Below are 232974 nucleotides of genomic sequence, written 5' to 3'. Positions count from 1 at the left end.
CAAGGGACAATATTATTCCAAAAAATAATATTCATTATGCATGAGTTATTATAAATCAAATTTGAAGATTTCTTTTTTTTTTAATTTTATTATCTATATATGTAGTTCTCGAAAATGTATGATACTATTGCGTGATAATAATTACTATGATTAATGGCACTATTTAATTAATTAATCTATGATTTAATTTTGAAAAATAATTTTCACATTGATTTTTAAAGAAATTCAATATTTTTTCATTTTTCTCCAATTTTTGATGTCGGAAAGGAGCGGTTAAATGCTCATTAAAATCAATGAAACATTTTATGGGCTCGAACTGGCTCATTATATAACATTTTCGGTGCATTCCAGCAAAATATTTGAAATTTAGTTTTTTTTTTTAAAATTTCGACAAATTCATTTTTCTCTTTTTTTTCGGTTTTTCAGTGTCAAATAGCTCCGGCTAGATATTTTTTAATATCCAAGAAATTTTTTGTGAGTGCTAACTAGCTCACTACGCAACTTTTGCGCGCTATCCAAAAATTGATTTCGAAAAAAAAAAATTTTCGGCTTATTTCGGCCCACCCTAATACACATCCCCCCCACACACAAACACTCATACACACAACTACCCATACACTCATACCCGCACGCAGACACAAACACACATGCCTACACACATACACATACCCCCTACACACAAACACAAATACCCCCCCCCCCCACACACACATAAATACATACACACTCGTGATTGCGAAAAACATAATTTGAATTCAAAATGTCGAAAATCCAAGTTTATTTTTACTTTTTTTTTTTGACTTATTTTGGATTCAAAACTTGACTTATTTTGGATTCAAAAAGATGAAATTAACTATTACAAAACGACTCAGCTCATTCTAATACAAGCCATAGCCGTCGTATTAAAAAGCGTATATTTTATATGAAAAATCTGCGCAAAGAATTGAAAAGAGACGCCTTGAATTTTTCACGAGAAATACGAGCAATATGTGACAGAAAGCAAATGAAGGAATCGCCATCTCGGATGTTGAAATCTTTCACCTATTTTTCCCAACCACTCCGAAAGTGCTTTTTCTCGCCATTTTGTCAGTTGTGAGTTGGATATGTATGCAAAGCATGAAACTTTATGTACATACGCAAGTTTTAAGCAGTGAAGAAATCGAGTGGAAAGAAGCGATCGAGAATCGCGTTAGATGCATTTGATAAAAATACATATATACTTGTAGGAATTGTGCAAAAAAAAAAAAATCACTCCCTTTAAATTGCGTTTTTATTCCTTACCATGCATTAAAAGCTGGATGAGAGCATGAAAATATCCTCGAGTTACATTTTATCTATTTTCTAAGAATTTGTTTGTGTAGTGCTTCGTTTCATTTTTCATTTCTGTTGAAAATATTTTAAAGGCGAAACTATTTTTCTCCTTCAAATGGCGATTAATTTTTGAATAAAATGACATTTTTTCAGGTTTTGTTTGCTCAAGTTGTTCAGTTTTGTTTCACCATTTTTTTTTTTTTTTTTGAAAAGATTTCATGTTGACTAAGTTTTATTGATGATTATATATAATCTACAAATGTTTAAAATTCCGCGAGAAAATGTTTGTTTTAATAATCACACAGCAGTCTTTGTGGTTGAAGATCTTCAATATTTTTGGCAGCATCATAATTTTAGCCAGCCATTCTATCTTAACTCTACTAACAGTGAATATGCTGCTGCTGCATTTATTGATAGCATAAGCGTAAAAAGAAAATGTAAAGGAGAAAACTAAATTAGTACGTTGAATACAATCTTGCAGAATAAAGCAGTTATGTTTGATAAAATTTTGTTGTATGGTTAAGTGAAACGGCAATCAAGAGGATCTTTGTTTCTAAAACCCAAAATAAAATATACTGTTATTATTATACTTTTTCATTTCTGTTGAAAATATTTAAAAGGCAAAACTATTTTTCTCCTTCAAATGGCGATTAATTTTTGAATAAAATGACATTTTTTCAGGTTTTGTTTGCTCAAGTTGTTCAGTTTTGTTTCACCATTTTTTTTTTGGAAAAGATTTCATGTTGACTAAGTTTTATTGATGATTACATATAATCTACAAATGTTTAAAATTCCGCGAGAAAATGTTTGTTTTAATAATCACACAGCAGTCTTTGTGGTTGAAGATCTTCAATATTTTTGGCAGCATCATAATTTTAGCCAGCCATTCTATCTTAACTCTACTAACAGTGAATATGCTGCTGCTGCATTTATTGATAGCATAAGCGTAAAAAGAAAGTGTAAAGGAGAAAACTAAATTAGTACGTTGAATACAATCTTGCAGAATAAAGCAGTTATGTTTGATAAAATTTTGTTGTATGGTTAAGTGAAACGGCAATCAAGAGGATCTTTGTTTCCAAAACCCAAAATAAAATATACTGTTATTATTATACTTTTTCATTTCTGTTAAAAATATTTTAAAGGCAAAACTATTTTTCTCCTTCAAATGGCGATTAATTTTTGAATAAAATGACATTTTTTCAGGTTTTGTTTGCTCAAGTTGTTCAGTTTTGTTTCACCATTTGTTTTTTTTGGAAAAGATTTCATGTTGACTAAGTTTTATTAATGATCATATATCATCTACAAATATTTAAAATTCCGCGAGAAAATGTTTGTTTTAATAATCACACAGCAGTCTTTGTGGTTGAAGATCTTCAATATTTTTGGCAGCATCATAATTTTAGCCAGCCATTCTATCTTAACTCTACTAACAGTGAATATGCTGCTGCTGCATTTATTGATAGCATAAGCGTAAAAAGAAAATGTAAAGGAGAAAACTAAATTAGTACGTTGAATACAATCTTGCAGAATAAAGCAGTTATGTTTGATAAAATTTTGTTGTATGGTTAAGTGAAACGGCAATCAAGAGGATCTTTGTTTCTAAAACCCAAAATAAAATATACTGTTATTATTATACTTTTTCATTTCTGTTGAAAATATTTTAAAGGCAAAACTATTTTTCTCCTTCAAATGGCGATTAATTTTTGAATAAAATGACATTTTTACAGGTTTTGTTTGCTCAAGTTGTTCAGTTTTGTTTCACCATTTTTTTTTTTTTTGGAAAAGATTTCATGTTGACTAAGTTTTATTAATGATCATATATCATCTACAAATATTTAAAATTCCGCGAGAAAATGTTTGTTTTAATAATCACACAGCAGTCTTTGTGGTTGAAGATCTTCAATATTTTTGGCAGCATCATAATTTTAGCCAGCCATTCTATCTTAACTCTACTAACAGTGAATATGCTGCTGCTGGATTTATTGATAGCATAAACGTAAAAAGAAAATGTAAAGGAGAAAACTAAATTAGTACGTTGAATACAATCTTGCAGAATAAAGCAGTTATGTTTGATAAAATTTTGTTGTATGGTTAAGTGAAACGGCAATCAGGAGGATCTTTATTTCTAAAACCCAAAATAAAATATACTGTTATTATTATACTTTTAATGGTATAGTGCAAATGATTAGCACGTAGAAACATTTCTTTTTTGTAAGAAGTCATACATAAACTTTAAAAAAAATTAGCATTATCGAATAATTTTACAGCATAATTTGATAAAATCGTTTTATGTATTATTATTTTTTAACTCTTAAAATAGTTTTAAAATGTATAGTTGAGTGAAAGGAAAAAGAAAAGCAAAACAAACAATTGCATTTACATGGGAAATGTATTCCTTTTCAAAAATAAATTCTTTTAAATAATTTTGAAAAAATGTAAATTTTAATCGGCATTTTAATCTTCATTAATATATTTTTAAGGGCAGCGTAAACATAAAAAGCCTTGTTTTAAATGCTTTTTAAAAATCATACATTTTTTTTTTGTTTTGTTTTGTAAAGTTAAACAGAAGACCGTTTGAGAATCGTCTCACAATTCCTCCTTCAACACATTTAGTGATTTTTTTTTCATATTCATCAACATAAAAAATGTTCAATCAGATATAATAAATAAGCACTTAAAATGAATGTTTGCGGTCAGTTTTTGTCAATAATTGAAGAGCATCCCATTTTCACAGTCACTCCAAGTGCGATCGTTGATCAATAACCGATGCATCACAGAGCTTTGCTGTATATTGGCGTGAAATGAAAAAGCTTGCAAATCTATAGAATGGGTTCTTACTGAAGTGAGAACTTATGATTGAATGGTGGGGAAATTATTTTTTACCCATGCCCTTTCCCTAGGGGTGGGGGAAGTAGGAAATTTACGTCAAGCAGGATTTCTCTGGTTGCTGAAATCACGGTACTTGCTGCAGCCCCTTCAATTCAAAGTTGTTAAGGGCATGACGTCATACTTGATTGAACAGCTTGTTCAATGAAGGCATTTCCATGTTTGTGTTCGGTAGGGTGGATTCGGGGAGAGAGAAAAAATCCTGCTGCACTCCCGCGGTGTTAAATATTTTTAAAGAGTAAAAAAATGAGCGTGCTGATATTTTCCGTGGCTTCCGCATCACTCATTATCCGATAGGAAGCGAAAAATTGGAAAGGGGCTAGAAATGCTATATCAAATAATTCGGGTTTTTCGTTTGAAAATAATGAATACATTTAACTTCTCTCCAAATGAAATCTCCCAGTAAGCTTTTAATTCGATTTTCAATTTAAATCATATTTGCTCGACCTAAGTAGCGTCCTTACAGTTGTATTTTTCACGGAAGTAAATTGAAAATACTTAATCCCAATTAAAAATGCAATCGCACAATTTGCAACAACAACAACAACAAAAATGACTTACTATTTTATCTTCTGTAAATTAAGTATCACTTCTTGATACTTAAAGTAGCTTATGTTTTCGAAGTCAGTGCATCGGAATTGTCAACTGCTTTCAATTAGTGCTTTGAAATTTTTCTTAAATATCATAAATAGTGTATTTTCTAGTTCAATTATCTTTTGTTTTTAATCAAATGAGAATGTTATTTAATTTATTTTGTAATTTTACTAATAAATACAAAGTTTAATTCCATTATCATTGGGCTTAATGATCTTGTTTTGAGCATTCTTCATTACACTTACTTGGTTTATAATTCTTAATTTTAATTATTTTTCTTATTTAGGGCAGATTATGTTTACTTGGAAATATTTTTATAGTTACTTGTTTCTTTTATTTTCATGTGTAGTATCAATTACTTTTGCTTTTTATCTGATTCATTATGAATAACACATAATGCTGTCAAACACGTTCAGGTTCACGTACCTCTTGTAGTTTGAATTCATTGTTCAATTTTTAAAATCTTATTCTAAGTTTCTATAAAATCTCCACAAATATTGATCAGGACGCGCTGTCAAAATTCCTTTTTCCAGACATAACCAAATATCCTTATTTATAACGAGAAAACGTTCGTTTTATCCTTCTTTGAAGATATGTACTTCATCTTCAACTGTTATTTTCCCCCCAAAAAATTACATAAAAAGAAAGTTTGAATGAATCAGATTTTCAAAACGAAATTTGTTTTATAAGTGCAGTTGTTATAATGTGCCTCATCGATTTCCCCTGCTTATCTCTGCCACTTTTCCAAAAGACCTATGCATTCCAAATGATGAAATATTGCGAAATGTTGTTTTCAAATAAATCTATCTTTATTAATTCCGCAAGAAAGCCTATTTCTCCCATTCCAAAAATATTTTTGTGAGAAAATGTCTGCTTTTAATTTATTGCCTTACATTTTATTTTAAAGAGCATTAATTTTGATTTTCCATTTTTTTCTCTTATATTTTTATTATTATTCTATATATTTCATTCCCCTTTTCATCATCAGTGAAATAGTATTTCGGATGAAGTACATTTAACACGTAACGGATGGCTCGAATCTGCTCTGCCTTCATCAGGCAGAGCAGAGGGCTTTTTTCTTTTCGGGCTTTTTTCTTTTGGCAGAAATAAAAACATGTGTATAAGATTATTTAGCAACATGTCCAGTGTTTATTAACATGTTTAATTTTTAAAAGATAGCACAGAACAAAGGCTAAAAATTCTGAACCATCGACTTCGAAATATCCGACTTTCGTAACAGTATTATCTTATTATATTGCCTTTTAAATTTATAACAGATAAAACAAAACTATCGTGACACGTATGTGTGGGTGTGTGAGTCGTGGATATTTTGGGGGTTTCGATAAAGTTATAGATTTCGTTATAGATTCTGCCGATTTTTATAATTTTTCCATTGAAAAATACAGAATGTTAACTTTTTATTGCATCGATGAAATAACACTGAAACAAACCTTTTCATGCCAACATTTGGTTTTTCGGGCCAAAGAAAAAATATGAAAAATATTTGCTATAATTATGCGTTCTGTTCCTTTATTTTATTGCAATACTCTAATGGTTCATATTTACTTTTATTTTATGTTTTCAATATTATAAATGATTATTATGCTGCTCTGTTAATATTAATTGAATATTTGTTCCTCCATTTTATGTCAAAAAAAAAAAAAAAACTTCATGGTTTATTCGTATTTTGTATAATACTACGAAATACAGCAACGAAAGAAGAATGTTTTTGTTCCCTTTTTTGAGAAAATCCTAGCATCGGAATTAATCCTGTATTGCGGCATCTCGTTTAAAACAGTGCCGAAAACCGGAATTGTATTTTTTGGTTCGGTATTGCCATCAATAATCGGCGCAGATTTATAGTTTATCTGGAAGTAACGGACGTGTGTGTGTTACTTTAGATGAGAAAAAGCATTAGTACGCAGATTAATACACGCACAAGAATGTCGTCTTCTGCACTGAACAAAAGTTTCCTAGATTTAGTTTTTCGAGGAATGTCAATTAGCGAAATTTTTTAAGTATTTGGTTTTTAGCTATTGATTTCAAACATTCGAATAATAAAGATATATTGAGCAAATTCGTAACAATATGGTTGCTTAAACACAATTTAAAGGGGAGGAGGGGGTATTAAATTTAATATTTTTGAAACGATGTTTCGTTCCTTTGTTCATTCATGTTTTTATTTCTAATTAACTTGTCATTTCAGTCCTAGATATTTTGCTCGTTTGGAACGGTAAGATTTCAATATTAAGAAGTTGAGCACTTCATCGTGTAGACAGCCCTAAATTTTGATATTTTGAGTTTTAATTTTGATGATATGAACCAAAAAAAGGGAGGAGGACGGGAGAGGGAGGGGGGAGAACTTTAATGAGTGAATGCAGAAAACGACTTGATGCAGAAGTTTCTTTGTGACTTTGAAATACCCGTGTTCAATTTTGTTTTGTTCTTGTCATATTTCCTTCTGAAATGGATGTCCATCTGCCTAAAACGAATTTATTTTGGCTCAAGCGTCTTTTCATTTTGAACGAAAAATTCTATTTCACATAAATGTCTTCCTCTGTGCGCTTTGTGTGAGTGTATTTTATTTTTAGTCGAAGTCAAATGAGTTTTTTTTTTCTTTTTAAATGTCAAGGGAATGTATTCACTTGGTATTACTGATTATATTACTTCAAGTAAATCCTGTCTAAAAGGAAATACGTAATTCCAAGCACGAACAAAACAAATAAATAACACCTGTTTTCCTTGTTTTCAAAGTTAGTAAAACTGAGACGAATAAATGAACTTAGGACAGGGGACATGTAGAGTTGAAGGTATTACTTTTGTTCTAAAACATTCTATATCCCCCGCTCCCCGAAATGACATTTTATCTCAATCTTAAATAATTTTCTCTACCCAATGATTCCATCTCGAAAAGCATTTGCATTAGGAATTTACGAAACTTTACACGAGTTATCGAAGCAGGCGAATTAATTTCCATTTTCGTGCAGTAATGATTAATGTGGTATTATATAAAACTGAAACTAAAAAAAAAATCTATATATCCTATGTTTACCTGCATGTCTTTTTTTTTTCTTTCTAGTTTAATGCTCTGCCTGTTTACATCCTATTCGTTGGTTCCGAATAAAAATAGAAGACATCGCACTATTGGGCGACATAAAACTTCTCTTTTGCCTGGAATTCATCTGAAAATTGCGTTTTTATTGCTCTCCTTTATTGAGACGAAAGCGTCAATTGCCTGGGGCAATATATATTTCGCGAATTCTGAATTTATGCCCGAACATTTTTGGCAGAAAGAACATTTCGGTAAACAAACTTATTCTATTCCTCCATAACCAACGGTTTAAACACCCTGACGCGGCCTCCAGGTTGGCATTGTAAAAGATGAAATATGCCGCCAACTCTAAGTGCTGTTTTGAAATAAATCTTGCTTTATTAATTCCACAAGAAAGCTTATTTCTCTCTTCTTAAAAGATTTTCGCATAAAGGTTTTTGTTTTTAAGTTTTTAAACTTCTTTTTCCTTCCCTTTTTTTGAAATTTGATTTGGGTAGTGAAAATTTTAATATGTTTCTTCTTCGCTAAGTTTTTTGATCGTTAATTTTGGTTCCTGTTTTATATATTTCTATGCTTCCAGTCGCGAGGATATTATTATGTTGTGCACGATAGGGAATCAAAAAGATCATCAAAATGTCGTAGAATGATTATTAATCATTCTAAGTCATTAAGGTGAGTTCAAGGGGGAAAAATGAATGGAAAAAATAAGTATGTGATAAGATAAATAAATACCTTTGTGCTAAATAGTAAAGTAAGAAATAACAACGTCAAAAAAGCACAAATTGCAGATTATTGCAGACACGTGTTTCGGCGTTACAGGGAACGCCCTTTTCAAAGCAAAAAGTAATGAGCTCATAGATGAAAAGACATCCGACAAAAGCCAAGAACAGGTAAGGTAACAGCTTAAAAGATAAAAATAGCGGATTAGCCAATCACCTGTGAGAAAATTATAAACCAATAAAGAACGAATAGGGATGTAAACAAAGGGCAGGAGCTCTCTCAGAGGCACGGTAAAGCCGAAAGAAAGAGTTCAATTGAACAAAGATTAAGCCAAAGTTTAAACAAACAGAAAGAAAATGTCAATAACCGTGAACCGCAAGAAAGAAAAAGCTAAAATTGGGAAAAAAGAAAAAAAAAAAAAGAAATATCAGAAATGAAATAAACAAAAACAAAAAAAAAAAAATTTTTTTTCGGAAAGGGAAAAAAAAGATAAATAGAAGAAAAGGGGGGGGGGGGGTTAATGTCAACTCATGACAAATAAGTTCAAAATAAAAAAAGCAAAATAGATAAAAATGAATGGAAAAATAAAAAAGTATGCAAAATAGAAAAAAATGGATGCGGAAAGGATAGTGTTAAAAATATGGGAGCAAGACATTGGAAAAATACGGAACTACTTTAAGATCATTAAAGTTAGAACTGTTCCTCAAAATATGTAAAGATTCTCAAAAGTCAAGATCTGATAAATTGGAGCATTTTTGGATAACCTGATAAGACTTAAAATCAAAAGAGTGATTCGAATCCCAACAATGTTGAGCAATACTAGACTTATTTAATTGTTGTTTTTTCACATAATTTTGATGCTCTTACAAGCGAAATTTTAAAACACGCCTAGTCTGTCCAATATAGACAAGTTTACAACTACAATTAATTTTATAAATCCCACAGCAATTAAGAGGCTGAATTGGATTTGAATGAAAGTTTATTAATAGGAGAGAACATCACCTGGATTTTGAAACCTTTTAGAATCTTAGCAACCTGATAGCTTACAGATGAAAAGAATAGCAAAAAAACCAAATTCTTTCTGATGAAGGTTCGGTTAAGAACATTAGTTTGGGATTTATTTGAAAGTTTTTTATAAATGGAATCAATCAAAGTTGGTGGATATTCTCAATCAATTGCCAAAGCTTTAAGATGATTAAGTTTCACTTTAAAAAGTTCCGATGAAGACTAAATGTTAATAGCGCGATAAAAAAAAGAGAATTAAAAGCAGAATATTTTTAATTTGGAGGATGAGACGATAGTCTATGAGGAGGTAAAAAAAACAGCAAAAGTTTTGCGATAAACAATAGTTTCAAAACCAATTTCAGTACGAGAAATACATCAAGAAATGAAATGCAATTATCCCGTTCTTTCTCACAAGGAAATTGACTATGAGGATCAATGTAATTTAAAATCGATCAAACCTCATCACTCTCAAACTGATTCTGGTTCATTAGAACAAAACATTCAACAACATACCGAACATAAAATTGAAACTGTAGTTTTTGGAACAGTTTAACCTCAAAATAATGCATGTAAATATCACTAAGAATGTGACTTAGTTGGTTTCCCATAGCCAGACCTTAAAACATAATACAGTAAAATTTCTCCTTAAAAACAAAAGAACACTGCTTAAGACAGGTACGAGTAATTAAAATTAAATCCTCAATTTCCGTATTGGTGAAATGAAATTCAGGAAGTCTTCTACGGAGGCATAACAATGAACCCTCGACGGGAACGTTCGTAAATAAAGAGTTAACATGAAAAGAAGCCACAAAAGAAGTATTTGGAACGAAACTATGATTTTTTTAAACAAAATCAACAGAATTTTTAATAGTAAATAAATTGTGACTCCTAAGACTAAGGAAACACATAGACTAAATATTTTACAAGTTTATACGAAGCTGTACCAATATTAGAAACAATCAGCCTGAAAGTAATACCAGCTTTATGCACCTTGGATAAAGCATAAAATTTAGTACAATTAGCAATAGATGGAACAACCGAGCGTTTAACATTTGAAGGAATAGACTGAACAGACTTGACAGCAGATGAAACGGGGAACAAAATTACTTATTTGTTGACAAATGAAATGAACACATTTTATTGCTGTGTTATGAACGTATTTTTTTTCTTTTTTGTGAAAATTAATTAACTAGGGCATATCAAAAAGACAACTATCCCGAAGGTAATAAAAATGGTTAAACAGAATTGAAAAAAAAAAATGTATTATTTTAAAAATTTAAGAATAGCATAGAATCAGCTTAAAAATGGATTTCGTACACTAAAATATTTTACGACATATAATGATTTTTGTTCAAAAAATATGTTTTGAGTAACAAACTGTTCATTTATTTTTTAAAAATTAATTAAATTCCTTTTTTACATGTATGCGTTAATAAAATGTTTTTTTTTTTTTTTTTTGCTAAAAAATGCGTATTTGAAACAGATGGATAATATTATTTCCAAATACTGTGTGAAATCATGCTAGCTTTTACTAATAATTATGGATTAAATGTTGAGAAGGAATACTCACTAGCATAATTAATAATAATTTATCATCTATCATCATAATTTTTCTTTAAACTTTTTGTACGTTCAAAATTTCCACAATTTTCAATTACACCCTAATCTTTTTAGTTAAAAGCAATATACTAACCATTCTGCTATTTCTGTTGTTTTTTTACGTATTTTAAGAAGACACGAACAGTATAACTCGAAAGGTGTATCTAATGAATGACTTATGAAAACCTGTGTTGTACAACTAAATTATTTTGCCGGTCTAATAAAATTAAGTAAAGCACACGTTGCTAGGTTTTTCATCTGCTTAAAATTGTATTCTTTTTATCCTCATTACCTTTCGCGCTGTTTGATGAATCGATACATTTCGGCTTTTCGGAGCATGCTGTGTTTAATAAGATGAAAGCGTCGGCTCCATGCCGCGTTTTGTATTTCTCGGAATTTTTCAATCTGTGTTGGGGGAAAAAGTATTTTCCTTTGCAAAGCATTTTTCTGTGAACAAGAAATGTGAATTTTAAAGGACTTAGAGGTTTTTTTCTTATTTCTTTTCTTATTTTGTTTCTTCTTTGTTTCCTCTCTGACTGTAGCCTCGAGCTTTTGTGTTCTGAGATTTGAAATATGCCCCTACGTTGGTGGGTTGCTTTGAAATAAATCTTGCTTTATTAATTCCGTAAGAGATTTTATTTCGGTATTTTAAAAGGAATTTCGACAAAACTTTTTGTTTTTGCTTACTGTTCTATCATTGTTTGTTTTTTAATTATTTTCTTGATGTGTTCAGAAATTTTTTTTGGATGTTTTTGAAAGCTTTTATTAGTTTTGACAGCGTATTTTGCTTTTGTCGTAAAACCATTATTTTCATTTAGTTAGCCTGTGTTTCAAACATTAAAAATTGAAATCGTATTAGTTTTTTGAATATACATTAAAAATTTGCAGTTTCAGTGAAAATCCAGTAGTCTTGTTTAGAAGTACACTAGCTCTTGTTATGATTAAAGATGAACTAACTCCTTGCAAAAAAGAAACGAATTGATGATGGTAGGTGATCATGGTTCGATAAATGTTACGATTTGCCTAATACAGTGGGAAATAGAAATACAGTAGAACATCGTTTTTTAGGTTCTACCGTATTCTTGTTTAGAATACGGTAAAACGCTGTAGTACAGTAGTATGCCGAAAAAACTAGTTTCTACTGTATTTGGCGAATCGTAATATTTATTGCACCATGATCACCTGCCATAATCAATTAATCTCTAATTTACAAGGAGTTAGTTTATCTTTTAAACACAAGAAAAGCTGTACTTCTAAAAAAGACTACTTTTGAACTAATTAGAGATTAGTTGATGATGGTGCAATAAATGGTGCAATCATGGTGCAATAAATATTACGATTTGCCAACTACAGTGGGAAATAAGAATACTTAGAACTTCGTGTTTTCGGCCTCCGTTTCTCCGGATCTCCGGTTTATCTGGATCAAATTTGTAGAGTAATATAATCTATATTCACTTAAATGATAATTCTAAATTATGACAGCTAGAACGAAACTATTAATGGGCCAAATAAATATTCGCTGTTTATTTTGGTTAAATGTATTTAATAAACAACGTGGCATATTTGGTGTGTCAGTTCGACTCCACGGCAGCTGAACTATAGATGATAAAATGTTTGAACGACGATGTATCTATAACAGTGGCCGCCGCTTATATGAATCACGTTTTTTCTAAACAATTTTGATTCCATAAAGTGGCCGTTTCAATAAAGCGGCTAATTCAATAAAACTTTATTTTATCCTGTTTCCGACAATTTGATTCATTAAAGCGGTTGATTCAGTTAACCACTGATTCAATTAAGCGGCGCCCACTGTATCTTGTCTTGTAACTCGTGTTGCATTGTCAGTTCTTTCTCATAATTCGACTGTTTTTTTTTTTATTATTAATTTTTATTAGTAGCGAGTATTAATCGAACAAAAAGTAGTTTAGGAATAGCATGATCATATTTCGTAGCACTAACCGCTTCGTGTTGTGTACTAATCTAATATCGATAGATTGCACGGTGCTTCGAATATTTGTTTCCGGCACAGCTGTGCAACGTGTATTACTTTATTTTCCGTCACTTTTTCTTTTGTTATGTTTTGGTGTCTTTCTCTTTGCATCAGATGCGAAACTAACGGAAAAGCTCCGTCTTACCCGAGTGGTTGTTTCTTTCTCGTCAGCCACCTGCGCCAGCTTTGATGTGCTTCCTTGCAGCTTTTGGTTTGCTAAGATTGGAAATCTAATGCTCTTTGTTTTCTGGCACGAAAGAATAAACACGCTCACAGGTTGAAAGTGACAACTAATATCTATGTGTACTTGATTATCTGCATCCCATACCTCATAAATTTGTGTTATCCATAATTTGCTAAACTTATCATCTTCTCTTACATCTTTGTCACCTTTCTTCTCCTTTTCAAAATGTGAAGCGATTGGCACAAGTACTGAGAAAGTTGAAAGAATCTTCCTCTCTCCTAACAAAAAATTAATTTTAAAAAATGAGGAGGCGGGGGGGGGGGGGGGGATTTTGTGAAGCAGAGAAAATCGCAACCTGTTTTATTTGAAAAAAATAGTCCGCAAAACAATAAATCAATAAACCTTCAGGAGAAAAATAAAAGTGTACGGAGAAACAGGAGCACTAAAAGCGGGACAAACTAAACACAATCTTTATTTAGTTTGTTCCCATGCGTTCCCATCAATTTTTTTATTTTACTGCATGAATGTGTTTATATATATATATATATATATATATATATATTATATCATATACTATCACACCATAACACTATCATATACTGGATTTGTAACCTGGACAATTGGACCATTCAACCAAAATGAACTTCCAAAAGAAAAAAGTGAATTTTTTGGGGGATTTTTTCAATTTTTCATTCTTTAAAAAAAATTTCCTTCTTTCTTGTTTAATCTTTATATTGCTATTATAAATATATATATATATATACACACACACACATACACATAATTTGTGTGTTTGTATGTAATAATAATAATAACAAAACAACGTTGAAAGCATTGATTATTTTTACCACAACAAATTTTAGTTTAACACTAAAAAATGCATTGAAAACTTTATTCTATCTTTTCATTATGAAGTCCCAATAAAGCTGGTAAATTAAACAAGTTATCTTTCTGAATCGTTAATTCGAAAAGGAAAAGAAAAAAAAATCATTAAAACAAATAAATATAGTTGTATATATGTTATTGCTTTGAAACCTTCTGTTTTGTTGTTTTTTGTTTGTGTGTGTTTGTTTCATAAAAAAACAACTTTTTTCCCTCCTTACGTTTAAAACAATGAACATATTCAAAACAAGTTTCCTTTTATATCTGTCTTTGTTGGTGATTGATTGAATGATTTATTGATCTTACACCTTTTAATTCACCTATTGTAACTAGGGGAACTTAATTGTCCATACATGATTATTTGTGTTATATTGCTGAATTAAATGTATTTTTACTTTTCTAGTTTAATTCTTTTGAATAAGAAAGGCTGAAATTTCATTTCCAATCTCATGACAGTTTTAACAGAGAGGAAACAAACTTTTAGTAACCAATAAATGATTAATTTTATGAAAATGTTATTATTATTATTTTATGCATTTAATTACCGATTCTGAATATTTTTTTTTTGCTGAAACATTATCTTTTTTTTTTTCTCTCTCTCCTTCTTTATCATGTTTGTTTTGCATTCCTTTTTCTTTTTTAATACGCTTGTTCAGTTCACTCATGCTTTGAAACAGCCAGAAAATTCTTTTAGTTCTTGAATATGAAGTTTTCAGTTGTGTTTTAATTAAAATATGTCGCTCTTACGTGTATTTTTTTTTTCTTAAAGTCTGAATTCTTTAGTGTCGAGTAAAATTTGCTTACATAGGTTACGTTAATTAGACTATATTAATTAAAATATTTAATATTAGTCCGAGTAAAAAAGATTAAACGTAGCAAAACTTTCTCTTCGCTTTGATACATTTTTTTTTTTTTTGAAGTTATTGTTACTTTTTCTGACTAGTCACTTCTTTTTCTACGCTTTTTCGTGCGTTATTACGTAATAAAACAGAAAGATATTGTTTCGGCTTTTTTCTTTCTAGTGTTGTTATTTTAGGTTCCATTTCATGTTTTGAATTTTTTATTTTATTGTTCATGAGAAGAGCAATACGTAGAATAAAAGAGTTGATTTTGTTTATTTTTTTTTTACATTTATGTATTTTTTTTTTTATGACGGGAGGAAGCAAAACAAAAAAAAGTTATCTTTTTCCTAATATTAAAAATTCTATAGTTTCAAGGTCTTAAACTAGTTTCGATAAAATTGTAGTAAAATTTAGCTGTGGATTTTGCTCGTTCTTGAAATCACTCCAGTATTAGGAAGAACTTGTAGACTATAAACACGTTCATGAAATCGATATTGTCAATTTGTTCTTTCCATTGTTTTGCCCTCATATATCTACTTTAGAATAATTTGGTTCCGCTTGTCTGTCTATATGGCTTTTTTTTTTTTTTTTCATTTTCGTTTTTATTTATTGAGAAATCAAGATACTTATTGATCTTACTTTGCCCCTAAGCCCGACGTTTTCCTCAAAAATCTATTGTCTTTCTAATTAGTTAGTTGTTTGCGAGCACATGATCCATTCCGTCATGGCCAATAAAAGTTACTCTGTTAAATGTTAGATTATCGTCTGCTTTTTCCGTATTTAAAAAAATACAGCATTTATATTTATTGATTTTTTTTTTTCGTTTTGTTTACTATTATTTTCATTTATCTATTTATTTGCATACGATAAATCGCATCGTATTGATTTCTTTTTTTATTCATTCCTGTTACTTTGTTTTGATTTTGATTTAGGAAAGAATTATTTCTATTCATTTGTGATTAATTATATATTTTTTTCTTCTGCAGATGGCATTAACGAAGTCCATGCTGAATGCCAGCTCAAGGTTCGTCTGGTGTCTGAGGCCATGCTTTTCAATAGCGTTACTGTCAGACTTGATGATCTGTCTCAAACTGCCTTCCTCTCACCTTTATTCGATTACTTTCTTGAAGGATTAGCTGCTATAGTACCATGCCCCAAAGAAAATATTTTCATCTTCAACGTTCAGGTAAGTTATTTTAGTGTATTATTTATTGGCCTCCAAACTTCTGTCTGTATTCTGATTAAAAACAGTTCATTATTATTCTATATAAATAGCTTTGGTTATAAAATGTACTGCTGCGAATTTTTGTAATGTGGTAAGAGTACAGTTATTTAGGTTAACTTTGAACCACATGGGTAAACCTTGAACCAACCTCATATTTTTTTAGGGTATTTAATTTCAAACGAAATTGCAGAAGACCAAATATTGGGTTCTGATGGTTTGGTTATAATATCTTTTTCCTCTTTTTGTTTTACAAATGAAATTGGCAATTCATTTTATATTCACTCATTCTATAATCCAATTATTCTGAAGTAATGCTGCTTGGAAACTGATGTCAACTGCTAATTTGAAGACGTTAATTTCGTTCTCAACATCACAATATTTTACGCAATATAATTAAAAATAGAAATATGATACTATGAAATAAAAATAGGGAGTTTTTAAGCATTTAGACACTATAGTTTTCTGGTTCGTAGTGACACTACTTTTATTAAAATAGTTTATTTTACGCCCCATTTTTCACATGATTCAAATCACCGAATAGTTTTGAACCAGGTTAATACTTCATTTTAAACACTTAAAAAAATTAATCAGAACTTGAGTAGTTTTTCTTCCGTTTTACTTTATAGCTGTAATAACACAATTAAAATATGAATTGCGCAGTTAAAAACGGAAATTGTGGATCGTTTTTACTCTGAATGACTGTACCATAATTGTGTCTTAAAATTTAAGAAAAATCAAGAACTGTTAAGCAGAAGTGTCTTAATCACTTGAATATGCGAACTGTTTGCCCGTTAGAGACGTTGAATTATATCCCTGCATCCAATTTCGTGCATGGAATGAAATTGCGGTTGGATTCGATGTTAGGTAATCCAAGACTATCACTATGCTGTATTGTCAAACCCTGACTTTAGCGTAATTTATACCCTAATTGTACGAGCTTCATCTCTGTTTGTGGTAGCTCTCGCTGTCTAACATCAGTTACCTCACATAGACTTTGCATTGCTTACATATAGTCTGGGTAGCTGAGCTTGAGTCAACCTATCTTCGGACCAACCAGTGGCCACATAAAGCTGATTGGATTGTTTGCCTCTGTCTTGAGCAATTCGCTTTTCACCTGGCATTTCATTAGTTATGTGCATCTTTCAGTGCAAGTGTAAAGTGTGTTTTAATTCCGCGAAAATAAAAATAATGATATTAGACCATGGGACAAGAAGGGCACATCTCCACTTTTTACTCTATATTGAAATTAAAAAGTAAATAATAAACAAATAAAAATAAAAATCTTTCATTCTGTTCAAGAAGATGACATCTTCAACCAATATTCCATTTGAGGAAACCAGCTGTACTTTCGTTCTCGAAAGCAAAGACAAGCACTCGGGATAGATTCCATCTTAAGAAGTAGCCACAGGTTGAGTTTGGGCACTTTTTGCTCGTACTTGCTGTCGCTATCTTTTTCTACGCAACTTTGGAAGAACTGCTGAACGCGTCATTTTGTACCTTTTACTTCCGGGTTTCTCTCCCTATTTTGATAAAATCAAAACAGAGCTGACGCATACGCAAATTGACGAAAGGTCTCAGCTAAGGAAAACAGACAGTAACAGACTACGTTTCTGGATAAAGTGAGATAAAATATTGCCCATTTTATTGTATTATTATGAAACTTTTTTTTTTAATCCCTCGGCTTGGATTGTTTTCTTATTGGAACCAAATTATTTTTGGATTGCTAAAATTCCAAAAGTTTTTTGGATTATTATGTAGGAAGTAACTGGTAACGCCCACGTTCATTTTCGTGCAACCTTGCCCCTTGTTAGAAACGTTTCAGTTCTGCTTCTTCGAGCTGCGACGAGCGGACATGTTTTGCGGAAGTTTTGAGGGTGCAGTAAAGAATAAATGTTGTGTATGTGTCATCTAGGATAAATGATTCATTTTCAGCTATCATTTCTACAATGACACGGAACAACGTGCACGTTCTTGGATGTTGTTAATTATAAAGACAGCATCTTTGAAATGAATTTTAAAAACTTTTTTGTGATTCTTGAAACTTTTTGCCTCGAGATTTTAAATCACTTGTTATGGACTGTTTTGTAGTGTAGCTTAAAATAAATAAGTTGTTCTTTGCATAACTTATTACTATTATTGTACTTAGAAAATGCATTCAAATTTCACAAAACTACTTAAGAAACAAGAAAAATTAACTTTTAACTGTTCACTAAGTTACTAATCATTAGGATTCATTAATAATCAATACCTGATGGAAAAATACTGGTACGAATCCAAAACTCTATCCATCTCTGAAAGGCTCTTGGATAGAGGTCGGTTTAAGTCAATTTTATGATACAAAATCTTTATACGCATAAATCTTAATAAAATATAACATTTGAATATAATAGCTAATTTCGGAACAATTTGAGATTCTTTTTAAATTCAATCAGACGATCAGATAATTCGCGAAATTTGCTCCCTCGCAGTTTAATTTGGGCCCTAGAGAGATCTTAATTAACTCATTTTTTATTCGGACTTACGCTTAATTTAAGCTCCTTTAACTTCTTTTTGTGTTAATGGTATTTCTTATTTGTCTGGGATTATAAATTATCTTTTCCACCGAATGTTTATGAATGGGTGTTACGATTTTCTGATCTAGCTTATTAACTTTTTGTTTCATTGTTTTTTTGGGAGATAATAGACTTGGATGATATGATTTCATTTTTTAGAGGCTAAAAAGAATAGTTGATTTACTGAGCTCATTTAGAATTTTTGTTTAATTTTAGAAGCATCAATTATCTGAGATATAATAGAAAGATGCAGTCCATTATTCTTTCTCTCACGCAAAAGAAATGAATTAGTAGAGCTAGATTGAAATTTCTCTTTTTATCTTTTTTTTGAAGTGTCTTATTTAAGTGAATTTGATTTTATGAAAAATATACACGGAATCATATCTGTGTTCTTATGATTTATAAAAAACAATGCTTTCGAAATGATCTTTTTCAACCCCCTTCCCTCCCTTGATATTGCTAAACTTATTTTCTTAATTGCTAAAAACTAATTTTCTGCAAAGACGATCGATAAAAGCACTAAATTTAAATGAGTATTTTTAATGACATCACCAGTGTCTAATATGCGTTAGCACTTGAACTAGAAATTCCACCAAGAGAGTAAATCGTTTCAATCTGTAAGATTAATACAATAATTTGAATTTGCTGTAAATATAGTAAAATTCGCTAGTTGTGAAAATCATAAGAAATAGATGGAAGAATGCTTTGTGATGGCCGCAAAATAGTTTAGAAAAACCTAACCTGACAGCGTTGCCGTTGTGGTGCTGTGATTAGAATATGCGTAGCAAGTTACTTTTGCCCCAACTATTGTTTTTATTTAGCAGTAAAAAATTATCAACGTAAGTTATGCCAATTAACGTGAAAATCTGTATATCGTCGCCTCATAGCCATATTAAGAAAACTTAAAGCCCTGTATACCTATAGACTAATAATAAGACTCTTATTATTAGTCAATGTGTATACCACGCTTCGCATACAGGGCTTCACGAAAACTAAGCCTGAGAACAACAGTAAAATATATTATCGTTCCTCTGAGGCGACGATTTGTAAAGAGTTTAATGAATGTCAAAAATAAAAGAGGATAGTTTCTCTTGAGCCAAATGGCAACCGTTTGTTTGCTTTCAACCAAAACCGCCTTTTTTACCTGATCGTTGCTGTTAGGTGAGTCTGTCAATGATTGTTATTTGTACTGTTTTCACGAAAAAGATAGATAAACAAGCAGATTTCCAGAAGGTTTGAAACTATGCCACCTTTGAAGATTTTTTCTGGAATACAAAAAAAAAAAAAAAAAAGTTAAATACTTGTATTCGCATTCGTCGTCTGCTTGGCACCAATTTGTTCTTGTCCCAGCCGAGCACGTGACTGAAGTCACCAAATGGCGCTTTTCTTTATTTACATCTAGTGTATTTTACTAGTGAATGCCGTATAGATATAAATTGTTTTCCCCAATGCACGGAAGAAAAAACAACATGAAAATGAAATTTGGGATGGAATTAATCAAGGAATATCAGTTAGAAGTGAAACAGAAGTTTTGGAAGCCAAAATGCTTTTATGATGAGTTATTTTTAAATTAAATTAAACTAACGCCTTCAAAAACACACACAGGGACTAAAAAGCAAAACAAATAAGTGGTCATACTTACATACGATTTCCTACCCAAACCCATTAACCAAATTTATTTTATAATTTCAGTACAAAAATCAACTAAATTTAACACCTAATTATAAACTAAACACTGATTTTAATTACTATCGCTATATACTGCGCCTCATCATTAGGTATAAGCCAAATGCCTTGGGAGTATGCTATTAAAATACATTCCAGAGCTATAAAATGCGAATGAAGACCCATGTTTCTGCTGATGGAAAGAGCGTGCACATCTGAGAATTATACCACAAAACGATATGCCTGTTAAACACGAAGCGAATTGTTCTGCAAACACTAATTATTTTAACAAAATATTTTGAGCTAGGAATCACTGTAATAAACATGTCTTATCGCGATAGAATTTTTTTTTTTTCTGTTACACTATAATCTATGAAAGTAGTGAAAAATGGTGGAACGAGGTTTATTTAGGTAATTATTTATCAGTTATAGGTATATTTTAAAAATATTTATACATTTCGAAATTATAAGCAAATAATAAAACAAATTGCAGTACCTGAGAAATAGTTTTCTACAAAATAATTGAGCTTGAATAAATGAAAAATAAACTTTTAATGAATAAACTATTTGTTTAAAGCAGAAATAAAGATCTTGCTTAATTATTGGCAAAGGTGGCATTATTTTTATCCGGAATATGGCAGACACAAATTAAACAAGCAAAACGCAGTTTTTTCAGATATTATCTCTTTCGGCTTTGTCTCAATTTTACTGATCGCAATTATTTCATAATAAAATAAATCATGGTAAATAACTGAATGACAAAATTTAACTGTGAAAAATGTCATCAATCGTGAATGAAGGAAACCGTAAGCTTTGTCTCTGTAAATGTTGTTTTACCTTGGTGATGCTTTTATTGCTGTGAAGCGTGTTTCCAATGCTTCGATATAGGCGAGTTGGTGTTGTTCGGCTAATTGTTTTCGATGATGTCTCACAAAGCTTGTTTTTTCTTTTCTTTGTTTTAAACGAGTTTGTTTATTTTTTGCATTCTTTTTTAAATAAGTGAATCGTTTTTAACTTCAATTTATTACGTGGGAAAAATGTTTCTTTTTTTTTTTTTTTTGCTATCGTTATTGTATTACAAATAACATCGAAGGTGTTATTGAGTTCATAACTCCTCAGCCCCACACGCTTTGAAAATTACCTTACTATTATCAATTAATTTATCATTGTTGTTATTATCAACATTAGTACTTTTTTAAAAACTTAGTTATTTGTTTAGTATTTTTTTTTACTTATTTAATTATTTCGTGTTTTTAAACGTATTGATTTGTTTTTATTATTTATTTGTTTATTAATAAATTATTATTATTTCTAATTATTATTTTTATTTTTGAACTTATTATTATTATTATTATTATTATTATTATGCTTTTAATAAATATGTATTTTCGGAATCCAAAACGTATTTAAATATATTATTTCGTTAACTTCCCATCAGGAACTGAAACTCTCTCTCTCTATCTTTTGCCTTGCCTCGTGATGCATATATCATATGAACTATGTATATGGTCTAATGCGGTGATATTTAATTATAATACATAATAAAATATATTTTGATAGCTCTTTAGTTTCTATTGATGTTATAATATTCTATTTTCTTACTGTGTTACTTGAATTCTTGGTGTGGGTATTTAATATTTTGCTACATTAGTTGCTATATGCTGGTTAATTTTAGTAAAAGAAAAGAAGTAGCCTTTTTTTTAATAGTCTGTCTATGTACTGCTTATTAACATCCGTAGAAAAACAAAGTAAATACAAGGATTTTTACTCCCGCGTAGTTCTTATACAATCGACCTTGTGCTATAATAAACTAAATATATGTGGAAGACGGAAAAAAAGGTTCGCTATATTTTTTCATAAAATTTTCCATGGTGAACTGTCAGTTTTGTTGGAAATATTTTGCATGATATGATAAATGTTCTATTTCACTGATATCAACTTCATTGAAATGAGATGTATCGTTATAGTAGAGGATCGTTATAACGCGAGTGAACGGTCTAAAAACAATCTGATTACTTGATGTTGCAACAATAAATAGTTTTTATTTCTCACATGTGACAGTTAGGCAAATACTTTCTGAATGATTTAAAATTTTAAATTATTATTCAATCACTTTAGCTATTATCTATTAATTAAATATCGTTTAGGTTATTTATTTTGTTATTTAAATAATTTGATAGTGAATATTCAAATGGAAATATTTGTATAATTTAAAGATATCTTAAATGACCTTTTTGCGTGCCAGTTGTTGAAGTAATTTTCTTAAAAACACTTAAAATTAATTTTGAAGAACAACTTTTTTTTTCTTTTCAGATACGTTTTCAAAAATACTCGCAGCAAAAATTAACTAGTTTTTTCTTAAAAAATAACTTAAATTATCCCGTAGTTTATAGAAAATATACTTAAATCTTATATTTAACAAAATTATTCTTTAACAAATCAATCTCGACTTCTTCTTCTTTTATATTTCTTTATGCAGAAAGTCTTAATCGAAGCATTTATGCCGAAAGTTAATGCATTGGCCATTGGAATGATAAATGCACAATCGAGCATTCAGCGTTTTTTTTTAATAAAATTCTGTCTTAAAACGTCCCTAAAGGTTTCGTAGTTTATTGTTAACTTGACGTATTTTTAGGTAACGGAGATTTATTCCTTCTTCGAAAACTTTTATCATTAGAGCTTTTTTTTCTACTTCTTATGTGCAGTTATAAATGATCACGACACTCTAGTGATTTTAAATACAGCATTTTTCACAATTCACACGATTTTTTCAGTAAGTTTTTTGCTTCACTTTTGTAAGATACAACCCATTTTTTATTCTAAGATAAGAGTCATTTACTACAATGTTTGACTTTATCCGTATTACGTTTGACATTTTTTAAACGTTTATTTCTAATCTTTTAGCCTTTGAAATTCTCGAAGCCTAAGCAATATTCATTTAAAAATCCCTGCTCTATTGAATTTGATTTTTTGTTTTGATTTTCATTTTTGAATCTTTGTTTGCATTGGTTGTTCACATAAATATCTGCCTTTTATTTTTTGTTATGGATAACTAAAAGTATATCGTCCTTGGTCCTTGTTCTGGCAAAAGTCATTGTGGTACCCACAATTTGTCATTTTGATTTCTGGGGAAAATCTGATAAGGATTTATTAACCAACCCCCCGATTTTTAAGCGCTTACATGTTAGTAACAAAATAAAGTACCTTTGTGCTGAAAAGTAAAAGATAATAGTACTACAACGTTAATCTGTAGAAATTTCCTGGAAACTGCAGACGTGTGTTTCAGGGTCACATTAATTCCCTTCTTTCTATTTTCCTTTTTTGATTATTTGTGCATTGTTCTTTTCCCTAAGTTTTTTTCCTTTCAATCTGCTTTTTTTCTTTTTTTTTTTTTTTTCACTGCAGTTTACATTTAATGAATCTTATTCTTTTTCGTACTTTAGTTTTATCAGCTTTATCTTTCCGCCAATCTAAATCTTTCTTACGTATATTTTGAACCTGTGCCAAAGTTTTCGAACATATAATGCGTTCCTATTGGCCCTTTAATGGTTTATAATTTTCACGTTGATTGTTCGGTTAATCTGTTATGTTTACGTTTTGCACTAAAAATTGCTCCGTCTTGTTGCTTCTGCTGAATTTCTTTTTAGCTTTAAGCTCGTTTCTTTTGCATTAAAAATGGGTTCCTGTTAACCAGAAACAAGTGGGTGCAGTTCCCTCCAAATTTGTGCACATTAACATTGTATTAATATCTTTTGCTTGTATGTTGTTGGAAAGCTTGTTTAAATACAATTAAATTATAGTTTAGGATTCCGTTTGTTTAAACGTGCATATTCAGAATGAAATAAAGCATTAATAACCACAGAAGGTCAAGCAGAATGAGCCCCCCCCCCCCCCTCGACAAAAAAAGCTTCATTTTTACAATAATCGTTCTTAAAACAATAATGATTGAAACTTATAATGATAATTATAAAATAATAATAATAATAATAAGTCGTGCGTTAAATGTTTGCGTAGCTGATTTGTCCAATATTGAAAATATATAACAAAAATTGCTCCTACATAATTAAAAATAACACGATTGCATTCCTGAAGATTGCTAAAAGAATTCCATCAAAGTTGTTTAAAGATCTTCCTTAAAGATGATGTTAATATCTTTTAAGAGACAATGCAAATACCCACTAAGAAAAAACATCGGATAAATAAAAACGCTGTTAGTCTTGTTTTGAAAAAAAAAAAAAAAAAAAACCCTTGAAAGTACCTATTTAGTAATTACTCAACGTAATTGACTTTTTAAATGTTATTGGCCTAGTACTTTATTATCGTCTACCATATCAGTAGGTTAAAAGAACATTAAATGGAGCTGATTGTATTTTAAATACTAAGCAGAAAAATTGAATTTTAATGACAGTGTAATCCAAATGTCATTAATTCTAAGAGCATTATACATAACCTATAATTAATGTCAGAAATGGTAAATGAAAAGGTATTCAGACCGTGTTAACCACAACGTTTTTTTTTTTTTTTTTTTGCTATAGATAGGGGAAGACCGCCTATTTTGGACCACTGATTAAATTGAACCGGGGGCTTAAAATCTAGCGTAGAGTTCTGTGTTGCACTTTACCGGTAGAAAGACAAAGATTTGCGTCTGAAACCTTTGAGGATGAAGTATCGTTACATTTCGATCTGTATAGCTTGAGTTACGATGAGATTTCTGTTCAAAACGTGTTCGACCTTATTTTGAGAACTTGTATCTAGTAGAATATAATACTAAAATTTGTGAAGTGAGAAAAGTGCTTTTATAGTATTATAAACAGTATTTAATGGGGATTACAGCAATATATTTGCATGCACGATTGGGAAACTTGTTCACAAGGTATAAATAAAAGACTGAAAAATGGCGTGTTTTCCTTTATTGGACCGAAAAAAATTGCTTTTATTGGACCGGTGGTCCAATTTAAGAATATGTAACTGAGCAAGCATTTTCACTTATCATGTTATGAAATAAGTGATTAGTGTAACTTAATAACGTAGTTAGGATTATTTTGAGCACATTTTAACACTAATTCAGGAAATACATTTTGACTTTTTTTTCCCAACCACACTTTCTAGAAGCTGCCACCCATAAAACTAGGTGTTTACCCAATATGCTTCAATTCCAGTTTTGTTAAATCTAGTTTTTCAATTTGATTGAAATTTGTGTTTGTTCACGTTATTTGATGATTGGTTATTTTATTAATTACAAGGACTGGTAGTCCAGTTTAAGAACATGAAATTCAAGCAAACTTTTTAATTTTTTATAGAAAATAATTTTGTGGTCACATTGAAATGCGCATTTAGGATTACTTAAAATATAAATTAAGGCTTATTAAAACATTTACACTGGCTTTTAAATAAGTTGCTTAGAAGCTTCAACCTCATGAAATAGATTTTTTTTCTTCTTTTCTTTTTAGCCAGAAACTCCAATTTCAGTTTTTTAATAAAATTCTTTTTCTTTGTTTTTAATTTGACTGAAATTTGTTCTCGTCAACCTTTTTTTTTTAAAGCTGATTTCTTTAATTATTACAAGCTACGCTAATGTCTATAATTCTTGGTTTTAGAAGATGTTTAAAAGGGGAGATGTGGTTCTTAGGTGGGAAAAATAATGGAAAAAGCCTTAACTGTTTGTAGGAATGATGATATGGGGCTATGCTATGAATTTGGCTAACGGTAACGGTGCAATAATGCTTCCTCTTCCAGCACACACTAAGCATCATTTACAGCCCTTAGACGTGGCCTTTTTCAAGCCTCTGTTCAGCTATTTCAATCTAACCTGTTTTACGTGGATGCGAGAACATCCAACGAAGTCCATTCCCTAATTTAAAATAAGATAACTGTTAGGTGACTCTTATGGACAAACTGCAAGCTTGGCCAATATTCTGTGAATGGGTTCTCTAGAACAGGAGTTTGACCTATTAGTACAATTGTGTTTAATAATAGCGACTTTGCAGCACCCAAGTCAGAAGTTTGTATTCCAAATGAGACTATCAAAGTAAACATGCTACCTGTTCGGTGTCAGCTGTTCAAGATGCACAAGAACAATGTACGGATAAAATGAATGCAAGTTCCGTGGAATCAGTGGTTAGTTCTCATCAAGTTATGATCGTCGGTTCTATTGGTGATTTTGTTAAGGTGGCAGACATATTACCTTTGCATAAAAAATGGAATCCAGAAGAAGGAAACATACTTCTGCAAACGTTCTAACGTCATCGCCGCAGAAAAAGGACACCGAACAGAAAAAGCCTCAAAAGAAGGAGCAAATAACCGCACAAAACAACTGGTATTGCAATATTTGCCATAGAGAAGTGCTAAGCATGATTTAGTGTATGAAATGCCATCAGTGGGTTCATCAACACTGCGCCAAGTTCTCCCAAAGCAAAGGAAATTCTATTGCAAATCCTGTAAAAACACTGCACAGTTCAAATGCAAGTTATTGCATCATTTACTGTTACGGTCCAATTTAGGAAGCGCATGGTTCAATATAGGCGCATATATTCCTAAATTGGACTTTTGCAACTTTGTCAAAAATTATTTTTTTAAAAACTTATCGTCATACTTATAGAAAATTTAAGTACTTACGGCGGTTCCTAATTAAATTTGGCTTTAGATGCCCTATTTTTTGTTTTTGTTTTGCTTCACATTTAGCAAAAGAAAAAAAAAATAATTTTAGAATTTCTCTCTGAGACAATTGCGAATAATATAAATGAAAAAAAAAATTGTTTTTGACTTTTCAGCTCATTTTGGCTTTAAACGATTTCTTAATTGGATAATGAGCAACCACTACAAAATATATTTGATCTTTTGATTGATTGATTTATGTTTTTTTTTTCTTTTTGGAAATCGTAATGAATTATTGGCACCCTATTTTTAATGTTGATCATTTCAAAATTTTTGAAGTACTAAAGTTTAAAATAAATACTTATTGCTGACTAAAAATATTTTCATTCACGTTCTTTTTCACAGCTTAAAAAAAGGTTTTTTAACTAGCACAAAAGAGCAATGGTACGTTTTGATAGTTTTTTTTTAAACGTTTTGTTTAATCATCTGCCTCTTTTTTTTACTTTCTTCTATAGAATATTTAGATACTAATGTAGTATACCCATCTCATTTCCAACAGTAATTCTAAATATTACTCGCTTCTGTTCGAACGTATGCTGTTATCAATTAGGGGAGACCGGGGCAAGATGACTATGTTAACAATTTTCGTTGTGTATTAATTTATTTTTAAGGATAGTAAAATTAATTTTACATGAGCTGTTAGAGTAGTCTTTTGTAGCATTAAATATATTACCATTTAGTTTTTAAAATAAAAATAATGAAAGATATTTTTATTTTTTCATAACCTTAACAAATTCTCATCTTGCCCCAGTACTGGGGCAAGATGACTTTGACGTTGGGGCACGATGACAACATTGAAAAATGATAAACATAGTTTATAATTTGAATATGTTATCTAGTTTAACAAATGATAACTGTGTTTTTACATCTTACAAAGTATCAAATTAAGCGTAATACATTGCAGCGTAGTGTTGAAGTATTAAGTTGTGCAGCTAATAATGGACACAAATAAAAATGCCATTTTCATAATTGGAACATTCCTCATGCCACCACTCTTGGCTTTTACAACACTGGATCTATTCATCTGTTGGAGGGTCACAATATTCCTCTGGACAAGCAGAGCATATTATAACGCCATCCTTTGAAGTTGATGCAATTGGATTGCTTGGCACACATTTTATAGACTTGTACCTACAGGAACTTAGTTCGAGTTGTTTTTACTCCCTTTTCAGCTTTACGGAATTATTTTCCCCGTGTTTTTTTTTTTTATTTTTTTTTAGGTAATCTATTTTTTTCGTCCGCTTTGCACCTTGTTCTGACATTTTTTTGACGAATGTGCTACTAAGAATGTTTGAGCTCAGTTTTCTGCTTTTCCTTTTTGGTTTCTCACATTGTGTTGCTTTAGGCAATGCATTGAAATCAGAAACACTAACAGGCTTCTTTGGTGCATCGGAATCGGCTATTGCCGTAAGTTTTGCTTCGTCTAGAGTGTTTATATACTTGTTTTCTACTACCAATGTCTGAAGATTAGCACTAGTATTCTCAGTTTCATCACCAACGAGCTCGTCATCTTGCCCCGCGTTTCCGCCCGTCATCGTGCCCCGGACTGCCTGTTTGAACGGATTCGTCTCTATTGCCATAAAGGATGGCGATTAATTGACATTTATTAATGGCAATAGGTAGTATTTAAACTAAGTTACTCATGAATACTAAAGAAACACGAGAAATCTTATCTGTATCTATAGCAGAGCTTATTTACAAATGCATAAAAGTTATATCGTGGCAACGGTAAACAAACAGAGCATCAGAATTGACACAAATAATGGCGATTTCAGCGTCTCTATACTATTTCTGAGCGAACAGCGGATAGGAGAGCCAGTGGTATCCAGTTGATGCTGTTACTATTCGGAAAACAAAAAAATTAAGGTATTCGTCATCTTGCCCGGCTCGTCATCTTGCCCCGGTCTCCCCTACCCATCAATTTGTATGCCACAAGTTGAAGTCGATTAATAAAAAATCGTGGTTTTTTAGATAATTTGACTTTAATGAAACTATTGTACACTTGAACAATGACTAATTGCTTCGTCTTTTGCCAACAGGATGACACAGACGTGGAAGCGAAAATCCTAAACGTGAGTTTCTCGGTACGTCGACCCGATTCACGTGATCCAGATGATTATTATCCACCACATTACCTCCAAGAGAGGGTATACTTGAACCGAGCCATCTTAGCTAGGCTGGCCAATGTCCAGGTAAGGATACAGAAGAATTAATTGATGTTATCTTTCGTGTTCACTCCCAAAGTTTTATTTTCATTGGCCCTTAATTTTTAAAACACTGGGTGGCACAAATCATGGATCCGATTTTTTAAAAAGCATCATATTTCCGAAACTACTGCACTTATTACAATAAGTGATGAGTGTTAAGTTAGGATAAATGTACGAAGTTTTTGTCAGTGACCAGTTCGTTCCACACGCGGTGTGATTTCTTTTTATGGATGTTACGTCAAAGACCCTGTTTATAAAATACTGATGCCGAAAACACTACAAAATTACAAGAAGGCATTTGTGAAGCATTACAATTCATTGGCAGTATGATGCTCAAAAATGTGTGGAACGAACTGTATTACAGGTTAGATGTTGTAGTGTGATAAAAGATTAATTTTCAGGACTCGCCTAAGGTGATTTCAAATTACCAGCCAACAAATTAACGAAATTTTAAAAGTCTTAGCTAAAAGCAAAACGTTTTGGCCAAGACTTAACATCTACAATTAAAATTTATTATTATTTTTTTCTTTCTTAGAAAATTGCAGTCAGAAAACAACGGAATAATTGTATCAAATGTGCATTGAATTGCAAGTGCTGCATATTTTAAATCTGCAGCGCTGATTCAACACTTAAAAACAGTGCATAAGATATTGAGTTCCCGATTTGTTGCTTTTTTTTTTGCAGAATTTCTATTAATAATTTTGAGGATCGAAAGAGAAAACTTTTTCCTATTTTCTGTGGAATTCTTTGAAAATTTTCCTTTCGCGAATACTTTTTCCAAATCAATGTTTCTTTCGCAGAATTATAGATTTTATCGCATTTAGTACGACGGCGAATACTTAGCGCTGGCCATGAATCGAGCATTTGAAATTGTAGATTTTGCACAGTGTACTCGCACATTCAACATCTGTGTGATTGAACTTTATTGGGACAACTTTTTTCCTTTTAAACTCATGTACAGTTTGATGTTATATGTGCAGTAGTTTCGAAAATATGATTTTGTTGAAGTCGGGTTCATCATCTGTGTTCACTCTGTACTTTAGACTTAATTCCGACCTTTTTTTTTTTTTAATCGTAGGTGCTCCCGTTTGATGACAACCTGTGCGTGCGCGAACCCTGCGTCAACTACGAGGAGTGTTTGTCGGTTCTGAAATTCGGCAATGCGTCTGGCTTTATCTCCTCGAGCACCTTGCTGCTTAGGCCTATATATCCTGTCAACACATTTGCCTGCCGATGCCCCAATGGATTCACTGGTGAGTAATGCTCTAATTTATTTCTAGCGCTTGTGGGCTGGGTGGCGTGGTGGTAAGGCGTTGTGTTTCTGCGCCGTGGTTGCGGGTTCTGATCCGCGGTAGCCAGTCGGGGGATTTTTGTTGCAGAAAATTGTCTGCTCCCATGTCGTATGATTATGCGACATGTAAAAGATCCGTTGGGTATTCGTTTGGCTTTGAATTTCCTCGACAAAAGCTAAATTTTTAGTGCAGTTTTGCATCGAAGAGAGGCAAGGTGCCTCCATCTGTTGGGAAACTGGGCGTCAAAGTTATTTGTGAAATTGATATCCGCGTCTTAATGGTGGCACATTAACGACTGGGTGCCGTATCGGGGGATCGCAGTCGGTCTGCAAAAGGCTAAACACTCCAACGCAGATCCATTAGAAAAAAAAGCCTTTTTCTAACTATAGTTCTTTCATTAAAATTCATCCGCTTTTAGTGCTTTAAAGTACTTTTGTGAGTATCAATCCAAGTCTTAGGGTATGACAACGCTAAAAAGGAAACTTCTTCCTTTTTCTAAAACAACTTAACCCTTATTTCTTAGTGAAATTTAATAAATGCTTGAGAAATATGCTTAATCCGCAATGTTATAGTACAGAATAAAAACTGAAAAAATAGATTAGTGAATGGAAATGGTGACTTTTAAATTTCAAAATGTGCAATTTTTTATGGAATACATGAAAAATAAAGGGTCAAATCATCTTTTTCAATTTCTTGAAAATTTGTTTATAAATTCTTCCTTTAATTCAAGGGTTCCCAATTTGTGGCGAAGCACTTCTTCGGGGGTCGCGACATTATCCCTACATTAAAAAATATATCATTGCATACTTAAAAAATCTAAATACATCTGGGAAAAATAGCATCACTTTAGAGTAGCATGAATACTTGAGCGCTATGGCGAATTCAGGAGGACTATGGGGTTACAGTAAAATGCCAGAGTACCTGATCTCCGAATGTCCTCTAAAATTATATTACACTTTGGTTAAGGAACTTCAATCTCTACAAATATCCGCGAAAGAGTCCCGAAATCATTCCCTCTAAAATCATCTAAAATCATCTAAAATTTCGTTTTTGGAACTTTAATTTCGAATTCTTTCTGTGAGAGATTCTCTAAACTACAACCCTTATCCTGAAAGGTGTCCTGTAGTTCCGTTTTTAAGACGTAATTTTGGAAATTCTCCTTGGAGAAGTCCCGAATCCCTTCCCGTTCCCTAACTGAATCAAACATAATCAGGAAATGGGTTTTTAGGATTTTTATTTCGAGAAAAATTCTAGGGGAGTGCCTGCTGTCTCCCTTCACATAGATAAAGATCATATAAAATCTTGTTTTTAGGGCTTGAAGTTCAAAATAAATAACTAAATAAATAAATAAAATAAAAATCCGGTCGAGGATCTCCGAAAAATTTTCCTTGTCATCAAAGATAACCTACTATTATGTTCTTTGATTTTTATTTCGAAAAATTTCCTTGAGAGTACCGGGAATCCTCTCTCTTCCTACACCGTTAATACGCGACTAAAATTTCGTTTTTGGAACTTCTGTTCCGAAAAAATTTCGGGAGAGCGGATCCGAAGCCAAACTTTTTTCCCTTGCGTTTGCAAAGATGGCCTATAATTGCGCTTTTAGAACTTCAAATTCAAAAATTTTCCGAGGAAAGGTCGCTTGAAACCCTTCTCTTTGCTTAACTTTAACAAAGATGATCTATAACTGAGCTTATTTAGGACACATCATTTTCATAAAAAAACAGAGAGCATCCCCAATCCTTCTCCCCCTTTCACTATGGTTAAAACTCGTCTAAAACTTCAATTTTAGGACTTCAATTTCAAGTAATTTCAAAGGTAGAGTCTCCGAGCTTGAAACGTTTACAAAGGTCCCCGCACCGCTCCTCCTCCTAACGTTACCAGTGATCGTCTAAATTGCAGTTTCAGAACTACAATTTTGAACAATTTCTGGCCAAGGACCATCATGAATGTAACGCTTATAACTATGGATTCATATTGTTAATTCTTTCTCCACTCATGTAATGCAATTCTCTTAATATTGCTCATAAGCTAGTAATGACAGCCCACTCCCCCCTCCCCAAGCAAAAATCTGGACTCTCTATCTCTATCCTGCTACATATACATTTGATAAATAGTGAGTTTCTTCCAAACGCCCTCTCCCAATTGTGTTGACCTCGCGATGGCCTTGTTACAAGAAATACCTTCATTCACTTCATTGAAAGTTGGAGAAAACCAAATCAAGCATTCATCACTGCGGAGACGCAAGAATTTTGAAAGTGCCGAAATGTATGTTTAACTTTATCAAGGCAATCTTTTTTTTTGCAGTTATTGTTGAAATAAAAAAAATACTCATTAGGTTTGAATAAAATAACGCAAGCACCTTGGGTTATACACACAATCACATACATTATTTATACATATATATATATATATATATATATATATATATATATATATATATATATATATATATATATATATATATATATATATATATATATATATATATATATATATGGAGACACTTAGAGGGTCGCGGGTTTTTTAGTTGGGGAAAAAGGGGTTGCGACGTGCAAAAGGTTGGGAATCATTAATTGCTAAGCAAAGATATTTTCAGTACATTCTCTCTCTTGTTTGTGCTGTGCAACATTTTAAGAAAATATTTTGTTCTACTCGAATCCTGATGCTTATATGATAAGTCTGAAGCTCTGAAGTGTGTAATTCTTGTCAGTTACAAAAACCTTATGTGAATCTTCAGAAAATCAACCTATGTGGGGAAAAACATCCCTCGCCAGTATATTCAGTTATGTTTATTCGATTTTCATGATGATATTTAAATTTTTGATGATTATTAGTATTTACAGTACAGAGAAAAACAAAACGCGTAACATTTTTTTCGATTCCATTAAGCGTGCTCAACTGCAAATTGTAAATGCACTGCTCGACATTGAAAATGCAACACCAAGAAGGAGTGGTCAGAAAGTGATGAAATTTGGAAAAAAGACAGAGACAGCAAGGATTAATAAATGATCTTAATTTCAAAATGATAGGCAGAACACAGAGCGAGAACGCGTCGGCTAAGTAGGATGTAGGACCACCGCACGAAGAAACACGTCTAGGCATAGAGTCAATAAGGGTGCGGATGGTGTCCAAAGGGATGGCTCTCCATTCCTTTTCAACCATTTGCCACAGTTCGTCTTCTGAACGAGGCAGGTACAGAGTCTGCAATCGGCGTCCAATCACATCCCACACATGTTCGATTGGTGACAGGTCAGGAGAGTATGGTGACCAGGGAAGCATCTGTGTACCTTGGAGAGCATGTTGGCAGATGTGAGCACTGTGTGGTCGGACGTTATCCTGCTGAAAAATTGCATTAGGTAACCCTTGAAGTTAAGGGATTGCCACCGGCCGCAGCACATTATCCAAGTATTGTTGAGCCGTCATAGTGCCTTGAATACGAACTGGAGGTGATATGGAATTGTACGCAATTGGCCCCAAACCAGCGGTGGGACGTTCCACAGTTACTGCCGGATTAGATCTGTCTCCACGTCGACGCCACACACGCATGCGGCGACTATCACTGGATAAACAGAAGCGGGATTCATCTGAGAACACGACATTTCGCCATTCTGTCATCCACGTCGCTCTAGTCCGGCACCATACTAAACGTTGCTGTCTATGTTGTGGGGTCAATGGCAGTCTTCTTAGCGGACGCCGTGATTGCAGACCACGTGCGATCAAACGACGGGAAAGAGTTCTGGTTGACACGGGAACATTCAGGGTACCTTGCACCTGCTGCAGAATCGAGGAACAAGTGACTTGTAGGTCTGCTACAGCTTGTCGGTGGATGCTTTGATCCACGCGTTCCGACGTCACTCTGGCTGCCCCTGCACCCCTCAATCTTACCACATTTCGTTGTTCCAACCATCTTCGGCACAGCCGATGCACCGTGCTCGCATCCATGTCGGTATCAGCTGCGATTTGACTTACGGACCAACCTCCCTTTCTCAGTCCGATCACCTTACCCCTCGTAAAATCGTCTATCTGCTGGAAGTTCCTTCGTTGATGGCGGCCTGGCATTTAATCGTGTTACGCGTATCCTCCAAGACAAAAACAAAATTTCTTCGATAATTCTCCAGTCAGAAAAAGCGACACGAATATTGCCCATTCTGCAAGTCCTTCCCTTATATCTTACTTCAAGTGCGTCGGAGAGCTGCGCATTTCGCATCATTTACATAATTCAGTGATGTATGTCTACTCTAAAATTTGATAAATTTCTGAACACTCCTTCTTGGTGTTGCATTTTCAATGTCGAGCAGTGTAGATGAGCTTTAAGTTTACATTAACCTAACATTTAACCATAACATTAAAATGATTAAGTTGCAAAATTTTGCTTTGATAGCCCGGAATTCTTTTATGGACACCTTATATAATTTATGAATAAATAAATAGCGAAGTTGTAGGTATTTGAAAGCTTCCACTAATTTTAAATCGAGACAGGAGAAGTTGTAAATGTCCTATTAAACCTCCCACCCTCCCCACATCAACTTTATTTATGACTAGGTTTTTTTTCATGTTTTCCTATGTTTTTAAAATTCATGAAAAGTACTTATTGACTCATTTATTCTGTTTACGTGTTTCTCTGAAAAATGAGCCCTTCAATTAAGTCAACCTGCAGTGACGATCGATTAATTGGCGGCGCATTAAAATAATAAGTATACACTTCTCTACATATACTGGGCGCCTTGCAATTTACTAAATCTAACGCGTGATTGTAATTGCTAGTTAGTTCCTAATAAACCCACCCACCGTTAATTAACGTATCCTCTTGCGGCACCGCGAAGTCCCGAGATGCTGAATAATAAATTTACTGCTCTGGCTCTTCGGTCGATTGACACTTTCCCGGAGCATTATCGACATTTGAGCTCAATTTCGACGCCACCAGCTGATAGATGGCAACAGGATTCCTCTCCTCTGATGACATCGAATTCTGAGAAAGAATTCGCCGTCTCCCATTTCCTTGGGGGGACTTAAGCTGGGGGGGGGAGGGAGGGAGCTCGTTTCAGAGCTACACTATATATTTAATGCGTTTGGATTGCAGTTTGATTAAGTTTCAATTTTCAAGTTTCGTCTCCGAGTTGACTTTTTTTGTATGAGTTGAATGAATATATGAAGGTATAAAGCCTTTTTTTGTAGTTATTTTTTTAACATTAGAAGGCATAGGAAGGCAGAATGCTTTTTTTTTTTTTTGTTAGATGGACACTCAAAATATTTTTCAATGGAGAATGACAGGGAAGTAAACTATTCTTACAAAAAGATAGGTAAAATTTGTTACTTCTTTCATTTTCAATGGCTTCAGGGGAGAAACCAGCTCAGACGGGTCAAAAAATCCACTTTTTTAAAAATGTCATAAAATGTTATTAAAACTATTCAAGAATATGTTGCCAAAAATTCAGTGAAAATTTCCGATTAATTCTGATACTATGAGCCCTTAAAGTGACTGCAGATTCGAAAACGTCCACAGCATTTTTTTTTTTTTTCAAACGCGTTTTTTTTCGAAACAACCTTTTTTTCAACGGGTGGGCATTCCAGCTCAAAGAGTTATTGACCAATCGTTCCGAAAATTTTTGTGAATATTCTTTATTCAATTATATATACTCAAAATGAACTTGACTCTTTGATGATATTATTAATAAAAATATTTTTTAATGCAAGAAATGTAAAAAAAAAGGTAAAAAAGCATAACATTGTCATCACACACTTCAAAAACGTACAATTTTTAACTTTTTTGATCACAATTAGGTTTATATCCTTATGAAATATGTTATTTATGAGAAAGAAAAGTTGTAATGATTACAGACAAAAGATGTGGCTTCGGTAACACTCACCAGTAACAAGTTCTGACGGAGATCTTGCACTCGGCAACTTCCTAAAATGACTACTGCAACTAATATCTCTTCAAACCGCTACAAAATATACAATATGAACCAAATATTTTCTGTTAAGTTTTACAATTTTTCGCTAAGAAGCTTTATAACCGAACCTTGGTAAACTGACAGGAGGAAAGTTGAAGAATTACAACATAGTGTAGGAAAATTCCAAACTCATCCATTTTTCTCACTGGCTAGCAGAAGAATGGAGACTTAAAAACATGACTTTTACATGGGGGAACCACATCCATACTTGCCAACTTTTACGTATTATGCGTAAAAAAAATACGCGTTTCAACATCTGATTGCATCCGCCTCTGTAAAATTCTCCCGTTTTGGTTTGCTGTGTGATTCTGCAGTATGGGTATCACTGATTTTGTGCTTAGCATTATTTTAACTTCTTTTTCTTTATATTTCACAGTAGAGGATTTCATAATCGCCATTTTGCTACGCCATTCCGGTAATTTCAATCCAGTTGCATCGAGTTTGAATTAATCTAAATTATTCATTTTTTCCCTAAAAATTGATTTAAGACGTTTCAGATGACAATGGAATATCAAAATTGCGGAATTTAGATAGTAACATTTTCCAAAAATTGGGAAATGTTGCTCATTGCTTAAAGTCTGGCTTTTCTTGTTTATTTTAAAACTTTCTAAAAATTTTGATGATCATATTAGTTAATTTAAATGTTTAATATAGTAGCTTATTAACCTTTTATACTCATATTTTTATATTATTCTTAATTTTGTGCTTTCTAAATTAAATTTGAGCCAATTTTTAATCGTATGAGATAGAGGGTTGCACAAAAAAGTTGTGCTGATACCCATTTCCAGAAATTGCATAGCAATGGGGCGCGGGATGTAAAAGTAAAATCAAAACTTTTTTCCGCAAATACATTTCTAAACTCGACAAAACTGCTAATTGTTCTGCGGCATGATCTGGGTAGGGGGTCCTGGTACAAATGTGCGGGCCATGCTTAAGAAATCACGCCAAAATTCCACCTAACCCAAGGTTTCCTATAACAATTAGCCTATGTTTGGCGACTTTTAAAATCGGGCGAAAAACACCTATCATTGAAACTTTTCGCGAATAGCAAAAATATTTTCTGAATTGTTTTCAACTTATACCTATACTAAATGTCACAAAAACGTGAATTTGATTTTCACATAAATATTAGCCTCTTTTTACGAAATTCTGTAAGTCTTTGATCTTTTTACATAATTGTTCGCTATTCGGGGTGATACTTCGATCGTTACTATCAAAATTTTGAATCTTATATATTAATCTTTGATCTCTCTAGAATTTTAAAAACAAACTATGTTAATATGATACTTGTGATTGTCGATAATTTGGAACCTCTTTAAAATAATTAGCTACTTCGAGGTAATCATTGTCGCTTCTTCATCTTTTCCTCACCTGTCTTCTATTGTCTGAAATTCTGTCGCGAGACATTGTAATCATAATTTAATCATTTGTAAGCCCACTCTTCGTTAATTGGCAAATTCCGTTCCAGAACCTCGATTTCCCCTGACATTGGAGACAATATCCTTGATTAACGAATTTTAGTAGCTCGTATCTGAGGGGGGGGGGGGTAATAACACTCTCATAAAATATCTGCACTATAGCACGTCTTTGTTGGGCAAATGGCTAGGAAAGCAATTTTTGTGCTGATTAACTCTAACCTTTGATGGTGATGTAATTAGATTTTGGTAGGTGATTCTTATGTATTAGAAGCTCTGAATCTGGAAATGACTTTCGTTTGTGCTGTTACGCCAGAGTTTTTTTTTTTTTCAAATTTCTATTTGTAACATGTTGTAAAGTTAAGCTGACATCCCTGAAAAACTAATAGATGCGTCCATTTCCGCCTGTAAACCGCATGTTTGCCTTTCCATTCAATCAGTGGTCAGACTGTACGTTCTTTGGTTTGAAGATACATGAAAGCTAGAAATCTAATGAGACACTGACCATTTTTTAAACTTTTCTTTTTTATTTTTTGTTTACTTTTCGCATATGTCAAGTTCTCCATCACTAGAAGATTTTTTTTTAATAGTTTAAAATGAACGTACCATGGATATTCAGATGACGTTGTTGCTTAGCGTAAAAGAAATCGTGTATTTTTTAGGAAAAAGTAATCCCGCTAGTGTTTTTCTTTTTTTTCTATGCAAAATATTTTTTTCACTTTTTTTTTTCATTTGATTTAAACGTCATCATGGATATTCTTTATTTGATGCAAATGTTCTTGCTTAGCATAAAAGAAATCGTTTAATTCTATAGAGAAAATTAATTCTTTCTCTCTCTCTTTTCAGTTTTGTTACGTAGAATATTTTTCTGCCTTTTATTATTTTTTTCCCATTTCATGTAAATGTTGCGAAGAATATTCTTTATTTAATGTAAATTGTGTTACTTGCCGTAAAAGAAATCAAGAAAAACCATACAATCGTTTTTCTTCTTCAAGCCATTCAGTCGCCATCTAATGTTACGAAGCTTCTGTTTTGTACAGATTTTCCCAATCAAACGGTCCCCTCGGAGTGTCTGATTGAACCCCTACATCTATCCAAGCCTATAAAGGTCCGTCTAACGACCAGATCAATTGTTGTTGTATGTGACCTTTGCTACCAGTATCCAGAACGACCCGGGTGATAGCGTTAATGGTCAATGCCAGCGAACTATAGCCATTCTTTCCATCTTAATTTAGACTCGTGTACTTCCAGGGGATTGGTTCTTTTACTTTACTAGAATAAACAGAAAGAGGGGTATAATGCGATTTGCGATGTCCCGGTGAAATTGTTTTTCCTAAAAATGGCCTCTTCGTCTTTAAATGAAATTAAATGTACTGTTGCTTGAGCCACTGTTCGATAGTTGTTAACTGATTCGTTACATCTACCCGGGAAAGCTTTTAGTGTTTTAATGCTTTCAGAAAGAAATCTTTTTATTCTTTGATTCATAATAAGTTGGGAACCGATCTTGTTTTGTTGATTTGTACTAAGGTGATATCACGTAGAATTTTGATGCGTCAATTCACGCCCCTTTAGTTTGATTTTTGCTCTTTTTGGCGAAATTCAGGTAAAACAACAGTAGTGGCCACTTTAAGTTTACTTATATACTTCGAAGAAAGAAATGATATACTTCGAAGAAAGAAATGAACAATAATAATGCGATTTTTTGTTGGCATTAGTTTGTAACTATGATATTGAATCAATTTTATTCATCAGTTATTTTAATTTAAAGTAATGTAAATTCTTCGAATGGGAGAATTCTAGATGGCCACTTCTGAAATTTTCAGATTTTGGAGTGGTCCCTATTGTATCAAACTTGAGGTTTTGGGGGAAAAATGGATAAAAAATTGAACAAACTGAAATTCTGGCATTTTTAGAAAATAGGACGATTAAGAAAGAATTAGGCTAAAATACGCTGATTGAGTTTCAAGAGAGGTAAATAGTATTGTAGACCCATAGTTTAAAAATATACCTCTCTGTGGCCACTATTAGTGCGTTTTAAACCTCGAAGTGGCCAATACTGGAGCACTGGCCACTACTGGTGTTTCACCTTAATGCTTATTTGTTGTAGATTTTAAATTAAACTTCACATGTAGAGCAGTCCGACCAGTGAATAAACGCGACCCGGTAAATGAACAATTTGTTTTTTTTTTTTAAATAATTTTTCAAAAGATTATTTAATTTTTTTAATAGTTGACTACTTTCTGTACAAACTCGCTCCGCCATTGAAGCCATCACTCCATTATGTTGTACTCTTCAGATTTTGTAAAATAATTTTTTTAATTCAAAATCATTGCATCACAAAATTGTGAAAGATCTTTACGCAAATCTTACACATTAGTAAAAATCCAACATTCCCCCCTAAAACCTTATTCATCTGGCATAGCACTATTTATTTCATTGGAAAATAATTCCTTTTATTTGGAAACAAAAGTACAAATCTTTTTTACCCCCCCCCCCCCAAATCTCTTCCAAATATTGTTGAACTTGTGGCATTGATTTCAAACTTTTTTTTTTGGTATTTAACGTATTTAATTTCATCTATTTTCCTTCGTGTTATTATTCATTATCAGTAATTTTATAACCATTCCGAAATCAAATTCTGCACTTATATTTTCTCCTAAATGTATCATTTCATCCTTAAATGCATTTACTTCTCGCATGTTCCATTTCTCATGCAATTATTTTTCAGTGAAAGCTTCTGGAGTAATGGATGAAAACGAAATCAAATAATTTCGTAAAAACGCCTCTGGGGATGAATACAAACAGCAAAAAGTCTTCAAATACTCTTCCTATTCTTTGTATCGCATCATTGCTTCGAGCGATTAAATTTTCATCGATTAAACCCTCCCCTCCATTGTAGTCGATAGAAGAGCACTCTCCATGCTTTTTCGATGGCGCGTTCCTTCGATTTATTTGTCAGAAGACAAGTGGTTACGCATGATCTCAACGGAGGGGGATGAAGTCAATGAAAACATTAAATAAAGTTTTACTGTGCGTATTGACCCTTTAAATTGGTTCACCACTTGTGGGCATGCAGTTGGATTATTGTACTAGGAAAACTGGTGCGAAGTTTGTTTTATTTTGATGATTTTACGCTATTGATTTAGCGAAAAGGAACACTTTTAAAGCTGAATCAAAACCTCATTTTTTCGGTGTTTGCTCACTTTAATTCAAATTATGTGAAGTATTTGAACGCCTTTAGATTTTATGTTTAGAATGATGGCGTTAGTTCAGGGAATTTAAATAAGTTCGTTATATATTTGCTCTTTATTTATCTGAAGTCAAAGTTGAAAATAAAGTAACAGTCTTTTTTGTCCCTTTCCATGTGATTTTTTTTTTCTCGAATTGAGCAAATACGAAGTTCAACTGATGTGTGTGTGTGTGTGAGGGGGGGGGGGGTTCTAAATCAAGTTAGAGGCGAATAATTCTCCTTGTTTAAGATTTTACTTTTCATTTACTACTGATATTTACTTAGCGTGACTGAAATTACGTTCACATATTTGATGATTAACCATGTGCTGTAGGGCAAAAAAAGAGGAAAGAATACAGTACTTTGTATTAGGGCCGTATATATATATATATATATAACTAGAAAATAATTTCGGGGAGGGTTTTAAAACTTTAATGCCGAGCTAAAAGCTATTTGTGCTAATGTTCAAGTCGTCGGGTTATCTATTATGAAAGCGTTTTATGCAATTAATATACATAATTTTACGCGTTCAATGCAACTTCAAACTTTCTTTAAATGACGACACAGTTCTTGAGAAAGCACAGGAGATTTATTTACAACTATGTACAAGAAATATTGCTAGCAACTGCTAAATTAACCATAGCAATTAAGCAAATATCAATTAACACCGTAAACTCAACGATGGCACACGTATTTACATCCAAATACGCAAAAACACAGCGAAAAGACTAATACACACAGAACTAAATACATGCTCTCAGCGCAACGGCTCAGTCGAGACTGACTTTTTATCACGCGCGGAGGATTTATAAATCCTAGAGAAGTTTCGACAAAATTTGAAATGCTGCTCGGTGTTTTCTTTCTATTCCAATCACAAATCTTATCTTTCAGAAATGGAGGGACCATATACTTCATTCGAATGTTTGGAGGTTGTATATTCATGACAAGAAACTATTTACAGGTTACGTTACTAAGAAAATTTCAGATGAAAAATAATGGAATAAACGCCAAATTTAGCCAGATTACTACAAATTAATCACAAAAATAATTACTATTTACAGAATTTGTAACAATATGAAAGATATCTGAGTTTTGGAACAAAATGTTTGGACATTTTTAAATATAAACAAACACTTAAATGTCTTAACCGAACTTTTCGGGGGAAGAGGGTGAACCCTAAGCTCCCCCCCCCCTTGTATACGGCCTTACCTTGTACTTCATTCTAGTTTGCCGATATTTGCTATTGTTCTTCATCGAAGTTTCGTATATATTTTTTAACTAGTTTGATTTTAAAAAATGTGCTGTAAAACTCATAGAGTTAATGAAGAACATAAAAATATATACAATTCGATTGCTTTAGAAGAATCACAGCGCAATTTAGAATAATTACGCAATACATAGTAGTTGCAACCTTGCTTCCGCCTTCCGACAGATGAAGTGAGTCCTTATAAAAGTACAGCAATTTTATGTAAGAATAACTTCTTCGTAATTTCTAAAATTAACCACTTATTTGACACTTCTCATAAAACACTAATCACAAAGGCTAACACGTATTTTACTTCCAAATACGATAAAAATACTAAAGCAAAATCAAAGTCCAGCTCTCAGCATACTGGATTCAGACAACAGAGGGCTGGACAATAACTCTAACCAAAAACTAACCTTCGTATGAAAACACCTGGAAAATTCTATTAAATTCTCGATGTATCTTTTGTTAGATTCTAAAGTCGACAAATCTAGCGAAGCTTGCACTTTAGAGATTTCTCCGCCAAATTCGGCGCTAAACGTTAGTCGCTAGCATTGAAAAGAGATGAAATGGTGGGAGTCACGTGATAGATTGTAAAGCAAAGCATTGGAAGAAATCAGGTTTCTTTCGCTAGTTTTACACGAAACGTGTCTCCCATTCGTCAACGTTGAACCATGTGACTTGACATCTTTGCCTCAACATCTCCCATGCCAATGATTGGACTTGCTCCCTCCAGTTACTAATTCCTGCTCTAAGGTCGCTAGGGATCATGCCAACTTTGAATAAATCCCCATGTTAGCTTGTAGCTGAGCAGGGAAAACATCTTACAATTAAAGCTTCAAAAAAGTAGTTTTGAATGAAAATTAATGAAATAACCGTGAAATTTTCCAGGATTACATCAGATTAGGCTCATGAAACACAAAAATAACGTCCATTGAGAAAATTTGTTACAATAGCAAAAAGGAAAAATACATACATTAAGTTACAATGCATAATTTCAAAAGGGAAGACGTACAATCGAGTATGTGATAGTTACTTAATGCCAAACCAGTTACCTAAGAACGTTTTAAACCTTCGTTTAAGTTTGTTGTGCCACTTTTTAATTTTTTTTTTTTTTTTTTTAAAGTTATAATAGTTGTTTTCTTTCCGCAAAAATGTAACCGTTCGATGTAGATTTTGTTTCGTAGTTTTTGTCCGAGTTGATGTAACTGAATGTTTTGGATGAGTCCATTTCCCTACTATAATGGCTTGAACGTTTCATGTACTATAATATGTATATATATATTTTTTTACTTTAGGAATGAAGCACAAGTATGAATGCGACACTGAAGTGAATCTGTGTTACTCCAGCCCTTGTGGTGCCAATGGGACTTGCATTCGTAAAGAGGGAGGGTACACTTGCATTTGCAGAGATGGTTTCACAGGTACGTGTTTTAATTTTACATTCAGCGTATTTTCAAATTGGTATGACTTTAAATTTCGGGCCATTAAAGCTGGAACAGGAATTTTCATGTCAGTAGTGCATTTAGTCTAATTTCTGGGAAGTTTTGATGTAACAGCTGGTGCACATAAAAAAAGCCAGGAAAATCATCTTTCTACTTTACGACGCAATTTTTGATTCAGGCGAAATTTGCAGTGTGTAGTGCTCGAACAGTTAGTAGCTGAACAACATGTCATGGTTTACTCTGAAAATATTCAAAAAAAAAAAAAAAAAATGTTTTGAAACTCGAGGATCTGATTCACTGATTCAAAAAAGTGGATTATAAGTTGTCTTTGGCATTTAAACTTTCGCCAAATTGACGCGATGTCACGAATCTTCTCTCTGGTAACCCTAAAATTTCAGCGAAAAATCTGATACAAAATGCCTGATGCGTGGACTCATTTATATCGTGCCTCGGGTTGCCTGAAGAATGTTGCATCATTTTTATGTCAATCCTCTTATGTTGATACCTAAGCATATTAGTTCAATCCTCTTATGAAATTCCATTATGAAATCTATTTAAACATATTAAATATAGTATTACTTGCTTTTGTATCAAAATCGATCTGCATTTCGTTTAACTTTATTACTACCACCTTTAGTGGAGCCGTTGAGTTTATCATATTTGTTTCGGTCAAATTTTTTGGCGATTACTAAGAGTTTTTAATTTTTAGTCATACAACTGAAATTGCACCTTTTTCGATAAATGCTCCCTCTCAAATAAAGTTATTTACTCCTTGCATTGTTAAGTTTTTAAAATTCGAACTTTCTTTATGGTATTTTGCATAAGTGCTTTAATAATTGGTTCAAACTGTTTATCAATTTTATTTTCCATCATATTCATTGAAAAGGTTTCCGACAAATCTTATTTAAGAATGATGTGTTTGAATAAATACGTTTCGCCTTTTAACAGAAATGTGATTGTGTGATTTTATTTGTCAATGTTAAAATAATCAACGATGATCAAGAAGTGGGTGACATATTCAGAAAGAATCGGTGTGATGGCGAAAAGGAAAAATATAATTATGTAAATTGAAGTGTCAGATGTTTATTAAATTTCATCGCACAAGAATATTTTCCCGTTCAAATAACTTCATAAATTGATGTAAATTTGCAAAATTATGACAGATATTTTCAGTTATTTCGACTTCTGGATTCTCAATTGTTGTTTGATGAATTTTAGAATATTTAATTTCCTTAATCAGGATGAATAAATGCTTTATTGACTTATAGATTTTGGCAGAATTTTCTTTAAAACAGGTTATTATAAGGAGTGGGATAGATGCAGGGTGAACGATGTTACAGACACAAATTTATTTCGAATATTCTTTTTGTTATGATTTTTTTTTTTAACCTGACATACGTTACTTGATGTTGAGTTAATAAAAGGCCATCAAATATTGATTTGGAAGGTTTGAACCAATTGATAGTTTCTCGTTTTCTATTGTGCTGTAATAGTAAGAAAATAACCACAAACTTGTAGTGTTGTTCGGTGTGATAATAATGGGGTCGTTTCCAAAATTTTAAAAGTATTTTTTTCTGAAAGAGCATGTTTAAAAACATGGGATCTGACCATTTTTTAAATAATTTAGTTTAATATTTTTAAAAAATTACTTAAATCGGTGTGCTTTCATTGTTTACACTTCTGTCGTGTGACATCACAAATGATGAAATGCCATTCAATGTTGCCACTCACAGAACAAAGTATTTAATTCGCATCTTTACTCATGTGTATTGGCAACGATATGGCTGATAGCAAGCGTAGAGCACAATTTTAATTCGCTGCTTGATTATCTTAACGTGGAAACGTAGAAGAAAGATGCGCCAAATTGCATCATTTGTGACGTCATAAATACCACGCCTTGTTTGAAAAATCGGACATTTAAAAAAAATAATTTAAAAAAAAACTGTTGGGAAAATGAAAGTATTTTCTGGGTCCATGTTATTATTTTTTTGCTCATTCTATCCATTTTGATGACTAAAAGTAGTACTTTTGACTGAAGGAAACCACCCCATTATAGAAATGCTGCTTGTTGAACTGTTCTTCTTTTGTGCATACATTTGTAAAATCATTTCCAAAAGTTGATGATTTCTTGGGCATGAAATTTAGTTGAAAGTAAAAATACTATAACTTTATATGAGGCAAATATATGGCCTCAATGTATATGTTTAAGTAGTGAAAGAAAATAGTTAATTACAGTACAATCAAACGAAATCCTAACTTAAATTATAAATGCAAAAAGTAGGTTTGTTCATTTGTGTGGTACAATTTCATGCCTTAACTACTCAACCGCAATTTTGAATACACGTTGTCAGAGGACAGAAAAGAACACACGGTACCTTTCCCCTCAAAACCGTACCGATCTGACATGAATCGGGATTTTCAACGGAAATGTCGATTTTAATTAAGAACTGTCGGCCTTACCAGAATGCGAATTTTTAGGGATTTCTCGTGAAAGCTTCTTTTCAACCTCTATATTTATTCCTTCCTGATTTTTGTTATGTAGCTTTTTTCTTGTGTTACTGTTTACATTAACGATACTTGTATCGTCTGACAACCTGAATTTACAGACGAAACTCACACTAACGTGAGCGAAGCCGCGGATATAATCTAGTGATTAAATAAAATGAATTTTGATTCATTTCAATCGTGAAAATGGAATTATGTCAGTGCAATTATTAGTGTTACTCTTTTTCTCATTAATTAAACAATTACATTATTTTTAGAATTAATAACATTTTTACTGTGCTCTAAAAATTAACGAATAGCCTCAAGCAATGTTTTATGACTAATCAATGTATCGTTATAAATAAACAATTCTTTATCTCTTTGTTGCGTAACGCTTATATTCTTCCTTTAATCTCCGATACAAAATTAAAAACCAAAATATTTCTTTTTCTTGCTATAGCTTTCGAAATTGAACCAATTAAGGCTTCTAATTTTGATTAAAATCTCTTGCACATTTTTAAATTGCCTATTTAAAAGGTTTTTTTTTTTTCATATTTTTTCCCATTAATTTTCTTATTTTCTAACCGAACGTAATTTAAATCATTCTTGAAAATTCATACCATAATTATTTTTATGTTCAAAAACGCCCTCACAAGAAAGCAATAATTTTATCTTTATCGTCATTGTATTTTTTAAAGCTAAGCATAAAATTTAATTACTGTTTTTAGGTTCCGTTTAATGCGTTTAATTTTCTGTCTATCCCCTATTTATTTTTCGTTCGACATTCATCCCATTGTGATAAATTTATTAATTCCTCTTCTCAAAGAATATTTTTCAATTATTCCTTCAACTCGAGGGCATTGCGGATTTTGGGCCGCGCATTCGCAATTAAAGGGAAAGTCCAGCAGAGATCTGAAGTTAATGTTGGTTCAGGTAATTAAAAATATTGAATTGCTTTAAAAAGCGATCGTGATTTAGTTTGATTTTTATAAATTCTTCGTTATTCTTTTGACTTAAATCTTTTGATAGCTAAATTATAGCAGATCAAAAAATTGCTTAAAACTGAAAAGACTTTAAGTGTTAATTTTCTTCCTGTGGTTACTTATATAAAGGTGTTTCTGAGCTTTTGGGCAAAACTTTAAGGGGGTGATAGAACATATCAGACAAGCAATATGAAGTAAAAAACAAGGGTCCCAAACGTCTTCCGAAGGAGATAAGCGCCATTAAAATTTCGGGTGTAAAATTTCAAATGATCATAAAAAAACGGAAAAATTGGTCCATTCGTTTGCGGTTTTCTCTAAAATTGTTCTTTTTGTCAATATTTTCTTAAAAATAAATTTTGAACATGTAGTACAAAAAATGCCGATGGAGGGCACTTAAGACTTTGGAGTAACGAATAAATATTTTTTACCGTTATTTTTGAATCTAATGAAATGTTTTCAAATGCATAGACTTAAACTTAAATTTTGAGCTCAAAATCTGAATTCCTTCTGTGAACATACTTCCTTCTGTGAATTTTCAAAATGAAAACGACTAGAAAATGCTGTGTTAGCACACTGGTTCGGATGTTCAATCACAGGAATGGAGCTTTTTTTTTTTGACCAAAGTTGATGTTGCTCTGATTTTTCAGTTTGTTTTGGCGACGAGAATAAGCTAATTCGTTATTATTAGTTAAGAGAACAACTTTTCGTCGTTCATTTAAGGCTTAACTTTATCAGATTTTACTTTTAAAAGGGGGGAGGGGGTAAAATTCCTTTTTTTTTCAGTAAAAAAATCAATATAACTGAACTTTAAAAAAAAAGCAAAACTTCATCTAAGTACAAAATTTACAGATTACTAATTCCGATCCTTTGCGATTGGTAAGAAATAAAAATTCATATCGTAATACGCTTTAAATGATCGCTATGGTAAGTGTGCGCAGAAAAATAACATCACTTAAAATAATAGTAAAAAATGTGGCGAAAGTCTAATTAAAAATTAAATATTCCATAAATATAATAAGGACTTGATAAATTACTCACCGACCGTCTTACCGATTAATTCCAATTGTAGAAAATTAGAGGTTGACGAAGACGTCGCAGTCTCAGAGTCTGATCAGGGCCGGATTTAGGGAGGACAGGCGGGGCTACTGCCCCGGGGCCTCCACAACAAAGGTACAACAAACTATTTACAGCACGTTACAAAATAAACTCAGCACGACTAAAAACGAAACTATCTTCAAATTACAACAGAAAAAAATTATAATCTACACAGATTTTACATTTAAAAGATAAATGCAGGACAGGAAATGCGAAATATTTTCTCACATGGAAGCACAAATAATCACTTTAACAAACATAATTGGAGAAAATTCTGTTGCATTACAAAATTCACTCTCATGATAAATTGAATTTACAAGCTGTATACAATGCGAAATGAGAACTTCAATTCACATTTATTGATGCAAAAATTAATTTAAAGAGAGAATTAAATTATGTAAATAGGCTTTGAATTGCTGTCGTCAGAGAATTCGTTTTAAGTAAATAAACAGAATATGATGAATTTTCCGCTTAAAATAATTAAGCTTTTCTAACTTGTTGGTACTATTATTTTGAGCATAATAGTAGAATTTAGATTGATTTAATTTTGTTTTGTACGTTACTTTTCTAGAATATTTTTTTGCGAATCTCAAGCCAACTCTGTTAAATATAAAATTTTTCAAACGAATTAAATTAGAAAGCCCAATTTGTAATGCATAACCTTAGTTCATGTGAGCTTTGCACTAACAACTTCAACTGTCAAGTACATGTTTTCAGAATTTGGTGATGGAAAACACAAGTTTTCCGAAGAATTTACGTACCTTTGTTTAGGAGTTACGAAGGTGTGCAGTTCATTACGTAATTTAATTTCCAGATGTTGAAAAATGGATCCCGTGTAACTACGAACGATGTAAATAAAGTTTTGAAATCATTTCATATTTAGATTTTGGCCGTGATGCTTCCTACTGTGAATATGTTTGTAGAGGAACTTGAATTTTAAAAGAAAAAATGATGAATCCAAAATGAAGATATTAATTCACTCTTTTTCCAACAAGACATTCAATTATTCAGCAAGAAAACCTATGAATATGTTTTATACTATTTAAAAAATGTAATTTTTAAATATGTCTGAAATTTTAAGTATACTCTTCGCTCTGTCTATGGGACTTTTTTATGCTCGGAAGAAAGCCAGAAAAAAAAAGTCATTTTGAAATTCTGTTTAAAAATATTTCTTATGTTCAACACGAAAACTTTTGTATAATGATCGATTTTTTCTTAAAAATTAAAAATGTGATAGTTTGAATAGGCAAAAGCGTATAATGACGTAAAGTAGTCCCCCCATAGGTGTAACTTTATTAGAGGGGGGAGGGCAGGAGAGGAATGAACTTGTTGAGTAATTCTATTGTTGTTACTGATCCTCCAACATTTGACTAAGTCAAATAAGATCCAAAAGATTGCTGGCTGTGAGAAAGTCCAGCACAAGGAAAGGATCCAATTAAAGATCTAACCTAGAGACTCGTATAGCATCAAGAATATTGTCTTCAAAACCTGGATTACTGTGGCACCTGGTACAGATGGCCTAGACTACTTCTTTCCTTCCCTAAACTTGAGGCTCTTGATATATCTACTTGCGAGACAAGAAAGTACCATTTGAAAACCTCTGTCACATACAAGAGATGATGCGGAATCCGGATTACTTTGGCATTTATTGCAAATTAGGTTCACTTTACCTTCACTAAACTTGAGGCACTTGATATATCCACTTGCGAGGCAAGAAAGTACCATTTGAAAGCCTCTGTCACAAACAAGAGATGATGCGGAATCCGGAGTACTTTGGCATTTGGTGCAAATGGCCTAGGCTAGTTCTTGACTTCACTAAATGCTAGGCACTTGCTATGTCTACTTGCGAGACAAGAAAGAACAGTTGGAAGTATCTGTCACATACAAGAGATAATGCGGAACTCAGTTTACTTCCTGTGTACCAGTGATGAGTAAGAAGTATCTACCACGTTATTTTATGGTAAATGCTAAAAACTAAAATAGAGTTCTTGTATCTGGGTTAAAATAAAATATTATTTGAACATTCTTCAATTTTGAATGATCCAAGTAGAGTTTTAAGTACTATTTAATACTTAAATGACCACAAAAACCAAGATTAAATATTATTTGATACTAATATCTGTTCTTTTCGTATGGAGTAGCTCCTCGGAATTTAAGAGTTAATGCAATCTTTTACCGAAGTAGTAGCTTATAAACTTATAGGAACTCAAAAGTTTTGTAATCATATTTCCTTCTCGATTAAATTTAATCTAGGCAGGGGCATTTTATCTGATCCTGTTTTCTTGCTTTTTTCAAAAGCCGTTCTGAAGGATTTTTCAGAAATCTTAAAATCCCGCCTCTGGGGATTATCTTTAGTCCCCAGGCTATCAGGAAAATATCTCCGTCGTTCCAAAATGTATGATTTCTGCTGAGGTGGTCTGTGCTGATACGATCCCTTCAACTTTTGTTCTAAATCCGGAAAGCATTTTACGAAAATCGATTACATCTCAAGGACCTCGGGGGTAGGTAAAACTGCATCAAAAGTGCCATGAGTCAGCTGATTTTTTTTATGGCCCTGCTTTTCCGCAAAAAAATATTTTTCCACGAAAAACATTTGAAAAGAAGGTTAATAAAAAATGAAATTCAATATTTCATGATCGGTGCTAAACATCATAAATCGTCTTTATGGACTCAGTAGGTAGTTGACGGTTTTTTTCTAAACTAACCGTTTTGTTTGCAAATGTAACAGACGTGGTTCGTATCAAAAGAAAAACTTTTTGGCATTCAACTTCCGTTTTTACATTTTAAAAAAGAAAAAAGCTCAGCTTGAAATTTTTTCATGATGGCATAAAAACTCATTTTTATTTCAATGTGAGTTTCTTTATTAAAGCGAATTTCTGAATTCATTATATGATATTTCACATTTGAAATACAACATTTTAAATTTTTTTATAATTTAAAACAAATATACATTTTTTACGATTACTACTAAATGCATTAAAGCTTAATTCATCAGTTTTCTAAACGTGCTTCGTGCTACCATAAAAATTTTTTAAAAGTAAATTAATCAATATTTCAAATAATATAATGTCTATACAACTGTCTGTGTGATCATTTGATGTAAAAATGTTTCCTCAATGAAAAAAAATCAGTGTATTTATTTGGTATTGCTAAGTTGTTCACTTTTTGTCTAGAATTTTATAGTTACTGAAAAAGTGGACGAAATGTGCAAAATAGGAAAAAACCGAACTACCCTGACTCTATGCCCGTCACTATCTTTTTTCAGTAAAATCTTTGTTACATATATTTGTAGAAAATAACTGGTTCCCTGCTCTCTCAAATAACGTAATCAAGCCTACTATCGCGTTGGAAGCTAAACCTGAACTCATCAGTGAAGAGAACGTGACGGACGGCCGATGTATGAACAGCCCCTTACACGGTGAACTTTTTTACGTCTTTTCCCCTGACGTGAGGTGAGTGGCAGGCAAATGGTTGGTCGCCTTGCTTTCAAGAAAACTTTCGTGAAGCTTTCTTTGAATAATGGTCGTATTAACTATTTTAAACGTTAGTCAGGCACTCGGACCGCCAAAAACCTTCTTTAATCAATCAGAAAGCTGCAATAAGCGGCTCGGATATATGAAGGAGATTCGAACTGGCTACTGAGTGAAGCCATAAGCAACTTATAATTTGAGTAATAATTAACTCTGTGGTTACCTCTATCCAAGTTTGATCTGCTTTTATAGTCCCCCAATGGCTTTTCTTCGACGTTATTCGGCCAAATTATGCCTCTAGGTCATTGCGACAAATTGAGTGTCTCAAATTAAAGCTTTTTTTTTTCTTGAAAACTCACTACATCCATCTGCTGCCTTATATGCTAATAATTTTGTGCTCCTCAAAAGGCGACGCATTCTGATTGCAAAGTTTACGTATTTCATAATATTTATTTTAGATTTAAATTCAAACAAATAAAAATAAATAAAAAAAAAATAATAATGTCCTACGAAAAACCTATTGGATTAACCCTCTGGGGAAGAAACTGAAACTCTTAGTTTTTAAAAAGCCACTTCTAATTAATGTACTTAAACACTAAGCAATTTAATCTTCGTGACTTACGCATTACGGCACTGCCAAAAAGAACTGTGAAAAGTAAATCTTAATGAATGGCTCTCTCTACAATCATTATTAAAATGTCATTAACTAATTCTGACTTATTCTTTAAACGTTTCGCGATCGTGGTAATTATTAATTTCTTTAGGTGTGAAAAATGTTTTCGGAATCCATATGAAGCACTTTCCGTGGTGCAAAAAGTGCAAGGAGAAACTCATTTCCCCTATGTTATCATTTCTTCCGATATCTTCTGTAATGTAATTAATTTTATCGGAAAATTTAACCTTTTTCGGATCCATAAACTATTTTTCCGAAGAAATCGATTCGGAGAAAACAGTTTTGGTATGCGCGATAGCATTTTTTCCCCTGGATTGAACTGTGAATTTTTGATTGCATTGATTCTATGATGGAATTTTATTGACTTGAGACTTCAGCTAATCAACTAGCAAATTGAAAATAAGAATGGAGGCAGGGGTAGGGTGGACTGTGTGAGATGATCTGCTTGCTTAAGATACTCACATAACATTAAAAAAATAAATAAATAAATAAATAAAATACAAAGAAAGTTTTTTACTTCCTTTTACAAAAAAGGAAGTATTGTATTCGCGAAAAAATGTTCACTCAAAAATCAGCCTTGATTTCCGTTTTTCTCAACCCCGAATGAATTTTGAGCTTTTTTTCTCGACACGACCACACGCAGATATATGCCTAGGAACGTACAGACACCCGAAATATTCATTTTGACAACCCCCGAGTTTAATTAAAACGAATTTTCTCGTGACGTCAGTATTACGTATGTATGTGTGTATGTATCTCGTATAACTCCAAAAAGGCACGTCCTAAAAAGTTGAAATTTGGTACGTATACTCCTAGTGGGGTCTAGTTTTGCACCTTCCTTTTTGGTTCCATTCGGATGTTCCTAAGGGGGTCTTTTGCCCCTTTTTGGGGGGAAATCATTGTAAATTTCGATGTAAACTCAAGTGGTGTTATAATTTGTCGGACACTTGGCAATACATCGCTAGTCTTTTGGTCGCCAAGTTTTGTTGCCAACTTGGCGACAAAGTTGGCGATTTTTTTTTTTAAAATTTGGTTTCAATTTGGCCCCTGTTGGTGATATTTAGAAAGTAAACAATTGAATCACATTAAAATTGCCAATAATGGGGAAATTATCATTGAATTGGCGTAAAAGGAAGTCATGTGATGCGCACATCAGCTCGTTCTATCTTGTTTTTAAATCGCTAATTCCAATTTGAAATTATGTAATGAAGAGCTGATCAATAAACTTTGGAAAATTTCATGAAACTGGTGTAAGGGGGGAAAATATATTTATAAATTATTAAAAATAATGCGAATATGGAGCATTGAGAAGCAAAGAATATAAATGAACTTTTAATTAAAGGTTTGAGTAAAACACGTGCTAAATTTGAACAATAGGTAAGTTGTCATTGAAAAGTGTTTCTAAGTCGTGCTGTATATCGTAACACCTACCAGAGCAACTTGTACCATTTCTTTCCCCAAAACAGATGAGAATTTTTCCTACCGTTTGTACTAGTTATCTCTAAATTTTTAATTTTGGCACTACCTGCTTTATGTGTAGTTAACCCAGGAGTTCCCCAAACTTTCCCAATTTTAATTCTTTTGAAGAATTAGAATTTTCTCACGACACCCAGTCTATACCTATTATTTATATACATATTGGTTATGATCACTTTGTGGCACCCTTCACCTCTCCCATGGACACACCAGGGTACCGCAGCACCCAGTTGGGAACCAGGGTGCCCTTAATCTTTACTAACAATAAAGCTGAAAGCCTCTCTGTCTGGATCTCTTATCTGTCAGGATCTCTCTCTCTCTGTCCGGATCTCTGTCTGTCAGGATCTCTCTCTCTCTGTCCGGATCTCTGTCTGTCAGGATCTCTGTGACGCGCATAGCACCTAGACCGTTCGGCCGATTTTCATAAATTTGGCACAGAATTAATTTGTAGCATGGGGGTGTGCACCTCAAAGCGATTTTTCGAAAATTCGATGTGGTTCTTTTTCTATTCCAATTTTAAGGACAAAATTATCATAAAATGGACGAGAAAATTACGAAATTGTCATAATGTGGAACCGTAACATTGGCACAAGCCAATTGGCGAGAAAATTCACCATTCATTAGTTTGTAAATATACAGGCGAACCGAAAGACCTTTTAATTTTCTATTACGGGCAAAGCCGTGCGGGTACCATTAGTTAACCAATAAAATGGTTGCCTGCTCTAGTTCGCAGTAACACAGCTGAAGTCATTTAGACTCTTTCAAGAGCCTTGAGTTTGTCTTTATTGAAGTAACCTTATTGAGGATAATAATAAAAGTAACGTTGTCAGAAATTCAAACAGGCGTTATAAAAAAAATTAAGAAAAAAACGTAAGAATTTAAAGCATGTGTGTGTGTATGTCTCAAAAGCACTGTTTCTGAGACTGTCTGTCCTGGCCTGTCATCATCATTTCGTTACTATTAAATATTTTTCAACTTCATTTACAATCTTCTGGAATCGGAGTCTTTAGCCGCTCGAGTTTTTTTTATCTTTTGCGCTGTCTGGAAAGTAGCGTTGTCCTTTTTTGTGAAATGGGGTTGTTTCCTTCGGTCAAAAGTAGTACTTTTAGTCACTGAAATTTGTAGAACAAGCAAAAAAAAAAAAAAAAAACATGGACTCAAAAAATACTTTCATTTTCCCAACAGTTATTTTTTAATTATTTTTTTTAAATGTCCTATTTTTCAAACAAGGCGTGGTTTAGATGACGTCACAAATGATGCTTTTTGGCGCATCTTTGTACCACGTTATGATAATCAAGAAGCGAATTAAAATTGCGCTTTACGCTTGTTATCAACCATATCGTTGCCAATACACGTGAGTAATGATGCGAGTTAAATATTTTGCTCTGTGAATGGCAGCACAGAATGGCATTTCATCATTTGTGATGTCATCGGCTAGAAATATAAACAATGAAAGATCACCGATTTAAGTAATTTTTTAAAAATATTAAAATTAAACAAATTATTTAAAAAATGGTTAGATCCTATGTTTTTAAGCAGGTTCTTTCATTAAAAAATACTTTTAAAATATTGGAAACGACCCCATTCCGGCCGGCCGTGTTACCCTACAAAGCAATAAGTGTAATTTTAGTTTAATGCATACCCATTTACTAATTTTCTATTTCTTATATTTTTTCCCGTCAATGATGCATAATATGGATAAAATGTCATTAATAAGCATTAAAAGATCATATAGTAGAATGAAATGATTTACATTTTAACTAAATCGGATTTAAATTTTAACGAAAGTTAATTTAAATGTAAATCCGATTAGAACTTAATTAAACCATTTTGTATTTACGTACATATCGTCAGCAAACATATTTCATTCCTATATCTCACAATTTCCCTTCAGCGCTTTCAAAATTAATTAATCCATATGAGCTTAATGACGACGGACTTTTTACCAAAAAACTGCTTAATGACTTTTTCAGTACATTTTTTAACCTCTTGTTCTTGTAATTAATCCGTTAAAGTGCCATTTTCAGTTGAGAATATGCAGTTTTTCTCCCCCGGAAATTCATTATTGCCATTAATTTCAAACGCTATGCAGATTAGTGACTAATTATGCCCATTTATAATTAGCTGGGTCATAAATTTTTCTCTTATCCACATAGAAAATGATACTACCCCATTTTTTTTAATTGTAATTTTTAATCTTTGCGAAAAAGAGTTAGCAAAGTTACTTTTTAATATCAAGTCAAACAACTATGCTTTACGGTTTTGAAATAGTGCAGTTATGAAAGCAGACGAAGTGGTTAAAGTTAATTACGAAACTATTTGGAGACACAGAGCTGAAATGTCCCCCCCCTCCCCTCCCCCACCACCATCAATTTTTTTTTTTTTTTGTTCAACAAAAGCATAAAAAAAAAATCAGGATTGGTAATAGATGTAATAGTGGTACTTATATCATGTGGAGTTCTTTCTGTCTTTGTTAAGTGTCAATTAAACGTGTGTCGTTTTGCGGCTATTCTGTCGCATAAAAATGAAAGTCGTACTGTAAGGATGAACAGTATATGTTCATTATGCACTGCAATGCTCGCGAATGTTTATTTCATAAAATAAATTAATCACATATAAATGTTGATACAATATTATGAGAAAGGTAAAATACTGTTTCTTCAAATTAACTGTGCACTCGTTTACACTTTAAGTGTTCCCGCAGACTGAAATGAAACTTAAAATATAGCGTGATCCAAAAGTTCGCAGACTTTTAAAAACCTAATAATTGTTGAACACTTTGCAATAAAACGATAAGGTTTTCACATAAATGCTCTGAAATATGAGGGATTTTGTTTAAAACGACAAAAAAAAAAAAAAAAAGAAGGAAAACGGAAAAATGGAAATATTAGCTTCATTTTTGTCCAAAAGGTGCCACTGGAGTTGAACTCGTGGAAGACCATTGTAATGCAGCTCATTTTTAATGAACAAGTGATTCAATACAACAGTTGTTCATTGTGTTTCCCATTATTGAGAATCAGAGCCGTCTGTCGATGGAAAACACTCTGCACAATGAAAAAGGCATTCAGAGGGTATACCTAACACATGACGGCGTATTGATTTTTTAAACTGGGCCAAAGAAGTTGGTCGATCTCTATATTCACGTGGAATTTAACCTCTCAAGCCGAAGTCATAAAGTGTGAGATCCGGAGATCATAGGGGGGCCATTTATGCAGAAAACATCGACAGCGTTGTCTCCAAATGTCGACTACAGGTTCGTAACAGGAGTACCTATGTACTAGGGCCAACTGAGACGCTCCATCGTGCATAAAATTTATTGGATTAAGTGCCTACCTCTCTTGCAAATAAGGAATGACTTTGTTTTTTACTATCGCTTCATATCGTTCATCTGTGACAAAAACGGTTTGAAATGTATCATTCACGATGCAGTTTCTCGGAGAAAAGAGAGCCATTAATTCAACTCCAATGCCATTTTTTAGTCAAAAATGTTATTTATGTATTTTTTTTTCTTCAATAAACACAAATCGCCCAGGCTTCTGAGCATTTATGTGCACACCGCATCGTTTTGTTGAAAAAATATATATATATTTATAAGGTTTTGAAAAGCCTACTGACTTTTGGATCATCCAGTATTCAAAATAAGCAAATAATAAATCGATTTTCTTTCATTGGAACATGATCAGTTGAATATTTGTGCTACTTAAACAACACCAACGATTTGATTCAAACCTTGACTTCACTGTAACTTAATATACAAACACTTAAAATCTTTTTATAATATTCCATATTGTGATGGAGTTAATTTAAATTTCATTATAAATGCTATCGAAGAGAAAGAGAGTAATTTTGGCTCAATAAAAATATATTTACCTTATCTGTCTTACATCTCACTAAAATTAACTTGACTTTTTAGAACCTATTCTGAAGAATTTTTCTTTACTTTATGCAATTTGTTAGAAACCAAGATTAACAATCAGTATACTTTTCATTTTTTAATTTAGTCGATGTTTTTTTTTTTTTTTAATCTGAGAGGTGTTTTTAATGATCCTCTGAAAATCTAAACAGTTTATGCAAGAGAGAGATAAGCACTTTAGCGATGTAAAAAATGCAAAATAATACAATCCTGGGTTCGTTTCTTTAAAAAGCAACACTCAAATTAAATAAAAGTTTCGTTTCTTAGAATACTCAGACAATGTTTTTGAATAGCAAAAAGAAATTTCTTCCTGCGAGCATTTAATTGCATGCCACTTTACAGTATCTTCAAAAGGATCCGTAACAAAACAAACCAAAAATTCCTTTTCTTTCTTTTCAAAGACCTTCTGGAAACTAGAGTTTTATTGTAGTGCTTCTTTCTCGTTATAGTCTTGAATTTCTGAAAAAAGAACAAAGGCATGAGAGTAATTACAAAAACAAGAAAGAATAAGAGTGGAATAGAGAAAAGAAATTTTCGAAAAATTTACTGTTTTTTTAGAAACTGTCCGAAAATTAGCTGAGAGGTAAAATGAACCACATACAATAGGAGAGATGTATAAACACTGGGAGAGCCTTAAATTAAAACGAGCCTTTCTTTTTTGATTTAAATAAAACATGGCATGCTAGGGAAAAGAGCATAAGAAAACATGAGGCTTGTGGAAGAGAGATTAAAAATAAAACTTCTCATGATTAAAAGGCTTAATGTGTGTGTTATGTTGCCGTCTTTTTGAAAATTGTCTAGGGAATAATAAAGAATTTTTTTTACCGTGTTATTATTCAAGCATGCAACATGTAGAAGTATATTAGCAGCAATAAAGCATTCTTTCCTAGTGAAAACCATTTATCTTTCACGATAAATTGAAAAAAAAAAAATAGTTTTTGCTATCAAGGATTGCATACAAGTGAGTAGATAGTGATTCTAAACTTTGTACTTTTGCACAATTTTTAGTCCATCTCTTCAGTTTTTCAGTCAAAATGTCCTACAGAACAAAACAAAATAAATAAATTATAATTTAATAATATGAAATTAAAATGAATTACAACATGATTTAATGGTATAAAAAAATTAATTAAATTTTAACTTGATAATATGAAAGTTAATTTAATTGTAATTTAATAATGTAATTGAAAATTAAATTATAACTTAATAACATAAAAATAAATCAAATTATAATAAAATAGTACAAAAATAAAATAATTATTTTATTTTTGTACTATTTTATTACGTTTAACATGATTAATAAAATAAGATTTATTGTGTGCAAAAATAATATCTAAAAAAATCAACAAACCGAAGAGAAGAAGAATCGGTAAAGGTAAACATTACGCTTCGAAAAAAGCAGACGATAATGTTTATTCACAGAGTGTTGAGAATTTCATTGGTTACGACGCAATTAATCAAGTTAGTCGCTGTTTACCAACTACGAAGCTAATATACTTCCGGCATCTAGGCTAGGCCAAGTGGAAATAGTAAGCATTAATCTTAATTGCTCAACAAAAAAATAAGCGGCACCCGCCAACTTTGTAAAAACAGTTGATATTTGCTTTTTACTCCTTTATGGCAAAATGACAGTGTAAATGATTGTTGATCCGTTGATGGTTGACCCGTTATTGATTGAAGTAAACTAAAACGCACGCATTTTACGTGTTACAAGATTTTGATACCCTCTTGTGTAAAAAGGGAGAGATTATGGTCTATCAATAATGCTTAAAGGTAACCGTCTCCTTAAAAGATTTCAGTTCAATGTCGTTACTTTGGGAAGATTCTTAAACTTGTTATTGACTATGATGCATTTTTAAAAACTTGTCCACCTGGTTTAACATTATTGATTCTTTTTACTGCTATATGGATTTCTAAAACTGCAAACATTTTGAAAGTGCTGTCAGTTGAAATGCTTGCACTACCACAGGACTGTCCAACTGGCAGGCCGCATGCAGCCCGCCAACACATTGTATCGCCCGCCATTTTATTATTCAGCATATTTCTTTTTTCGACATTTTATGGTATCAAGAAGCATCCGAGACTACCATTCTTGGTCAAGCCGGGGTCCCCGAAATTTCTTTTTGATCGCTATTTTACTCCTTACATTGTATTGGGAGAAAAAGTACAGGACATCTATTGCCTCGCGTTGGCGGGAGGAGACAGGGAAGGAAAAGAGAAACATTTCAGATAAGCAAAACCTGCCTGCAAATGGTTAAATATAAAGACCCCCCTCACTGACTCTAGGCCTTTGTTGATTTCGAAAAAGAAATTGAGCGCTTGCTCTCGTCAACTCTCCGCTCTTTTCCGTTGATTATATTGATCTGACTGATCAGTTTTCCCATTAAAATGTAAGCAAATTGTTTTATAATCCTTCTGTTTCATTGTTTTATAAATAATAATTCAATTATTAATTGTTATTGTATAAGAAATTTTTGTTCAACTTCTTCAAACTGCGGCCCGCCAGATGATCAGTGACCGGAATTCTGGCCCGTGGGCTCTTAGCAGTTGGACAGCCCTGCAGTACCATGTCTACAGAAGTGACTAAAATACCCAGTAGCAACACAGAGTGATTACCACTCACATAATGAAAACTGCATTGCTTTTGAGCGCGAAAGCTCATCAAAGCAAAGTGATTTCGCTATAAGAAAAATTTTTTCATCAATTTATTTTACATTGATTAAATGAAACCACTCCTCTCTCTTTTCCCAAATATTTCTTAATATTCTTTTGAAAATTGCATTTATTGACTGTTTAATCTATTAGAAATTTAAATTTGAAATTTTCCTGTTTGCTGAAGAATATTCCAATCCAAACTCTAGAAATATTGCTCAAAATTCAAATCTTTCCCAAGTGAACTTTTCTCGACAGCTTTTATTAGCTAACATCACAGAATAAATTTCTTTACTTTCCCTCTTTAACTGTACTATTGCTGCAAAAACAATTTTACAGTGAAGCACGACTGCACGACTACGCGTAGATTTAGTTTCGGTGTTTCAGGACATTTCCCCCAAGTTTTATTCATTATTTTATCTGCTGCGACGACGTTATTCAATTCATCTTCAGTTAAATGTTATTCTAAAGGAAGCAAAAGTATTCAAATGTTTCTAATCGTAAAGAAAAATTTCATAATAACTGCTTATTTGGTTCATCAATGTAATTCGGTTTATTTGATTAGTTATGACATTTCAATTATGTTCGTTACAACAAACTCCGAAACAACAAAATAAATTTTCTGTCTCAATTTAGTTTCCATTACGTTGCTTGGAATCCGTTACAACGAAGTTCCCGTTACAACGAACCAAGTTTGCAGTCCCTTGAAGTTCGTTGTAACTGGATTTCACTGTATAACGAAAAGTATCCTGGTTGTGACCAAATACAGTGAAATCCCGTTACAACGAACACCAATGCAGCAAAAAGTCCTTTTAAACGAAAAAAAAAATCAGTCTCGATTTAATTTGTATTACGTTGTTTGAATTCCGTTACATTGAAATTCTAGTTACAACGAACAAATTTTGCAGTATCTTGATGTTCGTTGTGACAGAATATTACTGTATAATTAAATCATTTTAAGAGGCAAAAGCAATGCGAACTTGGATAGGCAAATTAAAATTACTTTCATCCCGAGGTACATGTATCATATGAGGCAGTGAGAAGCAAAGGGATGTAAGTGAACATTTTCAAGTTTTGAGTAAAACGCGTTTAAAGATAACATCCTAGGTAGGTTTTCATTGATTTTTTTTTTTATAAATCATGCTGTATAGCAGCAACTACCAAGACTACTAGTACCATCTCTTGCCCCAAGACAGAGGACAGGTTCACTTACTAAGTGTACTGGTTACTCCAAATTTATGATTTTGTCACCTACATCCCTTTGCTTACCACTGCCTCCTATAGTTACGTCATTTGTCATTCTAAAGACCGAGAAAAAAAAATCTGAGTTGAAATTTGAATAGTTTTTGTTATGCATTCAACAAAATATGAAACTTTGTTAAATAGTTTAAACTTAAATACCTTGCTGTTCTCTCTGATATGTATCAGATTCACTATATATATATATATATATATATATATATATATATATATATATATATATATATATATATATATATATATATATATATATATATATATATATATATATATATATATATATATATATATATATATATATTAGGGTGCATCATTTGCCCAACTATTCTAAAATTGTTTTGTCCCTAATTTAAAAATGTTCTCATACCACTAGATAGTATTCCTGTGAATTTTTATTAAAATCAAAATTAATTTAGGTATCCCACCTCAAGCAAGAAGTTTCTTTTTTAAGGTAAATGAACAATTATAACAATAAAAAGTGACTCAAAGTGCAATACTGGTAAATAATTTTTAAATTATTTAATTTACATTGTACCTGTGTTAACTTTAACTGTTACCATTTTTTCAGTAACTTTCCATAACATATTTTGTAACTGTAACAGTTCAGGCTCACTATTTGTTTTCAACTTTCTACCGTTTTCTTCTACCATACAACTACTAATGCTAGTTCTTTAAGTTTTCTTCTTGTTATTCTATGCATATGTGTTGTAAATTACTTAAATAAGTTAATATATTCTATTTTAATTCATAAGGTGCATGAATTTTTGAAAGTAACATATTTTGAAAACTTTTAATAAACATGAGTGAATCAGCTGCTGTTGAATTAGTGACATTTTCTCCACAAACAAAGCCTTGTTCATCTGTACAAAAGGTAAAAGTCAAAACCAGACAATCTTTAACGGTATTTGGACTTGGAAGTGGAATAACTCAAGAGGACTCAGAATTTAAGGGTTCATGTTTACCCACTAGCTTGCAAGTGCTTCGTTGCTTGATGTATTATATTGAGAAAGGTGTCGATCGGAATCTTACCGAATGGGAGTCTTCAAAACTTGTCTTGTCAAAAATATCTGATTTCTATGCAAAAGCAAACATTCCAATGATTACTGAACGTAAATCCTGTGAGAAAATACTAAAACTTCATGAAGACATTACAAAATTAAAAGCAATTCCTCTTCAAAGAAGAAATACAACGAATTCTATTAATAAAGTAAAGAAAATGGAAGAAGAATTATCTAAAACATTTTCATCATGACTTAAAAGTGAAGAATGCCTTATAAAAAATTCAGAAGATTTAGCTTTTCTTCAATCTATGAAAAGTGATCGTCTAGCAACCTTTGGTTCACATGATAAAATATTACAGCAAAAAATTGAGCGTCGGGAAATGCGTGAAATATCAAAAGCAGCATTTTATGAAAAAATAGTCAAGGAAACAAGCAACATTAATACAAGTTTTAATTCAGCTATTATTGATGAAATTGAAAGAGATGAAAATAGTGATGTAAGTGAGGCAAGTGATGAGACAGATCCGAGAGATTAGATTTAAAATGCTCATACCAGAAATCATCCTCGTACAGTACGAACTGGTACATATGCTTTTATTCCACATGATATTATAAAATGACCTGATGTTATATCATTAGCAACACGTTTAAAAATGACACTAGCACAGCAAGCTTCATACACTAAAGTTTTAATAGCAGAAGCTGATGGTGATTCGTCCAAAATTTCAGCATCATATGCAACAACAGACAGAGCAAAACGATCAAGTGTCAGAGACATTGCCAAAGCTTGTAAAGATCAAAGGAATGCTTATGATTTGGCAACTTTGCACTGGCTTTCTAAACTCTTACCAACTTTAACAAATCAAAATATTGCAGAAGAAAAGCTTGCAGTTATAGTGGGTAATTCATATGAAGTTAAGCTTCTTGTTGTACCAGCATATCCACCAGGAACAGACCAAAAAAAAAAAAAAAAAACGGCGATATCATTGCTAATTTAACAACTAATTTACTAAATTCATGGAACTGTTCTGACTCAATAGTTAATGTGTCATTTGGCACAACTGCTTCTAATACAGGACATATAACTGCAGCATGTGTAGCTATTTAAAAGCGTTTGGGTAAAGCGCTCCTGTGATCAGCTTGCGTACCACATTGGAGAAATTATATTGTCACATGTGTTTGACAATTTAAAAATTGAAGCATCGAAGTCACCAGACATATTTGTGTTTAAAAGATTTGACAAACATTGTACATTACTTCAGTTTGTGGAAGAAAGATATACCGCTAATATACCTATAAATTTATCCAAATTTGATGACAGTTCATTCAGTGAGTCCGCAAAGAGATTAATTGACGAGTGCAAAAACAATGTTATCAAATTAGCTAAATCAAATGTTGTTTTGCAGAGGTGATTACTTAGAATTTGTTCAACTTTGTCTTTTATTCTCAGTAAACGATCCAAATGAGATAACTGCAGCCAACTTTAAACGCCCAGTAGCGTTACACAAAGCATGATGGATGGAAAAATTAATTTATTCAATCAAAATTTGCTTATTTCAACATCAAATCCAAGAACTACCAACTGCAATAGTAACTACACATCAAAAAGTTTTAAAATTTAGAAACTTTGTTAATTTCGTCACTTTGGTACATAGTTCATGGTGGATGACATGCACTTCTGTCTTTTATGCACAATGGAATGACTTGCAATTCTTTCATTTACTTATAAAATACAGTATTATTAATTCAGAAATTTCTGGAAGTCCAATTAATGCTTTTAAAAATCACCTTTGGTATCTGACAGAAGAAACTACCTCTAGCACTATGGAGTGATAAATTGCCTGAAGCAGACCGACGTGATCTTGCTGACAGTATGTTAGTATTAGACTAGCTAATCTTTCTAATCCAAAACACAGATTTGGTATGGGTTTTGGAAAACCAGTTTCCAACACAAATTCATTTATCATCGACACTGTCTGATTTTGTTGACATTGATTCCTGGTTTTTATTTTTAATTTTGAAGTTAGATTCAGAATTCATAGTGGAAGATGTTAAACAGTGGTCGAATTGTATTTCCTATCAGACTTCAAAGACTAATTTGAAAGGAATCTGTGTAGTAAACGATTGTGCTGAGCGAGGAATAAAGCTGACCAATGACTTTTTAATATCAGCCAAAGCAGAAGATCATTACCAGAATGTATTACAAGCAGTTGAGTATGATCGAAAACAACTCTCAAATCTTCGCAAAAAGAGGAAAATTGATTAAAAACTAACTTTTAAACCGAACTTTAATATTTATCAAAGTAATACTGTAAATTTGCTTCAGTAAATCAAATAATTCTCTCAATAATTAAATAAATATAAAAAATTGCTTAATTTGTTATTTTTCTGAGTTTTCGTAACTTTCAATTGTCAGGTGGCACACATAAATATTGTTCAAAGTGGGAAAAATTTCACACAAATTATTAATTTTGTATGTAGAATAAAAATAGCTTAGGGACAAAGCATTTGTAAACGAAAAAAAAAATTGACGGGGCGTATGATGCACCCTAATATATATATATATATGTTGAAACATTTGCCAATCAGCAGTAAAAACATTGTGAAGAATATATCTATTTTAAAAAATTATCTGCTCTAGGAGTGTGCCCTGATTTGTTGCGTGTATTCCCACAGGTTTATAGAGAATTCTACTTTTGTTTCAAACTGGCGCTTTATACCAAAAGAACTCCTTACACAAGATAAATACAATAGAAGAAAACTGATTTCGTCATAATCCCTCAACCCTTATGGGTTTTTTGTTTCTTCCGAAGCGAACTAGTTACCTCCCCGAGAAAGAAAACAGCTAAGAACATCGTTGGGAAAAAAGTTTGAGACCTTTCTTAATCTCCTTTCTTCAGAAGAGGGTTTTCTCCACGAATACTGATGAAGCTTCATGAATACAGTGAATTCAGGAAAGGAAAGTTTTTTCGCTAATGTCTTTACAGCTTGCGAGATCGTAGGAACTTTCTTGAAGCATGAGCTTACTGTCTAGTTAACTAGTTTAGATATCTAGTTAGATAGATATCTTCTATTAATGATTTTTAATGATTCTATTAAGATAAGTTGTTTTAATGTTTAACTACCTGTTTCATTTAAAGTTGAAAACAGTTTTGCAGAATACAACTGGAAAAAAATGTTTATATGTTTCTTAATTTTCTTTTTCTTGAGGCAATGGTTATTAATAATATACTTTTTTAACAAAGTACTGGTGTAGTTTTTCCCTAGCATTTGATAACATTGCTCGAAATGAGATATAGTAGTCACACTTACTGAGTTTTATATAGTGGTGCAATACTGAGTTTTAAAGTGTTGTGCAAAGTTTGCAGAACTTAGGGTAAAATTGCACAAATCTAACAATTAAATAAATATTTATAGAATGTGGTATTACCAGATGTTAACTTACAGAAGTGTAAAACAAAAACTCTTACAAATAAAATTTCTTTTTTTGAAATCGCTAGTAATCTGTTTTAGGTGACTTAAGAGACATTTTGGTTGATAAGTCCAAATAGTGGTGCAAAGTTCCCCCATTTTATTGTTATAGTTAACTTCTCTCGTGCCCAACGATAGTAATAGGACGAAAAAAAAAAATGAATAATCGAATACTCAATCCGAAAATCAGTTTTGATCAGCACCGAAAACTAGAGAATTCAAGATATTTTTTCCTAAAACACTCCAAAAAAAAAGTCCTTTTATGTCCTTTTAGAAATTAATGTTAATTAGTCATAAATTGTCTGTAGTAGAAAGACCCTGGAAAGGAATTAGCTGCGTAAACCTGCGAACTTTGAACCCTGAGCCCAAACAAATCGTAAAAACTCCCTAATTACATACCTGTATAAACAAACAAACGAGAGAGGTTTAAAAACATTTTTAAACCCTTTTTGCCGTTTTCGCCCCACTGTGCGGCGTTCCGGCACCAAATCACGCCTGATATATGCATGCATGTCGTACACATACACATTTTTTAATACTATCCTTTCTTAAAACAAAAATTTCTTAGGTAATACATGAATGAGCATTTTTACAAATATTTGTATGACAGCACAACAGCACATTAAAAGAATTATGCAAAACTCTTTTACTTTCCACTCAAGTTTCATTTACATTATTCTTTCAATTTAAAATTCCTCTTGTGAACTCGACTGTTACTTAAAAATTTCCAAGTCAAATGTATAAATAAAATTGAAAAAGTATCATACCTGAACGTTTAAAAAAGTGTGTTGAAGAAAACAAAATATTTGCAGTAATTTCTCTGAAAGTTATACGGGTCAGTGAAAGTATTCAAATCATCCATCATTTCACTTCAGTTCACTTTTACTGCCCTTAAATAACTCTTAAAACGTGGAAAAAATCTTTTTCTGTGAATTCCAACGAAGCGTTCATATTATTTAGAAGCCATGGCCCGTTAAACCACACAAATAAACTTTTCTACTTCAGTTTTCTTTTTCTCAGAAACTCTGAACTGTTTGTGTTCCTATACTTTTTCTTTTTCCTGAGTCTACTCAAAAAAAAAAAAAAAAAAAAAAAAAAAAAAAAAAAAAAACCCTTTTCATAAAAATGCGTTTGCACCATTAAAGAAGTTTGGAATCGATGTACTAAAGAAGAAATTTATATCGCTTTATTTTTAAAATAATTCGTGTGCAGAACTTCACCATGAAAAACTTAGTTTAGTGAAGTGAAATAAACATTTGTTTTTTCTTAAATTGCCCGAAACAAGAATGAAATAATGATTATTTGAACTTTCGAGAATATTTTGTAATGTGTCTAGTTTAATGTATTTATACAAGCTACTTTTAACGACTTTAATCTGACACAAAGGATATAGTTTTTATGATCGTAGTTGAGATTGAATTTTTTCTCGTAGAGAAGCTCGCTTTTGAAGCTGAACAGTCTAGATAAATTGTTAAAATGTAATAGAAAATTTATTAGGTGTTTAAAAATATTTTTGCGATAATAAACGAGATTCATAAAAGGTTTTCCATCACCTCTGTGTGCGATAAAAATGTGTTTCGAGTATATAAAACGAAACTTTTTCCTTTATGTATACGCTTTAAGGGGCTTATAACAAAAGGAAACTGTTTTTCGAAGAATCTCAGTTTGTTTATGTCGCAGGGTAAAGTTTTTTTTTTTTTTTTTTTGAAATAAAGTTGTGGAATATTGCGAACAATTAAAAGAAAAAAAAGAAAAAGGAATCCTCAAAGTAAATGTTTTATGCGAACGTGAAACATAACTAAAACTGTTTGTTTATGTCTCAAAGTTTAACTTTTTTTTGGAATAAAGTTTGTGAAACACTGTCAACAATTTAAAAAAAAAATAATAATAAGGAATTCTTTAAAACTAAATTTTATATACGAAAACATAACTGAACTCCAGCCTGATTGGAAATTTTGTCGTATTTTTATTTTTTCTTAAAATACAAAGTGAATATATTCTTTGGTAAAACATTGACAAAATAACACGTTCTCTGGTAAAATTAATAGATGAACTTGTTTGATTGTTCCAAATAAAATATTTTTCCCATGACAAATGTTTCACAATTGTAATATTACGTCTAAACTTTCCTTCGATGTAGTTGTGTGTTGCTTAAAATGTATATATATATATATATATATATATATATATATATATATATATATATATATATATATATATATATATATATATATATATATATATATATATATATATAGGGTGGTCCTTATTTTTGAAGTTGTAGATATTTTACGCGACGCCCCCTTTATTTGTTCCATTATACAAATAAATGATCCTTGCAAAATTTTAAGTCAATCCATGAATATTAACCCGTGCCCCTAGGGCCCCCTTTTTTTGAGTTTCGAAGAAAAACTTGCGGATTTTCTCATTTTTATGTGAAAGTTTTCTTTAGTTTCATATTTAAAGTAATTTTGAACTTGAATAGATGTTGCTACTTCCAGACTGACCAATCTCTCACTTTCATTGTGTAAAATTTTACATGTTACAGAGGCTTCATGTACACCAGTGGCCTTGTGTCAGCCATACCGCTATTTTGCGCTCGGTTCAAACCAAGAGGCAGGGAAATATTTCTTTCAACCAATATAGACACAAGGGATTCTAAAGGCCATTAATGAATGGCCTAGGCCATTAATAAATGATCTTTGACGATAACAAATTGCCTCCTCCAGGTTTTGGTGGAGTTGCTTTAAAAAATTTCCTGTGTATGTTATAGGTGTGGCAAATAGGGTCACTAGATTTTAGTGCTATAAATATAATATTGGTAATTATATTTTAATTCGCTGTTCTTTAGTTATAAATATACTTAAATGTTTATGCAATTTTTAATTCTTTAAGTATAAATTTTGAAAAATACTCGATTACTCTAACATAAAAATATACTGTATTTTCCATACCTAAAATATAAATTTAAAAAATGTCCAGATCGGAATAATGTAAAAATTTATACTTTAAACTAATTTTCTTCTATTTCAGTACATATACCTTTATTATCATCAAATTGTTCTAGCAATTCACAAGATTTAGAAACCAAAATGGGTATCTATCCTAACTTGTTGAAACTTTTTTCTGTATCTGTTCTACTACAACGAAAAAAAGATTAACAACTATTGATATCGGCTCGCCTTTCATCACTGTTAGACAAATGCCGTATTAGGGATAAAGATGCTTTTTATTTTTTAACAGCCTATGTAGCTGCAGTAAATTTAAATCCAAATGACCTTGTGATCAATTGGACATCCTTTAAGAGAGCAAGAGAAAATCTTCGAGAAGTAAAATCAAATTTCATGAATTTAAATTTAGATATTTTAGTTATTCACTGGGATACAAAGCTACATCAAGATGTAACTGGGGGAAAAAACCGCCAATAAACTGGAAACAATTTAAATTGACCTTACATGAAGAGAAAGCCCATAAATGCTGTTTAACAGTTAAATGCTGTATGAAGATATGATTTTTCAAAGCAACTCAATTTAGGCTCCTTTAAGTAATAAAATGTGTCTAAAAAAAAAACTAGCAGCGTACAAATTGATGACAAACATGCAGCAGAAGCAGTGATTGGAAAATTCATAAATCACTTATGGTATTTAGGGGATGACTTAGTTGCTTTGTCCGTATTGGATGAAGGAATTAACTTTGAAGATAGGAAAAGACAACTCCAAGAAATGCTTGCTGATAAGAAAGACGTGTCTGATGACTGTATAAAAATTTTCAGATAACAGTAGATGATTTGGAATACTTCCCTAGTAAAGATCTCCCTCTTTATAGAATCAATTACAAGTCAATAAAACTGTTTGGTAAGTTACAAACACCAAAAGATGTTTTCCTATTTGATCCTGATTCGTGGCAAAATGAAGGAAGCTATTTAAAGGGAAGAGGTATCGTTAAAATACTGAAAGTTGTGAATGATACAATTGAAAGAGGAGCACAATTGATCGAAGAATTTCACAATCAATGTACGAAATTTGAGTCACAAAAGCAATTTAGTTTACAGACAGTCCAAGACTCGGAAGAAAATGCACACGATTGAAATACATTGAGAAAAGTGTATGATTAAGGTAAAGTTTCTAAAGCACTATTTCATTCTTATTCAATGTAAAATCTTTAGATGATATGAAGTAATTTAAAAGATTAATTTTAGTGCTACCTCGCTGTAAAAATATTTTGCAATCCTAGGAGAAACGATGTACGGAGTCTAGAGTAAAAACTCGATTTGTGGGAAAATTATTAAAAGTGTTAAAGTTCAACGCACTAGGGGAACGTGTTATTATTAACCGATCGAGCTCAAATTTTGCACAGATTACTTTTTATTATAGTGTCACAAAACTAGGGGGCGTCACCTGTTGAATTCCAAATAAAATATTTTCCCATATAAATAAGGACCACCCTAATATATATATATATATATATATATATATATATATATATATATATATATATATATATATATATATATATATATATATATATATATATATATATATATATATATATATATATATATATATACACAGTTAAACCTGTGTAAGTTGACCACTTGCGGTGCACTACTTTAGTGGTCAACTTAGACAGGTGATCAACTTACGAGGGTGGTCAACTTCACAGGTTTTACTGTATATATTTATATTATATATATATATATATATATATATATATATATATATATATATATATATATATATATATATATATATATATATATATATATATATATATATATATATATTATATATGAAATAAAACTGAATACTATTTTAAGTGCAGACAAAAGCCTTCTAGGAAAGTGCTTTTATTATTAGAAAACTTGTTCATAACAGCATTTCGTCCGCGAGCGTTCAAATACGTCAGGTATACTTTAGCCTGAGAAATCATTTTTAAACAAAATGTATTTGCTTGAATATCCCTGTATGCTGGGCCCGAATAAAATGTCGGGAGGTCCTAGGCCAAACCCTTTTTTGGAGCCCCCTGTTGGTAAATCTTAAAATTTTATACATTGGATGAAGCAATTTTACACATTTGGTGGGCCCCCTAAAAGGCAGGGGCCCTAAGCCACTGCCTAGTTGGCTTATTCAGTAATCAGAACCTGCCTGTATGCGAGTGTATAGTAGTTTAATGTGATTACTGCTATGTAATTACTGTTATTTCAGAAGTAATAATGCATTTATTATGGAGAAATTAGTTATTTTTCTCACTCTTCATCAGTTGTAAAAAAAAAGAAAAAAAAACCTTTTGAGAACAATTTAATTTAACGAATAAGTTCGTATGCGTTCACAGCGGGCCTAGCGGTATCAAATGTTATTGATCTACATTTACATTATATTTATTCAGAACCCAAATTCCTGTGATCATTTATTTGTTTAATTTTAACAGTTACATAGTTTCTGTGTACTTTCTTCAAAGTCGGCATATAAAAGTTAGTTAAGATAAAAATCGTAAAACTTTTCTCTTTTTTCTTCCAGTGTTATTGCGAAAATTGGCTGATGGTATTTTTATCATTCTCTGCTTTCTTAAAGCATTTGTTGTTTACTCTAGAAGTTATTTTAATATTTATGGGGCGGGGGGTGGTATTCCATTCGGCGGACAACTTTGCTCCGATTTCCGATCCTATTATTATTTAATATGCTTTCATTTCTTGAGCTATTTTCCGGAAAGCAATCTAATTAACTGCTTAAGCGCACCTTTATGGTGCATGAATCTCACACAAACAATGAGATCTTGCGTAAGAGAGAGAGAATCTAGTTCTCCCTCCGTTAATGTCCCGCAGTGGAAACTTGGGGAGCTCTTATCGCATTCAAAACAAAGGTCTTCCTTTTCTGCTCATGTATACATAACCAGCGGGCTTTCTGTCGGATCAAGTAATGAAAGAGACTGCTCAGGTGCCATTACGGACCACAAAGGCGGGACTAATCAATTTCAACTTTGCAACAACGAGCAAATTTGATTCGTTTCTAAAGGGAAAGGTTTTGCTTGGAGGATTGTTTGGAATCTGGATGAATATTTCCGTAAAATTGAGAACAAAAGTTTACACAGAGCGAGAGTTTTAATTAAAAATAAAAGGTCGTGTCCGTGAAGTTCATAATTAAATGAACTTTTGAAATTTTGTCCCCAATTACTTTGTTTATCTGTAAACTAGGCATTTTCATTGCTCTCTTGATGCAAAACATTAGAAATATCTTCGTGAGAAAAATGCGAAAATGTCTTATTACACTTTTTCCTAGTACATTTGCATGTTTTTGACCAGTTGTTATCACATTCAAATTTTCTGCTCTTTAATAAGTGATGTCAGTATTTTAAATTACATTAAAAATGAAATTAAAACACTGAAGTTGATTAATAGCACACTCGGCATGAACATATTCCTCATATTTAATTTTTAGCCTACTTTCCCGTGAATAAAGGGGAAAAAAAGCATGAAAGAAGGCTGAATGCGTGTTTAATATATCCACTAAAAACAGAAAAAAAAGAAAGAGAATAAAGAAAAGACAAATAAAATAGTTGAACAACTATGGAAAAATTAAAAATTGTAAAGTAGGATTTTAAGGTGGGGAAAATGTGTCTGTCTGTAAATCTGTATGCCCCCCCCCCTCCCAGTAATATTGAGTGAAAGGTATGATTCAAACAAACTTTTTTTTCTTCGAAAGATTTCAGCGAGGCTACCTCATTCCGATATTTCACCTTTTGATTTGAAAAACTTTTTGTTTGATTTTGAATAGTTCTAAGAAACTTGGCATAAACGTCTGCTCATGGCGAATATAAATCCCAAACTTGATGAAGAAGTTGTATAGAAAAGACTTTGGGAAAATAAAACCCTTTATTTTTGCCCTAAAGAAATAGCTGCAAAAAAAGGCACATTTTTTTGATAAAGTGTATTTATTTTGATCCGCTCTTTATTCTTATTTATTATTAGAATTTTTTTCCTTTTGAAAATGATTAATTGATTTTTTTGCTTAAAAACTGATACAATATGTGTTTTTGCTTTGTTTAAAGGTGATATATATATATATATATATATATATATATATATATGTAAAGAAATCAGCTTTAAATGTTAAAAAGATGCGTACATTTTCAATATTAGCTGATTAAGATAGTATTTATTAGATGCTAGAAAGCCGATGTTGGTACACAGAATTCTGAACGGCTAGAACCATACGATTTAAGTCATTATTATTTAAGTCATTGCGACCCCAAAATATAAATTTGGAAAACAGGATTTTGTATTGTAAAAAAGAAATGGTTTTGTTAAAAAATTCACGAGCTGTACGTTGAGTTTAGAGATAAAAATATAACTTTACGCTTTTTTCTTGCTAAATATCTGCTCATAATTTATTAACATATTAAGTATTGAATTCATTTTCAAACTTAAAACATGGTCCTTCGAGTGTTGTCCGCTGTAGAAATTATTTTGACGTGTTTTGTCAACTGTAATCTGACATTTGATTGCTCAGAAGGAAGTGAATATGACATCGTTTCCGTAGAGTACTTATCACCCTCGCAAAACGTACCGGTACCAGTAATTGTAACAATAAAAACATATATTTTCCTTTCAAGAAAGTTGGACTCACCACTGAAGAGTCACGGGCTCCATGCCTATTGGTCGAAGATTCTCCGTGCACGCTTATGATGACGGTACACATTAGCTATATCGTGGTCAGAGCCGTCCTAGTTCCCATTCCAAATCAATATCTCTGGAGGGTGCTGGATCAATGGATGCCCCGCTCCTGGTCTGGATTAAAAAAAAAAAAAAAGCTGTCTTTATGGCTCCAATCAACCTGCTAAACCTTTTGTAGTGATAGATCCGAGGGTTCCCTGGAGTTGTGTTGTGCCACGAAATGGCTCTACATGATTTAACAAACCCATCAATTGCGCCTCTCTGCTATTTACACTGGTGTGCAAAAATTAAGGACGAGACGGTTTTTTCAATATAACTTTGTACAAAAGCTTTCCAAATCAACACATTTAATACCGTAAGATCCCCAATACGTAAGGACATGTGTAATGTAAGCAACACTTTCTAAAAGAGAAATCAGAGGGATAAAAAGAAGCTTTATTGAAAAAGTAGCATGGAGCGCAATGCGACTGAAGACCGAAACATTCCTGTGATGGGTGTCTAACAAGAAACATCCGGTATTTAGTAGGGGATATGATCTCCCCCGACTGCTAGGCAGGTTTCACAGCGTCTGCCCATGCTGAGAATGAGGGTGTCAATGAGTTGTTGAGGCATTGCTGCCCATTGGTTTTGCAGCGCCAATCGAAGCTCCCGAATCGTTACTGGTGTTAAGGACGAGCTGCCAAGCGTCTGCCTAGAAAATCCCATACATGCTCGATGGGATTGAGATCCGGAGATCGTGCCGGCCAATCCATACGTTCAATATCCTCATTCTCTAAGCTGTTCGGCAGCTACTGTGCGATGACATGGTGCATTGTCGTCCATGAAAAGGAACTGCGGACCCATAGCGCCTCTAAAAAGACACGCATATGGAAGAAGAACCTCGTTACAATAACGGGTCCCGTTGACTGAACCTGCGTCAAAGATGTGAAGGTCTGTACGACTACCAAGCATGATGCCTCCCCAAATGAGAACACCGCGACCTCCATACCTGTCCCTTTCAATGATGTTCGAGGGATGATTACGGCTTCCCCGCTCTCTCCAGATGAGTATGCGATGAGAATCGCTACTCAGACTGAATCTGCTTTCATCTGTAAAGAGTACTCGTCCCCATTCATTGTCACTCCAATTCCGGTGTTCCCGGCACCACAGAGAACGCCTTCTCCGATGGGCAGGCGTTAGAGGTACACACCGTATAGGGCGTCGTGCAAACAGACCACCACCGTGCAGTCTTCTGGCCACGGTAAAACGCGATATCGGTCGTCCAGTCGCCTGTGTCGTGTGTCTAGCGATTTCTCCCGCTGTCTGCCGCCTGTTTCTTCTGGCCTATAAGACAATATACCGGTCACCTGCGGGTGTGGTTCCTCGTGGACGACCACTACTGAACCCCCGGATAGCTGTTCCTGTAGTTTGAAATTGTCTCCAAAGTCGTGAAACGATGCTGTGAGCAATTCCGAACTCTGCAGCCACACTTGTCACACTGCGACCTTCCTCCAACTTCCCAATGATTCGACCTCGGGTAAAAGCATCCAGATGTCGTCTAACAGATTGATTATTCGCCATTTCTCGCTGAGGGAGCAACTCGGTGTGATTTTAACTGCTATCGGCGTGCAATCTCTTTGCGAGAAATACTGATCTTACACCGACAACATGCTTTATACTACTCAGACACTCCCCCATTACGTCTGCCTGCATATCTGCGCATGTGCTACCGTACATCACCTTACTTAATCTCCTGATTGGTCTTTCTGTACGCTCTGCCTCTTCGTTCAGCTGATATGCTAATTTTTCGACTTCGTCCTTAATTTTTGCACACCAGTGTATATTGGATATGCAAGCAGGGCTGCCCTGATGGGAGGTCACTGGGACCTTCCAAACAAATTTCCCATTTGCCAAATTTTGTTTGACGATTCAGGAAAATTATCGTCATTCGGCATAATTTAGTGCACTATTTTGGAGTTGTATTCAAAACAATCATCATTCGGCGGAAAGCGGAATTTGGGGCTCTATTCGCCAAAATTTGGAGTTCCATTCGGGAAAGTCATCATCATTCGGCGAAATTTGAAATTCCATTCGGCAAATTGAGAACTTCCACACTCCCACGGAGAGCTCCTGTAAGCATTTTTGTAACAACAAGCATTTTCGTAAAACTACAAATTTTTGTAGTAACATTGCAAGTAATTTTTATTCCTCTAAATGATTCGTCAATTTCAGTCCCAACTCGACAGGGGGCCGAAATGGCGCTTACTTGTTTCCCAGAAGCTATTTATCTGTCTTCGCATCCCTTTCGAAGTTAATTGATGCTGGTCATTAAGTGTCATAGTGCAGCGCCCCTCCCACACCTCGAAATGGAACGCAAAATCCATCAAGCGCTGAGGCTGTAATGGGATTATTCAAATGCGTCTCCGAATTTATCTACCGAAAATAATTCGCCGCCTTCTTGAGAGGATACTCACAAAGAGACAGAGGGTACTGCAATTTTAATTAAGATACGAAAGTCTACGTAAAAATGAGATTTATTTACCCATTTTCGAGTCGATGTGTGCATGTAAATCTTTTGCTTAGTAGTCGAAACAGTGATGCATTTTAGCAATAATGAGGTGAAAGCAAGAGTTTTGAATGCATGTTTGTTTAACATACTAGTATAACATTTGAGTGTATTAAAGATACATTGTTGTTTTGTAAAAAAAGTTATTTATTGTTAGTAGTTAAATAGTTATTTAGTGTTTTTTTTAAATACCAGAAATGAAAACTATACTTAGAAGACCAGTAAGATCATTTTTTCTGAATTTGCAGTAGTCTAGTCAGAGTTCCAAAATGTATTTGGCAGCGATTCAATTTAGATGTCTAAAATACAAGTTACTGTCTGATCACACAGTTGCTACGGAATTGAAAAACGTCTAATTAAAACGAGTCTATCTGAATAAGGGAGAAAAGTAAAAATATGATGCCCGTGTTTCGCTTATTTCAATGTGAATCTGCTTAATATGGAGGCTAACACACATCTGCAAAAGCTGGTTTCTCTTACAATTAATAGGTGCTTCCATTTCCGCTTAACCACATGTTAGCCTTTCCATCCAGTACTTCAAAAGGCATGACGCGATTTCAAATACGTTTTTCAGGAAAAATGTTAAATACTGATACTTCAGATTAATTTTATAGTGTTAGATTCATTCTGTTGATAAGAGTCAAGTTTGGTCTGAACACCAACCAAATTTCAATATTATTACCCAATAATTACGATTAAGCTGATTATATTCTTAGAACTCATACTTTTTTAGATATGATTAAGGCAAAATCATTGCTTTTTATTTTTCACTTTTTATTTTCTGCTCCTCCTTCTAATGATCTTCTTTAAAACTTAAACTACCCACTTATTGGTTAGCTTTGCTTAATACTGATAACTAAGTGTCATCACAAGAAATAATATTAATTCGTTTTCAGGAGAGCTCTCTGCATACTGCTTTTCGTTATGCCTGTTATTTTCCAGTCCAACTCTACTGATCGTTATGCTCAACTTGATATTTAAAAATTTTAGAACTTCCCCATTCTGTCTTGCCATTGAAACATAGAATTCCATCATCGTTTTCCTGTTCTCATAACAAAAAGAAGGAAATGATATATTTTCTTCCTCTCGTAATTGCCCAGAAACCGCTGGTCAGGAGAGTTTGGAGAAAAAAAAGAAAACAAAATGGAAAAGTAGGAGAGAATGGCATAAGAGAAAACGACTCAGCATAGCCATTTATGTCTTTTTTATTTCTTATACTTCGGTTATCCGTAAATGAGCCGCTGGTGTAAACACATTTCCGCCCAAGATTGATAGACTAGCGGCCAATAGGCGTCATTTATTTACACTCACGTCATAACGTCACGTGGTAGTTGGAGTCGTTTGTGGTTGGCTGCTCGGGAAAACACTTCCATCACGCAGACGATATTTTTGCCGCTATCTTTTTCGTTCTGGAATTCGAGTTTTCTTTCAGCGTTCAAATAGGACGCTTATAATACATCTATATTAAAAAGATTTTTTTCTTTGTCACTTCGTTTTTATAGGTTTTTTTTGCGAGTAAATTACATGTTCATATATTAATTTCCTAATCGATAGATAAGAGAAGATCATAAAAGTTTTCTTCCATTGTTATCGAATAAAATATAGTATATATTTTTAAAATAGGATCAATTTTTTATACTAGTTATTCCCCCCCCCCCCCGAAAGTTTAATGGAAACCTTTCACAAATAAATAAATAAATAAATAAAATAATGATAATAATACCAATTTATTATTATTTTTTTTAAACTTAGAATCGAGAAAAATATAAATCTACGATTTTTTAACTGTATATCTTGCAATAACATTTAAATTTTTAAGTTCTTCGAATGAATAAAATTTAAATAAAATGGAAAAAGGTGCAGCAACCCGATAAATAAACACATCTTATCTGTGGGCCAAATAATAATAATAATAATAATTGTTTCTTTTTTGAAATTGTATAGAAAGAAGGTTTTGTTGCCGATTCATCGAGAAAAAACTTTTTAAAAAAATAAAGAAATATCAACTGCTCGTTCACTGGCCGTACTATCCTATATTGGTTTTTGTTGGGTTATTCAATTTTGGGCACATTCTTCTCATCACCTTTCAAAAACATATATTTTGATCTAACCTTTTCTCGAGTACCTAGCTTTATTACATTTCAAAAAGTCTCAGCTCCTATATATTTCGTGGATCTACCTAGTCTCTTCTTTATCACTCTCAGTGAAGAATGAAGTTGGAAATAGCCTTTCGCGCGATCGTGACTTCCCGAAACTTAACATAAAAAACAAGTCTTGCACAAAATATCTCAGCCCAGGAATCATCCCCCATTGTCCTTGTCTTGCCGGATACTTGCTGACTATGAACAGCATCTTATCTTGAGGAAAGGTGGGAAGAACACTCGGGGGAGTTTCGTTTTCCTTTTTTAGGGTCCCAAGCATTATCGTCTGTTATCTCTTTCCTTCCGAAATGTTCTTTCTTAAACTGCAGCTTAAGCATTTTCTTCTTTTTCTTTCTTGATATGTTTCTTTTTTGCACTTTTCCCTGATTTCCTTGGAACTTCTATTTCCTTAGAGGTTTATTTCGTTCCAGACTTTGGTTTCGAGGTGGATTCTCAGTGTTATTGCATTGGCGTTCGTAAGGTACTCTTTTATACAATTGGCGCGTTTTTAATCTTGGCGATTATTTTTCATCTTATTTATTGGCACTTCGTTGGGTCAAAGTTACATAAAGCTGCTTGTTTGTTGACACCGCAATTTTTTTTTTTTTTTTTTTTTTTTTTTGTGCTTTTAATGAACTTTTAATCGAAACAAGCCATTAAACAATAAATGTTCCATCAAAAAGTAAAAATCTGCCAAATAATTAAACTGCACAAATTTCCTTGGACCTTCTATTTCCATAGAGGGTTTTTTTCTTTCTAGACTTTAGTTCTGAGGTGGATTCTCACTGTTATTGCATTGATGTAGGTTCCGTAAGATACTCTTCTTTACACTTGGCGCATTTTTAATCTTGGCGATTGTTTTCATCTTTATTGCCACGATGTGGAGCCAAAGCTACATAGAAGCTGCTTGTTTGTCGACAATTTTTTACTCGTCTTTCTAATGAACTTTAATCGAAACAGGCCATTAAACATGGCTAAAAGTTGTATTATAAGGGAAAGTAATTTGTCAAATAATTAAATTAAAAAGTGACATGTTCTTTCTTAAACTGCACATTGATTTCCTTGGAACTTAAATTTCCTACGAGGTTTATTTCGTTCTAGCTCCGTGGTGGATTCTCAATGTTATTTCGTAAAGGTATTTTTCTGTTATAAGGATTATAGCTGTAGTATTTTAAATGTTGACGATTATTTTTAATTTTATTTATTGTTGCCATGTTTGATTGTATAGAAACTACTTGTTCTAACGTTAGTTTGTCTTTATTATTGACTTTCAAACAAGACAGATCACTAAACAAGACGAAGTCCATTATATTAAGGGATAATTTACCAATTAAGTTTGAAATTTTCACGATTGTTTACTACCAGCCAAGAAAGCATAATCTATAAAGGCCTATCAGAACGTAAAAATTGGAATTAGTAAAAATAAACAGCTGTGCATTAGGGTGGTTCAAAAAAAAAACCTTTTATTCAGCTAGAGTCCAGGACACCCCCTAATTTTTTTAAGACTTACTAATGGCATTATGCTGTAAAAGTTTTAGCTTCTTCTCAAACTTTAAGACGGCGCTCAATGACCCCTCAATTTAACATTAGCCATACCATAGAAAATGTCAAATTTAGAAACATTTAATTTCCCCAGCTGTGTTTTTGTAAATAATTATTTTATTGCAATGTATATACATAATACTCGAGTATATTATAATATGTAGCGTTGTTTTTTCATTTCAATGTATTTTTTTAACCCCCTCCCCTTACTGACGAAGTTTGTAGGAGGGGGTTGAGCTCCTTCTTTCAGTCGAAATAGGAAGTTAAAATTCTTCCAGTACATTACTATCCGCAAGTATAAAAATATTGAAGGGTGTTCTGTTATCTAGGAGAAACTTTTCTTTTTTACATGTATTTTTGAACCACCCTAAGCTACATTAAAAAATATCAAAAGCTTTTTTTTTTAATTGCATTTTTGTTTTGCAAATATTTCTTTTTTCACGTTGGTTGTAATTTTACTTGTTTCGTTCATCAAATTTGTTTATAATAATACTATGCGCGAAAAGGTATTTTAATGAGAATTTTTCGACGAAGGTTTCTTAGTTGAAATCTTTCAATTTTTCAGTTTGCTAGCACTCAATACGGTTCTGACTGTTGTAACTTTATTCCTTTACCAAATGAAGTCGGAATTAACGACTTCCTGTATATAATTCTTCCAGTATATTGCTATCCATAAGTCTAAAAATATTGAATGGTGTCCTGGTATCTAGGAGAAACTTTTTTTTTTACATATATTTTTTAACCACCCTAAGTTACATTAAAAAAGATCAAAAGCTTTTTTCTTTAATTGCACTTTTGTGTTGCAAATATTTCATTTTTCACGTCGGTTGTAATTTTACTTGTTTTGTTCATCTAACTTGTTTATAATAATACTATGAGTGAAAAGGTAATTTTAATGAGAATTTTTCGACGTAGGTTTCTTAGTTGAAATCTTTCAATTTTTCAGTTTGCTAGCACTCAATACTGTTCTGACTGTTGGAACTTTATTCTTTTACCAAATAAAGTCGGAATTTATTCTTTTCTCGTTACTTCTGAAAGCTTCTACTTCAGCTTCAATCTAGATTTTACAAAATACTTTCCTTCAACTCCCAGATCAGTCTTCATCCTAAGTCTTTCCTGTTGTTGAGTACAAGTAGGAAAAACTTTGTGAAACCTCGTTTTGTTTTAAACTTCTTACTCTGATCAATTTTTACCTTCTCTCTCTCTTTCGGTCTGTAGTTCTTCTGCACATTTTCTGCCACTCTGCTTTTCCTTTTTGTTTCTATTGTTTTTTCTCCCTCCAATTTTAAGTTCTTTTGTTTAATATTTTAAAGTTGATTTGTGCATGCCTTTTTAATGTGCTGCAAGATAAGTTTTTTAACCATCTATTTATTGACCGCATTATGTAAAAAATAAAACAAAATTTCCTCCGTCCTAAAGTGGTTGCTACGTTTGAATATTTTTGTACCGATTATTGAAACTGATGATTTTATGATTTTGTTTGAACTTGAAAATTTCAAGGTGCTATGCACTTATTAGCTACAGTCTAACCACAGAAGACGTGGAATGTGGCAAGCTTCCAAGTTAGGACGATTCCATCTGATTGAATCGAGCAGTAGGGGAGAAGGGAAAATAGAAAATGAGATTTTTTGATGCATGCGTTTTTTAATGTCACGAGGGTCTTATTAATTTATTGCATTCTCTAAGCTGAAAATTAGGGGAAACAAAAACTTTTTATGGAAAAAAAAAAAATGTTTTCATTTTGTCCCGAAATGTAAATGAAAAATGGCATACTCACAGTTATTTCTGTATATACTGTCCTTTACCCTCCCAAGGCAGGTATGAGATTTTTAGTTTATTACATTTCAATTTTAGGACGTTTGACTATTTGTCGACTTAAAAAGTGGTACAAGTCCATTTGAAGACATGAGAAGTACAAATTTCTTTGATCGGTGATTTCTTTCTCGTAACTTTGAATCACTTCTTTTAAAGTTTGTTTTATGCTTATTTAACTACTTCCATATGAGGTTTTACACCATTTTAATTGAATCATTACATATATCGACTAAATTAGTTCAACCATGTTAACATTGTAATTTAAAATATTGCTATTAAATTTAATCATTTTCCCCCAACTTAAGAAAAAAATGAATCGAGTTAATTTCCGGTGTGGTCAAAAATTTCAGCTTTTCTGAAATAAATATCACTCTTCGTAAAATCTAGAAAATATAATCATTAATTTTTTAACATAATTATGAAAACTAGCGAAATTTTACCTCAAATAAAAGTTTTCAAACATTTTGTCTTTAAATAACTGAGTTGTTGAAAAATACTTTTCAGCGTTGCATAAAAGTTTAAACTATACATTAAAAAAAAAATGTGCTGAAGCTTCGCATCATTAATTAAAGTATTTTTATAAAAGAGTTTATCTCACATTAAATGCGGGTACAAGAACAATAACAGCATTCTTGCCTTTGGGTAAAACTTTAAAAAAGATATTTTTCGCTGACCTTAAACCTGGTTTTATCTTTTACAAGGTTTCTCAATTTCTACCTTTAGCTAATCTAGAAATTTTCGTTTCTTTGTTTCTTTCCCGTTCGTTAATAAACACGTTAACATAGCTTTTAATTTTGTCTCTTTTTCTTATTGTTTACTTGATAGCAACCATTTTTAATTCTCTATATTCTTTGAATGCTTTAATCGTACACTGTGATTAGGGTTAGGTGTGTGATAGTGCTTTTTCTTGTGTTTTGTTCGTTGTGAAAGCCGTGAGAAGTTTGTTAACTTTGTGAAATTAGGGATTATGTTGTGGTTCTGGTTTCAAACTTAAATGCTTTGTTCCTTTTCCATTTTAGTCGAACATAATGCCATTTTTCTACCAGAGACAAATATGTTTGACTGTCTTCTTTTTCACTTCTTTGAAATTTTAAATGAAATTTTTCTTTTATTTGAAAAATAAAATCAAAATGTTTAGTTTTTATTTAAAAATGGGGAGGGAGGCGCGAGAAGAATAACATTCACATTCGGTTTTATAGTTCGAACAAACCTTACCTGGATGCTTTGATTATGATATGCGTAGCCTTCGTAATACTGCTAGGTTAGCTTTGCCCTTGATATTACTCTTTTACCATTTTAGTGTTTCCATTTCAAAAAAAAAAAAAAAAAAACCAATAAGGTGCACAGACGATATTTAAATTAATTATTGACAAAGAAATGCAAATCATTGCTGACGATACTTAAATTAATTAATGACAAATAAATCTAAATCATTGCAGACGATAATAAATTAATAAAAAAGAAACGAAAAATAAGCACATCAGACTACAAAGTTACAAATAGCATAGCAACTTGTGTCTATGGTACATTCAGTACAATATTAATGATCAATTTGAATGGTATTTATTTTCTACTTTTTTTCTTAAAAAGGACTTGCGGGATGAGCCTTTTTTCAAACTGTTCGTTGAAAGTTGTATGTCTGCAAGTCAATTTAAAAGTTAACGGAAGGGAAATCTATATTAAATTAAACAATTCCAAACTCCATCTTTAACTACCTAGTTTTATTGAACAGAAAAGCTTCTTTTGGGACATACAGTGGCTCCCAAAAGTGTTCGTACACCTTGAAATTTTGTAGTAAAACCAAAATAACGCAAAACTAAATTCGAATATGAAGTCCAATTTTTTTTCACATCATTCCTATGCAATTCTGAATAAAACCCAGCAGTTTTTTCAAAATATTGCCAGATTTTATTTTTGAAATTTGTCAAAAAACGAAGAGACAGAGAAAAAATACGCCACAAAAGTCACAGTGCACTGAAATATTTTCGAATAAATTCATGATTAAAATTATCATAGGTGGTTTTTTATTACTTTTGCATTATAATGACACTGTAAAGTCATTTGCCTTTAATTTTTTGTTTATTTATACCCTAATATTCTGCTTATTATTTTAAAATGGCAGGTACGCGTAGAAAACAACAAACATGATTCGAAATTTGATTTTTTCCCCTCACAGTAGGCATTAATTGGTTTGAAATGTCGCTAAATTAGTTAGTTTATACCATTCCATAGTGAAGTGCTTGATAAAATACTTTAAAGACAAGAATCGGATCGAAAACAAGGTAAGAAAAGGTCAACTGGCAAAGTTAACAAAGCGTGATCGGAGATTTAGTTTAAAAAATATTATGAAAAATACACATTTGAGTGCTGAAAAAGTTACTGCAGAATTGAATGAAACATTTTACGTTTAGTTTTCACGTAAAATTGTTCGCCAAGTTCTCTGATTAGCTGAATTAAAGGGGACCTTTTCCTGCAGAAATTTTCTTCTTTCTGCGAAAAACAGTAAGCTTACGCTTTCCGTCGTAAAATCAGTGATAAATAAGCTCAAAACGTTTTGAAACAACGTCTTACTTATAGATGAAAATAAATTTAACACTCTGCGTTAAATTGTTGCATAATTGTAAATAGAAGAAAAAATGAGGAATTTAATCTTAGGAACTTAGTTGGATCAGTTAATCAGGACGGTGAAGGTGTTCTAGTGTGAGGGTGCATTACAGCATCAGGACTTGGAAATTAGGAATTTTTTGATGAAATAATGAATCATTCTGTTTATTTAAATATTTTAAAAAACAATTTTAAACTATTAGCCCAAAATTTAGTAATCGGGAACAAGTTTTTTTAATCAAGATAACGACAAGAAGCACGCGTTTGCGTTTGGTGCCTCAAAAATTGTCCTTAAGCTTAGAAATATCTCCTCAATCGCCAGATTTAAACTTAATGGAACATATTTGGAGATATCTGGTGGCTAGATTACGAAAATACACCATTGAAACGAAAAGCGAACTAGAAACAGTAAGATTCGAAGTGCGGCTGAACACTTAATCAGAAATTGTACAAAAAAAGAAAGAAAAAACAATGAAATCTATTCCCATACGTTTAAAAGCTGTTGTTGATACTGCATGATATTCTACTAAATAATAACTTTAAAAAGTTAGATTATTTACTAATTTTTTGACATTTTTTTCAAAGTGTACGAAGACTTTTGTGAGATAAAATTTCCGGCAATTTTTGGTTTTTGATTTTTTAAAAATTATGTTTTAATGTTTTATTAAAAATTTTCATGTAGTTTTGTTAAGAATAGATCATAGATCTTATAAAAAAAATACCTATTCCCAAATATTAATTCTAACGAATAGATAATGGCCTATTTTATTGAAAGTCGTAGGTGTACGAACACTTTTGGGAGCCACTGTATGCTTTATTCGGCTGTTGGGTATGCGAAATGTTAAATCGTATAATTTCTGAGTTAAGATTTTTTTGTCTGAAATATTACGTGTCTAGGCTCTGATTATTTTACTTTATGATACAAGAAGCGTTGGTAATACGTTAATGTCATTGGAAGGTTTTCTAACCGCTGTATGATTTTCAGAATCTTCCCCTCCTCTTCGGAGAGCGAACAAATGAAAACCATTAATAAATAAGTAAATAGTGCAACTAATAAGTCATTTAGATAACTAATTTTTCGTTAGTAAATGTTCTTTTTCTGAGGTTGTAATAAAATTCAAATTATTTACAGAAAATTAGTTTTTATGTTTTGAAAATTTTGTTTCTATTGTACGTTTCACAATATCTTAAAGTTATTTATTTGATTCTTGTTCCTTTATCTTTCAAAAGAAAAAAAGAAAGCACCCCAAGTTAAATTAAACCTTCTAAAAGTTTTCCCTTGTATGTGATCTTTCTACTCACATCAGCAGTTTTAAATTTTCTCTCTTGTTTTTCTTTTATGAAGCTTTAATCGTTCCGCTCTTTTATCCCCATAATGAGTTTTCCGTGTCTTCAATATATATTTTTCTTTTTCGAAGAATTTTAAACTCTTTGATGTAAGTGTTAGGCTCCACAACAAGTGGTATTTTGTTGCACGTGTCAGCTCTCGTGCAATAATTTTCAATTTATTTTTTATCTAAAATGTGGAGCTGTTTCATTTCCCAACATTTGATCCCACTTTTCAGACAATGTTTGTCTAGATTTTTGCAGCCACTTCCCCCATTTTACTTTGAAATAACTTGACTAGACAAACCAAGGCCGTCATTTTGTTTCAGCAGTTGCTTAGTTACGTTTTGTCGAAAACTTGCCGTAAGTTTGGAGGAAAAGTTAGTTCTGCAATTTAGGCAAGTTTAAAAACACTCTAAACAGCTTTCAACAATAATGTCGTCTTGAAACTTGTTCAAAATGTGTTCGTTTTGTCAAGTAAAACTTTTGTTAGCTTAAAGCAGCTGAAATTGTGAACTCTTTATTCATTTAAGTCATATAATTCTTTTTTATTTTTATCATATATATATATATATATATATATATATATATATATATATATATATATATATATATATATATATATATATATATATATGTGTGTGTGTGTGTGTGTATATATATATATATATAAAGAAACACTATCATATACTATTTGTAACCTGGACAATTCAAATAGAACATCACAACTCAGTTCAGTAATTTTTGTGTGTGTATATATATATATATATATATATATATATATATATATATATATATATATATATATATATATATATATATATATATTAAAAGTTTGGTGTAGTTTTGTAAGTAAAAAAAAAATGTGTGTTGCGCATATATTGCTGAATTGTGTACTAAAGCTAATAAGTGATGTTACAAGGTTGTAAAAGAGAATCATTGAAATTCTAAGTTAAATGTACCTTAATAAAATACCTTTGTGTATAAAAAGTAAACTAAGAAATAACAACTTCAAAAAGCACAAATTGCAGATTACTGCAGACACGTGTTTCGGCGTTGTAAGAAACGGCTTTTTCAATGCAAAGGAAATGTGCTTATGGATGAAAAGGCATCCGACTTTTTTTGCATTGAAGTTTTGTTCACTTAGCATTTTTCATCTTTCGATATTCATTATTTCTTCTAATTTACACGATTTCATTAGTGCAAAAATCTTTTAAATATTTCGGAGATTTTTCAGATTCTATTAATTTAAAAGAACAGAGCAACTGTTATTGAAAGAGACTAAAATAATGCAACTTACTATGAATTTATTTAATTTTATTCTTCAACTTGAAAATGCCAGAGAAACACAAAAATACAGTATTTGTCTATATCTTACATGCGCTTTGGAATGTTAATCACAGCATCCCTACAAAATCTGATATTCAGTTAAAATTTTGGTATGCGATATTGAAAGAAAGAAAACGAAGAAAAGCAATTTTACCAAGCCACAGGACGAATTTGTAACAACCCTTTCTTTGCCAAAGTCACGTACCAGTAACTTTTCTATGCAGCTAATGTAATTTCTCCCGCTGTATTGAATTTCATAAGCATTCTCAGCTCGAGAAATAACATTTCTTCCCTGATCAAAATTTCGCTTGCATTGTGAAAAGTTGAAAGTTTCAAAAGATTGTTTTTGTATACAAATATTGTATAACATTTTATATTACGTTGCGTTGAAATTATTTGTCTTGCGATTTATTTAAAAATGTTTGAACTGCACATTCGTCTCTGAAGAGTTGCACATAGAGATTTACTTCGCTTTCAAAAACAGTTCTTATCAAGTTTTACGCATAGCTGGGAGGACTTAATGGATGAGTAGTAAACAACTTAATTTTGTTTAGAAACAAGCACTCGACGATTAGATACAATTGCTATGACACAAGGTCCGGCTATTAATTCCCATGACTGAAGTAACTGTAAGAGAACGAAAAGTCGGAAGATTGCATATTGAAGCGCTTTTTCTTGCGCATGTGCAGTGCAATCGACGCAATTCTGAAGTAAGTGGTTCTCTGGAACAATTCCTGTTGTCACCATAGTACGAACTTTTTCAATTGCTTCCAGCGTACTTGCGGACTGCGGCCTACCTGTCTGTGGACGCATTATCGACGCTTTTGTGCCCATCCCGAAAGTGTTTAAACCATTCAAGAGTTCAAGTGAACTAGTTTCAACATTTTGTATGATTCTGCAGCTGTCTTGCCCAATTTAAAGAAAAATTTAATGCTTTGCTCCATTTCACTTCAATGACAGGAATTTGAGAGCTATGTTTAATGCGCCTTTCCACGAAAGCCACTTAATTTGGAATGACGCCGATTGCACTGCACATGCGCAAGAAAACGCTCTTCAATATGCAATCATTACGCTTTCTTCCGGCTTTTCATTCTCCTACAGTTACGTCAGTCCTGGAAATTAATAGCCGGACCTTGTATATCGGTATGTGTAAAACAAGAACAGAAAATATTGTTACAAATTCTGTAAATATTAGTTATTTTTATGATTAATTTGTTATAATCTTGCTAAATTTGGTGTTTATTCCATTATTCTTCATCTAAAATTATTGTAGTAATTTAACCTGTAAATAGTTTCTTGTAATGAATAAACAACCCCCTTACATTCGAATGAAGTATATGGTCCCTCCATTTCTGAAACAAGATTTGTGAATGGAACAAAAAGAAAACATCGAGAAGCATTTCGAATTTTATCGAACTTTCCAAAGCAGTACAAAAGCCGTGTGGCATTATTTGAAAGGGAGAGTTAGTTTTGTTTTTTAAATTGTCTGAGATTCGTCTGAGCCGTTGCTCTGTTTATTGTGAGGCATTTGCGCTATGTTTTTGCGTATTTGGATGTAAATACGTGTGCCATCGTTGAGTTTACGGTGTTAATTGATGTTTGCTTAATTGCTGATGATTGATTTAGCAGTTGTAACTACATTTCCTGTACATAGCTGTAAATAAATCTCCTGTGCTTTTTTCAGGAACTGTGTCGTCATTTAAAGAAAGTTTGAAGTCGGCACCGAACGTGTAACAATATGCTGCTAAGGCAACAGTTCCACAAAAACCTTTCATCATTCAACCTTCCTCCTCAATGTTGACAAACATACTCGTACATGCTTCATATTTTTTGAAATCTGTAGAAATGTACATTTATTGAAGTGAAACTTTTTATGCTTGGACTTTGAAATTCCGATCAGCAACCGTTTCGTGTAACAGAAGTTATGTAGTTGTTTATTAATCGTTGCCAAAAACAATAAAAAAAAATTACAAAGTTGAAACGCTTCCGCTTTTAAATTTTTGTCAAAAACAATGAAAAATAATAGTAATTATGTAGTTAGTTTTGTTAATAAATTTAACAAATTAATTTGAAGACAGAATTTTAGAAACGACATTTTGGACATTTTAAAACTTTTCAAACAATGCAGGTTTTCCAAGATTTCCTTGATTCAAGTCAAGCTGTCAGTTTAAAAGCACACTCGACATTGCTCAAATTCAACCTTGAAAATAGTTTGTTAACTTTTATTAACAAAATTAATTTTATATTTATATTTGTTTATGTTTTCATTGTTTTTGGCAACAATCAAAAAGCGGACTTCGGGTAATGTTTTGGTTTCTCGTTGCTTATAATCTATTTTTTTTTAATAAAATATACAATTTTGTAGTGAATATGAAAAGTTAAGCGCAGAAAGAACAAGAGCGTGGTGTAAGAGAAAGCGTGCTGGTGCATAATGAAAAAAAAAAAAAAAAAATACTATTTGTCTTTACGACACGCAATTATTTATTTGGCTTTATTTTTTTTTGGGGGGGGGGGGTGGAAGTTCACCAAACATATTTCTTGATAAATCTATCTGATCAATTGTTTTTTATTTCATTGGGATATTCTATTGATTTTTGTTACAATAGGTTATGTAAATGAGAATGGTGCTGCCTCAAGTGCATTCTTAAGTAAATGTAAGAGATAAGGTATTTCCCCCCCTCCCCCAATGGTTTTGCTAAGCTTTATATCTTAATGATTTTTCTGTTATTCTACAGCAGAGTTCGTTTTAAACATGTTTTCCGAGAAAAGTCTACTTGGTTTTAAAAATAAGAATACCGTCTCTGGACTTGATGTCACATTTTAACAAAGTTATTTTAATTAAAATTTTCCAAAAATGCGGTTTGATTGCTTGCGTAAAAACTTACTTCCCTGCTTCAGTAAACACTACTACTCCAATTCAATAAACCACTTCACTTCTTTCGGTTGATTAATAGTTGCGCACAGCCCTAATTAGATTACCCAACTTCACCATGATAGAATGTGACATGCTTCTTACCAAATTTAATGAGCACTTTGTCATGAAGCTAAGGAGCGTTTCGTGTTTCTGGTAAGATGTTCTTGGTTAGTCTGGAACTTAACATCTTTGAGTAACTTGTTTATTTATTTTCTTTACTTATTTTTTTATTATTTGCTTTGATGTGCTCAACCAGCTTTCGGTTTTTAACGAATTTTGTTTTTTGATATGCCTGCAATAAGTTTTAAAAGAACTTGACTTTTATTTCAGTTGTGAACCTCTATTTAAGTTTTTAAATCAGTAATTTATTGTAGAGGTTATAAGCTTTCAAAAATAACTTTTATGTAATTACCCCCCCCCCCTTTCCCGGCAAAAAAAAAAAAAAAAGAGTTTTTCAAAAATGATTATCTTCTATTTTAAGAAAGACTAACCCATTTTGTAGAGTTTTTCAATTCAAGAAACAATTTTCTTTCTTTTAATAACTCTTAATTCAAAATTAAAATTAGTTATGACCGCAATAGTTTCGTTTTGACAGAATTGAGGAAAGAGTTCCTATATTGACCGCAGTAATAATGGGGTCGTTTCCAAAATTTTAAAGGTATTTTTTTCGGAAAGAGCATGTTTAAAAACATAGAATCTGACCATTTTTTAAATAATTTCTCCAAGTTTAATATTTTTGAAAAAATACTTAAACCGTTGCTCGCAACGCTTCTGCCGATGATTTTTTTTTGCTCATTCTATCCATTTCAATGACTAAAAGTAGTATTTTTGACTGAAGGAAACCACCCCATTCAATCATCAGTTTAAAAAAATCTTTTTTTTTTTGCAAATATTAAGTTATTTCAAAAAAAAAAAAAAAAAAAATGTGCTTTTGAAGCACATTTTTGTTTATTCTTAACAAAATGTGCTTCAAAAGTTATGGAATTCAAACATACACGCAATGACATTATTATTAACTAAAAGTAGTTTATAGTAAAAAATTTCCTGTGTTGTTGTGTGGTTTCAGTACTTGAAATGTTTTAATGGCTATTCGTTATTGCTCAGCAACTATAAACGTTTCCTACTTACTCTAATAGCTTGTCCTAATAATAATTATTGAATAAAAAAAACTTTCTTGAGGATAATTATGCACAAATGGACACTAACTATGATGTCTAAACTTAATGGCTTCTCGAAAATTAATGATGATTGCTCTATGGTATTCGTAATTCAAAATACTCAAACTGTTTGACATTTTGTAAACTCTTTAATTAATTTCTGAAACGGCTCTCTGGGGGAACCTGTCGGCATTTACTGTTTAGTATTTCAGCTTTGTGACAAATGTGGATACGTGTTTCATCAATCACGTTTTCATCCATTGTTTAACTATTTCTCGTTGCGTTTAGTAGTTTCCATTAATGTTGTTTCATAGTGTTTTGGAAAATATTGCAAGGTATTATTTGCAAAAAAAGATGAATTAAAGCGTTATCTTTTTAATGAAAATAATGCTTTAAAATCTGTATGAGAATGTGTTAATCTGGGTTGTGGAGTCGTAGGAAAAATGACCGAATCCGACTCCTGGAATTTTGGAGCCTTCGACTCCGATTCCTTTACCGCAAAATCAGTCCGACTCCAACTCCGCATGCACTGGCAGAGTTGCCGTTTTTGAGGAAAAATGACCGACTCCGACTCCTAGAATTTTAGAGCCTTCGATTTCAACTCCTTTACCGCAAAATCAGTCCGACTCCGACTCCGCATGCACTGGCAGAGTTGCTGACTCTGAGGAAAAATGGCCGACTCCGACTCCTTTTGTCGTAAAATCAGTCCGAATCCGACTGCGCAAGCACTGGCAGAGTTACTGACCTTGAGGAAAAAATACCGACTCCAATTCTTAGACCTTCAACCTCCGAATCCGACGTCTCAAAATCAGTCCGACTCCGCTGCCCTGACCTTTTACCACAGACTGTTTTGTAATTCAGTAGAGTAGCGATTATCCGAACCTAATGGGACCGTCTCTAGTTCGGATAAACAAAACTTCGGACTAAATCCACAAGCATCTTTCTGTTTTTATTTTAAAAAGGTTTAAATACATATTTTTAATGCAGCATAGATATATTTAAAAATAATGTGGGCCTGTCCATCACTCTTTATGTAAGTTCAGGACATATAGCTGCCTTTACCTTGATTTTCTTCCATTTTCCAATTTTTTGTTTTCTTCTACATTAGACCTAATCTTTGTCATAACTTCTCATTATATCGACTGAAGTCGTGTTCGTCGGACGAAAATAAATAAATCAATTATATATCAAAATGAACAAATAAATAAATAACAATAAATAAATAGAAAAATAAATAATAATTATAATTTTTGATCGGGGATAATTCTTCATAGAAACATGCTATTGTATAAACAAAAAATTAAAAACTTCCTTGCTCCGAATTTTTACTAACTTTACTATAGTATGAATATCTTCCATTGCGAGCTTATAGCAGCATGAAAAAGCAAACTTTAGTTATCAAGAGGAACTTATGCATAAATCTGATCCAAATATTCTGAGATTTTAAACATTAATCCTGCCTTGTGAAACAAGAGCGAGGAAACTTAACTCACACAAGTGTAAAATTATTTATCTCGCATTGGGGAATCAAACACTTTTACGAAATCTCTGTTGTAAAATTTCGCATTTCCAAAATCCACTTTGATATAAGTTACATCAGTTGAAGCATTAATAGTAAATCATGTTGAAGCAGGCTGCATCTAATCCATCTAAGCGTAAAGGAACTGAGGTTGAACAATTCCGAGTTTACTGCTAGAAGTAATTTAAAATTTTAATCATCTTTTAAAAGTGACTAATCTTACTTTGAGCCAGAACAATTGAAATTGCAATTCATTGTTAGAAATTCTCTTTGTTCGATAAGTTTTAAACAAATCTGATGGCGGTAATTATGTGATGTATTGTTAGAAGAGTCGTTTTATTTCAATATTGTCTTTTTATATTGTTTCCGAAAATTTTTATGGATTGTGAAAAGCAACTTTATCGCATTGAGATCTTTTGTTCCAACGGGGAAAAAATGCATAATAGTGCATTTTAAAAATTAGTTTGTTAATTAAATGTTTGTAAAAGAGAGGATTGAGTTTTTCTCAACAAAACAATGTCATTAAATTAAATCAAATACTTGTAATTAAAAATAGGCTATACAAATAAAGTCTGAATAAACGATGTTAATAATTTTTAGTTTCGTAGGGAATTTTATCATTGTTTCTTAAAGAAAGAAAATCTACTCAAAATTAATAACAATCTTTTGTCTTTTCAGAAAATATGCTTAAAAAGGTCATGTTCACAAAATAAATAAATAAATAAATAAAATATAAAAATAAATAAATAAATAAAAAGTAAATAAATAAAAAAGAAATTAATTTGAATTCTGAAATTTTGAATTCAAATTATGCTTTTCGCACTCACCAGTTGCGAGACGACCCTACTCATTGGAACAGAGGTTATTAGAAACGGCTCCTGTCCCCCCAAACCTGCCCTTCCTCTTGGGGCGGTTACGTGTGTATAGTGGTGTGTGTAGGCGCGCTTGCGTGCATGAGTATGCCTCTGTGTGTGCGTATACCTATGTGCATGCACGTAGGCGTGTGTGTGAGTGTGCATGTGTATGAGCGTGCGTGTGTGTAGGACATGGACGCCACCGACCAGGAGCAGCGGGTTCCGGGGGACAGTGCTCAGGACCAGCGGCTGGTGGTGCTGCAGAGGCCCCTGGTCCAAACTGAAAAAACGCCAAGGACGGTCAAGTGAGAACAATAAGCAATCGTGATTGCTCCAAAAAAAAAAAAAAAAAAAAGATATTCAGGATAAGAAATACATTTTTTTTCCCAAGAAGTTTGAATCGTTTCACTCGACAAATTAACAGTCGTGTCTAAAACATATTTTTTAGGTTCAAAATAATTTGTTCTCCATTTTCCCCTGGACTTTATTAATAATAAGAATAAAAAAAGATAGGTAATGAAAAAGTGTAATGAAGTATCTGTTTGTATTCATTGGTTACTTAATTTATTAATAATAAGAATAAAAAAAGATAGGTAATGAAAAAGTGTAATGAAGTATCTGTTTGTATTCATTGGTTACTTAAAGCCAAGATAATTTGTCTATGCTATATGTACCGTGCTATATAATACCGTATTTGTTCGGTGGGGAGTTCAATTTTCTGTTGATGACAAAATCGTTTATCCTGCTCATGTGGCTAAAGATGCGATCATTTGTTTAATGTTCCAGTTATGTTAATCATAAAAGTTTTTTGTTTGATGAACTAGCTGAGTGTTAGCTAATCTTGTTCACCTCTGAGAAGTTGAGCTGTGACCTTGAGCAAGTCCATTTCTTTCAAGGAAGAGCCAGCAGTAAGAAGCCAAGCTTGTTAGGCGCAGAGTTGGGCCTTTTGAACTTCAGCCGTTTTTCCTCACCCGTATTTCAACAAATGGAATCGTTTAACCGGCTGATCAACGGAGCTCAACTTGCCAGAGGCGGACAGTAACCTTCAATGAGTTATAAATAAAATTTTATAACTCCCAGGACAAGAAAAAATAGGAAAGATTTTAGATTCCTGAAATTGTAAGTTTCATGAGAAGGCGCTTAGCGCGAGTAATCTCTCTCTTTTATATTGATTGAATTCGTTGTTGGTATTGCTACTGCGTAGAGTAGAAAACATACACCCCGCGTAGTTAGTTGATTTAAAGATTACTGGAATGGAACCCACACAAAATCAGAATTCAAGGAAAGATTCTTCACATATTTTTATAATAGAATTCATTTTTTTTAAACCTGTTTAATTTGTTTGCATTCTTGTGGTTTCCTTATATTTAAAATTTTTTATAATGTATGAGTATGTTTTAAAATATTGTCACATTATTGTGAGAGCAGTAAGAAAGCGAGGAGGAGGTTCGGGGGTACTAAACAGGTACATTTTGAAACTTACATTCGCTCCCCCGTTTTTGTTTATAGGGTTGTAAACATGTCTAATCTGGTGCTATATACATTACCTGTTCAGAGTCTCTGGGCTTTGACTGTATTTTGACAAGTGAGAGCTTGATTAAATTGAAAAACCAACGTAAATAAAGCACAACTTAACACGAAAATACAGCATATAGCTATTTTAAGGCTGCAATAGAGCCTCTTCATCAGTGCAAAAAACTCAGCACACTAGTAGAAAGTCGTGGGAGAACTTAACGTCAGCCACGTAGACACTGCGATACCAAATTGGTCAACCAATAAGAATTCACGACAAGGGACGACAAACACCCAATCAGCGAACAACAAGTGCACCCCCGAGGCACGCAGTAAGGGGATGAGACAATTAATCAGAAGCCTGGAAACAAAAAAGAGTGGTAGAAAACGAACAATTTTCCTATTTGGTATCTACGGTGTCCATGTGGTTGATGTTCAGTTCTCCCACGACTTTTTGTTTGTGTACTGAGTTTTTTGCGCTGATGAAGAGGTTCCATTGTAACCTTGAAAAAGCTATATGCTGTATTTTCGTGTTAATTTGTGCCTTATTTACGTTGGTTTTTTAATTTAATTATATTGTAGCACAAAGCTTATTTGATCTTTTTTTCATTTAAGTGAGAACTTGCTTGTACGCCAAGGCGTACGCCAAGTATTTCAACGAAATAATTTATTCTGAACCATGCTCCTTTTTTTTTCTTATGTAGCTTTGATCTTTTTAGTCATTCCTCTCTGTCATTAATTCCATGCTACATTTGATTTTACTTTTACTTCATTTAGCTCTTGACTTGATGCATACTAAATCCTCTCCTTTTTATATCCAAGACCTTCCCGAAAAGAGATCCTTCCTTTAGCTGATCCGGCACTCTTCCCGGACTTTCTTTGTCTTTCTCATCCGGACGTTAGGGCTAGGACACACGTTCCCTTTATCGCAGGATCAGACTCCGAAATGGCTTGTCCATTAAGATCCGTATACTTTTATTTTCTTTCCTGATCTAAAACTACAAAGCTTAAGAGTTTTCGTTCGCTTGGTTTACAATCGCTGCGAACTAAAGAGAGGACTTCTCTTTCTTAGCTTCAATCTTTTATGAAGCATCTTGAAAATCTTTAGATAGTTTCCTTTTAAAGCTAAGAGCCATGAATTTAAATTTCATGCTTGATTTTTTTTTTTTGCTGTTTGTCATTTTATCTTGTTTGATCTCTATTAAAGATTGCATTTTGAAATTGGAAGTGAACTTTCTACTGCTTTAGCGGTTTTCTCGATTTTATCAAAAAGTTTTCAAAGTACTTTGCATTAAATAAAGCAAAATTTTGCTCGATTTTGTTCAGAATTGTTTATTTTTTATTACTATAGCCTTTTATTTAATGCTTGGAATAATTAGTAAATTTTGTGATATTTTCTTCTTTATTGCCTATAAATGTATGCATTTGTTTGTCCGTGCAAAAATATTGTTAGGGTTTCTTTTGAAGTGTGAAAATACTTCTAGACACTGTTTGAAACAGTGAAGACCATAACAGAGATTAATTCCATAAATAACTTCTAAATAATACTGAGTAAATTTGTCAAATCGTTTTAAAAATGTGCCCAGTCGATTGTGATTTTTTTCTAGTTTTTTAATGTTTTAGCTAGTGCTAACAAAATTTTCTATACCTTGTTTTCTTTTTGAAAAGAACTTACCATTTCTTTTCTATAAATGTATGCGGTTTAAAATTTCTCTCCTCTTTTAACATTTTTTCATCAAAAGTTTTAGTTTTTTTTCATGACTTTCATGTTTAGTTTCTCCTTTTTCTTTTATAAATGACCTATCTGTAAAATGTTAATTAAAAAGCTGCAATTTCTGATTAGAATAATTTGTGTCTAATATTTATCGAAATGTGTTTTTGTTACGCTATTAAAATTCATAAGAGGCAAAATGATGAGTTTTTAGTTTTGTGTTAGAAGTGTGTTTTCGCAAAGAGGATTTTCTTATTAGATTATGCAAAGATTTTAACTTTAATCAGCGCAATTTGTGCAACGTTTTGAGGTATATCTTATTCCTTTTGGTGGCATTATCTTTAATTACGTTTTCTTAATTGTGTTAAGTTCCAAGAAAATTGAATTTCCTCTACATACATTTTTCTTTAATTTCGAACAAAATTTAGTATATGATGTTAGAATTTTTCAAATTATTTTACGTATAAATTAAAAAGAACATTTGTTTCAAATTTTAGCAGCGTTTTGTAATTTTCGTTTTTTAAAATACAATGAACTTTAATTTAAACTTTTCATGCGATTCACTTATGTGTACTGAACCTGAAATATGAGCACCGAAAAAATTGGGCATAATTTTTTGCGTCATTTGGAAAAAACAGAACGTTACAAAAAAAAAAAAGTTTGGTTTTTTAATTGTTACTCCAAATTTGAAAAAAAAAAAAAAAAACGTAATGACAGTAAAGAAAACGTGTACTAACACATCTATAATCTATTTGACAGTTATTATTATTCTTTCTTAACTTTTAAACTTTTATTCATTTATCCACACATGCACAGACACACACAGATAAATAAAACACATTTAATTGGAAATACGATCGTATGTCTTATAGGTAACTGTATAGTTATTTTAACGGTGTACGTTTTCTTAAATTTTCGAATTTCATTAGCATGTGTTGGAAACTATTTAAATTTTTCGTTTTAATATTATTTTTAAAAGTTTAGGTTCTTCAACTCTGGAGTTTGGAACAACTGCACCCACAACTCCCGTCCGGGCAGGTCCCTGATTGTTTGCTTGAAAAAAGTTAGTTAAACACTAGATAGGGCAAAGTTAGTTATTTTGTTCTTTGGTTTCAGCAAGTATGCTAAAATGAAACGATGCAAAGTGTTTACTCCAAAATTAACATTATTTCCTACCTCCCTTAATTAGCTGCCATCCATCTGTGTCAGCATAATATCCACATAATGCTAAATAGGAATTCGTCTCTCATTAGTTCCGCATTAATCAACCAAAATTATGCTTTTAATCAGTCGAGTTCGCTAATAAATGTCGTCTGTTTTTGAATGCGTGCTGTTCTCGTGTGTCTTCAAATAAGCATTTGGTTTGATAGGCGTTTGATCAATCTTTTGCGAGGATGATACTTGAAGGGAGACGCTAGTGTACTTTTCTGGATTGGTGAAGATTTAAAATCACATTCAAACTTGCACCGTCTTTTGTTGCATTCCTGTCATTGCTTTTTTTTCTCTTTTCTTTTCTTATTTATAGAAAAGGGCCCGTCAAGGTATGACGGGTGAAAACTGCTTTTACATTTGAACGAAGCAATTGCCTGTTTGATGATACTTTGATAATTGAAATTTTAACCCTAACGCCAGTGGATTCAACCTTAACTCCAGTGGATAGCGTTATTTGTTGACCACTTTTTCGTTTCTTCACCCTCCTTAAAACTACTGTCTTTCCAGTAACATAGTTCAGTTACCGGATCCAGTCCAGTCTTGTTAAAATGAAGCATGTCAAACATTGCCGAAAGATATTATCATGTTATGGCGCGAGTTTCATTACTGGTGACATCAGGAGCGTTACTCGATCTAATTGGCTATTGTATTTCTGAAGATATTATTTTTGTTTTCATAACTATATTTTATAAAACTTCTTATTCTAAAAACAAGAAATAACAATGTAAAATTGCATAAAAATTGGAAATTACTGCAGACACGTGTTTCGGGGTTGCAAGAACCCCCCCCCCCCCCTTTCAATGCGAAATAAGTGAGCTCACGGATGAAAGGACATCCGGCAAAATTTGCATGTCTTTCATAATGGATGTCTTTTGATACTTAAGTTTACTTATTTTGCATTGAAAAAGGCATTCCTTGTAACTCCGAAACACGTGTCTGCAGCAATCTGCAATTTTATCTTATTATTTTTACTTTTCAAGTACAAAAGTATTTGTTCAACTTCCTACCTGTGTTTTCAAAATATTCAAAGAAGTATGTCAACTGTTATAGGTGGAAATTTTGAGTCATATACATTTTATTTTTCAATGTATAAATGTAGATCTTGAGCCTTTCCGAGACACATGATTTATGTATCCCGCGCGTAATAGCTGAATCTGATTAAAAAAATAATAATTTAATTAGGTAGAGAACAACCTTTCTCATTTAAGAAATCAAATAGGAAACAGGGGCGTGCACAGAAATTTTGGGGCCCGTCACAAATGACTTTTCCGGGCCCCCTTCATAATGTTTATCCCTATATTTCACGCCTAGTTTTAAAAATATTGCTCCCCCTTCAGGCGCGGACCCAGGACAACAAGAGTCCCCCCCGTGCACGCCCCTTACAGTATAAAATTGTTCCCCTCCCCACACAGGGAATGATTTCTCTTTGTGGTTTCTAATCCTGTACACTCATGAAAATACAGTTCAATGTCACATCAGGGAACAGGTTAAATCTAGCAAAATTAGCTGCAACCATTTTAATGGTAAGTTTCACTCACGTAATGGTACTTTTGTAAACACCAGTCTATAAAAGCACTATTACAGTGGCGGATCTTATCAACAATAAGATGGGTACAAAATTTCTTGGTGAAAATCTGCACTTAATTTTTAACAGTGTAAAGCGTTGCATGATTTTTTGAAGTTTATTTCTGAGCCTAAAAGAGTTTATTTATCAAATTTATTAAAATGCTTTATTAAACATATCTCAGTCCATCATTTTTTTTCTAGTTAATGCTTCTCTTAGTCAGAGCTTCTGTGAAAGAAATCATTCTCATTCGAAAATAGATTTTTTCTCCCTCGATCCACCTATCTGGCGCCTCTTTTATTGATAGTCCGGTCGGGAGTCAGCAAAACTGATCTTTGATTTGCTAACCGTATCAGCATCCTCTTCATCCAATTCCCGAGGCAGAGAATTACCATACAAATGTTTGATCTGAAATTGCCGACGCAGCGCAAGGGAGTCGAGAGACAAAGAAAATGTCTCTGCAATGGTAACGAAGTGGGAATGAGTCGGATGCTCTTTTTTTTCCCCTCACATCACGGTTTTTTCTTTCGAATTTTACGATTACATGATTTGCGTGTGAAGAAAAAATTATGTTAGGCTTTTACATATCGAATGTCTGAAGTGCCTGATGGGGAGGATTTGTGTTGTAATCCCGAAGTTAGGTTTGATATTTGTGAATTGTGTGTGTGGTTTGAAAACAGGAAACATTTCTGTACCTCAAAGCCAGACTAACGAAAGTCACATTCTCACTACTTTTTAGGAGAGCGTTAGAACGTTTGTTTGGTGTTTACAAAAGTTGAGACTCGCGCTCTTATTCCACTGGTAAATAATTATGAAGGAATTTATTTTATAGAATCACGTTATTTTGGCTCAATGTAGAATAAGATTCTAAACAGAGTGCCGTCGCCATTTTTGGACTTAGTCAGACCCTGAGGGTTAACTTTTCACCACTTGTTTTGCAATTCAAATAAACTATAGAAGATGCTGCAGTCTGTGGCCAATGGCGGAAGAGGCAAACTCGAAGCCGACCCACTGACGTAGAGTACGACCTGTCCGTTGATCCATCTGTCTTGTCTGCGCAAAATGAAATGTTTTATGTTTTCGGCTAATTTCTTAAATTTCCGTGAGGTGGCGTATTCAAGCTTTAGAACTGCGATTAAATTTTAGTACACATTCATTAGTATTATACATTCATAGAATAGAATCATTTCAAAAAAAAAAAAAGGAGCGCTTAGAAGGTCCAATACTGCACGAGCAAGTATTCTACCTTTTATTTTGAAAAATAAAATTGTTGCTCTCTACATAGCAACAAGTGTAATCCAATTATTCTGAAGTTACAAGTTACTGTTTGAAAGCTACTCTTGAATGCTGTCTTGAAGCTATTGATATCTTAAGTCCTATTATGCAATATAATTGATGATAGAAATTGCGTTATGCTATGAAATAAAAATTTGATGTTCCCAAATTCTCCATTTTTATTTTTAGGAATTTTATTTTACTGGCTTAAATTTGTATTATAATAATAAATTTTCCATCTCATTTTTTCACATGGTTTTAATTTACCCTGTGTCAGGGCAACTTTGAATCTGGTGAATAATTCGTTTTGAATAGTTTTTATACACAGTCCAGTCACATTAATGTGACCATCTGTCAAAAGCCAGAATAACCACCTTTCGCAGAGCGGACTGCTGCGAGACGTGCAGGAAGAGTCACTTAGGTCCCTGAAGGTGATCTCTGGGATGTTGAGCCATGCCGACTCTAATGCCGTGGCCAGCTGCGCTAGATTACGCGGTTGAGGATCCATGGCGCGAACAACTCGATTGAAATGGTCCCACAGATGCTCGATTGGGTTTAAGTCAGGTGAGTTTGCTGGCCAGGGGAGGACGGTAAACTCATCCTGGTGCTCTTCGAACCACGCACGTACACTGGCAGCTGTATGGCACCTCGCATTGTCCCTGCTGGAAGATGCCCTTATCCTGAGGAAAAACAATGCGCATGTAGGGATGGACATGGTCCGCAAGGACAGATGCGTACTTGTATTGATCCATCGTGCCTTCCACAATGATCAGTGAACCCAGAGAATGCCAGGAAAACATTCCCCAGACCATAATGCTCCCGCCTCCAGCTTGGACCGTTCCGGCAATGGTTGCAGGGTGGTTCCTTTCAGAGGTTTCACGCCTTATACGCCAACGTCCATCTGTCCGATGGAGCATAAAACGCGATTCATCTCAAAACGCTACCTGTCGCCACTCAGTGGACGTCCAGCTGCTGTACTGGCGTGCAAATTCTAGCCTTCGTCGTTGATGAACAGCAGTCAGCATAGGTGCACGAACCAGGCGTCTGCTTCGGAGGCCCAGACGCAGCAATGTGTTCGCTGAATAGTAGTTTGGGAGACACTTTTGGTAGCCCCTTGGTTCATTTTGGTGTTCAGTTGCTCAACGGTAGCCCGTCTATCTGCCCGAACGCATCTCCGCAACCGTCGTTCGCCTCTGTCATCCATGGCCCGTGGTGCACCACATTTGCCACGGCGCCGCTGATTTTGGACAGTCCCATTTTGCCATGCACGGTACACTTTTACCACGGCGGCACGCGAACAGTTCACAAACTCAGCCGTTTCAGAAATGCTTCCACCCTTGGCCTGAAAGCCAATGATCATGCCCTTTTGGACGTCGGATAAATCGCTTCGTTTCTGCATTACGCCAACGATTGAAATGTTTTCCGAAGCCCTCACACACCCTTTAAATACGCTCAACTGCACTGTGCTGCCACCTGCCTTCGGTGATTGCGTTATTTAACTCTGACGTGGAAAGTACGTGGTGGTCACATTAATGTGACTGGACTGTGTAGTTGTTTCTTAACTTTATACACTACTGTCTATATACACTACTGTCGGAGTTTTCTTCTGTTTTAGACCAAAAGATGCCGTAACATTATCAAAACATGAATTTTGGTTTCGGATGTACCAATACCAGTTGTAATTTAACTAAACGCTTTTATTATGCTAAAGATTTTAGCGTATGTAACAAAAAAGTTCTTTTCAAAAATTCTTGACTCTTTGCTTTATATATATTATTTTCAAACAATTCTTTAAAAGTGGCAATCTGTCGTTTTTACGTCCACATTTTTTCCATTACAATTGCAAAAAGGTATTTTTGTTAAATGCCAATTTAGTGTGTACATAAATATATTCAAGTGTATTTTTCTAGAATACAATCTGTCTAAATTAACATCCTAATTACTTTGCTTTGCGTGAAAATCATATTAAAACGATACTTGCCTTTTTTTTATTTTTTTATTTCCAGAGCTTTAATAGTGAAGGAAAATAAAAAGACCTTATAAACCGCACTGGTATTTCTGCTCACTTACTTCACCATAAAAATTACAGTTTTGAAACTAATTAAACATTCTTTTCGCCATTTCAATCTTCAGAATAAGTAAGGGAAAAAAATCCTGCTTCGAATTCTTGGTGTGAATTTTTCGTTTTTTCAGCACATCGCAGATAATTACTGTGCCATCGCCTTGCAAATGGGCAGGAACAACCTAAATCATCGTTCGAAAATATTCATGTTGTCAAGGGTAATAAATTATTGCGTTCGAATTTTGATCGCCGCACTTGCTATTTTGACGTCAGAACTTGTGAAAGAAACAATATGTTATTTCAGGTGTTGCATTTGTTTACTTAATGCCGCCTTCTTCGAACGATGAAATACGACTCGCAGATTTAACAAAAAAAAAAAAAAAAAAAGAAATCAAAAATCAAAACACCAAAATCGTTATCGATGATAAACGATTTGATTTCCTTTGTTTTCTGACTCTGGTTTTAAATTGCAAAATGTAATCAGATTTTGTAATGAATTTTAGATCCAAGAACTAGAAAAGTTAAATAAATTAATCCTCGTAACTGAATATTTTTTTTTCCTTCTTTCTCTTGGAATAAATTTAAAATCATTCCTTTTTCGTGCACTATTATTTTAAAAAGATAGTAATTACATTTTTCTTTTTTCTTTTTTTTTTGATTTTAGAAAAATTAATGAGATACTGTTGAAAGAAATACTGGTATCATGAACTGAGGTTTAGTTTTTAGTTTTAGTTTTGGAATGATTTGAATAATTTTTCAAACCAATTTTCGAACGATAATTAAAGTATTTTTTTCACGAAAATACGTTTTCGTCTAAATGTTCATTTTTAGCACGTTTTTTCAAAAAAATCTGAATCAATTAATTGAGTTTAAAAATTATCGGAAGATATGGAATTGTGTAAAGTGCTAACGCTGATTGATTCTGCAATAAGTGCATTTATTGTTTTTTCTTTATTCTTTTTCATAGTTTTACTTAATCATAAAAGTTTTCATTTAAAAAAGGTATTATTATTTTATCAGATATGGAAACATTGTTTCAGATTTAAAACAAACTTCAGCAAAAATTCATTTTTAGCATTAAATATTGTTAGATATTTCTTTAGAAACCCTTTGATAAAACATATAAAGACTCTTTAAAAAAAGAAAGGAACGGGAGAAAACAATTTTGTCGTTATTATTTTTTACTTGGAATAAACTTTGGAATGTATTTACTTTGAGATATATTTAATAATTTCCCATTACGTCTGCTAATTAGTTTCAAGTGCTCCTTATTTTGAATTCGTCACTAACATTTCATCGTAAAGGCTTTTTGAATTATACCATGGGTAATTTAGCAAGCCCCTTTGTTTTCACCTATGTAAACTATGTATGTTCATCCATTTGCCCTTCTATTTTATTTTTGCACTGCAAAAACAAATAGAAAATAAACACAATATGCAATTTTAATCAGTCAATACCGAAAATGATCGGTTGAGAGAACTTATTTTCGGCGAATGAAGGAACTTGAAGAGCAGGGAAGTTTCCGTCCTGTATTGATGTGTATAAATGAATGTAGGAGAAATAAAAACAAAAAGATTGCTCGCATTGAGCAATGCAAAAATGTACATGAAAATTCTGTACAGAAAACTTTCAAATTGGCAAAAAAAATCCGATAAAAATGTAGATGAATAGAAAGTCATAGAAAATCCAAATTAATTACGTACACAAAAAAAGATCGAAGACGTGCTGAATATTGTTCTTTTTACATAGCAGATAATGACATCTAAATAATAATAATAATAATAATAATAATAATAATAATAATAATAGTGATAATAATAATATTAGTGATGATAATAATAATAGTAATAATAATAAGAGAAATAGTGATAATGATGATGATGATAGTAACAATAATAGTAAAAGTGATGATAATAATGATAATAATAATAGTGATGATAATAATGTTAATAATAATAACAATAATAATAGTGATGATAATACTAATAAAAATGAAAGAAATCTCCCCTGTAACTTGCGTAGCTGTGACAATTAGTATTAATACATTTTTTGTGTTTTCACTTGAACTATCTTTAGCTAAAAATAAAACTTACTGTAACGAAAGCTTGGTAAAAGGGCAACTTAAAATGTGAAATATTTTTACTTATAAAATATTTATGCTCTCTTCCACTCATTTAAAAAAAAAGAAAAAAAGCTTTCCTTTTTACCCTATGCATTTGCGATTTTTGTTTTTCACATTTCCCAATGAAATATTAGGAAAGTCTTGTTTGCTTTAACCAAACGTAAGAGTGATAATGTTTGAGCTATTTTAATGAGCAGAAAATGCTTTTATTTCCAAAAAAGGTCTGTGCGATGTTTCAACAGTTCCTTAATTAACAAGCATGCGAGAATCCTATTTGCGCCAGTTTCCCGCACTTTTCAAACTTCTTAAAAATTTTACTACTAATCAGCCCTTTTAAATTCTTTTTTTATTTATTAGCTTATTTTTTTATGAAACGTTTTTATAGAACATTTCGCAGATCATACTTTATCTTGTGAATTTAAACTCTCTACTGTCCAAGTTATTATTTTCCGAGAATAACTTGAAATAAAAATGAAAAAAAAAAAAAACACCTATGCACAGAAAGTTTAAAGATAGTGTATTTAAAACATATAAGGTAGATGAATTTTCTCGTTTTTAATTTTCTTTTACGAAAATAGGTTTATGGGGCTCTGTGATTGAAATATTAACTTGTACCAGTAACCCTATCACGATTCGGTTTGTTGAGTCAACTTACCGAAAATATTGCTTGTCACCTAGTTTACTATCGTTTTTCGTTGTCTTCACACGAGGCAACTTAGTTGAATTAACTTTTTTTCTGATTAGCCGAATTAGAGCAACTGCTCCACAACGCTGTTAAAACTGAACCAAGTTGTCTCAACTATTTTCCTCGTGTGTAGAGCGAACGCTTGTCAATGTCTCGATGAGGTGAATCAACTAAAAAGTTGATTCAACTGGTCGGAATTCGAATTGTTGCGGCACATGTGACTGGTGTGCCTGATGAGTGAAGGATCCCGGGAGATTCCTTCGCGTTTCTTACACATCCCACCCCGCCCGTTCGAAAGTTGATTCAACTAAGTTGCCTTGTGTGAAGGAGGCATTAATGTAAAGCAGCCATATTGCACCATACTCAGGTCACACGGATCAACAAAATAATTAACATTCCTATAGGAAAATAGAATAATTAACTTTTGGTTTGACCTCGTCAGAGACACTGTAGCCGGTAGAAGTTTAAAACATTCTTTGGCTTCTCTTTGAAACTACAGTTGAACGTCGCTATAGCGAGCCCGGGATATAACGATCCCTGGTTGTACGACCCTTTTAATTGGTTCCATCTGAAAACCTATATTGTTAATACAATTTCAAACGCTTGTAACGAAACCTAAACGCTGTAGAATCGGCTCTAGCGATCCAAAAATTTTAAAATTTCCTTTGCACTTGTCCCAGTTACGTTTCTTACCAATTGCTCCATAGGCAAACATCATATTGTGCAATAGTTACCTCTTTTATATCAAAATACTCCGGCACAAACTACACTCCTCATCTATTGTTCCTCTGATAATATTGTATTGTGAACGTCAGACTGACCGTAGCTAAATTAGGCAAGCGAAAAACAAATTACGTCTGGGATTAAGTCAAATTTATTCTGACATTGGAAAGCAACAAAAAGTCGTTTTCTCAATTAGAAAGGAATTTTTCCTTTCTAAATGTACTGTGTACCAGACACAATCTGGAAGAAATGTTATTCTAAAGCAGCTCTCAGTGTAATAAGTAAATTTTTTTCGGCCCAAGATAAACAAGTTAGTAGTAGACAGAAAAATCAGCGAAACGTACATATTTGCAACTCAAAACAACATTTTCCTTCTCATATTATTAATAAATAAAAACTCATTTCCAAAATTTATTTATAACTGAGTACAATACTTAAGACTAATATTTTACTTAATGTTTTCCTTTTTCACTAACAGAAATATCGTGTAATAAAGGCATTCATTTTGAAGTATCTTAGCAAGTCTGAACTTATTTTTGAAAAGCCGGATGTAGCGAACCCTCTGTTATAGCAATCTCCTAAGCCAGTCCAATAAGAGTTCGTTATAGCGAGGTTTGACTGCATTATGTTGGATTTTAACCCATTAATATGCTCTGAAATATTCAGAACTAAAATATTTTTCGTTACGTTTTTAAATTCAAGAATCTTTGGGTAAAATTTAGTCTAATATTATATAATATTCATAGTTTTGGTGAACTATTCAGATTATTATTTTCGTGAGTCTTTGTTTTCCGTACTTTCCTCGTCGTATTGAACAGTATATTTAATAAATTCTGAAGAATTGATTATCGACATTGTTCTATTTCAGCGGCACTGCGTGGTGAATTTATACCCTGTTCTGATGTTTTGGAGAAACGATATTAATATTATCAGAACTAAACTCCATTTTGCTTCAATGTTGACTAAATTGAAAGTCATTTTTATTGCCGATTCTATTCTTCCGTCGTTGAACAGAAAATAAAATTGCTACGAATGTACTTTCTCTAAACAAAAGAAACTACATTCATTCGTTTGTGAAACATTTTATGGTCCCATATTTTTAAAACCCTACAGCAATTTCTTGAATAGGTGAAATTGAAAACATACCGACTCTTTTGTGAGTTACTGTTTGTTCTTAGTGTTCCAATCGCTTTTCTTTACTTTCTGAAAATAAAAATCATGCACTAACCTTTTTATTTATTTATTTATATTTTCGATATTTCTTTTCTTCCTGACGTCATTGACTAATAATAATTTCTTTTGTTTGAAATTGAAAGCAAAAGACAGTTTGGATCAAGTCATCAAATTCTACTGTCATACTTTCTGTAGATTTTACAACCGTATTTCCCGGAAGTTTCTTCGAACGTCAAAGCAAATGTTCCTCTGCAGATCTCTGAATTCCAAACAGTCCCATCTGCTCCATAAAGAATTTGACAGACATACTCTCAGACAAGAAAAACCTCAACCAAATAAATGGATTTTTGTTGCTAAAAGATAAATAGAAGTTGATATGGCACTTCTCAAGATCTCTTTCTAGTTGTTATTAATCTTGACTGCCGTCTTGAATTTCTTACTTTTATGAACCCTGCCGGCAAAGTTGACGTTATCGTTGTAACTTTTTCTCCTTTTTTTTACAATAACGTTTCACTTTAAAATGTACAAATATCTTAGCAATTTCGAGTTTCTGATTCTATTCTTTTTAGCAATTTCTTAAATTTGTTTATCATTCAAAATGTATTTTAGGTACAATAAAGTATTACCACGCATTATCCGGTATGCCGGAAAAAAGCGAGGTTGACCAGCATACCGGGAAATTCGAATTTTCCGGCATACCGGATAATTCGAAGTTTTATTTTGCAATAAAACAAAACTAAATTTCCCCCATTTAGTTCCAATCAGAAAGCAAACCACTGAAAGAAAAAAAATGAAAAAAATCCCGAAAGTAACCTTTTTTTCAAAAAACAAAAATGCGTATTGCACACTATATGTGTTTGTTATTTATAGTAGGTCATTATTAATGGATTAAATTATATCTCATTTGTTTGTATCGATTTTATTGATTCCTCTGTTGCCAAGAAATTATTTCTTTTTCATATAATATTATTATAATTGAGCTTTTGATAGCTAATGATCTTGGCGAATACCACTGCTTCATAGATATTATACCGCTAAATATTATTTTAAACTTCGAATATTTTCAAATATAAAATTCCTCTTAAATTCAAAATATACGTTTTTTCAATCCATTTGTTTTTCAATTTCGATTAAAAAAAATCATTTGATTTTTTTTAATATACAATAGTAACTTACTTGATCGAATGTCGTTAAAAAAAAAAAAATCTTGTTGTAGAGGTTAACAATGAATCATCGATACTGTAGCTTCTTTATTTCGCAATTCTGTTTTGTTTCTTTATGTGTTGGTTCAAGAATTGACTGAAAAAACATGCAATTTTGAGATTGTGTTGATTACACCTAAAACATAAACTGATACTAAGACGAGAAACTCAAGCATATTTTTACTTTGTTACTAATATTCTGTTAGGTACTGAAAATAATTTTCTTTCTTTGTTGGTCTTTTGTTGATAACAGGTCCTTCTGATCCCAATAAATTACTAAACATTTTAAGAGTAACAATAAATCATTGGTGCCGCCCTATTTTCATTTCTCAGTTCGTGTTTTTGTCTTTATTTGTTGGTTTAGGAACTGAATGAACTCTCATATGTTTTTGCTTTTGTTACTAATATTCTGTTTACCACTTTGTGTTAAAGAAAATTATTTCCTTTCGTTGTTGATCTTTTACTAATAGGTCTTTCTAATCCCAATAAATTACTAATCATTTTAAGAATTACAATAAATCATTAATAGTCTCCCCTTTTCGATTCTCAATTCGTGTTTGTGTCTTTATTTGTTGGTTAATGAACTGAATTAACTCGTATATGTATTTGCTTTTGTTACTAATATTCTGTTTACCACTTTGCGTTGCAGAAAATATTTTTTTTCCCTTGTTGATCTTTTGACACCAGCCTGTCTTATTAGTTATTACTTCTTCCAATAAACAACTTAAAAGTATTGAAAAACTAATACATTCAAGTTGCTTTACCCCCCCCTTCTTTTTTTAACAATTACTTATACCTGGTAAACTCACACAAAATTTCAAACTTGTATTGATTCGATGTTTTACCATTAGAGATAATCTTCTGGAACAGAAGAACATGTATACCTTATCTATCGTTACCCGAGGGAGTTTCCTTGGTTATGATGCCTAAATGATCGTGTCCCTGTTCGGAGAAAGGGATGACCCGTAGGGGAGCATTGATCCTCCCTGTAAGTCATATCTGTAGATTAAATTTGTTGTTGCGTCTTGGTCCCCTGGCAATTTTTCGTTATCAAATTATAGATCATTTTCCTCCAACTCTTCCTTTTTTGCCCCTCTTCTTTTCCTTACTTTATTTTTTTCCTTTGTGGGGAATATAGATACTTTTTTTCTGAACTTTGATTAACTGCAAGGCAAATTCAAATTTCTTATTATTATTTTTAATTCACTTGACCATACATTTGTTAAGAAAATGTAGAAAATCTAGTTTTTACGCGTTAACTTGAAAATTTATTAATGTCAATGTTATTAAAAAAAAAAAAAAAAATGACGCAGAAAAAAAAATTCTGTGACATTTTGGATAATTATGCAATAGATTTATGTTGTTGTTGTATTTTCCGAAAATTTAATTCAAGGAAAGGAATTTATAGATTCAAAGTTGAGGGTATTTTGCCGAGCAAATGGGGATTTTGTTGTTACAGTCGACTCCCGCTACAACGCGATCCGACTTACGCAAAATGGCTATAACGCGAGTTTTTTAGTAGCTACGAATTTTAGAGCTAAAGCAAATTTCTCGCTCTCAACACGAAAATATTTGGAAAGGAGTCGTGATGGAATACATAGTAGCTAATAACAAAACGTTTCGGCTTTATTATTGATACTAAACAATGACTTCGTAAATGTACTTTCATCATTTCAGCATCACTGACTATGCAAGTTACCACGCACCACACTATAAACATAGCTTTATTAGTGTGTATTTATCACCACTCCTCATTTTTCATTTATTTATTCTGAATATGAAAAGTAATGAAAAATTGTGGCACTTAGCTGTTCATCTAAAGTTTGAAGATGGAAACAAAAAGCGAAAAAAAATGCGACAATTTAAGAAAATCTCAAGATTCTCGATACGCTTGAAGAACTAGAAAGTGGGTCGAAGGTGGCATGACAATTGTGTATGAGTGAATCTTTCATTATAATTAAAAGTCAAGAGAAGGCAATCCGCATAAGTCCTAACCTTAGTTTTAATATGAAGCTCGCAGAGTAGTGTTTAAGCAAAATGCAAACAATATGAAATTGGAATCTGCTCTTGTATTGTTGATTATAGAGACCCTGAAAGAGAGGTGTTACCATAGATGTAAATGTTATAAAAGTAAATGCGAAGCTACTGTATTTAAAAAGAAATTAGAATAACGATCTGATTGTGCAGCATAAATCATCATCTTCAATTTTTAAGTTATAAATGTAACTTATTGTATCTACTCTTACAGTGCAGTGTTTTATTATTACTACATACTGTACGTACCATATTGTTTGATTTTTATGTCTCTCTCTCCCATTGATCATTGGTTTTGTGCATCGTAACAGTATTTTATGTTGAATAATGCAGTTTTTTTTTTTAAATTACGTAAAAAAATTCAGCTCTTTATGCAAGAAACGGTAATATATATTTCAAAAATGGTCTAAAAGAGTTTAAAAATGTGTCAAGTGGTTGGGTATGTTAATCAAAAAATCATGTACGCAACAATTTTATATAACGCGAAATTTCGATTTACGCGAGGAGTCTTGGAACGCATCCCTCGCGTAAGTCGGGATTCGACTGTACTTTATTATTCTATGGCGTTAATTAAACGTGCAGTACTTTCACGTATGATATTTCAAAACGGAAAGAGCCATAATTTTTCAATTCGTTTTAAAAGTGAATCAGTTCTGATTTATTTTATTGAAATTTAGAAATCACCTTCCTACCATTTTCAAATATCAATTTTTTAAAAGAAATATTTTCTCTGATTGGATCTGTTGCAAATTCTGCAACGCTTCTAACAAGGTTGATAAAGACATGCTTGGTATTCAAGCTAATTTGGATATTTAGGCTAATATCTGTTTCTCAGAGCCAGAGGAACGTAAGTCACATTATGATAATTTTACACCGAAAAAAAAATCTGGCCCATACGTAGGATAGGACGTCCTTCTGGCTCCGAGTACCGATATTAATGTTACTAATTAACGTTTTCTTTAATCTGCTTTGTGTACATTTTAAAGTTAAAACATGGATTTTGTTCGTATGGATAGCTTTTTTCTTTACAAAGCCAGTTATATTTTACATATACTATTTCTCAAAAACTACTTTCACCAAAAGCCGGCTTTTTTGCTGCAAGCCTTCTACTTCTCCCAAAGTAGAATTAGTGTAGCTCTCAAGATTGGTGAAGACATGCTTAGTATTCAAGTAGAATATTTAAGCTAAAATTACATGTTACTAATTAGCGTTTTTCCTAATCTGCTTTGTGTACATTTTAAAGTTATTATATGGATTTTCTCGCATGCATAACTCTTTTCTTTACAAAGTTAGTTATATTTTGCATATAGTATTTCTCAAAAACCTGAACTTCCACCAAATGCAGACTTTTTTCTGCAAGTATTCCACTTCTCCCAAGGTAGAAATAGTGTAGCTCTGAGGATCAAAAAATAATTTGCTGAGAGCTTCCAAGTCTTACTTTGATAACCGATATGTTTACCGATGACTGTTACGAAGATGGAACGTGAATTGCTCCGCAGTCCTATAGGTGGCGCTCTGCGATGGAAGCTTTACACCATCCATCTTATAGAGAAGTTGATCCGGCAGCAATCTTACCTCCACCAATCATAATCGCTCCGCGGAGGATTAAGGTCCGGCAGCTATGCTACGCTTTGCTGGCGATAAGTCATTGCTGGCGTGGGAGTGGATGGAGGATATGAGGTACACTGGATTCTGTGGGCAAGTTTATTAAAAGAAAAATATCGATCTCCCTCTGAGATTTATATTTTTCATAACTTTTACGAAGGATAACTTTTAAAGATTTTTTGGGTTTTGGGCATTTTAATAATGAGTTTTGAATTACGGGGGACATTAAATGTATTTCCTAACTAGTTTTAAAAAGGAATACGCTTAAGGGAAAAAAAAGGGAGATTTATTGAAAGAATAATTAAGCTTGACAATAACGCCAAAAGTTTGAAATCCAGAAAAAATATTCCAATTTTGTGACCTAATTTGTAATTATTAAACGGGAAGAAACTTTAGTTTTGTAATTATTAAACGGGAAGAAACTTTTCTTGTACTAGAGGGTTGAATAATAAATAACCTTTTTGGGCTATTCCACCGTCACGTGCGGGGCAAAAATACACGTAAATTTCATTAACATTTCGTCATATCTCTTAATATTTTAATGAAGCAGGGGTAAGCTATTTTGATAATCTTTACATTTGATACAAAGATCCTCCTGACACAATTATATTTCTATTAAATAATTTTGTTATTTTAAATAAAATTTATTTACAAGCGTCACGTGCGGGACATCCAAAGTCAACCTATGGTAACTTGCTTAGGAATTAGCTAATATTTTTGCTCTATTAATACAGCAATGACGAAACAAATTGTAGATTTTGAAAGCTATGGTTCCAACGTAAAGAAAACATATCTCATTAGTTTAGAAATAATTATTCAAATCATTGAAAAAAATATATGCATATGCCCATTCCATTGAAAATGGTCATTTTGTCCCTCACGTGACGGTTCCTATATTTCATAAAAAAAGAAATAATTTTTGAAGAAAGTTTTTGCTTAAGAAGTTACACATGCGTTTGTGATTTTGTGATTTCTTTGGTAACAAAATTTTGTTCATCACCTTTTTAAATTATTATTTTTTGTGAAATATATGAAGCTTCCCGTGCGGGACAAAATTACCGTTTTCCGTGGAATGGCCTTTTTGCTTGAAAAATGAAGCAAGAAATAACAACGTTTAATTGGACAAATTGTTGGATGTCTTTTCATCCTTAAGTTCAATTCTTTTGCATTGAAGCAGACGTTCCTTGTAAAGCCAAAACACATGTCTGCAGTAATACGCAATCTGTGCAATTAAACTTTTTTTTTTTAATTTTCCTTTTTCTTGTACTTGATATAAGAAACTTCTCTTGTACAGAACTTTGTTAAAATTAGTTAACAGACTGTAACATTCTGTAAACAGAAAGTACTATTTGCGCAGGATGACATTTTTTTTACATATTATTAAGCATATTGTACAAGATGCGTAATATGTATAAAGTAAGTGAGAAAACCTACATATCACTATGAGAGTTAATTATACTTCTTTCAAAAATTAGTGTCATGAAGATAAAGAATATATATTCACATACATGAAGGATATAAAAAGTATTTATTAAGAAGCATTAACATAAACTGCATTTTCAACCTGGACAATTCAAACCATTTAAATTAATTTGAATCGAGCTTTACAATTCAGTTCAATAGGCGCCACAGGCAGCACTTTGATACTAGTAGACGATAAATTTAATACTAGTATTAAATTTGTGCAAGAAGAAACGTAAAATTGAATAAAAATCCCAAAACACCCTGGGGCCTCACCAGGGGTTACTCTTCGAGGTCACCCCCTTCGAGGGTAGGGAAAAAACCTTGAGATGTTTCATGAGTGCTGCTGGCGAAATGCCTAAAAAAATAAATAAATAAATAAATAACAGCACTAATACCCCGACATCTCACAAGTCAAGCAAAGGGGATACCGGAAGTCAAAAATATAAGCATGACAGAAATTAATTAATTAGAGCAATTTCATACCAAAAATACATTATCACTGATATTAATTATAACTCCTTCAGAACAAATTCAAACTACAAGAAAATACAAATGAACTCAATTGCAAGATGAAAAACATGGAAAGAACATAAACATGGAACAAACAAAAGGACCTACCTACACTTTCATGAGCTTGTAAATGAGATTTTCGCTGGTTCGCTGAGAACCGAACTGGATATCGGTTCTCAGTTAAGGTTGCGGTTAAATTTTGAATCGCTGTCTTCAGATTTGTTTTATTGTTGCAGATTTTTTTTATACCTAGTAATTTGCGAGATGATTATATTTCTGAACACTTTTTTACTAACACAGCTGTAAAAATAAATTAATGAACAAACTTTAAGATCAAAATCAGAACGTTTATCGTACAAAGCAGGTATTTATGCTGCATAGAATATTATGCTGGCAATAATGCTACAAATAACGTTTTCTCTATTCCCACAAAGCTTTTTAATGTTATTTTAAAAGCATTTTATCATAGTTTTTTAAACATATATATGTAACAAAACTTTATTTTCTTTTTCCATTCTTCGTCCCTTATTTAAGACGAGGCACGTAGATTTCTACTTTTTCTTGATTTTTTTTTTCTTGAAATACAAAGCAACAGACTCTTAAGCAAATTTATGGGGAAAAGGAGAAAAAATATCATTTTAGATTTTGTGAAATCTGCAGTTGAAAGCAGCAGAGAAACAAAACGAGGTGTAGTACGTGTGAATTCATTTTGGAAATTTTTTATCAAAAACTACGATGCTTTAAAATCTTACATACATGCATAATGCATGATTTTTGAATGCATTATTTTTTTTCTCTCTTCAAATTCCATGTTTTTATATGCTTTATCATAAAAGAAATAACTGATTCAAATGTTTTTTTTTTAAATTTTGTAACTGTTTTCTATGTACCTATTAATGTACTGTATCTCATTGCAATAAAAAAATTTTTATTAAACGTAAAAAATAACTATCTAATGAACACTTTATCAGTAGATTCCAGAAAATTTGCGCGAAAAAACCCCCTGTAAAATATGTATGCAAGTGTGCACCGAAAAATGCACTTAAACTAAAAATTAATGCGCTAATAAATTTTTACTTGCGTTAGGAAAAGGTGTCTGATTAAATAGGAGACTTTTTCCTATGTGCTTTATCATAGGAAGAAAAACTGAATCATAAGCTGTTTTTTTTTCTCTCTCTTTTTTCCCTGTGAACCTATTGTTGTTCTATACCTTATTGTAACTAAGAACATGTAATTAAACACATGAACAATTATTTTAAATAATGCGTTACTTTGTATAGCCTAATTTTCTTAAACGAGGTGTTAAGTGGCACTGCAGTGGCCGCCGCTTATATGAATCACGTTTGTTCCAAACGTTTTGATTTCATAAAGCGGCTGATTCAATAGAGCGGCTAATTCAATAAAGCTGAATTTTTTTTGTTTTTGACAATTTGATTCAATGAACCACTGATTCAATTAACTGGCGTCCATGTAGTACCGTGAAATTTATGTCTTCTTGAGAAATCAGGACGTTCACTTTATTGCTCACGGGATTTAGGTTTAAAATTTCGATCTTTACTGATAACTTAAACCATAATATGCCTACAGTAACATTCAAATCAATGTCAAATTTCAAGTGCATGTTGAAAGCCAGCAATTCTCAAAGTGAGTGCCGCAAAATGAAGCAAAGGGGGCCGCGAAGTGTCGATGATAACAATATACATGTATTTTATGGTAAAAGGGCAAAATTGGAAACTGTCGACTTTCACCGGTGATTCACCGGAAAGATTCGGTCTTTTGTCGATGTCTTTGGTATATGAATGTTGATATTCACCGGCTATTGTGGACATTCACGAGATTGCGTACTTTCACAGTAACATAAATACATAATGGAAATGAACTATGATGCCATGAGAAAATTCTAATTCTTCAAAGTGCCGCGAATTGGAAAAGTTTGGAAACCCCTGTTGTAAGCAATGTACTCTCTCACACGTTTTGCATTTGAATATATTAGATCTATGAATTTGGAAGAGATCTAGGTGTTAAATATGTCCGCCTGGTAACTAAATCGAATGCTTGTCGGACCTGAACTTTCGTTAAAGTTCAGGTCCGACGAAGTTCAGGTTTCGTTCGAACTTCGTATTAAGGCTTTAGGATAATACCAGACACTTCCATGAAGATTTGAAGCGTACCGCTGTACTCGATCCTTCCTTCGATCATGCCTTAATTGGAAAAGGCTCCCTTTTTCTAAATTTTCACATGAATGTTATTAAACACAAAGAAATAACTTTCTTACAAACAATTTGTCGTCGTTTACAGCGTAAAATATCGCTAGTTTTCTGAAGATTATGACTTATTCCGCGTCTTGCACGGAATCATTCCGCTTTGAATCGATGTCATAATTCCTCTCCCAAACCTCACCGAACTGAAATTCCGCAAGCAGAGACGATTTGAGAGAGGAGTTATGACGTAAATCCGAAGCGTAATGCTACCAATTTTTTCTGGAATAGGGCCCCATTACGTCTTTTTAAGGAATAGGTTATTGCTCTTGGAAATCAGAGAAATTAAATCTCAAATTTCGATAGATACTGAAAATTTAAACTATCACGAATGTGCCGTTTTAATTTACATGCAAATCATACTCAAATTTCAAGTAAATGCTGAAATTTCCTCAAATTTCAAGTGCAACATATTCTCTCACGCGCTTCCCTTGGAACACTAGATCTACGTAAATCTGAAAGACATCTATGTGTTTAATATATGGCCGCCTGGTAACCAAATCAAACGCTTAACATTAAATGTGGGACTTGAACTTTCGTTAAGTCTGAACGCTTTACCGTAACGCCAGACATTTCCATGAAGATTGAAGGATAGCGCTTTATTCGATCCTTCATTTATGCCTTAATTGGAAAAGGCTCCTGTTCTAATGTTTCGCGTGAATGGCATTCGTTATTAACGTATTCAAATGAAGTCACGTCTGTGAGCCTCGTGCCGTTAACATACCAGAGATTGTTGTCGTTCCTTCGAAGATAATGGTATTATTTCGAATGCCGAAGGAGCTCCTCATTAAAAATGCGTTAATCGACCGAAACCGTTGTATTAATGAACCTTTCTTTGAATCTGTAAGAAAATTTAAATCTTAACTTATCAGGGTGTGGTGTATGGAACTGGTGGAAGTTGTATTTGATAAAATGTGATGGAACTTAGACGTCAAAATAAATGCGTAAATAAATACTTGTCAAAATGAATACATAAATAAATAAATTATTTCAAAGTAAAATTGTTTTCTATATTAATATTTAGCTATTGACCCGCCCCCCCCCCTTTTTTTTGAGTTCAATCCTAGTTCAATTATTTCATAGATGTCTCACTGCTTCCTAAAGTGTTTTTATAGCTGTTTTCAGCGCACGATACTGTTTGCTCGTTTTTATGTCTTCTTCTCTTTTCTTTTATTAACTCGACTACATACGAGTATAATTCAATTCAAGGGGTTTTTCCCATTTTTGATGAAATTATTTGTTAAATAATCTCATTAAATGATACCAGGTGAAAGCACCTGCACTCCCATAGCCTACTGCAGCATTTGAAGAATATATTCTCCTTTTTCTTGCTCATTTCTCACGTTCTTACGTAGTCCCCCCCCCCCCCCTGATGTTTATACTTAAATTTATATCACGTTGAAACTACACAAAAAGTTTCACAGTTATTTAGTACTTAGTGCTGGCGTATACAAGGCTGCCGAGAGCGAAAGCGAGCCCCATGTTATTTTGCCCCACCCCGCACCCTCATGAAACTCTTTTTCTACTTCAATTACGAATTGTGCCCCTCAAAACGCCGAGCCCTTAGTTTCTGACTTGGTTGACATGACCTTTTTCGATCTTGGACTTATGTACTAAACAACGGACATAAACATTTTTGAATATAAATGTTGATATAAAGTTATGATTGTATAATTATGTGCTTATGATACGTATACTCGTACATTACATTAAATATTCTTTTCCCTTTTCCTCTAGGTAAGTGCTTGAAGAATAACAGTGGAACATTTTTTCGCATTAATGCCCTTTATCAGGGTAAGATATAAATTTTCCATTTTTGTTTTAAATAGGTTGCGATATGTGCTTCTAGTTTCTTTCCCACGAGAATAGTAATTAATGCCTCTTTTTTTCCCTTTGTATTGTTCATGTGCCTTCATTTAAAATTCATAAAATATAGTAAGTACTAGGGGGTACAGAAGTCTACTCGAATGCTATGCCAGTTGTCAACTATTTACTTTTCTCAGTTTTTAGAGCTTGGAAAAGCGTTCATAAATAAATATTCCTATGTTTAAAAAACATTTCCGATCGGAGCAAATTTTCCACTTTCGCGATCCATGCAAACAAAAATATGCAGTTATTAACAATTGTAAGAATAACTACCATAAATTAATCACTGCATAACAATTTACTGAAAAGTTGTCCAGGGAGGAAATTTTTACTTAATAATAACACACGAAAATGCATAATTAAATAGAAAAGTTTAAGAATCAGTATTTTTAATGTATTGCTGATCCCTTTTTCGATCACTCATTCCTTTGGACAGTTTATTATAAATGTGATTTTTAAACTTTTTTTCTTTAACAATTGTCTTTCGCTTGAATTTAGTTACTTGTAAAATACTTATGACGCTTTGAAGTCAACCATTAAATGCATGGGTTTTTTTTTTAACACTTTTCTTTGGCTATTCATGAGAAAAGGCAAAATCGGGCTTTAACAGAGAAAACAACAAATAATTTACCATTAAGTGTCCCAAAACATTGATAAAAAAAAGTAAAAATGCCTTACTATTTAAGTGTTAGTTAAATTTTATTCGTCATAGAATTAGATGAAGTTGGAGTTTTCAAGCGTCATAAACTAAAAAAAAAGTCCTTTTTTTCCCTTTCCATCAGATAGGTGCATTGATGAGTTTAAAACCGATTTAATAGCATCTTCAGTGAGTATTATCCTGTTTGTTGGCAACTACTGAGTTTCACTCTTTTCTTATAGTGTTTTAGCAGACTAAATTGGGTGTGTTGCCAAATGGCAACCCCATACATTTAAGGGTCAAAACTGATATTTACTGACGATTTTTAAAACCTTTTATTTATTTTCTAAAATACTGAATTAAAAATATATATATATGTTGTACTTTTCTTCAGCATTGATACTTTTATTTCATTCAGTACACCGCGCGGAAGGTCAACAGAACTGATCTTTCATTTACTAAAGCATATCCCTCACTTACACTACCCAGAGGAAAAAGATTTGTGTTCGGAAATTTCCATACAAATGTTTGGCCTGAAATTGCCGACATGGCAAAAGAAGTCGAAAAAGATGTTGAATGTCCATGACATGAATAGATTGAGATGTTCCTCACCAGTTTGGACAAGGAATAGACGAAAACGCTGGCAGAATTTAGTCGGAGATATTTTTGTAGGATTTTATTCTATTTTTATTGTGATATTGGGACACATTGTTGGGGGTGTAGTAAAATCTGCATTTCCTTTTTTAACAAGTTATTAGGCCGAGGAAAAAAAGGTGTAAAATGTTTGCGAACTTTTTAAAACTACACTAGCCTCCCATACAGGGGCGCTTCGAACTTAATTTTGGGGAGGGGGAGAGACCAAAATTTTCAATTTGCCGAATAGTACTCCAAATTTTGCCGAATGATAATTTTGCCGAATAGAACCCCATATTTTACCGAATGTTGGTAGTTTCGCCGAATCGTCAGACAAAATTTGCCGAATAAGAAAATTTTTGGAAGGTCACAGTGACCTCCTAGCACCCACTGTTTAGTTGCAATTTTATTAAATAGTGCTTTGGTAGTGGGCTGTCAGTATTTTTTTCCTGGTAGTAGGGAGGGGGTAAACAATGTTTTTTTTAAATTATAAATGCAACTAGACCTTTCAAGTTTTGTGTGAATTTGAAATATTTTACAATTCAGAACTATTCATCAGTGTTGATTTTTGTATAAACTCATACATCATTCATACCAAACAGTCGATAATATTGCTCACGATTATTATAAGTGCTTCAACTTCTACTTCTTCGGAATGTCAGACTTCTAAACTAATAAGTAAATTTGACTTTAAACCGAAATTCTGATTTCAAGCTGAAATACACATTTACTTAAATTGTGAGCTCCACTGCCATCCATTCCTGGGAATTATGGGAATTTTTGGCTATATTTCCGTTTGAAGTCACTCTTTACTGCTCACTAAAATAAATCAAAATTCCTTTAATGCGTAATTTCAATATCAAATAAATCATCTCTGAACATTTATTATAGAAATTAAAAGCGGCTTGCGATTCCATTTATCTAGAACAATGGTTGGAATTATGCGTCGTTCTTATTCTAGTGGTGCTCGTTCTGCACTCATGATTAAAGACTTCAAGATTTAAGTGCTTTAAAGATACTTATTCGCATCATTCTCATTCAATGAATTAATTGCATTATTCTGTAAACTTTATTGTCAATCACTCTCAAAATGCTCTCGATTAAATTTAAGGTACTTAACAGTAATGGATTTTATACGCCGTCTTGTAATTTAAAATCTTATAATGCTGTTTGAGATGTTTTGTTAGAAAAATTTAGCCTATTGAAGTGTTAATAACTGATTTGTTGTAGTTGAATGCTTCATTGGCTGTTGTTCGTTGTGCAATGAAAAAAACTATTTGGGAATAAAATTTATAACGAAAGTAAGTCGGGGAACATGGGGCAAAGTGAAATAGCAGGGCAAAGTGAAAAGGTGAAAGATCTACTTTGCGTTTATCGCCACCTATCTAGTAATATTTTAACAAAGTAGTTGCACGTGTAGTCTCTTTCAGTCATGAAAGAAATACCGCCGAAAATTAAAACGTTTGATAATACAGGCAATTTTGAAAAATTGATACTTTTATTGTAACACTTGTTGTAAGTTAAAAATTATTTTTGATGTTATAAAATGATAAAATTCCTGTAATTTATTACAGGAATTTTATCATTTAATAAATAATATTTTTATATAATAATATTTTTATAAAAAAAAATACTTTAAATATTAATTGAGACCTTCTAATATGCGGTGCAGTATTTATTTTGTTTATATTAAGCTCATTTATATTTTAAATATTTTTCTCAAGTAATAGAGTACATGCGAGGCAAAGTGGATGGGGCAAAGTGAAATAGCTTATTTCGTTTACTCACTCAATCATTTGCTGAAACACTTACGTATTCATTAATTAATTAATTCATTTACGTTTCTTCATTTAGTAATTCACTTCTTTATTCATTCATTCACTTATTTTCTTATTCACTCTTTTACTCACTCATTTACTTTTCTTCGTGTAATAACTAATTAATTTAATTATTCGTTCATTGTACCATTTTCTTTTCCTTTTTTCATTCAAAATTTTATTTACAGATTCATTTCATCAAAAATACTTTTTGCAATCAAAAAGAAAATACTTCATTTGAAAAATATATTTCATTTTTCACTTTACCCCATAAAAAAAAGTGAAAATTGTCCACTTTTTATTTTGAAGGCTCAAAATTACTGCCAAAAATTTGAAAAAAAAAAAAAAAGTTTCAATGAAAGTTTTTGTTATAAAATACAGTGAAACCTGTGTAAGTTGACCACTCGCGGTGCAGTACTTTGGCGGTCAACTTAGACAGGTGGTCAACTTATAAAGGGCAGTAATACTTTTTTTTTTATTTTTTGTCATTTCTTGCACTGTGTATTCATTTTTTGAGGAATTCACCCTTACTCTTTCTGTTCAACTCATTTTCATTGTTTAATATTATTGAAAGAAACAATAATTAAAAATATTATTCAAATAATTTTGTTAGTTTTTCCTTGTTTTTAACTATATTAGACACTTTAGTTTTAGAAATTCCTTATATGCCAGCTAATATTCTCTGGCTTTTTCCATTTTCAGTTTATTTTAATATTTCATACTTTTTATTAATCTCAAGTTCAGCTAATTTTCTTTTTGAAGCCTTTTTATGTAAAACTTACAGCACAAAGAGCAACAAGCTCGACTATCTCAGTTCATAAAGGCAAAATCAAAATGTCGTATCTCTTAATCCCTTGCACCAGAAACATGTAACTTTACTCATTAGCAAGCCCAGATCTGCGTACCCGCAGTGCGAGAGGCCCGCGTCCTTAAAGGGGCTAACGGCCCTAGAAATTGAAGAAAAAATAGAAAAAAAAACTAGTGCTAAGACTTTTTCACTTTACTAAGAGACACTGCTGGCCTGTAAGTATGGGCCCTACATATTTCGTTGCAGGGGAATCAAAATGTATAGATCCAGGCCTTCTCTTTTTAGCACAGTTTCTGTGTTGTCACAACAATTGCAACTGAAAGAAAAGACTTTGAACTTTACTACTGACACCTATTTTCATTGAACAGAGTGCAAAAAGCTATCTCAAATAGAACAACAAATGAAAAACAAGTTTGGAGAATAAAGAGCAGCGTTAAGCTTTATGCTGCTGGTTTAGTTAGTAAAATGCTGTTCCGTCATCAAAGCATCAAAAACATTCTTAGAAAGCTATGAAAAATAATAATAATAATAAAAATAAATAAATAAATAATAAAATAAAATTATTTGCTGAAGAAAGTTTAAAAAAAAATAAAAATAAACCAAGTGGTCTACTTACAAAGGGTTTTTTACAATACTCCTAACCAAATTTGGCGAACATTAGTGGCCAAGATAGACAGGTGGTCAAGTTACAGAGGTTTTCCTTCATTACATAAGATAAGACTAATTCCGTTCCTGACAAAAGCGGTCAACATAGACAGGTGGTCAACTTACAAGGGTGGTCAACTTTACAGGTTTTACTGTACAATGATCTTCCTTTTTGTACTGTAATTTTCAAAACAAATGTCCAATTTGTTCAGTTTGAAAAATCTCAGTCATCTTAGCCATTTTACTTTGCCCCACATTCCCCTACTATTTTAAAACATGTTCATTACATTTTAGGATGCAAAATGCTGCCGTGAACAGGTAAACGGTAGTATCTTCAGAAATGACTTTTCCAGACATTCGAAGGAACACGTTTTGGATTCCATACTAACAATAAATAAATGTTGGATGACGTTTTTTTCTCTCGCTTTTTTTCAGCGAAAACGAAATAAGCAAGCTTGTACGATAAAGCGAATTTAAATAGATGACAAAAATGGAAAAAACAAAAAAACAAAAAAAAATTGCAGTTTCTTTCTTTTACCTGACTACTAAAAAATGAGTCGAACATACGTGAAGTATTGATAAAATATATTACTATCAAAAATTTTCTAACCATGATATTTTCTCATACTCAAAAAAAAGTTTCCTTTTAAATTTGTAAATTTGTAGGTGTCATCCACAAATAGTATCATGCTTTGAGGGTGAGGTCATGAAATTGGGACTGTTTGTGACTAAGGGGAGGGTGGGGTAATAAGAAGTGTAACATAACGCATTTTGGTTGAAATACTCTTTTTTTTAAAAAAACTTTGTTCATGTAATATTGTGTAACATGTGACAAGGGGAGGGAGGAGGGTAAGGTGAAGTGTGCTACTTCTTTCATTTAGTCACCCTGTGTCCTTTGATAACCGTAATTTTGCCCTTTATTTGAAACAACTTGAATTGCCTCAAATGTCATTTTATTCTACAAATGAATCTGTAAAACGCAGTGGGAGCGTGAGTTGTTTCTCGCTATTTACAGTTAAAATTTTGTTCACAAGTCTCAAATGATCTCATGCAGCTTTGCACTCTTTCTAATCGCGTTAGAGACGCGCTGTTGCCTACTCCCTGAGCGTACCGGTTGTTGCTGTAATGGTTAGATGCGAAATACTGCTCAACTAATATCATTCTGCCTTCCTTCTTTTGACAGTTCGCTTTAAATCTCATTTTCCTTCTAAACTGCTTACATTCTGTTTGAAATGGGCTCTTTTGCAGAGGAAAATGCGGGAATACATTATGAATGCTTTCGGCTAAAGGAATGACAAATGCTTTTCTTGTTGAAATGAGTAGGTAAAAAAAAAAAAAAATGAAAGAAATTCCATAATGTGAAAAGTTAAAAGGTGAAAACTAGTACTTCTTCCGTCCCAAATTAGTTGCTACATATGAATACTTTTGTACAGATTATATATTTATAGTAACGAGTTTATTTATTTATATACTTATATTTTGTGAACCTTTAAAAAAGATTTCAGGGTGCTATGCTATAAATCATCAACACTTATGCTTATCAAGCATTACCTTCTTAAATCGGTGCCCAGCCCCAGTTTGTGATAGTTCTACCACCAGTATACCAGTAAGATCAGTTGGCTAATGAAATACGAATCATCATCTAGAAGGTAGTTTTAAGCGATTACTGATTGAAGAGTCCTTAAGGTTGCAATGCTACCAATCAACAACATTTACTTACCAAGTATTTCCTCTTTTAAACAGTACCAGATTATTTAACCCCATTTTTTGATAATTCTACCATCAGTATAGTATGCCTGTAAACTCATTTCGATAATGAATTCACGAATCATTACCTAGAACAGTTTTAAGTGATTACTGTTTGAACAGTCCTTATAGGTGCAATGCTACCAATCAACAACACTTACTTACCAAGCATTACTTCCTTAAATCGATACCAAATTAGTTAGCCTGATTTAATTACAGTTCAACCGCCAGTATACCAGTAAGATCAGTTTACTAATGAATTCACGAATCATCATCTAGATGATAGTTCTTAACGGTTATAGCTTGAAGATTCCTTGTAGAATGAGGCGTGATTTAAGAGTGTGACCCTGCATTTTTGGAACAAATATGGCATTGATTTAAGGAGGGAATGCTTGGTAAGTAAATATTGTTGATTGATAGCATAGCACCCTGAAATCTCTAGAATATGTTCAAACAAAATTATCAAGTCATCACTACCAATAATCTGCACAAAATTATTCAAATGTAGCCACTGTTTTGGAACAAAATTTTTCACCAAAACATAGCGATAAATAAAAACACTTCAAAAAAAAAAAAGTCTGGCGCCTAAAATGTTTTCCTGGCTACTTTTTTTTTTTTCGGTGTCTGTGTATGAATTGATAGTTGTTGACACTGTTGGAAAATAATTTCTCTTAAATAATGTTTTCGTTTTTGAATTCTTTTTAATCCTGCACTGATACTGCTTTTAAACAAGTTTTTCTGATTTCACTTGAGTGATTAAAAAAAGGAATGACTTATATGTAAAAAATGTATAAAGTTAATTAGTTTGTTATTCATTTTATTCTTTACTTCGAGAATTAGTTAGTTTTGATTTTATTTATTATTAAAGAAGAAAAATTGTGTTTCTTTGAAAAACTTTGGAGATAAGGAAATCAAAACCTGGAAAATAATTAACTTTCGTGAATGATTTATTTATGCTTAATGCACAGCAACATAAAAATGTAAAAGTTATTGTTAAACATTTTTATTTGTTATTTTCTCTCTTTATAATTCAATTGCAACATATTTTTTTTTTTTTAACAATTTTAATTCTTTGCTCATTAACTATTAAAACAAGAAGGAAGGGGGGGGGGAGATATTTGTAAAACTAATAATTTCTTCTTGAAAAGAATGATCGTGTTTTTATAAACGATGTTGTAACTGTATTATCTTACTCCCGAATGAAATATGCATTTGTATTCCCGGAAACTTACAACAATATGCATTCAATCTAGGACTGCAAAAACTTCAATTTCTCTAAAACTAATTCATTTTTTAATTTTTCCTTTAAAAAAAAATACGTGAAATTTGTTTTTATATCAAGAGATTGTTCTTTTAATGGTCGTTATACCGAATGTGAAACAACACTAAAGGACACGGAAGTCGTTTGGTGTTTTTTTCAAAACTCGGGCTGGATTAACATAAGCTCATTATAATGCGAGACTGTTTAAAATGAAAGTGCAAAAGTTTTTGCATTTGATAATACTGTTTTAAATATTGATGATCAAGTGCATTTTCTTTTTACGCTCTGTGAAATTTCGCTTGAAACTTTTTATGCTCGAATTACCGAAAAGAAAAGAATAATGTTACATATACGAGGTTTAGGGAAGGAAATAATTTATGGAGTAATATACTGCTGTGAAGAAGATGAAATGAACTAAATGGCACTTCTTTAAGCACGCTCATAAAATTACCTTAATACCAAAAAGTAATAAGCACTTTCGACTCCCCTCTCTCCTTGAAAAAAAAAATTAAAAAAAGAAATCACATTTCTTTCTTTCACGTAAGAAAAATTCGAAACTTCTGCAATCCCACAGTTCTAGCTGAAATTCGATACTGCCTCATAAATATCTTCGAAGACAACATTCCATTAATTCTTCACTAATCTGAGTACGGGAGATCGAATATCCTCAAATGCCAGGTTTTGCGCGGGAAATAGCTTGGAATCGTTCGTTAAATGCGAGAGAAGAGAAGATTACCGACAGCTTTGAAAATCGATATAATCGAGAAGATTAAGAGCCAGGGAATCGATATAATTCATCTTCCGATCCATTGGGTATCTACCTATCTGTGAATTGCAGGTCTTGAATCCGCCCCCAACTTGAATTAGTTGGAGTTGAATATAAACTGGAACTACAAACAAGTTTTTTTTTTTTTTTTCTGGAAATTATTGAGCTCGGAAAAAAGAAGGAATCGCTTTAATGCTCCTTGTGAATGAAAATATTTATTGTGCAATTTATTCAGCTATTTAGTTAATTATTATTATCTTAATTTGGCTAGCAATTGTTTTTATTTATTTATTCATTTTTACAAAGTTCGAGAATGTGAAAAAATAAAATAAAAAATAAAAATAAAAAAAAATTAATAAAGAAAGAAAGAAAGAAATAAAGAAATAGAAATAAATAAATAAATAAATAAATGAAAAATTTAAAAAAAACTTTTTCATCAATTTCATCACAAATACGTCTTTGTACTTTTCCTTATAACAATTTTGATTATTTGATAAGAAGTTACTATACCACCTGGGGGGGGGGGAGTTGCACTCTGTTTTGTCCCCTCGCGTTAGAATAAGTCCTAAGTACTGAACAATTAATGATTGACTATTTTCCAATAAGTTTTACAAGTCAATTTTGCTTTAGTTTAAGACAAAAAAAAAATATTAACCTATTAAATGTATTGAACCTATTAAACGCTGGGTGTTCGAGTCGGAGAGTCGGAGTCGGGACTGATTTTGTGGTAAAGGAGTTGGAGTCGGGAGTCAATGGTTTAAAGTTCCAAGCGCCGATGTTGGAGTTGTCATTTTCCCTCAAAGTTCGCAATTCTGCCAGTGCTTGTGGAGTCAGAGTTCGAGTGGTTTTGGGGTAAAGGAGTCGGAGTCGAAGGCTCTCAAATTTCCGGAGTCGGGGTCTGTCATTTTCCCTCCAACGCCGAAGCCTTTGGTTAAATGTATTGAACCAGATTAAAAAAACTCGAAATACGTTCGAATAAAAATAATTTCTTCCTAGCAGTTATCTTTCAGTTCTTTTACCATACTCACTATGACACTATGCAAATCTTCGAAGTTCTTTTAAAAATATGTATTTTAGAATCAGTTTCCGAACTGTTGACAGCAGAATTAAGTGAATGTAACTTTTTGAACATGTATCCTCATTTTTTTATTATGTAAAGCAAACTCAGTTCAACAGCAATTACATTCTTTCAGTTGAGTATTTGCATATGTAGTTGAGTAATTCATTTTGAACTCAGTCAAAGATAAATGTACGAAGTGTCAAGTGTTTTTACAAAAGCTTTATTAAGTAGTTGAACGAAACTATATTTCTATTTCCTGAGAGAAATGTTGGAGTTAAATATTACTTCTTTTACATTCGTTATTAACGGTGCATAGTAATCTTTCTTAAGTTTCACGGTTCGCTTGTTTTGTAGTGAATATTTGTTTAATACGCAAGAAAGGAATACTAGGTTTCAATAGACGTAATTAATTTTCGTCTTCGTTTGGAAAATCGTGAGCGTTTTAAATAGTTGAAAAAAAAAGTGGAAATTTAAACCTTTTGAGTTTATAGTAAAATTTGCTTTCTGCGTGGATTCCCCCCCCCCCCTCAAACATGAACATTGGGGCATCTTTTATTCATTGGTCGACTATACCTTTAATAGGTGTAACAATGCTTTAATTTTGAACAGTAAAAGTTTCATCTTAACCTGCAAAAGCTATACTGTTAAGATACAAAATAAATAAATAAATCTTTACTAATGATAAAGCTGAAAGTCTGTCTGGATCTCTGTGACGCGCATAGCGCCTAGACCGTTTGGCCGATTTTCATGAAATTTAACACTAAGTTAGTTTGTAGCATGGGGGTGTGCACCTCGAAGCGATTTTTCAAAAATTTGATTCTGTTTTTTTTTTAATATTCCAATTTTAAGAACATTTTGTCCATCGAATAATCATAACGTGGAAGAGAAAATTATCATATTGTCATAACGTGAAACTGTAACATGGGCGAGCCATTTAACATAACAAATTGGCGAGAAATTCATCATCCATTATTTGTAAATATACAGGCGAACCAAATGACCTTGTAATTTTCTACTACGGGCAAAGCCGTGCGGGTACCACTAGTAAATAAATAAAATGATAATAAATTAAGCAAATAATTAAATGAATAATAATACTGTACGCTAAGCCACTGTCTATAACGATTCAATCAAGCCTGTTTTATAAAATGTATGTTACGGCAGAAAGTGAACGGCAAGGTATTTTATTTTTCTTCGTATGCTGTTACAGCAATACATGAACTATGCAAATTAGATGTCATTACACATACTTTTTTCATCCTTGTCGTTCTTTTGTCATTAGCTGTCTCATTTTTGTGATAACTCTATTGAAAGTTTTATGATGAGAGTGTTTCGGGGTGAATATATTTAAAGGTATACGCAGCTGCAACTTCTTTCATAAACCTCGGTGACGCTTTCAGCTTCGTTGAATAATTGCATTCTGATAAAAGGGAAGAGCAAGAAGGGAAATTTAATTTTGTTTTAGTATTTATAATGTTCTTCCAAACTAATATTTGTTCATTGCTAAAATAAGAAGCAAAGAAATCATTCTGCCCTCCTTACTGATCAAGGAGATGAGGAGATAATTGTAGCTATAATCATCACAATTCCTATTTTAATGAAACAAATAAAAAGTTTGCATTTTTTTCGGTGTAATGATAGCGGAAGTTGTTTTAATCTATAACTTTTTTCCGGCTAGAAATTGATTTTACTTTCTTCTATATCTATACCGGGTGTTCCGTTTTAAGCTGCAAGACCTCTATTTTCGCAACCGTTAATCCTATATGTATACTTCCAATTGCAAAAATGTTTAAAATCAGATGCAGTGTTAAGGTGTTGAAAGTTTGAAGCCAAAATAAGAATGAGTTAAAAAATACAAAATTTAACTTTTTATACGGGCCCTAGGTCCCCTAACTAACATTTAGAGAAATATTCTCCGTTAAAAATTATAACTGACGCAAAAAACTTGACGTTTGTGCAACCAAAACTCAAGGAGATATTCCATTTCAAAGTTTTAAGGGACCATGCAGAAGATGAAATTGGGACTTATTGCTCTTTCAGAAAAATGACAGTCGTCAAAGTAAAAAAAAAAAAAAAAAAACCTCGAATAATGTGAGAAACCACACTCTATGCACACATATAATTTTAAACACTTAATAACCGCTATATTTTCCCCCAAAAGGTGTTATTGACGGCGAGTGAAAAGTGGTGTAAGTCACAAAACGTGTTTCATATCTCCGTGAATATTGGTCATACTAAAACGGTTTGTGTTGGAATTATTCCTCAAGGGAGATTATTTCCCGAAAGATAAGTTAGGGGACCTGGGGTCCGTATAAAAAGTTAAATTTTGTATTTTTTGACTTATTTTTATTTTCATTTCAAACTTTCAATATCTTAACTCAGTACCTAATTTTGAATATTTTCGCAATTGGAAGCATACATCTAGGACTAACGGTTGCGAAAAAAAAAGTCTTGCAGGTTAAAACGGAACACCCTGTATATATATAGAAGAAAGTATTGTTTTCGTGAAAAGCTTTCGGAATTTCGTTGGATTTTTGCGGTATGCTGAGCACATTTAACATAAATAATAATAATAATAATAATAATAATAATAATATTTGTTATTCTGTGTATCTGTCTTTGTAAGAACAATATTTTTTGTGGTCGCTCTAGTTCAAAATGTACTGCATTAAATGTAACAAAATTTGATACGTACTTTATGTATCCCAATATGAATTAGTGCTAATAATCTTTGGCCTAATCGGTGCGAGGATGTCAATCAATTGAACGTTTTCCTGGTTGTACGTGTCTGCTGCATCTCAAGAAGTTATATAAGAATTCAAGCAAAATTGATCCATAGGTTGGCCTCTGAGAGTACAGGTGCTGATTGCATTTTGACACCAAGCAATTCGAGAGGTGTGTTATAGTCGAATGTTTTTCCTCGTCATGAGTTATTGCTATATCTCAAGAACTAATTTTTGGCTCAATGTAGCAACTTTTTACGCTTTAATTAACTTAGAAAACACAGAAATATCCAAAATGAGTACAACATAAGAAATTAATGTAGAACGGTACTATTACTGTAAAGTAAAGGAAGTTAAAAAATACTGTACAGTTAATAAATAAATACGTAAAGAGAGGGCCCCCTCCCCCCGAAAATTAAATTTTTGAGAAGAGGTAGTTCTCAATTTACCGAATGAAATTTCGAATTTTACCGAATAATAAAGAAAGACCACGCACTCATAACATATCTGTATCTTATGCAAAGAGACATATAGCATAAAAAATAATTTAAAAAAAAATCGCAATATTGCGAAACTTTTCGAAATTTCTCAATCGTCTGCAAAATTGGCAGAATAAAGTAATTTTTGGGAGGCTACTGTGACCTCCTCATGGACGGATGCAAGGGAGCGACGATGGGGCGATTGCTCCTCCCTTGAGGGGCTCTACCGGTAATTTTTCAGCATTAAAGTTCTAAAAAGTATTTTTTAGAAAATCTGTGATGAATTTAAGGAGTTTCTCAACCAAAAATGTTTCGAATTTTTCAGACTTGAAGTCTCGAAAATGCGATTTCAAAATATCTTTGTTAACGTTTGAGCAAGGAATGAGGCCCGAGCACTTTCACTGCTAATTTTTCGAAACTGCAGTTCAAGAAATGCAATTTTAAACGTTAATCGATTATGTTTGGGGGAGAATGTTCGGAAAGTATCTGTAAATTTTCCAAAATTGAAGTTCTGAAAACGCAATTTCGCCCCTATCTTGAAAAATTCCTGGATCCACTCTTGGACCTCCTATCGAACAACTCCTGCGTAGGAAATGTTTGTTTCCACTAAACTTAATTTTTGTTCATTTTCTTCTCTTTCCTTTTTTTTTTTTTTTTTTAACACTTTTCTCATGTGTTAAATTTTCGTCAGCTGTTTCGAAAAGATTGAAATCCTAAGTACACATTTCAAAGTCTGAACTACTGTCAATTCTAGCAGGAAAATTTATTTAGTACCAAAACCTTTTGTGGCAATGTGAAATGATTTAACATTTTCCTGACCAATCACTCCGATATTAATCTTTTTAATTGCTTTCGAAAACAGTTCCCCTCTTTTGTCGTGATCAGTAAGCCCGCTTCAGTTCGTTTCCACTATTACAAAATGGAGTTTTGTTCTGCTTCTAACAAAGTTTCTAAAATCCCTCCTGCTTCATCTAATAACTCCATTTGCTCATTTGCTTCGCTATGCTGTTCGAACATTCATAATCAGCGGATTAAATATCGTTAACTTAATGCTTTAATAAAAGTGAAATTTATTTGCCGTTTTTATTTATTTTTTTTTTCCCTAAATTTTAAATTGATTAACAATTTTAGTTGTTATACTTTTCAAACGTTAGTTGATTTTGTAATTAGTCTGAAAACTGATTGTATTTCGATAACCGATACTTTTTCGTAAAAAAGTACGTCATTTGATGCATTTTATTAATCATGTCGATTATTTTATTCATTGCTGTCATACATGATCAAAGTTACATGGGAACTTATTTGGCAATACCATTATTATTTCTTATTTTTAATAAACATTTGAGCAAAACACACCATTTAGCAGCACTGAATGTTCCATTAAAATGCAAAATGATTCGCTATGTAAAAAATTTAAAAAAAGCCATTTACTAGAGCGAAAAGTTCGAATAAAACAACCCGCCAACTAAATAAAGCAACAGTATAAGTTCTAATAAAATGTTAAATAATTCGCCGAAGAAATTAATGATTAATAAATATTAAAAGTTCTACCAAAATCATAAAAAGAGAAGCAAGCATAGCGGGACGTAAATGTTATTTTTCAGCAATCATGAATTGCTTATTATCTTCACTTGACCAAAGTTGATGTTGCTCTGGTTTTTCATGACGACGGTTGTTTTTAATATTTATTTAGGGAATGAAACATTCGTCGTCATACTTACAAATCGTCTGCTTTTCGATTGCATTCATATTTTTTCAGGGCTTAACTCAAGCAGACTTTACATTTTAAAAAGTTTTTTTTTGGGGGGGGGGGGTGAAATTACGTTTTTTTTAAAGGAAAAACACCGATATGAATGAACTTAAACAGCAAAACTCATCTCAATACAATATTCCCATCATTTAAGATGGATAAGAAATAAAAATACATAGCGTTGTATGCAGTAAATAATCTTTTTGATAAGTGTACTGCATGGATATTGGTAAAAAAATATGTACAGTAGACCCTCGTTTTACGCGGGGTTACGATACGGAGATGCCGTGTAAATTGAGACTAATAGTAGTGTTATAATAGGAGTTTGGTTCTGTAGATAAAAAAAAACTTCATTCTGGTGATGATTAATTGTATAATAAGTTTAATGAGTACTTATATCGATTTTTATGCAGAACATGCATAAAGAAAACATAAATTAATTTTGTGTTCTGTTTATAAAGAGGATCTGGCAATGATAATCTTTTGGTAGCCATTAAGAATTTTCCTCTGTAGTTCTTTGCAGAACATTAACGCATCCATTACCACTTGCGTCATTTCCATGACAGAATTTTCCTTCGCTAACAAATCAGAAGGATCATTTCTATTGTCTAGGAATGGCTCAAAATTTTCATTGTGAATGTTTTTGGTTGTGTGCGTCATCGATGTCGGTATCCTCGTTGGTTTTATCCTCCTTTGTCACTCCTAAACGCTCTTCTTCTGGTGAGTTCTGAACTGTGTGGGAGTTTAATAACTTTACTGATGGAAAGAGGTTTGGATAAAATGTTTCCAGTTGCCCAAGTTTGATTATTGACCAAAATGAAGTTTAATACGCGTAATCTGCAATCTTTAGGAGTTTGGATTTTGAAAGAGGGGAAAATTTTATGTTTGCATTGCAGCATCCGCGTAAAACCGAAACTCATCCGCGTAAAATAAAATAAAGGTGTCAAATCTTAAACCGCGTATAATCGAAACCGCGTAAAATAAACCCGCGTAAATCGAGGGTGCTACTATATAAGGTATCTTTACTACTGCTTCTTAATCAACATTTCCCTTTTTTTATGGATGTGCCTCGTCTTATCTATTCTGGAAAATCACCACTCATAATATGATGGGTACAAATTTCTTGGCCATTTCCGATCTATTCCATCAGTAGAAACAAGAAACTCAGCGAGTAGGGACTTTTTCTTGCTTTGTGATTTCTAAGGGCTACTGTATTACTTTTCCAAGAAATGTTTTTATTATTCTTACAATAAACAATCCTTTTATTCCAAAATTTCAATCAGAATGTTATTATGTGTTTGACACATTAACATTGCCAGAAGAAAACTTTTTATTAAGTGCAATTTAAATTATCTGTTTGTTCCTCTCGTTTCCTATGCCTTCTTATAGTTAAAACACTCTAATTTTTAACCGTTTGGCAACGCACTATCGGAACAGTTTTAAATAAATCTTACTTTAGAATGAGAGAAAAGTTTCAAAATTTTGTACAAAAAAGCTGTGTTTATGTTTCCAACATCAAAGTAAAAAGTTGTAAACAATGGGATGCACATAAGTAAAGAGAAACATTTGAAAAAAAAAAGAAAAATCCCTATCATATTCATATATTTTCCTTTTTCAGAATATCTATAAGAAAAGAAAAATACCTTACGCTCAGTGAAATTGGAAAAATAACTTACCGAACATTCGAGCGTCCACAGTAACTAGATAAAGGAAAAGATACAACGTCCCACGTCGAGGTTATAAATTTATTTTGCAACGCTGGGAAACCCATGGGAAACGGAAGGGAGCCCTATCACTAGCTTACTTGTATCTCATCCTAAACATACAGTATCATAACATTCCCAACGGTTTTTTATATTCCAGTATTTCATATTTTATAAACCTTATAAAAATATTTTGTGTTGACGATTTTTTTTTATCGCGAAAGTTTGTTTCTGGATATCGGGATAGATTTAAAGGATTTGACAAAATATTTTTTAGAGTTTACGCGAGCCTTTGTATATACATTTTAACTTTATTTTAGCGAATAAAATTTAAATTCGAGAAAATTAAATAATGGGAAACAGTTTGTAATCGATATAAAGAAGTAAACGATAGGAATGCGAAAGTTATAGTTTTTTTCAAGACAACAGATTTAGTCTGAAGTAACTGACTTGAATCGAATTTCTTTCCATCTGTGAGATAAACATTTTAAATAGTTTAATGCAAAATAAACTTGTGCAAATATTCTTAATACTGCTATTGCAAACATATTACTACATAAAATACGGATTTAATAAAAAAAAAAAAAAGAAAAACTGAAATACAGGCGACTAAAAAATTGACTATTGTGGAATCACTTGTAAAAATGGCGACTATTTTAGCGAAAAAGCGACTAAAATACATAAAAACTCTTTTTTTTTCCATAAGGTAAAAATATTGTTAAAAAATGAAAATTCGCTTATAAGTTTAGCTTTACTTCCCGGGGGGGGGGGATTAGGAGCACGCTATCGCGTTTATTTAAAATGAGCATTTTAAAAAGTAGGAAAATGAAAAATAATAAACATATAGAAAGAACGAATTATAAGAATTCTACCACAAACTTTGAATATGCGGTGGCTCCAAAATTTAGTATACTACCTGTAATACGTGGACAACAACAAAATTTATTTTACACGTGGATCTATGTCAAAAAAAAAAAAAAAAAAAACTTTTTTGTCTGGCAAATAAACAACTATTGAAATGGCATACTTTGAACGAAGCGATATCGAAAAAAGAATTCTCTGAGCTGAATACATAAATGTTTTTGTTTCAAAGCATTTTAATGGGTGTACTTGAATATTTTTCCTTGTGTGTAAAATCTTTTCATAAAATGGTTTAGAATCCTTCGAAAATTTATAAAAATAAGCTTTAGAATCATCATTCTTTTTTTAAAGTTACTTTTCTGTGCACAAAATAATCTTTAATTTCAAGAATGGAATGAAATATTTCATTTACGTTATAATTCATCGTATGCAAAATATTTTGCACATAGCGTTGAATTCTCCCATAATTTTAGCTCAGGAAAAAGGAAAAGGAAACAGTATTAGAATTTCCAAGTACATTCCCTTAAAGGAAAATGATACTTAAAATTCACCCATTATCTAACTAAAAAGTAAATGAAACAGATTCAAGATTCCCAAAGCGTTCCTGGCAGAACATTTGCTCTTTTCTTTTTTTTTCACTTTATTGCAGATACAAACGTACTATCAAATTTACCTTAATACTGTTACAAATTCTGTAAATAGTAATTATTTTTGTCATTAATTTGTTTAATCTAGCTAAATTTGGCGTTTATTCCATTATCTTTCATCCAAAATTATCTTAGTAACGTAACCTATAAATAGTTTCTTGTCATGAATATACAACCCCCTTACATTCGAGTGAAGTATATGGTCCCGTTATTTCTGCACGCTAAGATTCGTGAATGGTATAAAAAGAAAAAAAAATATATCGAGAAGTGGAGACGTACCGAGTAGTACTTTGGCCGAGTACCGAGTTACCGAGTACTCGGCCTTTCACTACTCGGCCGAGTTACCAAGTACCAATTATGTTTTAAGAAGAACCACCGACACACATGTGATGAATTTTGAACTTATTGGAATAGTAGTATAGACCTCCTTGTCTGTATAATAGTTTTTAAAACTAAATTCCTGCTGAAATTTAATTGCGCATTATATATACAATTTTGTTTGTGTCAAAAGTTTTACAAAAAAAATTATTTTTAAAATTAAAAATAAATAAATAAAAGGTATGATCAATCAAGTTGGAATTAAAACAAAATACAGTAAAATCCCTCTAATGCGGACACTAACGGGACAAAAATTTTTGTCTGCAATATAGAGGTGTCCGCAGGACAGGGGTTTAATAATGTTATTTGCATTGGAACTGGGGAATTAAAAATTGTCCGCATAAGAGTCCGTTAGGTGGGGTTTCACTGTATACCAATCAATTATAGTTCTAGTCCGCCAAACATAAATAATTTTTAAAAGCAGATAAAACAAATGTGCAGGAACACTGCAGACACGTGTTTCTGCCCCCCTCCCCCGTTACAAGGAACGTCTTTTTCAGTGTATGACATGTGAGCTAAAGAATGTAAAGACATTCAACAAAAAAATCTGACTTTTGTCGGACGCCTTTAAATCTACGAGCTCCCATTTTGTGCATTGAAAAAGGAATTCCTTGTAGCGCCAAAACACGTGTCTGCAGAGTTTCTGCACTGTACTTTTAACGTTGTTTTATTTCCTTTTATAAAAAATAAAGGTATTTTTACATTTTTTATAACTAATTTTTGTTTGTAGCAAAAATCCATTTTTAATAAAAAAAATTCCATATTTTCTACACTTACCTTTTTTTTAAATAAGTTTTATTAACTTCGGGGATATTAAAATAAAGATTTATTCCATTGAAGCATTACAAACTTCATTATTCCTAAAGTTTAAATTTGACTTATAAATTTTAATTGTAAATGATTGCAGAATACAATGCTTGCTCTTTTTTTTTTCTAAATTTTAGTATCTGTCTTGGACAATATTCAATTTTTTGCAACTACTCGGTATTGGCCGAGTACCGAGTACTCGGCAAATTGCCCGAGTAGGCCGACTACCGAGTAGTTACCGAGTACTCGGTACGTCTCTATCGAGAAGCATTTCGAATTTTGTGGAAACTTATCTAGGATTTATAAATAGCCACAGCCGACGGCATAATGAATTAGTCTCGTTTCAGTTCTTGCTTTGGAAAGTGTGTTATAGCCTAGCGCTGTGTTTTTGCGTATTTTGATGTAAATACGTGGTTGACCGTTGATTATACGGTGTTAATCGATATTGGCCTAATTGCTATGGTTAATTTAGAAGTTGTTAACGATATTTCTTGCACATAGTTGTAAATAAATCTCCGGTGTTTTTTTTTTTAAAGAACTGTGTCGTCAATGAAAAAAGTTTGAAGTTGTATCACGAACTCTTAACAATACTATCACTGCAGTTGAATGCAGGATCTAAGTGAAAAAGTCACGGGCCAATGCACGAAAAGCCACTTCAAAGACACGTTGAACTGCTAAATTTGAAAGCATAACAGATGCTGTCCAACCACGGATTGCATGGAATTTTCAAATGTCCAGATAAGACGAATCGATGTGAATAAGGTGGAAAAGTAAAAATGTGATGCCGTTATTCCGCTCATTTGAATGAGACTCAGCTTCTACAAAAGTTGACATCGGTAAAAAAATAATCGATTCATCCATTTCCTGCTGTAAAAAGGATGTTTGTCTTTCCATACAATCCGTGGTCAGACAATATCTTATGTGATTTGTCGACACACATCGCAGATCTAATCAGTTGGATTAAACTTGTTGGTTCTGCATATCAGAAAAATGTAAAACAGAAAGAAACCAACCAGCATCCACTTGAATTTTTACTTCTTAATCAAGAAGTCAAATTATGTGTTTCGCAATCGCGGATTGGGATTGGACCCTACTCGTTGAGTTTCTTGTTTCTACAAATGGACTGGAATGGAAATGGGGAAAAAAAAATCTGCAACCGCCATATTATGGCTAGTGATCTTGTAGATTTGGCATATCCATGGGGGGGAAAAAAAAAGAAAAAAAAAAAGGCATTAGGATGCGGTAATAAATATCTGATTATTATGGCAAATTTGCACCCGTATACTCATCATAAAGATTAAACTCACAGTGTTTACCTTTATTTTTTTTATCATCAATCTTTAATAATGAGAATTTTGTATTTAGATAAAGTTTTGCTTTTTGAGTTCACATGTGTTGGTATTTTTCCTGAAAAAATGTAATTTTACGCCTAAAATAAAAAATCTGCTTAAGTTAAGCAGCCTTGAATTAATATAAACGATTTGTAACCAAGGCGACAAAATTTGTTCTCTTAAAAGAAATGAAAGCAACGAGCTAAACTTATTCTTGTTGTCGTGGCAATCTCAAAAATCATAGCTACATCGCCTTTGGTCAAATGAAAATAATAAGCAATTCGTGATTGCTCAAAAAAAAAAAAAAAAAAAATAATAATAATAAAGTAATATAATTTCTTCAACACACATTTTCATGATTCTAAACAATAAATTACAGGATCATACATTTTTCGCTCGGTCGGTCTCCTCCTGGGAAAACGAACAGGCGGAACGACTAGTTGTATGAGCGCACCCCTCATCTGCATAATCATTCTCTTTCTCTTTTTCCTCTATTCTGTATGCATAAGGGGAAGGATGACACGCAAGTGCAATAAAGAAGGGGCTGTGTAACTTTTTACTGAACATTTATTTTAGTTTCGACCAGGGCGGGCGCAGCGAGACGCGAGGAGGGCTTAATCCTCCCAGACCCCTTAATTTTAAGAAATATTGCCAAGGCCTGCTATTTCCTTTCGTCTGAGAATGACCAGGCCCGACGAGAGGGCCATGTCAGCGTAGTCGGAAACTAGGTGCCCTGGCCTTGGGGAGGGGTGGGGGGGGGGCGACAAAAAGAAATAAGAAAGGAAGAAAGAAAAAAGGGGGGGGGTTCCGAATAAGCGGAAACGTTAAGATAAAGTAAAAGTTACTCTGGTATTTGCTGTTGCGGCCCTTATTGACCCCCTCCCCCTCTTTTTTTTCTTTTTTCCCTTTTTTTCTTTTTTTTTTCTTTTTTACTTTTTTTAAGGGGGGGGGGGAGCTATAAAACTGACAAGGGGCCCGTCTTGGCTTTCTGCGACCCTGAGAATGACCCTTAAAACCATTTCAACTTCATCAAGAACTCAAATACATACCGTTAATAAAGAAAGACAGTAGGAGATGTTCTCTCTCATATCTCTTTCCCGATTGTAACTATGTGTTCGTCTGAACGGAAATAATATGTTTCTGGCATCGGAAATTAGCTCTGAAATGATGAGCAACCAGTCAACATTTCCGTTGTTAGACATTGCATTTTATCTCATACCTCTCTTTGGACGGATTGCATATTGATTTAACAATTTTGTGTTTGATTGTAGCAGTTTTACTGTTAAAATTTTGATACGTGATTAAATGCAATTGCTATAAAATAAAGCTTATTTCATCTTTACGGAGGAAAAATACTGTTAGTTCTACATTTTTCAAACAGAAGAAAATTCCTAAGATGATTGATAGTATAGTAACATTTAGGGTCACGTATCCACTTGGGTTAAGTTAGTAACTTCATAGTTTTTAGTATTTTAAGTTGTTGAAATTTCTTGCCCAGTAATTCAATATTCTACTCCCAGGGGTCTCCAACCTTTTTTACTCGAGGGCCATATTGTAAATTTTTGGACGCGAGGCAAGCCAACAATCCAACAATATTTCAGTTAGACAAATATTTCCATATCGTGCCGAAGAGAAAATTAATATCTTTCAATTAAAAGATAAAATTAAAAAAAAAAGTAACAAAATATCGTGAACCATTTTAGAGTTAAAGCAGTTTAAAAAAATTGTCGAAAATTGCAAGTACGGGCAGTTTGCCGTTTTTGGCTAGCTGTATCTTGAACCATTTTTTTGGGGGGGGAGGGGGGGTATCCCTGTAACTTTCTATTTTCTGTATTTTAACATATGTTAAGTTCAAAAACGTCCAAGGGTTTGAAGGTAACTTTTTTTTTTGCCTGAATTGAAATGGAGGACTATGCCTCATGCAATATTTTTTCAGTTTGTATTTTAAGCTTCTCTCGGACCGGACAAAATCTCTTCGCGGGCCGTAGGTTGGATACCCCTGTTTTACACAATATAGTTCTATTTTATGTTTCTTAAGATAAGCTTAGTTTTGTTATTTTGGAATTTCCATCACTACTCGGACAAATCTAATGCAATCGGGATGGAGGATAGATTTTCTTTTCATAAAGTAACACTCAAAGAATCTCTTCAGGGAACTCTTTTGTTAAATTGCACGGGGTAAGTGATATTATCTTTGATATCTGATCTTCAGTTCCGTTACTATCCTTATTTTTATTTAGCCGTACGTGCAAAGATTTATGAATCAGTAAAACTGCTTTGAATCAGCATATTCGCGAGATTTTATCGCAATAGCAGCTAAAAGCGATTGCCTTAAAAAGAATGAGAAGCCTTACGATAGTATGTATCCAGCAAGCATTTTCTAAAACCAAATGAGGCAGTAAGAAGCAAAGGGATATAAGTGACAAAATTAAACATTTGGAGTTTTGGAAATAACCAGTACAAATGGTAGGTGAAGCTCTCCTCTGTCTTGGCGCAAGAGCTGGTAGGTGCTGCTGTGCAGCATGATTTAAAAAAAATATTTCAATGAACCTGCCTAGGACTGCAACTTTTAACGCTTTTAACTCAAAACTTTAAAAGGTCCACTTACATCCCTTTGCTACTAACTGTCTCAAATGGGGAAAATAATTCAGAGATTTTGAGAAAACAGTTACATTCTTTTGTAACCAGCATAATACCAACATCCTTTTTCCGAATGCATTCTACATATTTTAGTTATTTATTTTTTTAAACATTTGAACTTCGGTGATGAATTTTTTTTTTTTTTTGTTTTACATAGAAAAATGACATGGAAATGTTTTTAGTCAGTGTATCTTACAGAGATTTACACATAGAGCAGAAACTTGAGCCAATTTATGGCTAGAGTGTAGAATATGCGAGATTATCGCTATTGGAAACTAAGGTTTTCTTAGTCGGTGACATTCCTAACTGCATATCAACCCTAGTATTTGCCACCATATTTAGCCACAGTTACTTGAAGACTATTGGCAATAAAATGAATTCCATAAAAAATGCAAATTTAGAGCATGAGGAGCAAATATGATAGCGACATGTTTTTTTATAATATTGAATTCTTTAAAAGCATAAAAAGTAGATGTCTTTTTTCAAGACTTCATCTTCAGAATATATCACTAAAACTTGTAGTTTTTTTTTTTTTAATTTATTATTTACTTTTTTTTAAGTCAAAAAAAAAAAAAAAAAAAGAAGCGGGGCAAAATTACCCATTTTGGTTTAAAGGTACCCTGAATGACTACCACCCTTAATTTTCGTTTGTTTCCTGACAATTAAATTCATCCTTTTCAATGAAAGAGAGAGAGAGAGAGAGAAAAAAAACAGCCTTATTCCAGCGTTTCTTAATTTCTTTTATTAGTGGAATCCTTTTTAATGCTCACTTTTTTCACGGAACCCCTGGTTTTTCGTCATCAGTTTGCGATGGCGTAGCCAGGATTCTGTTTCAGAGCGACCCAGATTCTTACCTCAAACAGACTATCATATTAACTACTTTTTATTAAATCACTAATTAAATAGACTTCATTAACGATCATGCCATATGTTAATAACTGCTAATTATTACAGTGGAATCCGCTTAATTGGACCTCCGGTTAATCGGACCAGCCGCTTATTCGAACCATAACTTAAAGAACTAATACAAATCCCATTACACAAACCTAATATTATTCGCTTTGGGAAAAAAAATCTGTTCTATCGGACCAAGGAACATGGGAGCGAATTGGGAAAAAATTGAAAATCGCCCGCTTGAAGTGAGTTTTAGGTATGTTGACGCACTTAATGATAAGTGTAATAAAAACTAATAATAACGGTTCCTTGAAACTTTCAATTAAACTCAGCAGTATTTACAGGAGAAAAAAGGTTAACGACACTTCCATTGCATGGCGGCTTTTTCCAGCAGAGATCAAAATATCAATGAAATTTTAAATTTCTTCAATTCAGTTCGCACGTTAAAAAATATGTAAATTATTTTTTTTTCTTGGTTGTAAAATACATAATTTACATTTCATTGGAATTTTTAATGACCGATAAGTACTTTTTTTTCTCTCTTACATTTTTAGTAACTGCTGGTTTTTGAATTGAATCGATACTGACTGAAAGGAATGTATCTAAAACCGTATCGGGCTGAACACGTTGTTGAACGACTGTAAAACGATTACTCGCTTTATTCTAATTTTTTTCCAATGAAAAACTTTCGTAAACAGCGATTTTTCTTTCTTGTATGCTCACCATACATATGGGGCTTACAATAATGAAAAGGGCTTTTTTTTCTTTATATATATATATATATATATATATATATATATATATATATATATATATATATATATATATATATATATATATATATAGCATGTTCGGTCAAGCTTCACAGGTTTTGTTCGTTTAATCGGACCATCGGACCAGCCAGTTATTAGGACCAAAATGGCCCCGTCCCAATGTGGTTCTATTAAACAAAATCGACTGTATTTGTTATTGTAAAATACTAATACACTACTATTTGTACCTCTGAGTATTTCTAAAAGGTTCAAATAACCTCTGAATTTATGAATGAGTTATATGATTCAGGCTATCTTTGGAGACATTAGGTGAGAAGGAGTTGTTTTGGAATTGATCTAGAAAAAATTATGAAATTGAAATCTTGAAGGCACAATTTTGGGCTATTTTCGATAGGCTAAAATTTGCATTATTGAAGGCAACAAATAAAATTATTCCTATAGTGACTAACCTCGATGGATGATAATACCACCCAGATTTGTATACAAAAGTAAAAGTAAATTTATTTTTAATTTTGAAGAAGCGATAATTTTATCGATTTTTTAAAGAACAAATTTGAAAGGTGCGAAATGAAAACATGCAAGTCTCATGGAACCCCTGAGAGAGATCCGTGGAATCCTGGGGTTCCGCGGAACACAATTTTAGAAACGCTGCGTTATTCCATGAAACTTGCAATGTTTAGTTCACGAAAGTGGCAGCATTACTATTAATTATGTTTTTCCATGTTGTGTGTGCGTGTTTTGTTGAAGACGACTGAAATGTATTGAATGCTAGTGCTCTAATCCGCAAAATGTTTTTCAGATCATTGCTGCATTTTTTTTTTCTCCTTGATAAATTCACTCTTAATATCGTCTTTCCAATGCATCGTCTATATAGAATATTTTTGTACCTCAAGACATATCTCTTAATCTACAATTTTAACCGTGAATCTCTTACTTCTACTCGGACGTCGTGTAATTCACTTAAATTGCAAAATAAATTTCCATTCTTAGATTTTTCAGATTCCATCCCATCAGTAATGGCTTAACAAATTTTCTTTATGCAACTTATGCCAAAGCTCCCGGCCTAATATATATGCACGAGGCAAACTTTTCCTTCTCCGATTTGCCCCATAAATTTTTCTGCCATGTAAATTATCTGCTGCGGAACGAATCCCTTCCGTTTATTGGTCGGGAAGTTCTGGAGTCATTAAAAACCGGAGTAATAAAGCCCCGAACCAAACAGAAAACAAGTAAACAGTAAAAGCAACATCGCTGGAATGAGAGATAAATTACTGAATATAAGGAAATGGGAGAGGTATAGGAAAAAAATCTCCCTCATCTGTCTTCTCTCATTATCTGTCTGATAATCTCTGTCTCGACATGTCGTCCTCTTCCCCTTTCGCGCCAAGAGATTAGAAAAGGAGGATCGTTGGGGAGATGTCAAACTTCTTGTCAAATCGCTAGGAAGCTGTCTTCCGCTTTTCTGGTTTTGACCGAAAGTTTTGGGATAAAATAACTCGTGTATAGTTTTGAAAGAATGGCTTTTTAAAATGAGCAATCTTCATTATCAGTATGTGGCAATGAATCTTGTAAAAAATGTAATAGATTGAAAACGTCATAATTGGGAGGAAATATTAAATTTTTCTGTAATCCTCACACATATATATATATAATAGCCATGATCGAGTAACGCTGACGTCATCAACAATGAAACTCGCGCCACGGCATGATAATTTGATAATATGTTTTGGTAATGTTTGACATGCAGGGAAATGCTCTATTTTGAGAAGGCTGACCTGGATCCGGCAATTTAACTATTTTAATGGTAAAACTAATTTTAGGAGGAAAAAAAAAGGGGACGGGGGGTTGGGGTTATCAATGAACGCTACCTATTGGGATTTTTATTTTATTTTTTTTTCAACTATCAAACTATCACCAAACAGGCAGTTGCTTCGTTCAAATGTAAAAGCGATTTTCACCCGTCACATCTTGACGGGCGATTTTCTAGTTCATTGAATAATTTGCTTATAAAGCTTTGTCTCACATTTTGAAATCTCATTTCCGCCCACGAATGCAGTATCTAGCAGAAACAAGTATGTGAATACACAAATGGTTCTTTTAAGGGGTCGTCCACTGATGATGTCACGCTTTGAGTGAGGAAAGAACGTTACGACTATCACAACGAACTATCACAATTTAACGAAGTGTTCGTTAAATTGTGATAGTTTGTGACAACATGAGGTAAAAAGACGTGTGTGATATCACTCATTTTGGTCGGGGAAAAAAAAAAGCAATGACCAAATGTTTATGCAATATAGCTTGAAATGTGGCAATGGGAGGGGAGAGTAAGATGAAGTGTGACACTTTGTGATAAAGGAAGGAGATGGTCAAGTGTCACAAAGAAGAAAGACATCATTGTGGACAGCCCCTAAGTATTAACATGAAGTCGTGGATAGCCTAGTGGATAGGGCATTGAACTTGGAACCCGAGAGTCACGAGTTCTGAGCCGGACGCCACCGAATTTTGAGTACATGTCTAATACGTGCTCATTGAGTCCGTCCGAAAGTCCTGTGATCGGTCGCTAGCTTTTACAATGAGTGGAGATTTCGAAACGACTTTCTTTTTTCTCTTCAGAAATGTGTAATTTGTGGGAATGGTGCTGCCATCTATCACGGTCAAAGTGAAATTCCTCCTCATTTGGAACCCCCCGCCCCCGTCTGCTTTAAATCCATAGCGATTCCTACGCGAGTGGAGTTGTGGTAGGTTGTTAGTCACTCGTTAAAACGTGAAGGAACCAGGATTTTTTTTTTTAAAGTAATTAACTGTAAGAAGCATTGAGTTTTAATTTACAGTCATTTATTTGCCAAATTTAACACAGAGGTCCTTTGATGCTTAGGAATTCACATAGGGGAGTTTCGCTAGAAAAATCCGTGAAACGAAATGTTTACCCCTATTAATAATAATGACTTTTTTTTTTGAATTAAAAAAAAAAACTAAGCGGTCTGAATTTAAATTCTGATTCATAAAATTGTTCTTTGCTACACGTTGACGAGAAATTAATTCTCCCCCCCCCCTTTATTTATTTATTTTTTAACCCTGATTGTTGAACATGCGTAACTTTTGTCACAACTTTTGTTTTTAAGTAAGACCGTGCAAAGCAGCTAGCTGTAAATACAAAATTATTTTTCGAGATACCAGTTCTGCTGTTTTTGGAACTAAGTGGATAGATGAAGGGGGGAAAATAATTCCTTGATATCTTTCTTCCCCTAAAACCTGTCCTATTATCAATGTTTTCATATGTTGCTGTCTTTTTTTTCTTCTGAGAGATTGGTTTAGTCCTCTTTTATGGAATGTCAAGCCCTTTCTCGCCTGCTTCACTTTTTTTGTCTTTTGATGTGTCAGAAAAAATAATTCCCTTTGATATGGAAAGGGATTAATTTTAGTTTTTTTTGTTATTCTTTCGGGAAAGGAAATCTGTTGCCTTTCAAAGCATTACACGGACGTTTGTGTTCACAAGAAGAAAAAAAAAATAATAATTTGAATTTTTACATCTGGAATTCAAATTATGTTTTTCGCAAGTTCGAGTGTGTGTGTATGTAGGTTGTAGGCGTGTGTGTTTGTGCCTGTGTGCACGCATGAGTATATGGGTGTGTTTCTATGTGTGGGTGTGTGTGCAATGTGCATGTGTATGTGTGTGTGGGTAGGTGTATGTATGCGTGTGTGTGTAGGGTATGGACGCAACCTAGAGACTGTTTTCGCTGAAGGAGCAGCATTGGGAGGGGCCGGTTGTCGGTGGTGCTGCAGAGGGAGGCGGGGGGGAAATAAAATCAGCGTAACGTCAAGGACAGTCAAATGAGAACAATAAACAATGTGATGGCTCCAAAAAAAAAAAAACAACGCTCCAGAAAGAGCGACTCTGATCAATTTGTATATGTATTTCAACTAGCACATGCGAAATAGTATATCTAAACCACCGGGTTGAGGGAGGGTTGCGTCTGTTTTCGAGACCGTTTAATCTTTTTTCCGCTTTTTCTTTCGATTCAAATACGATGTTAGCATTTTGTTTCAATAAATTTAGTTGTTTCAAACTCGCTTAAAAAGAGCTAGAAGGTACCGTAATTTTTGCTCGTTTAAAGCGGATTCACGAAAAAAATGATGCTTTGTTTTTTTATTTATTTTTGTACAGTAGCAAATAAATTGGTTAATTTGCTTTGATTTTTTTTTTTTTTTTTAAGGAAAATTTATGGCCTGAGAAACATCCTCATTTTTATATAACAACCAAATATTTCTGAGTTACGATAAATCAGTTTTCGTTATGAGCAAGTTCGACTGTAATTTAATCATGCATCTTTGTTCTGCTAGTTTTACTTTTTTTTGAAGTTCTGAGAAAAATACTATCTTATTGTACCATCAGGGGTGCTCGCGAAACAGTTCATGACTCGCGCCACTAAGTTTTTTAAGGGTGAGAGGGGGGGGGGGGTTAGAGGTATTTTTACTTTTTCGTTGATCTTATTCGTGGGAGAACTTTCCGTAATATTTGAGAGGTGTGCCTTCTTTCATGAGGGGGAGAGGGAGCATTAGTATGTACATGGGTAGCATTTTGCTTGGTTTTCATTTTCTAAAAAGACAAATAGATAAAGATCCGAAGAAGTGCATTATGTGCAATTTGCATTAAAAAAGTATAAGTAATCGTCAGCTGGATATGACTATTTTTATTCCCACAAATTTTACCTTAATAGAAACTAGTGATTTTCCCCTCCCCGGACATTCTCATGCGATTTTGAAGTCCCATGCTCAAGCACTCATCCAAACAGAATGTCACTTCGTCAGCACCCCGCGGAACAACTAAACCCTCTGGGTTATTGCAATTAACTCCTCCAACACTGTCTGACATCTTTTGACTCTGAAGGATTCGGAGGTGTCGAGCAATTAAGGAACAATTCACTCCGAAATAAATCACCATACTTGTCACTTTACCCATTCCGCTTTGTTACTCAAATTAAATGCGCGAGTAATTTGCGCCCTCGTGTGCCCCAAAAGGTTCGGGGTCCCAACTCGGATTCTGAGAAACGAGGCTCCATTTGTTTACTAATCATTCACTTGTCCGGCCGAAAGTGCTCTGTTAATGAAGTTCTCTCTTTGAGAGAGAAAATCTATTCGGTCAGCGATGTATTGTGAGGAGTTGGCGTTTTCAGGAGTGGTGGGCTTTTAAAAACCGCTCGCCCGTTAGATTAGAACGTCGAGATGTTTAGAATAATGCTCTGGGCCTGTCGTAACTTGGAGAATTTAAGTTCTCGGGATAAAAGTTGACAAGATTGCGTAGTGAAAGAGCAGAAGATGAATTCGGGTTAGACTACATTGCGTCGGGATTATTTGTCGGAACAGCAATTTCTTTCCCTGAATACAGTTTATTTCTCGCCTGGAGTTTATTCTCATGGGGGGAAAACAAGTCCAACGCTCTGGTAGGTTTTAGACAAGGTTTAATATTGGGTTATTGAACCCTCTCTATGTTCGATCATCATTATCACCTAGCTGTTTTGTTGTTGATGCCGAAATGTTATGCTTAGGAGTAAGTTTGAAACACTGAATTCAAGTACATGAAGCAAACCTTTAACATACGATTGTTACGATATTCATGTTATTGTTTAAAAGTTTCTTTCGAATAAAAGGAGAAAAATATTTCCATTTGTCATTGAAAACTATCACAGCCTTATCAACAAAGATATTTATTTATATGTAAGAGAATTATTGAAGTCACTTTGAGACTCGTGGTCTCATATCTCTGGTAAATAATTATAAAGCCATTTTTCAAACAGAATTACGTTGTTATGACTCAATGCGTAAAATGTTCTGCATACAATGCAGTAATCTGCCGTGGGCGGGTAAAGGGCAGTAACTGCTGATTTTTTTTTCATTTTTCGTTTTTTTTTTGTCATCTATTGTACACTGTAAAAAAATTCCGAAACACTACTGGTTATTTCCTTGGAACGTATCGTGATTTCAGAAGTTTTCACCTATTTAACCGCAAAAATCAAGTATCTTCGCAGAAAAGTTTCCTGTATTGCCAAAAGATGCAAGAATGCAGACTTTGCACTGGTGTGAAAAATATTTTTGACTACAAGTTTAAAGATTGACTGAGCGCGTTTATTAAGTGTATCGGCTTTAGTTTCATTCTGGCCTGTCCGTATTGACTACGCACCCAATGGGAGGACATAAGTCACTGGACCAGCTGCAGCTTTGCGAGACAGGAATTGCAGGCAAGGAATATGCTTGGTTCCTGCTTGCGATTTTCGCTTAGCTTTGGCCGTGGTTGCTCTAATGCTTCTGGAGCTTTCTTGGTAAATCAACAAGGTTCTAATCAAATACATTAAACCAATTTAATTTTTCTTTAAGGTTCACGACTGACTTTAACCGGGGAGATTTTCCTATATTTCAGAAAGGTTACTAGCCTGAAAATCGCCCAGAGTTTGCAGCTCTGTTACGATTTAGTTCTAAATTGCTTAAGTATCCCTTTACTAGTCTGACAATACTCTTTTCATATTTTGCAAGCAGTCAATTTCATGGTTTTGTTGGGACGTTCCACGTACTTAAATAAATCTTAATTTTAGAAAGTAAATCTTAGTGGAAGCTTAGTTTATGCAATTTTATTTCCAGAAAATCTCTCCATCCATTATTGCTATCTTCTTTGGCCGCCGGAAGTCATTACTTTCGTTTCTGTCCAGCCATTCCAAAACGGACTTCATAATCCTTTTCAGCGGATTAAGTCTGGCCCACTTGCTTTCTGATATTCATCATTTTCGATTAGTGACGAAATCTGCTTCCGGAAAGCATGCCTTTTGGTCACCACTGTCAGCAACTTTTAAAAGCTTTCTAGCCGGATTTAAATTTTTAATAGAAAATTGTGCTGCATTAATACGCTCTTGAAATATTTCTAGAACGGTTTTAATGCGGCTTTTCGGTGACGAATTTTATTGCTTTTTGTTGAAATGTATCTGTAAATATAATAAAATGTTTAAAGATGAATTATTGTGAAGTAAACAAATATAAAAACGTAAAAAGAGGTGTAAATTTTTGCGTAAAGAGGCATAAAATTGCGGATGTTTACGTTGTCTTAAAATTCTTTTATTTTTCAAGTTCAAAAGTATTTATTCAATTCTTCATTGTGAAGTAGTTAGATTTCAATAGATTTCTCACTTTGTCAAAATCATTGATGTTCAAAATTATATATATTTTTAAGGTTCTCCCAAAAATTACGCATTAAACATTTTTACTCAAAAACTTATATATGTGTTGAAAAGAAGCATAACGATTTTTTTAAATTTATTTTTTGACAAAAATTGAAAAATTGCTTTAAAAACAATAACTATTAACTAATTGTTCAATAGTATTCCAGGAATTTGAAAAGTGGAATGATCAGAAATGAAGCACTTAAAAGCAAAAGGTTGTAATTGCCAAATTAAAAATGCGTAGAAAACAAGTACAAATGTTAGAAAAAAACTTTTAATCTCTTTTGTGGTTAGAGCTAGTAAAAGAGTAAAGCAGGAAAGGGCTGCTATGCAACAATATTTAGAAAATCTTTTCAATGATGCGCATTTTTGTAAAACTGAGGAGCAGTTTTATGACATTTGTTAAATTACATTTTGAACAAGAAAACAAGTGTTAAGAAATGTAATATTTCATGTGTCCATTTAAAACGTTTTGAACAATGACTTTGGCTACAAATTTTAATCACTTATCGTTTTTAAAATAAAAGAACTGGAGCTAATATGTGGTTCTACAAATGCAAAAACATTCAGGGTATGAAAATTAAAAAATAAATAAATAAATAAATAAATAAACTTATACCATTAAAAAAAATTATCACCATTTGCACCCTGCTTATTAATAAAAATATTCATCTAAAATCATTAAGTATATTGCATCGACATCTATTTTTGTCATTCACATTTAAAAAAGATTCAGTTTTTTTTCTTTTCTTTTCTTTTTTTTTTTTTTTTTTTTGCATCGCAAAATTTCCGATGCAGTTTATGATATTGCATCGTGTTTCATACTATACATTTTGAACCGCAAACTGCAATGCACGATTGCTATACCAATTATTTCCTACGCTATTGTTTCATCAGTTTAGTACAAAATGGGATAAATGGGATTGCATTTTATGAAATTTTTTGGCAGTAAAAGTTTTCTGTTTTGCCCTAAATTACTCGCGTAAAAGAAATATTTTACCTCCTGAGTTATAAACTTGCAAGATTACTTTAACTTTTTTTAAAATTTGTCTTCACGTTCTTTGACTCACCTCAGAAATATACCTACATTAAATGTGTCTGCTTTTAGACACTGTAAAAACAGGCATATATATTTTCTCCCGTATTTTTTATGTTTACTTTTTCGTATAATGATCCCATAATAAACATGGTCTGCATAATGGAGAAATAATGAGAAGTGGCATAAAGAATTTGTTTCAGGCAATTCAAACTTTTACCCCGGTAACTTTCTTCTGGAGTTTGTTACGATATTCTACGTACAAATGTCGACGAACAAAGGGAAAATGTCTTTTGTACTAAATGGCGCATTCATTTGTCCTTTATTCAGTTTGCAATCAAGAGAAGGCAAAGTATTTTTTCATTACTGCAGTTCGATATACGAACAGAAAAGGAATTCTGTTAACAGTTTTTTTATGCCTTTCATTTTAATTTCAGCCTGGGCATACGAATACTTAAGCATAGGAAGGGAAAAAAATGTTCGTATTTTTGTGCTGTTCTTCCCCCCCCCCCCCCGAGCAGAAGTTCCAAATGAAATTCCTTTTTTCTGAGCTCTTGATTCAAAGCACTTAAAAGTACGAGCGTAATTGCCTTTTTCGGGAAATGAGCAATGGGGTTTCTTTCGTATCTTTACGTTAATGTTTTTTAATCATTATTCTTTGTGAATGAGACGTCCATATGGAGCAGCAATTGAGATTTCTTCAAACAATGTTGGGTTTTTTCCATCGAGAAGTTCATGCGCTGTAGATTGTTGACTTTCAAGATTTAAATTAGGGAAAATATATCTGATCGGGGAAAAATGACTTACAATTTTAATTAAGCTCTTGAAAAGTTTAAAACTACATTTTTCATATCTTCAGTTCCAAAAATTACCGTTAAGTTTCAGTTCAACCTTTAAAATAAAAATGATCTTAATATTCGTTAAACTGTTATAGATTTAAGAAAATGCCTTAATGTCTCAGTTAAGTCTTTCAAATAAAAAAATAAATACATAAATTCTATCCTAAAACTGGTTTTCCTCATCCAGTTTATATCAGTTTTGAATTTAACATAACAATCATTGATTTTTTTTTTTTTTTTTTTGCTCTTTATCGTAAAGTTTGTGATACTGCGTTTTATTATTTTCATGAAATTTATAAAGAGGCTTAATTGTCTGAAAACTTTTGTTATAGCTAGGAAATATTTCTTGAAACGTCAGCGGATTGTCATTTCGTGTGATTTTATCAAAACAAGTAGGTGGTATGTAGGTATGGTTGTTCTCAAATGTCTTCAAACTGTCACTGAGTCTGACAAAACCATTTCCCAAAAATAAAATAATGTTAAATATAAAGTGGTTGAGTTCGAGGAGGGGGAGGGGAGATTAAACATCAGTGCACTTAATTAGATTATTTTATTTAAAATTATAAATGTTTTATATACTTCATTATCACGAATGATGTTAAGAAGGGGAGTGTCTTATGCAAGAATTATATGCCTCAGAAAAATTAATTTAGGCAGTTAATTCTAAAATGAAGGCTCTTTGTATTGGCAATTTTCATAGGAAGTTGCTTAATCCCTCCCCCCCCCCCCACACACACAAACACACTCTATTTGATCAAATATAATAGTATAGGATGAAAAAATGAAAAATAACACCCAAGAAAAGAGAAACAATGAGTCGTTTTTTCGTTTTTTCACAAACTTTAAAACTCGCGTTTGGTTTAAAACTCTTGGGTGATAGGAAAATGGAGAAAATGAACGTCATCTTTGAACTCAACTTGATTGAAGTGGTTGAGCACAACAGGATAACATTCGCTTTTTCATATCCAACATAATAGGATAGGAAAAAGAAAAAGCGAAACTCATCTCTGAATTCAGTGCTAAAATCAATATTAAAAAAATATAAAAGAAACATGATTCAACCTAAACTTAGGAAGTTAGTGCAATACATCCAGTCTGAAAACAAAAACGTTTCCCTAAATTTCTTGCCCTCATCCCACTAAACAATACTTTATTTTGTTAAAAATGAAGCGTTCAGTCACTAAGAAAATTATTGCTACTTTCAGAAATCGTTTGATTTACAGCTATATCCGAATACTTGAGCATAACAGAAAGTGCAAACAGCAAATCCCCAAAGGTTGTACAGATTCCTTTGCTTCTTTAAGCCTTTATAAGCACATTTCTCCTTAAACACATTATATGCCCTCATCACGATTGTGGCCTTTTCCTCTTGACCAGCAAAAGCCAGAAAAAATCGTTTTTTCCCTTAGGTCATTTACTCCTTGTTCAACTTGAGTAAATATAAAAGGAAATCATATAGAACTGTGATTAGGTTCTTTTGTTTGTAGATTCGTATGTGGGATGGAGCTGCCCTTTCTTAGAGGGTTTATTTGGCGAGAGAATTGGCGCCATCGGCATTTTTGTTGTTTGCTGCACTGATTAGCTAAATGCGAATTTATTAGAGTCGAAAGTTTTGAACTGCTTCACACATGCTACGTGAAAACACTTAGGATTGAACTTATGTAATCATCTTAATTGTGAAGTAGTCTGTTTAAAATAGTGTCAAGCAGTTTCATCTAAATATTGGGATACTACCTCAAATTCGGTATTATACCTTGAATTTGGTTCAAGTTTTTCTGAGGTTCTTTGCAATGTGTTACGTACATTTGAGAAAATACAGTGTTGAAAAACACAAATTTGAAATGAAAATTCAATACATTTTACTTTGAAGTTGTAATAAAAATTTTTGATCGGTAGGGGAAATAAAGGAAAGTTATTGGAAGAGTAGCAGGAAAGTATTAATAGCAAAAACTGCTAAATTAAAAAGAGTATGGGAAGAAATAAATGAGAACTTTTTTATGGGGAGAAGGGAAATAAACATACTACTACAGACATATGTTGAAACGGTTCACATGTTCCTCCTCTTTAATATTTTACCCTAGGGCCCGATTGGGTTGCCGGTGATCCTGCTTACAAAATCTTCCTATTTCAAAGCTTGGCACAGAACTGATCAAAATAATGCACTATGAATTGCTTTTATTTAATCTTTTTAGTATAGGAGTAGAGAATGTAGGAAAAGAGAATGAATGTTTCAGAATAAAATTTTGAACTGATCAAACCATCAAAATAAAATTTTGAATCGATTTCATCATCAGAATAAAATTTTAAAAAGTCTCATCCTCACATCCACATCATCAGAATAAAATTTTAATAGATCTCACGAGGATAAAATTTTAAATAGATCATCTCATCTAAATAAAATTTTGAATTGATCAGATCATCAGAATGGAATTTTTAATCTGTCACCTCATCAGAATAAAAATTTAAATTGATCCCCTCATCGGGATAAACTTTTAAAAAGAGAATAAAAATTAGATAGATAACATAATTCGAATAAAATTTTATATAAGTCGCATAGTCAGAATAAATTTCTAAGTAAATCACATTATGAGACTAAAATTTTCAATAGATCACATCATTAGAACAAAATTTTAAATCGATCATATAATCAAGATTTATCTCATTTGATACTCTTTGTATGAAATTCGCCAATACGGCGAGAAGCATCAGATTTGGGGAACTTGATCAAAACAGAAATATAAGATGGGATTATTAGATGTTTCCGTTCGCATCATATACTAAAGAGGTCTTCAAGATCTGCTGAAGCAAATGCGTGATGTGGGGTATAATCATTGACCATTGCTGAACGCTGTTCAGTTCCATAGATCGGTTTGTGGAATCTTTTCTTTTCTAATCATCGAATTTCGTGTTATCTTTTCTTTGTTGAGTGCTATTAGTTGATTGTTGGAAAATAGTCTTGTTGCGAAATATGGAGGTGAATGCATGTGACTGTTCTTATGTTTTTTTTTTCATATTTCGTCTCCCCCCTAAGATTTTTTTGTCTTGATTAGCTAATAAATGCGGATTAAGCATTCTGTTAAAAGAAAAACATCACAGAGTGTACATTATTTTTACAAAATACTCTTATTTATCTAATTTAAGATTGACTTTTCGAGTCCCCAAACATTTTTTTTTCTTTTATGTCCTTCTCCCTGGAGCACATTTTGTGTTTGCCGCGAAGTGCATTGAGGGCAACATACCTATATTTATCCATGTTAGTCTTCATAAAAACGCTTTTTGGCACATAGGTACTCTGCATCAACGTTTTTACTCCAATCTTGGTAGGAGACGGAAATAGGAACATAATATTTGCCAATATGGCGGTTTCCTGATCTATGTGAAGTGAACCCAAACGTAGCAAAATACTCAGATCATTCAGTTTACAGCTTACCCTAAACGAATACAACAAATACAACTAAACACATTTAAACGAAGACAAAATCGCATAAACAAAAAAAGTATTACGATAAATCAATTTTTCCAAAATCAGAGTAAGTGCTCCTAATCTGCAATGCAGCGGACTAGACTCATGAAACTTCGACTAGTAAATAGTGTTCTTGACCGCAACCAAAAAAAAAAAAAAAAATCGCTGGTAGTGACATCTAGTGTCAGACGAGAGAAACTTAGGGGGACGAAATCGGGCACAGGGCCATATGGCTACTTTACCCTATGCTGTAAAAATTTTGCTGCTAAATTTCTACTTTGTTAAGAGTTGATAAATTGTAATGTGAAGAATGGCGCTAAAGAAGAGTTTGTGCGGCATAAAAATCAAAAGTTCATTCCCAAAATATATCTGGCGCAAGTAGTTTTGTACCACATTCTATGCATGTATTTATTTATTTTGCCCTTTTTGCAATAAACTACGCATAAATATGAAATATTAAACGTCAATAGTAACAAAACGAATACCTCTTACAAAAAATGAAATTATTATGGAAACAAAACCTGGATAATGAGTCCAGAAAAAACATTTCTAATAAATTCTCAAAGTTATAAGAATATAAATATCAATTCGGGTGTTCCGGGGAGAGACAACAAATGAAAGACAAAATGCCTCAAACGAACAACAAGAATGTCTAGAATAAGCACCCCTCCCTTCTTCCTACCGAAAGACTTTTGTTCCGACAGCTGGACGCCGTGTCAGCGTGAGGGACCTACTGAATGGAGTTCCAGTCAGATTCGATCTTGTTCTGTTGAGAAAAGGGAAGAAAAAAAGGCGTTGGTTTGTGTGACCAGATGGCACTACAGGAGCTGATTATATTTATTTCTCCCATTCCTTCATCCCTGAAGACGAGGGAAGACATCTCTGGGAAAAGAAGATATTGAGACATGGACGAGAGATGTTTTCTGGATTCATTCTTGTAATGGAATTTCGAGCAAGAACGGTATTTATTCTAAAGCAGTATTTATCCTGATGAAGATTTCTTAGTTAGTTGTGCTCTTGAATTTATTTCAGAATGAGAATAACTCCTTTGGGAAAAAGGAAATTACACGATTTTGGTTTCCTAATCAATCTTTCTATCTAATCTTTTCTGATAATTGCGTAAGGATGGAACACTTGGTTTTAATTTTTAATTTTCATGTTATATGTGTTTAAACTCATTTTATGCATTATCCTAAGTTAAATAATTGCCGATGATCGAGTAATTCGCGTGTTTCAACAATGAAACTTGCGCCAAGGCATGATAATTTAATAATAAGTTTTGGTAATGTTTAACATGCATGGAAATGCTTTATTGTGACAAGGCTGAACTCGATCCGGCAACTTAGCAGTTTTACTGGTAAGACTGTGTCATTTCAGGGGAATGAAGAAACGAAAAAATGGTCACAATAAACGCTACCTACTGGAGTTAAGGGTTAATCCACTGTAGTTAGGGTTAGAATTTCTACTATCAAAATATCACCAAGCAGGCAATGGCTTCTTTCAAATGTAGATGCAATTTTCACCCGTCATACCTTGACGGCGACTTTCTAGTTTTATTAATACTCATTAAAATTCCAAACGGTTTTATGTAAACAAAGCATTTACAAAGATTCATGAAGTAAATATTTCTGATTCTTTCTTTTCTCAGAGTTTTGCTTTTGTAAAATTATCCTCAACCTTTCTCTATGAAATTTCTCACATTTTATCGGTCTGCCATTTATCGAGGACGAAATAGAACTCCTGACAAATTGAGAGCCTCCCTCTCTCAATAGCTGATTATATTTATGCTCAATTATTGGCTATTACATATATGAGGATATCATATTCCTACATCCCTTTTGACGAAGGAAGACATCTCCGGGAAAAGAAGATTCTCAGACATGGAAGCGAGATGCTTTGTAGATTTTTTCTTGTTATAGAATTTTGAGCAAGAATGGCATTGATCCTAAAACAAAAAAGTGTCCTGATAAAGATTCTTCGTTTGGTTGGGCTAAAGAATGTATTTAGGAATGATAATAGCTGTTTTGGAAAAATAAAATTACATGATTTGCTTTCCGAATCAAATATTTTTCTAATAGTTGTGTGTGAGGAACTGCACGGGAGCACGGATTATGATTTATTGGGTTCAATCTTCAGTTCTTTCCGTAAACTCTCGTTAAACTCATTTTATGCTTATTTCGTTAGCATTCATTCAAATCTCAAGACCTTTATGTAAATTAAGCATTTGGGAAATTAATAAATAAAATGCCCGTAGAAAGACCACCAAGTTCGGACAATATCGTACAGGTTTTCCAGGGGTGCCCACCTGGGTTGGAGGGTTCATGACGCACACTGCGCCATTGAAATTTATAGGGGGGTTGTTCGGGGGGGGGAGGGGTCTTCGTGATATTTAGGGGTCGCCTTTGCTCTAAGAAGAGGTGGGCACCCCTGGGTTTTCGAATCTTTTCCTCAATTCAAGCAATCAGTTTGAAATTCTTTTTTCACCACATACGATTTTCTTGTGACTGTTTATTAAATCACTAGACCGAAAGCGCTAGAAAGGATTCGAGAAAACAAAACACTCCCAAACGTGACTTACGCCTCAATCCAATATCTTCCGTTTTGCACGTCAGTCCGACAGCTGGTTGACATGTCGGAGTTAGCAGCCGTCGAAATGAATTAGCTCGATCGATGGTTGTCTCTGCAAGAACAAGGATGATTATACCTTAAAACGACTTGAACAGATGTCAGGATGCATTTCTTCTGCATAAGTATTATCAGAGGGGTAATGATTCGTGTCGTTGTGTAAATCCCTCGCGCATTTCTAGGAAATTAACTATTTATATGCTGAAGACTTTGTTTTCTTCATTGTCCGAAAATATTTGACTTTTTGCTTGTCTTTTATTTTGTTGATGAAGTAAGTCTCAAATGAAGGCTTTTGTTTGATGTTTGCATACATATGAGATATTTAAAATTTATTTAGTTTTATTTTTGGCATGGTCTGATAAGTCTTGTCCCCTGAGCATTGGAACACCCCAAGTCGCTCAAAATAATGTCACGGACTATATTTCTAACAATATGACTGTTACGTTACATAGTAATGAAGCACTGGAATAATTCTATAATTTAAAAAATACTGAGGATAACATAAAATTACTTTTATCAGGCGATATTTTTTATGATATACAGCGTATTATTGAAAGATATTTATCAATCTAAACACCAGTACTAAAAATTGTAATATGTGAATTAAAATGCAATTTGCTGCAAAAAATAGAGAAATCTAAGAGGTGTTTTTTTTTTTTTTTTTTGAATGATACAAATTGCTTGAGTTAAAAGACGAATTTTCGGAACAATGGCTTGGTCGTGGAGGGGAGGACCCCTGTACGACCTAATTTTCTGTCATTTCGGTGAAAGACAGTCCTTGAAACAATGTTTACACTCGTTTTTTAAAGATTATATTTTCACTTTGTTTTGATAAATTCTATGATAAATGTTCTGGAAATGGACCTGGAATCTTTAATCAGTGTATGTCTAGATTTTTTAGAAAATGAGAGTTATAGCCGTGAGACAGAGCATGATCATTTTACTGCAAAATTAAATTTTCAATAGGAAACAGAACTAAATTTCTATAAATTCTGTATCCAGAAGAAAGATTTTTAAAAGAAATCCAACAAAATAAAAATATTAGTTGGGAACACGATTTCTCATTTTTTTTAGAACCACCCATCTACGGTATTAGGTTATTTTAGACGTAGCTGTTAATAAGTATGAAATTGCTTCTTTAAAACATAAATAATTGTTTAGCAATAACAATTTTTAAGATTTTTATAGCATTATTTTAGCGAATGAATTTCTTCCTTTAGACAACTGGGGGAAAGTAAACTTAAAGTTCTTACTCCGAAAAAGAAATCGATTACCTTTTGCCAAACCTTAATTTTGTTGTTTGAACAATACTTCTGTAATTGCTCAAATTCCAAAGCTTTTAATCTTTTCAACTTAGATATTTTACAAGAGTTGACGTTTAAAAAAAAAAGAAAATATTTGTTCTCGACATCACAGACAATTTGTTCTTTGTCGAGAAAAGGGATACTCTCAAAATGTTTTTGGAAAACTTTTCTTTTTCTTTTGTGTTATGCGAAGAAGAAACTTCCTAACATGCAATACGCTCGTAGAACGTGGTGCTTGTTAGAGCTTGAAATGGGAAATGTTGGCGAGAAAAAATGAAGTCTGAAGGGTTTTTAGGCGATTAATAATCCGCGTCTTTCAACAGAAAAATGGTTTTTCCAATTTCTTCCGGTAGTAATAGTTCTGTCGTCCTCTCTTACCAGTTACCAATCCCGGTAGAAGAATTTGGAAATTTTATTTCCAAGAGAAATGCTTCAGTTGTTTTTTAAAAAGATTTCAGCTTTCTTGTTAGTGTTTGTAAAAACTTCGACTACTGTTGTTACTTATTCCCTTTATATTCGAAACTTATGAAGGGAAAATTGTAGTTCTAATGCATTCGAATTCAAGATGTATTCATCTTCAACATTTGGATCTATCCATCAGGTGTAAATCTTTGTGTATTTTGGTACATTCTTTACTTAAAATTTCATACGAATTGGAGCATGGTTTTTCCCCTCGGAAGTTAGACTATTTTTACATTCCTCATAGGGGCTGTCCATAAACTTTTACTTTAAAACTTACTAAACTGTTGTCTTACTTTTTCTCACCATATTGGATTCCCGCCCTCTCTCCCTCTTTGCCACACTTCATCTTACCTTACACGCCCTCCCCCTGGCATATGTCGCGCTAGCGCTATAGTGCGTTGCTATAGAACGTTGCTATAAAATTTATTTTAGTATTTCAAGCAAAATGTAAGATGTCACACTTATTATCACCGCCTCCCCCCCCCGTCACAATTTACGAGCCCCCGCAGCACACTTCGTCATACAGACGTCGTAAAACGGTTGTTAACGTTGTGACAGCCGTTTTAAAAGTTTATGACACGGTTTTGTGCTACATGGGAAACATCACACCATTGTGAACGACCCCATACTTTCACAAAAGTGAAAGTATAAGTAGACATTTTAATAAGTTGCAGTTAAGTTAAAGCTGAAATTGAGGAGGGAAACCTGGTGCCCAGGTTGAAAGTCCTTGCAACCTCCCAAAAATTTTCGTTTTCGGGAAAATTTGACTTTGCTCGATTTGGAGTCAGCATTGTGATATTGAATTGTTTTTAAATAATGAATGCCTAATGTTTCTTCTTATTAGATGTAACTATACATTTATTTAAAAAAAATCGATAAAATTTGGTGTTTCATTCGGTAAATTGAGAATTTCCTTCCTTTCAAAAAATTTAGATTTTGGGTGACCTGATGGGAAATGATAGTAGTAGTTTGATATTTTTTTTTATGATGTACTGTCTTTGTCAATTTCTATGCATTTAAATTTGTTTTGCCATTTGAAAGCATTTGTTCTTTAATGCTTTAAGAAGACATGCATCATTATTATTATTATTTTCTTTGTTTGGGAGGGGGAGGGGGGTTCTAAATAGTGTCTTTACTGTACTTATCTACGAAGTTTTTTAGGTTTACTGGCAAAAAACTTTGTATATTAGCCATATGATCATTTTGTCTTTGGTGTGGCGGATTCAAATGCTGTTTGTTGTCCATTCGCTCACATCTTTGCGGTGATATTTGTGTTTAAAAAAGAACTTCCTAAACTGTTGGTTTTAGCTTATTTTTCTAATTTCCTTTTTAGGGGTGAACTGCGAGATCAACCTGTGGGAAGATAAATGTGGAGAGCATGCCCGAGGAGTTTGCCGAGGAGATTCCCAGTGTGCTAACCTGAATGATGGAGGTTTCAATTGCGAAAACTGTTCCCGTGCCTCGTGGAGTAGCCGCCTTTGCGAACTGAGGGCTCGGAGTTTCACGAGGGGAGCCTTCCTAACTTTTCCTTCCTTGAGACAAAGACACAGGTTGCACATCAAGCTGAGGTAAGATATCCTCCGAGCAAGGGTTAGGAGGAAGGAGAAAAATGTTCTACTAGATCGCTAATTTAACCCTTTCCTTTCGATTTTCTTTAAAATTCGATAATCTGCCATTACACTCATAGACTCATATTTTCACTGTAAAATGACCCATAACATTTGAGTCAACCCTTTTCTCTCAATTTTCTTTTACTCTATACCACGCTTGAACTTGAAGTTCCGTAAAAGCACTTGTTTTCACGTGTTCGTCGAAACCGCGAAAATTTAAGGTCTGTCCAATATTTTAACTGTATATAAGTATAATGAACTTTTGGTTCTGATCATATAAAATTCGTGAAAGTTTAAACTCGCGAAATCATACCGATACCTTTTTTTTCACGAAAATAAGTGCTTTAAAAATAAGTGCAAGATCGCGATTACTCAATCAATGGACCGTAATCAATTACGTTTTTGTGTAATCGCAATCGTAATCCAAATGGTAATAAAATCTTGTAATTTTAATCATTTGTTTCTTATTTTCTGATTTGTGGTGAATAGGGAGGTAAAATGGGAGGAGATAAATCTTTCCTATCTGGAAGTGGCAACATTTCTTCACTCTTTCCAGAGGGCGCTCTCCGTGCATTGCTCAAATCATTTGTAAACAAATCAATGTGAATGATGCTAATCTGTCAATCTTTTAGAGGCTGCTATGGAAAAGAAAAAAAAAATTGTACTAAAATTTGGTGTAAATCATCGACTAACATAACAAACCAAATATGACTTTCATCCCACGGAAATTGTTGCAGTATTTTTTTTCAACCTGCCCCACTTAAGATTGTTATTCAGCACAATACATTTTTTAACCTTAAAACTCTTATGAAAGGACACGTTTTAATTCCCTCATGCTATGATTGAAATTGTTTCATTTCCTGCTTAAAATTTTTAATACATAATAAACCACCTATTAATTCAACTCTGAACCATTCAAAACAAGGGAACTTAGATCAGTGGCGGATCCAGCCGATTATTTTGGGAGGGGCCATCCGAAATTTTTGAACTAATTCCCCAGGGTCGAATTGAGTTTCATGCCGCCCCTAGGCAAATTTGAAATCTGCCGCCCCCTCCCCCCTAAAAGAAGCAAAATATCCTTGACTCAAAAAAAAAACGTAAAAAAGTGTTCCCCAGGTTTAAACTGTCAAACTTATGAAGAAATGATCGCGTTTCACATTCTGAGGCGCCCCGATGAAATGATCACAGTGATCTCCCAAAAAATTTTTTATTCGGCAAATTTTGTTGACGATTCGGCAAATACCATGATTGAAAAACATTTGACTTTCATAAGATGTGTGAAAGTAATCACTATTAAATGACAAGAAAAGATTGTCTCTGTGGAAAATGAAAGAATGCTAATATTTTACTTTCAAGAATAACAATTTAATTCAAATGTGTATTATAATAGCAAATTTGCCGCCCCTGAGAAGTTTGCCGACCTAGGTAACTGTCTACTCTGCCTATTGGGAAATTGGACACTGATAACTCCCCAGAAATTTTATTAAAATGAAGTTTTAAAAACTCAATTTTCGGGGTAATTAGGTGAGGGGGTGGATTTAGGAATCTCCCTCGTAACTGTTTCAAAATTTAAATTTACGAGTAATTTTTGAAAATTAGGAAACTAAAAACGCATTTTGTCTATTTTTGATGGTGTACGGAGAAAGGTCAGGTTTCGAGCGCTGGTCCCAAAATACTTTTTGAAAATAAAGCTTAGAAACCAAAATATTCTGTTATTATACATTGAGAAGTTAGAAGAGGAGGGGTGCCCTTCTAACTCTTCAGCTGTCCAGCCTAAAAATGCACCTTTAGGTAATGTTTGCCTACGTTGAAGGAAGTGTGAAGGTGCTTAGAATCCTTCCTTCCTGGAAATACTTTGTCTTTGGGGCTCTAAAAATTCGATTTTTAACTATATTTATACATATTTAAGAAAGGGAGAGAAGATTCGTACAAGAAAATTCCTACAATCACAAGGCTTTGGGAGGGGCCATGGCCCCCATGGCCCTCCTCTAGATCCGCCCCTGACTTAGATCAGGCTTTTCCTGTTCATGTGAGAAATTCCAAAGTACACTGAAGAGTAGATCCTGCTGTCACTGATGATGTCCTAAGAGAACTAATTTCTGTTTACAAAACTAAAGCTGAAATTTATGGTGTCCCAAGGTGCCCCACCTTCCCCTAATAATAAAAATAGGTAAAACAGGAATCAACCACATTTAGCAATCATACATAATCAAAGTATTATTAGTAAAACCTAATTTTAAGAGTAAAGTTTTCAAAGAATAAATATCTTTAAACATAATTAAGGAAAACAAATTCTGTAAAATATCAAAATAAGGTACACGTTGAATTTCTTGGGCATGTTGCTTTGAAACTTAGAGCTCCTTTACCAGAATGTGCTAACGAAATTTTTACTTTTTTATTCATAATACAACTCTTCAATGGAATCCAATTGGAATTTAACTAAACACATGAAAGCAGTGTTTCCTACAGAGCCCTCTAGCATCAATAAAAAATCATTGCCACTTTTAAACTAGCGATCCGGTAAAAGATTTCTCTCGTGGTGAATTCAATGTAATATTAATAATGCTTATTGATATTTCTTAATGCACTACTCTTTTATAGATTTTCAACGAGAGAGAAAAATGCTCTCATATTTTACAATGGTCGTTATAATGACAAGCATGACTTCATTGCTATGGAAATCATTGACAGTCAACTGGTGGTTTCATTTTCTCTGGGAGCGAATGTTTCACAAGTCTCTGCAACTTTACCAGGAGGCCTCAGCGATGGACAGTGGCACGAAGCAGAACTTAGCTATCTTAATAGGGTATGCTTTGCTTTTTTTCAATTGTACTTTTCTGAAGCAGTTTTACAGTTAAAAGCAAGAGGAAGGAGGAATACAGAAAGTTTTTGGGAGGGATGCCAAAAGTAAAAAAAAAAAATGCTTCCCCCACACCCTGCCCCCTCCTTACAATTAGAAAAAAAAATTCCCCTGAGGTTTCTTTAAAATATTTTTAAAGATCTTTTAAAGGCAATTAATCTACTTTAAAGTATAGAAATATTTACACTAAATTGCATCGGATGTGGTTGTCACTACCAGGGGTGTCCACCTGGCAGGAGGGGTCAGCACCCCTAGTGACTACAGAACCTTACATAATTTCACCAAAATGGTACAGTCATGCATAGTATAACTAAGAAACATTCAGAATGATTAAAATAAGAGGGTATTATTTCAGAATAATCTTTTTTCTCCTATTATCAAAAAAAATTAATGACTATGATGATATTACGAACCCTTGAACTAAAAAACTCATGAGTATTAAACCAGCATCTGCAACTCCTATAGCAAACCAAAGTGAAAAATGCTTTGTGTGTATGTTTTTAAAAAATATACATTTTAAAAAAAAAACTTTTGTTATGGAGGAATAAATTATAAAGTAGTTAATGGTATAGTTTATTTTTTATCCCTTTGAGATAGAAATGGATCTCCTGTGCCCCCCCCCTGAAATCTACTGCTGGGGGGAAAGGAAATAAACTTTTTTTATATAAAGAGTTGACTTTTTTGCTTTTATGAATATTATATTGAGTGTATAGAAAATATAATTTTCAAAAATGTAGCAAGAGATTCATTCTGTGTTTTGTAATTTATAGAGGTGGATTTTGTTGAGAAATATATATACATCTCTGAAGTTGGAATTACAACAGCAGACAAAAAAATTCATTAATTAAAGAATTCGTGTTTGGTAGCTAGGTTAAATTTGATCATTAAAATAATTTTCCTTCATTAGAGTCGTATTTGATTTGAACATTAAAAAAAAATCTTTTGTCTGAAAAAGCTGTAAACTAATAAAATAAACAGTTTGTAAGATTCATTGGATGTAAGAAACCAGCTTAGGTAAAACTAGATTCTACCTTTTTTTAAATTTATTTTTATCTCTGTATGATGTCAACCTTCGTAAATTCGTAAACATTTAAAAAATTAATTTTACTATTTTTGTCTCTCTTTTGAATAAATGCATAAAGCTTGATAATTATGTATTAAAAATTCTACGAATATAATGCTGGAAGAGAAAAAGAGAACGGATTTTTAGTTCATATAAAACGAAATATAGTGAACTAAGTGTGAAACAGCTGTGTTTTCCCTTCAGTGAAAGTATCACAATTGTACTGTGGTAATATATGTGTACAATAAAGAACTTTAGTATTCTCTTAACAATGCTTATAAAATATGATTTTTGACTAGATCTTGTGCAAAACAATTAGAGAAGCTAAGGTTTATTTTATTAAAATTTTAGAATGATTTTATCCTATATACAAAAAAGTATTTAATATTTTTATCATTATTTTTCTACACACGTCAGAAAAAGGTTTTTAAAGCCCTAAACCAAGTGCACTTTTTTTTTGTTATCATAAATTCACCAGTTTCTGTGTATCTTTTTAAAATTTGTTTTCAAAAAATTTAAAAGTGTGCAGAATACTCATTTTATAACTCAGCAAATTTTAGAGAATTGTCTGGATCAAATTCCAGTCATCAGAATTTATTGCCAGACAATTTTCCTTTTTAGATTTGTGCATTTACATTCTGTTTGTTAATCAGTATGCTTGGCATTGATTTTAGAAGAGAACAATTTTTAACTGAAAATTCCATCTTGTGTTTGTATTCAAATTTAAAACTTTAAAGTAAAATATGTTTTGGAGCTATAATTCTGAATCTCATGTTTCAATTATTTTTAGACTGCCACTTTGAGTATTGATCACTGTGATGTTGGTGTCGCGGTTAAGTATGGTGACGAGCTGGAATACAAGTGCGCAAATTCAGTAACACATGAGTTAGAGCCCAGGTAATATCTTTTTCTTATTTATTATTGTTTTTATTCACTTATTATTACTTTTTTAATGCCTTGAAAAGACACATGATTGCATAGATACAACTTGTTAAATTAACAAAGCCTTTTTTTGAATTTCTTAAATGTGTTTTAAGGCTGTCTATAAATAACTGTAGCCTTTTTTTCTGATTTGTAGCAGTTGCTTGTCATTGTCTTTAAAAAAAATGTATTCCTAAATAATTGAAATTTATAAAGTATTATGACCATACATTGTTACAAACACAAATTTGAGTGTTATACAAATACTTTACTGTTAGCCTTTAGATTTTTTTTTCACTTATTTCTCAGAATACTTAAAATGTTTTTATGAATGTATTTTGATCTTTAAAGATTCAAAAATATTCAGTATAATTAAGAAAACATTCGTTTCATTGATATAATAAATACCTACAAACTCATCAATGGAGCATTTAAAGCAAAAAAAAAAAAGCATAGTTATTCTTCATTAATGTTTAATAAAAGTCATAGAATGCAATACTTTTTAAAATTTTTTCAATTGATATGCTTTGCTGGCACTTTTATTATTACCCCTGGAATGCATTTTAATGTTAAGGCTAACGAAAAACTATTACTATTTTCAGGTGTGCAGATTTGATGCAGACTTGTTATAGATTTTTGGATTTAACTGGACCCCTCCAAATCGGTGGATTGCCTGCATTGCCATCTGATTTTCAGATCAAGAACAAGGACTTCGTTGGCTGTATGATGGACTTGTACATTGATCACAAAATGGTCGATCTGAACACGTAAGAAAAAATGAGCTATAATTCTTAGTGAATTAAATATAATATTTATCACCAAAATCAATAAATAAAAAGAGAATGCAAATTTTGACTCTATAATAAATTGTAGCCTCTCATGACTGATAAATGAAAATCATATGTGTGTGCACAGTACTATTCTCTGACAATTCATTACTTTAATATTTTAATGAAGTTAATTGGTTCCAGATTTGGATTTGGAATTGTTATAACCCTAAGTAAAATGTAATTAATCACATTTATTTTACTTTGTTATATTTAATTCTAATATGATCATAGCTTTTTAAAGCCAGGACTTGACCCCAAGTACTAGTTTTAAAAATAGCTGTGTAATAAATTGTTGTAAGAAATGTGGTAGCTTCACAGAAGAAAGCCTGCCCTCTTGGAACTTAGCATATTACTAATTGAATCTTTTTGTATCAGATAGATTCATGAATACAAATAGACTCAATTTGAAGTTTGCAATTAAAAACCATTTTTAAGTACAGTAATCTCTCGCTTATACGCGACCTCTGTTATACGCGATTTTCATTTATGGGCGTTTCGCTCACGGTCCCGGCCAGTGATATAGGCAAACAATGTTAAGTCTTATTCATTTATACGCGAAACCTAAAATGCACCTTTCACTTATGCGCAATAAAATTTTTTCAAGTTGTAGTTAAATAACCTATTCACGCTTTGGCTTATTAGAGGATTTGTAACCTTCTTGTTTTGTCTCTCAAAATATATTCCCATGCCTTTATTCCATTGTTCGGATTCTTCCACGAACGAGTCCTTTTTCGCAAAAGTGTACAAAAGGGGTTGGAATTAGTCTTGTGATTGACATCGAGAGGGGAGAACAGGTTACGTACGAAAAGATTGTCGTCACTAACAGTCGTGCTCAAACGGTACACATTGACGTAGCCTATCGAGAATCTTTTGCATCCTCGTAGACTATAGCACTGATCACATGACATTTTTTAGGTCTTGAGGAATTCGCTTACGTACTGTACAGTGTATAAAAAATAACAAAACGTACAACTTCAAATTTTACATTTTTATTAAATTACAATGCATAAACGGAAATTATGTGCGTATTTATTCATTAGTATTAGTAGTATACTATTAGTATTACAAAAACTGATGTTAACTTATTGTATTTAAGCTAATTTTTGGGTTTTTCACTTATGCGTGAATCTCACTTGTGCGCGAAAATTTCGTTCTCCCCTTTGGTCGCGTGAGAGGTCACTGTATTAAGTAACTATTTTTTTTAATTACAGCTTTGTGGCAGATAATGGTACGCTTGTAGGATGTCCACAGAAGAAAGGTTTCTGCCATTCACAACCTTGTCAAAATGGAGGTACTTGTGAAGAAGGATGGGGCTCTTTTGTTTGTCACTGTCCAGTTGGATTTGGTGACAAGGACTGTAGTTCAAGTAAGTGTTTTCTGTTTTTAAAAGAATTTCATTTACTGTTTGAACTTTGTAAGCTTTAATTTGTTATAAACCTTTTTACATGCTCAGATCTTTGGAAAAAGCTTGATCAAGGTAAATTTTAACTTTTATTTTCCCTTTAGAAATGGTTTCTAGCATTAAACTTAAAAATGCATAAACTTAATGTGCATTAAACTTCAAAAGTTAAGGTTCTGTGTTTTATTTGCTGCATGTAGAGATTCAAAAAACCTATTTGTGCTACAGGAATGAAGCCAAGAGTTTTGGGGAATAAACCCAGAACTGTGGGGAACATTAGGCATTTTGGGAGTAAGCAAACTCTGTGTTTTTCCATGTTGATTCTAGGCTTAAAACATGCTTGAGATTATTTCCAGATAATATTATTGCTAAAAAAAATTCTATAATCTCAATATCCAGATTAGTAGTATTCATAAAAATATTAAACATTCAAATCAATCCATTAAACATTTAATTGAAAACCAATGAAAAATTAGTCAGTTAAGGGAAGTTATAATGCTTGTGTAATAGTCTGTTAGGCATATTTTTTTTAGAAAACAAAATACACAACTTGCATTCATAACAGTAAAAAGCATTAAAATTTTAAAATTGTGAAGGAACAAAAGTTAAAACAAGTTTTCCTTCCTTTAATTATTTGAAAACTCCCGGGAATTTTCGAAATTTCCTTCCTCCAAAACCTAGTTTATTTCCAGGAATACACCCAGTATATTTCTTCCTTTGCAATACTAGCTGAATGTTATGGAAACTATATTAATTCGTAATTGGAAATTTAAATATGTACCAGTTATTTGTTATATTTTCTTTGTGTTCTATATTATTGGGGACATTCTGCTCATACTTTTTAATCGTAGAAATTATAGAGTTTCACTAGTTATTCAAAGCAATGTGTCTGTTTTGTTATGTGACCTTCTACTAGAATTCATAATACGTTGGTGCTGATTTCTAGCACTTAATTTGCACAATTTATTTTCATTATTTACTGTAAATTTCATAGAAATTCAAAGAATTTGACTTTTTTTTCACAGATGTGGAACCAGTACGTCATTTCCTTGGTGATGGCTTTCTTATATTTACGCCGCACACACGTCCAATTCAGCAAGAGTGGCCCATTAGTTTGTCATTTAGAACTCGTCAAAAAGATGGACTTCTGATGAAAGCACAACTTGGTCAAGCAAGCTTTGTAACTCTTGAAGTAAATATAGAAATTTGTCTAATAAGATTTGCACAAGTTTAAAGATTCTGATAAATAAAAGAGAAGATTTGAATACTAACATTCCAATGCACTAACATTCAAATATTAATCATCAATAACCACATAACTGTTAGTTTTTGTTTTCCATAAATTATTCTCTTTCTACTTTCTAAGAGCATTGTAAACCAACAACTTAAACATCTGCTTTTATTTATTTAGAATATGTGTTATTATGAGAGCTACCCCTCCTATGTTTGAGTGGTTTTTAAGACCCTATCAGTTAATGCTTGGGGGAAATTTATTGCCTACATTTTTACAGAATTCAATTGTTTTAATGGTTTTGGCAAACCTTGTTCATATTTTTAAACAAAAATGTTACCATCAAGTATTACTCCATATGTTATATTATGGCATCTACGTAGTCAGCAAAGCATGTCTCTGATCCAGTCTGAAATATAATAAAAAGACAATTTTCTGATTCATATAATTATATAATAAATAAGATTAAATCACTACAACTACAACAATGTTTATCAAATAAATACTATTTCATGCTTCATTTCATATCCTGAACTCACCATTGATAGTAGCAAAACTATTAGCTATCGGTTTTAAAAAGTATTTTTAAGTAATTAATTTCTCATGCTGATAAAATTATTGGCTGATATTGTGTATTCCTCATCTTAGAATGCTACTTTGTAACTCTGCCATTTTTTATGTGTGGAAATATAAGCTTATATTTTCTGTTACATCTCAAAAATCATTAGGAGTTAAAAATTTATTTTATAATTGATTCATGTAAACTAATGTATATTTTTAATTTTTAGATATCTGGAGGATTTTTGAAGTATAGCTTTAATGAACAATTTTTTATGATGAAAGATGTTTCTGTCAGTGATGGCATTTGGCATAATGTAGAAGCAAAATGGATGGCTGCTGGAGTTTGGCTTAACCTTGATTATGGCCAATTTGAGGTACCTAAGGGAGCAAACTCCCCTGTTTTAAAAGCTTAAAAGAAAAAAAAATATAGTAATCTTATCGCAAGTGCATAAAATTATGAGAAAAATATCAGTGATTGCAAATTTTTAGGGTTTTCAGAATTTTTATTTCAAGGTTGTAAAAAATGCACTTTTGTTGCTGTATGCCTTATTAATTGACTCAAACTTAAATTTGAGTTTCTTAACACCTATGTCTAAAAAAAAAACCTTCAATGGTTAGAGTAGAGTAGTATCTTAATTAAAAAAAGGAAGTAATTAAAAAAACTTTTGTCAAATTAACAATTAATAATTATCAATTAATGTTTCTCAAACAAACATATTTTCACCATTTACCAATGTCTGTATGTATTTGTAAGATTTTATTTTGTTTTTCATTGATGTTGAAAATGTAACCTGAAATCATCATTTTACATTGAAAAAACATGTATCCTTAATTAGTTATCTTAGATGTCTTGTTCTTTGAAAAATAGTTAGCATAGAAATAAAAAATGTAGTTTTAGTCCATTTTTATACAAATATGTGCAGTGATTCACATTTATTCCTTTTTGTTCCTTACTAACTCCTTCTTTTTCCAGGTTGTAAGACAGTTAGAAGGTCACATACGTGGACTTTATGTTGGAAAAGTGTCTGTAGGAGGAGTTCAACCCTCTGAAGGCCCTGAAAATTTAGTGTTTTTTAATGGCTGTATTCAGGTTTGTAGTTTGTTCTAAAAAAGTTTATTTTACTCCCAAAAAAAAAAAAAAAAAAAAAAAGAAAAAAAAGAAAAAAAAGCATAAATCTTTTTTTTTTAAACTTTTCTATAATTTATTGTTTGGTGTATACCAAGTTATATATTTCTATGTGAGGAAATCAAGTACAAAAATACTGAATGCGAACAAAAGACTCGTCAATAGTAGAAGTTTTAGAAAGGAAAAAATAATTGATTGCATGAAAGTGCCATTTTGAAATAGAAGTTCTCAAAAACAAAAAAGGGAAAAAGACATGTGCCGAATCTTTAGGTTTAATTATTTTGCCATCAAATTACTACAAACAATATTCTTGATACATTATAAGTAGTGCTCAAAAGAATTATGTGCAAACACATAATTGAAACTTCTACAAATTTACATCACACTGTAAATTAATGAAACAGGAATAAAACAATACTTAAAAAGACTGTTTCATGTAGTGTCAGAGACAAAACCAGTTATTGCACCACACCCCATATTACAATCAAAGAAGTAGGTACACTTAGCTCTCAGTTCAAAATAAAAAAAACATTCAAAATAAAAAACACTAAATGTATCTCCCTATTCAAGACATTCAAATTTTTCAACATTCAAACGAGTAAATAAAAGTAGAACTGAAACCCTATTCTTAAATCAGGCCAGTCACCATTATGATGGCTGGATGTGCTTCTGAAATAATCTGCCAATATGAGTTGTTTGTGGGGAGATTTTTATTAGAGATTATGGTTTCTATGAAATAAATTGCTTGTTGAGAATAAAGTAATTTAAATAAAATTGAACTAATGCTACTGGAAAATGTAGTCCAGAATTTCATTCTTCAGAAAACTATTCTTCAGAAATTGAGATTTGAAAATATTTATTTCGGCTGGGAAAGAAAGTCTAGTAATACTTACTGTTTCAATTCTGACAGCCTTAGAAACAAATACATTAAATAAAACTTTTTTGTGGAAGCACAAGCCTCAGTTTTGTGCATGGATAACCAGCAAATTATAATCATCTTCTTTTGTTATTAATAGTGGCATTGCAACTTAACCTATTAATGTCAAGAAATTTAAAGGAAATATGTTTTTGTAACTAGTATTTTTAAAATTATGGCACATGAAATGAAAAACTTTACAGAAAGAAAAAAGTTTTTACTGTATTAATGTGAGAAATATCATTAATGTGTTTACACTATCTCATTTGTTTTGCCTTTTTGTTCCATTGCCAGTTTGCCAGGGAACTGTAAAAATTAGTTCAGTTTGTTTTTTAAGGTGTGGAATTAATTTCAGTGCTCAACTTTTTACAGGATGTGAGAGTGGATATGAATAGGGATGCTTGGCTGAGACCATCGTTGGAGAGCAATGTCCGTGATGGCTGTCGAATTCAGAACCCATGCCATGGAAATCCTTGCCCTGCAAATAGTACTTGTGTCGATTTATGGGATCATCATGAATGCCATTGTAATATGGGTAAGTTGCTGGCTAGTTGCTAACACAACAAAGCTTGTTTTATTGTTACTTTGTAGCATTATATCACTCACAGTTAATTCTATTTTTAGCTAATTTCATTTAAATATTTATGCAGTTGTAGTATCTTCCAGCTGTTTTTCTTTGAAACCATACATGAAATTCTGGTCCACATTTTTCTTTGGAAACCTCTCCTGAGAACAGAGGAAAAGTTGAAAAACTTAAGAAAGCAGAATTGAGGTGTATTCATCTACAGGCAGGGGAGGCATTTCAGCATTTCGTTTGGGGGGTCGAGTTTCTTGAACATGAATTGCCTCAATACGGTAAAAATACATATTGGTTAGCAAGAAGTGATAATAAAATGGTTTTAAAGTCAAGAATAATTAGATTTGTTAAGAAGAATTAAAATTTTTGCGACCAAAGCTTTAAATTTATTTATAATAAGTTATCTCCGAAAATATCTCAGTACTACTTTTTGTTTTTTAGTAAAGTTTTAATCTGCCATTTTTGGAGTCTAGAAGAACAGAACATTTCGTAACTATATGTTCTTGATCCAGTGTTTTGCTTTATTGCCAGTACAACTGAAGATGAAGGTCTTGTTTGCCTCATTGCTCTTCGAAGATAATTCTCTAACCAAAACAAACACAAAAGTCAAAAGTGGTTGACGTTCAGTTTTCCCACGACTTTCTGGTTGTGTGCTGAGTTTTTGCACCGATGAAGAGGCTCCATTGTAGCCTTGAAATAGCTATATGCTGTATTTTTGTGTTAATTTGTGCTTTATTTACGTTGGTTTTTCAATTTAATCACAAAAGTCATCGTTCAAATGACTGACCTGATTGAAACAGTCAAAAAACAATGGAAGCGAGAAAGCTTTGTGAGAAGAACCAAGGGCGGACATATAGGGGGGAAAAGGGGGCTGCTCCCCCTTAGAAATTAGAACTTCCTTGTTTTTAGTATTTTTTTCTTTGCAAAAATGTAAAAATATTTCTTCTCCAGCCATTAATGAATAAGTAATTGAAAATGTCAAATTTTAATGCCTAATCTGTCCTGAAATTGGTTTTCATGAGTAAAATATCATGCTTTACCATGGTTAAAATATCTGAGCCCCCCTTGCAATTTTGCATATGGGTGCCCATGAGAAGAACTGCCATGTTGTGGTCAAGGCTACAGAAAACTTTATTACACTGCATACTGCAAGCATGAAATTTTGGGAGTTTAAAATATATTTGGCTGTTGATTCGTTCTAGTATTTATGTGAGTTTGAGCTCATAAGATTTTGAGTAGCATGCATATAAACTCATGAAAAAACGCTCTTTTATACTAAAATAATCATTTTTCAGACCTTTTGATTAAGTAAGCTGATTAGATCTCATGGTTTTCTGACATGAATCTAAAACTACACCACGTAGAGCACAATTACAGCTCTTGCTCAAAAAGTTATTGACTCAGGAGTTATAGAGTAATTGACCTAAAACTTTGATTCTTGTTGTTTCAAATTATCCACTTTGAGACCGCTTAATTAAAAATGTTGATTAGTTGCCATGGGTTTCTAACTTGGACCTTAAACTACACCATGGTTCGTACTTAGCGTACGAACCCTGGTGTAGTTAAGGTTTTCAAAACTCCTCCAATATTCCTTCATTTAGGAAATTTTTTTGAAGGGCCCTTCAAATTCCTTCATTTTGGTTTCAACTCCTTCAAAACTCCTTCTTTTTTAGTTCAACACTACATAATTTTGCTCTATGACAGTAACTTAAAATACTTTGATGGACAACTTAACTTTGTCATAAGGGCGAAGGTATAAGAGCAATTTTAATGAAATAATTTCGTATATTTATCTTTTTTCATTATTCTGGAAGGAAGTCTGTCACAGACATGCATCCAGGAGACCCCATAGCGCCTACAGCCTTGAAATTTTGTACAAAATTGCTTCGAGTGCACCTGGGGTTTTATTTTTTTTAATTCGAAGTAGTTTTTTTGTAATTTTTTAAGTTCAAATTTTGCGTAAATTGCCTATTATTGCCTATTAAAGGGGTGAAAAATTACTTGCACATATTAATATTATATATCGTTGGAAAGGGTAGAATTTTGTTTCAATGCTGTAACTTAAATAGGGTGGGAGTTAATTGCGTTTTTAGCTCGATCTTTTTTAGGCTTAGCTAAAAGCTAGGCACAACTTTCTTCATTAAATCTATGAGTAAAAGGTGAAGGAATTGTCCCACAGTTTTCTTTTTGACATGACTGGAAAAAGCAGCTATTTTTACTCCAGGTCTAACTCGACCTTTAGTTGAAACTCTGAGCTTGCATCTCCAAAGGAAAAAAAGGTACTAGCTGTTAAAAATCAAGTTCGAATAATCTCATCTTCATAAAAATTATTGATGTTTTATTTGGGGTTGCCATAGTTACGTCTTTTCAATTTGCATGTTTCTTCTTTCTTATTCACAAACTTTAAAGGTTTCAATTTTAGCGGAAAGTCTTAGGCTCAACTCAATTTAAGCCCCGAGCTAAAGAGCAAAATATGTTACTAGAGACCACGAATATCAAAGCGACTTTTAAGAACGTACACAACTGCAGTTTTTCAATGCTCATGAGCCCTTTAGCCCTTACGGCTCTGCAAGTTGATACAAGTTATTTTGAAACTCGGGGAAGGTTTTTTTTTTTTTTTGATCCAAAGGGTGCTCATAATGTGTTTTTAATGTTTCTTTTTACTTGACGATTTAAATCTTTGCTAATCAAATAAGATTGCGAAGCAATCTTCGGGGGTTGGTGAGCGCTAGCGAGCAGGGGGCAGAGCCCCCTAGTTATTTAAATATTTAAAAATACATAAGTAGATGAACTATATTAAGTGATTGCATTAAAAAAAAACAATTGTTTTTGTAAATCGCAGTTATAATATTGTAAAAAGGGTCGTCCGCAATTGATGTCATGCCTTGAGGGAGAGACAGGTTCATGAAATTGTGACATGGCAAAAAGAATGGGTGACAAAAAGTGACAAAAGACAGTATAACACTATGTTTATAAAAAATATGGCATGTGACAAGAGGATGAGTGACATGAAGTGTGACACTTTGTGACAAAGGGGGAGGGGTGTCAAATATTTTGAAAAAAGTGACATCAATCATTTAAGGACAGCCCATTAGTACTCCTTCAAAATCTCAATTTACTCCTTCTAAACTCATCCAAAACTCCTTCATTTTTTTTTCTGAAATTGAGTACGAACCCTGTACACCACTTGGACTATAACTACAACTGTGTCTCAAAGTTATTGACCTCTAAACAGCCATTTTTAAAAAATCATTGACTTTGAGACCGTTTAACTACTGAAGCCAAGAGAAACGAAAGCTATTTTATATTTTTCTTAGTACTATACTGTGGTGAGTAGTTAATCATACTTATTTCCGAATTTTACTCATGGCTTTAGCAGATATCTGGGCCCAAATAAGGCAAAAAAAGTTAAATTGAATTTTCAATTGACCTTTGCCCTCAAAGCCATGAGTGAGTCACCAAAATATTTATAGTAGAATGTACCTAGTATCAAGTAGTATCCTTATTTAAAATAATTGGCTTGGTTCACTCATTGTATTTGAAGCAAAGCATCATATATTTAGCTCTTTTTTCTCACAACCCTAAACTTTGACCTCCACTCGAGGGCCAACATTTCAAATTAGAGAGGAAAGAAGCTTCACCTTTTCTTATCACAATACTAGTAAAATATCCTGAAGGTTTCAGGAAAATTGAAGGTGTCAACTATCAGGTCCCCATTCACTTTGTTCAGCTTTAAAAAAAAAAAACTCTTAAAAGGGAAAAAAGGCTCTCCTTTTCCAATTGGCAGATTTGCTCATTTTAGAAATTCACAATACTTTTAATGCTGTGATGAAAGACTTGCGAACAAAAATTTATTTTGAATTGTTTAGCAAATGTTTGTTTTAAACCAATAACATAGTATTGCTTTTAATATATGTAAAATAAAGAGTATCACAATTCATAAGCATAGTCAGAATCTTCTGTTTGCAAGAAGTGGAAGGAATTGGTGTATTATGCTAGGATTGGCAATATGGCTTAAAAGCAAGGATTTTGATAGGGGGAGGTGTAACCTGCAAACCTTCTCCTCTTGCTGTCCCTGTCACAAGTTATTACATGTTACTGATGTCACCTGATATTTTAAAATAATTGTGTAGCTTCACACTAGACAGGTTTTGAAAACTGGCATTTTAAAGTTTGTTATACAACTAAATGTAATGTAATATTGCTTTATGAACTAAATTTTACATAAAAGTTACTATAGTTACAAAAGGATTACTATAGTTAGGTATTTTAAGTGTTTCATGATCATTTATAGTACAGTTGGCATTTTAAATGGACTTGAGGAGCATTTTTCAAAAATTTGAGCAAGGTCCTTAAAACATTGGTGTATCGTTGTTTGATTGACATTGAAAGTAAAGATTCAACATCTTTTGAAAGTTTATAATAAAAAGAATTATAACTTTCAACATTGCCTCCTTTTTGCTCTAAAGTGCATTGTATGACACCAAGCACGTTTTTGACATCTATCGAAGAGGGCAAATTTGGCACAGCAATTTCCTCATTTTCCAAAACCAATTCCTCCACTTCTTGGTGTGACATATAACTTCGGAGTTTGTTATGTCCATTGCAGTTTTTACCATACTACAACTATATTTTTTAATTTTTAACAAATGCTCTCCAAATGCTTGATTTTATGAAACAGCAATAATAATTTTATTAAATTTGTTTAAAAGGATGGTTTTAACATGTTTTGATATTGTAATGATTTTGTCCCTACTGATTTTATTTTTAAAAGAACTGATTTTATAATCCAGTGGTTTTATAAGTGGCAGTTACTGTATTTATTTTTGTTTGATTTTATTTATTTTGAGTGTAAAAATCATTTTCAATATTTTAATTTTCATACCTTTTACCCTTCAGGATTTGTTGGAAAGCAATGTTTACCCGTATGTGAGGTCAATCCTTGTGCTGCTGAATCTGTATGTAAGGCTTCCACAAAAGTTTCTATGCATGAAAATCACAAGTATGGATATAAATGCGAGTGTGATGCTCACCACACTGGAGAATATTGTGATTTGCCATTAGATCATCCATGTCCATCAAATTGGTGGGGATATCCTATATGTGGACCCTGCCACTGTGATACAAGTAAAGGATACGATGCCAATTGTAATAAAACAAACGGAGAATGCACATGTGAGGTAATATGTTCATTTCAAACTGAATATTTTTTGAACTAAATATTAATTTAGTAATTACTTATGATGGAATTCAACATTCCTTTGATGTGTGATTTTTTAAAAAAATTTTAATGTGTTTCTTTCAATTTTAAAAGTTTTCTTTGAAATAAGATCATTTTGAATGTAATATTGCTCTTTCCTAACATTTTCAGGTGCGATTAAATTATTGAAAACACATTTTATCAGTTGATTTGGTTCTTGTTGATTAGATTTATTTTAATTGAAAGCATAGCAAAACTACTGTGTTGTGGCCATCACAAAACTTTCTCCTTTATCTATCTGATGAGTTCTTGGATGTAAGGTACAATCACTCATGTAATCACTGCTACAAAATTGTGCTCTTTCCCAAAACAGAAAGATACCGATAATTGGGATATTGATGATCTTAATTCATTGGCATTAAATTGAGGAATTTTTTTCCTTTGCATGGGTAAACAAATTGTCCCTTTGCATGGATAAAACAAATAGTCGGATATATTTATTTTGCCTAGGGTTAGCATAAAACAACAGGGCTGCCAAAGTAAAACAATGCTCGAAAAAATTTGACAACCGTGCCAGTTTCAGAATTATAAAAACATCTTAGTGGAAGCAAAGAGCAAAAATTGAAAATTATTTTAAAAGTCTCACTTAAATTAATTATAAACATTTTATTGGTTAACATACAAAATATGGCAACAGATAAATTTTTTAAATCATTGAGATTTTTCGGCTCATTTGCTGACAATTAAATTGCAAAAAAAGTGCAGACGACATTTTAATATGAAATTGACCTGTTCATTATTACGAGATTCAACTGTATTATATTAGGATCTCATATATATGATAATTTTTTTTGATCAAATTCTAAAATTTATACCAAAAGCTTATTCTTTGCTGTTTATCATTATTTTTCATCTTAGTGTTACATTAATTTATTCTAGATACGTGAAATTTTAGTATAAATAACTTTCAGGCTTAATTTTAGCTGTGAAATAAACTTATTTAAAATATTACCTTGAGGATTCTCATGATGCATCTTATTTTCCAGGATAAGCACTTCCAACCGCTCCACAGTGATATTTGCTTTGATTGTGATTGCTATGCTACAGGTTCATTTGGAAATCGCTGTGATCCAATAACAGGTCAATGCAAGTGTAGAGCTGGTGTGATTGGTAGAAGATGTGATTCATGCTCAAATCCATTTGCAGAAGTTACCTTAAGAGGCTGTGAAGGTAATGTATAAATATCTTTAAATGTTAGAAATCAGATGCTTCCTTATGATTTTACTATTTTCAGTCTAGGTGTTGTAACTCTACTTATTTTTCCCTCTTCTAATAAGTTTAGTTTCTAACTTTTATTTATGTTTGGTGAACCCGCCAAAAGGTAAAAAAAATTTCATTACTCTTAGAATCTTTAGATTTTAATTGAGAAGCTATGATAGGTTACATTGAATAAGATGTTTTAAGTTATACAATATTCATCTTTAAAATGTACGAATAGATGTTTAAGCATTTCTATGTAAACTTATCATCTGTAAATATTTGTCCATACTCATGTTTGGGTATTTGGTGTTAAAATAAGTTAATGCTATAAGAGCTATTCTCAACAAACAGGCGTCTGTGTCATTGACTTGTAATCTGCATCATGTTGTGAAACAGAAGTGAAATAATTTTACAAATTGGATAATTATGATTAATTTCTGATATTAATTTTTGCCTGCTTCCATGATATATGTGTATGAACTTTGTTTTCATGGAGTATATACATTCAATGTGATTTAAATTTACGAAAGTAAAATGACTCGAGATTACAAATAAACAAAGATTTAAGATTGATAATACAAATTTCTTTTTGGTAAGAAACTGTTTAAGTAAAATTTACTTGTATGAATATGGATGTTCTTAGGCATAACTGTATCAATAGAACCTATATTTACTTCTTTTCTTGAATGCTCTGTACAATAGTTTCTGTAATGATTTTATTTCAATTCTAGTTGTATATGATGGATGCCCACAGTCATTCAGTATGGGAATTTGGTGGGATCGGACATTATTTGATCAAGAAGCAACACATCCTTGTCCTAAAGGCTCTGTTGGTGCGTAGTGACCTAATGCCTTTAAAATTATTTATCATTATTTTTTCAAACCCCTATTTTTTCAGTACTTCAATTTTGATCATTGTACTAAAAATTAAAATTTAATATTATTATTATTATTTAATTTTTCAGGAAAAGCTAGCAGATATTGTGCTCAGGATACAGGGTGGGAAGAACCAGATCTTTTCAAGTGTACATCAGAAACATTCCTTGAATTGGCTGATCAGGTAATTTCCTTATTTCTTTCACTTTCAGACAATTTGACTTGATTTTCTTTCTTGATTGGAAAGCAAAAACTAGCTCTAGGCTTTTTTGTATTTAAAAAAATAATTTTTGATATTTGTGTATTGGCATTGTACATAGTTCTGTCCCTCTATACATTTCATGAAAATAGACCAATACACTTTAAATTTATTCACTTTGCTTTTTCACTTTTACAGTTATCAGTCATTGAAAGAGATAAGTTGCCTTTGAGTACATATCTGGCTGTTAAAATATCATCAGACCTGCAGATTGCCACTAACAGAACCAAAACCTTGTATGGTAGTGATATCCTAATTGTTGATCGCATGCTATATCATGTGTTAAAGTATGAAACTCAACAAGGAGGACTGAATTTAACTCATCGACAAGACAAAGACTTCATCCAGGTATTGTGTTTATGTTTGGATCTTAAAGAAAAAAAGTGATAATATTCTTAAATCCACTTTTCTTTCTTACTCTTAATAGAACAAATATTTGATTTTTGAAAACCATAGTTACAAAGAGATGCCTTATTATGTATCATTCCTGTATTAAGTATAAGATTTGGCCATTAAGAAATTTATATTATCTGCAATCTAAATTTCTTGCAAATTAAATTCTTTGTTCAGATAAGAAACATTTCTTCATATATTTAGTACTGAGTAAATATATTGCTTTTTAGACTGAGTAGCACAGATTTATTTACCACTACCTATGTACTCTGAATGAATTAATTTTGTTGTTCATGTTCAGTTATAAAACTTGTGCTGTTTACTGTCCGTTCTGGAAAGCAAAAACTAGCACTCAGGATACATCCCATTTTAAAAAGGAGCGATAGGTTGAGGATGGACACTTTCCACTTGCACTTACTATCACTGTCTTTTTTGATGCTACTTTGGAAGAAGTGCTGAATTCTTTATTTTGCATTTCGTGTTTGCGTTCTTTACCTTCCATGTTTTCACCCATATTTTGATAAAATCAGAGAAGATGGGAGGATTAGCATAAGAGAGAAAATCAGACAGTAGTTGAAAATTGAACATGTATTGCTAATATTGCTTGAAAATTAAAAATTAGGATGACAATTTATTATGACCTCAATATTCCATTAGCATTCTAAAAAAAATTCTAAACTTTTTAGTTTTTTCATTATACTTCTCAAGAAAAAAGAATTGAATCTTACTGTCTTTTATTTATTTATTTATTTTTTAAGAAATGTTACTATGATCATTGCAAACTCAGTCTGGACTATTGATTTTTTTAAATGATTCGTATGCCTTAATACATTTTTCTTATAATTTTTTTTTAATTTTCAACTTTTGAGTAATGATGTTCAAACATAAAATTGAAATGTTGATTGGCTTTAGAAACATTGCTTTAGTTTTAACAGTGTAGGAGTAGTTATGATAAGAGTGAGTTCTCTTCTCTCTATCAAAATTTCTGTTCATCAAATTTTATTCCATCAACCAACTACTGATCTGACTGTATTTGTTTACAAAGAAACTTCTTGTCATTTGAAGTGAATTAAATATTTTCTCATTTTTAGAGTCTTGTTGAATCTGCAAGCAAAATTTTAGAACCACGATACACTGACATGTGGGAGAGAATTGCAACTTTTACAGGAACTGGACCTGAACATTTATTACTAATGTTTGAGAAGTATGGAAAGACTTTGATTCAAAATCAAGAAGACACTTTTACAGAACCATTTGAAGTTGTAGCAAAAAATATGGGTAAGTTTTATATTTAAGAAATGATCGTTATTTTATATACAAAAGTTTTTGATCTAAAAATAGGATCATGCCTAGATTTTTCATCACAATAATATTATTAATCTTTTTGTCCTGAGATATTTTTTTTAATCTAAAATGCTGTAGTGCTCAATAAAATAAACTTTGCTTAAATAAAAATAAACTTTGTTATAACAGTGACAAATAGGCTTGGTAATTTTTTAGGGTGAAAAACAATTTTCACTCACTTTATGATATTTTCTCCTTATAAATTGTTTTGCTAATTTTATAATTTTCGAACCAGTTGTGAGTAAAGATTTTGATCATTAGCCAGAGTGTTTTGATGTGTTTCTTCTTTTAAAACAGTCTATAATAAAACTGATAAATTGTGTGCATTTTTTTTTCTTTTATTCCTCTCATAATCTTTTTTTTTTTTTTTTTCTAATAAGGTGTGGATTTTTCTGTTTGAAAAGCTGGAAATTGTCTAAAAGCAATGTTTTAATATTACTGGGGGGGGGGGGGGGATAAAAAAAATTTTAAAACTAATTTAGCATTATACTTTATGTATTAGTATTGTTCTCAACATTAATTTTCCATATTATCTCTTCTTATAAATAAACTTATTTTGGTATGACATAATTCAAGTTTCTTAATTATTTGTTTAAAAAAACCCAAAAATATTGTGTATCTAAAATGCAGGGTTGTTTGGTTTAAACCATATTTTAAACCGTGGTTCCAAAAATGTATTTTTTTTTTTTTTTTCAAAAATTTCCTTTTTTACCCCCCAAATGTTTTCATAAATTTTGCATATTAATGCAAAGAGTAAAATCTACTTAATGCAAAGTAACTAGCAAAGCTTTATGATAAATTACAGGTATAATAAATTTAGAAACATATTTTTTAAGGTAATGCAAGTTTACTAAATAATTTATTTTTTTCTTTTTTAAATCTATGCAGCTTTTCTATTAGGTACATAAATATACAAGGCAGACTAAATAAGTTTTTAAAATTACATAGGAAAAAATCCAAGTAGCTCTTTTGTAATTTTGTAATTATCATTATTTCTTTGCATTTCAAAACAAGCCAAAAAGCGTATTTCAACCAAAATTTCATATGCTACCTTACTTGCTAGATTATTTAAGATTTATTGAGATAGATTATGTACCATTGAAGCAATGCGTAGTGTAAAAATATCTTAACACTAGAATATTTAAATGACAAGGAAAAAACAAAAAACAAAAAAAAAAAAAAAAAAAAAAAGTGCAAGAACAGTTAGAGCAAGCATAAAATTGTGTTTATACCTGCACACTTTTTGCAACCCTGATAGATAATGCAGTCAGAGAAAATTTGTGGGAAAGTTTACTTTTCTGCTTTCATTTGAAGAAAAGTGCATCTGAAGACCATCGAATGCTGCCAGAAACTTACGGGAACATGCTTCATCGATTTCAACATGTGAATTTTGGTATAAATGTTTTAAAAGTGGTGATTTTAATACCAATGGCAAAGAGCCAGATGAACGGCCACAAAAGTTTGAGGATGCCAAATTGGAGGCTATATTGGCGAAGACTAGTGCCAAACAACTATATCGAACTTAGTTTATGCATTTGAGCCGAGCATTCCAGGAAAAATGGTCACAATATAAGGAGAGGCATGACAAGGTAATTTTGCACTATGATAATGCTTGGTCACTAGTCTTGCAGCCGGTCAAAACATACCTTGATACGTTGAAATGGGAAGTCCTACCCCACCTGCCATATAGCCTAGACATTGCCCCTTTAGACTACTATTTGGTTTCGTTGATGACGCATGCTCTTGAGGATCAGCACTTCCGCTCTTTTGATTAAGTCCAAAATTGGATCGACTCGTGGATCGCATCAAAAGACGCATCTTTTTTTCTAGATTCCATTCGAAAATTGCCTGAAAGATGGCGAAACGTATTGGCTAACGATGGCCAATACTTCGAAAAATAAACATGAAACCATTTTTTCACAATATTCTTTCACAAGTGTTAAAATTCGGAAAAAAAAAGGATCCTTTAAAACCTATTTGTACACCTGATATTATTCTCAAAAATGAGTTCTGATTTTACAGCTATGATCAATGCTTAATGCTCATGATTTAATTTATTAATTTGTTTATTATTTAGCCTTTGGTTTGGATACTGTATCTTCTTCAGAACTTTGGGCTCTTCCTTCTGAATCATCATTTTCAACAAACGCCACTTTCACCCCTGAAGCTTCTAAATTTGTTGACTTTAGTAACCATGAAGAAGGTCCAGCAGTTTTGATTCCCAAGTACAATAATTTTCCTGTCAGGAAAAGATTTTTAGATGATGTAACAAAAGCAATTGTGCCGATCAAAATTTTAAATGTGAAACCTGCTGAAGGTTTGTATTTTCTCTCTAAAACGTAATGATTTTGTTTTAATTTTAAATTTATATTTTACTTTCTTCAGAATTGTAGCTATTTTATCAACCACTAATTAAAAGTTATGTATCTAGATTTATGTTAGATAATCATTGTTTACTGTTTAACTTGTTCTATAATTTAATTTTCTGGGGAGTTCTAATATATATTTCTGATTTAAAAATTAATTGAATTAATTACTTATATTCTGTAGTTTTTATTTGTAATGCTATAATTATTTGTTTTAATTAAGCAATTCACAATGAAAACAGCTACAGTCGAACCTCCATATATCGAACTTCCACATATCAAAATTTTCTATACATCGAAATCCCAGCAAATTTCTATGTTCATTACATAGAAAAATTGTTTCTATATATCGAAAAAATCTCTATGTATCGAAATTTTTTTCGAGACATTCGTAAATTTCTTTTCCTCTTTGGATTGTTTGTCTCATGAATAATAAAGGTTAGGGGAGAAAATTATGTTCACTAAAGGTTGCTACGAAACTCATCAGCAATCTTGAGTTGAGGGGTGTATATAGATAGGTCGTTGTTTCGTTCTAGAATTCTTTAAATTCCCTCAAATTTATTTCAAATCTCTTAGTTGTAACCAGTAACATTGTAAAATCAGTTTCAAGTCATCCCTTTTGTCTGTTTATTATCGTTCGTAGTCGTTTCAGCTGCAGTAAAGATCATTCAAGTTAAGTAGATTAATTTTTTTACTTTTCTCTCGATTTGTCAAAACGAAAATCCCCTAATGTTGCAGATCAAGTTGAATTGCCGAAGAATGAAGATGTATGAAGGCGCAAAAATGTGATTTCTGTTATTTTTTAATTATTAACTTTCGTTTAATCCGATGCTTGTATAAATTAGAAATTACGTTTCAGACACGAAAATTAGCTTTGATTTTAATGTTTTAGAAGAGTTTTAGGATAAAATAAGATCGTTTCTATGTATCGAAATTTCTATGTATCGAATTTTTTTCCGGAATTTGCTACTTCGATATATGGAGGTCCGACTGTACTTCCTAATTTATGTTATTTTCAGGATTCATCAATATATATCATGATATATATCACGATACATATCCAATATTTATTTTGAAAATGTCATGATATTTTTATATTTTTGATATTTATTTTTTTAACTATGGTATTTTGAATATGAAAAATATATAAATCATGGAAATATTGTTCATTTTTTATTAAAAATAACCTAAAAGTTATCTACTATAGTTTTATGATATATTAATATATCAAAAATATATCAAATTAATATAATATTCCTTTTTTACTTGTCTTTTATATTCATAAAATTGTTAGTAATGTAACAATTTTAATTCATATTAAAAGTGCCTAGTTAAAATATTAAACATTGCTCACAAAAAAAGAAAATGTCTTATGCCTGTGCACTGACTAATGTATATTATTTATTTCTGGATCATATAATAAAAAATAGCTAACAGAAAAAACATGAGTGAAATTACTAATGCTAAATTAAATCCATTAAATTGTTGAAAATGTAAAATGAAATATTATATATAAGTAATGAAAGAAACCTTAATTTTAGGTCTACATATTGTAATTATAATATAAGAAAATAAATAGTGATTTGAGGATGCATTTACTATTTTGAAGACTTTAGTTTGCAACTTGATAATATCGGATGTCTATCATAGCATCCAATATAGCAACAAAGTATCTGATATTTTCGAAAATATCATGATATTTTCGAACCCCGGTAACTTTGTTAATGTTATTTCATTTTTTACTGCATTTTTGATACTTAATGTATGTGCTAATGAAATGTTTATGTTGTGTGCAAAAAATATTTATATTTAAATCGGTTATACATTTTGATTTTTGAAGTCAAATTTGTAAATCTGATACTTTTTCTAGCAATGAGAAAAGCCAAGGGAATGCAGACTTCAAAAGATTCAGCCATTGTGGCTTACATTGTGTACCCTACTGTTGGTCAAATGCTTCCTAGTTTTTATGACGCATCAATCAGGTACGCAGTTTTGTAAAAAAAATTAAACGTAATTTTTAACAAATTAACATGAATATTTATGAGTTAATACCTGCTTATATGTTAACATTTTCAGTTTTTATTCATGAAGTTTAAAACTCTTTTGAGTAAAATCACTGCGTAATTCTTTCTCTTAATTATAACTTTCTACTATCATATTAATTTCTTTCACCAAAGCCTTTGGTGGACAATATCTAGGCACCTTGCTCTTTATTCTTCCAATCAAATTACCTACATGTGTTATAGAATCCTACAAAATGACACTCCCAAACTGATTTAAAAAATTTACCACTATGATAGAATGGAGTCAAAAAAGTGCTATTAAGTCAATAAAGAGATTTTCGGAATTTGATTATGATTCCATTCCTAAAAGGAAGACTATGATTCGGAGTATGAATAAGCAAAATGTTGACATTATTTCATGGAAAGCACTCATTGGTGCTCATATAAGGGGGCAAGTGGGAACTCAAGCCCCCTCCTTTAAAAATTAAAACTTCCTTACTTTTAGTACTTCTTTTCCTTGCAAAAATGTAAAAACATTTTTTCTTCAGCCATTAATTAATCAGTTATTAAAAATGTTAAACTTTGATAATTCTAATCTGTACTGAAATCGGTTTCTATGAGGAAAATATCCTGCTAAACCATGGTAAAAATATCTGAGCCCCTCCTCCCCTTTTGAAATTTTGCATATGGACGCCCATGGGCAGAATCAGAACTTATTGTTTCATGATTTTCAAATAGTAGCCTAACCTTAAAATTAGGGAAAACTCCTCTTTTAATAGGGTTGTATGCATTTGAAATAGTTTGGAAAAAGTAGCTGTTTCATGCAACAGGGTGAATAGTTTTAAGAGGGGTCTTGACCTTCATTGGGTCTGGAACCAACTAGCCAGTCAACCAACCTAGTGGGGCCCAAAGTCTTTTTATGTGGAAATACATTGGGAATTTATGTACAAGTTTGTGTAATTATTTTGGAATTAAATCACATTTCAGTTCCAATTATAACTGAAGTTTTCTCTAAAAGTAATGCAAATAATTATGCATCATTAGTACACTAAAAGATCAAAAAAAAAAAAAAAATCATGATTCTGAATTTATTGCCATTTGTTGTTAAATGATGGATTAATATGTTGTGTATTTTGTTGTCAGCAGCAAAGTAGAGCCCAAAGGAATGTGACTCAGTTGTTCTAATTCATCAGAACAAATGTTGCTGATGGACTAAATTTTTGCATAGAATAAAAAGATGGAGGATGATTGTAAGCAATGTAAACCCCAGATACTCTGGAACTTAAGAAAAAATAATTTGTTGATAGGAATTTTGTATATTGATTAGTGTTCCAAAAGCAGTCATTACTGATAATAAGGTGAAGACTTCAGAGGGAGGGCACTTGATCTACATTGAGTATTAATAAAATGACTAGTACCAGCCTAGTTGTGTTCAGAAACTGTTGCTTATCATCTCCATAGGCGTAGGAAGCGGGGGAGCTGGGGGAGCTTGAGCTCCCTCTATAATATTTCAGACCGACTCAGCTCCCCCGGAAAAATTCTAACCGTATAGCTTTTTGCAGTACATTGTCTATCTCAAACCTGATTTAAAAAATGAGATCTACCTTTTTTAGGAATTTCCACATAATAACCAACAAAGAAAGGGGAGAGATTGAGTGGTCAGTACGGTCAGTACATTTGTGTTTCCCTCTTTTCAAACCTCTCGATTCCCGGAAGAAAAAAAGTATTAAAGACAAGTTATCTACATGTTTTCCGCCCTCTCCACTTTGAGCTCGTCTTTCGCAAGTGTATTACACATTACACTGTAGCTCAGTTTAATGTTCTTAGTTTTGCATGCCATTTGTATCTCACACTTCCTCTAAAAAGAGATAATCGTGAGCCAGTTTTGTATTTAAATATGAAGGTGCTCCAGACACGTATCAAAAAGAGGGTTTCTAAGGTAAAAAACATCTGATCTTCAGGACGCTATTTAAAGAATCTCCGGCGAATCCTTTTAAATTCGTTGATTAAAACAAACTTGCAAAATATGAAACGAAAGTTAAATTAAAATACTGAGTGGTCATATAATATTTTTGTTTGTTGCAATTATCAAAAAAAAAAAAAAAAAAAGAAAGAAAGAAAAAGAAAAAAAGAAAAGAAAAGAAAAGAAAGGGGATAAAAACTATGCAGAGGAAAAAAAGAAAAAAGTCCAATTTACAAACAAATTTATTTAGCATTTTTATCCATCGTTTTTTTCTCTTTTTTATTTTTTTTCATTTCTTCATAAAAAGTTCAGCCCCGATCAAAGAAAATTCTTTAGCGAGTTCTCAAAAGTTTAGCAATGTAGTTATAGAACAAAAAATAGTTCTAAACTAATTTTCGAGGGATTATGATCGTTTGTTTCGGGTGTTAAATTCCACGTTTCGATCAAAAGATACGATCAGATTGCGAAAATATCATTATTCGATGGTCTATCGAAACCAAAAGTGATCTTCTGTCAGGGGACATAGACTAAAAGCCTGATATACATATTCTTCGAACAAATTTTTAAAAGTCTATAAAAGTTATATTTATTATTTTTGATTGAAAATATTGTCAGAAGAAACAACCTAAATCAATAACATACCCAGAAATTTCTTTTGCGGATACATATCATTGCTGTGATTAAAAAAAAAAAAAATCCAGAACTATTCCACGGTAGAAACTAAAAAAAAAAAAACTTTTTATCCATTATTTTGTTATATTTAAACCATGAGGGATTGGTTTTTTCATGAAGTTAAAAATTTGCAAAGATAAATATAATTTAAAGAATTCTAAGGTATATTAGGTATTTATAAGATATTCTAAGGTAACAACACAGAAACAAAAATTCTCACTAATCAAAATCGGTAGTGAAATCTCTATTAGAATATTTATATAAAAAAACTTTAATAATTGTAAACACTGTTACGATGTTAAAAACTGCGAGTTTATTGAAAACAAAATTTTTTTTGAACATTTAGACTTTATGAAGTTACATTTATTCTTATTTTTTTTTGTTTTCTCAAAATTAAGGATTTTTTTTTTTTTTTTGGTTACAGATATGTTTTCATGCTAAAAAAAAATGCATGTGGAAGAGAGCACTTGAGCACTCCTCAAAATGTTTGAGGTTCTGGGAAACTTTTCATATCCATTTTCACGATTAAAAACGTTCCTTTTCACTTATTATTGTTAGAAAAAAGCACCAACAATCTTTCATAGTTTCTCTGAAATACTTTTACTAACATTTATCTGCACTATACAACGAACGTTTTATTTTAACACATTTCAGGCGCACTGTTTCTCTTCTCCTCTGTTTCTAGTTCTCATAAAAGAAAGTCTTCTAAATGCTACGCTGCAGAAGCCCTCCCCTACCTCCTAAATTATTAAAAAGCGTTGCAATGTTCGTTTTTAGAGAGCGATGTCCTGAAAATTCGCGGAAGAGAACCCATGACTGAACACCTTGCCCTCTACAATATGATAGATTATATAATATTCCGTTCAATTTCAAAACATTGCTATGCCTCTAACATTAACAAATATGATCTATCTCGAATAATTTTCGGAGAGCGACACCCGAAACTCCTATCTGATATCAAAAAAGAAGGATGAAAATTCAGTTTTTAAAACTACAATTTCTAAAACTTTAAGGGGAAGGAATCTTTTCCAATAACCTCATTGAGGAACGCTCTCTAAGACTTCAATTTCTAAAAAAGTCGTGAGAGCCCTAGAACCTCCCCCTTTCCCTGACATCATTGAAGACTGTCTTCAATTGCGTTTTTGGAACTTCAATTTTGAAATATTGGGAAAGAGATGTAAATCGATTGAGGACAATCCTTGAGTCATATCATTTTCCCTAACGTCATAAATATGGTCTGAATTCGCGCTTTAAAGACATAAATTCCAAAAATTTTCCAGGGAGGACATTCGAATATTTTCTCTCCTTAACATTACCAAAGATCGTCTAAACTACGTTTTTAGAACTAAGATTTCGGAAATTTTCCGGGGCTGAAGCCCCAGGACCCCCCTATTGATATGTGCTCATCTTCGAGAACGGACCGATCCCCTTCCAAAAAAACCAGAAGTTTTATCACCCCATTCTCCTCATATACTATTGAGGCGGTGAGAAGCAAGAGGATGTAAATGGCAAACTTAAAAATTTGGAGATAACCAGTACAAATAGTAGAGGAACCTTTCCTCTGTCTTGGGGTGAGAGATAATACTAGTAGCGCTGGTCGGTGCTGCTGTACAGCATGATTGAGAAAAAATATCAATGAAGGCTTACCTGAGACATTATCTTTAAACGCGTTTTACTCAAAACTTGAAAATATCCACTTACATCCCTTTGTTTCTCACTGCCTCAATTTATATGTTAGATATGATTGAAAACATTACTGGGAAAGGGAGAGGAAGACGAAAGGACCGACAATCATTTCAAATAAGAAAATTTTTTCAAGTGCTCCCCCCCCCTTCCCCGTCAAAAAAAAAAAAGAAAAAAATCTGGTGGCGCTACTGCTTTTTTCCCTTGGATCCCTATCATGAGCCCCAGCTCCCCCTACGTTTATATACTTCCTACGCCTCTGATCATCTCTTTTTGTATTTGCATTTTAATGAATTTTCATGACAACTTGTACTTTCCTTGCAACAGGGCTGGCTCTTTACTACACATAAAAGTTCAATAAGTTGTTGCCTTTCTTACATTTGCTTTCTGTTTTGTTAGCAGAATTTAGTCCTTCTGAGAAAGGACTAAATAAATGCTTGTGATGTTTTTGCTATTTTGTAACTTTTTTTTTCTTCTTAGACAACGCTTTGGAATATCTTTATCAGCTAATACTCCTATGGTGACAATCATTGCACAACCTGCTAATAAAAGTACAATTTTAGAAGATGAACTGAGTCATAACTTGCACTTTAAGTTCAGACTTCATGATGTTTTAGAGCATTCAAACCCACAATGTGCTTTCTGGGACTACTCTATTGGGTAGGTTCAAATATTTACATTTCCTGCAATCTTGATGATATGTCAACTGATATGTCAACAGATTGATATACAAATTTTTTTACATAACTTATTTACTGCTCAATATTGTGAAGAAGAAACTTTTTAAAATTATAATGTGAATGGGGTATATTTATTTTTAAACTATTGCACTGTTGAGACTCAATTTTACGCATTCCTTGAAACCACAAACAAAGTTTGTAAAATCAAAGTGCAACAAGAACTGTGTACTACACTGGTGTGCAAAAATTAAGGACGAGATGGTTTTTTCAATATAACTTTGTACAAAAGCTTTCCAAATCAACACATTTAATACCGTAAGATCGCCAATACGTACGGACATGTGTAATGTAAGCAACACTTATTAAAGAGAAATCAGAGGGATAAAAAGAAACTTTATTGAAAAAGTAGCTTGGAGCGCAATGCGACTGAAGGCCGAAACATCCCTGTGATGGGTGTCCAGCAAGAAACATCCGGTCTCCATCCCAAATGCTAGGCAGGTTTCACAGCATCAGCCCATGCTGAGAATGAGGATGTCATTGAGTTGTTGAGGCATTTCTGCCCATTCGTCTTGCAGCGCCAATCGAAGCTCCAGAAACGTTACTGGTGGTAAGGTACAAGCTGCCAAGTGTCTGCCGAGAAAAATCCCATACATGCTCGATGGGATTGAGATCCGGAGATCGTGCCGGCCAATCCATACGTTCAATATCCTCACTCTCTAAGAGCTGTTCGGCAGCTACTGTGCGATGACATGGTGCATTGTCGTCCATGAAAAGGAACTGCGGACCCATAGCGCCTCTAAAAAGACGCACATATGGAAGAAGAATCTCATTACAATAACGGGTCCTGTTGACTGAACCTGCGTCGAAGATGTGAAGGTCTGTACGACTACCAAGCATGATGCCTCCCCAAACGAGAACACCGCGACCTCCATACCTGTCCCTTTCAATGATGTTCGAGGGATTATTTCGGCTTCCCCGCTCTCTCCAGATGAGTATGCGATGAGAATCGCTACTCAGACTGAATCTGCTCTCATCTGTAAAGAGTACTCGTCCCCATTCATTGTCTCTCCAATTCTGGTGTTCCCGGCACCACAGAGAACGCCTTCTCCGATGGGCAGGCGTTAAAGGTACACACCGTATAGGGTGTCGTGCAAACAGACCACCACCGTGCAGTCTTCTGGCCACGGTAAAACGTGATATCGGTCGTCCAGTCACCTGTGTCGTTTGTCTAGCAATTTCTCCTGCTGTCTGCCGCCTGTTTCTTCTGGCCTGTAAGACAATATACTGGTCATCTGCGGGTGTGGTTCCTCGTGGACGACCACTACTGAACCCCCGCGGATAGCTATTCCCGTAGTTTGAAATTGTCTCCAAAGTCGTGAAACGATGCTGTAAGCACAATTCCGAACTTTGCAGCCACACTTGTCACACTGCGGCCTTCCTCCAACTTTCCAATGATTCGACCTCGGGGAAAAACATCCAGATGTCGTCTAACAGATTGATTATTCGCCATTTCTCGCTGAGGCAGCAACTCAGTGTGATTTTAACTGCTATACGGCGTGCAATCTCTTTGCCAGAAATACTGATCTTACACCGACAACATGCTTTATACTACTCAGACACTCCCCCATTACGTCTGCCTGCATATTTGCGCATTTGCTACCATACATCACCTTACTTAATCTCCTGATTGGTCTTTCTGTCCGCTCTGCCTCTTCGTTCAGCTGATATGCTAATTTTCGACTTCGTCCTTAATTTTTGCACACCAGTGTATATACAGTAAGCATTTTTATGTGGCAAGTTCTATCAATACAAATAGATATTTAATTTTTTGTTGTGCACAGTGTAAAAAATGTCTAAACACAAGCTTTAAAAAAATTAGACCTTAAGATCAAGGTATGCTTTCTATCTTTAAATAACATTATAACCCTGATTTAACAATTGTCAAGGGACTGGAAAAAGTTATCCTTATATCAATGATATCGTAAAATCGAGGAATATAGACGTACAGTGCAGTCCAGTTTGAACCAGTGAAATGTATCATTAAATCGAGGAAATCGTGAAATCCGGTGTTGTTAAATCAAAGTTATACTGTAAACTAATTTCTTTATGGAAACAAAACAAAGATAGATAAAGATGAAATCCCAATTTAACTGAAAGGAAATATCCTCTTGTCTGAGATTTTTAGTCCCAGGTGCTGGAATTCTTAGGAAAGAACTACTTTGACCTTATGTTGAGTTCGTGAAAAAGAGATTATTGATATTTCTAGTTCGTAAAAAGAATGAAAAATTAGCGTTTCAATAAAAGATTTTTCAGGACTAGCAAATAGTTCATAAAATTGTGAGCGTTCGTAAATTAAGGGTTCATAAAATATAGCGTCAACTGTAGTATCACTGAACATCCATAATATTTTGTGCATTTGCTTGACTTAGATCCAGAGGAAAGTGGTCCACTGATGGTTGCCTAACATTAGGAGGTAATTTCATCACAACCAATGGAGTACAACCCTATATAATTTGTTCCTGCTCTCATTTCTCCACTTTTGGTGTTCTTATGGATATCACAGACAAAGAAGTGAGTTTTCACATAAAATTGTATTTATATTAAAATAGGTTTTCATTCAAAACTTTTAAGCAAAATTTGATTTGATAATTAGTTTATGTATTGCTAATTTGCTATCTTAGGTTCCACAAACATCATTGTATGAAATGTGTCTAAATTTTATAAAAATCTGTATGTTGACATATTTATATCATTTTTCAAGTGTAGTTATAAATTACAAACATTTTCATCTATGCATGGACCTTGGTAGTTTAGGCCATAGTAAAAGTGATTTATTTGAATATAGGATGTAACCCAAGTCATTAAAAATAATGACGATTCTATACTATATGATGAAGCAGACTATTATATGATGAAGCAACATATATGCAGTCAAAAAATGTTTGTTCTTTTTTCAATTTTAGGATGCCTTACTAAAAACATCAATATATCAAATTAATTTCCTATTTGTTGCTTAATGTTTAAGATAAAAAGTTGTTGAAAATATTTCTCTTGTTTTATTATGAAACTAGTGGTACCCGCATGGCTTTGCCTGTAGTAGAAAATTAAAAGGTCTCTTAGTTTGCCTGTATATTTACAAATAATGTATGATGAATTTCTTGCCAATTGGCTTGCCCATGTTACGGTTCCACATTATGATGACTTGGTAATTTACTCCTCCATCTTATGATAATTTTGCTCTGGAAAATGTTCTTAAAATTGGAACAGAAAAAGAACAAAATCGAATTTTCAAAAGTCGCTTCAAGGTACACACCCCCATGCTACAAACTAACTCTGTGCCAAATTTTATGAAAATCGGCTGAACGGTCTAGGTGCTATGCGCGTCACAGAGATTCTGACAGACAGAGATCCGGACAAAGAGACTTTCAGCTTTATTATTAGTAAAGATGAAAATCAAAGTTTGCTTATATTGCTACAATTTCAAATGAGTAGAAAACATTCCTGCTTTGTTTGTTGGTTAAAAATAGGAGAAAATAAGCTTTTGCTGGGAAATGTAATATTTTTATGACAGATTAGTTGCATCAAATTAAAAACTACGCATTTTATACTAGTACTTTCAAGGCAGGAGACAAATTTGAAAAAAAAAAAAAAAAGGCTGCTTAATAGTTCTGAATCAGCTGTGTGATGTTATTTACTATTTATTTATTTATTTTTGTCTGCAGTTGTGAACATATAAAAAAATAAAACATTATTTTGTTACTTTTTTTTCCTGTTGTTAATCCCGTTCATTTGTTTCCCTTCCTACAGTATTTTATGGAGGAATCAACTGCTCAAGACGTTGTTTCCTACTTGGGCATTGTTATTTCTTTGCTGATGTTACTGGCAGCTTTTCTCATTTTTTGCTTGCTTAGAGGACCTCAGACAAACAGTAACAATATACATAAAAACCTTGTGGCCTGCATCTTCATTGCTGAGCTTTTATTCCTTGTGGCCTTAAAATTAAGGAGACCTCTTGTCCAGAGAGAGGTATGTATTTCTCTTGATTTATAAGTTTTTATTTTTGTGATTTTTTTTTAAAAACCAAAGCAGTCTTGATTATTTTAACAAATTCATGATTGTAATGCAGATGTGTTTTTTTTTCTGAAAATTTGATTCATAGTGCTATTGAATATTTTCGCGCTAGTTGCAGACAAAATGAGTTGTTTGTAGTGAATTTGTGATGAGCATATTTGCTGCATTAATTTTTAGTGTGTGAATCTTCTGTGTGTATTGCTAGAGACTTTTTATCATTTTAGGAAAAAGAGTAAAATTAGATTGTTTGATCATTTTGTTTTGTGTGAAGTATTCAAAAGTTTTTATAACACTTCTATTGTGTTAAGGATTTTGTATGAAATAATTGTAAAGTTATTTTTTTGAAATAACTCTTGAATCAATTACAAAAGGGGGGAAAGACCCATCTATGCTTGTTTCTGTGCTTGAATTAGCTCCCAATATTTTTAATATTTTTAAAAACTTGTTTCTCATTTGTAAAAAAATTATAAAAATTATTTTTCCTTTCTACAAGAAATACCCACTTCTCTTCCTACCTACTATTATTACTACTCTTCCTACCTACTATTATTACTACTCTTCCTACCTACTATTATTACTACTCTTCCTACCTACTATTATTACTGCTCTTCCCACCTACTAGGAAACTTTTGCCTGAAGTTGAATGCATATACAGTTGCATTATATTGTGCTAGTGATATCATAATATCTCTAGTACTATAAATTAATCTATGGATTTTGGGCAACTAATTTTAATGAGAATTATTTTAACTATGTATAGGTTTGTGGAAGACCTATGCACCACCAATTAATAAAATCTATTCTCTGTAACTACACACCTTTTCAGTAAGTCATGCAGTGAAGAAACTCTATATTCTGAATTGCAAAATTAATTGCATTTTTTCAATCCAAAGCTTTTAAATGATTTTTGAAGCAAGCAATAACACAGGGCATTGGAATTACTTTTGAATATGCAGCACTTCTGAATGATAATGATTATTACTAAGTTGCATATCTTGTGCTTTAACACTGATGCCATTGAAAAATTGTTCTAATGTGCATATCTGTATATATAAAATAGCTTGTCCTGACTGACAATCAATGCACAGCCAAAACTTTTGAGGCTAGAATATTGAAAATTGGAACATAGGTTTATTTTATAATGTAAGTGCGTGCTAATAAAGGATTTTGGGAAATTCCAATTTTAAGGGGGTGAAACGAGATGGGGAACGTTGCGCACTTATATGCGAAATTCTAAAGAACGAGTTCGAGTTCAGGGTCGAGCCAGGTATTGAAAAATTTGCAATTGTACGAGGGTTACGAATATTTCAGTCTCATCTATGTAGAATGCTAATTAACAGAGATATTAATAAAAAACTCAATATTACTTCTATGCCAAGAAATGGTCCGATTTTTTCGAGTTTTGTACCGTTGGAAAACCCATAAAAAATAATCATTTCAGAAATATCCGCAAAGACTAGAGCTGCGGACATCGATTTAATCGAGTAGGTTAATAAAGGTTTTAAGTATTTGGTAAGAATTAAGAAAAGAGAATTGGAACAACCTCTAGCATATACTATTGATCAGAGCCAGATTTAGGGGAGATCAGGTGGGGCTACTGCCCCGGGACCTCCACAACAAAGGGGCCCCCACAATAAAAGTTTTACAAAATATCCTAACTTTTACGGGTCAAAAATATTGGATATATACATATATATATGAAAATATTTGGATACATATCAAAGTATCGGATATTTGTCAAAAATATGATGATCTTTTCGAACCCTGATTAGGGGTCTCCACACTTCCAAATTGGGCCCTGCTATTGATAGATCTGCCCTTTTTTTAGCTTTTGTTGTTATTCTGGGAAGCTCATATCAATAAATTAGACCGACTGATGGAACAAGAATGGGTATCAAATTCAAAAAGATGGGGATACCTCAGATGGTTAAAGTTTTTCCATTGTTTTTAACAAAAACTATGTCGCAACAATTTTTAGGACAATGTCTTTACATCCATAAGTACTTATCTTTTTGTCTTGAAAAAAAGTTATTCGTAACCCTAAGGTATATCTTTAAAAATTTTAGAATAGAAGCAGAGATTGCTGACTTCAATAAAGATCAAAATACGTTAATTTGCTGTGCACTTTTAAAATGTTGAAAACTTTTAGGGAGCCATAACATTTTTGCTTCTCGAGTGTTTATTTACTGTTTTTTTTTTCTTTTATATTGTAGTTTCCCTGCAAAGTGATGGCTATCATGTTACACTACATGTTCCTTTGTGTGTTTTCCTGGATGTTTCTAGAAGCTGTTCATCTCTACAGAATGCTTACTGAAATGAGGGACATAAACCATGGTCAAATGAGGTTTTACTACTCCATTGGCTATGGTGAGGTTCTGTGGTTGATTTTTAAATAGAAGAACGTTTAAATATATACATTTCTATCAATCACCAAACTTTAACGTATAGTTCATGTTTAAATATTGCTAAGTCAATTTATTCTATATTCAATGCTCCAAATATGCTGAAAGTTTAGCATGCCTTTTTCTTTCTTTCTCCTTTTTTCTGATCCATGGTTTCAATCTTAAAACATTAGTTTTTATAAATGTCTCTCTGGTTTATTACACTTTGATGGTTCATGTATGTTAGAGAATGTCATCTCATTTCCCTTTTATTGAAAATTATATACAACCACATTTGAAAATATGTTTTGTGACTAGATTTTTTGCCATATTTGTGGTAGTAATTCTGAGGTAGATGACAAGCTTTATCTAATATATTTTTATAATACTGAAGACAACTTTGCATTAAGAAGAATACTTGATGTGGATGTACAAAATAGGTTTTGGTTCTGTTTTAGCTAGTCTAATAGTTTTGCTAGATAATAATCATTAAGAGTGCAATTATTATTAGTGAAGCATTCTTTAATTTAAATGGAAATTAAACAAAGAATTCAGTATACATGCGTTGTTTCTTGCGGCTGGATGTACGTATCTCTCAAAAGTCATAACTCAAAAATGGTAAGCTGTAGAAGGCTAAATTTTCGCATGTGGGGTGTGCGTACGTTCCAGTTGTGCACTTCTCTTTTTGTTTTCGATCAAGTTTTATAAAAATCCTATTAACTCGTTTTTTGTGGCTATTAATTACTTACTTCAATGCAAAACTAATATAACGTCTTAGACTGACGATCATTTGGTGATATATTGCCGAACTGGAGACCATGGAAACAAATATGAGATGCCGAAATCAGTTTTGTTTCATTTTGTTAGATTCCCATTGAACCGACGGTAATTTTTCATTTTTCGATATTTGTAATATGAATCACAGTAATGCAGTCTTTTCTATATCGCTTCGGCCGAGTTACAAGTTTAGAGCTCGTCGAAATACATTTTGGGGCCCTATATCTCTATCACAGAAGTTGTAAAACATTTATCATAAGCATTTTTGTAACTCTTACGGTGCCCCTATGGTTATTGAGCCTCTCGCGCAATTGCAACCTTTGCTATATTTTAAATCCCCCGCTGCACGTCAAAACAAACTCGGGTGCAAGTTTTAAAAGGGTTTTTCTGCTCAATGTATATGATTATTTTGAACTCTATTTTTTAAAACTTTTTGTATTTCCTAGAACACTTGCGTGCCCCTCCTCCCACTCCCTCAATTTCTGAAATTAAACTCTAGTTATACTTCTGAGTTGTTTAAAACTAGCACCATTCATAAAATTAGAGTTTTTTTTTTTTTCAAGCTTTATCTATTGTTTAGGAAGAATTTAGAGCATTAATGTAAGAAATTGATTAAAGACGTTTTGAATGGTGACATAATTCGGAAATCAAAGGGACTTTTGAATTTTTTCTTCGGAAGTGATGAAATAGATTCAGAAACTCTTCTGAGGCGTTGGTGGTAGCGGTTCTGTACTAAAAAAATGAAGGCGCAGTTGGGGCCGAAGTTTAATGTTGTGAGTTACTCCAAAATCAGAGGGTGACCCCCCTAACCCATCCTCGTCGTTTCAAGCATTTCTTAAATATTTAGCGATTATTTATTTTGGTCAAGAAATGTCTTTATGCGTATTTCTTATACTTGTTTCACCTATATTTCGTAATGCGCCATCTTTTTTGTATCATTAATAGCGATCGATTTTTTTTCAGTTGTAAGTGACCATTTTTATGTATTTATATAAAATCAATGAATAAGTTATTTTCATTTTCATGATATTTTTAATAATATGTTATAGAAAAGTTTCAAGGATTTTCTATTATGCAATTTTTTAAATTTCAGAAAATTATTGTTAAATTGAAAAATTTAATTTGAACTTGTTTGTAGTGCTTCATAAAAGATTAAACAATCAAATTGTTCAATATTACGCGTGCAAACATCAGATCAAGTAGTATATGTATTCAGTTATTAACTTCGTGTAAATATTGAGTTTGTTTATTGTAGCTGCGTTTTAAGAACCTCGCTCTTTTCATGGCTATTTCTTTTTTCCGCAAAATATATATCACTGTTATAGCTTTTATGAAAAATGCAAACTTTTCTATTCATAAATCATAAATAAGTGTAAAAATATTCCGATCGTGATTTAATATTGTAATTTATCTGTTACCTTTTTTGTTTAATGATTATTATTTGATGACTTTTATTTGATGACTAAAAAATGTCTACGTGCAATATTTCCACTTTTATTGCTTAATTTGTTGACGGTTTCAGTTTTATTCTTATTTTTTTTAATGATTAAAACAACATAATTTAATGTTTTTTAACTATGTTTAATGTACCTAAATCCATACATTATTACAATATTACTGAAGTCTTAGTTATATGTTCAATTTAAAAAAAAATATATACAAATCAATTGGTTGTTAAACAGTCTCTTTGTTTTTCTTCTTTTTTTTCTTGGCAGTTGTTCTTTGCCTTCCATCATACAGCAGTCAAAAAGGGAGAAGCATAACTACACCCTATACAGATTGTATGTAGTACGATCCAAAAGTTCGGTGGACAAGTTGTATAAAACCTTACCCAGAATAGTTCACATTACCGAAGAACATCCACCTTCAAAAGGTTACCTTGAAGGACTATGTACTTCTGCCAGTGTTCATATAACTTTTGGAAACATTCTTGGAAGCCATTTTTCGCTAGCTTCTGTGATGCAGCTTGATCTTCTCCTGACGGAAGAAAACGGCGTCCATGCAAATGTTTTTTTTGCTGGGAACAGGTAAAAGTCACACGGAGCTAAGTCCGATGAAATGTTACGTTATTTGTTTGTCATATCAGAGTATTGACCAATCGAACTGTGCATCATCAACATGAAAGTCGCCTTCTTTTCCACAATAAAGATTAAAGCAGCAGTGCAAGAGGCCTTACAGGAGGTTGCGATAAAGGTCTTCCAGGAGTCCTTCTAAAAGCTATATCAACGTTAATAAAATTGCATAGTCGTTCAAGGTGACTATTTTGTAGATAGATGTACTTCGGAAATGTGAACTATTCAGGGTAAGGTTTTATACAACTTTTCCTCGAACTTTTAGATCATGCTACGTACGTATGAGTTTTGAACTTACTATTTCATAATGTTTTTGGGTGATGTAAGTTTACGCGCATGAAGACATCACAAGAGAATTTGCGATAATTAACTAGGGAGGCGTTTAAAAATGGATATTTCGGTCATCTATATGTTCTTAGGTACATATGCATGTACAGATGCGCCGGGAAAACTTGTGAAGTTTAACTTGGGTGATCGTAAAATAAAAATTTAGGTTGAAATCTGTTTTTTTTTTTCTTTTCTTTTTTTGTGATTACAATTCCTTATTTGTAGAAAGGAAGTAAAGTGAAATGAATCAATGATCCATTAAATCCCTGACAATCTTACCAATTTATTTTATTTTTATTTATTTATTTATTTACTTTTGCCAACGGCATCGGCCATCGGCAATCTGCCATTTGGAGGAAAACAATCGGCCATCAATGAACAATCGGCCAACAATCGGCATCAGCTCATCGGCCAAAAAATGCCATCGGTCGAGCCCTACTAATTAATAGCAGTGTTCATTGTTTTAAACTTAAGTGTTGAGTGAGTTTTGCATTTTGAAGGATTTCTTCCCAGATATCCCAATATTCTACCAGAGTAAATAAGTTATAAAGAATTAAAAAAATATGTGTATTCATATAAGGTTATTTTCAATTGCCTTTTACAGCCAAGTTTTATATGTTTTCTAACATTTGACTAAAGATTTCTAATGTTGACTAACTTTTTACCTACATTGTTAATTTTTAAATGCTGTCTACTGAAATTGAAGCTGATAATTGCTGTGGGACTGATTGCTATAGTTGAGCTTCACGAATGTGTCTCAGTTGATCAATTTTTTGCATATCATCTTTTGGGAATAAATTTAACTAGTTTATTTACTTTTTTTTCTTCAGATTCAGACAAAAAATGAACATTGCAGTTATGCTAAATTCATTCTTAAATGGGTTCAGAAAGTATCTGTTTGATTTCATGGTTGTAACCCTTGTAACAATTTTATTGCTTGTTTTAGGTGCTCCTGCTATAGTTGTTGGACTTTCTGTTGGAGTTAGAGCTGACCAATATGGAAATTACTTTTTGTAAGTTTGTAAAACATTCTATACTGATTTACTTTATATATATATATAAATTATCAAATAACTAACCGATTATTTTCTTTTCAGTTGTTGGCTTTCTATTTACGAAAGTGTAATATGGAGTTTAGTTGGACCTATTTGTTTTGTAGTTCTTGTAAGTTTGTATTTTTTAATATTTTGTACAACATAGTTCAATTATCATAATTATTATGTCTACAGTAAGACACTTCAGTTTTAAAAGATTTCCCTAATCCCAACTGTAAGATTCATATATAATTAAGCATTAAGTTAAAACACAGTGTATGTTATGTCAGCAACTAACATTATCTAAATTTTCTTCTAGAGAAGATTTCCGATACTTTATTTTTAATGCAGACAGTTTTTAGTAATTTTATGAAATAAAAATGACATAATTTTGTATCTGCATTATTAAAGGAGAGGTATTGAGTTGTTAATCTATGTAATATTTTGTACATCAATTCACTTATCATAACAATTGTGTCCAGAGTAAGACAAAAGATTACCTTAATCCCAACTGTAAGATTAATATATAATTAAGCATTAAGTTAAAACTCTGCGTCAGTTGTGTGAGCAAGTTACATTATCTAAGTTTCCTTATAGAGAAGATTTGCAATACTTTATTTTTAATGCAGACTTAGTTTTTAGTAGTTTTATGAAGTAAAAACGACATGATTTTATATCTGCATTAATGAAGGAGAAGTATTGAGTTGTTGATCTATGTTCATTATTCTTGTATATTTGTACATACCTTTGTAACCTTTGTAAATGTTTACAGTTGAATCTGGGAGTATTTGCCATGGCTATTAGAGCAAGTGTACAAATTAAAGATACTGTCATGGACTTTGGAAACCTGAGGTAGGTTATATGTGTCATGATTTTGTATAAAAAGGAGTACAGTTAAGTTCAGTATATATTTTTCAAAAAAATATGAAAACTATTTGCATTTTATAATGTTATGTTAGTTTAATATCTTGTATTTATTTTTTTAACTTCAATATTTAACTTAACTAAATAGTTTATAGTTTATTAGCTGTCCATGTTGCTATTAATTTATCTTTTAGCTTAAAAAGATTGGTTCATTTGCATGTACATAAAAGAATCAAGTAGTTTTTGAAATATATCTCTGAAACTAAAATCTTCTAAACCCTGCGTTCAAAACTTTTATTTTAATTCTGAGTTCTTTTACTGTGTTTATATTTGATAATGATCAGAATGGCACAGTACTGAACAAATTAAAGTACCTATAGGACTCTTACTTCTTAATAGTATTTTTCTTTTTTTTGGGGGGGGGGATGTGAAGAAATGAAATAATAAAATCATAAAACTTTAGTTTGTAAGAAAACAAGAATTTTCTCAATAAGAGTAAAAGTCAAATTGTTGAACTACTTTTGTAAATTTATTTTTAACTAAAGACTACACAGTGCCTAGGTTTTTTTTAATTTTTAATTTGGGGACAGCATTTTTATTTTAGTTTTTGCTACTGCCAGACCAAATTAATTTAAGTTGAATAGTTGTCTGTTATATCAAATAATAATTTTAAAAGAAGCATATTTCTGATTCACTGAGTGAGAACAGTACTTATGCAATTTTACCAATTGAATTACTGTGTGAAAAGTATAAAAAAAATGTGGAATATTGTGATTAAATTGTAATTTATAAGATAACTATTTGTTATAAAAGTGGAATTGATTGCTCTGCATATTTTTAAAATTTTGTGAGTTCTTTGCATTGATGTGCTTGAAAATTTACTCAATGTCTACTATGATTGGTTACACACTGATCGCAGTTGTTTTCAGTTTACTGAAATTGATTTTGAATGATTTTTATTGTTGGTAAGTTCTACTTTGCCAAAATACAATAAGTACTTATGTTTCCACTTCAAAAAAAAAAAAAAGTATGTCGAACATGAACTTTTCAAATTTGATGTTTTTAAAATTATTTTTCTGTTATATCTGTTACTAGATTTGTCCAATTCAGTATTTCAGCTCTTAAATGATATTAATGTATTAATCATAAATCAACCAATGGGACTTTTTTTTTTTTGAAAAAATCAACAGAGGGAAGCATTTAATCTAACTAAGTTTTTTTTTTTTTTTTAGTTATTTTCCTAAAATCCAATTGACATAAAGAGTATTGTTGAGATTATCAGTGTAGCTGATTTTTTATTTTACTCATTTTTCAGAACTGTGCTGTGGCTGGGAATAGTGTTACTACCACTTCTTGGTGCAACTTGGGTCCTTGCTATTTTATCTGTGAATGAATCTTTAGAAGTGCTCCATTATATCTTTTCTATATTTTCTTGCATTACTGGTGTATACATATTTATTGGATATTGTATAATTAACAAAAAGGTAAGAATATTTTTATTCACTAAGATTAAGGAATTTGAATTTAAAATGCTACTTTAGAAAATATTTAAGATGTACATTCTGCAAACGTCAGTCACTTGGTTTAGTTGTGTAATGAAACTTTTGGTACTACTGTGAAATCCAAAACAATACTAATGCAACTCTATTTTCATTTCAACGAAATAAATTTTTAGTCCCAATTGCTGTTACATTGTTTGAATACCATTACAACGAAATTCCCGTTACAGCTAACAAAATTAGTAGTCTCTTGAAATTTGTTGTAATGAGATTTCGCTGTACATTCACGTTCTTTCTTAAAAAAGGTATTTGGACATTTTTATCCGTAAAGCTGTAAGCATAATCTGCAAAGCTACTTTTAATAAAGATATTTGTACTGTACATCTTTACTAAATTTTTGTTACAACTATCACTAAATATATTAATCATGATTTTTTGAAATTTTTTAAAATTTTATCTTTTAACAACTTTTACAGGTGAGACAACAACTACGCCACACGTGGGCACGTGTTCGAGGAAAAAAGGTGCCTTATGATGAAAATCTTAGTGGTACAAGAACTACTGTTGTCTCTGTGAGTTATGTTGGTTTTATATTTTAATTTTTTTTAAATAAAGAATTTGGTAAATGTAATTGAACTATATACAATTACAAATTTTGAAGGCTTTTGTCTTGCTTATGGTTTCTGAGAAATTCTTAATTGATAAAATTATGTCTTATCTCAAAATATCTTTAGTTACAGTTGTCTACAGCTATTCAAAATCCATATTTTACATTTATAGAAATATTGTTTAATAGTTATGAGTTTCATCTTGTTTTTGTACTAAAAACTTCAGAATTGTATTATTTATATTGTTCTTTTAAACTGGTGTTTTAACGTTATTGTTAAATCAATGCATGGCATTTCAGCAAAAATATCTGAGATTTAGAATAATTTATAAAGAGCAAAATTCTCTCATAAACTACATAATTAATATATCGTGTTTTTCCTTAGCGATCAGCTCTGGCTTATCAAAACTCTTCATTTGATGTTTTACAACGAAATATGGGTATCTCTACTTCATCAACAACTAGCCGATCAACCACTAAAACTTCCAGTAGTCCTTATCGCTCTGACACTCATTTAAAAAATACTTCTACTTCTACTTCACATGCAGGCTCAGAACCAAGGAGAAGGTCTTCTCGCAAAGGATATCTGTATGGAAGGCACAGGCATAAACAAAGAGTTGTAGATGGTTAGTGATTCTTACTAATTTATTGGAATACGTTCTTTAATGCATTCTGTTGAAACAAACTTGAGCATAAACTTGATGAGATTTTTGCACTTTTAGGGGATATGAATATTTATTGAATGTATTAGGTATTCATACCTTCTTTTATGTATACTGCTATTAGAAACGTACCGAGTACTCGGTAACTACTCAGCCTACTCGGCCAATTTGCCGAGTACTCGGTACTCGGCCAAATTCTGATCAGATACTCGGCCAATACCGAGTAGTTGCAAAAAATTGAATATTGTCCAAAACAGATACTAAAATTTATAAAAAAAGAACAAGCATTATATTTTGCAATCATTTACAATTAAAATTTATAAGTCAAATTTAAATTTTGAGAATAATGAAGTTTGTAATGCTTCAATGGAATAAATCTTTATTTTAATGTCCCCAAACTTAATAAAACTTATTAAAAATTACGCAAAAAATGTAAGTATAGAAAATATGGAATTTTTATATTAAAAATGGATTTTTGCTACAAACAAAAATTAGTTATAAAAAAATGTAAAAATAACTTTGCTTAAAAAATAAAACAACCTTAAAAGTACAATGCAGGAACTCTGCAGACACGCGTTTTGGCATTACAAGGAATTCCTTTTTCAATGCACAAAATGGGGCTCGTAGATTTAAAGGCATCCGACAAAAGTCGTATTTTTTTGTTGAATGTCTTTACATTCTTTAGCTCACATGTTATGCACTGAAAAAGACGTTCCTTGTAACGGGGGGTAGGGGGGGGGGGGAAACACGTGTCTGGAGTGTTCCTGCACATTTGTTTTATCTGCTTTTAAAAATGATTTATGTTTGGCAGATTAGAACTATAATTGATTGGTATACAGTGAAACCCCTCCTAACGGACACCCCTCTTATGCAGACAATTTTTAATTCCCCAGTTCCAATGCAAATAACATTATTAAACCCCTGTCCTGTGGACACCTCTATATTGCAGAAAAAAAATTTGTCCTGTTAGTGTCCGCATTAGAGGGATTTTACTGTAATTTGTTTTAATTCCAACTTGATTAATCATACCATTTATTTATTTATTTTTAATTTAAAAAATTATTTTTTTGTAAAATTTTTGACACAAACAAAATTGTATATATATAATGCGTAATTAAATTTCAGCAGCAATTTAGTTTTAAAAACTATTATATGGACAAGGAGGTTTATACTACTATTCCAATAAGTTCAAAATTCATCACATGTGTGTCGGTGGTTCTTCTTAAAACATAATTGGTACTTGGAACTCGGCCGAGTACTCGGTAACTCGGTACTCGGCCGAGTAATAAAAGGCCGAGTACTCGGTACTCGGCTACTTGGCCAAAGTGCTACTCGGTAAGTCTCTAACTGTTATTGTTAGTTTTTTTGGAAGATATTAGTGTCTCAAAGTAATTCACATTGTCTAGTTTGCAATCTTAGGGGAGTGAACCCTATGGGTTGATTAAATTAAATTGTATGCTAATGTTTTGAGTTAGCTCAATTCTTTCTTATTTCAAATTTTGTCATCTTTTATTATTTTATCAGTTTTAAAACAGACTTAGAATTAGTCATAATGAAATTTAAATGTTAACTTACTTTCTTACTGCTAAGATAAATTTTTGAAAAAAGTTCTTTATATGATTTTAATTGACTTCCCACTATTTTATATTTGAGTTTGATTAATTAAATATCAAAAAGCATGTAAAAGTTGAAACTGCAAATGTTTCCTCTAATTTGAATATTTTTTGCGGACCAACGGATTTTCATAATAATATCTTTAGAAAACTTTTCAAATGTGACTACTTCTGTATATGGCCCCTCAAAGGCCCAGCAGGAGAAATAATCTGATTAAAACTTTTTTTTGTATGCCCATTATTTACAAAAATGTCAGGGTACTGTGACTAGAAGGCCCCATTAATAAATGCAGGAGCTATGTTACTGTATGTTGCCCTTTATTTTTATTTAACTTGAGAAAAATATTTCAGTCACAAAATAAAATCTACAAAACAGTTAACAATCTTTGACCTGTTAAAAAAAATCTGTGTGAACTAAAGTTAATGCACTCTATATTTTTTTAGATTGCTTTAATGTTAGTTTTATATTCAATTTGTACTTTTAAATTTTTCTTAAGTAAATTACAGCAAATATCACTGCAGCAAAATATCCATTTCAGCTAAATAAATTTTCAGTTCTAATTTAATTTCATTACATTGTTTGAACTCCCTTACAGCCAGAGCTGCAGATCAGAGGAAAAATGACTGACTCAGACTCACACTCTGTTCTTAGAATTTTAAAGCCTTTTACTCTGAATCTGTAGCCCTGATTATAACAAACAAAAGTTGAAGTCCTTTGAAGTTTGTTGTAACAATCGTTTATTGTACTAAATTTTTATAGTTAGCTAAATTAAATGTAATTTTTGTAGCTCATTTGAGTTTTGTATTTCATAGTTAATTATGATTTATTAGCTCTTAAAATATTTTGCCTTTTTTTTTTGTAAAAAGCAGGGCTTTATTTTATTTTTTCCCAGTATACTGTTTCATTCATACATGCATGTGATAACTTATTATAAGAGGATCTTCACTCTGATGATTTTTTTTTTTTCATAGACCCAGATACTGGAGAGATTAATAGAAGAAGAATGCGAGATTCTGATTCTGAAAGTGACAACTCTCTTGACCATGCCTCTCTTGATCTTGCATCAAGTCACTCTTCTGATGAAGATGAATACAATGGAGATACTTGGAAGAAGAAAACTGCAAAAGAACCACCTGGTAATAAGAAGTAAAACATCCTTAACTTTGGGTTGAAACAATGAATGGAAAACTCTATGTATTTAAAAAGATTACAAAAATGTTGCTGACTTGTTTCAAGCTATTAAGAATTCTTTTATCCTTGTATACGTTCATGACTTTTTGAATGATCAGATATCTTATTTCATGAAGCTTACAACTTTATGCTTTTTAAAAAGTTTTTCCTTATAACTTCAAAACATAAATTTGCAATGTTTATTTAAACTGTATTTGACTGCATTAGTTTTCTTTTTTTCACTTGGTGATGTAATACAGCAAATGCATCAACTATATGTCATGGTGTGTCATAGTAATCATCAAATATTTTGCAAATTGTTCAGTTTTATGCTTTTATATTGAAATAAAACAAAATGCAAGTTATTGGCTTGTTACATTTTTGTAAGTAGTTTGAATTAACAGTGGACTTCAGTGTATCCTAACATAGGGGTCTTAAACCCATGACACGCAGGCCACAAGTGGCGTGCCAGATATTTAAGTGGCCCAGTAAATGTTTTTGTTCAGATAAAAATGAAACTTCCATAAGAAAGAAGAGCAAACAGCGATTTTTTTTAAAAAGAAAAAGTCCTCTTACTTTTCTGTTTAGCATAAGAGTAAATGTAGCTTCCCTTATTTGCAATGATAAAGTAGATGTAATGAAGGAGGAATACAGCATTACAAATTAGTACAAACAGTCATTAGGTTCAAATTTCAAACATGTGATGAGTGGTGTTGCTAAAGTGGTTAATCTTATCTGCTCTAAAGACCTTAATCACAGATAGCTTGAGCAGTTTTTGAGTGATTTGGATGCTGAACATTCTGATGTTGTGTATTATGAGGAAGTACATTGGTTGAATCCAGGACAAATACTTCAACATCTGTTTCTTTTATAGAATTTAATTCAGCAATTCATGGAATCCTACAAAAAATCTATTTCTGAGTTCCCTTATGTGAAGTGGTTAAGAAACTTCAATTTCTTGTCATAACTCAGATTTCTTTCATGTTTCAACTGGTTCATAATCTTGATGAATGTGCGAGATTTTCAGAAAAAATCACTTAATTGGGAAAGTCAATTACAAAATTAAAATTCTACTCACATCCCAAAATTAACAGAATTCTACAAAAATACAACATGATTTACTTTATTTCAAATCTGAGAATTCAATTTGATTGCAAATTTTTCAGATTTCCATGAAAATTTATTATTTTTTTGAATTTTTCTATTCAACATAATTTACTTGATTTCAAATCTGAGAGTTCAATTTGATTGCAAATTTTTCAGATTTCCATGAAAATCAATTATTTTTTTGAATTTTTCTCCTGACCAAATCTGTTGAACATGAATTGAATAGTGTCCCACTTGAACTTTAGTTAAAATTTGTAGATTTTTAGTGTCACTTGGCAGTAAAATGTAAGCATTTTGAAACGTCTTCATTAATTGAGTTTTATTCGAAGTACAGATTGAAAGAAATTTTTTTTAAGACCCTTGCAGACATGTATTGCTCTTGTCCTCTATCTTTAACAGTACCTACATGTGTGAAGTTATTTGGTTAAATAAAGAACACAAAATCCAAAACAAGAACGTGTTTTACCGGTCAACATTCGGAGGAAACATTACAAATCGCAAAAAGTTTCTCCCAAATACCAAAACTTTTAGTAAACAAAAACAATGTTAAATTTTCAACTTTCAGAGCAAACAGATATAACTTGATTGAAGAGAGGTTTCTTTAACCGTTAATAGGGGAGGTGCGGTCTCACAGATCGCTCAAAAGTTCAATCGATCACCCCTATTTCATTTTCAGTCCAATTCAATGGTTTCCCCCCCCCCAATAGCTTTTTGTTTTGTGACCTTGAACACCTCCCTTGCATATCTTTGGCAAGTGCATCTGGTTTACATTTCATTGCATTCTTTAGATGTGGTCTGCAGAGTCAGATAAAAATATAAAGTATCTACGAACGCAAATCAAAAGTATCTGCAAGCTAATCATTGTCTATCACATAAAAATAAATAAATAAATAAATAAAAACTTTTTGTCCAAATTCCAAAAAATAAAAAAGAAGAAACATGTTTAATCATAAGAAATAAATACTTGCAGGAACATGCTTTGATGTTATAAGGAACTAATTTTCATGCCAATCAAGTGAGCCTATAGATGCACCTGAGCTAAATTTCAAAATTTTGAAACTAAGCTTCTTTTAGCAGATATCTTAGCACTCGTAAGCTCACATACTTTTGGGAATTATATCTCCACTGCAGATCATATATTGGTTGGACCTTTCTTTTCTTAAGCTGTCAAGAAATCAATAGGATACCTAAATTTCTAAGAATGAAGGAAAAACTAGCAATTCGCTGCTTCTTGGAAATGCTCTGTTGAGGGAGGGGACAAAAACAAGTGCAATAAATCTAGTAGTAAAAGTGTTATTTATGAAGTTAGAGATACCACTTGGAGCAAGTCCCCCATCTGCCTTTAGTCTCTTAATAGCCCAATGCAGACATGGATTCCAAAACTATACCGTATTTTCAGAGGTAAGCCATGTGGCACTTACGTCTGTACGTACGTAGAAAAAAAACGTTTACAAATTGCGAATCCGCGGCAAATGTATCTGCACGTCAGTGGATGTACCCAAGCACGGTGTGCGCGCGTGTGTCTACATTATCTAGCTCTGGTGGTCTGTGAGACCGCACCTCCCCTTCAGTGTTATAATTTTAGGCAGTAATAGACATAGCTCCTAATGTTAGAACGGTGGATATAGGCTCATTTATCTTATCCGCATCATGTGGAAAAGATGCAAAATATTCTAGATGAGGTTGAGAGTTGTTTGAAATGTTCACAAACATTGCGCAATGATGTTCTAGGGGCAATGCTAAATTATTCCTCGAAATACGACACAAAATACTAATAATTAAAGGGCTGTCAAAAACTTCCTATAATGTGATATAATCAATTTTCTGGCACTAAAATTTTCTATATATATTAAAGTACTAAAATGAAATCATTAATAAATAAGAGACTCATTTCTTTATGAGTTGTTAGTTATTTACTGCAGCATATGATTTTCCCTTGAAAAATCTTAAGACTCTTTGCAAAATTTCCTCAGAAAAGGTATATTTCGATTCAAAATTCAAAAATATTTTTTCCCCATGCTAATAAAACTTCAAAAAACATCTAAGAGAAATTACAGAAATGTATCTTAATTGTACCATTTAAAAAAAGTTGTAAAAAGAGCGGTCTCTGAGACCTGCTGTCCCCTGTTACGTCCTACTTTATCACCTCCCCTGTTACAGGTTAAACATTATTATTGTTATTGATGTCTTTTTTAAAATCATTAAGTATATTATACTTAATGATTTTAAAAAAGACATCATTAAGTGTCATAAAATCATTAAGTGTCATATTGTTTTATTATAGAAGAAATGTACCAGTAATATTAATTTGAATTCCATTGAACGTTTCTTTAAGCATAAAACACTGGACAATTTAAAAATTATTAACCCCACCTCCTTTCTTTAAAATTAAATAAAATGCTGTTTCATCCCTCTCCATTTTTTAAAGTTTGATGTACATTTACTGATTAGACAAATGTGCGGCCCAAAATCTTTACAATTTTGATGTGGCCTTTGGTGGTAAAAAGTTAAAACTCCTATCCTAATACATGTACACATTGTTTGTGTGAATATGATTGAGGATGATCTAGTTAAAGTTATTTTTGTTGTAGGTTTAGTTATGTATTAATATTCTTATTGAAATAATTCCTCTCTTGTTTTTTTTAGAAGTGCCACCCAAGCCTAATATTATAAGTGATACGCCTTTGTATGGGACTGCAACAGGTGATAATAATTTCTTAAATTTAATTTATTGAACACTTATTGTGAAAATGTTATTTATTATATTTAATTAGATAACAATGTATCTGTAATCAGCGGAAAAAGGAATATCAAACAAAGAATTAAGAGCATTGTCAGGTTCCATTTCATAGGGAAAATGAAAATCAAGAGCTTGATTTCAGTAGCATTTTAGCAAGTTTTGATACTAAAACAGCATTCAAAGCATTAGCACTTATACAACCTGATAATCATAAGACTAAACGACATCTTTAATTTTAATGTTTTTTTTTCTATTTTATGTAAAATTATTTCAAGAAATCTGCCTAATTTAAATCTTAAAGGCCCTTTAATACTGTAGTCAATCCTTTTAAACAGACACTAAAAAATGCCGAGAAAAATCTGGGAATATTGTAAAATTTTAATAGATCAAGTAACAAGATGCTATATATTTCTTCAATCAGTATTGTTATTTGAAATTACAAGGAGTCTCGTAGTAGTTCATATGTTTAGGACATTGGCTGAACGATTTTGAATTGCTTGAGCTTTGACATTGAATCTCACTGTTAGTGTGGGATACCTACCTTTTTGTGCAGATTTAGAAGATTAGTTTCAGATTTCCATGCCAAGTTTTAATGCTAAAAAACAGGTATAGTGGCGAGTAGATTATCCCAATTCGTGTGAAAGAAAACTTTCTAATTTAAGTAATTTTTTTGTAAATTTTATTTCTTTTTGTATTTATCTGTTATTTTTTAGTTAAGTAGTATTACAAGTACCTGTATTCAAGTTAAGTAGACATCTAATATCACAGGTATTGTGAAGTAAAGAGATGTGAGGAGACATTTTTAAGCTTTGGGTAAAATACATGCTAAGTTGTTACCGTTGGTAGATTTTCACTGAATAGCTTTTCTACATTATGTTGCATAGCATCAACTGCTAGGGCTGCTATTACTATCTCTTGATCTAAAAAAGATTCGAGTTTCTTTTACCATTTGTACCAGTTAGTATTTCAATTTTTTTTTTATTTTGGCACTTATACCACTGTGCTTTCTTATACCTGCTTCATAGAAAGAATAAATAAATAAATAAATAATAAAAAAATTAATTTGAACTTTGACATCTTGAATTGAAAATATGTTTTTCACAATCACGAGTGTGTGTGTGTATGTAGGCGTGTGTGTGGGGGGTATGTTTGTTTGTGTGTGGGGTTTTATGTGTATGTGTGGGTAGTTGTGTGTATGTTTTTGTGTGTCTGTATGTATGCGTATGTGTTTGTGTGTGTAGGTGTATGTATGTGTAGGTGTATGTGTGTGTGTGTAGGTGTATGTATGTGTAGGTGTATGTGTGTGTGTGTAGGTGTATGTATGTGTAGGTGTATGTGTGTGTGTGTGTAGGTGTAAGTGTAGGCAAGTAAGTGACACAACCTGGAGATGGTTTTCGCTAGAGGAGCAGCATCGTGAGCGGCCGGCCGACGGTGATGCTGCAGAGGGAGGCGGGGGGAAATAAAATCATAGAACATCAAAACAGTCAAGTGAGAACAATAAGCAATCATGATTGCTCAAAAAATCAGCATGACAAATATAACTGTTTGTAAAAGTATTTTGTGGATACATTTTATTTTAGTAAGTGCTACTTTCTTACTTGATATTTTCTTTCGCAGGGCCTACCAAAGGTTTCAACCTTCCTCCTCTTACTTCTGGAAACATTGGTAGCAACATTTCACCCTATGCACACTATACAAGTTCCTGGGGTCTTCCTCGCAACATAATTCCTTCAACTCCTGTGGGACCAAGTGAAGGCATTGGGTTGACTGTGGGCTTGCCTGCCAGGGATACCATTGTTCCCTGGGGCAGGGGAAACACAAACAGAGAGAAAGGAGCCAATGTGCCACAACGTTTGCAAGATATTTCTTCATATCTTGATCCAAATTTCACACCAGAACTGCTAGGTAACGTGTAATATATTTAGAAATGTGTTATTTATAAAACAAAAGCTAAATTTGATGATGTGATTATTAGTTTAGAGCGCAACTCTTTAAAACCTGTATCCTTAATTGTAATTTATTTAACTTTCAATTCAGCGAATCTTTTCATTAATTATTTGGTTTTTGTGGCGAAAATTATATACACTCAAACCTGTTTTTGTGTGGTGGATACGGACCACATAAAAAAATTCTATTAAAAAAAACCCGTTTGTACTGTAAAGAACTAGCTGCATTGCCTGGCTTTGCGTGGTCTACCTCGAAAATAAAAGTTATATTAAGTGACGCATGTTAAACAATCAGGTTTCAATTAGAGAAAAAAAAAACTGTATAATTTCCCATCAAAATAATCGTTCTTAAAGAAAGAAAGTGGCAAATAAAAAATTCCCAAATAAATTAAATGCAACCTTCCATAAATACAACTAAAATCCTTTAAAAAAAGAAAGATAAATCACCAAATAATAATCAAAAGGGGAAATTTTTACCTAGAAACAAAATTTATTTAGTCACAGTCAAGAAAAAAAAAAAGTGGCAATCTTCTGAATTGTTTTCAAGTGAATTTAAAATGAGATTTGCGCAAACAATAATTTTCAAATATGAAATTTTGTTCTACTAGGCTTAAAAATGCCTTTAACTTTTTTACAGTGATTCACAGCCTTATTTTTTTTTTTTTAATTCAAAGGAATTAAGTCAATTTCAGGTGTAGTTTTCACAGGCTTTCGAATGGCGCTAAATTTGAACTGATCGCAAACTATTTCAGGTAGAAAGAGTCATTTAATGCCGTTTTCGGGCCCTAAAATTAAAATTTGAGCGGTTCAGTTTGTTTTTGACTTTTGCAGGTGCCCAAATACCTCTCTGCTGATTTGGTCCAGATCCGACAAAAACTGGATTTGTATAGGGAACATACATACACACATATACACACATATATTCTCTGTTTTATTTATATAAATCTCGTCTATTTTATGAAGAATTTCATCTATTGAGTCCCAATATGATTGAAATTTTCATATACTGCTCAAAAAAATGAAGCAAAAAAAAAAAAAAAAAATCACACAAAAACAGGTTTGATGGTATGTGACTGTCTGTCTGTCTTTGAAACCTATTGTGAGTAAGCATGTGCACTGATTTTTTTAAGCAATACATTTAGCAGTTTTGTGTCGATCTCAAGTCTTTATATTGTTGAACTCATATAGGCACCTGTCTTACCCCTTCATATACCTTATGAATATTAGTTTTAACTTGAACTGACTTGATGTATTGAGAGTACAATTTATATTCAGTCTGTTTTCAAATGACGGCCCTGGCTGTTATGAAAGTTTCAGTCACAGCCGGTTTTGGTAGTTTCAGAGGTTAGGCATCTGCCAATAATATTCAGCTTATATTGCTTTGAATTTCATAAAAAGCTTTATGAATATAAATTTCCTGAAAATATGTTGGTACTGATTTGGTTTTTAAGTCATATTTTTCAATTTTCCATTAGATGAAGTTTCAAGTCCTGAGCAACTGCCTGTACCAGAGAGAGGGGACAGTCTTCACTCTAGTGTGAATAATGTAAATAATAATTTAAATGTAGGGTTGAGCAGTGAACGAGAGCTGAGCCAATCTGAGAATGACAAAGAAAAGAACACAAATGTGACCTCAGCACTAGAAGGAAAAAAAGTGGTTTTGCCTCCACTGACTGCAGCAGAAGTATCATCTGAATCAGAGTAAGTGTTTTTTTTTTAATTATAACTTCTAGTTTTTAGTATTGGTTGATGTAAATATTCTATATTCAATTTATAGCATGTGTGCAATTATAGAATGCACTGATAATTTAATACATTTAGGGTAAGGTCATCAGTAACAGACAAGGGTCCAGTAACAGAAAGTCATAAGTTTTGATTTAAATAAAAGCCTTTCAGACACGGAAAACTGATGTTGCTGTGATCCATGAATACAGTGAAGACATCTAGTGTTATCAAAGTGAATTTCACGAGCCAGTTGGTATTTACAAGGCAGTGGTGGCAGGTTATGAACAGTTACCACAAGTTCAGCTGGTGTTTCATGTTCATTTGAATTTAATAAGGCTTTAGTTTTGAAAAAAAAAAAAAAAAAGAACTTTTGCAAATTTTGAAGAGAAAAAAGGAATATTGTCAATTAATCTTTCTTTCATCATCATGTTTCCTGTCTGTTCTTGGGCGTCATCAGATTTTCTGTGTCTGTACCTGGGGGTCCGACCTTTTTTTGAAATTGAGCAAATAAAAATAGAATTAACTAATTTAGAGGATCCAGAAGCAGCCAAACATTAGATGAGATGTTGTTGCATGAGAGAAAAATAGTTTAAAAAGTCTAAATACATTCAAAGACTTAGAAAATTGAGTTAACCTGAGAGCCATGTCTGTGACTGGTGCCATCACCCTAAATTAATTTTTTTGTTTGATATTTCGGATTAAGGAAAATTGTCTACTAATTTGTTAGTAAATATTTCTTTCAATATTCAGTTTGCTTTGTATATGGTAAATTCTAATTGAAAATTGAAAATATTTTCTTTATATTCTCTCTCAATTTTAATACCTTTATTTACATATTTTCATTTTACTTTTTTAAAAACTTACTTGTGGATGCAGTGGAGAAGTAAGTACATTATTTTTTCATAAATGATAATGTTATTTTTAATTCAAGTAACTTGGATGTAGTTAAATTCACAATTCAAAATGAACCGGCTTATGAATGTGAACACCATATCCTAGGTTAAAACTTAACCTGTACTGTAGGGGGGTGGGAGAGTGCTGTCCCCCAAAATATTTTGTTAATTAATGTAAAAACAATGCAAATTTAATGTAATTTAGTTTCAAACAACCTTTTTTAAAACAAATGTCTGCTTGGAAAAAAATGGTGTAAGTAATCTAAACTGATCTTTTTTGGCCTTACAACCGTAAAATCCCTATCAAGTCAACTGTAACATCTGTCCTATAAAAGTTGCTTCTTGATATCATGCTGTACAAGAAGGATAGTTCATCCCCAGAAATATAGATCTACAGTCGAGTCTCGACTTACGCGAGGGATGCGTTCCAAGACTGCTCGCGTAAGTCGAAATTTCGCGTTGCAGAAAAATATATGCATACAAAATTTTTAAAGCTTACCAAATACTTTTAGGTACTTATAAACACCCCTCAAACTGCTCTAAAGCATTCCTTAACCATACACTACAGTTTCTTGCATAAGGAACTGAACTTTTACTGTATTTGAAAAATAAAAAAACTGTTATTCAACATGAAATACTTTAAGATGCACAAAATGAATGACCAATGGGAATGAAAGACATAAAATAAAATAACACTGTACGCACAGCATGTAGTAAAATTAAAATGATGCACTGTACTAGTACTGTACAGCAGATACAGTAACAATATTTAAGAGTTAAAAAATGAAGACATTGATGATTTATGCTCCATGATCAGATCGTTATTCTTGTCGAATACATTTTTAATACGGTTGCTTTTATTTTCTTTTACAACGTTTCAGTTTGTGGTTCAGTTCAGTTCTTCCATTTTCATAATATTTACTTTGCTAGACTGCTCTGCAAACTTCAATATTGAAACTAAGTTCTAAACTTTTACGGATGTCTTTTTGTTTTGACTTTTCATTGTATGTATGGAAGATTTACTCTTTATTGCCGCGCTACCATCCACGTTTTGTTGTTGTTCATGCATATCGAGAATCTTAGCCTTTTTTAAATTTTTTTATCAGGAACTTTTTTTTTCTTTCCTTCTTTACAAACTTTAGAAGAAGGTGACACTAAGGTGCCATTATATTTCATTAACTTTCATATTTAGAAAGAAAAAAATAAATAAAATAAATGAAAGATGCTGAGTGGTTATTTGATGCACTAAACTAGTTTGGTGTGGGAACTTTGGCTGTCAGTGATGCTTAAAGATATAGAATAACCTTTACAAATTCAATATTTAGCAGCCAATAACTTCCTTCCAAAAAAGTTCCTATTGTGGTAGAAAAATTCGCGTCAGCACTAAAATTCGTCATTTGTGAAAAATTCGCGTTATAGCCATTTCGCGTAAGTCGAATTGCGTTGTAGCGGGTGTTGACTGTACATTAATGCTATTTAAGCATATTTAATTTCATTTTCAATCATAATAATATCTGTGAATGTAACTTGAATAAATATAAATAATGCAGGAAGGTTCTTTACTGGAGATCTGCAATGCAACTCTGAGCATACAACATGCAACACTTCCAAGATTTAAAAAATTCAAAAATTCCAAAGTCTGAAAACATTTTTGCACATAGAGCTCATACTCTGGTTTCAATTGAAAATAAATCAACAAATTGTGAGAAAAAAAATTTTTTTAAAAAAAGCCAGAAAGAAACAAAAGTTTTCCATGATTTTTAATAAAATACTTTAGAGGAAAATGCATCCTTGAGTCACTCTCCTTGCTACAAATGTTCATGCTTTTGAACTTTTCACCTCTCTATCCCATCAGAAAAATGTTAACGGTTAATTTAATACTCCTTTCCCTTCCAAATCAAAGTAATGGTTATAAAGCTGTCGAAAACTGAAACAATTTGGGGGTACTATCTCTATAAAGGGGTAAGTTATGGGGGAAAACCATGGCAAAATTTAGATTCAGGGGGTCGTTTTACTTAAGAATAAGCTAAAATATAGTGTCAGAAGCATTTTCAGAGTTTTTTTTTTTTTTTTTTTGCTACACATTCAACCACATCTCTATTTATAAACTAGAGAACCTATGACTATCTGATTTCTCAAAATATACAATTTTATATTTCTCAGTGTTTGTAAAGAATGTTGCTTATAATTTTACTTATTTATTTCTGTACCTCGGAGGGATACAACATTATGTCAATTTTTATAACTTTACAGGAGAGTAGTTTTAACCACATGGTGTTTCATCCCTCTAAGTGAAAGTGGACTTGGTGTTCTTTTAAAATATGCCATATCCATTAATTAATAACTGGTTTTGGTTTGGACATAGTGCTCTATAGCTCATCTTCCCCATTTGGTAATAAAACTAAACATTAATTCTTCCCTATCATTTAGAATAATTTCCGAAACTAGTAGGTAAAAAGTTAGGGAAATAATCCTAAACATTGGGAAAAAATTAATGTTTAATTTTATTATAGATATATTGTTGTACTTTTTCAGATAGTATACTGTTATACAATGCCCACGATTTATTAAAATCCTAGTATTCGTTCTGGGCACTTTTGATTTTATAAAACGACTGATTTTATAAACCAACATACCTACACAAAAAAAGTACAAAATTCTGAAGTTTAAATACTCTAAAAAGGGAATGAATTCAGGGTTCGTACGGGTCATGGAAATCCTGGAAAGTCATGGAAAAAAAATTAACAAATTTCAGACCTGGAAAAGTCATGGAAAACAAATATTTTCATTAAAAGTCATGGAAATTTATTTAAAGTCATGGAAAAATGTTTTGGATAGTAAGAAAATTACAATAAGTAAAAGAGCGCTGGAAATATTGAGTTGTTTAGTAATGTTGGCATATAAACTGAACGATCTCAAAAACAAATCCGAGTTTTGAAATCTAATTTCATCCGCTTCTGTTACAACCGCTCGCCTTTTTTTGTAATGCGATTTTACTGCTGGGGCATCATTAATTCTTTTATTATATGTATAGATTCTGTAGTAGTGGACATACACGTTCTTGATTTTGCCACGCCCCCTCAAAAAGTTTAGTTCAATTGCATCAGAGTTCGTTTCAACTACTTGTAAAAAATTCATTGTTAAATTTGTCAGAGTTATTCTCAATATTTTGAAGGTGTATTGCATTCATTATATTGTTACTTTACTTGAATTTATATGATAAAGACAAATAAGAATAATTTATTAGTTTCTGCAGTGTGCACTGATATTTTTTCAGTCATAAGTAAGTGCTCCCATGAGGTAGTGGCATTCACGTAAAGATTTTTCTAAAGCCCATTTCCAAAAATTGGCTAGTTAAATAGGGCTACATTCAATTAAAATTGGCTACATTCTTCGTATAACATTGTCATGAAAACTTTTATGAAGTCATGAAAAAGTCTTGGAAAAGTCATGGAAATTTTTTATCCAAATTGAGTATGAACCCTGTGAATTGCTGCCTTTATATTTTAGACTAAGTGTTTCAAAATAGTTGGCATATTAACTAAACATGAGGTTCTTTTTTATAAATGCAAGGGTTTAATTAATCGAATTTAAAAGCAAAGATTCAACATCGTTTGAAGGGTCGTAAACGTTTTTGTAACTTGTAACATTACTTCCTCTTTGCTCTAAAACGCATCATATATGTCCAGCCCTTTTCTGACAACTATTGAGAAGAGCAAGTTTAGCATTGTGATTTCCTCGTGTTCCACGACAGATTCCTCTACTTCTTGGTGTGACATAGCTTTGCAGTGATGAGCTACCCCCTACCCCTAAAGCAGAATACTTGACAATGTTCTGCAACGTAAAATTATTTTAATAAAATTGTTCTGCAAGTACTTCAAGCATTGTATACACAAGCAACCAACCTGACCGTTTCCACAAATCAAGAGCCCTAAATCAAAAGCGGTTTACACAGGATTTTTTTTGCAGTTTTTAAAACTTCACTGTTGCTATGCATTTCTGTGGAAACTAAACCGATTGAGAGTCTCCAAAAATTTTTTTTTTTTTTTCAAATTCTAAAATGCATAGAAAGAGCCAAGATACAAAATTTTATAAAAATCCGAACCTGGGTGCCAAACCACGTTTTTTTGGTTAATTTTACATGGCATGAAGGAGCAATTAAAATAATGTTAATAAATAATGAAATAATAAATAAAATGAGTCAAGTTCGGGTAGCAATTCAAAATTTTATAAAATACTTCAACACTTTCTAAATAATGGAAATATTTTCAGCATGCAAAAGGATTGAAATCTCAAGCAAGACGCTCAATTTTCAGCTGTGGACGTGTTTCAATGTTTGCATGTTTCCAAAACATACATTCATGGGGGAAATTGCAGTGGATGAAGATCGATCGGAAAAAAAACAATTAAAATTGGAACCAAAAGTGCTAGAAAAAATCAGACTATTTTCAGATTTAGAAAATGAAATTTTTGCTGAAAATCTACACAAACTGCCAATTTGCTACAAATATCTTCCAACTCAAGGTAAAATTCTCCACAAATTCTGCAGATTGCTTGAAGTTCAAAGTAAATCTAAAATTCCTGCAGATGACTTATCGAATTCAACATTTTTCGCCAGCTTTCCGACAAATTATTGTAATTTTCGAGAATTTTAGATTTTTTTCTAATCTGCAAAATTTGCACAAAATTTTATCTTGAGTTGGAAGATATTTGTAGAAAATCAGCAGCTTCTGCAGGAATTTCACAGAAATCTGTAGAATTTGAGTTTTCCTCTCACATTTGAACAGAATTGTTCTACAGCTCATGCATTTATTCTGTGTTTAGTAGTGTTCTGCTTTGTCCCCCCCCCCCACCCAGAGGTATTGGGGTTAACGTAAATGCTTTTTCCAATACAATAGTTTAAACATGTGAAAGTACTGTTTTGATCAAGAAATCCCCTCCAGAAGATATTTTTGATCAACTTACTCCCCCCCCCCAGAAGGTTTTTCTGGTTGTGCTAGTGTATCTTTGTAATTAGTTTTGTTTGTTTAAAATGCTTATCACAAATTATATATATTTTTTTCAATATTTTAACATATGCTCTACAAAACCTCAATTTTATAAAACCGCTATAATGATTTTGTTAAAGTGTGGTTTAAATATGTTTTAACATTGTAACACAAATTTGACAACCAGCAACAGGCTCTGAGCCCAGCTAGGCTGGTCCTAGTCAGTTTATTATTCCTCAAATGATACTGTTCTTCCTGATTTGATTTTACAAAGCAACTGATTTTATAAGTGGCAATCACATTATTATATTATACCTTTTCCTTTTTTTTTTCTAGAGAGAGTCATGAAACATCTGTGTGATATTAAGAAAAAAGAAATGATGTGAATGCTGTCATTCTACTTATTTATATTGCTACATCATCCAAGTCATCCCATTACAGCCAACTTATTACACTCATTATGATGTAAATATGTAATCGTAGGATTCAAATTAATTCTGTGCAATTAACTTCCATGCTCTAGTTAAATGCCAAAATATTTCTTTGCTGTGTAATATGGGCTTTCTGCAAAATATGAGAGAATACATGAACTGGCGAGAATTTAGTGCATAGCACTTTTAGAGTTATTGACTTGAAGTATATGTTTTAAACCATAAGTGATCTTTTTATGCATTTTTTTCTGGTTAAAATAAAAATATTTTCATCCAAGTTCTAGTAGAACTTTTAGTGCCAAATACATTTTTCATTGAAATCCATTCAGAATTAATGATTAACAGTCCTTAATTGACCTTACAGCTTGAAATAAAAGTTTAAAAATATGGGTAAACTCACTCAATTATTTTGCACTGCATAAATGGCTTGTATTTTGCACCTTTAACTTCATTTCATTCAGCCACCTGCCAAATTTGTCTGGATTTTTGAGGGTCTACTGTATTAGATTTCAAATTTTATTGACTAACCAAAATAAAAAATATAAGTTTGAAATCACTTAATTAAATTTTTAAAACTGTGATTCATGTCATTTTTTTGTATATGGTCTTTTGAGTTACTCTATGCAATTTGCATATGTCGAACAAAGTTTTAAGCTAAATTTTAATGACGCTAAAACAGGAAAATAAATAAAAGCATAAATAAAAAATATGTTTTAACTGTAATTTTTTAAATTTTATTTTAGCATAACAAGAAATAAATCTAAAAATTCGAAGTTTTTCCTTCTTTGTTGCAAACATTGAAATGATCCATCATTCCCAATTAAAAAACTACCATATCTTTCTTGTGTATAAATTAAATTGTGTTTTTGCCCTTAAGCTAGGGCTGAGGCAGAACTACACGTGTATACTGACAGCCCAGTTACGGTTATCCAAAGACTGCAGTTTTATCTGTATGAACTCATCAGCCTGGAATAGTTAATAACCATGCTGGAGGCAGATGTCCTCTCATTGAAGCTGAGATAAGCTTCAAACGTGCAGCTAAAATTAATTTAGCACACCAACAAGAGTCTGCAAGCAAAAGTGTGACTCAACTCGTAAAATGATGGTAAAAGATTTAAGTAATAATTTGTAAGTTACCACTTAAGTCACAGCTAAGACAAAAACTAGTGTATCAATCTGACCCCCCCCCCCCACACACACACTTTTTTTTTAAGTTCAATGCAGGGAAAAAAATATTTTTTGCGAAATACATAAGTTGAGTCACATTTTTCCATTTTTTAAAAAATCAAATTTTGATGAATCATTGCTGATAAACTGGAATACAATGCTGAATGACGAAACAAATACATATTTTCTTTAACTGAGATTTATGAGGATTCGTATTCTATAGATTTTGTGAACTGTGCAAATAATTTTTCTGTTTTAGAAGATATTTATGATCAAAGATTTATGAAAATTATTCGATTTATGTACGAGTATGTATGCTAAGACATTTATGGAAAATAATACGTCTTCCATTCCAGAATATTTTCTTTATAACTTTTTCATTTATGACTTATTTAAGAACGTACATGCCTCTTATACAGTTACAAATGTATATGGTACAGACATTTATTATATCAAATCAATGCCTGCATAAAAAATATTTATTGCTGAATTCTTTCAGTATATCATTGTTCATCTTTCTGCACATGATTGCTTTATATGTAATGTAAAAAAGAAACTTCAATCAAAGCTGTATTTCAAAAATTATGCATAAATGTATCTGCAAATACACCTTTCTTTTGAATAGAGAATAGTAAAATTAAGAAAATTTTATGCGATATTTACTGCTTTTTGTAATATTTGAATCATCGTGCCTTTTTTAAATGCTTTACTTCTAACATTCCATGTATGTGTTGTTACTATTAAGACTGACTACTGAAAACATTCCATTGTAAATAAAATGTAGCATATGACCATTTCAAGTTTGTGTAAATATGTAACTTAAAATATGAACAAACATCATTTTCTTGTTTCATTTATTTTTTGTGTAAATAAAGCTGTTGAATATTCTGAATGTGTATGCACTTATTTAATTATGCTCTGTAATATAGCAAACACCACATGGATAAATTTAAAACAATATACAGTTGGCTCTCTGTTTCACGACTTTCAAGGGACCACAAAAAATCGTCCTTAAGTGGAAAGCGTCCTTAAATAGAATGCTTTTAACATTATAGTGAACCATCTGGGGAAGGGAAAAGCCGTCGTTAAATAGAGAAAGTTGTTAAATAGAACGTCGTTAAACAGAGAGCCAACTGTATTACATACTAGAAAATCGTCCATCAAAAAATGAGGGGTGAAAATTGCTTCTACATTTGAACGAAGCAATTGGCTGTTTGGAGATATTTTGCTAGTTGAAATTTTAACCCTAACTCCAATGGATGAACCCTAAACTCCAGTAGATAGCGTTGAATGTTGATCACTTCTTTGTTTCTTCATTCTCCTAAAATGAGTCTTACCTGTAAAAGAGTTAAGTCACCGGATCCAGTTCAGCCTCGTCAAAATAAAGCATTTCCCTGCATGTCAAACATTACAAAACATTATCAAATTATCATGCGATTGCACGGTTTTCATTGTTGATGACCTCAGGAGTGTTACTCGTTCATTCACTATTATATACAGGGTGTTCCATTTTAACCTGCAAGACCTTTAGCTTCACAACCGTTATTCCTAGATGTATACTTTCAATTGCAAAAATGTTCAAAATCAGATGCAGAGTTGAGATATTAAAAGTTTGAAACAAAAATGAGTCAAAAAATACGAAATTTAATTTTTTATATGGGCCCTAGGTCCCCTAACTAATTTTTAGGGAAATAATCTTTATTGAAAAATAATTCCAACACAAAAAGTTTGAAATTAGTACGATCAATGTTTACCGAGTACACCACTTTTCACTCGCCTTCAATAACACATTTTGTGGGAAAATATAGCGGTTTAAAAGTGCTTAATATTATTTGTGTGCAGAATGTGTTTTTTTTTTCAAATTGTTCGAAATTTTGTAGTGTGTTTTTGCGTACCACGGCGTAACATCGACATTTTTTTTTTTTTTTTTGAATAGCAATGAAAAATATGAATACCTTGTGTTTCTTACTTTGACGATCTGTCATTCTTCTGAAAGGGCGATAGGCTCCAATCTCATTTTCTATATGGTCCCTTTAAACTTGAATATCTCCTTGACATTTGGTCGCACAAATGTCAAGTTTTTTGTGCCAGTAATAGTTTTCAACGGAGATCATTTCTCTATTAGTTAGGGGACCTAGGGCCTGTATAAAAAGTTAAGTTTTGTATTTTTTGACTAATTCTAATTTTTGCTTCATACTTTCAATATCATAACTCCGCATCTGATTTTGAAAATTTTTGCAATTGGAAGTATGCATCTAGGACTAACGGTTGCGAAAATAGAGATCTTGCAGGTTAAAACGGAACACCCTGTATATGAGGATTTAGGTGAATGGGAGATCTTCTTTGAACAGATCAAAAGTTACACAACAACTCGAAAGGCGCTTCTCTAGAAACTAGAAAAAATATCTCTTTTTGAAAGTTCTTTTGGTGATTACAACTACTTATTTCAATTGGCAGTCACATAATTTCTGGTCCCAAATTCATGACATTTAGAGTCTGAAATCATATTAAACCTGGCTTCTTGCTTACTAGAAGCACCATAAATGTTGGGAGAAGATTAGATGGGGTCTGTTGTTCGACTTGACATAGAATGACCAAATGTGAATGGAAAATAATTATTGAAAATTAATCAAGTTTTGTTAAATTTCATTGTTATTATTGTTATTTAGGATTTGAATTCAGTTTATTAGAAGATTGAATTAGAGCAAAACACATTAAAAAATACATATAAGATTGAGAAAGTATGCTTTATTTGTACAGCCATGATTTTTTTAGATGGACAAAGATTAGAAAATTGAGACTTGTAAAAATAATTGAATGTAGTACATTAAAACATGAGATTAGAGGAGTATGGAATATTAGAGAAACAAGACAAAGCAATGATAAAGCATTTTAGCGCAGTAGGAATCTCATCTTCAAAATCGCCAACTTGTGGCAGAATGTAAAAGATGTTAATGGATTCTACAAATATCAAGGTTTTTTCCCCATTTTGTGACATTTGAGAAGTAAGGTATGTTCTGAGTTCTGAAATCGTTTTCGGTTAGGCGATCTTTAACATTTTGAGGAATGACCACTGGAAATTTATAAATATATCTAATTAGGGAAGAGAGGCGATTATTGCAAACTTATCAGAAGTTTCATGAATGAAGAATAAATGAAAGAGTCCACGAGGACAGATCTTTTTGCTGTTGCCTTCAAAGTAATTGGTAAAAAAAAAAAGGAGACCTTGGAAGTAATGTACTAAAAATAAATAACCATTTAAAGCAGTTTAACAATTCGATGAAGTGTAGATACAGTCGACTCACACAATTATCTTTTGAGACACTTAAAATTTTGTGTAAACTGTGTTGAAAGTAGATTTTCAACACAATTTCTGTCACAACTAAACAAATAAATGAACTAAAAACGCGGTGACATCTTATTCGAACTATGATCACGGAATTTTCATAAAAAAATGATTGAACGGTCATTGTTATCAAAAGTATTATTGATGTATCTGGTGTTAAATATTGATCGAAATCCCGCAGTGAAAAGACTGATGTTGCACTAAAATGCTTCAACAATGAGGAAAGATTTGATTAGTTTTAAAATGAAAGATAATCAATCAACTGTACAGTGATGAGTAACAAACATGCCTATGTACAATGAGCATGAAGGAAGTCGCTTTCGTATTAAAATAGAGAGGCACTTCGGAATTGAACCATTTACAATGGAAGTGAATGGAATTTTGGCCAACACTTTGAGTTTCTCAGTCAATGTTTTGAGTTCTCGGGCAATTTCAGGCATTGTGAATCTTGAAAGAAAGTTTCACAAAGTAATTTCTCTGGATATTTCTTCAACACATAGCGTTTTCATATTTCCTTTGGTTGAAAATATTCGTGGGAGCTGTTCTGTTCACGCAGTATTATAAATCCGTAGTTATGCAAAACAAAATATTTGATTTCTTATAAAGTAAGCAAAATCTCAATTCCTTTTTAATTGAAAAAAAAAAGTCCAATTAAGTTAAAGCATTTCAGACGAATTACAACTTTGCCATTTGTGCAATTCTTTGACATTCAAACGAACGCACAGATAATATATGTTCAATCGTTTTTTTTAAAACTAAAACTTGATCCATACTAAATTTCAAAGGAACTCTGTGATAAAGCAGTTACAGAGGCGTGCGCAGAGCTTCAGTAATGGGAGTGCCACTATAACAGGGAGCTTGGGGGTTTAGATAACCACCAGAAAAGGGATACAGGGTGGCGAGTAGACAAAATTAGGTGAGGACATATTGGTGACATCTGAATTTTTTCAAGAGGGTATTTTTAAAAAGGATCAGTGAGTCAAAAATAAAACTGAGAATTAGAAGTATGAACATAATCTTAAGCGTAATATTCACTGAGGAATGTGGGGTTTGGGGATTTCTCCCCGAGAATTTTTTGAAATTTTAGTCTTTAAAAATGCATTTTAGATTATCTTTGGTTATGTTTAGGGGAAAAGGTTTAGGGACGCTTCCCACGTCCTTTTTTTTGAAATTGAAACTTTTAAAAACGCAATTGTTATCTCCGATTATGTTGAGAAGAGGGGGGTAAGGGAAAGCCCCCCCCCCAAATTGCTCGAAATTGTTGCTCTGACATTGCAATTTTAGACAATCTTTGATGATGTGGGGAGGAGTGATTCAAGGGCTCTCCCTCGGAATGTTTTCGAAATTAATTTAAATAGATTTAAAAAGAACTTAAAACGAAGTTTAAGACGATGTTGGTGAGAGGGGGACGCTCTCCCGGAAAATTTTCGAAGTTAGCTTTTAAAGGGCAATTTTTGGAGGATCTTTGGCAATGTTAGTGGGTGGAAAAGTTCGTGGACCGCTTCGGTATTTTCCAAAATTGAAATTCCAGAAATACAATTGTAGATGACATTCAATGATATTATCAGGAAGTTTGGGTTCGCTCCGCCGATTTTTTTTTTTTTTTTTTTGAAATTGGAGTTTTAAAATAGAAATTTTAGACGATCTTTCAAGATATTAAGTTGAGGCGCAGTTCGGGGATTCCCGAAAAATTTTATACATTGAGGTTCTAAAAATGAAATTTAAGGCAATCATTAACGATGAATAGGTTGCGTTTCTAGCGGATTTAGGTTGGGCGTTTCTCGGGGATTTGAGTGGGAGCGCTGTCCTTAAAACTTTTCGGAATCACGTCCTAAGTATGTAAAAGTCATTTTTGATGCAGATAGTGGAAAGGATGGGGTTTGGGAACGAACCCTTCCCCGCCATTCTTTCAAAATCTAAGTTTCAAAAACGCTCTTCTAGGTTACCGTTGGTATCGTGAAGTGAAGGGATAAGTTTCGGGGATGCCTTCTTCCCTTTCTTTGCTATGTCTCTATCTTCTTTTTTGTTGAAATTACTGATGAAAATATTGTGGAAACATCTTTCCGAGTTTTCCTTTTTAAAACCATTTGAGTGTTTTTTGGTTATAAATAATGAAAATTTCACTTTTCAGCCTGATATTTTTATTTGTTTAAAATACAAGCGTTTGCGGTCTCAGTAAAAATACTTTTAACATTTTAGACTATTGTGATACCTTTTACTGATACAGGAATGGCTCTCTCCAAGAGGGCAACAGGAAGAGGGACCATAATTTGCCAATATTATTTCGAAAAAATATTATGACTTTAATGTTGAATATTGGTTACAATACAGCTACAAGAAAAAAATAGACACTCACCAATAAACACCCCCCGCCCCCAAAAAAAAGAAGAATTTTGCATGCATGGCGGAACTCATTACAATACAATATGTATTACAAATTGAAAGGGGAGTAACCTCCTCCCAGAAATATTACAAAAGATAAGACTAAACCTGCGTTTTTAAGCGAAAAGTTCAAAAATTTTCTGGGGGAGCGTCTCTCCCTCTCTCGCTCCTTCAAGATCGTTTAAGATTTCGACTTCAATTTCCGAGTGAGGGTCCCCGAAAACTCCTCCCCTGACATTATCGAAGGTCGACTAAAATAGCATTTCTAGAGCTCCAATTTCTAAAATTTTCCAAAAAGGGCTTTCCATCTCCCCTCTCTCTAACATCACCTGAAATCGTCAAAAACTATGTTTCTTGAACTATAATTTCGAAAATTACAGGGGGAGAATCCCAGTAGCCCCCCGCCCCCCACACCGTTTCAAATAGTCGAAGGTAATCTACAATTACGTTTTTAGAAATTCAGTTGCAAATTTTACTGGGGGTGGAAACCCGAATCTGAATCTCGTCCCTCCCGAGACCTAACATTATCAAAAATAGTCTGAAGCTGTGTTTTTACTATTACAATTTCAAGACTTTTCTAATGGAGAAATCTCCGAATCCCCCTACTTCTGCGAGAATATTTTGCTTACGATTAGGTTCTAATATTTCATAATAAATTGCCAATGTTATTTTCAATAATTAATTTCTATGAAACAGATGGAGGGAGGATGCTATCCTTTAAGCTCACCAGGGACGCTATAGATCTCTTAGGCACGCCACTGAGCACCTTTAATTTTCACACGAGCATCTTAATTTTCTTTCATGAAAAGCATGATATTCCTTGATATTTTTACTAAGTGTTAAAATGTTTTGAACTTCATTCGTGTAAAAAGGGAATAAAAATTCATTTGAAGGGTTCCAGAAAAAGTCCCCCCCTTCAAATTTAGAACCTGACTTGATTTCGCGAAACATTAGTTCTTCCTCTCTGCAGCAACGTTTCATAAAGAAACATATTTTAAAAACTATCATAACATAAAAGAAATACATAAACGAAGAAGAAAGGAAGAAAGCTGGGAGTGCGTGATGTAGAAGCTAGTTAGGAGAAGCTTCTTTGCCAGTCAGCAACAGCAAAAAATAATGGTACTCTGGGCTTTTAACCTCGTTGATTTTTTTTTTTTTTTTTTTTGAGCTAATGGGGGTACCTGGTGACCCCCGTGCGCACGACTCTGAACAGGTAGCCTTTTAAGAGTTTTTTTTTTTTTTTTTTTTTTTTTTTTTTTTAAAGTTGGACACTTTTGATAATTGATGTCTTCAATTTTCGTAAAAATTTCAGGATGCGTTAGTGGTACTATGATCAGAAAAAGTGAAGTTTCTTTTTTTAAAAACTGATTTGTTTGTCCTTGAGCAGGGGTCAAAGTTAAAGGTCATGAGAAAAAAAAGAGCTAAATCTATGATTGCTTTGCTTCAAAGGCAATGTGTGAACCAAGCCAATTCTTTTAAATATGGATACTACTTGACACTAGGTACATTCTAGTATAAATATTTTGGTGATTCACTCATGGCTTTGAGGGCAAAGTTCAATTGAGAATACAATTTTTAAAACTTTTTTTTGCCTTGTTTGGGCCTGGATATCTACTAAAGCTGTGAGTAACCCTTGGAAATAAGTATATGACTAACTACTCACCACAGTATAGTACTAAGAAAAATATAAAATAGCTTTCGTTTCTCTTGGCTTTAGTAGTTAACCGGTCTTAAAGTTGATGATTTTTTTAAAATGGCTAAGTTTAAAGGTCAATAACTTTGATCGCGACTGGTCAACATCTCTGTGACACAGCTGTAGTTATAGTCCGAGTGGTGAAGTTTAAGGTCCAGGTTAGAAACCCACGGCAACTAATCAACTCAAAGTTGATAATTTGAAACAACAAGAATCAAAGTTTTAGGTCAATTACTCTATAACGCCTGAGTCAATAACTTTGAGCAAGAGCTGTAATTATGCTCTACGTGGTGTAGTTTTAGACTCATGTCAGAAAACCATGAGATCTAATCATCTTACTTAATTAAACGGTCTCAAAAATGTGATTTCAATATAAAAGAGTGTTCTTTCACGAGTTTAGATGCGTGCTACTCAAAATCTTATGAGCTCAAACTCACGTAAATACTAGAACGAATCAACTGCTAAATGTACTTTAAGCTCCCAAAATTTCATGCTTCCAGTGCAATAAAGTTTTCTGTAACCTTGACGGTAACATGGCATGGCAATTCTTCTCACAAAGTTGATCCGCCATTTTGGAGCACTATATTTTGGAGATCCTAGATTCTCAGGATTCGGATCTCGGAAGCTGAAAATTAGCATCAGGTTCGTTTCAAAGACATCTCTACGTTTCTATAAAATTTTATCCAATTCGAGGTGATCGAGCAAGGGACAGTTTGAAAAATCCGGACAGTTGACGTGGAATTACTCTGATATAAACCTTATGCACATTTCACCCGCATCTTTTTTTATTGTCTAACAAACATGTTTTTTTTTTTTTTTTGTCTTGTTTTTCTTTTCCCTTTTCTTTTCTTTTTTTCTTTTGTCTCTGTATTTATGCTTTTTCTTTTGAGCCAAATTTAATAAATTTTTTTATTTATAAAATTTTAACTAATAAGTAGTGTATATGCAAATTCTACTGTAATTATGAATTCAATCTCTTACCCAATTGCAATACTCTTCCTAAAATATAGAATTGATTTATGATCGTTATAAAGTCAAAAATAACCAAAGATGCATGTGAATTGTCACAATGTTATATCAGAATCCGCGTCAACTGATCTATTTTTTTAAAAATTGTCCCTGCTCAATCATTCCTGAAAGGGTTGAAATTTATAGAGGTGTAGAGATGTCTTTGAAACAAACCTATGCAATTTTTCAGCTTCAGGGATCGGAATCCTGAGGATCTAGGATCTCTAAAATGGCGGATCAACTTTTTGAGAAGAACTGTCATTTTGTGGTCAAGGTTACGAAAAATGTTATAAGACTGGAAGCATGAAAATTTGCAGTTTAAAGTACATTTGACTGTTGATTCGTTCTAGTATTTATGTGAGTTTGAGCTCATAAGTGTTTGAGTAGCACGCATATAAACTCGTGGAAAAACACTCTTTTATACTGAAATCATCATTTTTGAGACCGGTTAAACAAGTAAGATGATTAGATCTCTTGTTTTTCTGACATGAGTCGAAAACTACATCACGTAGAGCATAATTACAGCTCTTGTTCAAAGTTATTGACTCAGGCGTAATAGAGTAA

The 232974-nt window shown here is 32.5% G+C and overlaps 1 protein-coding gene across 1 annotated transcript; it reads left to right on the top strand.

Moving 5' to 3' along the window:
* Positions 1 to 15789: 15789 nt before the first annotated feature.
* Positions 15790 to 224851, top strand: LOC129222971 (protocadherin-like wing polarity protein stan). Its single transcript, XM_054857534.1, has 38 exons — positions 15790 to 15817; positions 16052 to 16251; positions 29201 to 29353; positions 30447 to 30621; positions 43803 to 43928; positions 161447 to 161681; positions 164325 to 164529; positions 166437 to 166543; positions 167170 to 167334; positions 168609 to 168763; positions 168851 to 168874; positions 169822 to 169988; positions 170816 to 170962; positions 171562 to 171678; positions 173003 to 173165; positions 178107 to 178387; positions 179454 to 179637; positions 180399 to 180500; positions 180633 to 180727; positions 180941 to 181150; positions 182287 to 182473; positions 184617 to 184856; positions 186776 to 186887; positions 191707 to 191886; positions 194336 to 194477; positions 195714 to 195932; positions 198191 to 198344; positions 202481 to 202547; positions 202632 to 202698; positions 203341 to 203420; positions 204748 to 204916; positions 205408 to 205503; positions 205924 to 206164; positions 208786 to 208950; positions 212738 to 212794; positions 214449 to 214736; positions 216253 to 216478; positions 222720 to 224851. Exons 1-38 carry the CDS (start codon positions 15790 to 15792, stop codon positions 222742 to 222744), a joined length of 5754 nt encoding a protein of 1917 aa, XP_054713509.1. The 3' UTR covers positions 222745 to 224851.
* The last annotated feature ends 8123 nt before the right edge of the window (positions 224852 to 232974 follow it).

The sequence above is a fragment of the Uloborus diversus genome, chromosome 5 (assembly GCF_026930045.1).
Source record: "Uloborus diversus isolate 005 chromosome 5, Udiv.v.3.1, whole genome shotgun sequence".
In the NCBI taxonomy this organism is placed as follows: Eukaryota; Metazoa; Arthropoda; class Arachnida; order Araneae; family Uloboridae; genus Uloborus; species Uloborus diversus.
The sequence above is the reverse complement of the archived record's forward strand: the minus strand, read 5'-3'. Positions and strand labels throughout refer to the sequence as shown.

Bases quoted from the DNA above. Each gene is read 5' to 3' on its own strand.
- LOC129222971 (XM_054857534.1), top strand. From the start codon at position 15,790: ATGGCCAATAAAAGTTACTCTGTTAAAT. The intron at 29,354-30,446 runs GTAAGGATACAG...TTTTAATCGTAG, and splicing joins CTAGGCTGGCCAATGTCCAG to GTGCTCCCGTTTGATGACAA. The intron at 173,166-178,106 runs GTAAGTTGCTGG...TTTACCCTTCAG, and splicing joins TGAATGCCATTGTAATATGG to GATTTGTTGGAAAGCAATGT.